The sequence below is a fragment of the Perna viridis genome, chromosome 15 (genome assembly GCF_037379345.1).
Source record: "Perna viridis isolate PV_CMFRI_1.1 ecotype Kerala chromosome 15, ASM3737934v1, whole genome shotgun sequence".
Lineage (NCBI taxonomy): Eukaryota > Metazoa > Mollusca > Bivalvia > Mytilida > Mytilidae > Perna > Perna viridis.
Genome location: NC_142459.1, coordinates 20035969 through 20280979, shown reverse-complemented (window position 1 = coordinate 20280979; position 245011 = coordinate 20035969). Strand labels below are relative to the sequence as shown.

The following is a 245011-nucleotide window of genomic DNA, read 5'->3' as shown; positions in this document are numbered from 1 at the left end:
TAAGACAAGATTTAACAAGACAAGATTTATTGATAACCTCAGACACAGTAGGTGTACAAGAGGACAACAAAAAAACAAATGTACATACATGTAAATAAGACAAATACACAGACAATATCATTAAATATGTGAATACATATAGATTAACATTTATATTTTAACACATTCACTTTTATATGATATTAGCAATTTTTCGTAATAAAGCACACACTCTTTTGAATAATTGAACATTACAGATAGACAATAACCCACCAAATTTACTCATATACGGTTGTTTTGAGTAGTCTTCTGGGATGTAACGAGATCGTAAATACATAACCGTTGGATTATTTCACTGGAAGAATATGTGAACTTCATCTCAAGACTTAAAATTCTGATCCATATTGAAAATAACTGAGAATATTTTCCCTGTTACATTGGATTCTTGAAGTTTTAGCCACAGACCATCTCTCCAAACTGTGTCAAATGCTTTTTTAAAGTCAACAAATGTACAAAACAGTTACAACTTTTGAATAATATATAGCTAAAAGGGAGTGTAACACAAAAATATTGTCAACAGTAGAATAATCCTTTCGAAGTCCAGTCTGTGATTCAGATCTCAGAGCTCAATCTCATCAGAAGACTTAGTAAGGCTTTCATTCAAAATGGATGAGAAGGTTTTCCTAAGCATGAATTTAGTGTAATTCCTCTATTGTTATTTGGATCCGATACCAAACCTTTATTCTTATATTGTTCTTATAAATAGGTACAATAATTTCTTGTGACCAAAATTCTGGTACAATACCTGTATCGAGTACTAAATTAAAAATCTTTAAGTATACAGGTATTAGCTCCAAAACAGTGTTTTTAAGATATTCATTAAGAATATCATCAACTGCAAATGCTTTGCCATTTTTTAGATTTCTAATATTTTTAATTTTAACTATTTCGTCCTCAGTGATTGGACCACTAAGTAACTCGTTCAATTCAATTGGTAAGTTGTTAACAAAATTTGCTAAATTTCTTTAACTCTACATCGGCGTCCATTTTGTTATCAGTCTTATATTACATATTCCTGAGCGGGTGTACGCAAATGATTATCATTTTTCATCAAGTGTACAGGGTAAATATCAAGCTATAACACAAAAAACTTGTTTTTGAGGAAAAACAGTATTTTCATGAAAAAATAATGCTTCAGAAAAGATGTTTATTTTATGAACTCAAAATAAAAGTGAAAGTAGAAAAGGTCTATTTCTAGTTTGACCAATCCTGGTGTACCAAAGTTTGTGCCTTTTTTCTAAAATGGACCAAAAAATTATTTTTGACATTTCCTAAATGAAAAAACATTGCCAAATGTTGAAATTCCTTGGATATTTTTTTTAAAAAATCATGAAAATTTAAGGTATACTATAGAAGCATGTGAGGCAAAGACTACAAGACTGAGACCTGATAACCACTATTTCAGTGGAAAGTGAGATTTTTAGTAAGTGAGTTTCAATTATCCTAGAAGCTTTCAAACAACAATATATCATATTTTATACTAAATGGAGCAACCTTAAATGGAATAAAGTAATGCAAGGCCTCATTTTTTACTTTTATGGTATATTTTTACTAAATTTGGAAATTAGCAATGTTTTTTATGGATTAAAAGATGACCAATGGATTGCAATTGCTATTATCAAAAGTTTTCTAAATACAACTATATAAGAAATAAATAGGGTGACTTAAATTGCTGAAATATAAACAGTTTTGATTTTTTTTTAATTTTTAATACTTGGAGTAGAGACTGGACTTGAAAATGGTTGAATTGCACTTGTTACACATGACATATAAAAACTGAAATATTTTTTGCATTTTCACTTTTATTCTACTTTAACTGCTCAAGAAGTGCTGTACTACAGCCATTTGATTGATTAAAGTGAAAACTGATCCATAAAACATTTCTTATCTCATAAATGACCATTTCTAATGGTACTTCCACTCAAATTTTAATGTGATTTATAAAAAATTGGTGGTAATGACATACAAAAAATGAATTTTCTTCAATAGTGTGTGAAGTAAGTAGAAACTTTGATGTTTTCTGTGTGTGTTATGTACTGTTCTTGCAAAATATCAATCTGTGTCTGTGAGATACTTCTCATTTTGTAATTACTTTGTACATTTATACATGCCCAGGGTACCAAATGTGACTGAAAATCAGCATTTTGAGAACTAAGATGTCCTTTTCATTAAAATAATGATAATTATTCAACATTTTGACTCTATTATACCTTTGTGTAAACAAGAAATTCAACTTTGTGCAATTGGTTGTTTCAGTAAGCAGATATTAAATTATCAAGAGGCTCCCTGGTGTTAAGGCTAAAAAAGGGGGGTCAGAACTTGACCTATGTGAATATAGGCCCAAAAAAATTGAGATTTTGAAACAGTTTGGTATTCATAGAATAGTTAAGGCATTTGTCTTATTAATACAGACCACTGTTAATGTTTAAAAAGGTAACACAATTTTTTTTTAACAAAACCTGTCTTGTTTTTTGCAAAATTTGAGATATTTGACTAAATACTGTTAAAGGGTACCTATATGAAAATTGAAACAAAAATTCACAGGAAAGCAGGAGGACAGAGATATTTTGTCTTTAAGTGGGAAATTGAACACAGTTATAGAAAAGCAACAACACTGAAAGATATCAAAAAATTTAGTAATAGGTATCAGTCTTGTATTACATATTCCTGAGCGAGTGTACGTCAAAACACGAGATCGTCCCATTCCGGAATTGGACAGCCTGAAACGGAATAACGTGGGATCTCGCGTCATTCCAATTCAGGACGTGTCTCATTTCGGAATGGGGAAATTCCGGTTTCGACCGTAACAACCCTATACAAGAACGCAGTTCTTTGTCGTAGGTTGCAGTGGTCCTTATAACATGGGTATAGCACAATCATCGAAAGGAATTGAATTCCCTTTTCTGAGTACTTTGGCTGGCTGTCTTCCGAGCATAATGCAGTATAGTGACTTGACATCACACTCACTTAATTAGACATAAAGTTGAAGCGGAAAATTCTCGATAAGCAAGTCCTACCAAATGTTGAGTAAAGGAAATGTAATAATACAATCTATGTATGTATGAATCATTACATCATGAAAAATTCTGTTACATTATTTGCAAGGCTGAGTGTGTCTTTTTGGTGTAGACGAAATCAGTTTTTGCAGTGATAATGCCTTTTTCAGTTCCATACAGTTGAGGAATAAGACCATATTCTAGCGACAGAGATTGAATTGTGTATTTGTTAAAAGCGAAAAAAAAATCGTCTTGATCTGAAACTCCGTTATTCCAATCGGATTCTTGCCTTTGGTTTATTGCATTTTTCAATTTTCGTTTCCATTCTTGTTTCCTTGGAAAATATTCGTCTCATATAAATTCTTGTAAAAAGTTTGAAAGGGAATATTTATTGATACACTCAGGTGCCAAAAGTTTGTCAACTTTCACATGTACACTAGTCCGTCCACGCCCCCTTTTAATTTTTCCGATACCGATAGTGACAATGTCAATGCATGTCAACTTTGTAATTGTTAGTTTAAAAATAGTAAAATAAGTAACTTTTAGGGTGACTGGGTCAAAAATGACGTCATTTTCTTTGTTACGTCATTATTCGCGTGTTTGTAAACATGGGGAAGAGAGGTAAAGATCTTGATGTTCAAACCAAAGAAACCATTCTATCTATGGTTAGGAGTGGACTTAAGTCGTCTAAAGTGGCAGAAATCTTGGAGATACATAAGTCTACAGTTTCCAAAGTTTTGAAGAGGTATAGAGAACGTGGAAACAACGAAAACGCACCAAGGAAAGGACATCCCAAACTTTTGACAGTTCGCGGAGAAAACGCATTGACAAGGATTGTAAAGAAAGGCCGCCGGAAAACTTTGAACGACATAACAGCGGAACTTAATAGTGATACACCTGTAAAACTGTCTCGTAGAACAGTTCAACGTAAATTGAAGAGGCTTGGGTATAATAGGAGGACAGTAGCGAAAAAACTTGGAGTACGCGAGGTTAACAGGAAGAAACGCCTACAATTCTGTCGTGGAAAACTACATTGGACAGCTAACCGTAACTGGAAGAGAGTTATTTTCAGTGATGAGATGACTATTGTTATAAAACCGGATGGTAAAGTGAAGGTATGGAGAAAACAAAACGAAAAATGGCGTGGTTATTGTCTTGGATATCTGAATCAGGGCCCGACTCGTAGTCTGAAGCTTATGGTTTGGGGTACTATTACTTACTTCGGACGAGGACTGCTTGCATTCGTTGACAGAAATATGAATTCGGAGAAATATATCAAGACTTTAGATGACTTTTTATGGCCTGTTATCATTAAACACTTTCCGAATAATGACTTTCAGTTTATGGATGATAACTGTCCCGTGCACAGGTCCCGAGAAACCGAAGCTTGGAAGCAGCGAAATGGAATTCAACCGTTTTTCTGGCCACCACAGAGCCCGGACTTAAATCCGATTGAGAATGTTTGGCTGGTCTTGAAAAATCACATAAAAAGAAACATTTTTCACATTAAAGACACGGAGGACCTAAAACGCGAACTTCGGAAGGCCTGGAATAAGATCAGTGTAACATACCTGCAGAGCCTATACGGAACATTGCCGAAACGTTGCCGACAAGTGTTAATGTCTAAAGGATTTATTACAAAATATTGAAGTTTTATGTCATAAATAAAGGTATGATTTTTAATTTTTATTGTGACGTTTGTTGTTTACAATAACGCCATCTTGAAAAAAAGTTGACAAACTTTTGGCACCTGAGTGTAATATCCACAATATCAGAAATAAAACTAAGATGACTGCATCCTAGAATGTGTAAGCCTTTTCAGAAACACTTTCTTCGGCAGATGATGAATATCTAAATTTCGAAGTTGAACCAAAGAAGTACGGTTTACTTTTTTCAATTTCACATATTTAACGGGTATTTCTAGGAAGACTCTGACAATGTTCCACAGTGAAGTGTTGTAGCCTCTTCAATCAGCCATGATAGTAACGACACGGTTACCTCCTTTAAATACTGGCATAATTATACCTTTCTGCCAATCACTCGGAATGACAATTTTATGAATAAGTCGAATAAAATTATTAAGCATCTCACGGTCTTCGGACCACCATAAATGAAATATTCTTCCTGTATTTTGTCACTGCCACAAGCCTTCCTTCTCTCAAGATCCTAAATTACGCATCTTGTTTCATCGTCCGCCAGGTAGGTAATAATCACCGTTTTTCTTACAACTCTGCTTTAGTTTCGTATAAGTCGAATTGGTGTCATTACTAGTCTCTTCGTCGAAGTCACATTGGTGGACACAGTATACAGTTCATAGTGAAATTCGGTGAACGCATCACATACCTATTCAGGCGTCTGTTTCACAAAAAGTCGTAAGTGTGAAATTGATCGTAAATCATGACGTCACAATGCTATTTTTGTTTATGACGTCATTACTTCCGATCAATTTTACACTTAGAATTTTTGTGAAACTGACAACAAAACAGATGCATATGAATAAGTCTGGGGTTTAATTCTTATTGTTCCAAATGTCGAGATGCCAACTACATGTTTGGTATATGGTGTACAATACAAAAAAAAAGAATAGTCCAAGTCACCTCAGATTGTTTGCGGTTTTTTGCGTTTATTTTTGTAATTACTCGACGGTTCCTGTCAAAAACTTACCATTTTATTTATGTCGTTCTGTACTACGATTCCCCTACAATTATTTTTCGTTCTTACCTCTGAGGTTGAAAAAATTCAAAATTTATTTTTCCTACGAGAATTTTGCATTGAATGTATTGTTTATCCGCCATCTTGTTTCTATGGATATTTTGAAATGTTCCCTATTATCTCACAATTGAAGAGCTGAAATACCATGATTCCCCGCCATATTTCTGCTCTTTACCTTCGATAAAAGACAAAACCAGAAGTTCCGAATGAAAATGCTACAACTGGTACTTAATAAGAGTCTTACCACATGAAGTAATAACTTAGCAGGGAACCAGAAATATGGCGGGGAAATATGTTATTTCACCTCTTCAATTGTTTCTTTTTCCATGTATCGCACATATTTCATTTTGTTCTTCCAAGCAGTGGTCCTTTCTTATTGTTTTGTTTGGTCTTCTTTTGTCCTTTAGACCTCCTTTGTATTGTTATTTCTATTATTCACTTCATCCTGTGTCCCTTTAATTCTAGATGCTGTGCTCAGTCGATCCCCTTAGAAAATACAAAAATCTTGGAAAGTCAGAAAAAAATTGAATGACTTTACACGGACTGTCAAAGTTTGTATATTAACTTGAAATAATGTTATACGTACTGGTGCTTTTTCAATATTCAGTTACATTTTACATGCATTTTCTGATTACCTGACACCAACATAAGATTCTTATCCAAACTAAATCGTGAGTGACAGAAATAGAAAAAAAGTGCGGTCTTTATACAATGGCAAAAATATCAATTACACGATAATCTAATCCAGTGCAAATCAAATAAATGACACATCAAACAGGTTACAAATGATGCCTTTCTATGCAATAACGTGCTACTTTGCAGTGTTTTTCAATAGGGTTTGTAAGTCTCGTTCTAGTTTCAGTTTCCCTTCCGGGATTTCCGGTGTAGAACGTATTGAAATCTGAAGACCGATATGCATTTTAGTGTGTACTTCCGGGAAATTCAAATGCTGCTCCACAATGCGAAATCTTCTATTTTATGCTATTCTAAACATTTTTATCTCTTAGAATTTGATAATTGTCATTTTTTATCAGTATTTTTACCCAAAAATGATACTTCGCTTTTAATATTGAACTCAATGCTATGTTAATGACGAATCTCCATACATTTGAATGGTAGAGTAGGACCCATTCTTACGAAAACACGGAGTCACGTGACGAGACTTACATACCCTATTGCCATTAGTACATGTATATAGTTAATTAACACAGATCGGGATAGGCGTTTTCAAGGTCACAGGTCTTCCGCTAATTATGTCTTATATAATAGAACGGAAAGTTGGATGTGGACTACCTCCTATTTCTAATTAAAATTGAATGGATTAATGAAAGTCTTAAAAAAGGGTATGCATTAGATGATATCAATAAAAAAGACTGATTAAATATATTCAGTCAAATCTGACTTAATTAGTGGCCACTTGTACTCAATCAATAACCTATCTTATCAGACTGTGATGTAAACTTAAGCTGAACGATTAAACCTGTCTTGAGTGACCTTCAAATGGAGAGAAAAATCATGGTGGTTTTATACATGTTATTTTAATTTTACCAGGGACAGATCCAGGATTTCGATAAGAGGGATGTTAAAAGAAACAAATAAAACTTTGGATTTAAAATTTCTGAAAAATCGAGATTTTATGCAAAAAAAAAATCCAAATTGTAGGGTGTAATACGACCGACACGGCCGTTCTCGGATCGGCTCATATTTACATTGAATGCACTACATAGGAATGTTACAATTGTAGTGTGGTTGGAATTTTTTGCATTTTTCAGGCCACTTATTCATAGTACTTAATTCTAGTATTTCAACTGTTGATCAAAGGAAGTTTATTTCAAAAATCTATAATGATTAATAAGTCAACTCATTATTTCAAGACAAGTTACTGATGAATTCAGTTGCCCATTGGTATATAAGGACCACCTGCCTTTTGTGCCTATGCTATTGCTCCCTTGAAAGGTCATTTACACGACTGGTTTCACTGCCATACTAGCTGGTGTCTAAAGAGGTAGCGGCATTATGCTATGAATATGGTCCAAAAAATATTAACTTTGAGCTAATAACATAAAAAAATGTTCAAAATATAGTAAAATAAGTAAATATTAGAAAAAAAAATAATGTCTTGTAGCTTTATTTCATTGTAATGGCGTCACAATGTTGTTCAAATTACACGTCATTTATCAAGAACCGCTGAGGACTAAAAAATTTTGTTGCTTACATGAAAAACGACGTCCACTCTCAAGAAACAACTTTATACGTTCACATACAAGTACGATAATCTATCTAATAATTAATATATTCACTAAATATGAAGTTATTTATCGGGCATGGATACCATTCCTTTGCAAAAAGTATGACCCAAAAGTGACCAAAAAAAAAAAAAAAAAAAAAAAAAGAGCACAAAATGATTAATTTTCAGTTGTTTAGGAACAATGATAGAGATCTTCTTCTAATCTCTTCTGACAATTCTAGCAGAGCGTTGGCTCTAGAACTGTTCTTCTGACAGTTGTGAGAGTTTAGAACTGATCACATCTGTACATATATCTATTACCTTGCTAACGGAACTTTTTTCTGAAGAGAAAATATTACTAATATAAGATATCCATTTTTAACTTGTAAACTCTCTACTTGTCCATTCTTGTTTTAGTTCCATGTTCTATTATAAAATATTTAAGACTAGTCTATACTGTTGCTCAGATGCCAAAATATAATGTAGATTAAGTGCTATGACGTCATTTATATCGGATGGAGTCTGAAAAGGCAAGTTCGGTGATTCATCTCCATGTATTTAGCAAATTTCAAAGAAATTCTGGTAAATTACTAATTATCCTAATTACACACCGATATTTCATTCCAGTAGATGATAATTAGATTAATTATGCGGAAGCAATGAACTAAATCTCAATGTATATATGAAAACCTATATGTGTATGTGAATGCTTGTTGTTTAGTGCCACCAAAGAATAGTTAGATGTCACATGATCGATCTGTGTCATGTTGACCAATTAAGCCTGGTATTTAATCCATTACCAGACTTTTCAATATCATACTTTTTTAAATGGACAGTAGCATGTCCGACAGAGGTCAGACGGGCGGACGAACAGACATGGTGGTGCATATACAATTTTGTGTGTAGGTGTGTATTAACCGAATGTAAACACTCAGAGTACTTATCTACTCTGAACACCTTTTGATACAATGCAATCATCTTTAAAAGATTACAACGCCATAAATGGAACTTGGAACCGTCCGTGCAAGAGATCCCTAGGGATTTTCAAAAACTATAACTCCCTCGCTCATTTTCTTTCTTTTAGGGACACCAGTAATATATAACAAAACAAAAGTCGCCGGACTATTGATGATTCTATGTCAAGATTTATTTAACATGTCCATATAACACTAAGCTAACCACCAAACTTGTATTTTGAAATTAAAAAAAAACGACTGGTATTTGATATTTTTTTGTGGCTCATCAGACTAAGGCCTGAAAAAATTATATATCTGTTTAATGTTACATTGGATGAAAAATAGGGTAGGTGGGTAGGTAGGTAAAATATTTTTTAAAATTATTTCATATACGTCATGTAGATACTAAAGAAAAGATTTATTGACTTTCATAGTGCTCAACAATAAGCATAATAGTTTAGCAGCGTTCTATAAAAAAAATACCAATAAAATGAGGTAGAGTAGGCAGACAAAAATAGAGAAGGTAGGATAGCCTAAAACATACATTTTTTTAATCTTGCCTAAAAAAATTGTTTGGCTATGATTTGTCGATGCTTGAATTTCGAACATTGGTCGAACACTGAAGAAATACCTTTCGATTGGTATATTCTTAGGGCTATAACACAAAACCTCTCATTGTCATTTTTTGTTTTTGTTTTTGTTTTTTGCTTTTTTTTGTTTTTGTTTTTGATTTTTTTTGGATTTCATGTTTCTATCGGATATTTTCATTTTTGGTTAACAGTCTATAAACAAACAAAAAAATGAAAGATAAATATAAAATGCGCGGTTTAATGTAATAGAACCTTTATATCTTATGCAGCTTGAAGAACTACTCTTTTCAGGAAAACATGAATGTCCTTCGGTCATTTTTTCATAATAATTCCGATCACATTTTTCAGTTTCATTCAGTTTTAATTACAGTACATATGTACATGCCCTACCGAGTTATAAACAGCGTAAACAATTCACACGAAAACTGGAAAACGCTGACAAATAGGATTCGGATGAGTACTTTGTAATCTATTCTATTTAAGGAATGCCTTATATTTTTTCGGTCTATTAAGAAATGACCTCAGTCATGTGGTGCACCACGACCATTGAGGATATTGACTATACAAGAAAATGGACAAAACGAGAACAAGAAGACATTGATTCACTGTCAGATTGAGTAAAGGCTGTTGGGTCTTTAATTTTGAAACGTATGCAAGTTTTAAGTAGGTCAATGAGTGTCAATGCTACACCAGTTGTAACAAAAACATGGTCTACTATGCATAACAAATATGTTGTCGTACCAGTAGACAAAACCTAAAACAACATTGTTTTTGTCTGCAAAATACATAACATTCAATGTTTATTATCAGAGGTATACGAAGGAACTAATAGCAGTAATAAGATCTATGCTGTTACCACACTCTCCCAAAAAGAATTAGTGGAAACCATAAATATGTACTACCCTCTTGCGGTCCCTTTACCAAGGACGATGATCGATGTACTAGATTCCTTAACTCTGCAAGAATCCAGAACTGCAAAGCTGGATCTGCAAAATTTACCGCCAAACCGCCTTTACAACCTTTAACTTCTATACTCACAACTGTAAAAGATCCAGTCCTACCACGACACTTGTTACACCCGAAGTGGTATTATTTCAATGTGGATCCTGAAAAAATCGAAAGGTCTGGTGGAAATCCTCAAATTCAAGATTAGTATCAGAATACAATTGCATTAAACCTACGATTTTTGTAACTCTCTACATTTCTATTCCCCATACTCAGTTAAAAATCCTGACTAACACATTATACATCGTTGTTACTATCTATAGTTAAAGTGACTTACATGTCCAAAGGGCCGGGTGTTATAAATCTGAATATTTCTTAATTGATGTACAAACATGTCACTATAATGAACAACTTGGTTAGTTAGTTAATTATAATTATATCAATTAACATGACCTAATGACATCATAATCATCATCATCATCATCATCATCATCAATTCTTTATTTCCTCTAGATAAAGATTACAAATAAGAAAAAAAAATGAATTATGTTAGAATAATCAAATGTCAGTCCCTGTAAGAATCAGACAGTGGCTGAAACATGGTATGAAAAAACTCATCATTTAGGCAGTGTTATATGGACTATTAGCACCATCAGAATAAAGAAAAACAGACAAAATTTTCCACATCATGCTGGACCATTGAGTTACAATTTCATTGAAATGCACTGAAAATTAACATTTCAAGGGTAGATAACTCTGTCAAAAACCTCAATTTTCTAACATTCTATTGAACAATTTCTGAGCAGTCAGTGATGCAAATATGAAATATTGTTAATTTCAAATAGAGAAAGTATCCTTGAGTGATATTACATTGTTATATCGGTAGGTTTTTTGACATGCGTCTTTCTGATTTTTCCCATTTTGTCTGATTCTTCCAAACACTTACACTTAAGGGTCAAAAGTGATAATGATAGAAGAAAAAAAGAAAAGAAAAAAAACTGAAATAAACAATAATACAGTAAAAATAATAAATAATAATGAATAATAAAGATAAAAGATGTTAATACTCTCTCGAAGGGAGCGTTAATGGTTGTATCATCAACTTCGTTCTGCAAATATACCAGCGCCACAGAGAATATGTAAGTTATGTAACATTGACATTGAAGATAAGTCACACTTTTTATTATACTGTCCAAAGTCCAATCATATAAGAATAGACATCATAGAACAATCAAATAAAAAGTATCATAATCTAAAGTTACTTAATAATTCTCCCTGATGATAGTTTAGTATTTGATAATATAATCAGTCAATATAATCAGGTTGAATACCTGGGGGAATTGTATCATGTTTTTTTTATATTTCTTCATTTGATATCCTTTTTTCTGTCAATATAAGATATAACAAGTATATGAAATAGTAATCATGGGAACCAAGGGTATAGGGGTAATCAAAAGAATGCAATCCAGGGACAAAGACCATACTTGGAAAACAGACATACACAACAAAGAACATAAAGTAACTAAAATCAAACATACAAAGTAACAAAAGCAAATGAGCAACTTGGACTCCACTAAAAACTGGGAGCAATGACCTAAAGAAGATGAAAATGTATATTCATATGAAGCTATGAATATTTCCACTTGTATATAACGGTCCAGTGTTATTCACCACACAAATGATGCGGTTTTTTTTCTTTTCTTCATCTTTTTCTTTTCTGTCATTGTGAATGTGTGTCTTATTTTATAATTGTTTGTCAATGATAGAAATCAATGTAATCAGTGAATGAAATTTTGTAAATTGTTCTGCCTTCACGTGCGCATTAAATTATCAATAAAAAATTTTGTTTGTGTGCTTGTAAGTAACAGAAGAACAATTTTCATTTATCATTTTCGTTCTTATTTGTATTTAAATATAAATTATTCCAAAATGAAAGGGGAATACCAACCGCAGTCGTACATAATCATCAAGACCAAAGGTTATTTTCCGGAATACAAATTTCACGGATTTGTGCCAGCTGTTGTTTTACTTAGTTAAACTTCCGGTCTTTATGAAAATTTTGTTAGGCGATCATGTTACAACAAATGCTGAACAAAGTGATGATTTAAACGTGTTCTGGTAAGATAAAAACACATTAAAAAATCTAAAGGGATTTTGAATTATTTTTTGTTATCAAAGTTTGTCGTTAATTCTGAAAAGCTCTCTAAGTATTCTCTTGAACACGGCCAAAAACATCTCATTACAGTCTGCATCAAATAATAGACAAATACATGACTATCTTCGTTTTAAAATAACAGTTTCTAAACATATCGACGGTATTACCATTACAAAGATTTACATGGTCACTGTAGAAGAATTTTTGACAAATAGTACATGTACATGAATTTGACTTACATGTAGATTGGAAGTTTCTTCTGGTATCCAGTAATCCATTACAGTACTTGGGAAGGTCATTTATGTAGACCAGAAAAAGGACTGGACCCAAGACTCTTTGGGGCTCCAGAGGTCAGTGGGGCATTATCAGATGACTTTCCATCCAAGACCCTGTTTGGACTCTGAAAGAAAAGCTAATATCCAGTTTATTGTTTCATTTTGGATTCCATAGTAGTTAAGATTGTATAAAAGTCTTTGATTGATTGAGATAGGGCGGGAATTTACAGCTTTGTATTTTTCTCCTTTTTTGAATGTTTGTCCTGTAAAACAGGAGGTCGTTGATGTTAGGTGATTAAATCTAATGTTACATTACAAGTCCTAGTGAGAACCCTTTAATTTTCAGTCTTAATTTTTTAATACTATTTGTGATCTTTTTGCCAAGGAGATTGGAATTTCTGGTCTCACATTTCTCTGGATCATATCATTTCTTTAACATATGTAATTCTCATGTTTCTGGAACAGGGTTGTGTTGCTACAAGATTTAAGTCATCACTACAAAAGTATCATGGTCATCTTTATGAACTAGTGAAACATTATGGTGTATCCATCACACCATGAGAACCAATTTGTTCACCTTGTCATACAATGTAGTTTTCCATTTCTCGTTCATCTACCCAAGACGTGACATTTTATGATGAACTCGGTGGGTATTTCTTGAAAAGCAGAGGATGCTTACCCTATTATTGCAACTGGCCCATGTTCCTGATGTTTAGTGGAGTCCATATTGCTCATTTACTTCTTTTTTTGTACATGTATGTGCTGTGTTCTACCTATGATTTACAGGTCTACAGATAACATTCTAGTAACCCCTGATTTCAGTATAGTATCTTGCATCTCAGATTTATAGCATCACATTTGTATTTTACCCTGTGGGAAGTCCTTTTCAGATAGCAACCTGGTAAAAAATAATGTGATGCTATATTGTCCTGGGGAGATGCTATATGGTCCAAGGGAGGTCACTTTTGTGTTATTTTGGTCGTTTTGTGTTTTTTGTTGTGTGTGTCTATTTTCATCTTGGAATTCTTTTAATTTCCACTCGGGTCTTGGTTCCCTTGATTACCCTTTAACTAGATGATTGTTGTCTTTGTGGAAATTGTTTTGATTAGATACAACTACCTCTCATATATCATTTACTTTTTTCTCTCAGAAACATGTCTGAAAAATGTTTAGCAACTTGATTTATTTTACATTGTTCATATTTATACACTGACTTCAAAGAAATCGCCCATGATGCATTGTACACGTGAGGGGCTGCTCTGGGTTTCAAAATTCTGTTGCCAGAAAAATCGCCAGTTGCCAATTTTTGTCGCCAATTTTCAGAAGTTTGAGCAAAAATGTTTTCTAATTTTTTTTTAAATATGATGTGTCGTCCAGTATTAAGTCCAGTGATGAGTTACTGATGTACTAGTATTGAGCCATGAAGTGTAATGCTAACTGTCATGGTTTGTATAGAATGTTAAGGCCAAATAAAAAAATATGTGTAGTTCCAGTGACCTGACTGACCCTAGATTTTACCGTCAAGCATACAGTGAAATGAAATTGTCATTTTATAAATGTATACATTGTATTTTGGTTGTTAAAATTAATTGCTGGTATTAAATATACATAAAGTTATAATTGTGTTTAGTTCTTCTGATTGTACCAATAAACCATGTGATAAATAAACTACTGTACATGTACATGTAAAACAAACTAACAAAACAAACACATAAGTACATAAAACATAGACACTTCACTTTTGGACCCTCTGAATTCCCTATACAACTTGTTATTTTTGTGGCAAGGGAGTCCTGGGACTTGCTATTTTTTTATTAGAAGAAGTGAGAACCCTAGCATACCCTGGACTTTTTTGCCAAAAAGAAAAAAAACATAAAATTTAATACAATACAAATAACTGACCAACCCTATCCTCTTTGGTTTTTCCTTTTACCAAACCTATCCTCTTTGGTGTATTCTTTTACCAACCCTATCCTCTTTGGTGTATCCTTTTACCAACCCTATTCTCTTTGGTGTATCCTTTTACCAACCCTATCGTCTTTGGTTTATCCTTGTTTTCTTTTGTAAATGAACTTGGTAAATACAAAAGTACCCAATAATGATTGTGCACTTGCTTGCAGCTGCGGCTACGAGACAACTGAAAGTTGTAAATTTACAGCCTGTTGATGTTCCATTCCTGTTTGTAATGATTGTCTAGTGATCAGTTGTTGTAATTAACGTTTTCAGTGAACACTCGCAGAATTTAGCAACATTTCAAGTTAACCTCATGAGTTGTTTAAAAAAAATGAAAAATTTCAACCTTCTGAACCTATTTTATTCAAAGAGGTGTAACCACTATTTTTTGGTATTTTGCCTAATAACCCTTAGTCAGTCACTATTATTAAAATAAGGACAAAATATAATATAATAAATTACACATGAATTATAAAAAAACCCATGTAATTCTATGATGTACATATATATTGTAGGTAAAGCTTTGATTCTTCAGATAGTATTGTCACATAATATTTTTGAAAAGTGTACAGCATATCAAATTTACAATATATAAAACTGGTATTTTTTGTACTTAAGAACCACTGGGTCGATACCACTGCTGGTGGTCCTGAGGTTCCTTAGGGTATTTATCAACCCAGTAGTCAGACTTGTCACCCTGAATTACATCACATTATCCACCCTATTTATGAAATCTTGCAGAATTCCAAATTTTAAAATACCTAAAACACTGAGGCTTCATTCCTTACCTTGCATATGGTAGAACCTCTTGGTGATGGATTTGGCTTCCTCTTTTGATAGTTTTGCTTTGAGTACTTCTTGTAAACAATTTATATTTTGATTATGATCTTCCTACATATTTGATTATAATACTCTTGATGAGAGGTTACTCCTTGAAACACATGTACAGCATATCGAAATTTACAACACATGTATATAAAACTAATATTTTTTTGTTTTTCATTCATTCAACACCTTTATTTCTTGTGTCAATTCCAACATAATGTTGACATCCATCAATACAATTTGTATGTATATTTTTTACTGTATTATGCTATTTAAAGTTTATTAAAATGAAATGCTATTAAAATGTGGACAATTTCTTCTTTTCTGATTTTTATTATATTCAATACAAGTACTACATGTAGTTGCTACATTTACAACTACATGTAGAAAAGGACATGTAAATGTACATGCATGAATTGCCCATTGCCCAATTATTAATCTTAGGTTTGAGAGATGAGTTCCATTTTTTTGTGGTTTGTATTTAATTACGAACAGAAAGGGAAAAGCTATTCAGTAGTGTAATGAATTTCTCTTACATGTCTACAGAAAGTAAGTTTATGTTTCTATTACATGTATTTTGTAGTAATACATGTACATGTACATGCATGTACAGAACCAAGGATCACCACAGATAAAAATTCAAGGGTAGGGCAAATCAACCTACACACTGTATATTCCATGTTCATAGCCTTTGATTGAAATATCTAATCAAAGTTTTCCATATGTTTTTGTGGTGTGTAAAAATTGATTTTATGGTCATATATTTTCCTTCAAAAGAAAAAAAATGTAATTTCCTATTCAATATTTACATGTATTTTGTAATAGGTATTTACATGTATTTCATTATAGATATGGTTTTGGTATCAGTTTTCTGAAACGTATGGGTGGAGCTAGCAAATTTAAGGGCGGGGCAGCTCCACCTTTGAATAGCCTGTACTAAATCTTGAGAACAACAACAAATTATGTTGTTTGTAAAAACATGTCGCTTGTGATTCTACATAGACTACTTTCATTTCAATCCATAGAGAATTATTTATCAAAATGATTCCAGGTATAAGGAGAATAGGTATGGTGTATTTGTCAAAGAGACAAAAACCCCACCAGGATGAAGTTGTTAGTCCAAAGCCCCCCATTCAATGATTTTGTTACCCTTTTTTTGCAGCTGAGTATTGGTTGTTTCCCCTGGAGACTTTTCCCAATATGTTGAAAAATATTTTTCCCAAAGGGAGGAAAACTCCCAGTTGTCAGGCGTATTTTTTTTAAAACCATATAAAGAAGCCAGTGAAATGTTCATCAAGACGTAATTTCTCGGCCAGGTACTTTGTTCACTTCTCGGGAATGCATTTCCCAATGTGTTAAAAATATGGCAACAATTTCTTGGAAATAAAAGGGTTGGGGCTGTTTTTAAAACAACGAACAAAATAACAGCTGTTCTTCAGTGATGAACAGGGAATTCCTCATACCACAAGGCAGACTGCAGCTGGCCCCAAAACTATTAATGTGTAGACTATTATTGTGTTCTAAATTTCAAATAATAACTTATTGGGAGTTATCCATCTTATCAGCTTTCCTATATGTTGGTGCCTGCACTATTATCACACATGATGTATCTGATAGCTCCTTCTAAAAATGTTCATTATTCAAAGAGAGATAACTCAATCTTTTACATTTTGTTTTCTTAATATATCCCACTGTGATCACAGTGTTCATTATTTGTGCATTTTTATAAGGATACATTTCCTTGTAAAGTAAATTTATGCAGCAATGCAATGAAATTAATTTATTAGTTAGTTTATCTAATCAGAGGGGGCTGCAAATATGTAAGTACTTAACATTTAACATTTCAAGAATTTATGTCAAGACTTTAAGTTTTTTGTGTTATCATTCATAAATATGTAATACATAACATTTTTAAATGCTTGGTAACACAAAATGTACTTTTCAACCTCATTCCTTTGAAATCAGGTGGTATACATTGCTGTCTGTCTGTCCATCCATCAGTTCATTTGTCTGTCCGTATCTTTTTGTTACAGTCCTCAATACAACTACTTATGATACAACAGCAAGTAAATGTTTTGAATACAGATTTGTACATCTAGTGTTTTCCACAGAAATTTGTGAAGACACGGTTACTTTAGTATTTTGAGGGCACTCAACCTTCACAGAAAGTTAAATTGGGGGCACCACATCTTGACATGAGGGCAATTTATTTACTGAAACCTGCAATAAACATCCTTCACCCTAGTATGGTATAGTAAAAGTGTCATAAATGGGTGTCAACACAACAGGAGTACAGGGGTAAAAATAATTAAGTTAAGCTTATAACTTCAAAGTTGGGTTTGGCCATCTGGGGGCACATTGTGAAATTCATTATGATGGCAGGATGGTGCTAGAAGATGAAGGCATAGTGCAGCGCCATGCTCTAATATGTATCATGTCTATAGGCAGGCCATATTGTGGGATGTGATTTCAGGCTAATTTACAGTGTATTGACAATAAGAGCAGTGGAGTATCCTTTAGTTATTAATTGTGATAATACAAAGAAAGAAAGGCCCAATTTCTCGGAATTACAACCTTCATCAGTGGCAAAAAGTACTGGCATAGAGAAAAAAGATGGTAACCACCAACCCAGACTAAAGAATGTATTTGATTTTCTTAAACATTGTAAAACTGACACAATTTATTTCACAGTATCGACTGACATAATTATTTTTTTTATTTTTAAAAATATTTTTCAGACATAATGGATTCTAAACAGTGCCATGTATGTGGTGAAGTCTTCATGAATATTAGCGTGGTGATGTCCCACATCAGTACCCATTCAAGGAAAGAAATTTATGACTGTTTAGTTGTCTTCAAGTCTTCGTTAGAAATATTCATGAAACAGTACTATGCATTGAAGAAATACGTGAACTCAAAGTCTTCTACTACAATGGACAACAATAACTCAAATGATGGAAATAATGAAAGTTTAAATTTCCATGAAGATCAACCCACTCTGCAAGACCACACAGAAAACCAAGACTTTACTTTTATTTCTGAAAGAAACATGCAAGTAAGACCACAGATTCCACAAAGTGATGTCATTGACTTGACAGATGTAGAAATAAAAAAAGAAGTTGACCCAACAGATGAACAGTATATTCAAAACTGCTCAGAAATGTCTGAAAATAGGGGAGACAACCCATGCCAGAATGTTAGAGGAGATAATTCTACAAAAGAGCAAAAAGGGTTATCAGTAATAGATCTTTCCTATGCTGGGCCTGGGGATAATGCTTTAAAGAAAGAAAGTAATCAAGGTACACAATATCCAGTTTTTCAAAATGGAACACAGCCTATGGAAAGTCAACAAAGTAATTTAGAAGATGAAAGTGCTGAAACATACAGGAAAAATGTCCTATTACAATTTAAAAGAAACCAAACTTGTAACAATCGTGATACAAATTTGCAGTTATCACCATCAATGCTTCAAAAAATTGCTGAAAAAATGAAATTGAATGTAAGTCAAGGCATCACAGACACTACCTGTACTCAGTGTGGACGCACGTTTGCTACAAAATTTGTGCTGCGTCGTCATATGATGTCCCATACAGGGGAGAGAACTCATGCATGTCCAATATGTGGGAAAGGATTTATTGGCAAGCAGAATATGATGGTTCATATCAGGGTCCACACAGGTGAAAAGCCATATAAATGTTCCAGTTGTGGTCAACAGTTCTCGCAATATGGGACTTTGTATCGTCATAAGAAACGACACGTAAACAATGGAGACCTTAAAGGAACAGCTAGTTTTTAGGTCTACAGTTCAATAATGAATGTGAATAAGAAAATCTTCACATTTGTCTTCTTTTGTACCCTTGTTCGTGAGATTTTTAAAATAATTTTACTCAAAGTAAATAATGTAATGTTGACATACATTTGTAACTGTACCATGTCAGTGTTCTAGGATTCCCCTTTCCCATCGTCAGTGTTCTAGGATTCGCTTTTCCCGTCACCCAAGGCAATTGAAATTTAGATCAGGGAAAATTATCTTTCAACTGCTACTTTCCCTTGGAATTTTCTATAAGATGTTAATTATAAGCTTGGAAAGCTAATTTTAATGTGAATCTTTCCTGTTGAAAGTTAAAATTTTCGAAATTCTTAGAACACTGTACATTTTATAAGTTCATACATGTATGTGTGCATGTAAGTACAGGCTGTCAGTGTACATGTACAACGAAAATGTTTAAATGTAAACCCCAAGGAGAGAAGGCTTCAGTCAGTATTAGATAGATGTTCGGTTTGTACTGGTTCAATTGAATTGTAAACTTTTAAGGGACTTTAGAATACATTTTAGACAGATTTCCAGTTAATTCTGGGTTTGTTTAGACATGTTTTACAGGATACGTGTACATGTATGTAGTTCATATGTGAACATACAATGTACTTAGTAAGTGCTCCTGAATTTTAAAAAACTTCAGCTATCCGAACATTAACATGAAATTTCTGTAACGTTCCCAAATAGAAGTCAACATGCAAAACTTTCTAATTTTCCCTAAACTTCACTTACATGTACATGTAGCATGGTTGACAAAAGAAAAGAATTCTAGAGCACTGCCCAATCATTTAGAGGTAACATTTCTTTTGGACCATGACATGTATGGCCTTTTTTTTAGTGTTGACAATATTTTCTATTGTTAGCAGCTTCCTTACATACAAACCATGTTGGGCCCGAAGAATGTTTGTTTCTTATTAATCAACCAACCTGGATTTTTCACCTTGGTTACAGGAAACTAGCACATTTTTTTGGCCCTATCACAATCCTTAACCTTAAAAAATTGAAATTCTTGTGTATGTGTGTTCGTGTTTTTTTATCTGTTGTAAAATTAACACAATATTTATTGTAATGTATGTTTCTAGAATCATGTGCAATTTAATAATTATTGATCATATATGTACTGTGAAAGTACTATTGTTTGTGGGGTACAAATTTTCATTGTTTTCGTGGGTAGGCCAAACCACGAAATTTGATTCCCAAGTAAAAGAAGAATCCCTTTCATGTGTATACTGAAAACCTCAAAACCACTTATTCAAGAATCCACAAACTTATGTTTCTTCCCTTATCCACGAAAATTGGTTTCCACGAATTAAAGTACTTTCACAGCAATACATTTTAGCTAGTCATCTTAACACCATTATTAATTAGGTTTTCACCAATTAAGCAAAACCCCCCTTTTATGTGGCAGCCAGAATTTATGGTCTTATAATGGTATGGCAGTGTTGTCCATGTCATTATCATTCACAGACACTGGGTTTTTGTGTGACAACTTGCTTAATTTTCTGGATCTGCCCTGAGAGCCACACTTTCAAGTTTTTGTCAAGTTACTGCTCTGTAATGGTCCAATTTTAAGAAACATTTAAGAAATCTTGTTAAGTTTGAAAAATAAAGTTGATTAGATAAACTGTGAAGAAAAAATAAAACATTAAATTGCAGTTTTAGAGTTGATAGGTCGGGGGCAGATCAAGAAATTTATAAATGGAGGGTTTGGATCCAGAAAATTATGAAAGAAGAGATCGAGTCTTTCGCACTAAACTAACAAAACTTCCAACAGAGAGGGGAATCAAAAGGCTTTCTAAAAGCTTTGTGTAATCCGTGAAAGGACAGTAGCTTATTCAGTTAGTCAGTATACATGTACATGCATGTACAATATGTAATGTGTCAGTTTAAATTTATGAATAGTGGTACTGGTCAGTCTTATAGGCATTTTCCTCACACCTAAAGTTTACTAGTCATTTATGTGTTTCATTATAATATGAGATATAGCTTGTTAATTCACTATGTTAGAATGATATCACCAATAAGTGGTACACAATACAAATATAAATTTTGATTTAAACAATTTCAGGATTTTATAAAACTTCCCATAGCCATGAATATTAGATATAATCTACATAGCCAAAAGTGCTGCATATGATAATCATATGGTGCTTGATTCATATGAAAATCATATGGTAATCATATGAAAATCTCAGGGTAATTATACATAATCATATGCTAATCATATTGTAGTCACATGATAATCACATGGCAAGCATACGGTAATCATACAACAATTTACATGTGATACATGTGTTAGTTTTGGCTTGATAACATATACAACCAAATGTGCCACATATGATAATCATATGGTGCTCAATTCATATGATAATAAATATGTAATCATATGACATTAAACGTAGTAGTCATATGATTATCATGAGATTCATGTATGATAATATGGGCTTGAAAACATATAATAATCATATGTTTGGGAAAAAAACATGATTATCATGTGATAACCATGCGATTATTATATGTTAACTGAAACATATGACTATCATATGGTGCTTGATTCATGATAATCATATGATTCTCATATGTGGCACATTTGCCTGTGTATGATTATCATGTTTGAACATGATATCACATGATAATCATGTGTAGACTGAAACAATTTAAACATTGTATGTTATGCTGGATTCATATGATAATCATATGTTGTACCTAATACGATATTCATGTGTGGAACTTTTGGCTCTGAAAGTAATATGAATTTTCACTCTACTGTAAATTTAGACTTTCTTGCGATTATTTGTTATTGCGAAAAAAATGTGATTGACTAATAATCATAATGATCAAAAGTGACATTAGGGAACATTCAACATAATGTATGTGGATTTTTAGTCAAAAAATGAAATAAACTCATTTTACTTAAATAACAAAATTGCAATAATTAATGATAGCAATATTTCTGAATCACCATACAGCTGTATTTCAGTTTTATAGGACTGGATAGATATAATGTGATGTTTTGATATTATGAATGAGAAACTATGATATTTTTATGTGTTGTAAAGTTGTGTAATTAACCGAAAAATTCTCCTCCTAGATATGGACATTCTATGGAAGAGAGTTACTTGTGCTTGTACTTGTACATGTATGATCATGATGTTAAAAGGTGGCCATCAATTTTGCTTAAAGTTCAAAGTGTAAAGTTGATGGTAAGTAATGAACCTTTGACCTACACGAAATAACTTATGACTAATTTTACACTTACATTTTTTTTAAATTGATCACAGGGCATAGGAATTCATACCATAAAACCATTTCATATTTAATTCATACAAAAAATGCATATGCAAGGGGAGATAACTCACTGATGTGTGAAATGCATATTTTTCATTTTAAATGACTTTTCAATCAACCATAGAATGAAAAGTCATAGTATTGATTTAATATAAGTGTTAGCAATAATATTCATCAAATCATGACATTGAAATTGATTTTTTTTTATGAACAAATATTTTCATATACCAGTGATTGAAAAAAAAGATGTACAATGTACATGTAAGGGAGCAAACATTTTATTTTGAAAGGATTCATCATTTAAAAAATTTTGTTATTTTGGTATTTTTCCTGTTCTCTAATGATACCGGTAGTTGTTTGGCTTCAGTTGAATTTATAAAGAAATGTGGTTTATACTTTTTAAATAAAACCTAGTTTTGGATCTAGGGGTTCAGGGGTGGAACCTCCTTCTTTTGTTGGAATATTTTGTTAATTTTGTGGAAAATGAGTACTTTATAGCCTGGAAACTCCCTTTTTTCCTGGAACCCCTATACAACTCCCATTTTCAAAATCTGTTATGTACATATTTCCCCAAATCCTTCTGTATTTTAATCAACAAATTGAAAGTACAGTGAATTATGTCTAATTTAATCATACTTTCTACACAGAAATCAAATGGTTGCTTTCCATCCAGTTGACAAATTGTTGATGTTTGTTGTCCTTTTTGGTTCAGTGGGAACTAGGCTGGTGGGGGAGTTGGGATGAGAAGTATGAATGAAGGGGAAGAGATATAAGAATAAATGGACAGCATTTTTGTCTTTTATGCCTGTCATTTAGAGAGGGACATGTGTACAAAGGAGGAGGTGGAAGTTGTTTGGAAATTGCTGCCCCTGTCCACCAACATTTAAAATGTCTTATTGTTAGTGATATCCGATGTGAGTTGTTAGTATATTAGAATGATTAGTTCATTGTACATAAAAACAGTCTTCTTGTTGTGTTATTCAATCTGCCATAATAAATAAAGTCAAATTCTATTCAGTTTTGTTTTTAACATAAGGTTGTAAAGGCATATAGCAGGGCCAAATGTGCTGTTGGGAGGTATCTTAACCTCTTGTACCAATTATATAATATTGTACAAGCAAACAAGTTTTATATCTAAAATGAGGAGTGCCACAAACGCCATGCTTTATAAAATGTTGGTTTTCTGTTTTCTTACATAAAACTGTAGATCGGTATTTTTTGTACATGTAATATGACAATGGGCTATGAATAGCACAATTTTTGTACAACTGCTGTCATCATTGACCATAGGTTTTTGTGTGATAACTTAGGTATAAGTAGGTTGTACTTAATAAATATAAAATTTAACAAAAAGATTCCTAATCACAAAAGTAAGGTTTACATGTATTGAACTTGGGAGTTATGTCCCTGACTGTTTTGGAATTAGGGGTCAAAACAAGCATTCCATACAAGTTAAAAGAATAACTCAGTAAAAGTATGTGTTGATGTTCATAGACATATTCTATAACACAAAACTTATATGAGATTAATTAGGGAGTTTTGGATTTGAACTTTACAAATGAGGTGCCAGTTGCAGGCCAGAAACATTCATTTTCCTAAGTCAGCACAATAATTTGACCATCTGTAAATGGATCTTTTAAAATTGCACCACAAAGGTGTCATTCCACCAGAGGATACTTCAATTTAGGTCAGGGCTGTGCCTTGACCCATATTAGGAACGGGGGCCAGAAACAAACATTTTCCTGATTTCTACTTGAGTAAAGTAGATCTGTTTAAAAGTGTCACGAAGTACCATTCCACCAAAAGAAGGAATGTTGGAATTGATTTCGGAGGTTGATTGGAACCATTTATGAGTTTAGGACTGAAAAGGGGTCCCTTCTATTCAATCAAAATTAATGAATTGGTGTTTCAATATAGTCAGTCGGTATCCATATGGGTACTATTTGTGAATCTCTAGTTGCTGGTCTTTTTTCTACATTCCTATGAGACATGCTTAATCCAAAACTCACTCAAAAGGAATGCAATTAAGTGGCACATTCTCTATACAAAGCGGAACCCGGAATCCATTCCTTACAAGTACATGTAACATTTCAGTGCTTTCAGTGTTGGTTCATAGCTTTTCTGGATCAAAGGTCCATACAATTAATTAAGTGAGCGTATTCCATCATTTTGCGTCAATCGTCGGTTGACCGTTCACTTACCAATCGAACTTGTCATTGAACCCCTACTGGGAACACATTTTGGCCTAAACATGTATGTTTCTGCTTTTTCCAGAGAAATCTTGTTCACATGATGTAATCTTGGTTCCGCGTGATTAAACAAGATGGCCGCCTTACGTTATTATATAGTTTCTGTTTGCCACTTTTCAAAGATCAACTCCTCTTAAACCATTGCGCCAATGTTTTAAAACTTGCTGGGGTTGATTACCTCAACTAACGATCCACTTTTGTGAGGCTCAGTGGACAGCTGTGGCCAATCGAAGGTGTCATTGAAACCCTATGGCAAAACACATTTTGGCCTATCGGATCTGCCTTTACCTGGCCCAGGTGGTTCAGTGGCTGACAGGAACTCTCTGAACTTAGTGTGATTTGACCATATGATTTCAAATTGTAAAGGTGGGCCATATTCTTAAAAGCCTCTATTTTTTTTTTTAGAAAATTGTGACACTGATTTTATATATAGATTAAGGATCCAATTTAACATCTTACTACTGATTACATGACAAAAAGAATGGATATAGTGAAACGAAACGCATGTAATATACTAGCGTATAACTTCAATCCAGTTCTTCAAGTGTAAAGTCCTCGATAACGCCAGTAATACATCCACAGTGACAGAATGATGATGATTACTCAATCAAACAAACAAAAATCATATAACGACACAAACATTAATTACCAAAATCTTCTGCGAAACCAGTCGACATTTCAAAAGTTCTATGATCGTAAATGAACAACCCTCAATCAGGGCTTGGCCCAATGCCTGCTGTGGGTCGTTCACTTACAGGTATGTAGATGTTCGATAATGGTGTCTACTTTACATGTAGCCCTAGATTACTCTAGCGTTTAACGGTTTATTTGCCAGACAAGCTGGGGCCATGAGACGTCAGAGCGAGTCTTATATCGAAAACACCGGATCAAAGAAATTGCAGATTTGCAACAGACAACACTATTGACATGTTTATCACCCCACATTATACAAATGTGTAGTTCTTTGTAGAGATTCTTCATACTTTAAAAAAAACAATTCCAAATCACCTTTCAAATATACCGAAGATGATTTTAAAATGCTGAACTTTTTATCGACAACTTATTTGTCCTGTGTGGTGGACGCGTTTTTCAACAAACGATTGGCATCCCAATGGGAACAAATTGTGCTCCTCTTCTGGCTGACCTATTATTTCACTCTTGTGAGGCTGACTTTATAGCTGATTTGATTCAAAAGAAGGAATATCGTTTAGCTAGATCCTTTAATCTCAGTTTCCGCTATATAGATGACGTAATATCGTTAAATAATCCTAGTTTCGGAATTTTGATACATCGCATATACCCCAAAGAACTTGAGATAAAGGATACCACAAACACTATGTAGTCAGCCTCATATATTGACCTGTTTAGAGCTCGATGGCAAAGGAAAACTATTGACCAAACTATACGGCAAACGAGATGGCTTTTCAATTTTTACTGTCAACTTTCCTTTCATATGTGGCAACATTCCTTCAGAACCTGCGTATGGAGTTTTCATATTACACAACTCATACATTATGCCAGAGCCGTAACTACGCAGGCTTTTTGTACCACGCTTATGTTTTTACAATTAGGCTTACAATCTGGAACAGGATTATGTTGCTACAAGATTGAATTCATCAGAAGTTTAATTGTCATCATGAACTCGCGGATCGTTACGATGTATCCATCTGCACCATGAAAACTGATCGATTTGTTCAACGTGTCATAGTTTTCCTTTCCTCTTTCGTCTACCCCGAACTTGACTTTTTATGAGCAACTCGGTGGGTGTTTCTAGAAAAGCAGAGGACGCTTACCCTACTGCTCACCTGGTCCATGCTCCCAGTTTTTTGTGGAGTCTGAGTTGCTCATTTATTTTTGTTACTTTGTATGTACTATTTTTGTTATTTTATGTTCTTTTTGTGTTTGTCTGTTTTCCATGTCTGGTCTCCGTCCAAGGATTGCATTCTTTTTGGTTTCCACTGGAGTCTTAGTTCCATTGAATACTCTTTGACTCTGTGATCTTGAATTTTATAAGTTCTTAATCACAATATTTTGATATTTATTTTAAATTTCTATTCTCAAAATAAGAATTACTGCAGAAAAGCATATACGTAATATTGTTAATAATATAAACTTTCATTACATACCCAGTTTTAACTTTTCTAGAAGCAATAAAGTAATTAATTACATTTTTTGTCTCGAACCGCGCACTAAAATTGGTGCCCAAAAACCGGTGCTTGCTGCAAGCTCTAACACACGGCCCCGGCTTGTCGGGCAAAACAGTCGTTTGACGTCAGTGGTAACTTTTCAAAAAGTGACATTCAAACGATTAAAGACCTAATTGATAATTATTCTCTAGAAAAAAATAAAAGACTGTCCATGCAAAAAGAAACCAGGCAGATCAGCCCTATAATATGGGCGGTACAGGGTAGATTTTATCCCGCTTTTATTCCAATGTGATATTAAACTCATAATGAAAGAAGGAAGAAGATGGCTTGTTTTTGTTTATCAAATTTGGATGACTCAGAAACCGTGGCCCAACAAAGCAAATAAATTTGCATGTATAAACAGATCAAATCGTCATTTCCCTCTTCTAATTTTGTTGTGCTATATACATACTGTAATCATTCTTTCCGTTTCAGGTCATAACAAACCGACATTCATTTGTTTAGAAAACGTAACTTTGTGATCTCTAATGGATGAAAAATATTTAAAAACAAAATTTGACATACTTGCATGTGCCACCTCTTAATTATTAAAAATCTAAGAGTTTTTTTCATTTGCTCCTTGAAAAATATATGTACCAAATGTATTTGAGAAGGACGGTCTTACAATTTATCTGACTAAATATTTTTCTATGATTAGCGTTACTCCTTTGTAACATATTTATCGAATCCATTTATTATACATCAATGCATCTACAATCATGAATATCAGTATTCGTTCCATGTAAGAGTCTTGTAAAAAAAATCTTAGTGACGTCACTTTTTCTATAAATACTAAATCAACTTCCGACGTGTCCAGAATAAAATTTCGTTCTCTCGTAGGAGACTACGAGAAAAAAGTTATGATAAGGGCCGCTGAGGCAATCGTTATTGACGAAAACTTTGGCCCGAAAGCGAAAGAAGAAAAAGAGACTATGCCTGCCTTACAAAGTACCCAAATGTGAGTAAAAATGCAGCTATCTTTGTTTCAAAACATTGACCTTCTAATGTCTGTCATGGCGGATGTTTGTTTACAATGGAAATTTTCTGAAATAAATAGCTCTAATCAAGATGATCGAAAGTATTTGGAATGTGACAGCTTATCAGTTGCATTTAGTAATTCTTATTCATAGTTTTGCGCGATGTCGTTCTGTTTTTTTTTTTAATCATAATGTGCACAGTTCACCGTCACGCCGGAATCAGCTGGTGAAGGTCAGTGACCTATACACGTACCTTCCCCTTTTAATTAATCATAATCTTAATTACTAAATATAATGTTAAACCTTTAAACGCTTGTCTTGCTTGACTTTGTTATTTTCGTGATTTATGGTAAAACCAAGATGAAGTACATGCCAGTTGTTAAATGTCACATTTATGAAAAAAATATGGGATTGGGAGGTTACTTATTAACTTAAATCATTTTATGTTAATTCAAATCATTTTATTAGTTCAAATATATACATGTAGTAGTACATACTTTTTCATTCCAGGAGGTTTGATTTCATAGTTTTCATTACATGGTAATTTTTACAAGGTAAAATACCTGTAAAATGTATGGTCTTGGTTAAAATTGGTATGAGGAGGGATTGTATTTACATGTACATAATGTATAGTCCCTGATTCAAGAAACGTGTGTACCATCATCTACCTTGTCACCAGGTCCAGAGTGTCTTAATAATTTCCTGCTTTTTCTTTACAGCATGTCAACTCAGCGGTATTGTATATCACTGGGTCCAGGGCCTCTGTCGTGTTCCTGATGTTCCCCACGCCGCCAGTGTGTCATTCGTGACAGAGGGCAGCGGTGTGGGGGTTTCAAAAGAGCCCCCTGTCAATGCCAAAAGCTTGTTCGCCGATAATCAGAGGTGGGTCAATGTGAACCTTTTGGTAGAAGCACCTGTAGCCTCGAACTTGTGCTTCAAAATAGTTCTGGCTGATTCCATTAAAGTATCTTGGGAAACTGTGGTGAAGGATAGGAGATTGTATGTGGAAGTTCCCAGTGGAATCTTGCCAGAAGGATCTAAAGAAAGGTAATTACTGTAGAGTTTCAAGTTGGTATAGCTGAATTCTACCATATATCATTCCATTTGACTAAAGCTTTAAGATACATAGCTAACTAATTACCTTACTAAGTTAAAGTTATGTATTACGTATACATGTATGGTTAGAAAGGAAAGAACAGATGTCTGCAGGACTCACTTCTTGTAGTTGAATGAGTTCAAATTTGAATTAAGGTTTCACTTGTGACTGCAAATAATGAATAGTAAATAACTTCATTATTTCATGTTTAGATTTAGGTCATTCAAAAATATTAGTTTGAGGTTTTGAATTTAAATAGGTATTTAGATTTTTTCCAGAATTAAAGACCAAAAAGGAACTTATAAAAAAGTGCTGAAAATAGGAATGTTCTTAAGTACATTTTAGCAGTTGTTATAAAAAATCAGAAGTTGATTCATGCATATCAAAAAACCACCAAATTATTCAGTTTTTTTTTGGTTTTTGTTGTTCAGAAACAGTTACTGACCACATAACCAGTCTTAGTTTTCCGTTTGGTTGTTGCACTTTTGAGGATTGCACATGCAATTAGCACTTTGCAACATTTATGGTTATTGATTTTGTTCCATTGAGTTGATTTTTGTGGAAGATAAATGTATAATCTTCTGAAAAGTGCAGATCTGAATGCAGAATTGATTGTCTTTATTTCAATGTTTATCATATGTTGAGTCAGTGACTGAAAAAAGCAGTTTGCTTGGTGGGTTTTTCTACACCATGAATTACTTTACCATTGGTAGTGTCTGATTTTTATGTGGACTGGTACTTCCAACTGTAAATTAATAATATTTTAAGGATGCCCATTAATTCTATAAAGACTTCATGTTCCTTGGGTCCATGGATTTTGATTGATTAAATCTTGACATATTTTTGTTATTGTCTCATTACAGCTTGGTCAGATTGTTGGAGTATGCTGAGGAAGTAATGGGCTGTACTGAGGTAGTCATCTGCTTCAAGAAAGGCCGATCTGACCAAGGTAATTCACAGGCTTAAATCTCATGCACCTTGCTTTACCCACTTGCCCAAAATTAATTGATTTGGACAAGTGAAATATCATTAATTGGTAACTTTTATAAGAAAAGAATTAAATTTTGGTAAGGGCTTTTCTCCTTTTTGATAGCTGGGTGAAGCTTTCACATTAGGTTTACCTTCATATCTATTTCCTTTGGGCTTAATAAGGCCTAAAAAATTATGTGTTTCCGGTAACCTGTCCAACCCTATTTTTAACCCCCAGACCTTAAGCAAGAAATTCAGGTATAAGTGACTGGTACACATTCACAAAATTACAAAAAAACCTAGCTACTGATCCTAATTTTGGAGGGTATGTTACCATAAACATGTAGTTTTTTTAGGCCTTAAATATACATGCAGTAAGGCCAAGAAAAATATACTGATATCAATACTAGGTCAGTATGTAGGCAAACTTCAATTTTTTTCAAAAGTTTTTACACGAATTTTGTTAAAAGACACATTCAGTCTTTAAACATGCTTGTCAAAACATACCAAAACAAAATTTAGGGTAGGCACAAAAAATTAAGGTTTGTAGGGTTAATAGAGTCACAGGTAATCCTTTTAAGCCTAAGGGAACAGTAATCAAATTTAAAGGGAAATACTTGCTAAATACAAATTGAAATTCAATTTTGCCAGTAGAAATTATTTCCACTTGCTAAAATTTGCAAATGGAAATCTATAGATAATAAATGCTAAGTCCATAAATAACCCAAAAACCCAGAATTTAGAGGGTGTAAATTTTCAGTACTTGCGAATTTTAGCTAGTGAAAAAATTTCTGAAACTCATTCCCTGGTGAACTTTCATAGGTCTACTGATACCAACACATTCTTACCTCCAGAATCAGTATCCCATTTAACTTAAATTGCAATTTTGAAAATAAAATTCTTTGCTTGGAATTTTTTTTTTTTTTTTGGTTGAGGTAGGGCTGTTCATTTCTTTTTTTAGTTAATATGCATTTGTAGGCCTTGAGACACTGTAGTAGGAAATAGTTTTTTGTGCATGTGTTTATATATTACCATTTCTGTTGTAGCTTCCTTGATCAGGACCTTCATGTTCATGGGATTTACCTTGGCGCCCCCTGGTGGAAATAACCTTGTAGGGGGTGCTGATGTCATCTTCATGATCTACAACATTGATCCGGGTGATTTTGACGAATAGTTTCACCGGACGAGATACCTGGTGGCTGAACAATCTTTTTGCATAGTTTATATCACCGTCTGTCAACTGTCATATATTAGATGTTGTTTGTATATCATGAACTTATGATAACATCATGCATAATATTGAAAATATATTTTCACATTTTGTATGATAAAACCAGAAGAGTCAAGGCTACTTCTATATCAATCATTCTAACAACTGAATTATGAAACTTTAAAATCTGATTCATTGAAGCAAAAAGAAGTTTTCTATTTAAACAAAAAATTAAATGTTACAGGCTGAAACTTGAATCAAGAAAGTTAAATTTATAATTCTGTTAATTTTTGTATTGCCAAGCCACTTCTCTTATCAATAGAATATTAATTATGCTTATGGCTTAGGTTGAAAGTATTGAATTACCAATGACTAAATAAAAGTTTCCATAAAAGTTAGTCAGTCAAAATCAAGCGTGTTCTTATAATTTTTAAAAGCAAAATGTGAAACTACATTTTAAAGCATCTTGTCCTCTGGCACAAATTAGACACACTATAAAAAGTAATAAAATAATTAAAATGTAAAAAAAAAATGAAAAAATAATATGAAAAATATATAAAAAAATGCAAATGACTTAAGTACTTTGTAATGCAGGCAAAATGTCACTAAGATTTTATTGATTTTCAGTTTGTCTCTTGTTTTGTTCAGTTATCTTTTGTTTTTTGCTTCTGATCTTGAATGTGGTAAAATATAGAGTGATAGTAGCTGCTTCACTTTGTCACAATCTGTAAAGTGTTACAAATGATCAAATGTCACTATGATACTCAGGTTTAAATTTAGAGCTCTTTATAGATCTGGTATGAATGAAAATATCTTTACAGAAATGTTTCTATGAGCTGTTGAACAAAAACTAAAGAAGGTTATGTTTTATTATTAATGTGATTTTTTTCAATACCAGCTAATGATGACAGTTTGTAAGACACAAGAATTTTCTTGGACATTAACTGTCCTAATACCACCATTAGATTATTAGTTGGGATTTTAATTAGATCGTATGAAGGTGAGAGGTAGATTAAAGACATGATGAAATAGAAATAGTCATAGTCAGAAGAAATGTAGGACAGGAAAGACCAAGTTCAAGATCAGAAGTTTTACTATATATTTTAGTAGCTTTATGAGAAGTATAGCAACCTGTTGCTGTAATAATACATGTGTAACTCAATTTCCACTAAAATATATAGTAAAAACCCAATTGCTTACAATTATTATTCATTTAATTTTACAGCAATAAATATTTATGTAGATAAGGAATATACTGGTTTTTATTTTACTGTAATATCATTCCAAGAAGAATGGCTGAAATTTGACCAAGTTCTGCTTGTTTTATCTAATAGTACTAAGCCTATGTAATTTTTTCTCCACTTTACTAATAAGGTAACAAACGTATTTTACTTTGCTAATTAGCCAAATTAGGCCTTTAACTATAAATTTCAAAGAATTACATAGCCTTATTTTTGCATTTGAATTCATTTTTAAGAATCATTACCCTGCCTCATCAATTTAGACAATTTTACATGTTTTGAATCATACTTACAAAGTGTATTTGATTTTCTGACAATAAATTCCTTGTATAGACAGATAACTGGTCTCTTTTTTTATGCCCCCCCCTTTTTCCCATGGGAAATGAAGGTAGCAATAAAAATTTTTGACACTAATTTGATCCTTAATTAAGTTAAGTCCAGAATTTGACAAAAATAGATATTGTATTACTGGAGTAGCTCTATCGCAATGGTACTAACTTGGTTTAGGCATTTCAAACGAATTGGTGGGTTAAATCTTGTTTTTACAGTGGGTCAGGCCTCCATCTTCCAAAGTATTGTTTTTGTCCTGACACTCTTATAATTTGTTGATCTCTTTAATTTTTAATTCAAATGTGACCTCTCAGTCAACTAGAGTTATGTAAATGTGTGTGAAATGCCTAGTTTCTTCCCCAAATCAGATTTTTGGCTTGCCCCTCTTCAAAAAGGAACATGTTTTGAAGTATGGAGTGTAGATTGTCATTAAGTTCTCGACTGGAAACTACTGCAATATGTTTATTTGATGTTAAGAGCAATCAAGGGAACTAAGATTCTATCTTGCCATGAAAAATATATGTTCTAAGAATAAAAAACAACGGGGAAATAGATACACACAACAAGGAATAATTATCATCATAATCTTTATTTCCTCTTTACAGAGATTTACATTCAATAAACATGGTATAAGTGTACAACAAATATATGTTTAAAACATTATGATCATACACAAAAAAAATCATTTTGAAAAGATGAGTCCGTGACAAGTTTCAACTCGCATAATTATTTATGTACATGCACCATTCAGGCTAATGTCCATGACGACTGCAAGGTTATGAAGGGAATAGCCGTGAGAGTATATATGTGATGTTCATGGGAAAATACTGTTCATAAAGACCTTTTAGGATTGAAATGCAGACAAGTGAGATTTCATGATAATTCATAATGCTAAACATGACAAGTTTATATATATAAATCATTGAATGCCGATGAAGAGTACAAGTCATTTATAATAAGATATGAATACTGTTGTGAAGACTAACATTCGTTATGGAAACATTTGCAATTAGAGATATATAATCAGTCAGGTTAAGCACGCACATTTGTACACACACACATACATAACCAAGAAACTTACAAACATTCTACATAAACACTCACGCGAATGAACACACATAATCACAGTTACTCGTGTATACACTGGGGCTTAACACGAATGCATACAGCCTCAAACACGCATGAATACACGCACACACACACACCTGCACAGTCATCATATAATGTGAGACCATGCAAGATATAATAGTATATACACGAAGACTTTTCTAAAGTTATGTTAAAAAAAAGAAGATAAATGAACAAAGCAGACTCCACTTAAACATGGGGTAAGGACCAGGTGTACTGGCAGGGTAAGACGTATAGATAGTAGCATGTGCTGCATCGATCGTCAAACATGACCATCCACAATTACCATGATTAATTAATGGAAAAGTGGGATTGAAATGATTTTGATTTCAGAGAATCATGATGTAAAGATACCCCAGGAGTGCTATGGGGTTTTTCTGATTTCTTTACCTTCAGTAGAGTAGATACGAAACAGAATATGGATACCTCACGAGTTGTAAATATGCTTTCTTTGTAATTCGTCAATATATTCATAATGCCGACAAAAAAAAATATTAAAAACAGTATCTTCAAAGTAGATGGAAAATTTATACATCAAAATCCAGAGACGATTTATAAAGGCATGTGAATTTTGAATAGAAGAAAAACAAAATCGCACATGAAAAGTTAAAGCACTTGCAACGTGTACTCTACAACAAAACTTAGTTGTTCTGAAAGGACATAGCAAGTGTGTAAAACCAGGTACGGACCAAGTTTGTTGTGTTGCCTATCCCTTAAATCTGAGGGACAGACTCCCATTAGCAAGTGAAGTTTTATTCATATATTAGTGGGACTGCATATTTGATAGTAGGAGCAAAATAGGGGCATGTCTATACGATCTGACTGAAGCAAACTAATTAAAATCAAATCTTTAATTACGCTATCCATAAAGGACTTGGCACATGTCAGATCGTGTATTTGAATCAGATTGTAATTGAAGAATCTGCATACGTATATCGGCCATGCAAGTAACTTGTTGTGAGGACTAATAAAACTTCTGTTCTGTAGAGGCTGAACATAACCCTTTCTTAGAAGCTTAACTAACATTATCCTCGCTCTACTAAGAAAGTCAGTATATACATGTACAAGTCACACGCAATCCAGGAATTGATAAACTGTGAAATAAATGTTCTCCATATATAGGCTAGAAATATTGGAATATTGCCACTATAGGAAAAGGGAAGTTTGCAATTTGAAATCAATACATCAATACATTTGCATATCTTGAAAACAAAAACAAAAATAAATAGAAAAAAATATAAGTCGATGATCGACATGGAAAAGTTTTCATTATGTCGAAGTTGTGGGATGACCTCCTCGATCATCATTGTTACAGCCTTTGAACAGTGCGGAAATGACGTTCTTGGCAGTTAATTTTCAGCTTTCATGTATGCATAATTTATATTGAAAACCAATAGAGATTGTATAAGAAATTTGTATTGATGAAATGATCCTTCTGATAAGACCTTCAAAAATATTTGTTAAATAGATCATTATTCAATTACACCTTTAAAAATCAGAAATCTGTAAAAGGGGTGTCCAATCCAGAAACTCAAAGGAGCAGCTCCTTACCGCTATTTGGTCATTTTTTTTCTCAAATTTTACATATTCCAATAAAATCGGAAGCCTTTACTCACGGCTTAACTTGACATATTCCAAAGTCTTATTGCAGCAAAGACTTTTTAAAAAGTTTAATTCAGTTTAATCGTCGTAATATCTACTCTAGTTTAATTGCCAGTCAGTCAGATGGTTATTACATTTTCAATTACTCACTTGTACACTTGTCATGCCTTCATATAACTTCTTTAAACATCATACCGTTGTACAAAATTAATAATGTTTACAGAAATATATTTTTTCCTGATATTTAAGCGCGAAAATATTTTTTCAGCGGTTGTCGAATAAAAAAATATCTGAAAATTGACAATGGGAGAAATATTGAAACATATTTTTTTTCCTGTCCATATATGGCTGAGTAAAAAAAATATTGGCAAAAAAATGAAATATTTTTTGTTTTTACTTGTTACAGGTCTATGTTTGAACGTTCTTGGGGGGGGGGGGGGCACAGTAAAAAAATTTGAGGTTAATTTTTTTAAGTATTCTTCTAGAGTGGGTGCAGTGTAGATATTTTTTGTGGTAATATTAACGAAAAATTAAAGTTTCAACCTAAAACCGCCTTAATCTACCCCTGACAACCCATATTTTGCAATTATTTTTTGGGGGCGGGGGGGGGGGGGGCACGCCCGCCACGCCCCCGCCTGAATTCGCCCCTGGCCTGGTAATGGGGTTCAACAAAAGGGGTCATAATTCAAACTCGATTGTATCCGCCCTCGATCAGTTTAACTCGGATATAAATTTAGAAGAGGGTTGTTAACATAACAAAGAAACGAGGAGGTGCGGATTGATGTTTCTACAGACTGCAGACTATTTATATCATTACATATGCTTAATATATAAATAGGGCAAAAATTAAATCACGCATTTCATGCCCATGACATTTCTCTGGCCGTAGAGAAAAACCAAACTGACTACTGAGCTTGTTCAGGGACTCTCACTTTCCGTATCATTTTGATTCATCACGCGTGAAAATAGTTTTTATTCTTTTTATATAAAACCGCATGAACTTTGGAAGTACGCGTAATGTTTGATCCATGGCGGTCGGTAATGTTTAATAGTTAAGTTATAGCTGTCTTTTTAAGAATCATGCAGCTCTGAAAAATGTGATACACCCCAAAAAGGCTACATATTTTGATTTTTGTAATTAAGTTGTTTTATATGTCTTTCTTATGGGTCTTTATCATGAAATGTGTAATTATTCATCAAAATCTGTCTGCTCTTAGGAGATAATCAACATTGAAAACCCAATAGATTCTATTAATTTACAGAGTAATCTCCCTTAATTTTGAAATCTACAGCGCATTAATCTATATAATTTTTATCTCTTAAGAACACGGGTTATATTAGAAACCGAATATTAATTTCTGTTTACTATGGCAATTCAAACCAAATGTCAAAAATAAAAAATATGTAGGCTTATAACCCATAAATCACATTTTGCATGATTCTTTGCTGCCGTAGTGCTGCTTTAAAAGTGTTCTTTAAAGTACTTATATATAAGGCTATAAAAACATATGTGTGTCCTGAATAAAATTTGTTGATAACGGAATGTAACACGAAGTTCCTGATTTGCTTCAGTCCGGCATTCTGGGTAACAATACTATTGATTGGCCTCAAGTTCGGTTTGCGAGTGTGAATTTAGCCATCTCCACAGTGAACTGGTTTCACTATCGCGATCAGTGTAAATCGACCTTTGCTCCTACATAAATTACGTCATTCCTCTACCAGAAGAACGCTGATATGGATTTTTATGGACACATTATTTCGTTGGAAAATTCTTAGATTGACGGTAAATACAGTTAATTCTAAACATATGTGGTAATAAGCAGTTAAGCACAGAAGACCTCTCCTAGATGATAGATCGCCTATTTACACCACTTTGAGTTTGAAGTCAACTTTATTTTAAGAACTGATATCCGCGTCTGATATGTCGTGCTAAAATGAGGAAAAAAGCACAGTTTTATCAAGGATTTTACAGTAGACAACTTTTAAAGAAATCCTTGGTTTTAAGGTCACAAGTTAAATAAGAAGCTAAGTGTAATAACAAACAACTATCGTTACCTTTACAGATGTGTGCTTCTATATAATAAGAATGAATATTGAGTAAACAATAGCCACGCTTCAAAGGTAAAAAGGACTGCATAAAAATGAAATATTAATACAACGTAAAAATATTAAAGAATATATATATGCAATAGTTTCCCTGAAAAAATGTTTTAATTAGACACTGACCATTTTCATCCTTAAAAAAGTGGGGATGTTTGAAAAGATGTTCACAAGCACACAATTTTTTGTTTGATTTTCAGCATCAGCTGAAATCTTTATTTTCATTTGGAAATCTGCCTTGTTAAGTAATGGAAAAAATTAAGGATTTTTAGTTTAAAAAAAAATTGAAAAAATATGGAATCATTATTTTATCTTTTTCAATGCATCATTGACCTACAAAATTTTGTTGAAAGGATGTTTTTTTTAAAAATTTTTTGTATCTTTAATATTTGTGGTCAGGTGAAAATCCTTGATTAGCCTTTGCAGGTTAGACTGAAAATAATATAAAAAATATTGTGGCTATTATGCTTACTTCACTGTCGTGTTGTGAGAGAGTACATGAGAATCAAAATGAATACGTTAAAATCATCATTTTCTAAATTTGTTTTTATGAAGGAGGAATAGGTCTTTGTAGCAACTTTTGGGTAAAAAAAATCATCATATTAGGCCTCACGGTAAATAAAAAAAATCGTAGATTCTCATCCCCTCCAGACCAAATTGTTTTCACCCTCCCTGACCATCTATTGTTCGATATCTTTCAGATGACTAGTACAGTTGTAACTGTTTGAAATGAACCTACTTCACGTTTGACCATGGGTTCAGGTTGAACACAGAAGACCATTTACATTTCATACTTGATCATATTGAATTATTATATTAGATTTGTGATGGATGAATTAAGTGACTCAAGAGAATTGATAGAGACAAAAGTCTCCACAAAAATAGAGAATAATTCAGCTGACTTACAGATTATATCAGTAAAACAGGAGATACCCGTGGTTCCTGTTGAACTTCATGAAGTCAACACCCAGGGAGACATGGATCATGAAGGTGAAGATAACACTCCTGTTAACCAGGGCAAAGAGGAGAACAAGAGCACTGTGCGGCAAACGGGAAATGCAGTGAGGACATTTAGGTTGTGGCTTAGAGAAAGGAATTTATCTGTTAACTTTGAGAATATGACTGATGAAGAATTGGACCAGGCTCTCACTAAGTATTATCCAGAAATACGGCAGGAAAATGGTGATAGATATCAAAAATCGAGTCTGATTGCCATGCGTCATGGTCTTAATCGGTACATTATGTCCAAGATGGGACGAGAAATAACTAAAGATGCCAATTTTAGTGCTTCACAAAGAGTATTCAAAGCTGTTTGTAAAAATTTGAAAAAGTACGGGAAAGATAATGTGGCACATTACCCACCCATAGCCAAAAATGATTGGGTCAGAATGTGCAAATACTTCAAAGATGGCAAAGTGGCACCAAATGTACGCCTACTTCAGAAAGTATATGTAGACTTAATGATGTTTTTTGGAAAAATGATCAGGCAGGATTTTCACCAACTTGGACAAGATGATTTTGAGATGAAATACGATGAACAGGGAAAGTTGTATCTAACTCATTCAGTAACATATAAATGTGGCAAGATGTATGCAAGAGAAGGTATTAGAGAGTACTGTGTTTTATTCATGGCTACCAATTTTTGTGGCTTAGGGAAAACAGTATCAGTTTCTGGATTTTTGAATTTGTGGATTTGAAATTCTATCACACAAATGAATGGAAAATTTCCTCTTTGTTGGAAACCAAATTTCGTGGTTTACCAGACCCACGAAAACCACGAAAATTGGTGCCCCATGAGCAATAATACTTTCACAGTAAATTTATTTATTTATACTGGAGTATTACATGTACCAGTGTTCTAGGATTCCCATTCCTGTCACCCTAGGCACGTGAAATTTTGGTGACTGTGAGGGAGAGTACGTTAGTATGTTCTTCTAAGGGGAAAACTTAAAATAAATGAAGTATTTGTTATAAGCTGATAATTTAAATATATTTTGAAACAAGTTTTATGATAGATGTAGGTTGGTTCTCTTTTAGCATACTGGTTATTTTATATGACCTGGCTTACTTGGTGCTGTGACGTCATTTGTACACGCAGATTCTAATAATCCTAAATAAAATAATGTTTTGGTAACAAATCAGTTATAGATACATGTACTTGTATTTAAAACATGCTCTCTTTGTATAAAACAATATCTTGAATGAGCAGAAAAGTGGTACTTTGAAAAGAAAATCATTTACTTTCAACAAGTCAAACTATGAAAAAATCCACAATAATTAATGTGTGTTTTTCTGATGCTTTTCGTCTACAAAAAACATATTTTGCAAAGAATATGCACATTATTGATCTGATATAAGTTATCTCCCCTACAGACAAAAAAAAAATCAGAGATACATGGATATTAGTAAAAAATTATTGGTATTAGTTACATTAGATCAAAGTACATGTATAAAAAAATATTTTAGATTCTCATCCCCTCCTGACCTGAAAATTTCAGCTCCTCAAAAAGATTTATGTAGATTTTTTGTCCATTTTGTGTCAATTTCCTTAAAATTGACAGTATTTTTCATTAAAATTGATGAAAAAAGCAAAAAAATAAAATTCACCCACTCACTGCAAATTTTGAGCTAAGTTGGATGAGAATCTAGAATTTTTTATTGTTGCTCATATACTGCTTTTTTTGTAAGTAAATCAATGAATTAAAACAAAAATTTACAAAGTAAATAATATTTCAATATTTTGTTGCTTATCTGTTGTACATTTATTTTATGTATTATACATGTACATATAAATGCATTACATATAGATTACTGTAAACATTATTTTTATTTTGCAAATTTTGCTTTTTCCCAGTGAACAGATAAGCACAAAAAAAAATAAAATCTGCAAATTTGATTTTAAACACCATGAAACGCTAATAATTTTTTTTAAACTGCAAAAATTGATACCAGTGGATGTGTCTGCAAAAATTACCTACCATTAATAATTGATTTGTTTACATTATAGGCTTCTGTAATAAATCTATTATTAACTAACGTTAGAATATTAGCCTAAAATGATCAAAACTGCCAATATAATACAAAATACAAAAGTGGGCCAATACAGGATTAAGCCATCCAATACAGGGTTTAGCTGTCTAATAGGGGATTAAGCCTATACAGCTTTTTACCCACCCAAAGATCATTTTCTGATATTGGCTGGGTTAAAATCCATATTGGCCTTGGCCAATATGACGTATTGGGCTAGTTAGTCAATAAGGGTATAATTGCACAAGGTTTACCATATTGGCTGAGTTATTAATCCTTGGCTAGCAATATTGGACTTGGGCTACGCCTCAGTCCAATATGGCTAGCCTCGTACCAATAAATAAGCCAATATGGAAAACCTTAAGCAATAATACTGGTATATTATTTTTTGCAGGGGATCCATTGTGTCCCGTTAATTCCTTTATTATAATTATCTTCTTTAGGAGATCCATTATGTCCTGTCAAGTCTTTTATGGAATATTTAAGTCATCTTCACCCAGAGACCACCAGATTGTTCTTGCGACCAATTCAAGGAAACTTAAAAGTATGTTGGTACAGTAATAATCCCCTTGGATTAAAGCCATTATCTGCTATTATGAAGGAGATAAGTATGACTGCAGGACTTTCTCGCCTGTATACTACACATTCACTCAGAGTTACGGATCGACCCAATATCAGCACACAAGCAATGGAAGGTAGAGATATTATTCTGTTGGTTTTTACTTAGAAAGGAACAATAAGGGTATCAGGCAGGTTTCTAGTCTTTGAGATTAAAGGATTAATAAGCCTGATATAACATTCCAGCTGAAAGTGTCCCAATGATAAAAGAGGTTTTTTTAACAAAGAATTTGGGAATAGTTCAGCATGTCCCCCTCACTTAGGTGGGGAGTCATATTGTTTATGCTGTGTCAACATGTATATGTCTGTCTGTCTGTCACACTTTTGCAAGCGCAACACCCTGGGACATGATATATTGTGCATATTACCTGGAGTTTATGATCCACTGAATTTTATGGAAGTTATACCCATTTGAACTTGAAAATAGGCGAGACAAATGTTTGTGTAGGCTAGAATGAAATTAAATTATAAGGCAGTACATGGACAGTTATGTTGTCCTGAAGAATTTTTATGGACTGAAGTGTAACTGAGGTCCACATAATTTAAGACAACAACTGAATGGTCCATATACTTCCATTAGACCAACTGTGTAATTTTCATTTGCCATATTATATTTCAGGTTTCATATGTAAAAAAAAAAATTCACACCCTATTCTAGAAGATGTGAGTGTAGTAATAATAATTCATATCTATCTCCTAAAGGGCGATAATTGTCTGCTTGGGAGCAGTAAGACTACTGTGACGGTGATAAAAAGGAATTTTAGTTAATATATTCATTAATATAATCTATCCACTTTATCATTTTTTTCGCATATAGCATTTACTTTAAATAGTGTCTGTTTTTTAAACGACTGCAAAAAAATTGCAGTGGGATAATGGTATAATGTTGTTGTCTATTGACACTTGATTTTTGAGCAGTAACTTCAGCATTAGTTGGAAGATCTTCAGGATATTTTACAACTTGATTTTTAAACAACAAGAGGCAAGTAAGTATTGATTTTTGAGATGATGGCCCCACCCATTTTGGAACTTGGTGGCCTAAAAGGACTGAAAAAAACAGGCATTTCATAAAACTTGAATATATAAATACAGTAAAAGCATTTGGATCTCTATGAATTTTACATCAATATTTCATTCTTCGAAGGTCTGAATGGGATTGATTTTATTTTCTCTTTTAGCTATGCTTAAAGTATTAGATGAGGAAGTTGTTGGGAGTCCAGCTTCCTGTGACAGTGATAGTGACAAGGATCCACCATCTACTGGTCCTAAACATGTTGCATGCCAGAAAAGGTTTGGAAATATCTCTGATAGTGACTTAGACTTGACTGGGACTGACTGCTTGTCAGATAATGATAAAACTCAACGAAGCAACATAGGTGCTGCAAAACAGCTTCGAATTTTTCTGAAGTCCATCGGGAAGGATGAAAACTTCCCCGACTATGAAATGTCAGAATTGAATGAGGTTCTTATTAAATTTTTCCAGAATGCTAGAAAAGAAGATGGTGATATGTACAAAGTTAGCACTTTAAAATCATTTCATTTTGGTCTCAATAGATATTTAAAAGGTCAACCACACTGCAAAAATTATGATCTCAGGTTCCATCCAGCATTTAAGACTTCATATGAAACATTAAAGTCAATTTGCACAGAATATGGAGTTGTTACTGAAGAGGGCATTAAATACAATCCTATTCCTGAGAGAGACTTACATAAGCTTTATGCATCTCCTCTTCTGAGTACCGATACCCCAAAAGGATTATTCAACAAAGTTCAATTTGAATTACGATTGCTTGTTTGTGGCAGTATTTTTGAAAAGTTTCATACCATGGAAAAAGATTACTTCATTGTGGCAAAAGATGAGCTAAGCAAGATTAGATATGTTCGGAATAATTCTAAAAAGTCTAGTTTGTTGGTTAAGGAGAGTTTCATGTATGAAATGCTAGGCTCACCATATTGTCCAGTAGCTTCATTTGAATTGTATCTACAAAAGCTAAACCCTGGTTGTAACTACTTATGGCAGCACTCTTTACCTCGAGCCAATCCTGATAACCAACGTTGGTACACTGACTTACCCTGCGGAGAGAAAATGATGTCAAAGTTCATGACTAAACTGAGCCAGGCATGTAAACTGAGTCAAGTATACACAAACAGACATATCAGGGCAACAGATCCTAATGTACTGGTTAAAGTGCTGAATAAACTTGATAAGGCGAGGGTCGTGTTGGTTCATAATCCTGTGATAACTGCACCAAAGAAGGCATCTGGTAAACAGGTAATACTTTAACAATTTGATTCTCAATAGACCCTTTTGTGCTAACTGTGTACACTTCCACGAGGAAAATTCTTTTGTTCTACCCAAGCCTTACCTCATGGATGTGTAGATTGGCATGCTCATCAAACGGGTTTACTGAGTTCTATAAGTGCTACATATAATAATCATGTGAATTTACATATGATAGTCATATGATTATCATATGATTCTTATACTGTAAATGTATTAATTTTCACAGTTGCTAATTTTCGTGGATTATGTCAAGTGAACGTGTTCGGGGGTATCAATTTTTGTGATATCAAAAAATGATTAGCGTTATTTAGTGTTAAAAATCAATTGCGCAGGTACATGTACTATTTTTGGCGCTTATCTGTCCACCACGAAAAAAATAGTGAAAATTAATACTTTTACAGTATTTGCTTCTAAGGTCTTTTGACCACGGTCATGGTAAAACAATTATAAACGTATGACCAAAGGCAAAGACATAGTGTATAGTGGGTTATTTTTGTGGGGTACTAATTTTGGCATAATTTAGCAATCAGACTATTAAAACATAATTCTGAGAAATATTAACTGTGAGCTTAGGAACTTCGAGCACAACTTATCAAATGTCAAAATTAGAATTGCCCAAATTGTTGGCCTACTTTTTTGCCTAAAAATCAAAAGATTGGTTTTCCTATTATTTTGTAAGACAAATGTTTTGATGTGTTTTAAATATTCATAAAAATGAACATTTCCATTTTGGTTTGAAACATCCATAGATTTTTTTTTTAAATATCTACCAGAACATTTTTCTTGTGAAAAACATAGTCTTACCATTTGATGAATTAATCCCTGGTGACCACTTGCATTATTTGTATAAGTTGTTTTTTTTAATGGTGATTAAATTTTTTGCTATTTTGTAAGAAGACTTTTGGACACAAAAAAAACCCCACAAAATTTATAATCCTTACAATGTAGAGTTATTTCTCCTCATGGACATGTATATTCTAGTATTTTATAAATTCCAGGATAAGGAAAATTAAGTTACACACATTTTTACAACAAAACATGAATATTTCAACCTGTGTAAAAAAATGTTTATTGTCCCCCGCAACATGTAGCAGGGGTACATAGAAATACAGGGGTTCCGTGCTTCTGTCGGTGTGGGTTTTCCACACTTTTTTTTGTAATGCTCCTACCAAATAAGTTTGTTTTTGGTACGCAGCCTTATTATGAAGAGTTACAGATTAAGGTTGACTTTTGTTATGGTTGAATGATTTTTACAGAAATTATGTCCCTTGGATTTAGAAAATTTCAGTGAATTTAAAGTTTTCCACACTTTTTTTTAATGCTTTTACCGACTGATTTTATCTTTTGTATGTAATCTTACTATGAGAAGTTACAGATTAATTTCGACTCTGGTCATGGTCGAATGATTTTTAGTATGATGTTATTAGTCTTTCTCTGTTATACAGGATGATGATGATTCAACTTCAGTCAAGATACCAGTCCCACAGAGTTCAAGCAGTCAGGATCTAGTAGTAAATATCAGTCAACCATCAACAGCACAGCTGCCCAAACAATCAATGGTTTCTATTCTCCCAAATGGGAAGGTACCAGTATTAACCATTTTATACCTTCACAGTTGAGTCACTCATGTCATTCATTGTGACTCTACCAAAGTAAAAACTGGGAGAAATTGCTCCATTTTAATAGTTTTCAATATTTTTTTCTGTCTTTCACTGAAATGTTATTAAATTGCAACAAACATTAAATATACCTTGGTATAAAAGCAGAAGTTAATTACTGACAATATTTGAAATGATGACTCCACTGTGGAGAGTGGAGACACTGTGACTTCACTCAAAATATCTCCACTGTGAAGAGTGAATTTGTGTTGGCAGTAGTGTATGTTCAGTACAAGGTTTCAGGCTGGTAAGAGGGAAAGGGTGCATGGATAGAATTAAAGGCCAAGCAAAGAGAGGAAAGAAAATTTTTGGAAATAGAATTTGTGAAATCAAGATTTCATGCAAAACAATTATTTTCCATTCATAGGGGGGGGTCATGGGTTATGTCCAGCTTACTTTTCCTTGGATCTGGGCCTGAATACTGGGCTTTAAAATAATTTGATACAGCTGAGAACAAAACGTTGTCATCAGGAGAGTGTAAAATTTTGTATTGGCCAGATTTTTTTCAGATTATTATATACATGCAGGGTTTGACTTTACAATTTTATGAGCCTTGTCCTATTGAGCAAGTTAGTGAAACAACTTGCCCAAATTGAAATTGAAGTTGTCCTTTCAAGTAGTGTAATTATCACAAATTTAATTTCAAAAGTGAGATTAAAAATCAATATAATGAGAATAGGTATGGTGTATATGTCAAAGATACAACAACCCCACTGGGCTGAAATGTCAGCCCAAGGCTACCAGTTGGTCATCAATGAATGATGAGGAAATCCTCATACCACAGGGCAGACTGCAGCTGGTCCCAAAGCATCATTATACACAGACAGAGTGAAAGAGTTGCCCCAATATACTCAGGTAAAATAAAAAATAAACTAAAGGTGAAAATAAAACAAGACACATAAAGGCCAGAAATTTTATGACTTTGGACAGACACATAAAATACAGTGGGGTTAAAGTACTTTGGCGTGATCATAACCCTCCCCCTCTAAAATCTGGCCACTGTGGAAAAAAATATTACACAATTAAACACACCTAAAAATCAGTTCAAAAAGGATGGTAAGAAAATGTAAGACCATAGAATCTAAAATTCTATGGTAAAACAGAACAGTTTGTAGAGTACATAGCAGTACAGTGAAATACTGGTAACAGGACAGTTTGTAGTGAACAAACAGTGAAATACCAGTTATTCCTGTCTAAACCCAACCCTGGAAACCCAAAAAACCTCTCTAAACCGTACATTTTTTTAGAGTCACTTTGTGTCAGTTTATGTATTTTGAACCTTAGTAAACCGAACACGGTGTCTTAACTGACGTAATTATAAATTTCTTGGGTTTAGCAGGTTTCAGTGTAGGTAAATATACAAAGTTTATGAGTATTTAAGGAGTAAGACCTAAGGTTAGGGACACAACTTTTACAAATAATTGGAACGTTTGTATTAAGCAATTTACATCAGTCTCAAAAAGCATCAAAGTAACTTACATTGATTTCATACTGTTTCAAATAAAAGCTTGATAGGTTATGGTAAAATTGAATATGATACAAACATATCACTGATTTCAAGAGTTACGTCCCTTACCCTAGGTCTACCTCCTTAAGCTGTCTCCTTTGCATAAAGTGAGTTTCATTGTATTAAGATAATTTAAGTGTGAAAAATTTTATATTGACAAAAACTCGTATTTCTAAATATATTTGTTGACAGAACTTTGAAATAGACCCAGAGTGGAAAAAACAGCTCCAGAGTCTGGATTTATCTCAAGTATCCAAGCAAAATAGTGTGATGCTCGTTCCCGTCAAAGTTAGTGATAAAAAGGTAACCAGTAACATCATTACTATACATACCTTAAAATGTAATCAGCATGTCCATTCACATACTGCAGTTCGTTTTTTTTCATGTACAATGAAAATCATGTACGTACAATTTTACGAGTCAAATGTTCCTGCACATACATTAACAGTATTGCTTTTTTAATTTTAATCATTGAATTTCTGTTCTTTCTTTACATCCGTCTTCTGGAACAGAACACTCATTGTGAAAATGAATAATATTTTATTACATCATATTTGAAATATTAGTCTGAATGTGTTGGATAATTTGTGGTACTAAATTATATGTTTTTCCAGTACAATAAATTGAGAAAAAAACTAAAAAATATCTGGGTAGTCATAAGATTAGATCTCAACTTTTTACATTTCTCTTAAAAAACAGAAATGAAAAAAATCACTTACCAGTAGATGAAATTAAAAATTATGTAATAATGTTAATTTTTTTTAAATGTGGATCAATTAACAGCCTAACAGTGTTTCCTTGATTTTGTCTGATGAACATTTTAATAATGAATCACTGTTATATTTTTTTTGGTCTATGTGGAAATAATGAATCGGAACACCTCAGTCTTTCTAATTACACGAAAGAAAAACCTCAGAGGCACTAGCAGATTGATCAGTCCAGAATTTCACTGATCTGATTCTAAAATTATAGTTAAACTGGTTGAATTTTTTACCATTACTTTTTTTCTTAGCTCCTCGCTTTGCGCCAAAATTTTTGGAAGAGTTTATGTTTTTTATTTCTAGTGTTATCCAACTAATATTTTTATCGCCACCTGGTGTTACTTTGATTCATGTATGACTACAATTCCACCAAATTTTTCAAGAAGAAATTCTCCTTTCTGCATTTTAGGTTAATTTTTAGTGTAGCGGGAATGGTTGAGTAGTTCCGATGGAGGAAATGACCGCAATCACATGGTGCAAATTAATAACCTATGTTGCAGGTTATTTTGAAATGTGCACCATCGGCAGTGAGGTTATTTCAAATAGACTGAAAAATTAGAACAGTCATTCATTATAATATGATTTTAGTATCAAAAATTCAAGGAATAAATAAGCAAAAAGGATGATGACGTTACAGACACATTATAGAATTGGGTTGATAAGATGATGGACAAACTTTGTTATCCAATCAGAAAGTGTGTTACATCTGAAATTAAATAAAAATATATTAATTTTCAGTTTTGAAAAATAACTAGTATTCATGGTGTATTTGTGGGTACTGTTTTGGCATTTATTTGTCAACCCCCAAAATAGTGAAAACTAAGACGTTACAAAATATGATATATTTGCAGTTTTTATTCAAATCTTTTCATTCCTATACATAGTGAGTTTTTGGTGTACTGGTATGTTGTATTTACTACTAGTATTCAGTTGCTTTTTTTTTTTAATTTGAAAATTTAAAATGTTGCAATATCTGTAATCAATTTTCAGGATTCAGAGAAGAAGAAGCCTGCTAAACAAGCGTTAAGTGCCAAAATTATGGCACAATACAGACAAATAGCTTGCAAGAAATCCGCAGATACCGGTACAGTTAAAACCATTGCACCTGTCGTAAACGTTTCAAGTACTCCTTACAAGAATTGGTCATCCGTGGATACACATGTTACTGTTTCCTCCTCAGATGTTATATCTTCAAATCAATCAGTGGCATTACAGTCCCCAATAGAAATTAAATCCACAGGACATAAAAGAGCAGCTGTTGAAAGGCCTGTAACCAGAGCACTCTGTAAAAAGTCTAAAGTTGATACTAGTAATGATAGCAATAGACTGAAATCTATTAAGATAGGAAACCAAATTGTCTTTTTTGGGAACAGAACAAAAACCTCAGAAAACCATAAACCAATCTTCTCAAGTCCTTCAAAAATTTTGCAGTTTAAATTACCTGTCAAATTACAGAAATCCAGTTCATCAAACCAGGAATCCAATGAATTAGAACAGAATTCAACAGATCTTAAACAAACTAGTGATATTAAAATAGAAATAGTAGATGATAGTTATGATGCTGCCTCAGGTTGTGACATAGAATGTGATAGAGAAAGTTCCACTCAGGACATTGATAGGGCTCAAACTGACATCAGGTAACATACATTGTGATCACTTTTGATAAGTCAATAAAGTTAACATTACAAATTATATGGATAGTCAAAAACATCTTTATCCTATCATCTGTTGTAATAATTTTTGTATTTGTAGAATAAATGCATGATGATTATAGTTAAAATGTATTATGTGTCCTAGTGTATCATAATCATGGGAACAGTCCTTCTGTATAGGTCTCTTTTTTTCTGACGAACTAAATGAAGATTTTTACATTTTTCAAAAGCAAAATATATATTAATAAGGTGGGTTACAGAACCCCACTGACACCCACAATTAAAGAACTATTGGAGTTTCCACCAGGGCATATTGGAATCACCTTGTCTGACTGTCTCCAAATTTTGTCATAATACCTTGTTTCTTTGGGATGAATTGGTTTCAAATTTTTTCATATGACAACAGATGCATTTTCATGTATAATTTTATAAAATATTTGACTGTTATAGTAAATCCATGGAAACAAGTACAACTGCACCAGAGACCTCAACTAATGACGATGAATTCCCTTTATTGATGGAAGTGGAAGATCATGTGTCTGTCAGCGGTGATAGTATGTTACATATGTTTATCTATTGTTTTATGGATGAAGGCTTCTGTACTAGAAAACTCTGGTAGCAGGGTTGGGTCAAAGATTTATGTATGCAGGATTCTGTACTAGAAAATTCTGGTAGCAGGGTGGGTCTGAGAATTATGGATGAAGGATTCTGTATTAGAAAACTCTCGTAGCAGGGTTGGGTCAATGATTTCAGATAAGGACAGATGTAAATACAAGGAATTGTTGAACGGAATGAGGCTCGAATTTATCGAGAGATAAATTTTGGGGAGATAAAAATTTTATTAATAAATTAATGTAAAAATGCAGGTTCTACATAAATCAATATGCTGAACCACAAGATAAATGAAACTTAGAGATGCTTAGAAAATTGATACCCATGTATAAAAATATGTAAATAATGTATGAATAAATAGAATACATAAAGCAAAACACCTGGAATTGTGCCTGTATGTCGAAATATTTCACAAATCTACAATACATATATTCCTAGGTGAAATGTCTGATGATGAAGTTGAAGATGAGGTAACAGAAACCAAAGGAACTGAGGTATAACTGTTATTTGTATCTATAGAACACAGGAATGCCATTTTTTGTAGATTTGTGGATTTCCACTTTTACAAATGCAGATTTTCACATCCATAAGAAGCAATACATACTTACAGGATAAAGTTCTGCTATTAAGAATCTGTCCGTGTAAAAATCAGGCAAATCCTATCATATGGGTGGCACATCATAATTTTTTGCCATTGAATTTTTTGTTACAACACAGTGTATATATGATACAAAATGTATGTATGTCAAAATTTTTTTTCAAGTTGACAATGGATGACTCAGAAAATGATTTTTAAAGTTCCCTATCAAAGCAACCAAATTTCGCCCAAAATAAAGAGTTATCTCCCTTTGTCAATGAATTTCAAAGATTTTTGTGTAATGTATTTCTCTTTAATCATTGCAGTAAGTCAAGAACCAACATTCAACTTTGAGAAAGGATGCATTTATGATATGAAATAGAGGAAAAATGTTTTGAAAACAAATTTTGTCATATGCCACCCACTGCCTGGTTTTTGCATTGATACCCTCCGGTAGTAAATAGGTGTTTTATGGTAGAATGTTTTAAATCATCATAGATGAAGTGTTTTTACCAAAAAATGCCTTTAACATTGTTACTGACTTACAATTTCTGTGCAAATGATTGGTATCTTTTCAAATCTACCAGAGAATAGGTGAAGTCAACTAGAAATACTTTCAGGTCATCAACATCTCATTTTAGTGGTGCTTTACGTCCCATTTTAAATAAAGCAAAAAGGAAATTTCCTGAACATTTTAACTGCATATGAACGTTTTAAAAAACACCCTGACCTTTGGTTTGGCATTAAACATTGTCAGATGCCCTTTTGCTTGTTGAGTTCCACTAAAAATTGCATGCAAACCAAAGCAGTAACTTCTATAAATAGCCTCAATAATTTATTAATGATTGTAGTTATCCTTATATTGCAGGCAGTTTCCAGAGAATCGTCTAATGACGTAATTTCCTCTGTATCTATCAAACAGGAGCCAGAAGAAGATAGTCAGCCTCAGCTGTATATTGTACCTGGCAATCCTATTCAGGTAATCGATAGACACCACATTCTAACAGGTAATCCAGAGACACCACATCCTAAAAGTTAATCCATAGACATCACATTCTAAAAGGTAATCCATAGACACCACATTCTGACAAGTAATCCATAGACACAACATTCTAACAGATAATCCATAGACACCACATCCTAACAGGTAATCTGTACACACCACATTCTAACAGGTACACTGTAGACACCACATTCTAACAGGTACACTGTAGACACCACATTCTAACAGGTACACTGTAGACACCACATTCTAACAGGTAATCCGTAGACACCACATTCTAACAGGTAATCCAGACACCACATTCGAACAGGTAATCGGTAGACACCAAATTTTAACAGGTAATCTGTAGACACCACATTCTAACAGGTAATCTGTAGACACCACATTCTAAAAGGTAATCAGTAGACACCACATTCTAACAGGTAATCCATAGACACCACATTCGAACAGATAATCCATAGACACCACATTTGTTGTAATGTTGAATACCATTGCACAAAATTGTAAATATCAGGATACTGTATGATAGATCTACAATTTGGCAATTTTGAGGCAAAAAGTTATACCAATAAATTTGCTAAAATACCCCAAAGTTTGCATCCCATAACAATTACTGTGAAAGTACTTTAATACATGGATGCCTATTTTCGTGGATCTGGGAAGATACAAATTTGTGGATTCCTGAATTTATAGTTCTGAGGTTTTCAGTATATACACATTGATGGAAATCTCCTTTTTGTTTGGAACCAATTTCATGGTCTGGCTCCCCCACAAAAACCACGAAAATTGGTACCCCATGAACAATAGTTACTTTAAAAGTACTCTCTATTCAGTATATTGGTATATACCCCATCCTAAATGTTAAGCAATCAATCTTTTAGTTCTCTTTTACAAAGATTGATTAATGTAATAATATTTTAAAAAAAACCCAGCTTTTATTTACCCCTAAATTTACTGTGAAAGTATTAATGTTTGGGGTACAAATTTTTATGGTTTTTTTTTGTGGCCTGGGTAAACCACAAAATTTGGTTACCAACATAAAATAAACAATTTTCTTATTGTTTGTATGGTAAAGTTGTCAAATCCATGAATTCAAGAATCCATGAACTGACAATTTTCTCCTAAACCACGAATATTGGTACCCACGAATAAAAGTACCTACACGGTATTTCATATCACTTTACAGTTCAGATAAAAATTTAAAATAAATTTAATAATCCTAAAAATGGATTATCAAGGAGAAATTTTTTTCGCTTAATTACAGAGGTGTTTATTTATGGATTCTCCATACTTTCAACGAATTTTGCCTGCAATTTATGCTCTTCAGATTGTGAATCTCTCTATAGTACTGTTGTTAAAATCACACATTCGGGGTTTTGCAGATCATTTTCATAAAATACAGACAAAAATGGATTGTCATTAAGTACTGTGAAACTGTTATTGTTCAAGGGGTATCAATTTTCATGGATTTCGTTGGTTTGGAAAATCACAAAATTTGGTACCCAACGAAAAGGAAATGTCTCATTTTTATGGAAGAGTTGTCAAATCCACGAACTCAAGAATCTACAAACTGATCATTGTCCCCTAAACCATGAAAATTGGCACCCACGAATAAAAGTACTGTCACAGTACTTAAATTATGAACAAAAATATGAATTGTCATGAAATAGTTAAAATATGGATAAAAATATAAAAAATTTTGTGTTTATTGGAAAGTGTCATTTTGACTTTTGATGGTTGCCTGAATTTTAATATTAAGTGTCAGTCCCTGTAAGATTCAGGCAGAAGGTAAGATTCAGACAGAAGGTGAACATGGTATAAAAAACCCATAATTTTAATAGTGTAATTTGACTATTTGCACCATCAGAATCAAGGAAGGCAGAGAAGGTTTTCCATGTCATGCTGGTTTATTGAGTTACAATTTCATTGAAATGCAGCAAATAATGGTCTTTTTAAATAGAGAAAGCATCCTTGAGTGATATTTTATTGTCAGGTTGGTGGGTTTTTTGACATGCATGTTTCTGATTTTTCCAATTTTGCCTGATTCGCACAAACACTTACACTTAATCTTTTTTTTTTCAGTATCCTACTTCAGAACCACTGGAAGAACCACCAACACCCCCAGTAAAACAAGAAAGGGACACACTAGATATACCTATGGAACCACACTCCCTCAGATCAGTACTTACAATGCCACCTATAGAAGTCCAAAATTCAGCTTCAGGGCAACTGAACAGTGGCTGTAATGGATCTAGTTTTGTTATTAAGGAAAAAATGAAATGTTTCCTCAATAGAATACAGTCCAATGATAGTAGCTCTGAAAGCTCAGATACTATTTTTGCAGAAAATGTACAAGTGCCAGAGACCTCTAATTCTAGTCCATTAAACACTAATATCCAAGAAAAAATGAAAAGATTTCTGAAGAAAAGGAATCCTCAACAGTTTGTTAATAGTTTTTCCGAGGTAAAGTTCTCTATTTCGCTAATGTTTTAACCAATTTTCACACATCTACACTGGTGTGAGAAAAATATTTAGCATCTCTAGAGAGATTTGAGATCTCAGGTTTTGATTGGCGGAGATAGATAAGGGCGAGCTTTGATTGGCTGAGATAGATAGGGGTTAGCTTTGATTGGCTGAGATAGATAGGGGTGAGCTTTGATTGGCTGAAATAGATAGGGGTGATTGGTTGTTGTTTGATTGTATCACATTGTCTATAAAATCTAATTGGTTGAAAGTTCTAACGTTCTTCTTTTACAACTGTTGACATCAAAGACAGGGGATAGCTAGAATTTTCACCATGACACAGATCCAGACTTAAGTCTAAGTTTTGTTTTGAAAATTGAAAAGAAACAGAATCTACAACTTAAGCTTGTGGCAGATCTTGAGAACTTTGCGTAATCAACTGGTTTTCATTGTAGATTCTATATTTTTCATCTTATCATGGGACTATGATGGTGCTCAGTCATCAAGTATTCACACAATTAAATATTTATTGTTAAATTTTAATTAAAAATTGGTTTGGTATGAAGCTGTAGAAGTCATTTTGATTGTTGTCTGATGTCAACTTCTTGCTTCATGTAATTGCTGTATGAAGGGAGTATACCTAGTATTTTACACATACAACTTCATTTTAAATAAAAATAAGATAATTAATTGGAAAGAGTGAATAACCAAAATATGATAACAAGTGACTAAGAACGCCTAGATTTAACGAATGTGTGGAACTTTGCACAAGTGATCGTATAGATTTTCTCAATTACTCGTTGCTTTTTTTTAACAGAAATTAAAGATTTTGTAAATAGCAAATTGATATTCGTGATGTGACGTTTTGGCAGGAGAAAGTGCAAGAGTGAAATTACTGAATTTATTTCACAGTGTGAATTATAGATTATTTTTTCACTGGAAACATGCAGTAAATCACTGCTATCTATATAACAATATCTAGAAAATAAATTGCTTGCAAAAATAAATTGGTTTACACTTTTCACTTTCAACCTAATTATATACTTGTTACATTGCAGCTTATGGCATCAGTAAATACTGTGTCAGGTTATCAGATGTTTCTTCTATCTAAAGCATTAATCAGACCCAGTACTGACTCATCAAGGAAACCGCTCTTTAGTGAAGCCATATGTAACATAGATAATGAGGTACTGTAAAATTGCTTGAATTATACCCCAATTCACTGAGTGGGTGGTATATTGGAGTCCATCCGCCATTCAACCAAATGTCATCACAATTATTTAGTCTTCTGATAGATGGATTAATTTCAAATTTGGTGAATGTTTTCATATAGATAGGGCATATATTGTAAGTGAATTTGGTGCCTACAATTTCAACTTCCTGTGTGAGTAAGGGTATGCTTAGCATGATGACGTGTGCAACTTAATCTTCCTGTGTCACCAACATTTAAAGCAAGTATAGATGCTGCTTGACTCTGTCTGTCCATCTGTCACACTTAAGGAGTATCCTATACTGTTTAATCTGTAACTTAAAAAGGTATAAACCAATTCCATTCAAACTTTGTACAGTGTGCAAATACATATTGAGGATGTGCACGTTATATTACGGAGAAATTATATTTTTTTCTGCTTTTTTTAGCATGTTGAAATTTATTTTTAGCAGTGTATATGCCATTATTAGTACATCACTGAAGGACATTTGTAATCCACACTGTGGTTTTCTTTTAACTTGCTTGGTGTTCATATACATATTGAAGATACATGTATATTGACAAATACATATGTATATGATGGTGATCCAGGTCTTTTTTCAACTCCATCATACAGACTTAGTGGTCACATTTAAATAAATGTTAAATAATCCAAGAAAGTAACAATTATACTAATTAAGTCAACACTTATGAAACTCATTTTTCCAAATAAAATCCAAAACTGAGAAAGTGATTATCATGAATATGTTTAATGTATAATTTACTGACATTTAAAACAAATTTTATTTTCAGTGTCTAATATATCTCAAGTTTAAACATTATTTCTTCTCAAGTCTAGGAGCAGGGCAATACTGCTTTCACGTCCCCTATTTTTATACTCCCCTGCAAACAAAGTTTTTTTGGTGGGAGTATATAGGTTCTACCATGTCTAGCTGTCCATCTGTCTGAGTTATATTCTAAGCAGCTTGGAAAATTGTTATGAATCTTTGTGGGATGTGATGTAACCACATGTATATGCACATACTGTCAGGAATTTTTGTTTAAACAAAAATGATAGAAATGATGGCTGTTGACCTAAGGCGTTTTTTAGCTGAACTTGGTCTCAAGCATTGTCCACAACCCCTCCTTAATGACTTGCAAGGTTGTTATGAAACTCAATGGAGTGTTAGATTACCATATGGAGATGTGCATATTGCCAGGAATTAATGTTTGGACAAAAATTTTAGAAATGACGGTTGTTTGACTTATGCATTTTTTCAGTAAAGCTAAGGTTTGATGCATTGACTGCAGCTCCTCCTTGAGGACTTAAAGAATTGTTATGAAACTTAATGGTGTGTTAGATTGCCATATGGAGATCTGCATATTGTCTGGAATAAGTTATATTCTGTTTTTGTGTTGTCAACAAAAAAAAACTACTTACTGTTTGGAGTTGGACATTTTAGAAATGGCAGCAAATTGTGTTTCAAAAGTGTGTAGTCTTTTCACCATAAAAATTGTGTCCAATATGAATCATGTGTCCACACTGGTCCCCCAATGTATAGGGTTCAACATGCTGCGAGGGAAATTAGTCTCATTAGGGGCCATGTCTAGTTTCATCAAAAATATTTTTTATTAACAGAATGTATTTTCTTCAGTCTCCTGCAGAACTTCCAACAGAGTCTTCAATCTCCTGAAGAATGACCAACAACACTTTCTACAACCTATATAGCTAAATATCTTGTACTTCACTGTCCATTAAACAAGGAGTGATCTTGAAAAATATCACTTTATGAATCATTGAATGAACAGTTAAGTATAAGATATTTAGCTACATGTACTTAAATGTGACCATTAAGTCTATAGTATGGAGTTGAAAAAAAAAAACCAGCGTCACCATCATATTTTTGTCAGTACATACAGAAAATGATTCCTGCTAAAATGTGCTAGATAATAGCAAAAAAAAAATATACAGAGTAACAAAAGCCACCAATGTCAATTCAGATACTAGGATTGGGAAGGCATGGACAATGGGTTATTTTCTCAGTGTGATAGTCAGATCAATGTCTTACTGATTTAAGTGTACTCATTATTCACCTTCCAGTAATCAGGGGCGGGTCAAGGTGAGGGTGTATGACCCCGCTTTTCAATGAAAAAAAATTTGGTAATATGCTTAGTATTGTATTGAATATGGCATGTCATTATCCGGTTTCCTTTTATACTGATTCTCGTAATTACGCCTCACCTTCATAAAATCCTTGATCTGCCCATGGTTATATATGTTATGGGTAATCATTTCATAATTCATGCAAAATTTAACTACGTAATGCACTCTAGATTTTTTGTTTCCAAAATGTCAATTGTTTCTGCCAAAACCAACAGGACAGGATTTTTATACCCCTGCTGCGATGTAGAGGGGGTAAACCATTTTACCCTTGTCAGTAAAATTTGTTCTGTCAAAGTTTTCTCAGCAACTACTCATCATAGACATTTGAAATTTGAACACATTCTTCCTGTAATTTTCCATTTAATGGGATCTGTTTTTCTTATTTTGTGATTGAAACTGGGGTATCACTAGTGAGGCATTGCTCCAGATTTCTTCTTTTCAATAGGGTTAAGAAATCACAGAGTGTTTATTTTGGAAGTGTTTGACATTTATTAAAATCAGTGTAAAAGATATTTGTATTTCAGTGGGGAGAACTGGACAAAAAGACCAGGGCATGGTATGGCAGCTGTGCTAAGACTCTTCGCAGAACTAAATTAATAGAAAAGGAAGTCCAAACAGAAAGACCTATGTGTATGCCAAAGAATGATTCAGGTAGGTAGTTCTCATATTTATATATAGAGCCAATTAAGTGTCAGTCCCTGTAAGAATTGGGCAGTAGGTGAAACATGGTATGAAAAAAACCCATCATTTTGATAATGTAATTTGACTATTTGCATCATCAGAATCAAGGAAAACAGACAAGATTTTCCATATCATGGTGAACCACTGAGTTACAATTTCAATGAAATGCACTGAAAATAAACATTTCAAGGGCAGATAACTCTGTCAAAAACCTCATTTTTCTAACATTCTATTGAAAAATTTCTGAGCAAAGCCAATGATTCAGAGATCAAATAATGGTCTTTTCAAGTAGAGAAAGCATCCTGGAGGGATATTACATTGTCACATTGGTGGGGTTTTGACGTGTATGTTTCTGATTTTTCTCGTTTTGCCTGATTCTTACAAACACTTACACTTAATGGCTATTTCAGCCTTTATATTGGTATTGAGGTCTTCCTTATCCTTTGACATTGTATGGGTAAACTTGTTACCTACGATAATTGTTTATTACAGTGAAACCTTTCTAAACAGAACTATTTGGACTGAGAGATGTGTATGTTTTATATAGGTGTACAGTTTACAGTACCTGAACCGATCCATAAAACAAAAATTGCGATCGGTCATCAATCACAGATCAGTTTCCATTCAGTCATCAATCCTTCAAACTGATCCATTAAACCGGTGATCACATCACGTGACCATAGTGCGGTCAATATATTTTATGGCTTCTGTTGTTTTCTTTATCAATTTTGTTTGTGCTGATCAGTTCAGGGACTGTACATAGGTTCAAAACATGTTGCGTCTGATGTAAAGAGATTTTAATTTACACAAGTTTTCAATTTGTCCAGGGTTTGGCTTAGATATGTTTCACTGTAATTAAATAAATAGCTAATTTGCTCTAATTTCTTTTTCTCTGTATGAGTATGAACAATATTATAAAAAAATACCTATTCACTACTTAGCTCTACTATACCCAATGGTCCGTCTGTTTTAGGCTGTTATTTGCCCATTCTTGCCCAAATTTTGCACAGAATTACCGATAACCACATTTTCCAACAAAGGGGAGGGGTTCTGAATCTCAGAACCTTCTACATTTAAGTAGAAACATTGCAGTGGCTAGAAAACATATGAATTAAACTACAGGAACTGACTAACTTTTAAAGAAATAAAAATATTCCTGAAGTAAGAATTTTCAGTAAAATGGATTGAAAAGGCATATTTGTATTAAAGAAGTTCCATTCAGCGGAAAAAAAGTTTTGTCATGGTAGGTAACAGATAGGACTTCTAAGTGTCACAACTTTCTGTAATCTGATATTCATTCAGAATTATTTCCAGTTTTTTCATTTGGAATAGATTTGTTTTTTACAATTTAACTTTAAATTAAATTAAATTTAAATTAAATCCTGTTACCCATGCAAACCTCTGGAAGAATAACTCGGGTAGGCTGCTCACATGAAGGTTCCATTTAGTGCCTCAATTATAGTTTATATTTTTAACCTCTAGTAATGCAATATCTTATATTTTTACTTTTCAGATTACAGATCGTTACCAAAGAAATCAATGTCTTCACGGCCATGTACAGATTGTAAGGTTCAGGCAGAACTCTATCAAAAGGAGACAAGAATTCAAGAGCTAGAGAAACAGCTTGAGCAAGCCAATAGTAAAAACAAAGAACTTGTCAATCTGGCATTAAATCTAAAAGGACAGTTACAGTTAAAAATTAAAGATCTGACTAACTGATTGTGGCTAAATATCTGTAACACAGTAGTACTTGATTATAGCCATAGGGTGACTATGTTTAAGGCACCAGAATCCTTTTGAGAAATAAAGGTTTCTGGTCTGTCTGTCTGTTCTTCAGGGTATTATACAGTGTACTTCAGGTCTATGAATCAATCCTATGAAGATGGATCAATATCATAATAAAGGTTGTTAAATAGTGATGTCACGACTGAGTTTTTTTCAAGTTTATGTGTGTAGATATACTATTTTGTGAATCAGAAAGTGCAAAAAGTAGGAGAGGTCTGTAGGTAAATGGATTCAGACAAATATTTCCAATGACTTTTAAAAAGTTCAAGATATATTGCATTATTTGTTGTGTATCTTTTATGACAATACACATGTTATGTTATAGAATTTTAGTTTCATTCTTTGAAATAACTTAAAACTAGGTGTGCACGCATTCATAGGTCAATCGAAAGTAAAAGTTCTGTGTGCTTATTAATTATATTTTGGTAAAATGGGATTAATATAATGGAAGAATTTTTTTTGGACGTTTCTTTTATATTGGGAATTGTATATTGTATCCTTTAATTCTTGACAACTATGTGTAGTAGTTAGTTATTTTTGTAATAGTTGATACAGGGTACAGATACACATTATTAGCTAAAATATAAATCTAGAACTCCTCTTGTACCCCTTTAAAAATCTCTGGATCTGCAGTCAAGTTTTTTTTTTGGAAGAGCTACTATCAAAATACATTATACATTTAGTACCAGTTTTATGAAGCAATTACTGTACATTTAGCAATGTTTGCATTTCTTATTGCAGGTCAGACTTTTCAGTTGAAATATGATTTTCAGGGAAAAAATACCTCGTCAGTGAATGAAAAACACACTATGTAATAGAAGTGTTGATTATTGCTGGTCAATTTGTTTGCAGTAATGAAACCATTACAGTAACTTCCAAAGTTACTAACGGTCAAATAAATCACCATGAAAACTTTTATAGCATTTTTTTTTAATTCACTTGTAAAATTGATTTTATGTTACAAAAACTGTCCAGCCTGTCTTCGACATTTTTTTTTATTACTGTAGACTCAATTAAGTGGCTAAATACTGTAAGCGTATTAATTTTCGCGGCAGCTTCTTTTTGCGGTTTCGGAAAAGTCAACATGTTTGTGGGTATTAATTTTCGCAGTTTTCAAGGTTGATGAAAATAAAGTTTTTCAAAAGACTCTTGGCAGTGTATGATTCCTGTTTTGATAAGTTATTTTACCGTGAATATTTCAACAAATTAACGATGGCTGTTAATACAACATAACGGATACAGGTCAATTTGTCCCAATTTTGGTCAATTTGTCCCAATTCTATTTTCCCCAAGGTCAATTTATCCCATAATTATAGAAATTGTTTTGTATTAGGATAAAATATTTGTTGTGTGTTGTTCATGGTCGTAGCATAACCTTTTGTTTTGGTTTTAAAGGGTTTTATTTTACCAGACCTGAAGTTTTGTTTTTCTTTTGCGCTTTTGCAATTTATAATTTAAAAACGGGAAAGATTTTTGGATTTTTGGTTTTTTTTACAAGACTATAAAAAAAAACAGATCAGAAGTTATGATTTTTATCAATTTAGATTGAAGATCAGAATTAATATAGCAGTCACCAGAGCCTTTAGATTTTTAAAGCCTGTTAGCATCTGAAATTATCTTACACTACCGCAGGAAAATAGTCCACTGGCATAACCCATTAAGGTTCAAATACAGATAGTTAGGTCCACTTTTAAGGTATTTCTAATATATCATATTTAATTCTTTGCTATTTAAGCCAATAAACAAATTCAATAAACAACTTGTACCGCGAACTAAATATGATGATTAATTTGGTTTGTATTAACAACGATCATATAACTTGTATAGGATTTGAGCTATATAACTTACCAACTAATAAGTTTAGTTAGTAGAGACATGTAAACTATCATCGAACCTGAATATTTCGCAATCTGGCACATTACATGCTACGGTGCATCGCAAATTTTCTTGTGTATTTATTAAATGTCCTTCGTAATCAGAATGATGAATTTAAAAAATAATCAAAGGGTTTAATATTAACCATTTACAACAATATGCTTGTGTTAAGATACGTTTGAATTCGATCACTGTACTTTCCTTGGCTACCGTCAATATATCCACCAGAGCTTGAGATAAAGGAGACTACAGAAACAGCTTGTTCTGCATCTTTTTGGACCTACATCTCGAATTTGACAACACACTCCTGAATCAGGGGTATGAGGAAATGCGTATTGAAAGGTCTCTTACCAAATTCTTTTTTAGATACCAGTCCTTGGTTGAAAAATACTCAGTTTCATCTAAAACAATGAGTTATGATTGTTTTTTTTTGTAAATTGTTTCTTGTGCTGATGTGACCGCTGAATTGCCGATTATGACAATAGTATATTTGTGCTTATTAATCACCACTGGTATATTCACGCCGCAATGGAAGAAGGAGGTTTGGTGCGCTCTAATACCTAGATTTAACCCACCATTTCGTGTGAAGTGCCTGTACCAAGTCAAGACCATTGTGGTACCAGCTGCTCCGGTAGTGTAATATCTATTTTGTCAGATTTATTTTGGACTTGACTTTAGTATGGATCAGATTAGTGTTCGGTAATTTTGTTGTTACCCTTATTTACTTAAGTTTATTCATAAAATTATAATTTCTATGCATGCACTTTAGCGCACTAATAAAATTACCAATTGTTGAAGTCTGTTTCGTAAAACAGGAAGAACAGATGTGGAAGTGCAGTTTGAACATCTTGACAAGTCAGTGTAGGACAAGTCTGTCATGTGACTTCAGGACATGGACGTGTTTTTCTGCTTCTGGAATTTTCTAGATTTTGAATAGTTAACATCCGAGATGATATATTATGACTTCAATGCCATAAATATTACTTATTATTTCATCAATCTTGAGAAATTGGTTAACATTGGTGGTGCTATTTGCCCGTATTTATATTTATATAATCATATATTCACTACTGACAAGTATAGAACTGTTCACAGTCCTGGCTAGATAACCCTGGAGGTATCAAGTCGAATACGAACACAGTCAATGAAATTGGACTTAGGACTCTTGTAGTAAGAAACGGTTGACCGGTAGTAAATCTGACCCCATGAACTCTTTATTGGCTATTAATTGATCCAAACAAAATGTCTCTAAAAGATACTTCTAGTCTTCTTGAGGAGAGCAGACGAGTATTGAATGAACAGTCCGATGAATATCTCACTTCTAGTCTTCTTGAGGAGAGCATAAATCTTATTGTACAAATAGCTACGGGAATGGAAAAAAAATGGAGAATGTTAATAAATGGATGAAAAACATCGATGAAAGAATGAAAACAATGGAAGAAAAGATAGAAAAACAACTTGACAATCTCAGAATATAACGACAGTCACCAATAGAGTAAAAAGACCAGAAGATATCGTTTGTTGGGGTTTAACGTCCGAGCAGCAATATTTCAGCTATATTCAGACGATGAACATGAAATGGATGATAAAATGAACATGAAATGAAAAAAAAGAATGGATCACAAGGATAATAGGGTCGACAAATTTTGATTGCCACTGGAAAAAGGGGGGATGGGTAAGGTCAGGCAATTTAGCCTCCTGTGGCGGAGCGCAAAGGTTCCTACTCCTATCGAATACCATAGCAGGGTTCTTTAACGTGCGAGGAACGTGGCATCTTTCCCAACACGGTGCACCACTATGGTTTGCGGTCAGGTTTTCCGTATTATAGCCTGACAACCCCAGCATGTAACACGCCAGGGGTACCCCATTCCACCACCTGGGGCACACATCCCAGTTGCTCTGTGGGCAGAGCGCCTAGCCCCCGGCTAGGTTTCTGAGCACTATTTAGTCGCCTTATACGACAAGCTTAGCGCTGCTGCAGGCCTATTCTTTTAACACCCGGACCTGCACGGGGCGACTAGAAGATAAAACTGGCGGGTATGAAAAGAAAATTTCAGAATGTGAGGTAAGCTGTACGGGTATAAGTAATTTGTTTAATGAGCTAAACGCGGTTGTTAAAACCAACACACGCAATATTATACACCAAGATGCAAGAATAAAAGTTCTTGAAAACCAGCCAATAATACAGCCTGTGATTCAACCAGTTACTGAAAGTGAGGAGATCAAGACCTTGAAAGCCGAACTGCTAGATCTTAAGTGCAGGTCGATGAAAAACAATTTAATCTTCACTGGATTGCACAGAACGCGTGAAAAAGATACAGAAGGTCTGCTAAGATGCTTCCTCCAAAATGAGCTCGGCATTAACTACACAATTGAGTTCGGGAACGTCCACCGTATATGATATTGATTCATTGACCATACCAAAAAATTATCAGTGTTTTTCAAAGATAAGAAAGCGGTGTAAAAAAATCAGGCGGTATTGTAATAATATATAAATCAGAATTGCATAAATACCTACACTTTTATAAGACCGGAGGCGAATTCGTCCAATGGGTTAATTTCTCAAAAGACATCGTTTGTAAAAATATAGATACTCTTCTTGGTTGTGTTTATATACCCCCTGAAAACTCAAAATACACATATAAAGACTCTTTCGATGATAATGAAGCTGAAATGATACATTTGAAAAATAGAAACGATCTGAATTGTTTGATATTGGGAGATTTCAACGCAAAAACCGGTATTTTGAAAGATTACATTACTCCAGATGAAAATATTGTTGATGCACTAAATTTGGATTGTGATGTTGATGTTGTGTCTTATATGTATGATTATGAAAATCTGTCTTTTTACAAAATACCACTTCAAAGAAGTAGTGAGTGTTGCTGTAATGTAAATAATTATGGTCATAAGTTAATTCAGATTTGCCAAAGAAATAATATTTATTTATGTAATAGCAGGTTATGCAAAGATAAAGGTATTGGGAAAGGAACATGTAACGATACTAGTCATATGGATTATCTTTTGTCATCGTCAGGTACTGTACCATTTATCACAGAATTCAGGGTAGACGATTTTAACTCATTAATTTCAGATGTACACTGTCTTTTACATGTTGAAATTCAATGCTCAACTGTTTATAACATTGATAAAAGTGATTGTGATCGTGAAAATGAAAGGATTGTTAAATGGAACGAAAAGAAGCGACCAGATTTTGTTAATAACGTAAGGAATGATCATGAAGGCATGTTAGATGAATTAAAAGTGGAGCTTGATAATTTAAAATCAATTGGGAAGAATTCTGTAAATCAAAGTAAAATTAATAACATAGTTGAGAGAATAAGTAATTATTTTCAGACTTTAGCTGTACAAACTTTTGGTAAAAATAGAAGTAAAACAATCCAGAAAGATAAGGACAAAAATCAACCTTGGTTTAATGATAAATGTAAAGAGAGTAGTAAGAAATTCCACAAAGCCAGGAAGCGATATAGGTTCTTAAAAATTGGAAAATAGAAAATTAATGAAAAAGACAAGCAAAGAATATAAAGGTGAAATGAAAAAAGCGTATGATACCTTTCAGAATAAAATTGGAAATAATTTACGAAAAGCAAACAATTCCGACCCAAAGTTTTTTTGGAAAATATTCAACAGCATAGATAAAAAAGAAAAAGACGAAAGTGATATTTCTGTAGCTACATTTTACAATTTTTTCATAGAACTAAATGAAAAAGAAAACGCAGATGAAAATGTAACTTTTAATTTTGAAAAATTCTTTAACAACTTACCAAGTGAATTGAACGAAATACTTAATGGTCCAATCACTGAGGACGAAATAGTTAAAAATATTAGAAATCTAAAAATAGCAAAGCCTGTGGAGTTGTTGATATTCTTAATGAATATCTTAAAAACACTGTTTTGGGGCTAATGCCTGTATACTTAAAGATTTTTAATTTAGTACTCGATACAGGTATTGTACCAGAACTTTGGTCACAAGGAATTATTGTACCTATTTATAAGAACAAAGGTTTGGTATCGGATCCAAATAACTATAGAGGATTTACACTAAATTCATGCTTAGGGAAAATCTTTTCTTCCATTTTAAATGAAAGACTTACTAAGTTTTCTGATGAGATTGAGCTCTTATTTGAATCTCAGACTGGATTTCGAAAGGTTTATTCTACTGTTGACAACATTTTTGTGTTACACTTCCTTTTAGCTGTATATTTTTCAAATGGTAAAAAACTATTTTGCACATTTGTTGACTTTAAAAAAGCATTTGACACAGTCTGGAGAGATGGTCTGTGGCTAAGTTCAAAAAACCAATGTGACCGGGAAAATATTTTTAGTTATTTTCAATATGTATCAGAATATTAAGTCTTGTATTAGGCATCAAGGTAAACTTTCTGCATCTTTAACTGTGGAGTTGGTGTAAGACAAGGAGAAAACTTGTCGCCTTTTTTGTTCTCAATTTTTTTGAATGATCTAGAAATCTTTTAGCAAGTACAAAATATAGATTTGATAGAAAGTTCATGCTCAGAAATGTTTGATGTATATGTCAAAATATTTGTGATGCTTTATGCAGATGATACAATTATAATGTCAGAAACAAAGGAAGCTATGCAAAAAGCATTGGATGTGTTTGCTAATTACTGTAAAGAATGGACATTACAAGTTAATACTGAAAGGACAAAAGTTGTTGCCTTCAGTAAAAGAAAGTGTAAACAACATTTTCAATTTCAAATATATAACAACAATATAGGTTACAGACCACCAATTCAACCAATGAGCATTTGGAACGTACGCAAAAATAGTCCTACGCAGAAATTACCCCTGTTCCTCATAGTGCTGTGAAAAAAGTTCTCATCTTATTTAAAAAATTTAAACAGTTTCTGAAAGGAAAAACATTTTTGTACATTTTATAGGTGCATTTTGCTTCTTGTGATGTGAAGCCTAATCTCCATAATGATTTTTAAGTATACCCCTATCTTGTGAAAACACTGGGATTTCCCATGCTATTTATAGGCTAAAAACCACTAATTCCACTTCCCATAGGCTTCTATGCTAATTTCACAATATTCAATGGCTTCTCTGGACTTTACCTTAACTTTAACCTGCAGATGACTATATATCAGCATGATTCTACATATGTCAGCTCACAATCCTCAGAATGGCATGTGGGGTTAGCAGACTTGCAGTGCAGTACTGGTCACCGGAAGTGAAGGGTCTATAAATAGCATGGGAAATCCCAGTGTTTTCACAAGATAGGGGTATATTTAAAAATCATTATGGAGATTAGGCTTCACATCACAAGAAGCAAAATGCACCTATAAAATGTACAGAAATGTTTTTCCTTTCAGAAACTGTTTAAATTTTTTAAATAAGATGAGAACTTTTTTCACAGCACTATGAGGAACAGGGGTAATTTCTGCGTAGGACTATTTTTGCGTACGTTCCAAATGCTCATTGGTTGAATTGGTGGTCTGTAACCTAAAGTTATAGACCCTTCACTTCCGGTGACCAGTACTGCACTGCAAGTCTGCTAATCCCACATGCCATTCTGAGGATTGTGAGCTGACATATGTAGAATCATGCTGATATATAGTCCTCTGCAGGTTAAAGTTAAGGTAAAGTCCAGAGAAGCCATTGAATATTGTGAAATTAGCATAGAAGCCTATGGAAAGTGGAATTAGTGGTTTTTAGCCTATAAAAATAGTAGAGTCGTATACATATCTAGGCACGGTTTTCAATTACAACGGCAGTTTAACTAATGCAAGAAAGCGTCTAATAGATCAAGCCCAAAAAGCTCTTTTTGCTCTCTATAGGAAACTAAGAAACATTCCACTGCCAATTGATTTACAGTTAAAGTTATTTGATACACCAATACTGTTATATTCCTCTGAGGTCTGGGGTTTTGAAAATAAACAAAACATTGTAAAAATATCCTTCAGCTGAGAAGCAGCACTCCAAATTTTATGGTTTATGTAGAGTTGGGTAGATTTCCACATGAAATATTTCTTAAAGTAAGAATGGTTAGCTATTGGGCAAGAACTATGCAAAAAGAACAAAAACTGTCAAACCGGATGCTTCGGCTTATGATAAAATTGCATGACAATAATCCAACCAAATTTAGGTGGGGTAACAATAGGTTACAAAACAGTGTATGAAATCATTACATGTTTCATTAGTAAACATATTTATTACCCTGGAGAATTCAACTTTTTAATTATAGAATTAATTAATTTATACAATTTACTAAGATCCGAGACGTTCTTAGTTTGCATTAGATCTTTCATAGCAAGAATATTTGGAAGTGATCTAAATCTAAATTTCAAATTATTCCTTCTATAAATATCAAAGGCGGAGCAAGCAAAAAGGAATGAAACTCATCACCAATATCGTGAGAGTTACATAAAAAGCATTTTCTGTCATTTCGATTGATATTTCGCCATCTGCCAGATTAAATCGACAAGTTTCGATTTGTAGTTGTAAATCTACAAAGTCCGATCGCCTTTTTATGATCTAAAACGTTCAAATAGTGTTCGAAAGGCATACTTTTCTTTGAAAATTCGATAATTTAGTGTCCGGTGAATTCTGAACTTGGGAATTCCATGACTGGTTAAATTGATTTGTCAGTTTTTGTTTGACAGTGTTATAAAGCCAGGTATTACTGACAAAATTTTGTGTATCCCAAACGTACGACAATCCAGTTATCAAATATGGATTTAATAAAGTTTGTTCAAATCATATTTTGTCCATCAAAACAATTTCGTAAACAAAGTTTTACAAAATTACAGGTAGTTTCTCTTATTTTCTCAATATTAATTTGGACCAGTAATTGACCGTTCTCAATTTGATGCAAATATGAAGAGGATATCTCCCAAGCTCCCCGTAGACCATGTAGTCTGGTGTGGTACTCTTCAAATATAATAACATTTTACAGAATTTTAAGTGTACCCGCTCAGTTTTGCGGTTATCCCCTGATCCCCAAATTTCACAGCCATATAAAAGTATTGGCTGAACTACCTTGTCAAAGAGTTGCAGTTGGCATTCAATAGATAAATGGTGCAATCTTCCTTTCTTTAGGATATCATACATTGCACTTGTAGCTTGCTTGGCATTTACTAGTTTTGCCTGTAGGAAACTACCCGATTTTGTCAAAGTTACTCCTAAATAATTAAATTCATTTACTATTTTCAATTCGGATTCATTATACGTTAAACTCGAATTATTCGGTAATCTTCCTTTGCTAAAAAATAACAATTTTGCTTTTATCTATATTCACTTTAAGTTTCCACAGTTCACAGTAATTATGTAGTGCAACTAACTGGTTTTGTAAATCGTCTTTTGACTCTGCCAAAAGGACAGTGTCATCAGCATATAATACAGTAAACAGTTTAAAGAAGTGATTCAGTTCAGTTCAGTAATATGGGTTAAACCCTCCGTACTCTTGCTATTGAAAAAAGCATCAAGATCATGTAAGTACAATGAAAAAAGCATGGGTGATAAGTTTTCACCCTGTCGAACACCAACATTAAATGGAAAATAATCAGAAAAATCTGCCTCATTACAGATTCGTGACTTAATATTACTGTACATATTTACAATAACATTGAGCATCTTTCCGTTTATTGAGCTTGCCATTAGCTTTCGCCACAAGCCAGTACGCCAGACTGTCAAAAGCCTTAGCAAAATCAATAAACGCACTTAACAGTTCATTCTTCTTTAATTTCAAAAGATCAAATAATATATGTAAAATATAGATGCTATCAGATGTGGAATAACCTTTTCTAAATCCGAATTGATTTTAATTTAGAAAAAAGTATGTCTCAACAAAATCACTAAGACGTGTATTTAACACAGCTGTAAAAAGTTTTCCAAGGCAACATAGAATAGTAATAGGCCTGTAGTTCTTTGGGTCCCTCTTTTCTCCCTTGTTCTTATATAACGGTAAAATATTTCCCCTGAACCAAATTTCAGGAACGTGTCATGTGCTGAATATGATATTGACAAGTTTTAAACAGATAGGCATAAAAGTCTGTGACGAACTCTTTATATATTCATTGATAATAAAATCGTCACCGTAATATTGCAATTTATCGTAATGTTCATCTCTTCTGGCTGAACTTCAGGAGCAATATAATTATCATCATCTGCCGTGTTCAAATCTTTGAAGAACTCGTGCAGAACATCAATAGAAATATCGTTACTGTTACTTATTTGTCTATTACTTCTCAATAAATTCCAAAACTCTTTTGAGTTACTCTTTTTGAGGTTTTCAATCTTGTTTCTCATGTTTCGTCTATGTAAAATTATAGCTCTATTTAACTCTCGTTTATAACTACGTTCAGCACTTGTCTTTCGTTCCTTATTAATATATTTTTGTTGTTTCTATAGCGTCTTTTTGCTATTCTAAAAGCCTTACGTTTTTGCCAACAATCTTTGTTAACCAAGGTTTGTTCTCTCTTTTATTACATGTATTTTTATCCTTCTTAAATGTATATATACCAAGAACACTCTCTACAGATTTAATATGTCTTTTTGACACTTCTATATCATGCTTTTTCAAAAGTATATCTTCTATTTGAGTAAATGTGAGATGCATTCTAAAATAGTACCCAATTAAATAACGTCTACCCATGACTGTGAACTTCCAGAAAATGGAGTTGAATAACAACCAGCTTTTAATTTATAGTTAATTATTTGATATAACAAATTAACAATTTGGTATAAGAAATTAACAATTTGATATAATTAACAAATTAATAATATGATATAACAAATAAGTAATTAGATTAAACAAATTAAAAAAAAAAAAGAAATATCATGTCCCCAATACGCTTCCGTACAGAGTCAATAGTGTTAACAATTTTTTCTAAATCAGTTTTAAACCCAAAAGCATACCTCCCGATTTAATGTTTGCATTATACTTTCTATTTTTCAATTTGAAAGTGTATCCTGGAATGTCAGTAGTATCTAAATCATCTGTTCTAGTCTCAGTAAGACAGATAAAATCATAATTTTGTAACAATTCCGCAAATTCAGGATAATGCATTTTATTCATTACACTACAACAATTCAATGTAAGTACATTTATATATTCATTTTGTAAAATACAGTTAAAATTGTTGGTATGGTTTATATCGTCATATCTATCTCCGCATTTGGATCTCCAGGGGACTTCTACATGGGTGTTGTGTTCATGCGTCGTCGTTTCAGGGTGTTACCGGAGCGGCGGTTAGGTGTTACATGCCCTGATGATCCATTTGGCGTTTCAGCTCTACCAACCTGCTCGTCGTCCTGTTTATCTTCCTGGTAGACTAAACCATCTACATATAAAATATCCCTCACTAGTTTAACTTGATGGCCTGCATCGCGTTTTGCCTTCGCGATAGGATATAGGCTCATTCGCGCCTGTTCGATTTCTTCTGGAAGAGTAATCAAGGGGACCAAGGTTATAGCGGTAATCAAAAGAATGTAATCCAGGGACAAAGACCAGACATGGAAAACAGACATACACAACAAAGAACATAAAGTAACTAAAATCATACATACAAAGTAACAAAAGTAAATGAGCAACTCAGACTCCACTAAAAACAGGGAGCATGGACCAGGTGCACCGGTAGGGTAAGCGTCCTCTGCTTACCCTACCGGTGTTTGGAAACTGTTGTTTGATGCCAAAAGGCTTCCCCTTTAAACGATGTGCATTTGACAGAACATATGCTAGATCATTATGATACAGAAATCTAGCGACTATTGGCCTTGGGCGACCTCTTCTTCCCGGACGAGCACCACTTCCAAAACGATCGACATACCCAAACTCTACCCGGTGCTTGATGTTCAACTCCGTTTTGATAAATTGTCGTAACAAGTTTTCTGTATGTTCATTTTCTAGCCCCGAAGCCCAGTGAAAATCAGATTAGGAGAGGTGATAGATGCTCCTGGTGTAAAAAATTAACTCAAAAGCTAAATGATTAAGAAGCTTGATCAGGAATGATTTAATTGTAAGTGGGATTTTTTTGGGAAGGTGATAAAAATAATCATAACAGGTATGTAGAATTCTCATTTTTCTTACAATAACATTCACTACAGATCACTAAAATTCAGTCAATTGTTTTCTCCATTAATTCAACATTCAGTAAAATCTTATTGAATCTCAAACACTACCGAGGTGTACTGGATGAATCTATACTACTGAGAAAGATAATACAGATTAAACAATAGGTGAACCGATACTTCAAAGTCACGATGGGACGTGTGTTTTATGGGGCGAAAATACCCTTTGCTACTTATATCACTAAGTAAAGAATTTGTGCGCTTTAAAAGATTGATTTTGAAAAAGAAATCTGTTGAAAGAATAAGATTCATTCGGAGAAAATATAGTCATATGCTATTTTCGACGGACTATAGTTAAAAATAATTTGTTTTCTACTCCAACATTTTTACAGACGTAAGCGACGTTTTATAGCCAATGATTTTTTTTCCGAGATGTCAAAAGCCAAATCAAGGTTTTTATCACATTGCAGAGCTGTTTGTTTCACACTGATACTTATTATAACAAAACTTTTTATCCTCTTTTTCTGTAAAATATATTTTGCCGTAAAATGTAGTTTTTACTGTAGTCACTCAAGTTGAGAATGACGCTGAAAAAAGTCAGACATAGACCGAGTCCGAAGCATATCAGACAGTAGGCAGGATGGTCGGGTGGTTAAGGGTGCGCTATATAGTTACATTAAGGCGCACTGTTTTGCAAACCAACTCTCCCTGGTCAAATTTTGTAAAACTTAAAATTAAAAGTTGAATTTTGGTGGATACATATTACATTTTTTAAATGTAGTTAAGCATTTATAAATAGACAGATGTAATCTATGCAATGGTAAACAGGTGTAATTTAAAGGAAGAATGGTATCCGGAACGTTTCAGCCCCCTGCTGTATTAGGTTCTCTTCTCAGCATCAGATGGCTGATTTTCAAAATACCTTATTTCGCACGAACTTTTGGAACTAAAATTGTGAGAGAATGAATCGAAAAGGGTCTTATTATTTTTACCCTTTTTCCACCTACTCCATGCATGCTTTCATCCTGTGGTAGTGTCTAAGTGCCTGATATATTATAAAACATAGTAATTAGCTGTTAGTTTTGGGAAGGACTTCTGATTTGTACCGAAACTCAGTAATATTTTTTTCAGTATGTTACCATGGCTATTGGATTTTATAACAATTATCACTAAATTACTTATAAATGACTTGAACCTCCACACACCAAGGATTTAAAAAATATGCACTTTTTTATGACAAAACACTAGAAATTTCTTTGCAGACTGCCTCAAAACAGCTTTATTTCAACAAAATGTGACCAAATTTTCTAAAATGAGCTAAATGTATTGTCCTACCTAAGGCACTTGACTAAATCGAATAATTAAAATTCGAATTCAGTGCCCTCTATCCACTACTTTTCTCGAGGGCTTGAAGGCATAGTTACCATTGGTCACGTCAGCCCTGTAATGGAGTGATCGTAGTGATCATAATATAACGACTGTATTATTCGGGTTAGGCGTTTGACTTATAATCACATGTCCAGGTTGCCAGGCACTTAAGCCCTGGATACTATGGTTTCACTGATATTTCAAACCAGGAATATCGGACTAAGCTCACCCACATTGGTCACAAGCCTGGCAATTTTTTTTCGCTATTTAGCGGAATTCCACTATTTCAAATCTGGATTTTACCATTACAATTCTTGTTTTCATTGTATATTTACTTCTGATTTTGCCAATTTCTGCTTTGTCTGTAGTCCTCATAAAATCATCCCGGTTTAAAAAGCAAAAAATAACCAGGTGAGCGATTCAGGCTCCTGGGATCCTATTTTTTTTATGTTAGTTAACCACCATAAGTTCTTACGTTTATATTGTGTTGCCCTTGAATGTATTGAACTACAAATATGTGTACATTTGCAGTTTAACATTTTAATCAGTGCAAGATCCATATCTCTTACATTTGTTACAATTGTATTTTCAAAATCTAGCCCCCATTTGTGGTTATATTAGTTACATATTGTATCAAAGTTATAATTTTTGATGATTATTTCTTTCAGTGTGAAAATAGCTCAAGGTGCACTGGTGTGTGATGAATGTGAACTTGTTGGTGAGATCACCATTGGTAGGTTTACAGCGAGACTAATATGGAACTACTGAACCTGAAACGCTCCTATAGAAACCAATGTTCATACCCCACTGCTTAGTCTGATGAAATCCTGATCTGACTTTTACATATGCTCATTTTTGACGTCATGGTATTGTGAGAGTTTGAGAAGATTCACATGATGGGATCCCCTTCTTTGCCATGTTGCCAAATATTTTTGGGGCCATTGTATATCAAATCCTTAATTTTGTTTTATAATTTTTGGACTTCTCTACCAGGGAGCATATCATTTAAAGTATTCTAGAAAGGGTATTAGTAAACTCTTTTTGAAATTATTTCCTAATTAGAAGCTATTATTTTGTAACCATTACCGCTATAACCTTGGTTCCCTTGATTACTCTTTGTAACCATGTTATCAAGACTAAGGGGTTTAATGATTTTTCATGCTTTTTGTAACCTATCAAACCTACAAATAACCTTTAGCCATGACAATGTGACTAACTGCTTTAGTAGCCTAGGGGGTAATATTGTTAGTAATATTCCTTTTTTATGGAAGTAACTTCTGTAAACTGATATTAGAAAGGCCAGATTAGGATTCACATACATGTAAATCATAATCAGTCAGTGATGTGAGATTGAAATGGGCCAAGTCTTTTTTGTTTGATGTTCGTACGACAAGGGAGAATTTCTGTCCTCTCTAGTTGTATATTACATGTAGGTCACATTACAGGCAGCACCACATTATCCTTAATTTTAAACACTTACATTTTTGGCAGGCGTTAAAATTCTATAGTCTTTTAATGATATTCATTGATTTAAAGGATTGAATCGGCATGAGTTCAAAATTGTACTGTACATTATGCTCATTTACTGAAGTATTTGCTGACTTAAATAAATTAAAACATATTTATTTGGTTGTAGCATGCACTCAGTCTATTATCCACTTTTATTCAGTTATGAAACAATGGCTGCATAGTTTACATGGAGTTTCATTGCTGCAGACAAAATTTTGTTCTAGAAATACCACTGTTTACCACAAAATGAGGGAAATATCTTTAAATGGTGTACATTTGTACACATGTATTTACTTTCAGAGCTTACAGAACTTTAGGTGTGTTTGCTCAGTTTGTAGGAGACTTTTTGGTGATCTCTGAAAACATTTAATATTTTGTATTTAGGTTAAACGCTGGTGTTTTTGTTGCATTTCACCATATTCATTCTTTTTTTCATTACTTGCACTGCATCATATTATTACAATGACTGTAAATGAATATTTCAACACTATATCAATGCCCTTATGTTTACTGATTAAGTTTCATTCACTGTAAGAATCAGGTAGTGGGTGAAACATGGTATGAAAAAAACCATCATTTTGATAATGTAATTTGACTATTTACCCAATCAGAATCAAGGAAGAAATAATATTTTCCATATTTCCATTTTCCAATGCACTGAAAATGAACATTTCAAGGGTAGATAACGCTGTCAAAAACCTCATTTTTCTAACATTCTATTGAAGAAAATCTGAGCAAAGCCAGTGATGCAGAGATTAAATAATGGTCTTTTCAAATAGGAAAAGTATACTTTAGTGATATTATATTGTCAGATCAGTGGGGTTTTGACATGCATGTTTCTGATTTATCCCATTTTGCCTAATTCTTACAAACACTTACACTTAAAAACCTCATCATTAATATGATATTGTAGGTGCAAGAACGTTGATACATCCAAAAGCCAAAATCATTGCTGAAGATGGACCTATTTACATTGGAGAAAACAATATCATTGAAGAATTAGTACAGATAATTAACAAGTCAGTATTATTTATTCATTTAGAACTAGAATAGTGCTTTTAAAGAAGACAGCTACAATATTAGTAGAGAAGGCAATGATAACCATAATATGTTCTTTAAAATTTATTTTTACTCTCTTGTTAAACTATCTGGTAACAGTAATGTTGAAACACATAATAACAAATACCTCTTGATCCTCTTTCTTTCCTATTAAAAAATGTAGGTATTTCTCACAAAGTCCATATACAATATACCTACATGTATATAATCATTGGATGTGAATACATGTACATCAGAAGGAAAGTATTCATTTTACATATAGGTTTCTATACTAATTCCAATTATGTGTAAATGTAGGTATCTATAGAAAAAGAATGTCTCTTATTCATTTAATTAATATGTGGTTGTGTTTTATAGGAATCCTGAGGGAAGCTCCAGTTCTACACAGAATGTTATGATTATTGGTAACAATAATGTGTTTGAAGTAGGATCATGTATCCTTTACTAGCGTTATGTCCATGTATAGTAAAAGTTGATTCAGATCTTTGAAAAATTCATGTAAATTTCTTCAGATTGACATGATTAGGAAGATTAATAAAATTTGCTTATTAGGATTGTACCAAGTGTACAAGATTTTTACACAGACTGACTTCATGGTGAATTCTAAAATCTTAACATAGTATTAAAATATGCATGTCCAATAAAGTAAATATTACAACATATTGTATTTACTTCAGTCCAATCAAAGATCCTTCTAGTACAGTTCAGAATATTTCAGTTTGTTCTGGTAGAAATTAATATGAATTCCACATCATACTTCTTATTTGTGCTCGAAACATTCCAGACCCCTTGTAAATTATGAGTATAGAATGCAGCCAAATCATCATTCTGCTATATACAGTCTTTAAATATTTTCCTGTCTTACATGTTTTGAGTATTTGTATCAGGTATATAAAATTAAGTATGAGTTACTGCAATGATGTGACTTTCTCTGTGGATTTAACAAATTTGGATAGTATCATTACTGTGCTTTAATTAACTGTATATTTAGTTTAGATTTTGCCATTTTCTACATACATTTCCTTAATAAGTTATAGGTATAGAGGCATCAAAGATTGGAGACCACAATGTAGTGGAAGCTAAAGGTTAGTACATTGTTTGTTAAAAATCCTCTCAAGTCTGATTCTGAAGATTTGTACTTTATGGCTTATGCTAGATACTAGTATATAGATCTGTAGTTTAACATAATTTTTATAGGATTGCAAAATTTTGTTTTGGTCATATAATGGTAAAACCCTTTCATCTGCTTCTTCATCGGTGTCATTGTTGTTGGTGTCCTTTTAACATTAGTTTATATTAGCTATATTTTGTCCAAACCAGTTGTTGTGTCCATAATGAATGGTAAGGATTTGACCACTGTGGTTGTATCATGCTGTGCTCCACGAAGCTCTTAATTGTAAAATGTATTAGACGGAAATGTTAGAAAATGAATGTAATTGTTTAAGTAAAGTAAGTATGTGTTTTTTTTCTTCTTTTTTCTAGAATTTTGAATAAGGTAGTTAAAATATATTGGTACCATAGCCTTTGGTTATTGTATCAGTGCAGCTTCATTTATTTACTGAATTGAAAATTTATGAACTTAAGTAGTCATGTGTACTATAGTAATGTATTTTTATCCTTAATCTGGCTTAGAAACTGCATTACTTTTATTACAGCTAGAGTAGGAAGACAGGTGGAACTGACATCTGGCTGTATCATCGGTGCCATGTGTACTGTTACCAATGGTGAAATCATGCAGGAGAACACAGTCATCTCTGGTAGTAATTGTGATAGGAGAGTTGCTAGAGAAAGACCTCCAGTAAGTGTGGATTTTAAGGACAAGTATTCTTCTCTATAGAATAAGACGCAATATTTGACACCCATGATTATTACACCCCCCCTACCAACTGTACAGGTAACTATGTACTCATTTTGTCAAGCTCATATTTGCTTGTTATTTGTTTTGTACAACTTTGTGCCTTAAGGAGGCAGACCTAGGGTAAGGGACATAACTCTTTAAATCATTTTATATGTTTGTATCATATTCAGTTTCACCAAAGCCTTTTAAGCTTTCCTTTGAAACAGAATGAAATCAGTCCAAGTTACTTTTATGCTTACATGAGATTGTTGTAAAATGGTAAATACAAACGTTCCAATGATTTGTAAGAGTTGTGTCCCTTACCCTAGATCTACCTCTTTAAGTGCAAGTCGTATTCTCTGTCGTAGGCTACAATGTGTCCTATTGTTTTTTTGTTGCTTTTTTTCAATTTTTGTATTGTTGGAATTTTCCTGGTGTCTATTTTTTGCTTTTTATTCACACAGTTTGGAAATGTCACCCAATTTTTTTATAATTTTCTTTGAAGAAAATATTTGTAGTGGCAGTATAATTTTGAAGTACAGGTCATGTGGTAAAAATAAAATTGCTATGTAAATGCGCAGTGTACAATATTTGTTTCATTTTCAGTATTGCTTCACAATCCTGATGTGATCAGTTTGTTGAATGATGTGATCAATTTGTTGAAATTTACACAAATGTATATGGCAAACCAAAGTGGACAAAAATCAATATTTTTTAATATTAGAAAATGAATTTGTAATAAATAAAAAAATCATTTTTTAATATTAGAAAATGCTCATTTTTGTCCACTTTGGCTTGCCATGAATGTATGACAAATGTATTTATAGTTAATAGTTATTTTATAGTCCAGGAAAAGAGAAAACGTGGTTTTTTTTTTAATGCTTTTTCATTTATGAAGATGTTAAGTTCCTTTTTATTTCAGGCACAGGCATTACAGATAGATTTCCTGACTAAGATATTACCTAACTACCACTATCTTAAGAAAGCCAGTACACAGCAAAGAACCGCATAGTACAAAATACTACTAGGCCTATTTATTTTAATATAAAGGTAAGGCCAAGTAAACTTTAATTGTAGATTCTCATCTTGCCTTCAGAAAAAGATATGGAGCGGTTGGGAGGATTTTATTTTTTATCTTTAATTTCTTATCAGATATTTGCTAGCTTAATTAAAGCTATTTGAAGTATAGATACGTTCTAAATCCATAACCATATCAGTTTCAGAGAAGAAACACTGTTTTAGTCACCAAGAAATGAAAGATTTTTGTGTTAAAGTATCTGAAAAAACATTCTGATTTTTGAAATTCCCGTCCCGATTTAAAATTTTTTTATCAATTTTTTATTGTACAGTAAACAGGAAGTAGATTAGTGAGGATCCTGGATTGATTGATTGATTGTTGGGGTTTAACGCCTGAGCAGCAGTATTTCAGCTATATTCAGTCGATGAACATGAAAGAGATGATAAAATGAACATGAAATGAAAAAGGGATGGGACACAAGGATAATAGGGATGACAAATTTTGATTGCCACAAGAAATAGGGAGGGATGGGTAGGGTCAGGCAATTTAGCCTCCTGTGGCGGAGCGCAAAGGTTCCTACTGCTATCGAATACCACAGCAGGGTTCTTTAACCTGCGAGGAATGTGGCACCTTTCCCAACACAGTGCACCACTATGGTTTGCGGTCAAGTTTTCCGTATTATAGCCTGACAACCCCAGCATGTAATACGCCTGGGATACCCCATTCCACCGCCTGTGGCACACATCCCAGTTGCTCTATGGGCAAAGCCCCCGGCTAGGTATCTGAGCACTATTTAGTCGTCTTTTATGACAAGCTTAGCGCTGCTGCAGGCCTATTCTTTTAACACCCGGGCCTGCACGGGGCGAGGATCCTGGAAAGGAGAGACACAGTACAAGTCATTATACAAAAAGCAATAGACCAAATATCTAATCATTCTATCAAATAGAAGCTGAGAAACTGTTAAAAAAAGAAATGGTGATTGCATTATAGTCCCTACATAAATGTTTTTAACTAGTTGTCTCATAGTAATCAAATTGTTGCATTTAAACCAACATTTAAAAAAAAATGTATACTTTTTTTTTTTTCAGTGCAATATGAGGATTAAGGGTTATATGGACATGAGGGAACAAGCTGACAATACTGTTTAGAATTTTTTGTGTATAGGAGAAATTTCATGTGTACAAGACTAATAATTATTATTTGCTTATTAGTGAGCATAATTCTGTGAGCAACAATTTTCATATGTTGCTTTGTGAATCAGAGATGTTTTGTATTTTGCCTTGAGTATGCTTTTAAAGTAATAGGATAATACTAACTGTAAAGCCATTTACCTGTCTTAATGTTTATAATAGGGTTGGCTTAAAAGGTGAAAATCAGTGGTTAAAATTACAACCATTCATTTTACCAATGGACATTTTAACAATTACGCCATGTGTATGTTTCTATTACATGCTTGATTCAACCACTATATGTTATCGGCTTTAAATCATGTTTAAATAATGACAATTGAGGGTTTTTGGCAGAATTTTACATTGTGAAAATCAGGTTATAATATGGTGAATGTTGGTCAGGCTGGGGAAATTATTTTGGTAACATTTTCCTTGGCAACTACTAATTGCAGCCTCTTGATATTTCGTATCCAGGATCAGATACAGGTCCCATATCATGGGATCTGATTTCAGGCCGGTCGGACATCTACTTTCTGTTTAACTAAATTTGGCTGTTTCTGCCTTTTTTTTTAACTGACTATAAATTTGCTTCTGCCATTGAAAGTAGTAACCAACATATTGGTTGTTATATCTATTAAATGAAGTACTCAAAATTTCTGTGTTTGTTTGTGAGACCTGAAGTAAATCATTTGTGTTGGTTTTAATAATGTAAGGCGTTCCATTATTTATGGCAGTATTGCCAGGCTAGACCTACTGCCCTATTAAGAAATAGGTTTTTTTTTTTTTTTTATCTTACTGAGTATCAGTATGATGATGTTCTCAGGTGTCATATTAGACAGGTTTTGGTGCATTATTTTACCCCCTAATTCTCTCCTTCCTTTCTTCTTCTACTTGGGGGTATACAGTGAAAGGGGGGTCTGTACTTCCTTCCTTTATGCTGAAGGGGAAGCCGCTTTTATCCATTAATCCTCCACCAAGGAATGGAATTTAGTGAAACTTTCACAGAATCTTTATTACATATTCCCATTGTGCACCTTTATTTTGATTTTTATTCAAATTAATTTGAAAGTCAATTGGTGCAGAATATTTAATTCGGGTATGAATGAAGTGAGCATTGCTGAGTTTTTCTACTTCATAATTCAAATATAGCACCAGGCTGCCCAAATTCATAAAATAACTCTGAGAGTTCTGACGTAGGTAACTTGTAAATAGAACCAATTTCTTAAAGGTAGTACGATACCACAGGACCGACCACAAATAGATGACTTTCACATTCGCCACTGATGTTGAATATGGTGGAAATTGGTTAACGATTTTATACCAGACAAAGAAAGGATATCAGATTTACAGGCTACAGGAACAGTAATAGTTACCTGGAAATACCATTTTGAACAGAAAATATCTGAAATGCTACTATAATATATGTATCATTTAAAAATTCTTGGTAGTAATTGAATCGAGTTACTGTTCCCTTGGCTCACATAGCAATGTCTCCCATTCTTAAGCTCATTGACCCCATTTGACCTCAATATATTTGAAGAATTTTTCCAGAACTAAGGTAAATAAGAACGTCTTCTATGAAACAGATGGAAGCCTACTACCAAAAGTCCCCTGTTAGTGTAATGAACGAAAACACATCATATATAAAATTAATTTATTAGATTGTCTAGAGTACTTTTATGTAAAGCACTCTTTGCATAACATAATAAATTAAGCTTCACAAAGTCAACCTACATATATTGCAATCTCTTAGTTATATATATATCACCATTAACCTGTAGGGGGAATGGGGGGTTGGGGTCAATACCTTATCAATTTTACAAAGCTAAAAAATTTGTCTAGTGAAACCGGTCTTAACTGAATCCTGGAAAACTCTGTAAACAAGTCTGTTCGTACAAGTTTCAATACATTATGAACCTGTATAAACTGAACTTCAAAAAGGGTTCTGTTTAGACAGGTTTAACTGTGAGTAAGCATTAGGCCAAAATGAAAAAAAATTCCTAGATACTCACTCATCCCCTCCCAACCTAATTTTTTCACCCTCCCAAAAAACATTATTTCATTTTTTTCAAACTGACAGCATTTTTCAATTGTAAAATTTGCCTGCTCACCCTTAATTTTGAAAAATGTTGGTTGAAAATCTAGGAATTTTTTTATAATGGCCGTTTTAAGCATTCTTCAAATGCAATAAGTAGTAAAGATGAACACATGTAATTTATATATATATACTGTAAAGCAGAAGCTTAGTCTGAACCTTGTGGCTAAGGAGGCCACTCATTTACAGTGAAAGTATTGTTGATTATGCTGTACATAGTTTTTCACAAGTCATTTTTACCACAATTTTTTGTACCAACAAAATTTTCATTCTAAAGAAGACATGGTTTTATGTATTCAAAATCCCTAGAAAAATTTAAATGAAGTTGGTATTTGTCTTAAAAACATAATTTTGCGTAATTCTTAGCTGGAGTGCTACTTAAAAAATTATATTATATGGAAATGAAGGTTTCATAAGTAATCAAAACAACACAAGTTACAGTAAACAAGCTTTTTTTTCACAATATACTTATTTTCCTTATTTTGTGGGAAATAAGTACCAATAAAAGTTGATTTCTTTACTCTGTGATAGACTACAAGTAATTATTTTTCAAAACAGGAAACTAACTTTAAGGAATACACATCTATTTGTACTACTTCAAGACAAAGTATAGTTTTAGTTGTATTTTATAAACATTAATTGTAAAATCTTGACCTTTGTGTCATTTTAACATAGATATTACAGAAAGATTCACAAATCATACAGCATAATTCACAGTCACATTTCGTAGAAACTACACTGAAATCATAGGGGTAAAACAGATCTGGGAATATGTTCATTTGAGCAAATTTGCAAAAAATTAACAACCAAATAAAATTTAATACATTTAAGATGTGCAAAACAATAGTTATGGGTAAACACGTTCATTGGTACTTTATGGGTAAACATGATCATAGGTAATTTATGGGTAAACATGATCATAGGTAATTTCAAATGATTCAATGTAAAACAAAATATAGAAATATGACCACTACTTCAATGTATGATTTTATCGCTTAAAATTCATATCATTTATGAGTTTGTGATTTCACAGCTTATTCATGTATAAACTACAGATATAAAATATCATAACCATGCACTGATGGCTGTACAGATCTTTAAAATGAACATCATAAATCTTCAAATGTCTTCAGACCCAAGTCCTGGTAAAACAATAACAATAAAACAATAAACATTTGACTAACATCATAGTCACATGACTATTTATTTTGATAAGATAAGATAAGTTTTATGCAATTAATCCTATCCTGTTAGAATTGACATAATTCACAGATTCCATTTTATAATTGTTTTACTACAGGCTGTGCAGTTATGTCATTATTTTACCCCATGCCATTGCTCGTACCCTTTCAGCATTAAAAATAAACACAAAAACAAAGGCAAACACAAAATAGCACCAATTCAGTAAGCTTTAGATACACATTTGGTAAAATAAATATCGATCTCAAAAATTCTTTTTATAATATGTATACATTTTCGAATGATTACAAATCTGTTTTGCAAGTTTGAACTTAAATAAAGTAAAAAATGTAAATTTTTGGCAAAAAAAACAAAATCTTTCTGGATGAAATACTTTTTTCTCTATTGGCGAACAAATTTCTAGAAGTAAATAAAGGCCTTTAAATGTAAACAGGTAGCAAAAATTGATCTTAGATTAGCAAATGAAAGACATTTGAGTAAATATTAACAACAATCACACACACATGCAATCAATTGTGTCATATAAACTAACATTTACATACCATAAATCATCCTCAATTGTTACTTACTTCATATGTTAATTGAACCATTAAAAATATCAAATGTTAAAATAAAAATATAGCTTTAAAAAAGTACACATTGTACACTAATATATGGCTGTAAATTAAGAACTGTGATGTTTTCATGAACTGATTTTTTATTGACCATAGTACATTTTCCAAGAAGTGTGACTGCTTTGTGTGAAAAAAGTGTGACTGAAAATGCTTTTACAAGCCAATAAGATATTAAAATTAAAACATTGAATTACATTTGATATTGTACTCTACTTTATTTGTATTCTATATTTAGAAAAATGTAGAAATTAGGCAACCCACAGTGACCAATAAAAGTAGTCTATGTAATTGTGGTCGTGGCATATATATATGTAGCTACAAGATATGGTTCATCAACTCACATCATCTATATTAAAGCCAAATATCCAATGAGATTAGCATTCTTTAATGATATGCACAGTAAATGTTATTATTTTTTACTGCAAAAAGTGTGACTGAATTCTTGTCAACAAGTTAAAATAGTGACTCCTAAGTTAAAACATATGTCATATATGACTGTATATGCCAGAGAAATCGTCTTTAGAAGAATACTTGTTCTGATAAAGATGTTTTGTTTTTCATTATTTATAAAATATATTTAAACATACATTTTAAAATCTATCCCATAGACATATACAGATCACAACAAAATAATCACCATAAAATACTTGATCCTTAATACATGTACATCCTTTCAACAGTATCTCTCTTCAAAAAGGGGGGATGGGTAGATAGGGTGATCAAGGCAAAAGTACATCAATAAAAAAGATATCATAAAATCATGCATAAAACACTATGGCACATCAAATATAACAATAAATATATAGACATATAAAAAAAATATCTGAGAAAGTTAAGATATCTGACAGGTTCTTTTGACATTTATCATACTTGATATGAAAACAAACAGCAATGATATTGCGTAAATTTTTGGCATAACTGTTTAAATTTGTGAGATACTAACTCACTCCCTTAAAGATAGAACCACCAGCCTCACTGCTAGAGTCCAGAAAATAAGAAAAGGGGGGAGATTTCTGTGGCAGTTTTTAGATTTTGCTATTATTGGTACTGATTTAACACAAAAATACAGGTAAGATACAAACAGTTAAATGATTGTTCAGGTCTTATCTCAATATAGAGAATTTTCTCAAATCCTTTCTCAACTCAAAATTCCACCAATCACATTGCTTCGAATTGGAAATACAAGAAAAACTCAAGTATTTGAGGAAAATGTTGATTTCTTGGTTTTTTTGAAGCCATATTTCTTAAAAATCCATTTTAAAACTTTCATATAAATCCTGAAAAAGTAATGTGTGGCTTATCATGTTGTAATCAGAAAAAATGAGGGAGGTAACGATTGGTTTTAGTTTATTAGTACGGTAACAAGCAACTCCCTAGAAATATGTCTCCCGCCGCTGCAAAAAAAGTCGAAAGCGCAAAAGTCCTATAACTCCTGTAAAATTTGTCAAATCAAAATGGTGCCGCAATATGATCCACTACAAATGGTGACTAACAATCCTACAAAATTTGAACAAAATTTGTTATGGTTTCAGAGGAGTTGCGTCCACAAGTGTCACTGGATAGACTCTCACACAGACAATGGTATTTCTATGCCCCTGTCTGTGTAGTGGCAAGGGACAATAAAATGGGTAATGATCTATCTTTAATATGATAAACCAAGAAATCATTTTTGTGTACCATATCTTTTTATCATTATTATGAATCATTTTTACATTTTGATAAAGAAAGTGGGTTCTAAAATAAAGCATATTTTAAATTCATACAGAGGAATCTTCTTTATACGTGGAGAATTTTGCTGATTTCATATCCAGAAGTACAAATATCATCACAATTATTTGTGCATAAAAAAACTAAAGTTATCACTTGCTTAAAAATCAACATCACAAATAGTAAAAATAATGAGTCAGATCTAATTCCTAATAGAACAATGCTATAAAGATGTTTCACTGAGGGGAATGGACCTCTCACTGCATTCTTCTTCTAACATCACAATCTTCTGTTTCATCAGACGAATCTACAAAACATATATTTTGTATTTAAACCTTTTGGTAAAATATTAAGTAGCTGTCTTTGTAAGAATCATGCAAAATCTGAAAAATGTGATACACCCCAAAAAAGGCTACATATTTTTATTTTTGTAATTAAGTTGTTTTATGGGTCTATACTATGAAATATGTAATTATTCATTCAAATCTGCCTGCTCTTAGGAGATAATCTACATTGAAAATCCAGTAGATTCTATTGTATTTGGGTGTAATTTACAGAGTTATCTCCCTTAATTTTTAAATCTACAGTGCATTCTACATAATTTTTATCTCCTTAAGAACACAGGTTATATGAAAAACTGAATGTTAATTTCTGTTTACTATGGCAATTTAAACAAAATATCAAAAATAAAAATAGGTATGCTTTTAACCCATGAATCACATTTTGCATGATTCTTAGCTGGAGTGCTACTTAAGTTTTCAAACAGGAAGTTGATGTCATTTGACTCTTAATATTGAACCATACAATATGACAAACCCATATATAACTTGTGTCAAAATATCAAGTGGCCCTGATGCGCTTGTTGCAGGGAAAACTAATAAAAAAGGTGCAGACAGACAAATAGACATAGTGATTACTAAATACTTCATACTATCAAAGTGAGAGGTATAAAAAGTTCAATGTCATACCACCAAAAGAGATTATGCATAGTAAATAAATAATGGCAGATTTGAAGTAGTGACAGAAAATATCACAGCAAACCTGATAAGGAGAGATGTGATGTTCTGTCAAGATGTTCAAAAATGATGTTATTCAGATGCTATGTTGCAACATCATTGGAAATTAGTACCATGGCTGTGGCTTGAGATCAGAAATTATCAGGCAGACAATGAAAAATTTATCAAGTTGCCACTTGTAGGTAGCTTTTTTTGGACTATGTTGCAAGGACAATTAATAAAGCTTGCACATTATATTTATATCTTTGTCACTGACAATGGAGGAGCATTATATATATAGCAGTGTATTAATGCATACCTGTGTCTCATATCTCTCAGTAAGCCCCTGCATCTGTAACTCTAACTTTTTCAATTTACTCTGATATTTCTTCTTTGCTTTATCAAAGGCTGAGATCAATGCACTGTTAGCTCGCTTTAAGTCATTTACAAACTCTGTAGATTGTTGATGTCGGATTTCTGAATTCCGGGACAAGTTTTCCAAAGCTAGTAAAAGCTCTTGGATTCTTGATTTCAATTTTTTCTCCCGTCTGTGTGCCTCAACTGAGTCTTTTGATAATTCACTAGAAATTCCTGATTCTGATGAATGGTCATCACTCTGCTGCAATAAAAAGAACAAAATAAAAACTAACACTTAATCTTATTTTTCTTTATGCATCAGGTTTTCACCAGGTGTTAAACTATTTTTGCTGACTTAAATAAGATTCTGCTATTAAGCGTCAAGGACATAACTTCCAAAAATATTTTTAATCATACTATGAATAATGCATAGAACAAATTTTGTTGAATACTTCATAATATGTCAAAGAGTACAATCATTATAGCAATTTTCATGTCAGCAAAAAATTACTTCATAAACAAAATATTTTGAAAAAAAATATGTAGGGTCAGCAGACTCTAAATGTTAACTCAAATCTTTAGCATCCCATAATTTTCACCATAATGTATTACTTGTATATCAGTACATTCTGATCCTGAAATTTGTGATTATCCCAATAAAATGCGGAGCTTTCGTTGAGAAAATCCATACAAATCTATGGAGCATCTATAAGGTGAAACCCTCTTTGTTGTACAAAATACTTGGGAAATCTAGCTTAAACTTTGTTATACAATACACTTGGGGAAATCTAGCCACAACTTTGTTATACAATACACTTGGGGAAATCCAGCTTAAATTTTGTTAAACAAAATACTTGGGGAAATCTAGCTGTAACTTTGTTATACAAAAATACTTGGGGAAATCTAGCTGTAACTTTGTTATACAAAATACTTGGGGGAAATCTAGCTGTAACTTTGTTATACAAAAATACTTGGGGAAATCTAGCTGTAACTTTGTTATACAAAATACTTGGGGGAAATCTAGCTTTCACTGACCTGATTTCTTTGTACTCTCTTCTCTAAGTCTCTGACTTCTGATTTAAGATGATCTATCTGCACGCTATAAGCCTGTTCCTGCGCTTCTTTGCCCGTCAGTCTTAACTCCACTGATCTCTTCTCCTTCTCCAAAAGAAAGTTCTGAGATCTTAGCTCTGCCTTCTCCTCCTATAATCAAAGGAACTTCTAAATTTGTTGTTGTTAGATTACAAGAGGATGTTTAAGCTAAAAGTACTGGATCTGTGTTCAAGACAAGTGATATGCTATGATGAAATTCCATTTGTTAATGCACTTAATTTTCTGCCGATTAATCACTTGACAAAATCTTAGAAACTATGAGCTTTTTTTTTAGCTACTATTTACCATCTAATGCTTTCTCTCAATTATCCTTGATTTATCCAGACTTGTAACCAGGGTTACAAACATAGCAGAAAGTTAGATGTAAATAAACAGCTAGGGAAGAATGATTAGGGTAAAATCTGTTATGAAAATTCCACCTTAAACAGACATGATTTTACTTAGATAACAAAAAAAAATAAATGGAAATCCACAATCAGAAGGGTTGACTTCACAATGAAAACAATAGTTGAGACTGTAATAAGAATAAGACTTATTCAGGCTGGTTTAAATGGTAAATAAAATTGAATATATGATGTACTAGAAGTTTCTCCTACAAAGAGCTCCTATTACCTTAATGGCCATCAGCTCCTGCATCAGTACAGCATTCTCCAGATCAAATCTTTGGTTATCTCTCCGTGTCTCCTGTACTGGAGGCTCCACATGGATACTCTCGATATCAGCCACTGTGATCCTGATGGCGGCACGGTCAGTCTTTAATCTCTGTATGTAGTCGCTTAACCTGGTTTCCTCTGATTTACTGACTTCACTGTCAGGACTGTAAAAATGATGTTATGATCAAGCCTTACCATGATATTCATGTACATGTTGTTACATGGAATTCAAAGTGGTTATATTTATCTATAATATTACAAAATATGAACTGAACTTATTTCATTTCAACATAAAATCATTAAATTAAGCCTTGACAAGTTTATTATGCTGTTGAAATTATATAACGCAAGTTGAACTTTTGTGATATTCACAAGTTATAAAATTATATTCTCTATGAATCTTTTGGAATATTTTGCCACATGACATTCCCCATCAGTCATTGCAGAAATTCTAATTATAGTCAGTCTATGACATTATGGGAGAACAACATAAGCAATGTCACAGCCAATCAGATTTGATAGACAATATGTCACAACCACACAACAACCAATCACAACAGTGATTTCTTTATATCACATGGTTGTATCACAGTGACCATGTTATGATATCTCTAAATATCCTGCAGTCAAAGTAGTAAAAAAATCTTACAGAAAAAGATTTTTTTAAAAAGAAAATAACACCATTTATTCACATTTTACGTATTACATGAATGTTACAAAGTTCACATACAATAAAGTTTTTGTGAGGTATACAAATATAAAGCATGTGACTTTATTTTCATATGGACCAGTTGTAATGTGAGATTGTCTCCTTTTCTTACCTAACAACACAAGGACTCAATGGACCAACAGACAGATGTTGCCCTGTCGTCCTATCTAACTTCTGTAACAGATGTCGAGCTGCTAACTCTGTTGTCTTTCTATTGTCTTTGGCTTTCTTTATCACAGATTTATCCTCCTGGCCACCTATGAGACATTATAGCTTGGATACAAAACATTTAAAGATCAGCACCATAGCAATAGTTGCTAAGAAAAGACTTTGAGGGGATACCTATAAAACATTATAATTTCAAGTGGTTGTCCATGTAAAAATCAGGCAGATCCTATAATATGGCTGGCACAGGGTAAATCATATCCCACCAAAGTTTTTGTTGTAATGTGATGTACATACAATATGTATGTCAAAAAAGACAACGGTTGTTTTAAACCAACAAGGGACAGCTCTAAAAATGCATTTAAAATTACCTAACAAAGCAAACAAATTTTGCTCAAATGAAAGAGTGATCTCCCTTTCTTCAATAAATTTCAATGCTTTCCATGTAATTTTTATGTATTTGTTTTTGTTTTGAACAAAAAAAATTGTCATGTGTTCCCCCCTGCCAGGCTTTTTGCAAGGACACCCTCTTAAGAGAATAAGGCTAGCTATTGTTGTAAGAAAAGAACTTGAAGGATACACTTAGACTAAGAAATAAATCAAATGGTCATGTCTATTTGTTTTGCAAGGTTGGAACTCTTTCACTCTGTTGGAAATAAAGGTATTTTTCACAAAGTTTGAAGTAGTTGGAATATATACCAACACTGCAAAAACTAAAAACACATAACTAAAATTTCATTAATCCCATTTCAATAATGATTTACTTGTTGAATTTTGATACTAAAATTAAATTATAAGGACTGACTGTTATATTTTTTAGGTCTATTTGAAATAACCTCAACGCCTGTGGTGCACACTTGAATATAATATGCTATGTAGGTTTTAGTATTTAGTGTGCACCACATGAATGAGGTTATTTCTTCAAAGACCTTAGATAGATGTTAATCAAATTAAGTGAAGAAATATAAACCAACTTCACGTGTCAATTTATCAATATGATTTAATTACTAGTTATTTTTAACATATATTCCATGAACAAAGGACATCTTCATCACCTGGATATTCCTGCTTAGGCATTAAGTAGCTGTCTTTGTAAGAATCATGCAAAATCTGAAAAATGTGATACACCCCAAAAAAGGCTACATATTTTTATTTTTGTAATTAGGTTGTTTTATGGGTCTATACTATGAAATGTGTAATTATTCATTCAAATCTGCCTCTCTTAGGATGTAATCAACATTGAAAATCCAATAGATTCTATTGTATTTGAGTGCCATTTACAGAGTTATCTCCCTTAATTTTGAAATCTACAGTGCATTCTATATAATTTTTGTCTCCTAAGAGCACGGGTTATATGAAAAACCACAAGTTAATTTCTGTTTACTATGACATTTCAAACAAAATATCAAAAATAAAAATATGTAGGCGTTTTACCCATGAATCACATGTTGCATGATCCTTAGCTGAAGAGCTACTTAAACACTTATCAATCAATCTTGCTGATGAAATTAGCAAAAATAAATCGATTTACAGCTAAAGCAACTTAATAACAAAAATAAAAATATTTAGTCATTTTAGGGGTGTATCAAATATTACATTTTAGGGATGTATCACATATTACGTTTTAGGGGTGTATTACATATTACAGAATTTGCATGATTTTTAAAAAAAGATTAATACTGAAAACAGTACTTTACCTTCGGGAGTTATTTTTCCACACTGTAAACATCTTAAAGATAATTCACTCTCTAACAAGTTCACCACCATATCATAAACTTCTATAGCCTGATCAGAATAATTCACAGCTAATTGTAGGGCAGTCACATTAGACTCATACTTCCCAATGAGCACTGTCAGTCTGTCTGTCATTGCTTTACTTTCATCTAGTGTCAAGCACAATAGATCATTTTGTGATTTCAAATTGTCGATTTTACTCTGTAATCGTTCAAATTCAATTTCAAATTCACTGACGTGGTTGTCTAATATTTCAGATCCACCAGTATAAATTGTCTGGACTATTTCCTGCATACTAGAACACTCCTGCAGTCCCTGGACCAAATGTTCAGCTACTTTTGTATTAGGTAGCTAAAAGATACAGTTAGTAATGAAAGATTTAATTAATGTGGAAATAAAAGAGTTACTGAAAATAGTGTGTAAAAAAAAAAAATTCCATTATTTTGAGTTATTGGTAAATAGCTGTAGTACATGGCTTCAAATAGAACCTGTTAATATATTATTTCTTGTGGGCGAAAATAATTATGCATTTAAGGAGGTAGACCAAAGCTATGGGACATAACTATTGAAATCAATATGTTTGAATCATATTCAATTCACAAAAGCCTATCAAGCTTTCGTTTGAAACAGAATAAAATGAATCCAAGTTAATTAGATACTTACATAAGATTCATGTAAAATGCTGAATACAAACGTTCCAATGATTTTTAAGAGTTGTGTCCTTTACCGTAGGTCTACCTCCTTAAAAGTAAAGAACCCATATCTCTTCTTTTCTATTGTTTCCCCTTGTGTTATGTTTTGTTCTTGTTTGTTTCCATGGTTACATCTTTGTACACAGGAAGTCAAATATAAAGTATATAAACACTACTGTATAAACAACAAAATTTGCTATATATTTTACATTAACATGTTTCACAGACTAGGACAGCTTCTCCATGATAGGTACGACTGGAAATATTTCACAAAAGTATGCAAGTGTGCATATTATGTGTCTTAATGTATATATAGAGTACCAGTTTCCGTACCAAAATCCAGATGACCTGAGCATGTTACACCCTATAATTTCTTCAAACACTAGTAATAAAAAACTTACGATCAAACTCACACTGACAACTTTTTGTGAAAACCAGTAATTAAACTTACAGCAGCAGAGGATATATCTGGTCCAAGGACCTGTCGTTCACTGGCACAGGTTTTTAACTTCTTCAGCTCTGCCACTTTAGCCACGGGGACTTGGTCTGACTGGATATTCCTTAAAATACAGACAATACCATAAAAACAAATCAAGACTAGAGACATGAGGGAACCTACTTTGCTAACCTACAAACACTTGGCAACTTTTTAGTCCAAGTTTAACGGCAGTAACTTTAAGCCGATTTAGATGCTGCAAATGTTTTCAGCTTAAAAAACTGAGTTTCAATTCCACTAACCATGCCTTTCATTAGGACGCGGTACCAGGTACTTTTACCCTTCTAAACTACTGAAAGGCACCTCCAGAATTTTTAAATTTCATACATTTTTATTAAACAAAATGATGAAAAGTACCTCCTACAAAACCAAACGTACCTGCATTGCAAAAAAATAATGAAAGCCCTGACTATCTCCATCTAGTAAAAAAGACAATTTTAACTGAAAGTTTCTATTATCAAAATTCATTGATCAATCTTTTGTACTTTAATATCCTAAAGGTCATTTGTAAATGATGATGTTTAATCAAGCAAACAGACCCTGCTTAGTCTTAGTATGACATTCTAAGCCAGATTTTTCATTTGCTAATATCAAGAAGCTAAAGTCAACAGGAAGGCGGGTTATCCCACTCAGAAAAAATATTCTGACTCCTAGTCAACATGTCAGGCTGTATGCTTGGCAGAGAAGTGATAATAAATTTTAAAGTCTTCAGGGCTCAAATCCACGATCTCCTATAAATAAAGAGTGTTTTCTAGACAGAACCTAATTATAATGTTATGAAGCAGTTCAAACTTCATTACATGATACAACTTGGTAAAAAAGCAACAACATCCCTTATATAAACCAACATGTACTGGTTCCCTACCGATCTCCAGAATGAGCTGACTGTTGGGACTTTGTAGGAGTTGAGGTTCTACTCTGTTGTGGACTGGAGGAATCATAGGTCTGTACTTTACTACAGGTCTCTCTCCACTGTCAAAATAGTATCAATTAATTCATAGGAAAAAATACTTATGCAGAGGTTTGCAGTAATATTAATTATTATATAGTAAAAAGTATTTCTTACAGAAAAGTGGGGGAAAATGTCAGTGCAATATTTCCTTGTATTTACACAAGATGTATTACTGTGAAAGTATTATTATTCATGGGGTACAAATTATCGTGGTTTTCGTGGGTAGGTCAAACCACAAAATTTGGTTCCCAACAAAAAGGAGATTCCCTTTTATGTGTATACATAAAAACCTAAAAAACATGAATTCAAAAATCCACAAATTTGTGTTTTTTTCGCTAATCCACAAAAACTGGTATCCACGAAATAAAGTACTTTCACAGTAATCATTTTTGAAAAGAACCAATGCAATCCAAAAATGTCTATGATAATATTGCATTATTGTCATGTGTACCACTAACAGAGCACCATATTGCACTAGCAAGTTTATACAATATAACATTTGCTAGGGACAATATTCACCTATATACATGTAAATGCAATAACCCTATAATATGTGTATGTAGTGAAATCCCATTTTAAAAAGATAGTGTAATTAGTTTTTCAAGCACTTTTGAAACAAAAAAAAGTATGTATTTTACTGATACACAATATAAAATCATGGGATATTTCAATTCTGTTATAACAATCTAAATTTGTAAATCACAAAAGTTCTATTCCATTACTTTTTTATAATATCTATCCCTCTCTTCTCTCAAACTCCCGAGGGCAGCCTTATGTAAATTAAGCTCCGCCTCCTGCTTGCCAATCTGTTCCTGAAGGACATAATTTTCAGCTTTCAGACTATTGATTTCCTCCTGTAGGTAGGCAGGCTCTGGATATTCATTGGGTGGGGGAGGGGGAGGAGGGTGAAATGTTGCTGGGCGGAGTCTAGATGAAAGGTCAGGTGACTCAGGGTCAAAATCAAAGGCTTCTTTCTTCTTACAGGCCTAAAATAAAAAGAAATGGTAGCATAAAAAGTAGAAACTTCAATACCATTAACCACAAGTATTCTATAAAATTATTTGCATCATGGGAAAAATCTGTTTTTCTTTTTAATTTCCTTCTTCCCTACTGTTGTGAATTTGTATTTTCATCTGTGTTACATTTTGTTCATACTTTATTTCCTGCATTTTGCTACTTCAACGATTTTGACAAGAATGAAAACAACATTTGTATGCTGATTACAAGTTTCGTCTTTCTTTGATGTTTTTAAATAATTTATTTTCAAATTAACTGTTTACCAGTAACTTTATGTGTTGGTTTTTTTGACGATGACGATTTGTAGATGCACCAAATAAACACGACTGTGTTTATTCATTGGACTTATTCCATTTTTTTCCAGGTGTTTCTAGAAAAGCAAAGGATGGTTACCCTACCGGTGCACCTGGACCATGCTCCCAGGTTTTAGTGGAGTCCGAGTTGCTCATTTGCTTTTGTTACTTTGTATGTATGATTTTAGTTACTTTATGTTCTTTGTTGTGTATGTCTGTTTTCCATGTCTGGTCTTTGTCCCTGGATTACATTCTTTTGATTACTGCTATAACCTTGGTTCCCTTGATTACTCTTACAACCATCTGACTTGGAGTAAATTGTAACAATACGACAACATGATTCCTGACAAATATGTTCAGCAATGTTGTACAAGGAAAGAAGATCTGCCAATGGTTACTTCCAATCATTTTTTATTTTGTATTTATTTCATCCAGGTTACTCTGTGGTCCCTTGGTTACTTACACCAACCTCCTCTCTAATGCTTACACCTACCTCCAAAGCAATTTCCTCCACCCCATCACCTTCATCCTGCTGCTTTTCATCTACACTTTCATCTTTCCTTTCATCAATTGCATTCTCCAACTCAGTAACAACTCTGGATAATTCTTCATTCAGATCTAAAACATCATCTGACAGTTAAAGCTTAAATGTCATTACTTTATGATTGACATATAAATACATATAAACCTATCAAATTTTGCACCAGAGGCACCCCCTCAAATTTCACATTCCATTGCTCCTCCTCTAAAGTAGCCTCTAAAGTTGATGAGGTGGTAATCTCCCACTTATATGTCTCCATACCTGTTCATCTTCCCTCATCAGGAGTGAGAATCCCATAAAAGTAATGAAAAATTTAGAAACTGCCATATAAAAATGTAAAATTTTTGGGAGGTTTCTGGTTAAACCTATTATATTTTCTGTGAAAAATAGTTAAATATTGAATCTTTTCATAAAAAAATTTACTTTTAAGTAAACAATGTCCAACATGAGACAGTGTCATTGGGGGAGAATCCCCCATATGAACATTTAAAAAGATCTGTATGAATCTTCTTAGTAACTAATTTTTTTCTCACATCCGATATGTGTAATCTGAATTAAATATCTATGAATGATTGTTGATACCATTGATTTCCTTCTAACATGAGAAAGGTGAAATCTGAAACACTCCAGAAGTAACAAAAATTCATACCCCTATCTCCTTCCAACATGAGAAAGGTGAAACCTGAAACACTACAGAAGTAACATCAGTTCATACCCCTATCTCCTTCTAACATGAGAAAGGTGAAACCTGAAACACTCCAGAAGTAACATAAGTTCATACCCCTATCTCCTTCTAACATGAGAAAGGTGAAACCTGAAACACTCCAGAAGTAACATCAATTCATACCCCTATCTTCTTCTAACACGAGAAAGGTGAAACCTGAAACACTACAGAAGTAACATCAGTTCATACCCCTATCTCCTTCTAACACGAGAAATGTGAAACCTGAAACACTCCAGAAGCAACACAAGTTCATACCCCTATCTCATTCTAACACGACAAAGGTGAAACCTGAAACACTCCAGAGGTAACACAAGTTCATACCCCTATCTCCTTCTAACACGAGAAAGGTGAAACCTGAACACTACAGATGTAACATAAGTTCATACCCCTATCTCCTTCTAACACGAGAAAGGTGAAACCTGAAACACTACAGAAGTAACATAAGTTCATACCCCTATCTCCTTCTAATAGGAGAAAGGTGAAACCTGAAACACTCCAGAAGTAACATAAGTTCATACCCCTATCTCCTTCTAACACGAGAAAGGTGAAACCTGAAACACTACAGAAGTAACATCAGATCATACCCCTATCTCCTTCTAACATGAGAAAGGTGAAACCTGAAACACTCCAGAAGTAACATCAGCTCATATCCTATCTTCTTCTAACACGAGAAAGGTGAAACCTGAAACACTACAGAAGTAACATAAGTTCATACCCCTATCTCCTTCTAACACGACAAAGGTGAAACCTGAAACACTCCAGAAGAAACACAATACCCCTTCATAGTTTGGTGTTTCACATTTTCCATTTTGACATTATGAATGAGTTAAAGTAAATTCAAAATGCCAGAAACTATTTTCTCACCATCTTGCAGATATTGTTTTGGACCAATTGTATATTACAGTTTATACACTTCATTTTAATTTTACCGTTTTTGGACCACCCTGCCTACATGTATTTTCCCCAAGTGGAACCACTGATCGACAAGTTAAAACTTACCAACACTAGCAGCCTGTGAGAGGTTGTTGTCATCAATACTCTGAGGATGGTTACTCTTGGTACTCTGACCTCCAGGGTCAGATTCATCAAATTCTTCCTCCTCTCTGTAATGAATCAGTTTGTGGAATAAATAAGAGAGATAGAGACAATCTACATTAATGTTAAGAAAACACCAACATGTAAAAGTTCAGGAGATGATTAATTGATAGTACTTTCACGTCCTATGGCAGTTATTCTATGCATTTCAGGACATGACCATTTCACTCAGTTTTCTACTAATTTGACATCTTAGTGGGATTTTTGTAATTTGTAAGGTCATAAAAGCAATAGCTAGCAGGTAGCATGTCATTCTACTCAAACACATTATTCTGACTTCGAGCCAATCAAATTTTCCCTACATCCTACATGATCCAAAAGCAATTTCACCTTATAACATTAATTTGGTGTCTCTCTATCTTTTTCCTAAGTTCAGCTATGACACTATGTAGTTCGGTTATTCTCTCCTCATATCTAGCTGTCGTCTGCTCTAATCTGTCCTCAAAATCCCTCTGCTGCCTAAGCTTGTCTGTCTGTAAAATAAAAAAGACTTTACAATGATATAACAGATACATATACTCATCAAATTACGAAATATTCACCATTACTGATCCATGCTCCCAGTTTTTAGTGGAGTCCGAGTTGCTCATTTACTTTTGTTACTTTGTATGTATTATTTTAGTTATTTTATGGGATTTGTTGTGTTTGCCTGTTTTCTATGTCTGGTCTTTGTCCCTGGATTACATTCTTTTGATTTCCACTAGAACCTAGGTTCCCTTGATTACTCTCATCGAGGGAAGACCAAATCTTGCCCTGTAAACAATCATTGTACATGCTATATTCAAGACAACTTCTATTCTTGATCTCAGAATTTCGAACTATGGAACTTGAAATATTTGCATTAAAAGAAGAACAAAATTCTTAGTACTAAATAGTTCGTAGGTGATATTGTATTTGAAATGTTCATATTCAGTTCTTCATACTTTCTAGGCAAACCATACTTTCTAGACACACCATACTTTCTAGGCACACCATACTTTCTAGACACACCAAACTTTCTAGACACACCACACTTTCTAGGCAAACCATACTTTCTAGACACACCATACTTTCTAGGCAAACCATACTTTCTAGGCACACCATACTCAGTGTTCCATAATTTTGGAACATTAAGTTTTCCACAGATACGCTCCAAAATTAACTTTCCCAAAATCAATGTCGAAAGTTTCCTTTGCCAAAATCAATGTCAGAACCTTCCTTTCCCAAAATCAATGTCAGAAGTTTCAAATTCTTTTGAGAAATGAAACTAATCTGACTAAAGGGAAAGTCCAACAGAATAAATAAAACTCTGTCACAAAATTTTCGTTCACCCAAGGTGATGAGAAATTAGAATGCCAGAACACTGCTACTATATACCTGAGATTTATTCAGCTGTTTCTCCAAACCATCTCGCTCACTGACAACACGATGAAGTCTATTGTTAATTTCTATTATCTCCCCTTTTAAAGATGTCAGGGCTGCTAGATGAAGCTGAAAAAAAAGAAACAACTTTCCACTCCTAGTACTATAAGTGTTGAGTACATTGTACAACAATCAGTTTTACTGTACAATGGTTCTGTATTTGGGAAGAGCATTCATGTTAACTCTCCCACATTTGGGGGAGACTGCCACAGAATCAATGAAAAATTAAGAATTTCCCACATAAAGATGAAAAATCTGAGGGAGATTTCCGGCCAAAATTACTATATTTTCTATGAAGGAGTACTAAATAATTAAATTTTTACATAAAAAAAATTGATTTTAAAAGATGTGTGTCAGTGTGAATGAGTGAAAATCTCCCACATGAACTGTATCAAAGGTTAAAGAGGTACACAAACAACCAAGGTAAAAGGTTGGGGCAACTTCACTATTACATAAGCATCTTCAACATGATATAAACAATGTTTGACCTACATATTGACAGGAAGCCGAAAAATTTCAATTACAAGTATGAGGAAATACATCATAGCTCAGATATCAGTGAAGTTCTAAGATAGTTGTATCGCCTATGATCTGACTTCCTGTTCTACTTACATGTTTATTCACATGGATGTCAGAACGAGGATGACAGTTATCTTCCGATAATGATCTCGAGTGATTGGAGTGGCTTTTTGACAAGTTGAATTCCGACCAGGAATTTTTACATGTTATGACTGGAGGTTTTGGTCTACTTCCATTGTCTTCTTGTTCAAACGAATATGAAAGGTTATTTGGCAAAGGTTTTCCCCTTCTACAATTTTCATAATGGTCAAATGAATGTGAGTGATTTATTCTAAGTTGTTTTGGTCTCCTGTTACTCTCAGTCTGGTCTAATGATAAAGAATGGAAAAGCTGTCTACGGCTTTGGACAAATCCATTTATAAACATTCCTTCTAATTCCATAGAATCCATACTTTGTCAAAACATTTGTAGTTTTTCATAAAATTTAATGGTTTTTCACTTCATCTCCTTATATATACATGTATAAATATTCAGAACTTCAGCCATTAATTGATTTCCATATCACAAATTGTAACAAAAGTGTATTTACACAATCAAACTGAAAATGATTGATTGTTGGGGTTTAATGCCCGAGCAGCAATATTTCAGCTGTGACCAAAATATTAATAAAAAAAAATAAAAAAACAGAAACATTAAGAAGTATATATATTACGTTAGACTGATTATACCATATAAAAATCCAGTAATTGGCCAAAAAATTTAACCCTCTTTCAGTTCAAACTTTTTTAATTACTGATTTTACAGAAAATCCTAAGAAATCTTCGACTAACAAGTATGGGGCACCACTACTCAACAAAATGATGTTATTACAACTGTTCAAAATGATCATCAAAGACAAATAGAAATAGATCTTGTATGGGTATCCTGTCAAAATGAAAACAAAACTATCTAACTGCACAAAATGAGAGTAAAAATACAAATACAATTAAGTTTTTGACAATTCAGTTAATGGCAAAAAATAAACATGTAATTCCAAAAAAAAAAAAATCTACACCCAATAACCACAAATCATGAAGACAGCAACAGGAAACTACTACTTCCCATTAATCTGTTCTAAACCCATTCTACTTAATCTTAAATATTGATTTTGATTTCAGGGGAAATGTTCTGTGCATAAAGATCTATTACATTATATCTCAATGCTTAATTTCATAGGTTTAACAAGCAAAGTTCCATTTCATGTGTAAACAAAATGATTGTTACTCCTCAAGTATCAGTTACTGGTATTAAACCTTTTAGAACGAAGTTAATAGACGACTAAAGTTTCATTTAAAATTGAATTTGATTTTTAAAACTTCTATGAATCTTATCTTATAATGTACTTTTGCCAATTGAAACAACACCTTCAATACAACATCATCATTAAAACAAAAGTGTTCACAGCTTCACAGCAGAAAACATAAAAGACCGTTAAAAGTCTTCAGAACTTGTTTTGTCTCTCAGTTCCCTGACAGCTTTGATAAACAATCAATTTCTCCCATTTTTCTCCAGACAGACAGAATGTCCCATGCTTTCAATAGATGCTAAAAGTCTGGTGATCGTGATATATGCAATTGATTTACGGAGTTTCCCTTTATCTGCATTTGTTGATACCAATATGTTATATATTCCCAAATGGCCAGTTTCCAGTTAGCTACACAAAATATCAATTTCTTCCACAATTAGCAACAAAAGCCTTCATGTCTCCTTGTTAAGATAAGAACTTGACACTAAAAACAGTCACTGATGAATCCTACGTTAAAAACTTCCGTTCAACACTTTAAATGAACAATTCTTCAATTTCAAATAAATTTTCCAAATTTTCCTGAACCACTTCCTTTGATAAAATGAACTTTATTCCTAAAAATACTGATCTGAAGAAATCACCAGCTACAGGTTCACCTCAGAGATATCCCAGTAACTATTGCTTTATAACTGATATTTGCAACGGACAAGTTATGTACATACAATACAAAGTTTTCTTTAAAATTTATTAAACGATCAGGGTTCAACCGTCCACAAACTAGGAAGATCACAAGATGAACATTTTATAGGAGAACGCCATTGTCAATGATCTACTTCCTTACACAGGAAAGCCATGCCTCTGATAAAAATACTCCATGGGTTCCTGTCTGTATCATTGTGGGTGCAGATCAAGGATACTTTAATATGTGAAAATATTTCATGGAAAAAGGGGGGTCTGTTTGCTATCTTTTGAAAAATAACCAGGGGGTTAAAGAGTAATCAAGGGAACCAAAATTCTATTGGAAATCAAAAGAATGTCATCCGGGGACAAAGACCAGACATGGAAAACAGACACAATAAAAACATAAAGTAACTAAAATCATTCAAAGTAACAAATGTAAATGAGCAACTCGGACTCCACTAAAAAGGACATGCCTCTAATGAAATACTAAATAGATTCCTCTTTAAATCTCTATGGTATAGAGTACACACCAAGTGTACTCTACATGAACATATTCACATAAAAGGGGGGATAATATTTGTTTTATTTACAAAAATGTATATAATGTACCATGAAGCAGGTGGGTAGAACATACTGATGCAATACTCCATGGATTCCTCCAATCAGTATATCAGTGTGAGTAGGGTGTAAATACCAAGGGTTCATTAATACACAAAGATGTTTTACGGAAAAGGGGGATTCATTGGCCTGACAAAATAATCCATTGTTTTATTACTTACACAAAATGTACTATAATGTGTGAAATATTAATTTTCCAGAGTTTCCAATTTAGTACATGTGCTTCACTCATGTACATGAATGAAATTGGCATGGAATTATTGTGAATAGCTTTTTCTACATACATGTATTGGGTAATACTTCAAAAACATTTTAAGTTCACTTGGCTGATCAACAACATTATGTTATAAAAACCATAACTTCTGCAATAACTTTTTGCAACAAAAAGTCTCTCTTAAAATTCTCATATTCACACAGTAAAACAATATTTCTTCTGCAATTTTGTTGTAAAGTACATGTGCTATTTTTGATTGAATGATGTTAATATTTCAAAAACCTATTTGAATACATGTATTTATTTTGGCAATTCACTTTAGATTTAAACCAATTTGAATTTTAAACAAGTTAACAGATAGCTTGACTATAAAATAAAATGTAAGGTAAATCTAACGATATTTTGACCAGATTATTGACAAGAACTTTCAATATAGAAGAAGCATTAACATAATCTCTGAACAATATATAACAGGATCAACTTTTTCTTCATAACTGAACTTAAACTTAAAAAGTATCTGTATAAACAGTAGGAGGAACAAAATAGTCATAACTTCAAGGTCCATTTCAATTCAAAGTAGTACCTCTGAAAAGGGGGAGGGGTGTGCCGGTGGGGATGCTAGGACATTATTTGCCACTTTTTGTAAACTTTACACATAAAAATGACAAATTTTCCAATAAAAAGGGGTGCCAATGCCCTGCAACCCCCTCTAGATCTGCCAATGCTAACTTCAAGATCAATTCCAAATCAAGGTAGTACCTTTGCCACATTCTCATTCAATCCACTGTATAGTACTGTGTCTAGATGTCAATTTTAGGTGATGGTCAAACCTAATGGTCAAACCAAACAGACTATATACATTCAGAATACTTGTTTATTTATTCCCCTTCCGTAAGGCAAATTAGATTTTGGTGTTTAAAAATAATTCTCTTATAATGGCAACAAATATGTCAATTGCTGTACAAGATTAGTCTATTCATTTCACCAAAGCTATACTTCTTGATACAGTGGCAGTTCTTGGGGATGTTTCTGGATGTTGAACCCCATAGTTTGAAAATTTTGTTGATCTCATGCAGAAATTGGGCAAACTGAGCAAATAGCGTGGAATCTTCCTTTTCAAAATCACTGGATCTGCCTGTGATTTCTTATAAGTTGACAAAAATGGGACACAATAAAGTTCAAATAGACGTATTTACACTTGTGGACGCCATTGGTGATAATAATTTGTCTGTTGTTTTGTACTGAATTCTTCTTCAACTCAAAGATAAGTGAGGTCACAATTTAAAATTACTTCATTTCATTTACGTCAAAAGATAATTTTGAGACAAATCTGGGGTCATTCGGAGCAAAATGACAAGTGTGAAATCAAGTATACTTTACCTTACAAGAGGCCTTCTTTGGATCACATACATGGCATGAGGCCTCATCATGTATTCCATTGCTATAAATATTCTCCTTCCTAGCCATCATTAGTCATGTGACAATGACTACATTCATCTAAATGGTCATATGACAGACATGTGACACATATTAATTCCATTTATTGAACACAATGCACTATTTCAGTCAATAGCAGTTCCAAATGTTATAAAATCTACTCTGTACTCATCTGATACTACAGAAAAATATCCCAAAAAAATGTTTCAATATATCAACTGTTAACCCCATACAGAAATTTTTTTGTGATTTATAGTCAAAAACTTAGAACCAACCTCCATTATCAAAACATGTTTAGTAAAAACAGTATTTAATAATTAATTCATTCTACAGGTGTGAACCTCAGACATACATGTATGCCAATTACTTGTATCTTATGTCCACTAAAACATGCTGAATCTAAATTCTTTTCCAATCCTAAGTAGATTTCCTTCTTTAATATGTTTTCAGAATAAATCTTCAGACTTATAACATTGGAAGAATATCAAAACTCTTCAAATCTTTCATGATATCCTTGAACAAATGTTAAACATCTTGTATTATTACATGTAAAGTCTTCCTTGCATGTATTGCTGATTAAAAATGGCACCATCTGAAAATCTTCTTGAGATTTGCTATTATGCATAGGAATTTAGCATATCTTTAATTTCATTTCACAGACTTCAGAAACAGTCACATCAATTCATACTGTATACACCACTATAGCTGAGTTGTTACACACTGTACTACAAGTTCTCAATGTTTCCTGTCTCATAAACAATTTTATCCTTTTTCCTTTGAAACAACAACTTTTATAACACCTTTCTCACGAGTCCAAAATGTGTTTATAATTTTATTGACTGAGACAAAATCTTAGGTTGCATTAAATTTCTATCCAGTTTTCTAAGTAGACCATAATCCTATCAATATTTGAAGAACTTGAAGCACACATATATCACTATTCAATAAAAGACACTCTTCTATCCACTATAACTATAGGTTTGGTAAATCTGTATAACCACCAAAGGGACTCAATCAAAGTCTTCCATTTGTAAATATTTTTTTCTAGTCAATTAAATCCTATCTCCTATTTAAAGTTCCACAGACCATTCATTACTGACTATTGACCATTCATGTGAATCAAACAGATGTACGGATGGATATCGACACAAGCATTCCACTTGATATTTGTAATATCAATAACTCCCTAGATAAAAAAAATTCCAAAACATATGGCCGCTCTGGCTCTCCATTCAACTGTCATTCCTCTATAGACTAATTATAGATATTTATATCCATAAACATAGAGTCAACGGGATGGCTGGAATCAAGTATTGGCTAAGTACAATACACGACAGTCTGTTATTTCAAAAACATCTGCAAAACAGTATGATTTCCAAATATTTCATTTTACCATAAAGTACATGTAAGAGCCCTGCTTTTATCATTTCCCTATCCTGTTACCAGTGAAATTTCGTCCACGGAAAATAATAGATGTATCTGTACGTTTGTAATTTTTTTTTAATTTTTGGAGGAGGCCTTTAATTCTAAACCAATTAGTAAAATTACAAGCCAAAACTTACCAGGGGTAAGCAGAAAACCTGTATTTAATCATCAGTATTAGGTCTTCATTTTCATTTAAATTTGATGTGCTAATCAGTTTTCTCCATGATTAAATTCTATAAATTTTGACAATAGTATAATTATATTTCCAAATGTCTATCTCATCAAATCCAATATTCAATATCATATAAAATATATGATTCTATGCAGATGCTGAAAAACCATGAATCTAACCAGATTTTGCAGCCCAAAAACTATTCGTAAGCCTATACTTTCAAAAGTACATGTGTACTTCATAACGGAACATTTAAAACCAAAGCTAATATCAAAGATGTTCAATGGTCCAACAGATACAGAATATATACCAAATCATGAAAATTATCTTGTGAATTGCTGATTTTAGATAATAATCATGTTACAAATACTGATCCTTACAATACTGATTGGTAGCTTGCTCACTTAGAATCTTCTTCCACAAATACCGCTGATAACAAATTATTTAATATAACGACATTTCCAGCCCTCATTTTACATGTACAAGTAACATTAGTCATTCTACCACATAGACATGCTCCATAAGAATGTCTCAAATTTGTGTACATCACACAAACATCCTATCTAATTACAACATGTCTTAAATTCAAGGTCTTTAAGACTTTTACAACCATAAAAGGTTCATCACAACAAGTTTTCGTAATTATGACAGGATTCTAATTCAATTACGGCAAATCCTTCACCACTTCAAGCACAGAAAGTGCAGAAGAAATTTCACTAGATTGAATTCTCTTAATAACCAATTGAGTAATAAGACTTGTGTACAACAGTTCAAACTTTTCCTATGTATCATAATGTCAAATATAACTCAAGAAAACTGCAGTTATTTGTATATCCAAAGTATACTGCTGAATTCTTTGACTACAACCATCTCAAATTGTAGTTAAGATTCCCTCGTTATCAATCAACCACTGACCCATCTGATAAGGAACACCATTTAATCAATGGTAGATACTGAAATATTCTAAGATGTAGAAATCCTTCAATTTTACAGTGAAACCAGCCTAAAACCAAACTTATTTTACATTAAAGAATTTGTTCAGATTCAGTAGGTTTATGAAGGATACATTGAAATTTGTGAGTTTCAACTTCTTGTTTAGACAGGTTTTTAGGTCAAGTGACAACCACTAGATTGTGAGGGGAGGTGGGCACGGCCAATTCTGTGGGGTCAGAATATTTATTTTTGAAATCTTGCTGGTCAGAAAATTTATTTTCAACCACATCAGGGCAAGATCATTAATTTCCATTTCACTGGTTGAATTATCCGGACTGATGTCAGAAAATTTATTTATTTTCTAGGATGTGTAGGCCAGAACATTTATTTTCAACTTTTTCAGGGCCTGATTATTTATTTAAAAAAAGAACTGACAGGCCTACCCACCTTAGAATCAAAAGTCATACCCCTTATAAAAGATATATGTACTGAAATTCTAAGATGCTGAAATCCTTCATTTCATGATCTGTTTCAATACCAATATAGTTTTTGTTTAGTTCTACAACTATGCTAACAGATGAGATTCATATAACAATACACAGTTCATTTCAAGTTAATACATGTATTATTGGTATCTTAAATTAAGACATATCTTGGATTTTTTTTTAGAAGATATACTTTTCTTCAATTTTTTTTAACAATGGCCAATCTTTGAGTTCGGACAAATTTCTTTACACAGTAAAAGGCAATAGGATCTCCAACCTTCTCTTATATTCTACAAATGCCACTAATATCATCAAACAAAAATATCACACATGCATTAATGTTCATATTATTACCCTGAAGAAATTCCCCTTTTATATATAAATCTAAACACAAGAAATTGTTTACAGATTTTGTAATTATCTCCCCTTGGCTTAATTGGTTTTCCTGCTATTCAATTAATTAATGCCATAATAAATTTCTTTTCATCTGTTGAAACAGGATGCTGAGCCAAACCTTATTTCTTGAACTTCTAAATTTACTTGTGAATCATCACTTGATGCTTCAGAATTCAAACTTAGCTTTAATTATATCAAGGCCAGTAACTTATGAAATATTTATCAAAGAGTTTATTTAGTATGTTTAACATACAAGTACTTTGCATGCATTTTCTATTGTGACATAATTGTTAAGGAGTTAAAATACAAATATTTTCCAGCATAGTATTTCATATTGCAATTATTTAAAATGCTTGTTGTAATGAAGTATGTCATGACACAATAAAATCTGCAATGAATATTTGCACTATTCAGGAATGTTGTTGGACTTTTATTCGTGGTACCCATATTAGTTGTTTAGAGAAAAATTGTCAATTCAGAGAATCTTAAATTTGTGGGCTTGACAACTCTCCCACACAAATTATTGGAAATTTTCCTTTCATTGGGAACCAAATTTTGCGGTTTACAAAACCCATAAAAATGTGTACCCCATGATCAAAAATACTTTCACAGCAATAAGTTTTGACTTGAGATGGCCTCATCCTTTTTTCAATATATCTAAATTTGAAAGAATTCAAACATTCAGAAATAATATACAACACCTCTTGCAGGTCTATTAAACCTCATTAAGCAATTTTAAAAATATACCACAGTCAACGAGGCAGAGGTTCTGATTTTTTTCAGCATTCCAAAACCATTATCATTTGCATTCTGAAAGAATTTTAACACCTCAGTAAACATCTCAATTCAATTAAACCTCATTTGGCAATTACCAATATTCCAATATCATTTGGCAATTACCAATATACCAATATCATTCAATAAAACATAGGTTCTGAATTTAACACCTCTCTACTTTCTTCAGCATTTTAAAATCAACTAGATTGCAAGAATTTCAGCATTCTGAAAGAATTTTTAGCACCTCAGTAAATCTCTCACTTCTAAGATCATTTGACAACTACTATATTCTGTAATAAACCTAAGTTCTGACTAATATTATACACCTGTCTTCATTGCTGGCACTCTGTGTAATACATAGTGGAGTCTTGGCATGGCATCATGGACTGGAATCTTAAGAATGGCTTTCTGTTTTTATCCTTTCATGGCATTTTGGTCAAGAAAGCCAGTCATCTTTTTTTTTAGAAAATAGTAAATTACTATCTTATAATCTAGTTTCATGGCAATATGTATGATTAATCAATATCCACACTTCTGGAATATAAACTATCATCATAAATGCATTTTAATGGTAGTTCCAGGCCAATCCAATAAGACCATGCAGTTACATGTATAGTACTTAACATTCAACCGATACCATTCTAATAATCCAGTGCAAAACACCACCCTATAACATACATGGTGCCTTGATTACTTACCTAGATCTTAGATGATTTTGATGTTCTGTTCACCTGCACAGTCAGATAATTGGGATATGTGATGTTGTGCCATCATATCATGATAAACTCTCATGTTTTAACTGGTGGTAGATTTGATATTAGAGACAAAACCTGCTATTTTTTATCATCACTTATTAGATATTTTCCAACTAGACAATTTGCTTATTAAGAAGCAGAGATCAAACCTCAAATGCAACAGCTTTAAACTAGAGGTACTATAAGCAGGCACACAAAAATCTCTCTTTCATTGGGACTCAGAATATCTACAGCCTAAAGTTGGATTATCTCCCCTTTAAAGCATCCAATAATGATTTCCCATGTATACTTTTTAAGCCCAACCTTTCTGTAAATTGTAATTAAATCCATGGAGTAGCATTAGGGAGAAAACGTATGTATTTACAATATAGGATGCGCTAATGAAAAAAATATTTTATTGTAAGATGCACTTGATGCAAAACTTTTATCAAGTTCGTCAATTGAACAGTTACAAAAAAGTAAGGGTAACAAAAGATGTGGACAGATAAACAGGGTAACTTTGACATGTATATACTAGATAAAATTGTTTGCAGAGGACAAGAAGAAATTACACACGATATTTTGCGGACTTCACATACATTGCAGTTAAACAAGCATTAGAATAAAAATAAGAGATGAAGTATGATTGCCAATGGGATAGACTTCCACCAAATGCCAAGCAACGAACAATTAAACCTCTACAGGTCACCATATACCGGCAGTCTTCAATGATGGGTGAAACCCATATCATAAAGCAAGCTGTAAAAGGCCCAAAAATAATGATGTGAAACTATTCATAAAAGATGAAAATTGACCTAATCTATACAAAAAAAAACATAAAACAAAAAACTATGAACATAGAAAAAAAATACTAGATTACAGGTTCCCAGCTTTGGACAGGCACATAAAGTATGTGGCAAGGCAAAGTTCTAAACCATCCCATTACCCTGGGATAGTGGTGGAAAGAGTAATCAAGGGAACCAAGGTTATAGCGGTAATCAAAAGAATGTAATCCAGGGACAAAGACCAGACATGGAAAACAGACATACACAACAAAGAACACACAGTAACTAAAATCATACATACAAAGTAACAAAAGCAAATGAGCAACTTGGACTCCACTAAAAACTGGGAGCATGGACCAGGTGCACCGGTAGGGTAAGAAAAATGGAAAAATGCAATAAAACAAGTCAGTCAAACACTGTGAATTTTTTTTTTGCATTGTAAGTATCATTGTTTGTAAAATTTAATTATCAAAGCATCTTAGATCTCAACATAAATTTCATGCTGATTGGGAGTTTGACCGTGGTAGCATTGAGAAGTTGTCTACCTTGAACAGTAGTCCTTTCATTGTTTATATAATCAGTATATATCAATGGCAATGTAAACACAACTTTATACCAATGTTATTTTAATACAGCATTATTAATTACAAACTAAACCTTGCTAGCCTTTTAGTTAAACTTCTGCTCTCAAAATCAATAGATAATTTTATACTTTCCCACACAGTCCCACCGTGTCTATTGATTGCGTAACAGAGATGCATAAATGAATTTGACATTTGTATTGGAAGGGATTGTATGCTGTCTGTTAGAGGCTAATGAATGTAATCTGAGGGATATAGATAATTGATTTCTGGCATTTAAAATACAAAATAATTTAGTTGCGTTAAGCATTCTTTTGTAAAACCCATTCATGAAAGCACTGGATATTTAAGTTAAATCAATCAGAATCTGAATAGTTGCAAAAATTCTTTATGCAACTTGAAAATGTCTCTGCTATACTTAAAAATGTGAATCCAGTACTAATAAATAAATCTAGGATTCAAATTTGCTTTTGATCTATGACCTTTAGTATATCTAGTGTCAGTCTCTGTAAGAATCAGGCAGTGGGTAATGCATGGAATTCATTCCAAGTTCGACAATACTCAGACATCTGAGGGATGAACTTTATAGGAAGATGAATGGAAAAAAAACACCATTATAAAAGTTTAGTTTGACTATTTGCACCATCAGAGTCAAAGAAAAAAAGACTAGATTGTCCATATTACTTTGGTAAATTGAGGCATAATTTCATTGAAATACACAGAAAATGAACATTTCAAGGGCAGATAACTCTGTCAAAAATCTCCTTTTTCTAATATTCTACTGACAAATTTATGAGCAGAGATCAAATAATGGTCTTTGCAAATTGAGAAAGCATCCTTGAGTGATATTATATCGTCAGAAATTATATTGTCAAAATCGTACAAAAACATTTACCTAAAACATAACTTGTCAAAAGCTAAAATCAATACCTCTTACCACTTTAAATATTCATTCAGGACCATAACTTTAAACTTTGTCAAAACTGATCAAATAGAACCTTAACACATCAGTAACAAGTCTAGATACACATTCAAACCTATTCCAAATAATTCTGGACTATCAAAGAAAAAAATTCAAGAGCAATAACCCTTGAAAAAAAAATGCTTACAACCATGATCAGTAATTATCTCAAACATCAAAATCAATACCTCATAAAATCTATTCCAATATTGGTATCCTTTTATTTCAACAATCATAAATACCTAATCAAGTCAGCCATAACCCATACATTTGTATTTACTATATCATTTATTTAAGAGTAATCAAGGGAACCAAGGTTATAGCGGTAATCAAAAGAATGTAATCCAGGGACAAAGACCAGACATGGAAAACAGACATACACAAAGAACATGAAGTAACTAAAATCATACATACAAAGTAACAAAAGCAATGAGCAACTTGGACTCACTAAAAACTGGGAGCATGGACCAGGTGCACCGGTAGGGTAAGCATCCTCTGCTTTTCTAGAAACACCCGCCGAGTTTCGAGTTCTGAAAACTATTTGTAAGCTTACCAAAAAGTTAAACATGTACATATTTGAAATGAATGTTGAATATTTTCCAACTATAAATTCCTCACCACAAACCAATCATTGTACATGTAGATTCACAATCAAGAAGATGGGATGAGATAGAAAGACCAACAATGAAGAAAAATATACAGTAAAATAAAGAATTGCAACCAAAAAAAATCCTGGTTAGCAAAAGCAAAAATCTATGAAATGGTTGAAAAATCCCACTCTTGACACAGCTGGTAACCACACACTGGGGGTAATATTTACTCAATGCATACAGTTTAAAACAAATGGATTTCAATGTTAGTATTCTGTAAATGGCAAACAGATTAAGAAGTAACGGTATTTGTTTAAATCACTGTAAATCTCCATAGATAGTTCAGTTTAGACATGTTAAGAACCAGTCCATATAATTCAGAAAATACCTATGGCAGAAGTGAATTGAGGTATAGAAAAACTCACCATATGCTGGGTCTACATGTGCAATATTTTTAGATAATGCATTTATGAGAAAACTATACATTCATCACCCACTTAATTCAACCAAATCAAACAAAATCAAGAACAATAACTCTTGCATAATGCAAATTTCATGCATATACTGTATATATGATTTTGTCTCAAAAAGTCAACAACCAAATGATAAATTATGATACTTTATGTGGTCTATAAGTGTTTCTGAGTTAGAATAATAGTGACTTTGGTGGGTTTTTGACATGCATGAATAACCTCCAGCCTGATTTTTATTTTGATTAAGTCTGCTACATGTATTCAAGTTTACAGATTGAGAATGCATTGAAACTGATATGAAAGGATGTCAGATGATGTCTGATTAAAAAAGTTTCTATTCTGAGTGACCTTCACATATGACCTACAGAAATCACTATCAAGATGTGTCTTCCTAGTCATCCCAGCTTTATGAAATGTAGTTAACATCTATCAGGGAAAATTCAGTGATGCAGCAAAAACCACTTGCTTTCATGGAAGGATGAACAGATTTACTAACAGTTTACTCTCATAGGTTATTTATAAAAGGAATTCTATTACCGAGAAATTTCTTGGGGGGTGGAAAATGAGGACAAATTATTCCTCGTCCAAAATTTTCTTTACTACAAATGTAAAAGTATTATTTTTTTGCAGTTGCTTACTTTAACAGATTCTGTCAAGTGAACACATGGCTGGTGTCAACAAATTCTGACAAGTGAACACATGGCTGGAGTCAACAGATTCTGACAAGTGAACACATGGATGGTGTCAACAGATTCTGACAAGTGAACACATGGATGGTGTCAACAGATTCTGTCAAGTGAACATGTGGATGGTGTCAACAGATTCTGTCAAGTGAACACATGGATGGTGTCAACAGATTCTGTCAAGTGAACACATGGATGGTATCAACTGATTCTGTCAAGTGAACACATGGATGGTATCAATGCTTGTGCTTTCAAAAAATGATAAGCACTACAAAATGTAAAAAAAAATATATTTTCTGGGGTTCTATTTTTCACAGTTATCTGTCCATGACAAACATACTGAAAAAAAATACAATGCTTTAGTTTAAGCATGCTTCATTTTCCTTTATGATCATCTCATAAAAGTTGTATGTGTCTTCCTATAACATACTACAATATTTTTAGTAAGATGTTACTAACTGGCCAATTAGCTTCATACTTTTATCTCTATTTTACTGACAACTTACCCTATTGGCTACTTCAAGCAGGTCAGTTGATTTGGTATCTTCCTGTACTATTTTTAGAGTGGATGGGTCATGTGACTCAATCAGCTGATGTAAACTGGTTGGTTCTGGACTGAGATCTCTAGCACCACTGTCATAATCCAGACTGTCTGGTTTTCCTGACATTCCACCTAAAAAGAGTAAATGGGAGTTAACTACATGTCTACATACATAAAAAGAATTCAATTAAGGAACCACAAATGTTTGTACATTACATTACATGTATATCTCCAGTAATGCTATGAAGGCATCTCATACATGTATTTTTTTTGTTATATCAAACATCAATTTTTCTAGTGCTCATCATTCTCACCAATGACGAAGGACTTTTCAGAATGACGAAAATAATCAAGTCTCATTTTGTCACCTGAAATCTTTGAAAGTACAAAAAACATTAAGAGCTGTAAGTCAAACATTGGTTCAAGCAGTGAAAGTGACAATTTAATTACCCCAACCTAATTAAAACTCTCAACAGGTGTCAAAATTTTGTGTAAAAAATCTCCTAATTCACCAATTACACTAATCAGGCACCGCACGTGGTGTAAATGTTGATCTCTGATCATATGCCTGTAACAATTGCTGCTTTGAAAATTCCTTTAGTTTCATTTTAACTTTGTCTCAAAATGACATAAAAAGTAACTTATCATTTATTTTTGTACATCAAACTTGAGTGTAATCTGTATATATAAATCTGTATATGTTAAGACTGTAGAAAATAATCATTTACCGAAGCTGTCACTGCTCATTGTTGGCCACGAAGTGACATTGGTGTGTTGCTGGGTACCAATACCACTTGTGTCTAAGTCTAACATAGGTTCTTCAGGGAATGGACAGGCATCCAGATCAGACATTACCTACAAAGTTTAATGCATGACATATACATTATACAATGTAGATCAGGGATTGAATTTAAGAAATTTTTCCACTAGCATAATTTAGCAAGTACTGAAAATTCTATGTTTCTTGGTTTATTCTATAACTAAACTTATGATATACATGTGTATACTAGCAAAATTTACTTTCAACTTGCATTTAACAATTATTTCCCCTTAAATCTGATCACCGTAAGTTTATTGGGATTTTAAATACTGCAAGATACATGAACTTCATGCATTTCAGAATGAGAGGGTTTTGAGAAATTGAAAGTCCAATGCACTGTGTCAGATTTTCAATGTGCGAGCTCATAGAAGCCACAGCCTGTAGGTAGGCCTGACATCCAACTTGCAGACATGGAATCTGACTCTAAGCTAACCAGTGGTCATTTCCTTTATACTGTGTGCTTGGCAGAGATGCAGTAACTACCCATGAACGGTAATCATAACAAAATTATGTTTCTGAAAAATTCAGAAAAAATGTAGGCGGTACTCAAAAGGAAGGTCTGCATAACAAATGGCAATGTCAGTGAAAAAAAAACTGGAAAGTCAGAAACCACTGCAATAGTCCTGATTTGATACATGCATTTCAAAAAGAAAGGTGGGTTAAACCAGGTTTTATAACGTGCTAAAACCTCCCCCTTCTATTACCAATTTAATAGTCTTTGTTGTGGCTTAGCCTGGGATCAAACCCATGATCAAAGAAAGCACAATATCACATGACCACTGAAGCAGCTTCTTACAGTAACTTATATGTGTACTTACAGTAACCTATATGTGTACTTGTGCATTTAAGCTTTATTGAATTTTAATAACCAATTTTTAAGTGGACATTGGAAAGATTATACAAGCAACAACTGGTCAATCATGTTCATTGATTGATGAACTGTTTCAAATTCAAGAAAAAAATTAGAAATTTATTTTCTCAATGTGATGTACAATCTTTGTCAAATGCTTAGATAGTAATTCTTTTTTTACTACATATTTCCAAGTAATTCTTTCAGACCAAAGATCTTGTTATATTTGTTGGAAAATTAAATGATTGATATTGAACAATAATTCCAATCTCAATACTTCAAAGGATTAAAATGAATATGCTTAAAATATGGTTAAATGGAACAATCTACATGTGTATTCACCTTTCATTACATAACATATACATGTATTTCAACAGTTTAATCAATTTAAATGGTCTAATTGTAAGTCTGGCTTGGTAACTGATACATACCTGTGTTTTAAAATGGAGGAAATCTTGGAATGTTAGCCTACTGTTTGTGCTCATTCCGAGCTGCTGCATGATTTCCTGGGCCGATTCTTCCATGTTCAATTGTTGGCACATAAAGATAAAATCATTGCTGAAAATATACAGAATACATTGTGATGCATGTAAACCAATGATACATTGTCTTTTCTCACTGTAGTAGAAAAAATTATGAGGAAAAAAACACAGAAGTGTCAACAAATATTGTTTTACTGCACACATAGTGACATACATATTTATTTTAAGCATATCTGGGCAAGAAATTAATGATTTTTTATTCATGGAATATAATGACAGATTACTGATTTCCATACATATGAACCTACCGGCGGTAGTTCAATTCTACTGGAATTAGAACCTTCCTACCGTTCTACTATTGAAACAGAAAAGCTACCGCTTTCCGAACATTATACCGTAAACAAATATTGGACGCCATTTTTTTCATTTACTGAACGAAAAAACCTGAGAGGATCAAATAACGAAATTTCTGGTTGATCTCGAGTAGACAGGTCAACATGTTAATTACCGTTAATTAGGGTCATAAACAGTAATTCAGAACATTAGTGGTTATCGAAGAGACATAATTTAAAAGATGTGTGATGATTATATAACAACAGGAGATGATTGACAATTATCCAAAGTTTAGTGGCACATGCTTAATCAATTAAACAATTTATTACCGACAATTGGGACTGGTGTAAATATTGATGCAGGACATAAGATCTTTTGATGGTTATGGAAAGGTTGACCATGCATTCACTGAAAATGAAATTGACTCAAAATATGGCTTTTTATTCAAGACAATGGAGAAACTAACTGATTTTTTTCTATTTGGAGCACTCTCATGATCAACTGTCAAAATGCCAAAACGTAATACTTCATCTCAAGCACCTCCTGCCAAGAAAGCAAAGTACTGTTCCATATTCAATGCTGCATGAAAGTCAAAGTAAAAGTGCCAAGCCAGTAATGACTATTTGAAATGGAATCATTTTCATGCGTATTTATGCAATAGTAGCAATTGCACATAGTGACTATTTTTAAATGAAAGTTATTTAATTAATATACAAATGAAGTAATAATGACACTTTTAAATATAAGATATTTATATTTATGCTGTTCTTGTTGTGTAAAATATTGTCAATAATAAATAAAATCATTAAAATGTCCAAGTGTTACTCCATCAAAAAGGTCTTTCCAATTATTCAAATTGAGTATTCAGCATTTTTTCTCATGGAAACAGACTTAATGCAAGGATTTCCATGTTTCACATATATTTGACTTGTTACACTGCGAAAAAAAAAAAAACTGATAAAAAACCTCCAGTTTTCAAACCAAATCTCCAGCTGAAAAATGACATATCTCCAGTTTTGAAGGAATGACTTTATCACATGTATGGATTTCCTACCCTTATAGACTGGAAAAGCCTTTAATGGCTTTATTCCCTTTTTTCAAGTTCATGCAAAATGAACATTTATCAGTCTATTCTCTTGACATGATTCATCTAACAAAAATCATAATAAAAGCAAAACAATTCATAAAAATATGCAAAACCAAAGATATTTGACTCTAACCCATCAAGGTAGCCATCTCCATCAGCATCGCAACTCTGGAACAGTCTCAGCAACCGTTCCTCTTCTCCAGTACTACTAGAACCAGAGCTACTTCCGGTCTTTACAGACCTTGGGGATACTTCAGGATCTTCCGGACATTCTGCCATGGCTTTAGGAATTGCATACTGTACAATTAAAACTTGTTGTGAAGTGTTTCAACTTTGTTTTGGTGTTTCACATTGTCTTCGCAGGATGTGACCACTCATCCGTTACCTATCAACTTCCGGTCTAGACGAGTGTAAAAAGAGTGCGATGCAATCCTCTCAAGCACTCGTCTGCCTTTTCCAAAAATACTATTGAACCCGTGTACAGGCACACATTTGGGGGTATGAATACGTCGATACCGGGGATACAAAATCGAGGCGGTACGAACACAGGAAAGTCGACTTTTAGGCCTTTACTTAAAAAAAATGAGATAGCTATTTGAACAAGCTATTATTTCACGGAACTCTATCAGTCTATGGCGTATGTGCTTAGTGTTTCTGGTGGTGAAAGCGTTTCATAAAAGGTCGAACATATCAATAATTCAGGGTGGTGGGTCAGTGCGAACATAACAAAATATTCAATTCTCATTCATTTCCCTGTGATTTGTTTCAATAATAATTTATTTAACTTTTATTACGCCCACTTGAACAATCTAAAACCAAAACAAAATTGGAATTTTAGCCGAAATTTGCATCACGGATTCACCGATAGATTACATTTTTACAATTTATACAGTAATCGAAACAATTCATGGAAGGTTGAATATATGTATATAATATCATGGAATAGTTTATGCCTGTATGTTACCATTAACAGTCCCTCATGCACCCTCCACTCCCGGCTCTCGCCCCTCCCCCTGCTCCTGGTTCCTACCCCGTCCACCCCCACTCTATTCATTGCGAAACTATTTTTGAAAATTGAAAGTAACGGCATCAACTGTAAATTGACTTTTTCGAGATCGTTGTATTACCTCCTCTACAATGGGGTTGCGTGTGGATATTGGTACTCTATCGTCAGCTTAAATGGATTTCAACCGAAGTTAGAACAATGAATATGCATAGCAAGATCTTGAGCCCTATTTTCAAGCTCGTGCATCAAAGGTCATGGTCGATATGGGACTTCTTCGTTAATTGGTGATATCATTATGAACGTTATGGAATAAACATCCATCGATGAATTTTAATCAAACTTATTACGATGAATAATTTACAAGGTCAAGCTCGTAACGGCATTTATATATATATTTTTATCATTGTTATACAGGCGATGATGTAGCTATTTTTCTTGGAGGTTTTAAAAGACTTTAAAGGCATTTCCAGCATTTAGCAAGCAATAACCCAATTCAGTTAAAAAATTCCATGATGTTCTGACAAATACTGTAAGTCTTAGTACATTGCCTTTACCTAGTTAAGCATAAAATATGCATAGTCAGGCTACCTTTCTCTACATATATCAGAAACTTAAAAGTGTCTCCATATTGGTTCTTAAAATATTGCGGAGCGAGGGAAAGCAAAGCTCGGCGTTGCTCTTGGTATTTCAGAATTTGTTCTTTTAAATGCAAAGCAAAGAGAATCATAAAATATTTTTATTATCTTGAGCCACTGACCTGGAGTCCTTTCAAGGAATTTTTGCAATTGTCAACAATCAACAAAAGCATTTGGTTGTCTTAATTGTTATGAGGGTGTAAACCCCTTTTAATACTCGGTACTTAGCCTGTTTTAAGGAATATTCGGTACTCCGAACATTGAGTACCGTACCCTGAATCTTTAAAATAGCACTCAGTACTCCAAATATTTCGTATTTGGCACTCAATGTTTACATTAAGCAGTACTCGGTACAGTTTTAGCATGTCTAATGATTCGTTCTATTCTTCAAGAATTTATTTTTTTTCTACGCTTTTTTTGAAAAGTTGAAACAACTACCAACAACGATCAATGATAAAAAATGTACACTGATATACAAAATTAATACATGAAATAAGCCCTAAAGCTAGGATACTGTACGGGTGCTTGCTGATTTACAAAAGCAAAGATATGGAACCACCCAGGACAGTTCATGGAAATGATTACTAATGATACATGACAAAATATTTCTGTAGTAAATAAGAGACCTCTATGAAGCGTTTGCACACCCCACTCACTGATCAGAAACACCGATTTAGTATTGAATTTCTTATAAAAGGCCACATATAAAGTATATTCCTTCTCCCCTGTCTGCACTAAGAATTGTACCCCAGTTGGCATAATTTGGATTTTTGCGTCTAGTGATGGCATTAAAATTCCAATTTTGTTTTGTTTTGTTTTAGATCGTTCAATTGGGCTCTATTAAAGTTAAATGAATATTATTGAAACAAACCACTGGGAAATGAACGAGAATTAAACATTTTATTATGATCGCTAGGACCCCCAGCCTGAATTATTGATATGTTCGACCTTCTATAAATCGCTTTTACCACAAAAACACTATGTAACGTAAACTTGATAATCATAGTGTTCCGTGAAATAATTGTTTGTTCAAATAACTATCTCATTTTTAAGCCATGGCCTAAAAGTTTCATGTGTTCGTACCACCTTGATTTTGTACCCTCGGTATCCACGTATCCATATTCCCAAATGTATGCCTGTACACGGTGTAGACCTACTGCAAAAAATCAGACTGTAGTCTCCAAAGTCGTTAATCGTCAAATATTCTCATCAACTGATTTTAGTTTATTTTCAACATCCGAAATGGCACGAATGCGATATGCTCTAAAATCGGGTGACTTCCGCTAGAATCTTGGTTCCCATGATATGATAACTTTTTCGTAACCATCGGGGCGCAAATAATGTATATGACCTATATATAGTCAGTTGTGTTTGAATCGGAAACTGGGTAGTATTATATAAATTCTATGCTAACCGATCATTTTATCTTTTAATGTAAACTTCCCGTTACAATACAAGCAAAAACACACATAGACAATGCAGTATGTTTTATACACACTGCAGTGTCTTTGTGTGATACATTTTAGCGAATTCTGGATCGCTTATGATATTGACAAGGGAACCAGATCAGGAACCAGATTAATCACCTGGCAATGAATATTAATAGATATCGGGGCACTGCTAATGTATATGACCTATATAGTCTTGTAACGAGTCCTTGGGCCTGAGTTGAGAACTGGGTAATGTTCAATGCTAACCGATCATTTCAAATAAATTTCCCGTTCTCATACATGCAAGAAACACGTAGAGCACACGTGTATGATATTAGGAGGTACATTTTTATCTCGTGTGAAGCCAGAAATATGACGCCATGGCGGTAAACACGGCACAGATCTGCAGCATAACGAGGAATAGTTATATAAAATTATGCAAATCATATGCGAATACGTGTGCATAAAATACTGAAATTACGAGTGCAATAGGTCGCTAACATTATAAGCGACTTTAAAAAAGACCATGGTGTAGAGTCACGGATTATCCCTCTTCGTACGTGTAAATGAAAGTTTAAATTTTCATGAATTTCCATGTAATTGATACAACAAACACTGGGCAATCACTTCAAAATCTACCAATAAAAACAACTTTGTCAGGGGCGGATCCAGTGATCTTGAAAGGGGGGTTCGGGCTATTATTTGCTAATTTTTATCCAAATTCTAAGCGAGATAAACAAAAGAGGGATGGGTTCCGATCCCGGTACCCTCTGGATCCGCCACTGACTAAGTATACGGATACAAAATACTGGTTTAAGTCTCTGCCAAGGATAATCTAATAAGACTATGTACCAATATCCTCTCCAGCGAACAGATTAATAACTGCGTGATGTCGAGTTTGGAGATTTACCACAAATATAGCTAAAAAGCAACTCTTACTAACAGAAAAAAGGATGTCCGTCAAAATGATTTTATATACCATTTGCAAAGGATTCGGAGTTTCCCGAATATGCATAATGCAACACTTCACTTCGCCCCAAGTTATTTAATATGTTGATACACACATGTCCATTCAAAATCATTGATAAACTACTATTAAATTAGAATGTGAATCTATCATTGGAATAATTGATAAACTAAAGTAGAATGTGAATTTATCATTGCGATAATTGATAAACTAGATTAGAATGTGAATCTTTCATTGAAACAAAATAGAAAGAAACAGAAATCGTGATATACTAGTAATGTTTTTACTGACACGTCAATCGGCAATTTTCGACCGGAAGTGTTAATTTATTACAAACAGGAATTTGGACAAAAGGGAAATCAGGGGATTCAGGATTCGACGGGTAACTCATTAATTACAATTCTGTGTAAGAATCAGGAAAGTGATGGCACATCATATTTCTCAATTTGGTCTTTTTTGTCTCAAACATTTCAAATACATCTAGAAAACAACTATTAAGCTATTTAAATTTCTCCCGAAGCATTGGCGACCTAGATATTTTTTTACTGCTTATATTAGGAAACACGTCGGGAAAAGTTTCCCGCCATTTTTTCATAGTGCATTTTAACTAAATTTGACCCATCAATATCTTAAAAAAGCAAACTTTACAAACACTTAGACAGTAATTTCTTGAGGTTATGAGGTATGAATACTTGGATGATGCAATAAATTATCTGTGTATTTTTTCTTCATGTGCAACACCTTATGCACATTTTGCCTGATTCTTAGACGAAGAAGAACTTAAAAACATAATCAAGGGATACCGACTGGGAAATCACACACACACACCACTAAGTAAATAAAATAACCAAAATAACACGCACAAAAGGAAATGAGCAACCCGGACTCCACTAAAAACTTGGAGCATGGAACAGGTGTACCGGTAGGGAAAGCGTCCTCGGCAGTTGTTCCCTGAAAACAAACGCTGTTTGTTTACAATGAATGATAAGTATTACTGTCTATCTACTTGGGCTAAGAGCACTGCATGTGACTTTACATCCAATGAGCTACATAAATCATATTGTTTATATATTTCAAATTGTAAAATCTATACATACAGACTTGAATAAAAACAACTGTATTTAGGATGCCAGTATCTCTCTGTTATTGAGCATACAAAAAATGAAGTTGTGTTTTCCTTGGAGTCAGGACTTACTTTCATTATATCACTCACATTACCAATGAATAAGCAGTATCATGGGTGTTAGTCAGTGACGTTGTCTTCAGTGTTGCGTCATCTGAGAAGCAAATAACAAGTTGGAATGAAACACGCGTCTTTACATTTATCAGCGAAGTACTAACCCAACAACTTACAATGTACATTGTCACCTACACTGTCAGAGTGAACGGGTAAGACAGACTTTAAAAAAAGATATATGAAGTGATTAAGGATTTTTAGCTTTGTTTTTTTTCTGGATTATTTGACATGTCTCCTTTTTTTTATTTAGGTTTATTTGCCAAAACTTCCTTTAAGGTATTTTCTGTTTTCATGAACAAACAACCCTACTAATTTGCTCTTCATTGACTTTTATTTGGATGACATTACATGTGATGAAACATCATTTTTATCAACGAATTTGATCATTGAAATGTTTCCCGGAAGTCCATTCACCAAACGTCGACGTCGCTCTGATCGTCGTACTATGACGTTACACCAGGACAGCCTAACAACGATTGCGCCATCATGGCTTCAACATCGAATTTTCTGCGTCTGGTATTTTTTCTAATATTGTTACCAATTCTGGCAGTTGGGAGCAGAACTTGTCATATGTATGATGTCTTTAGTGAAAATAATACGGAGTATATTCATTTTAAGGATATAAAGGTATGTCGAAATAAACTTTCTTCACCATTAAGAAATTTGCCAGTTTGGAAGCAAAAATTATTTAAGACATATGAGATACATACTCGCAAAAATTAAAGAAAAAATACGTTTCGGGTATAACTATTTCGGTGGAGACCGCTGACAGTGGATCATTAATCTTTGATAATATGTTCTTTTTTCGTTCAGTTTTTTATATAATTATTGTTTGTAAAGTCGTTACGCTTGAATTGATCAGCACTATTCATTTTCTTCATTTCAGGCCTCTGTAATTAGTTTTAGTGCTGGATATCTGAGTCATATTTTCATGTCATTGGCTGCAGTTGCACTCCTCGTATATGCAACTTCCCAACTCTTGGAAACACGGCATGTAGAAAGTGGTAAGCTAAATTTACCTATGGACAGCTAGTGTTTAAGTACTGCAAGGAAGGCAAACTTACATTTTTGTCACATTTCGAAAATGTAATGGTCAGTTATTATTTAATAGTAATGTTTTGTATTCATGTACCGCCACTTTCTGTTACTTACGACAGTATATTTATGGTGTAATGCATAAAAACCAGATTTACATACGAGATATCTAAAGTTAAAACACATCTGAGAGACGCAATGCTAATGCGTTCGTAGAGTATTCGGAAATGTAATGATCGGTTCACATACTATCACCTGTGATTTGGTGTAAACAATAATCGTTTTGGCAAAGACATTTTCTGACCAGATTCAAGAGAATCAATAAATATATAGTGGAAGAAATTATAAGAAATTTTAATAAAAAACATGTTCTTCCCTCAGAAATGAACATTATGGCCGAGGAATACGAAAGAACAAAAGATAAAGTTTCCGGTGTGTGTGACTTCTACAGAGGTATATCTATAAAATTTCCTTGAATACGTTTTATAAATATTTATTTCGTAAAAAAAATCAAAACCTAAATACTATATATGTCAAACTTTGTCCATACTGTATTTAGACAATTTGATTTATATTGACTAACTATAAGACACAGTGGCGGATCCATGGGGTGGGGAATCAGAACCTCTGCTTTTGAATTTTTTGTTAGTTTCTTGTATGAATTGGAACCTTCTTTTTATCTGAAACCTCCATTAATCTCTAAACTCATCCATGAGAAAACAAGTACTATCTTTATTAAAAAAGATAGCCGACGCAGTAATATTTTATTCTTTTTTTACTTCTAAGTTTCTACATTTTTTTCAAGAAAATAACATATGGCACGCAATTTCTAAGTATCCGATAATGTTTTTTTCGAACGCAATTCCAAATTTTCGATACAGATTTTTCGAACGTCACTAAGTTATCAGTATTTGGCCAATCGGGAAAAAGAACTGCGATCAGGTGACTTGCGTTTCCATGGAAGATCGTCCTTAAGGTCAAGGGGTAAAATGCGAAGCTATACCGACTGGTCGGAAAAGAAACAAAATTACAATACTTCTATTAATAAAAATAATAACAGAATAAAGTTATGTCACAGTGACTGAGCTGTGCTTTCTTCCTGATACAGAAAAAATGTTTGTACAACACACTGTACAATCATATGCCATCCAACAAAAATTTAGAGAAAATGGCGAAGACAAAGTGAATGGAGCTATAATCTTGGATGATATAGAGTCACTGAAAAGGTCTTGGGTTAGACAGCAAGGAATATTTAATAGCTATGGCATAGAGTTGGAAGGGAGACAACTAAGCACTGAAAGCATAAAAGCAGAACTTACAGTTGCATTAGGATTTGTTGGTACGGCTTTATGAATTGAAAATGATAATGATATACACAATTTAACAATTACAGAAAAAGCCCGGATATAGTAGTGCAGGGGTTTCATTATTTTTTTGCAATCCAAGTACCTTTTATATTGTAGAAGGTACTTTTCATCATTTTCTTGTATAAAACTACATGAAATTTAAAAAATCTTAAGGTAACTTTCGGTTGCTTAGGAGGGTAAAAGTACCTGCTACTTCTTAATTAAAGGCCTGTGTAGTGCTAAGATTAAAGGGGGTCCGCGGTGCAGCGCCCCCTTTTCATGTAGTCAAATACATATGGCCGAAAAGATGGAACACCTAGAGGCCTATCATTCTACTTGAAGTAAGAATCACGCTATAATGACAGCATTGCCCATTTTCAATACGAAGAAAGTCACCCTTTAACTTACTATACAACAGTCTTTCTATCTACAGGGAAAGAGATTAGAAAAGTTGAAAAAGATATGGTGGAAGATTTACTGACATTTGAAGAGGTGCAGAGCGATACTAATGTACTGAAGATCTACTTCAAAAACAGTAAGTGGGTGAAATCCAATATAAAATAATATTTTGTTTGACTGAACAAAAAAGTGATTTTTGATGGTTTACAGGAGGACTCAAGAAATTTGATAAAAAAAAAATTTGGTTTGCTGGAGAACTTTACGCTCAAAATACATCAGAAATAAAAAACGAAATTAATTAGACTTACTGATCCTCCAATAATATTTATATAGAAACTTTTATATAATGTCGACTTTTTTTATTTTCCAGGAAAATAGAAGAAACAACACTGGAAGAGAAATGAACTTCGTTAATAACGCTTTGATTGAGAAACTTTCTATAATTTATTTGATTGTGTTCCCACTTTATTTATTTATCATTTGAACTCACCCGAATAATTCGCTACATTCGGAGAGAACCGAGGACGGTGAGGACTTGAATTATTCGAGTTACATTTGAACCTGTACTGGTAGTTATTTCCATGTGTTGAATAAAAGATCTTTCACACCTTCCTTCGTGACATATTTTATTTGCATGTAATGCCATTGGCTTTCATTTTAACTATGTGTGATAAGATGAAAGTTGTACATACACGCGTGTTGACTTCCATAAATAATATATATAACGATTGTACAAACAAAAAACTAATTTATCTGCCTTTCCAGAAGTCCTTCTTTCGAACCAATAACATTAGCATGCTCCCCGGGGGGCAATTCATGGTATATTCGAACATTATCTTCCTGAGCAGAATTTTTTTAGACATAGATCTGACAGTTTGCAAAGGCCTTAGCAAAGGTAAATTTAAAATTTTATTGGAAAGGAGAATAGAAAAAAAAATTCGGATATATTCGAATAATTTTAACAAATCTCATAACCGGGACCATGGAAAAATTAATAATACATACTTTAAGTTTAAAAAAAACAATCTTTGGATTTGATTACTATTGAGATATTAAAAATCAAGAAAAGCGTAAAATCTTAACAAAATTTCGAATAAGTAACCACTCGCTCAGAATAGAAACTTCTGATAATTATCAAGTTGCAAAAATAGATTAAGGATAAGTTAAGGATGTAGACCTAGGGTAAGGGAGATAACTCTTGAAGTCAGTGATATGTTTGTATCATATTCAATTTCACCAAAGGCTATCAAGCTTTCATTTGACATGGGATGAAATTAATCTAAGTTACTTTGATGTTTACATGACATTGATGTAAAATGCTGTTACAAACGTTCCGATGATTTGTAAGGGTTGTGTCCCTTACCATACGTCTACCTCCTTAAAAGGAAAGAATCGAGATAGACATCACACGCTTAAATGCTGTGCTTAGATGGTTAACATAAAATATTTGATTTAAATTCACCATTCTGATAACGAATGACTTTCAATATATCTTTAAAAATCACACAAAAACTCTCGTGGCACATATCATAGCAGTTCGCCAGTTTGCGTAATATTCGGGTTAGTCGGTTTAATATATGGAATACTAAAGTGAATTAACACAAAAATCTCCGACGTCCTGCAGATTTGTACTACAAACTATTATAGTTGACCATTTCCAGTTTCTAAATTTTCGAAATTCAATCAAGCAAACTCAAGGTCGAGAAAAGAAAGAAAAACTAGAAAACTAACAAATCATTCAAACTTGAGCCACAGTCTTTGAAACCAATCCTGTCCTGAAATACAAGTACCTTTCATCTGGCTACAACTATTTCTCTCTTGATAGTTTATATAGCTCAAGTGTAATGATTGGCTCAAGTGTTACATATTGTTGTATAGACACCTATATGGATACATCAGGATACTTTCTGGGGTTAAGTCACTCAGGAAGTTTTTAACGGCATTGACTACCCTGACGGGTCTCGCACGGACGGCCCAATTTGGTGGGCTTTAAATAAGTCATCATAATGATTATATTTGTTTATTTTTAAACTGTGCAGACTTTGCCAAAAAAAAAACCAAAACAAAACAAAACAAAAACAAACCAAGAAAAAAAGAACGGGCAAAAAATACCTTTTTTTTAACGAAATCACCGCCCTTTTTGTAAATATTTAGATCCGCACCGCATGAAATTTGAAGACAGCTTTATCGATTGATGACTATTCATAACCTCACAGGGTTTTCCTTCCTAGCTTAACTAGTTAAACATCAAATGGTTTATTAAACGACTACATGTTCATTCGTATAAATGCATAGAAATGATAAGAGTTTAGAGGGTAACCATTTCACCCTGCAATTTCACAATGGATCGTTGTTAATTCAAACATGCAGGGACTTTATATTCTATATATAATATATAATAGCAATGTCAAGTCCCTGTTCAAACCAAATTAATTTATCAGCATATTTTAGTTCTGTATCAATTTTATTCTGTACAAAATACGCCGATTAATTTATTTGGTTTGAACAGAGACTTGACGTTTCCATTAATTATCATATGAAGTTTAATTATCAAGAAGTGTATACTAAAGTTGTATACTAAAGTTGTTTATTTGTTTTGTTTATTGACGTAATTAACATGGAATTAAACTTTATATTTTAGAAAATAAATGTCATGGGACATAAATGTTAAAACTTTGCATTTGATTCTTAATGGGGTAATTCAATTCCCGTGGCAGTGTAAGATATAGTTGCGGATGCTAAAAGGCTTTCTAAATCTATAATAGGCTCCGGTGACTGCTATATCAATTCAATCTTCGATCAGAATTGATAAAAATGAGTTGATAAATGCCTTGAACTCCCTGTCTAAAATCTCCGAATTTTCTTATAAGACTGTGCGAATGAGATCTCCAAGACATACTGTTCCCGTTCGTATGAGATTGGCGTCCTATCTTGAGTTTAATGTTCTGCGTGCAGGGAACTGGCATTTACAAATAGGAATCAACGGGGCAGACACATAAAATAGCATTGCGAAACTTTGATTCTTTTTAATTCTCACGCGTTCCACTACTTTTTAATTCTCGCGCGTTCCACTAACTATAATAAGAATGCCTTCTCCACTTACATGAAAAAGCAAGGTAGGATAGTGGCGCTTACTTGGTTTGACGTAGATAATTTTTTTATGCTTACACAAGTCATACGATTGTTTTATTCGATAAAAAAAATAAATGCAATGGAAATTCACATGTTACAGTTAATTAACATGGCATGTGTTGCAATACCCCGTCGTGAGTATGTAATGGTATTTCTTTTTTTTATTATCCATACCGATTCTATTAAATAACCTATCTGTCTGATATTGAAACAAAAAATGGTATCTAAATTTTTCATCTTATGGCTCATGGCAAATGTTGGATCCTGGTTCGGACATGCAGCACCTGTCGACGGAAAAGACGAAGGTACAGCATTTTCTGTAGACAACGAACAAAGAGCCGCAGATGAGTTACAGGACGAACTGAGTCGAGCTTTGGCGAAAATGTATATCGACCAACTAAATCCAAGAAATCTGAGCCTAGCTATGGTACAGAGTGTTGAAACTATGATGAGGATATCAAATAATCTTAACTTATCACTCGAAATTTTCAACGACAGACCATCTTCAGACCTCGACGAGATGACGGAATTCATTCGTGAGTACATGAAGTCATTTTCATTCCCGTAGTCTGTACTCAACTTATAAAATTACCAGCTTCGAACAGCGTTTGACATTCTGAAGTCATTCCAGACGCTGTAGCCAACCCGCTCAGAAAATGCAAAAATCTTGCAAACTCGGGGAAAAGTGAATATTTTTACACGACGTTGTCCAATGGTAAAACAATTTTTTACTTGTATCATGTCCGAGAATTTTGAATCGCCTGTCTGCAGCACGAGAATTTTGAATCGCCTGTCTGCAGCAATAAGTACAAATGTACATGTAAGAGCGGAAACGAACGTCAGCCGCTGTGTAAAGCTTGCTAAAATAATTCATGTTGTTTCAACGGGGGGGAGGGGGCATATCTTTTCCATAATATGTCTCCACTTGTTCCTAACTAAAACAGAAAATTGCGTTTCACCTATGACATGTTCATGACGTTCACTCAGCCCCTTATTTTAATTACCACTCTCTTATCTTTTTCTTTGTTGATTGCAGTCCGATTTGATTTAAAATATATGAGTCCAATCCACCCTTATTTATTTTTAAAGCGTGAACGAAGCTTGAAAAGTTTGTGACAGACTGTTTGCCCTCTATCCATCGTTCGACCGTCAAATCTTTGTTTTTTAATATGCGGTATTAAATTTTTTAAATCATTCCGACTTCTAAAAAAATCTTATACACGTATAACAAATAAAAACAAATCGAAGCTGTAGGTTGACCAACGATCTATGTAATTTTATTTAACGATCTACTGATGTTGCTAAGGGAACACAAAGTTCGTTTGGACTTTTTTAATGCATCAATTTTGATATACATGTATAGTTCAGGGGCGGATCCAGGATTTGAGTTTAGGGGGGGGCGTAAGTTGAATTAAATGCCGTGCAAAGCAAGGCAAAAAATATTATGGGGTGAAACTTGTGGTGAAAATTTGTTTCTTACCGATTTAGGGGGGGCGTACGCCTGGTACGCCAGTCCTTGGATCTGCGCCTGTACTTAGAGAATTCCACAGTTCATTCAAAACGTGCATAGGGAGGATTCGAAATTTTTTTTCATTATAGACGGTCATGGTATAATATCCCATTACTTTTTAAAAACTCTCAATATTTGCTTTCACTAGTGTTTATAATTATTTTTGTATACAATCGTAAGCATCAACAAAAAAATTGTAAAAGCTTAGTGCCCATTACGACGAACCGACGGAATAGCCATACGCTTGTCTGTTCGTCCGTGGTCCCTAGCTACAATGTATATGACTTGTGTACAAGTACACATCTCCTCTGAAACCGTTAGTCTGGTGCCTCCAATATCTAAAAACAATTGTTTTGAATACTATGTTTAGATTATGATACTTAGTTCAAATGAATAATATCATCCTGGTGTGACAGCTTCATTATTGTTGATAGATTATAACCGGATTTAAGTTTACTCATTTGCAATATGGCGGGTGTCACTGGCGGTACAGGACATGGTTACCGTTCCGACGCACCTGATGTCACTCTCGGTTTTTGTGGGAGTTTATATTGCTAATGCTTTAGTTTTCCACGTGACGTCTTGTTTCCCTTATCTTTAGCTTTTTTATGTGCAATTTTTTTTTCATTGTTTATGTAGATTGTCTCTATTTCATGTGTTCATTTTAGGCCATTTTTTTTTATTTTTGCGTATTTGAATCATCCCACTGATGACGCTTCGATAATTTTTTGTCGGCATTTCATATTGACGCATGCGCATCTCCTCACAAACCGCTTGAACTGTAAAGAAATACAGATATACCATAATTTTCGTAGGAAGCGCGCATGATCGTCGATAAGCTATATTTGGTATTTCAGGAATTGAGGCATGCAAGATTCACCATGGAGAATCAGACGTTCAATGCCCTCCCCCTACAGACCTTAAACAGTGTTATTACCAGATTAATAAACCATTGAAAGGGTATGCTGGTCTACAGTGCAGAACACAATGTGATATAATGCGGTGTTCCGAAGTGGTAAGATATAGGTTCAGAGAAGCCACGAATGCAAGGGACCATTTCATATATTCATTGAAAAACTTTTGTTTTATCTTTTAAATGTTAAAACAAAATTATATCCTTATACTATATGTCATGAAGATGTGAAAAGGAAACATGATTTAAACAATGCATATAACATGTTATTGCAATAAAAAAAAAATAAGTTAGGTTTTGAATTTAAATTTTGGAAAAAAACCTTTAAACATTATTTTCATTGTGTTGAAAACAAATTAAGACTTTCAGAATGTTATTGGAAAAGTTTGTGTCCTATTGCATTTTGCACCGGTCCTACCCCACTTCCCACAATAACTAGGACAAAGATTCTCTGTACAAAACATCTTTTAAATGTATCATAAAAAAAACTTTATGACTTAAATTTCAATGGTTTCAAAACGTTTTCTTTGTCACAATTACCTCTAAACTTCATGTTACCTTATAGATTAATTTTCCTTTTCTATTTTTTTTTCATTTTGAAATTGCCAGGGTGACGGCATCAAATTAATGTTTTTTGCATTCTACATTAATCATTTACCTTATATTATTGTAACATGCAAACATACCATTAGTACATGTACAGAGCACAGACAGTCTAAAATGTTGATGCATGATCGTCCGGGACACGGACCAGACAGGAACAGAAAAAATGGCTATGGGAATGTCTCAAATATTCGTTTCATATTTTGCTTTAATTTCGAGACGGCAAAAACGGATGGGAGTGGGCAGTAGGACAGAGTAGAAAAGTGGCAATAAAGATAGTGAATTTTTTACCTATCCATTTTTTTTTTTAATTTAGGGAGGGAAGTTTGATATATTGAAAAGAGACAGAAATCGGAGGGAAGTGGGATGAAAGGGTAAGTGGATACTGCTGTGCATGTCCACCCCAGCGTTCCGGATGAAGTTTTACATCGGACGTCCCCACTGATCATCCATATTTTACTCAATTTGTCTCATTCGCGTTACATAACTGTAGATGGACACTTTAAGATCAGGAACCATTTTCAATTTAAAGTCCTTTTTCCTTTAATGTTTACAGCCACAAGATGAAATTGTCGAGGAAGAGAACAGCGATGATTCCCTTCAAGGAGCGGAAAAACAACGAACAAGACGGGAAGTGAAGTCTGAAAACAAACTGGAACACGAGATAGCGATAAAATCAGCACTCTCTGTTATCAGAGAGAATATGTATCTAGAGGCTGGTCAAATGAAGGTCAATGTCACGGGCATTGCGCCGGATGAGGATACTGATCTTAAAGTTTTGGAAGCTATAAAGGAAACTTTTTCCAGCAAGTTTATGACTGAGGATAACGGTAAGGAAGAGGAGTTTGAAGAGGAAAACGTCCCAGATATTCTTGAAAGTGCAAACGACGGAAAGATCGACGAAGCAGTCAGTGATATTTTGGCAAGCCCTGTTGGAGAGAAATAAATAAAAAAGGACTTTAAACGTTCCTTGTAGATACAATAAATTTCATTGACATAAAGATTGCTTTAGTCATCGTTTTTTTGTCTAGCCGTTTTGGAATTTATTCCGTCTTTATTAATATCAATAAATGATTTGATATCAATAACATAACATTATATGTCGTCATTGCTCATGAGATAACTAAATGGTGCCATCATTTAGTGGAAGAATCAGCATGATTTTATGAACTCATCTTGAATAGATTTATTTACGTTCTTGCAATTTTGAACTAGACAAAACAAAAGCAGTTAGTTGGTATTTTTTTTTTTAACAAACCATCGACATTCCGGTAGCTAGGTTGTGCACGCTATACTCGCCGACCAATTTCTTTGTTCAAGATCAGGAAACAGAACTCCAAGGGTCGAAATAACGACCGCAAAATGGTTTGATTGAAAGTGAACAAGAGAATTATCGATTTTGTGAATCCATTTTTGATAGGTTTCGTATTCCATTTTGCGGACAGTTAAGTCTATCGCGGTAGTGTTCGGCAAAAAAAAAAATAACAAAAAAAAAATAAATAAATAAATAGATAAAAAACCTGATGACTACAATTTGTCATAACATGAATTCCTAACGGTATGTTTCTCCGTGTGGTTATATTACATCACACAAAGTTTCATAACAATGCCGCAAATCTGTCTGACGGACAGTCGGAAAGTCAGACAAGCTAAAACCTATATACCCCCAAACTTCGATTGAGTTGGAGGTATAAAATAGGAGATAAAATAGGACATTTAATTATACCCGCCACGCTGCACAACAACCACTTAAAATGGCCACAACTTTTTTTGTATAAATGATCCGATAAATATCTTCAGAAGTTATTATCTGATAATATCTGATTGATGGACGGTAATCACGAAATTACTCGTCACTTCCTATGACGGGTATAACAAGAGGCCCTTAAGAGCCTGCTTTAATAGCTTTACATGCAAAACCTAAAAAATGGTCAAACATCTTTGACCAAATTTGAACAGATGGTGTTTGTCATAATACTGAACATTTAAACATTAATCATCATTCTACTTATTTTAACGGCATGTATAACATGCTAAAAGTGAAAAAAATCAATAAAAACAGATTTTCCCAAACTTGCAAAAATTATAGATCTTCACACACACACACATTGAAATACTGAACATTTTATCTTTTCACATTAATCATCAATTTGCGTCCGTTTTCTAATTGATAGGCAAAAACTGATAAAAACGTAAAAAATGACACTTTCAAGGGCCATAACTCCATGAAGGGTCAACAGATATTTTTGAAATTTGCACCACAAATAGATATTGCAATACTGAGCATTTTTTCAGTAACATTAATCATCAATCTGCTTTCGTTTCCGAAATAATAGACAAAAACTGCCAAAACGGTTAAATGAACAAAAAAGGACAATAACTCCAAAATAGTACATCGATTATCTTGAAATGTGCAGGGAAGATAGATCTCTTCGAGCCAAAGAGCCTAAGATGTCTCAGTTTTATTCTATCTGCAATTATGGATTTAAGATACAATCTAAACTATATGGTGATACCCCTGTGTTCTATTTTTAGTAAAAGTGGCCATGTTTTTTTGCCGAGGAATCATAACGGATACGATTTTGGGAGTAGAAATGCCAAGGATGATTGTCTCAAGTTTGATCAAATTCTGTTCAGTGGTTTCAGAAGTGGACGCCAAGTGACAAGAAAAGCTCACACGGCCTTGTAGACCAGGTGAGCTAAAAACCAGAAAGGCTTATTATGCCAATTCATAGAGAATTGTCACTTAGTATTGACCTGTTGTGTAAGTTATGACAGTGTATCTTATTCTAGAGAATCATCACCGAGTATTGACCTGTTGTGTAAGTTATGACAGTGTATCTTATTCTAGAGAATCATCACCGAGTATTGACCTGTTGTGTAAGTTATGACAGTGTATCTTATTCTACAGAATCGTCACTGAGTATAGACCTGTTGTGTCAGTTATGACAGTGTATCTTATTCTAGAGAATCGTCACTGAGTACAGACCTGTTGTGTCAGTTATGACAGTGTATCATATAATACAGAATTGTCACCGAGTATTGACCTGTTGTGTCAGTTACGACAGTGTATCATAAAAAGAGTTTTCAATGAGTTTTTACTTTTTGAATGATTTATGACAGTGTATCATATTCTAGAGAGTTTTCAATGAGTTTTGACCTTCTGTATCAGCCTTGACAATCTTATCAAACTTAGACCTATCTACCGTTTCATCCAGTCATTTCATGTAGGATCTAACAACACTTCATTCTACTTTCTGTTCAGATGACATTTCTGATCAACCAATCAGAATTTTGACAGCATTATTGAAAGGAAAAAAAAACTGAAGATTCTGAAAAGGTCATCTGAACAATAAGAAGAATGGATTTGTCTTAGATTCATTGTCCTATGACTGAATGAAACAAATGATAGTCTAATTTTAATGAGATTGCAGTAATGACAGCGTATAATATTCTGCAGAATAGCCACCAAGTTTTGACATTTATTGAAATTAATCTTTTCAATGCAATAGAGTTGAATACACTGGGCTTTTTTACCTTAGAAAAAATGTTACAAGAGCAACAGATACCTTCATATTTGTGGGCACTATAAAAAATAGAAAGAAAGAAAAAATTTGAATACATTTATTACGAGCCTTTTGGGCAACATGGTTACCTAGGTTACACCAGTAAACAATCTGCTGTACACAATTCTATAAATACTCATGACAGAAAACATGCATACAAAAAAATACCCATAATTCCAACTTTCATGATGACCGAGTCACCGAAATGTTTAATGATTAGGCACAAGTAAGTGCATAACACAAGAACATAATGAAGAATGAATAAAAATGAAATTAAACCCTGATTTACAAACAAACCTTCTGCAAGGAAACAATGATAAGTGCTTGATGAGATAAATCATTTGAAATAAACACTAACAATTTGAGGTCTAAAAGGGAAAAAAATAATAATAATAAAAAAAATTATAATAATAAAAAAAAAAATAAAAAATAAAAAAATGAAAATTATCATTATGTGTAGAAGACAAAATGTAAGTACTGTACCTTAAACATTCTGTATATAGACCCTTTTGCATTAACTGCTAGGTAGTTAATGAGTATTCTTAATATATACTGCAGCAAGGGAAAATCTTGTTTTATCCCAAGCCCTACCCTGCAGAAGTTTATGTCACACATATGCTCATCACCCACCCTGCAGTTAACACAAGTGTCTATTTGAACTCTATAAAAACCTGATAAATGCCATTTTAGATAATAGTCAAATCAGTACCATTGAATGATTAAACTACTACGTAATGATACTTTGGGGTTCAACAAGATTGTTATATGAAGCCATATATCCCCTCCACAAGTGAAATAGGAAGAAACAGATAAGCAGAGTAATGTCATAAAATACCGTACATACAGTTTCTATAATATTCATCAAAATCTGATAGTTAATATTAGTGGACGTTTATCCATTAAGTGCCTGTACAAACAGACAGACAAGAAAGACATACACACACGGACCACTACTACATCACTCTTCCAACTTTATGCAGCAGGGTACAAATATATATATACTAAACTATCTAGCTACAAAGGGAAATAACTTGCAACTGTTTTTGTAATCAGAAGTTCACAGTAAATTTATTATATGAATAAACCAGAAAAAAAAACAGTTCTGATAATACAATTAAGTACCAGTCCATATAAAATTCAGACACTGCCCATGGAAAAGTGATTCATGGTAAAGAAAAACCCATAGATCAGATGATGCTTTTCGATCTATATATGCTATATTTTCATGTGGTCAATAGTCCTTTCTGTATCTACATGTAGATATATGCTTTTGAGAAAAACACACCTTGACCTCCCACTGTAATCAACCAAATCAAGGACCATAACTCTTGCATAGTGCTGATTTCATGTACAATGTATATAAATTTTATCTTAAAAGCACAACCCCCAAATGAAAAAACTGAGGCTAGCTATGTGATCTATAAGGGTTTCTGAACAAGAAATCAAAGTTAATTTGGTGGGTTTTTGACATGCATGAATCACCTCCTGTAGGCTTTTTATAAAGGCTGATACTTAAATCACTAGCCTTCTGATTACAGCACAGAATAATAGTAAAACTAGCATAAGTATTGAAAGTTCAAAAATAAAGAAAATAAACTTCAAAAGCACAACCTTTAAGGAAAAAAATAATAATGAACTAAAATATTTCTTTCATGCTGATGCAAATTTATTCAATTTCATGGAGAACATCAAGTAATTCTTAGAGACATGTCTCATTATGGGATACATTGGTAGAATTCAAGGTGAGGGGACCTGCCCTCGCTCTTTTACTTGAAAAATTTTGGTTGATTAAATAGAAAATCACTGGAAATCACAGAAGTGAGCTCCTTCTTAGGTCGGTCAGAGGGCATCCTTTCTGAATTTCTTGATCCATTACCAAGTAGCTTTTAAAGAGGATGCTGTTCAACCATGGGTAGGTCTTCATTACTTATCAGAATTTAATATGAAAAAGTACTAGCAGAGTATAATAGCAAGTCATAATACCATTTAAAGAAAGTCCATTAACAGGCTTGAAAAAAAAAAGACATTTTGAGAGAGTTTCATAGCACAACCCAGGCTGAAACTGTTGTGTCTCTTATCTCAAGGCTGAAACCATTAACTGTCTCCTTTATCTCAAAGCTGAAACCGTAAGTTGTCTCCCCTATCTCAAGGCTGAAACCATTAGTTGTCTCCCTTATTTCAAGGCTAAAACCACAAGTTGTCTCCCGTATCTCAAAGCAGAAACCGTATGTTGTCTCCCTTATCTCAAGGTTGAAACCATAAGTTGTCTCCCTTATCTAAAGGCTAAAACCATAAGTTGTCTCCCATATCACTGGTTCAAATTACCAAAAACACAGACAAAAAAGAACAATGATAGGACACATGGAAACTGGTTCATTAATTGTATACCAGATGATAGTTAAAATTTAGGTGTAAAATCTTAATGCAAAACAAGGTGACCACTTTAACCAGATATTTTGGTAACTTATGACCCCCAAAATCTGCTGCAGATATACATGTATGGATGATACATCAAATTGTATAAGAATTTTCTCCCCTGAGAGGATCAATTATCCAGTCCAATGTGTGGTTTTAAGATAATCTAGTATCTACCAAATGATTAAAAAGAAAACAACAACAAATTTGTAAAATGTTTTCATTCAGACACCTTTTTATAATGTGCACATTAATGGAATCTGCTTGATGCTTTATGATAATACAGTCCAGCTTCACAAAGGTCACCAGTCAGGTGAACATGTTGTTATCACGAGGAGACTATATCTATTCAGTCTGACTTGATCCTGATTTTTAAGGCAGTTTTCACTTGTAATGAACAATAAAATTTTCAAATCGTCTATGGTATCAAAGTTAAGTTGATTTTATCCTGAATTTTAACTATTATGCATTTGATTTTAGAAGCAATATTCAGTTTTTTACTGGTACGATAAAATATTTGACCTGATGAATAGATTATAATAAAAATTACTAATAGAAATATGTGCTACATGTATAAAAATTAAAAGACACATTAATATGATCCAAAAACAAGAGGCTCTCAAGAGCTGAATTGCTCACCTGGTTAAAAATAGCTTTAAACAGTTAAATACTGGTACATGCAAAACCTAAATTTGCACAGATGATATTTGTCATGATACCGAACATTTACACATTAATCATCATTCTACTTATGTTAACTGAATAACATGCTAAAGGTGAAAAATATTGTAAAAAAACAGACTTATCCCAAACTTGCACCAATTATAGATCCTTTCATACTTATCTATATTTTTAAAATTTTCATTAATTATCAATCTGTTATTGTCTGTTAACAACAGGCAAAAACAGTGAATAGAGTCAAAATATCACATTGTGCGGCCATCACTCCAAGAAGTGTCTGTAGATTACTCTGAAGAACATTAGATACTGAAATACTGAACATTTTATTTTCTAAATAATAGGCAAAAACTGCCACCAAAAAAGTAAAATTTGCAAAAAAGGCAATGACTCTACAATTAGTAAATCTATAATATTGAAATTTCAGGGAAGATAGATTTTTTTGTACCAAAAAACCTAAGATCTCTCAGATTTCTTCCATATCTTATGTTTTTTTGAAATATAAACAAGAATTTATGGTAGTACCCCTATCTTCTAACTTTAGTACAAGTTTTTTTTTTTATCAAGGGACTACAACAGATATAATTTTAAGAGTAGACATGCCAAGGATGATTATCACTTAAGTTTATTAAAATCTGTTCAGTGGTTTCAGAGGGGAAGATTTTTAAAGAAAAGTTAACAACAGACGACAGACAACAACGGACACACAGTGATGAGAAGAGTTAAAAAATAACAAGCATTTATAATGAATAAAACACTGCTGTGTGCATATAAAATAAAACATTTAAGAATGTTTGCTGCTTATGATCAGCCATTTTTGTTTAGACTCCTCTGGTTGCTTAGTGACTCCCAATTACTTTTCCACAATTTCTTTAATTATTTGAGAAGTTTATAAGAAATCCTTGTTATTCCATGGATTTAAACAATAACATCTACAAAGGCAAAACCTACTGAAAATCAAAGAAATTCTTTTCCCGCCAAAATTTTAAACGCTTTTATCTCAAAAACATTCACAATGACACAACAATTTTTATTTACTTATAATGTAGTAGTATGACAAAAGAAGACTAACAACCAGCGAACATCCTTAATACCAAATATAATTCTAAAACACGCAAGATTGGTATAACTAACTGCCACTTTACTTCAGGTAAAAAATAATACAAAAAAATTGAGAACAAAAAATACAACCTTTTATACATTTAATGCCATTGTTTCAATCCAACAGTGTTAACAGTCATCTTTGTAAGAATCAGGCAAATTTGGAAAAATCAGAAACATGCATGTCAAAAACCTACCTATCTGACAATATAATTTCACTCAAGAATGATTATTCTATTTGAGAAGACCATATTTGATCTCTGCATCATTGACTTTGATCAGAAGTTTTTTTGATAGTATGTTAGAAAAGAGATGTTTTAGACAGAGTTATCTGCCCTTGAAATGTTCGTTTTCAGTGCATTTCAATGAAATTATAACTCCATTTGCCAAAATGATATGGAAAATCTTGTGTCTTTTCCCCTTGATTCTGACAAAATAGTCAACTTACACTTTCAAAATGGTTTCTTTTTCACACCATGACACTTAAGCACATATATTAGATGGGTCTCAGACTGAACCACCATGACTTTGAAACCTTGTCATGACAAATCTGTAAAAAGACACATGTGAAAAAATATGACAGCATATTCTAGAATATCCAAGCATACACCCACTGACTCTTAATATGCAGGGCATGCAATTAGAAGTTTCACCTTTGACCTTTAAACAAATGAATATTTTTTGGTACCAAAACTAACTCAAACAGGCAAGAAGGACACATGTCCTACCTCAAATCCTTAATGATATGAAATACACGCCCTACAACATTGAGACAAAAAGACAAATTACAGAACTTTTACTTGTGTATTTTAAAAGGGAATTTTAATTAACTGCCAAATTCCCATCCTTGTCTGCCCCTAAGAGTTCTATCTTTAAAAGACTGACAAGGTTTCCAGGTCAGTTCCAGATTTGTTTTCTCAATTTGACATAATTGTAGTTAAGAGGAAAGAAAGCTTCATCCTCATATGTTAATTTCATAAAAAAAAGTTAAAACTTAAAATAAAACCATTATAACGTCTATATAAATATCTAGAGAAATAGTTAAGAAGCCATTGATCAACTCAAAGAAATCTTATTAAGGGAAAAAACTCAAACATCTTAGGGACACAGACAGACAAACAGACAAATGTTAATCCATATGCCCTGTTTCAAATGAGCAGTGATGACAATACAGTGCATAATTCCAAAGTACAATAGTTAAGAAGCCCAGATTCCACTGCCTTTTTATGAAGGCAGGGACAAATTTCACAGCAAACACAATATATGGCCATTACTTTTATATAAATATTCCCAGAGACAAATCAACCACTGAGAAAATTAAAGTAACAATACAGAGTCACACCATTCAATTGTAAAGGGGAAGGACAACTAGATTTTGCTCAAATAAAAGAAGAGTCTAATCGAAATTTTGTTCTAGACTTACCAATAATCAGTAGTTTGCATTCCAAAAAAATGTAATTTCCCATAGAATGAATTATACTGCAAAATTCAAGCTCTAACCCTCCTAACAATTGAAAGGTACAATTCCTATGGATAGCTACTCTTTTTATAAAACTATGGGAGGTAACTCCCATTGGTGTCACACAATTATCTCCCTTTTTGATCAAGGGAAATAACTAAAATAATATGATTATGTGTCATTATCCAATGAGATGAGGCAGCATTTCACAAGGTAGTCTCCGTGTCCCTGAGTTGAAGAGGTTACTGTGATTCGCAGCAGAGGTAGTAATGTGAGGTAACTATGGTTACCAAAGTTCAAAGGTAAGTTTTTTTTCCAAAGTTAACAGATTTAGAGGTTGAACAATCAAAATTTCTGAAAGGTAGTCAAACAATGTTTATATCAATGTTTACATAAATGATGACACAAAAATACAGAGTAATGGTCTAATATGGGCTGCTAATCTAATGTAATCAGTTTATGGATTGATCAATGAAATTTAGAATGAACAGTGGAGTCCCTGGATGACACCTTCACAAGTGTAAGATATCAAGCATTTCTAAGCTTATGTCAAGAAAGCAAACATTGTTTTAATTATTGATTATATAGCTTACCAAATGTATGCAAAATTGTTTAAAATTGATATTTTTCTTTACTGGAGTACCATTCACATGATATGCAAATAAAACATACGTACTGTGAATATAATTTTATACAGAAAAAAATCCATATCCAGGAAAAGGGGACATGAACTAACATGCCTTCAGACTTAACAGCAAAAATAATTGTTAGCCATTCTTCAACTTGTCTTTTTAATAAACAGAATTACAGTAAAGTGTTGTATGATTCTTGATGAGATTCATGAACATGTGACAATCATGTGACAAATGAGATGATCATGTGATGCACCAGCTATTTTTATGGCCTGGACATGTTGTATTAAAAGCTGCCATCTCCACCATTCAAAACACATGTGGAATATCATGACACAAATATACACAAAAGACAAGGGGAAAAGAATAGACTTGAAAGGGGCTCAACCCGTGGCAGCATCCACTTCATTTCAAGAAGGGGCTAAAATATGATTTCTTAAATTCATAATGTTGATTTTGTTACTTTAAGTTTCTCTGTATATATTCGAAACGATTGCTCTTCCTGGTAATGTGAGTTCCAGTCAAGTTATTTTCCTTTTTATTCAAAATTATGTCTTAGCATCCCTATAGAAACAAATGGTTGCTCCCTAAGAATTCTACCTCAACAAAGATGACAAATCTATCTCTGTTTCAAGTCTATCCTTTCAGCTAGTTCCCCCAATAATCTTCAACAGTGGAATTGGTGTTACTATCTAGCTTATAAAATATATACCAACTCAGCCCAGGCACCACAAAAGATGAAAAAGCATTTAAAGTCTGAGAACATTCTTAGTCATCAATCCCAAGACTTTCTATGGAGTTATCATGGAAGTTATGAATAACCTCAGGGTTAAGCATTTTTAAAGTTTTGTGGAACCCAGGCCTGACATACAAATTCTTACACATTACATATGCATTACATCAGACTAAAGCCTTGGCACATATAAATTACACTACATATTATCTATAGCCATATCCACTTGTAGACATCGGGCAATGTATATTTGAAGGCGATATATTAAGTGCTCTCATTTAAGGAGGTAGACCTAAGGTAAGGGACATAATTCTTGAAATCAGTGATGTTTGTATCATATTCAACTTCACCATGGCCTATCAAGCTTTCATTTGAAACAGAATGAAATCAGTCCAAGTTACTTTGATGCTTACATGAGATTGATGTAAAATGCTGAATACAAACGTTCTAATGATTTGTAACAGTTGTGTCCCTTACTCTATGTCTACCTCCTTAAGCCACTAGTTGATAATTAAATTTCCTGCCATTATATATTAACAAAGTCGTACAAAATTTTCATGGAAGAAACTGATTCTCCACCAGTAAAGTCTTGACAATCTTGATTATGAAATTTACATTTTAACATGCTCACTAAAGCCCTTTATTTGAGTTCAGATGGAAGAAATAATTCAACCCACTCATACCTGCAGGAAAATCTAAATATCTAAGGCTCAAGGTAGAAAGTGGAAATGAAAAAATAAATCTGATGTAATGTTTTATCTCTGATCCACTGTAATGAGGGAACTAACCTCCCTATAATTCTTTAAACATTCAAGAAAGGAAGCCTAATGTACAATAGCTCACTAAAAAACAAAAGAAAAACACGAACATTATTTTATATCTAGTTTCTAGATAAAATTAAGACATATATATTAACAATATTCTTCCCTGTGTAGTACACAACAAATCACTGTTGCTAGGCATTGACTCAGTATCTAAGCATCCACTGATAACAGATCTACTTCCATGGCAACACCTGACTTGACCCCTGACCTTTGAGGTAGATCTGAACTTGTGTCCAGGTTTGAGGTCGTAGCTTGTAACATTTTAGAGATCAGATCTCCGCTGTCTTTGAGGTCGATTTGACTACCCGCACTTTGACCTTGACCTTGAGAAGCACCACTGGCCTGAGAATTCCCAAATGGTTTGTGAATTTTTGAGGTAGAGGTATCAATATCATTAGAATTTCCTGAAGATTTTCTATCCTCATATTTGTAGCCTCTTTCTGAGTTAGTTTGAGGTAATGATCGGACATTCCCATCAGAATGACTGTGTGTGACAATACTGTCACTATTTTCCTCTTTATTCTCAGCCATATGACCTGCACTTCTGGAGGTAATCAATGCTGTACGCTCTCCGGCCTATAAAACAGAAGCAGATGAGTTATTATAAAATAAATAATAAAGCATTATAGTAGAAATTATGTAATGGTTACAAAGATACAGTAACCATGTATATGCAGATCTGTTTATACTACTTGATGACAATCCGTATTTTTCACAGTATTTTATGGAAATGATCTGTAATATCCTGAACTTTCTGAAATTTTAACAAAGGTACTATGGAAATATTCACAATCCGTAGAGCATAATTTGCAATCAAAATTTGTGGAAAATACGGAAAATCTGTATAAGTAAACACCTCTGTTGATGACAATCCATACTTTTTACTCTATTTTATGGAAAAGATCCATGAAACCTTATAATTTGTGTGCTTTTAAAATAGGAACTATGTAGAGCATAATTTACAGTCAATATTCGTAAAAAAAAAAAAATAAAAAAAAAAAAAAAAATAAATAAATAAATTTTAAAACCATAAAAGAGAACACCTCTGAGTATAAGTGTCATCCAAAATCATCCCTTAATGTGACTTTATTTCCTAGATAATCAGTGAATATACAAATCAAACCCAGATTTTCTAGTATCTGATACTGATTAACAAACTGACACAGCATTGATTTGCTACATTGTGTGTGTTGATTGTTTTTTATTTTCTGTTTTCACGTTCTTACCATGTATTTGGATTTGATGTACTTGAAATGTCTCATTGTTCACTGGTATTTTTTTGTCGATATTTTTGACCCAAAGAATATCTGAATCACATTAGATATTTAGTATTACTCCAGGCAAGAATCATGCAAACTGTAATACACGGTAAGTTTTGTTTAAAATGTTATAATATAGTGTATAATCAGTAAATAATATGTGACTTCACATAACCCTTGTTCTTAGGAGACAAAAATTATATAGAATGTTATGTAAAATTTAAAATTAAGGGAGGTAACTCTGTTAATGACACTTAAATATGATAAAAACTATTTGATTTTAGTAGTGGAATATTTCCTAAGAGCAGACAGATTGGAATGCATATCACAACATAGTCCCATAATGCAAAAACAAAAATATGTAGCCTTTTTTGGGCTGCATCATATATTACAGAATTTGCATGACTACTACTACTTAATCGATTAAATGTGATTTACTGTCCAATTGCAGTCCTTTCCTTCAAAATTATCAACAACTAGCCTGAATAATAGAGAACTGTATAGGATTCAACTAGCCCGAAACAAGAAATGTAGATATCATTGCACTAGCCCGAATTAATTTTCACTAGCCCTCGGCTTCAGGCTAGTGGCTAAAAGCAAGCACTGCTATGGCAGATATATCATGCATTTCAGGAAGAGTTTGTTTAATCAATCAAAACAGACTCCACTTTGTACTAGTCTGACACAGTGAGGTGGATCCTCACAGAAGTAACAGTCTACAGGTAGGAATGATACTCAGATACATCATTCCATCACCAAGCCAATTAGTTACATATCATTTAATGTGCCATGCAGAGCTTTGCAGAGTAATTAAGGAAACCAAGATTTGAGTGGAAATAAAAGAATATAATTTGAGAACAAAAACAGACACAGGCAACAAGGAACATAAAAATATCAAGATGAAGAAGTGACTACCAATTTTAGTGTGGTATCATTTACATACTGACTAAAATAATTTTAATGTAGTGTTAATAACCTGCGGGGAAAAAATAATGACCTCAAGTACCATCTTGCAATGGAACCCTCAAGGGAAAAGAAAAGAAAAGAAAAGTTGGAAGGCCCAGAAATACATGGAGAAGAAATCTACAAGCTAAACTGGAAGCAGAGGGTTATAAGTGGCAAGACATATTCAGACTGGCACAAAACAGAACTAGATGGAGGACTGTTGTTGGTGGCCTATGTACCTCATCAGTACCAAAGGAATAAGCAAGCAAGTGAGCAAGCCCCATCTAGGTTATAATCAGCATCTTGATTATTCTTCATATTTCTTTTGGCAGCAACCATTTTACTGTAATGCTCTTCACAAACAAATTTCCTCAAATCTTCAATTTCAAGCAATTTGATTGGTCTTAATTTGAGCTGAAGAGGGATTGGAATAAGTTCTCATTATGAGATTTTTTATGAAACCTGACCCTGAATCTTACCTGTCCATTAGAGATTGGACTGGCAACATAGGCCCGGATTTTACCATTTTGTGTTTTTCCATTACAAAAGTATATAATCTGACCATTTCCTTGAAAACGTACTGTATTGTCAGGACCCTACAAAGATAATACATTATATTTATTTATATTAAAAGATAAAAAGGCAAGAAAACAAAAAAAGACTGGTACCACAAGTTGTTGATTTTTACTGGTACAGCTACATGTATCTTTATAAACAAAGAAAAATCCCTGATTTATGATGTAAGACCATTATTTACTTTTCCGTAAACACAACTGGAAGTTTCACAAAAGACGTTGCACTAGACATCTTACAATCAGGCTTTTGGAACAGGTTTATGTTGCTACAAGATTGAAGACATCACTACATAAGTTATATTTTGGTTATTTGATGTTCTTTGTTTTGTGTGTCCATTTTCCATGTCTGGTCTTTGTCTCTGAATTACATTCTTTGGATTTAAGCTATAATCTTGGTTCCCTTGATTACTCTCAAATACAAACAGACATAAGCATGAATTATGAATTTAAATAGCAAGACTCAAAAAGTACAGCACTCAGTCTACTCAGTCATTCAAAAACCAATAAATCTTTCATAATTATTTTAAAGATTTATTTCATTCTCATACCTTAGTATCTGCGTGAATATTTTCTTCCAACATAGGAGCTCCTTCATCTACCATGTGGTAAGGTGATTGAGCTGAATGGTTGCTAAGATACTGTCCGACACTGTGGTTGCCAGGGTTACCATTCATCACATGACTGTTTCTATACATGCGTGCAAAATATCTGCAAACAATGGTTATAACATGAATATGGAAATGTGAATATACATACAGACTTACCAAACACCACAAAAATCTCAATAAGAACTGAAATATGTAACTTGAACAATTTTATACTGAACACATAATTTTTAAAAATACTCTGTCACTTAAATGGCAAAGTATTATAAGATACCCTCTCAAAAGTTTTGAGTCAATGTATCAACCCGTCTGTTTGTCAAACCCATGATGGTTCCAAAAATAACTTGAGAACAATGAATTTTAAAAAAAAATTTGCAGTTATTAAGTACCATAAAATAAAGGTTAGGTTTAATTTTCCACAAAATCGAAAATGTCGTTTTTGAGTCAGGCCAATCTGAACATTTTGCCATCCCCCTTTTTCACCATTATGTTGGCAGAGTATCACTAAATATGATACAAACGTATCACTGATTTGAAGAGTTATGTCCCTTACCCTAGGTCTATACTCCTCAAGAACCTTACCTCTGCCTAACAACGACCACTACAATACAGATAATGATACTGCTCAGTCCTATAGAACATCCGATAATTACACCCAATCTCTGGTCTTTAAAGATTCCAGAACCTACAAACACAGAAAAGGCTATAAACATTTAAGTATAACAAATAAGTGAACAATAGTCACATTCAAAAGGCAAATTGGAACTGAATAAAAATAAAATATAAATAAAACACATCAAAATAGATAAAATGAAGCCCACATTTTCAACCTTACTGCCTTTGTCTGGGGCAAAAAGTTGTAAAGGTGAAGATTGTTGACACAGACTATAGAGCCATGGTGACCTTTAAACTTTTTTGAAATGTGGCTATTGTTCATTCATTTATTATTCTATGCTAAATGAATCACTTCACAACATATATAATTTTTTTTCTATAAATATTTACATGTGTTTATTGGGTGCAACTTTTTCACGGAAATCCTAGGGTTGTTAAACCATGAATTCAAGTGCCCAAAGAAATATATAATCAATAAAAATCAATAAATACATGATTGTAAATACTAATTCACTGAAAGAAGAAAGAATATATGGTTCCATAGATTAAATGCTTCACAGGGCAAAGCTTTATATGACTGCAGTGGTCAAATTTTAAATGCTTCACAGGGCACAGCTTTATATGACTGCAGTGGTCAAATTTTAAATGCTTCACAACGCACAGCTTCATATGACTGCAGAGGTCAAATTCTAAATGCTTCACAGGGCACAGCTTTATATGACTGCAGTGGTAAATTTTTCCCTGAACAGATGGGGAAGTTGGAATACACTTGATAAAACTCTGAATTTGGATAGCAATTTAAATATAAGATTTTGATCAGACAAAAGTAGCCTTTTTTACCCTTAATTCCAAAACAGTTCATGTAACAACATCAAAAACGAATCCCTGCTTTCCTATTGTGGTGCAGTAACTAGTGGTTTTATTTCAAAGAGATCAATACACTTATATAAAGTTATTGTCCTGACACAGGCGACAAAAAAAAAATAATTCCATTTAACAACTGAAAATTTGTTGCAGTCATATAAATACTTCAGTTTCAAACTATCGATATCATGTTAAGATAAATTTAGAAGGAATTAATTTAGAAAATTATCAGACAAATGCATGGACTTACCTGTGAACTCTTTCACATTAAGAAGGGGACTCTCACAAAATCAATGAAAATTTAGAATCTCCAACAGAAGCATGCAAAATTTGTGGGAGGTTTTTGGTTAAAAATACTACAACTATATCATCATAAAAAAATATTAAAAACTGAATTTTTGTACAAAAAACTTGCTTTTACTTAAAACCTCCCACAAGAGACAGTGTCAGTGGTGATGAATCTCTCACATGAAATGTTATAAAGGTTTACAGGTATGCATGGATAAAGTATATCCCTGTAACCATACCTCCATTAGGTGGTTTAACCCCGTCAGGATTACACGGAATTGTGCAGATTAATGGTTTCATCTCGACTGTTTGTGAGTAATGTCCAGGACCCTGCTTGGTACATGCCCCAACCTTGAAGTAGTAGTTAGTATTACTCTCTATACCACTGATAGTGGCTTCTGTTAAGGTCCCTAAAAAGAGCACAAAATGTTCCAATAACTTTGACCTAATGGTAGATAATTTTGAAGTGTAAGTTTTTGTAAGAATGAGGCAAAATGGGAAAAATCAGACACATTAATGTGAAAAACCCACCCATCTGACAATATCACATCACTTAAGGATGTCCTATTTATTTGAAAAGACCATAATTTGATCTCTGTTTCACTAGATTTGCTCATAAAATTTTCAATAGAATGCTAGAAAAATGATTTTTTTATTGAGTTATCTGCCCTTGAAATGTTCCTTTTCAGTGCAATTTTCAAGGGAATTAAAACTCAGTTTACAAAAGTAATTTAAAAAAAAATCATTTATTTTCCTTGATTTTGATGGTGCAAATAGTCAAATTAAACTTTCAAAAATGGTGTTTTTTTCATACAAAGTTTCACCCACAGCCTGATTCTTACACTTAAATCTTAAAAAAATTGTTCAACAATATAATTCAGACAGAAAACATGGACCAGCAGACAGACCTAGTTCTAGTTTCATTCTCCTTTCCAAAATTTTGGATGTAGAATGTATCAAAATATGAAGACTGATCTCCATCTTATTGTTTACTTCTGGGATCTCGAAATGCTGCATTTTTTATCGGTATTTTTACACGAAAAGATGTTTTGTTTCAATACTGAGCTAAACACTCCACAAATGACAAATCTCCATGCATTTAAATGGCAGACGAGGACTGACTCTCTTGATTCCATGGAGTCACATGATGAGTTTTGTTTGTTTGTTTGTTGGGGTTTAACGTCCGAGCAGCAATATTTCAGCTATAATCAGACGATGAACATGAAATTGATGATAAAATGAACATGAAATGATGATGAAATGAAAAAGGGATGAGACACAAGGACAATGGGGTTGACAAATGTTGATTGCCACTAGAAATAGGGAGAGATGGGTAGGGTCGGGCAATTTAGCCTCCTGTGGCGGAGCCCTATGGTTCCTACTCCGGGAGAATACCACAGTAGGGTTCTTTAATGTGCGAGGAACGTGGCATCTTTCCCAACACGGTGCACCACTATGGTTTGCGGTCAGGTCTTCCGTATTATAGCCTGACAACCCCAGCATGTAACACGCCAGGGGTACCCCATTCCACCACCTGGGGCACACATCCCAGTTGCTCTGTGGGCAGAGCGCCCTAGCCCCTGGCTAGGGTTCTGAGCACTATTTAGTCGCCTTTTACGACAAGCTTAGTGCTGCTGCAGGCCTATTCTTTTAACACCCGGACCTGCACGGGGCGTCACATGATGAGACTAACATAACCTATTAGAAAGGAGACAACAGTACCGTACTTCAAAGATTTGTCATCGTAAAAGTGGACTTGACACATCACTGAACTCAATTCTGACCACAATTAATAACTTATGCTTCCAAGTCTATAAATATAAAGACAATTGCTCTCTCCAAAATACAAGATGCCTGTAGACCTACCATTCAGTTCCTGTGACTGCCAGAGTCTTTCTGGGACGTCCTTTTGTCTATTGTACAATACGACATAGGAGATAATGACACCATTCCTCTGAGCCGGAGGTTTCCATTGTAATGTTACTTTGTCCTTATCTGTATGTACAATGTATAACTTCTCTGGCGCTGATGGTACTGGAAATAGTAACAATTAATGATATTTGAAAATAAACATTGTCCAAAATATCAAATTCATATAAGCTTTAGGAAAAAAAATAGTCTAAGTATGTAATTTTTCAAGGTGTACAAAATGTAATTTCGTCTACTTTTTGCTTCTTTATAGTTATATATATATATACAGAAAGGTCTGAAAAATGACAGTTCTAACATCGTTGGGAATTTTTCAGACCTTTCTATACCTTTATGTATCTTCCCTGTATCAATTTGATCCAATGGAGCAGTGTAGCAAATAGAGTCGTCACATTCATGCTGATCTGACTGTTTTGAAGCGAGTACTAATATATATATTGATACCTTTGCCAATGTTCATGTATTGTTTTTGTCCTGCAACCACATTTTTGAAATAAAGCATGTGTGATTTGTTCAAAATATTTATTTTTTAGCAATCTTTCAAGTGCTGGGATTGGTCAGGGCATCTTTAAACAAGTTACCTGTTTCCAGTTTTTGACATACCTCATAACTGAAAAGGTAACCAGGAACCAGGAGACCCTATTATGCAGTGGAGGAATAAAACATTATTCGACACCCTTAATTTGTATAGGAGAAAGATTAATTGAAGGATATAGTAAAATGACTAGTTGTAAGATGAAATTTGTAGCATCAGAATGGTAAAAATTTGTTTAGATTAACTGGAAATCTAATGGTTAAAAAGATCGTTTTTTTTCATACACATAAATTAAAAATTTGACAAAGTTGCAATGAAAAATTAGAAAACAAACCTATGAGAAAAATGACAAAGAAAAATCTAGAAATCTGAAAATGCTATATCTACAGAGGCTTTAAGGAGGTAGATCTAGGGTAAGGGACATATCTCTTGAAATCTGTGATATGGTTATATCATGTCAAATTTCACTAAAACCTACCAAGCTTTCATTTGAAATAGAATAAAATCAGTCAAAGTTACTTGATGCTTACATGAGATTGATGTGAAGTGCTGAATACAAACGTTTCAATGATTTGTAAGAGTTGTATTCCTTACCCTAGGTCTACCTCCTGAAGTAGAATATAACTTGACTTTACTACCATCCATAGTTGTAACTTGAGAGGAAATTAATAAAAAAATTTCTAAACAAGACATTGCCAATATCTTCATAGGAATTTGAAATGGCAACCCTCCATTCATAACTGGACTACAACAGGATATTGAATGAGGTAGTGGGAATAATGTGACTAGACACTAAATATCCTCCACTGTTTTAACCTAAACAAGATGGTATTGGTAGATTTTTGACTGAACAATATTCTCTGCAGTTTTGACCTTCAAGTCTCACATCTTAAGATGCTATGATTTGAATAGATACTTACCATCCTCCATAGTTTCCACCTCCACAGGGTCGCTGAAAATTCCATGAGCTTGGGCTGTGTGAGATCGAACCCTGATACTGTATGTTGTAAAAGGATCTAAATCCTTCAGTATGTGTCTTACAGTATCACTAAAAAGAAATTGTAATTACTTTTTTTTTTATCAATTTATATACATGTTCCATAATATATAGAGGGAACTACAATTTTTTGGGGTCCACTTCCTATTTCTTATTTCTACAATAAATCAACCAACACAAAATTTCATCTCTATATAATATCATGTATTATTATATAGATAGCAGTTTTTTATTGAATGTTCCCAGTGTAATAAATTTTGATAATTCACACTGTGAAATAAATTCGTTAATTTCACTCTTGGACTTTCTCCTGCCAAAACGTCACAACTTTGATATCAATCCGCCAATAACAAAAATAAAAATTCATGTTGAAAGTATCGATAAAATATGAAAAACAATCTACATATTAAACAGGATAATCAATTAGTTATCGTGAATAACCAAAATATGATCATTCATGCCAAGAACGCTTGAATATATAACTCTTGTGGAGAACAAGTTCTGTTCACTCGTTAAATCTAGGCATTCTTCAGTACTCATGGTAATATTTTGGTTATTCACTCTTTCATATTAATAATCTATTATACTCTTTGAATGTCTGTGTGATAATAAAGTGATTTATGGTATTGTGCAGTTTTGATAACTTTTATATAGAACCAAATTAGAGCCAGTCATATATTTGACAGTTAAACCCTCTTAAATAAAACCTTTATTTTAATAATAAACAACTAGTTCTCCACCTTTAACTTTTCAGATTTTCCACATCTTTTTCTTAAATTTCTGACCCTTTAATTATTCAGTTATAAATGCATTAAGAAAGTTCTGATACAGGATAGAGCATGGGTGATCAAGGCTATGCAGATTGTCTCCCCTTCTGACCCTTTAATTATTCAGTTATAAATGCATTAAGAAAGTTCTGATACAGTATACAGCATGGGTGATCAAGACTATGCAGATTGTCTCCCCTTCTGACCCTTTAATTATTCAGTTATAAATGCATTAAGAAAGTTCTGATACAGGATAGAGCATGGGTGATCAAAGTATCTTTTTTCTATGCAGATTGTCTCCCCTTCTAAAGGTACTACCATAACCCTTTCTTACCTTCGAGCAAATATAACATTACTAGGTTTATTAACTCGGTAGTACTTCACCATGTAGAACTTTATATCATACGGAAGACGAGGCCTCTTCCATGAAATCAAAATCTCAGAGGATGATATGGCTCGTGCCAAGATTCCAACTGGAGGAAGAGGCAAAGGGTTCTTATCAGGAGGAACTGTTTGGAATATCTCTTCCACAGTTGCCAGAGGATCAGTGGGGCCATCCACCACAAACATTACCTCATAAAATTTCTCACTCTCTGGAAAACAAATATACTTTGATTATTACATGGACTTAGTTTTCCAAAATAATTTTGGCAAAAATTGAAGTAAATATGATAAAAAAAGAATCAGAACTGTACAAAGAGAACTTAGTTTTAAAATGCATTGCTGATGTAACAGAAGCATATCAATAAGACAAGTTAAATTTGTTGTTTCTAAGGTGAATATTGTTGGCAAACTATTTGCTCAGGGAATACTAGACAATATTATTTACTCTGCTTATCAGAAACTTTATAACTGTATATGATTACAGCATCAAATTCACATAAAGCTGAAAACTCCAAAGGTGCCTAATATTTCAAAATGGTATTAATATATTAAATACAGCAAAAGTAGGAGACCATTGTCTTAATTAAGCACATCTTTTCAAATGTGAAGTAATAGGTCCCGTTATTTTTCATAAATTTTGCAAAATAATTATCAACACTCTTTTTATTGTGATAATCATTGAAAAATAGACAAAGGACAGTATACTATAATGCATTAATAAAATAATGAGTATACAGAAAGGGTCATTAATAATTTCTTACAAATTTGCATGGGTGTTAACCTTCAAAAACTCTAAAGAGGGAGATCTCCCTCTCACAAATTTCCCATAGTGGAAGAATTGCCGAGATTTTGTTTTCATTTACCAACAGATCATATTCCAAAAAAAATTCAATTTCACTGTAACAATTTCTTGTGATTTCCCCCAAAACATGACACACTATGTTTCCCTGTATTACAAAAAAATTAATGATTTTTACAAGAAGTTTGAAATAATTTGTTTTGAGAAGTAATTTTTTTATGATTTTAAGCCAAAAATTCAAATAAGACGGGAGAAATTTCCAAATGCAGGTAAATCTCCTGCATTGACACAGGGGGATTGTTTAACTTTTTATGAACTACCATGTCATATGAACTTGTGATATGAAAATTTCACTGTTGTGATTGTGAAACATTGTTTATAAAATCTGATTGGTTGACATAGACCTTTTGATGTTTCTTATGTTGTTCTCCCATAACAGCTGATGATGTCATACACAAACAATTGCTTAAATTTCCGCCATGGGATATCCTGAACACCAAGTAGCCAAATATTCCAAAGGAATGACAGAGGAAAAGGTTTCATAACACATGAAAACTGAATATTACAAAATATCAACTCTTGTTGTTTAATTTATGTATCATAATAAGCTCCTCAAGGCTCCATTCTCATAATGTCGAAATTAAATTGATATTTTATATTTTGCGATATTCACCTTTCACTCATTTTAAAACCTTTAATTAAATTTTAATTTTAGCGATAGAGAAAATCTTACATCATCCATATAAAAAGTCCGAAATTAAATTTTAATCATTGCAATTAGAACCCAGTGCTTTTTGGTGCAATAATAAAATACACACAAGAATTTCTGAATTAAAAATAACTTTTCCATAAACCTAAGGCAATTCTGAACTTTATGATGTCACAAAGAACTCTGATAACAGACATAGCAGTGAAAATGGAAAGTGCTTATATATTTCTACAAGTCTATTTACTATAGGAATCTTGTGAAAGAGAAGTATCTCAAAATAATTTAGGAAATTACAATCACACAAAATAATGGTGAAGTGCTTAGAGATCATTAAAGGCTACAAGGTCACACCATATATATATATTTTATTCTAGAAATTTTAGAAAAAAAAAACCCCCGATATTTAAATTGTCAATATTAAGCTCCACAAACCAGTTTTACAATACTCATTTTTCCAAAATGAAAGTCAATTTTGTTCATTGGAAAAATCTGGTACTATTGCCACTAATCAAATGAAATTTTTTATGATTACAAGTATTTCTACGACAAATAAATCACCCCCACTTTCTTACTATGGTGTGCCCTGTATGGTGTAAATGCAGCATCTATAATTACCTTGTAAAATATCACCATGCAACTAACACAGAGAGAAAGCATTAAAATACAGCACCTGTAAAGCAGAATTGTATGTAAAAGCTGAAGCAAAGAAAGCCAAGCAAATTATTAAAAAAAAGCAGAGGATGATGCAGACTTCGCTCAGAAAGTTGCCATCATTTAGTGTTTTTCCTTGCCCAGAGAGAACTTAAAAAAAAGCTGGCATCAATTTCACAAGAAGCTGTAAGAGTCAAGTTGATCGTAAGTGTCAGGTTGAACCTAAGTAATGATGTCATATCAGAAAATAGCATCGTTACGGCATAACTTCGATCAATTTTACACTTATGACTTTTTGAGAAATTGACGTCTGCACTATGGCATATATTTTTTTTTTTACTTCATTTGACTTACAACTCAAGAAACAGAAAAATAGTAAATGATAAAAATATAAGGAAACTTCATGAAGAAAAACACTGTACCAAAAAAATCATACAAAAAACCTCGTGTGTTTTGTAGATGAATAGAAAAGTGGTCAGTTACATTAATAGCTGTAGTGTTGAACACATGAACAAAATTCCACTTCATAGTTTCAGTGTTAATCACCATCTTTTAAGTGTGAAGTATTTTCTAATAGTGTAAATATGCAGGCCTGTACACAGATTTTCCAAAAAGGGGGATGCAAACAAAAAGATGTGGCCTTAAATAGTGCTTGTTGGTTTTCAAAGGCCACCCACTTTGTATGGGCCTTTTTAAAAAGAAAATTTTGCTGGAGTTAGGCATTCATAAATGAAAGTACTACTTAAATGGCAAGCTGCCACCTGAATCTACCCTCTGAATAGTGGAAACTCCTATTAAGCAAATTATTTATGAACAAACAGTACCATAGCCATGGTGCTTTGGTAAATCATTATACTTTTCTTTAATTTGTATCTTTTCACTTTCAATAAGACATAAAGTCCTCATAACACAAAATATGTCTGTCTGTCTGTGCATATTTTTTTCAGAATTAAAAGTCCCTAAACACATGACCAAATCACTCCATGCTCAATATTGCCAGTTAAATTTGAAGTACTAAAGTATCTATGACCTATAACTCTTGTAAAATGTATCAAATCAAGTGGTAATGATATCATCAAGTTCATAGCTGTTTTATAATGTGCCCACAGACAGACAGACAGACTGACACAAGGTCTACCTTAATACATCCATCAGAACATGTACAATAAAACAGACACACAACTGTGATCAAATTAAGGCTATGGCTTTGATGAAAAATACTATGTTCATTTGAAAATATACATTGAATTTAATAAATGGATCAAAATTGTGAAGTAGAAGATGAATTATAACAAACATATGCATGTGTGAAAGGCAGTACAGAATAAAATCTAATCTTGTCCCTTATTCCAATTTATTGGAAATACACAAGTTATGTGTATTGAATTCTACATAAATTTTAACTTGTTAGTGTACTGTGTTTCACTATATTTTTTTCTGGTAAGTATCAAAAATACCAATATACCAGTATAACAAACCATTGCTTTCAACTGTTCATATTATTGATAATAAACAGCTACACTGTATAGCAAGTTATATTGTTAGGAGTAAAAGATGGAGATTTGATTCTAATTTTGGCAGATGACAAGTGTTGCACAGAGTAGTAAGCTCAGTTAACGTTTCATAGAATTTCTTTTGGCATTTTTAGAAAGACTGCCAAAATACACCGATATAAGGACCCTGTGAAAATTAACCACCTTAAGCTTTGTTGTTATAAAGCACAAGACTGAATAAACCTTTGACAGTCTATATTAAAACAGGAAATACTGTGAGCAAAGCTTACTAAAAGATAATCTTGCTCCCTACTCCTGAAAAATTATTTGAGTTATTGAACAGGAAATTGATGTCACATGTGAAGATATGGGTTACCTATATAAAGCTACGGTCAAACAGGTCAGGAGTTCAACTTTATAAGGACATTGAATAGGTACATGTATAGGATATGACCCCGAACGACCTCCCAATCAAGGCAAAGAGATACCTGAATACATCATTATTGTAATTTTACTGTACGTTGCTCTCATATGTTTTCTTAAATTTTTTAGGGTTCTGAACAATTTCTCTACCTCACGACTTTCATTATAGTTTTATTTTAGACACAAAATATCAAAAGTACTGCATAAAGTATAATTTCCATGAATCAACTGACTGTCAATATATAATTAAGTTAATATCAAGGCATGCATTTCCTTAATTTTTTGTTATTGTGAAACTGATTTATTCAACGGGTCATAGTTTTTCTTCCCTCGTTTGTCTACCCCGGAGTTGATTTTTATGAGTAACTCGGCGGGTGTTTCTAGAAAAACAGAGGACGCTTACCCTACCAGTGTACCTGGTCCATGCTCCCAGTTTTTAGTGGAGTCCGAGTTGCTCATTTACTTTTGTTACTTTGTATGTATGATTTTAGTTATTTTATGTTCTTTGTTGTGTATGTCTGTTTTCCATGTCTGGTCTTTGTCCATGGTTTGCATTCTTTTGATTACCACTATAACCTTGGTTCCCTTGATTACTCTTTGATTACCGCTATAACCTTGGTTCCCTTGATTACTCTTTAAATGCTTTATCAAATAATAACTTGAAAGTAAAATCGGAAAGGCGAGATCTAATTTCCATATTTTTCTTATGAGAACATGGAATTGATAGAATATCACATTAACCCAATATGTATTTGAAATAAAGTGGAATTGAAACTTAAACATAATGCGGAATCTGAAAAGAGTTAGATTACAATTTACATGTGAGCAACTGTCAATACAGTTGCAGTCGTGGACAATAGTATTTGACGATAACCCATGAATGGAGTCTATTGTTTTGTTCCTTATAAAGGCATGACATTCTTAAGTACATAAGAATTCTAGTGGTCTCGACCTGACAATGTGGATGTGATAAGTAATGAAAACACTTGTGGATGGATGAACAGACACCATGATCACTACATATACTTCCTGGGATATAAATACTATGGTCAATACCTACAGGTCAAAATTATCAATCACCATATAAGATGCAAGCATACCATGAAAGTCTAAAGTGAACACAGCTTATTGCCACACATGCAAATCATATCCTTTGCAACAAATGATTATGATATGGAAACCATCATATGATTACCATATGTGGCACGTTTGGTAGTGTAGTTGGTATACTTTTATGTTAGACAGCACAAGCACGTACCAAGATCACAAATGATGTAGTTCCTCTCCTTTGTGTTCAATAACGCAAACACACGGGCACTTTCAGGCTCTATCTTCTGGCTTATGTAAATCTTGAAACGCCTTGTCACTTTCTTCTTGTCAGTAAGGTTCCATTTTACGTCAACACACGTCAGGTTTAGTTGGGTCACGTGCAGTCTTACGTTTACTAAGAAAATATAAATAATATTTAATTAGGTCATTGACTTAAGGAGGTAGACCTAGGGTACGGGACATAACTCATGAAATCAGTGATATGTTTGTATTATATACAATTTCATCAAAGCCTCTCAAGCTTTCGTTTGAAGCAAAATAAAATGAATCCAAGTTAATTAGATGCTTACATAAGATTGATGTAAAATGCTGACTACAAACATTCCAAAGATTTTTAAAAGTTGTGTCCCTTACCCTAGGTCTACCTCCTTAAATATTTATATAGCTGGGTTCATACTCATTTTCTACCACAAAAAAAAAAAAAAAAAAAAAAAAAAAAAAAAAAATAGACATTCCCCCTAACAGGACTAATACCCCCACATCCTGTTCAACCATGTACATTTGGGGACCTTTGTGGACATACGATTCATATTGGACACAATTTTAATAGGGGATTGACTATGGAATTTTTGACACACAATTTTGCTGCCAATCTAAAATCCCAACTCCAAACAGAAATAAATACTATTTTTTTTGGTTGACAACACAATAACAAAATGTGACTGCAAATTTACTTTAAACCTAAATTCCTGACAATACACACACATCTTTATGGTAATCTAACACTCCATCGAGTTTCATTACAATCCTGCAAATCTCAAGGAGTTAAGATTTGCCGAAAAATGCCCAAGTCCAATAGCCGTCATTTCTACAATTCTTGTCTGAACACAAATTCCTGAAAATATGCACTTCCCAATATACAGTGAAACTTCTCCAAACCGGACCCTCAGAAAACCAGTCTTCCCTTCAAACTGGCTGTTTTCAAAAGTCCCATCTGATATACCTTAAAACCTGTGTGTTTCGTCTTCAATAGACCGGCCATCCCCTAAAACCCTACATTTCGTCAGTGGACAGATGATAATTGAAGGAGACAGTAGTTTAAACAAGAAATTTAGTCCAGCCATTACATTTTGTCACTGGTTGGCTGTTAATTTATGTGTACACATGTCAGGCAACCAGAGTCATTTAATAGTACGATCTTTACAATCTTGTAACTGTCAATTAATTTGACCTGTACCCAAGCCAAAACAACATAGGGGTGAAATTATTAGACTTTGTTGGTAGGTAATTGACAAAACAATACAAAAAATCAATTACCATCAATAGCCCTTTGATCTTTAATACACATTCTTTCAAGACCGTGAACATTATTTTGTCGGCAGTACCCTTTGTAAAATCAAATCATTTACAAATGTTGCAAGCTTTGAAATGTAATAAAAGGCCAAAAATTTTGAATTGGCACTAAACATGCATCAACCAACAAACTGACAAGGTGTAGGGTTATGGAACACATTCATGGGAACAGCTTGGAATGCATTGCTTTTTTTCCCAAAACTGGTAATTTTTTCTTGTCCCAGTGGTGGCCGATTAGGAGAAATTTCACTGTAGTAATTTAAGATGCCACCAAGTTACATAACAATCCTGCAAGTCGTTGGGGAGTGGCAGACTGCACAAATCACCAAATATTGCTGAAAAATGTCCATCAGCCTTCATTTCTACAATTTTTGCCCAAACATAAAATCCAGACATTATATGCACATCCAAATATAGTAATTTAACACACCACCAAGTTTCATAACAATGCTGCAAGCTGTTTAGAAAATATCTGCTGACAGACAGACAGAATGAAACCTATTTACCCTCCCAAACTTTGTTTGCAGGGGTTATAATGATAGAATAATAATCAAGCACTTTTTCAAGTCTCGGAAATAAAATACATATCATTATGGATTGGGTAATTTCTGTGATTACAATAAAATTATTGAATGTTACCTGTTACAATAAATTTTGATAATTCACAGATGAAATAAATTCTTCATTTTCACCCTCTGAATTCACTATGACCCAATTTCCCCTGCCAATTAGCCACAACACCTTGCCCTGGTGAAATTAACTTCATTTGATATCACTGCTTGATACGACATGTTAATGAAATTCCAGCATTACCTCTGGACTCCTCTGTATTTTCAGGGGTCTTGTGAGACTGCCATGGCCATTGATTATCTGTAAAGGAGGGGCATCCTACAGACGTACAGGCAAGTACTCTCACTTGGTATTCTGAGTCTGGTTGTAGACCTGCAATCAAATTCAATGAGTCATATTGAATACTTTTAGATTGGAAAATTGAGCCAGAACTATTACCATAAAGTATTGTGTATAAACTTTATCAAATACCCTTAGAAAACGTATGATAAGTCTTAATGAAGGCTTGTACGACAATACCTTATGGTGGGTGTCAAATATGGTGATTTTAAACCAAAATAGTAGACGAAGAATTTGGCCAAATCTAGTTTTGGCAGATGCCAAGTTGTGCACTAAGTACTTAAGCTTAGAGTTAACATTTGGTGTTTCAGACAGACTGCTAAAGTAAGACAGAATTAGCACTATGTGGAAAATTACCTGCATTATGGTAAATGAAATTCATAAAAATTTAAGTTTGTGGATAACGATTTTTGTGGATTATGGAATAAACACAAGTTCATGGATTCTTGAATTTGTGGTTTGGAAGTTTTCAGTCTACACATGAATGGAAATCTTTTTGTCTAGAACCAAAGTTCGTGGTTTGGCCTACCACAAAACCCACGAAAATTGGTATCCCACAAACAATAGTACTTTCACAGTACTCTGTTGAATAAATTATTTGTTGATGCACTATGCAATAATTATGACACACATCAAAGGTCTTTAGACCATAGCCATGGTAAAATGGTGATAAACATATGACGACTATCACAGACAAGAACAGTTTTATATCTGACATCATAGATAAGTATTACTTAATTTTAAACCAACATCAGTATGGAATTTTGCTCTAAAATGATAATGTTGCATTTTGTTACAGTCGCTAAACCGATCTGTGCAATGATTTGATGGATTGATAACCACTGACTGATTGATTGCTGACAGATGATAAATGATGACAGGTGATCGATCTGATCACAGTTTTGTACTATAAAATGACAAATGATCTGATAAAAATAAAAGTATTAATTGATGTTTAAATATATCGCATTATGTTTATATGTGTAAAATTGACAAAAAAAAAAAAACAACGCAATCTGTAAAATATATTGACTGCTCTGTGGTCACGTGATGCGATCACCAGTTTAATGAATCAGTTTGACAGATCAATGACTGATAAAAAACTAATCGATGATCAATTTTTGTTGCACAGACTGGTTCAGGTACTGTAACATATAGGCTGTGACTTTTCATAAACATAATGAAATTGGTAAAATTAGAATCAACATAATTCATGACTCAATTTTATCATTTTTTTTTCCCATGGACTGGCCATATATGTCATCATTTTACTCTGGATTATTGCTTTGGCCAGAAAAAAGCAACATAAATGGACAGTCTGCGGTAAAACAATAATAAAATGGAGCCACAGTGAGTAAAAAAGTTACTACTACTGCTTAGCAGAAGATTCAGTGGGGTCGTCTTTTCAATTTTACTTCAATTAAGAAAAAATAGTAAGAGATACAGTGAAATCTGTCTTAGTCAATCCCCTTCCAGACTGAGTGTCTTGTATAGTTCAAGGAGGTAGACTTTGGGAAGGGACATCACTCTTGAAATCAGTGATATGTTTGTATCATATTCAATTTCACCAAAGCATATCAAGCTTTCATTTGGAACAGAATGAAAACACCCATAGTAACTTTGATGCTTGCATGAGATTGATGTAAAATGCTGAATACAAACATTCCAATGATTTGTAAGAGTTGTGTCCCTTACCCTAGGACTACCTCCATAAGCAGGTGTTTAGTTCAAAAAGCTTTGGAATGAACATAATGGGGCACCAGAAGATGATTTCAGGTTCATTCAATGTTTGGTTTAGATAGGGTTTACTGCATTTCTCCCCATCAGTAGTTTATTATAAATAGCTTTACCAGTAGCAGTATAATTGTTATGAGCAGCTGGTACATCCTTCTTGGTCAACTGATCCCCTTTTAAGATGTACACCTTGTATCCTGTTATGATACCATTGCGTTTCTCAAATGGTATGTTGTCCCATTCAATTTCGATGTTTGTTGGTGAAGAACTATATACTCTTACATTTGGAGGAACTTCAGGCACTGATAACAGACAAAGTATAATATGAGGCAGTTGAATATATATTGATATTTTTTTAACAACTTTAAGTACAAGTTTTTGTAAGAATCATGCACAATGGGAAAAATCAGAAAAATGCATGTCAAAATGCATGTCAAAATCCCACTGATCTGACAATATAATATCACTCAACGATGCTTTCTCTATTTGAAAAACTATTATTTGATCTCTGCTTCACTGAATTTGCTCAAATTTTTCAATAGAATGTTAGAAAAAAAAATAAGGTTTTGAACAGTTACTTGCCCTTGAAATGTTCATTTTCAGTTCATTTCAATGAAATTATAACTCAATTTGCCAAATTGATATGGACAACCTTGTCCTTTTTCCTTGATTCTGATGGTGCAAATAGTGAAATTAAATTTTCAAAAAGGTGGGTTTTTAACTCCATGTTTCACCCTCTGCCCGATTCTTACAGAGATAGACATTTAACATTTTTACATCTACTAGGATTTATTTTTCTTCACAATGTAACAAAACATACAGATGTGGTCCATAGACTGTAAAGGAATTCGTTTTGTTCAATAAGAAAGAAGTAAAAAATATTACTTGGCACTTCAGGTTATCTTTCTGCCACCCTGACATCGAGCTCTCAATGCTAAGGTAGAAAATCAAATTCTTATTGATAACCATTGAGTTTTCCTCTTTAAATGAAGTAATGCGAAAATTCAATTTACTATATTTCTCTTAAAGCAAAACTTCTATTTGGATTCCAATTTTTGTAGTTTTCAAGGTTTGGTTATTCACATTGCAACATAAATTTCGGTTTTAAACATGCAAGCTCTGTAAAAATATATAATTCATACAAGTCTTTCCTTGGTTTTACTATTTAGTTAAAACAGCTTGATTTACATTAAAGAGAAGATACCATAAAACCTCAGTTTTTTTAAACAGACATCAATTCAAAGCATAAATCATCACCCCTCTTTACACCCTCCCACAAATACTACTTTAAGTACCTCAAAATTAGAAATAATTAATCCCATGAAACACAATTAAAATTTCTTAAAAGTTTTAAAGTTGCTCCTTTTATCAAAGTAATCCACTGAGTAAAATTTAAAGTAATATTAATGAGCCAAATAAATTTAAGAGAAGATGTTATACAGGACCTAATCTAGAGGGAGAAATGAGCAAAAACTTTTCCTTGTCTGTACTGACTTCTCCCATTTGTCTTGGACAGGGAGAAGTTTTAGTAATAGATTACAAGGACAAACATGTCAATATTGATATTTTTCAAACACAATTTACTGAATCTTCTCCTTGTAATCAATATCTAGATTAGGTCCTGGTTATATACAACCTTAAGCCCTTGTCAATCCTTCTCTTACTTACTCCTAAATTAGAAAATCATTCTTCGACAGACCCATTAATAAGGTATACTTATTCATTTCTGTAGTACACAATATGATTAAAGGGTTTCATCATTGTACAGGTTTTTTTTTTCTATGGTTTCATTCCAATATGAATTTTTTTAACATTGAAATTTTTTCTCTGTAAATATTTTCCAATTAAAATTACTTAAATTTAATCTTTAGCTTAACAGGACCTATAATATGTCTGGACCAATCTTACGAAAAGCTGATCTTCCATCACTCCCACTCTGAGATTGGCTTTTAATTAGATTGTGTCTGTACCTGCATCACCATCATAAATTTGTCAGCACATAAGTTTCATAAAAATGGGTGCAACCACTATTGATTTATAGTCTGAAAACTTTGAAATGCATAAAGCAATGACTTTACCTGATTCCTTTGTTTTGACAGTAACAGTTTCTGACGGGGGCCCTGCACCATTTGTAGTGTAAGCTCTCACAAAGAACCTGTATTTAGTGACTGGTTTCAGATCATCGATGCAGGCTTTTTTCTCTAGTGTCACATCCTTAGTGTCAAATGAGTTCACTGAAATACAAATTGATTTTATAGTCTAACAGAATACAACTTAAATTAATAGTGCTCTAATACTAACTGAACCCTCACTCATAAAGAAAATTGAAATTCGACAGCAACCCAAAACATCTTGCGATGTATGACCTATCTATATAAAGCCACATATCGGGTACTAAATTTGAAATCAATCTAAACATAATGGGAGTTGAGATACTTGAAATTAAACTTGGACGTACAGACAGACTTTTATTAATTACTTGTAAATACGAAAATAACTATAGAACAGACAATCTTGGCAAAAAACATCTCAGTTGGTGCGAAAACTGTAAACTATTGGATATATAAAGAAACTCTCAGTCTTGAAGACTATTTAAAAATCCTAGATGAGAAAAATTATTTTAAGTGTTAGTCTCTGTAAGAAACAGGCAGTGGGTGAAACATGGTGTAAAAAAACCCCATCATTTTGAACGTTTAATTTCATTATTTGTACCATTATAATCACTAATAATGAGGTTTTTGACTGGGTTATCTGTCCTTGAAATGTTAATTTTCAGTGGAAATCCTGTGTGCACCTTACTAACTTCTTCAATACTGTATAATATAGCCTGTGTTGTATACATGTTATGTGTCTGTACCATATATGTAGTTATGACAATAATGTCATTATCAAACAATGTTTTGTTATAACAGGGACTTTGTACCGTTTTTAATACAGCTTTTCCATTATACACATGTATGTCGTTTCATCGTAAGTTCCAATTAGTTGTGTAGGAAGAGTATCAGATAATAGATGGATACTGCTCTGCATAAAGGAAGGAAGGATTGACAACCCTATCATTATACAACATCACCCACCCCTGAACTTTGCAAATGGGGGTACTGCTTGTAACTGCTGAAAACACAATAATAATGAAACTTTATCTATGATTAGTTAATTGATTGAAATAATCTAAAGAACATACTACCTCTAGTTAAAGTGGGCATGTCTCCCCCTTATATCAATTTTACATGATATAAAATATTACTAAATAACATCATTTCATTTTTCAATGTTTCCTAAAGTTACTATAGACTGGAATCTTACCATCAGTAACAGCTGTATGATGAACAGTATATGCCAGAACAGGGCAGCAGGGGGGATACTCAGAGGGTGACCATTTTATACAGACACGCCTACTGGTTACCATGGTAATGGTCACATTTCCTGGTGGTTTAGGAGCTTTATCTGCAAATATAAATATGCTGATGATAAAACATTTTTAGGACGGGATACTCAGTAAACTTTTTGAACAGCAGACCCAAACCCTGTTTTGAAGATTTTTAATGCAGATAGGACTGGCTTATAAGTTGAATTTTTACAGGCCCACCATCATTTTAACAAACCTTGGGCTTTAGACTACTGGCTTATTGTGAAAACAATACTTCTTCTATCTTGGTGAAAAAACGCAATTTTCTATTTGACCAACCAAAATGAATTGAAAGAATATTTAATGATGATATACTGTGAAACACTAATTGTTCGTGGTGATCCAATACTAATACTAATAACAATCTATTTTTGGTGCATATGAGATAAAAACATATTTTATAAAGCACTAGACAATGCAATTTTAACACACAAGCACTGATAAATCACAGAAATACTATAAATTTCAACAGCTTATAATGTCAATATCACTTTTAAGAGAGTAAAACAGCTTTATGGAAGCCCATCTGGATCAGGTTGGTACTTGTTGACATTTTCTGGTGAGTAGAAATAATCCAGTTTGCATGGATGGGTTTTATCACGGAAGTCTTGATATCAACCACGACGTTGTTTGATGCATCACCGCCAGTGTCATCTTCTTGCTGCTTCAGTAGTTGCATTACTTCTGATGAGTACCAGTCATGGAAGTGGGCTTTTAGTTCTTCTTTGTACTCTAGGTTGAGTGACAAGTCTAAAGGTTGTAGTTTGTCGGTACATGCAGCTGGTACGAAGAGTGGTACAATGTCGTGTTTCTTTAAGTGGCTGAGAAGTTTTTCACTATGATGAGCCTTGTAAACATCGGATAACGCTATGGCTTTCTGGGTTGTAGTGTTTACCAGCGGCAGCTCGTCGCGTATCTCTTCTATGTATGGTATTATGCCTTTGTCAACGTAATGGATCATGGACTCCTCATTACTCCAGTGGGTCTCGGTGTAGGTGATGTCCCAGTTGTCAGGAAATTAAACACCCTTTGGAAGACAACGGCCGGTTTTGCCTGTGTAAATCAGCTGTGGAGGTAGAAGTGTACCGGATTTGGTTACTGCAAGAAGTAGAGTGATCTGTCGTTTATCGTCTAACCCCGAAATGGTGATCTGTTGAGTCCCCTGCTGTTCCATGGTCCAGTCTCCGCCAGGCACAAGTTGACAACCAGCCTGGTCCCAGTTTATGGTGAGAGAGTCTGGTACATGGTGCTCCTCTACAAGTTTGTTGACTTTTTCCAGGTGAGTTGCTTTAATGTCGTTGAAGTCGGTGGGTAGGTGTTTGACTGCCTTTGTACCCTTTCATTTGACAAAACCCATATGTTGTAGGATAGATCTGGCTACTGACTTGGTAACGTTGATGTGACCACCATACCACTAAAGTTTGTTACGGCAAATTTAGTAACGATTGCTTCTATTGCTGCCATGATGATTCGAGTGTTGATAACGCCACTGTTGAGTCGGACTTTATGGATCCAGTCAGTCGTCTGTCGTCTAAGTCACCAAGAGCTAACGGTTTACCACGGGGTGAGTGGATTTGTGAAGAAATCTCGGTTCCAACTGAAAAAAAAAAAAGATAACGAAATTTTATCAATGAATTCATTTTGTAATAAATCAAAATAATTCAGTAGTTGATTAAATCTGATCATAAATTTACTTTAAACATTAAAATCATAAAAACTTCAATCAATTTAATCCCATAACAATTGTTTATTTAACAGATTATACAATCAGATTTGCTAATAAGTTTGTGCCAGTTTAACACAAATTTGTAAACTGAGGGTAGACAATTCAAAATTGTAAAGAAAATTAAGAACTTAAATTTGAATGTTAAGCCAATGTTGGTGGAATAAAAGGCAAAGACGCAAGAAGGTAAATGAGTAATGATTATTAATTTTAAAATTTTGGAATTATCTTTTTTCTGAACTGGACAGGGACTGGGCAATCAAGGCAAATATTTTATTGATAAGCACCTTTCTTCTTTAATTTGATATAACTGTCTCGCATGCTGCGGACTGAAGTTTCGCTGACTTTGCGACCAAGGTCGACGGTGAACTTTCTGGAAGCTCTGGCAACACAATTGTCTACAGCATAACGGGCTATCTTGGCACGGGTATTGTCATCGTAGGTGTATTCACCTCTCTTTCTTTTGCGTGAAATAGTAGATGAGGAAGCGGCTACCAAAGTATTTACACCGTCATTTGCTGCTTGAACAATGAGTTGTTCTCTCTGAGTGTTACATTCTGAAGGGTCAGGAAGACCTGGCGTGGAAGGTTTCGTAACCTTGATGGAACCGGACTTTAACCACTGTGTGAGTGACATAGTGAACTGAATTGTTCAGATTTCCGAAAGTATTTATAAGGCATCTTTAATTTAAAAAATTTTAAGCATTGGTCACAGCTTTGGCGACAAACATCACTTTTACAAATATTTTCTTTTTTTATAATGCTGCTAACTATCATTATTATTACTATTTAAAGATAATCATTTAATTATCTGCTTTTCAAGTTAAAAGATCAAACAGATAATTAATCTTGATTTGAGTCATTATCGTCAATCAAGTCAATCGGCAGGTTCTACAAAATCAGAGGACGCTTACCCTACCAGTGCACCTGGTCCATGCTCCCAGTTTTAAGTGGAGTTCGAGTTACTCATTTAGTTTTGTTACTTTGTATGTATGATTTTAATTACTTTGTTGTGTATGTCTGTTTTCCATGTCTGGTCATTGTCCCTGGATTACATTCTTTTGATTACTGCTAGAATCTTGGTTCCCTTGATTACTCTTCCAACCCTGGCATGAACTATCTGTTTATTATAGTATTACTATGGAGGGCCACTAGTGGGGAGGAATAAAAAAACACATCATATCAAAATTTAACTGATTAGGGGGGCAACTATACACTGGTGCAACGTGATATTTCCAGCTATGATCTGGGTCCGGGGATCAATATCAGAACCGTTTACATGATTCCTATGTGCTTGAATGGCAACCAGATGACTTTCCCTTCACCAGCGGAGTATAAATCTGCTGTTCGGAGGTAAACACTAGCAGAAACTAAAGCTTGAACAAGCCAACTGGAAGCAATTTAATTTAGAAACATAAAAGGAGATCTTATATCAAGTACATTTCGTGATATGTATGGTATCGTCAGTCTGGTATCTTGATTAAAACATCATAGGAATTACGGGATTTGCAGTAGTTCTTTTAATAATGGCGGACTCAATTCAATATACAAGAATGCCGTAGCAACCAAACGTAATAGACAAAATGCAAATGTGTGTACGGTGAGTTCGCAGAATATTTCATGGGAACTACAGTGATACACATCATATCATTAGGTAATGTAATCGTTACACCCCTAATTAAAAGAATGTTTAGGATTGCAGTATAAAGTCATTAATATTACATTGACTAGAAATGAAAACAGTATATGAATTTAGTACAAATTGAGAAAAAGGTTTAGCAAATGATAGCATTTTACCCAGAATCTAATCCTTCTCTAGATACTGCTTTTATTTCAAGTCAATATACCATTATTGTCTATATATCAAAGTGCAATAAGTATCTTCATTAAAACCTGTCCAAATCAGTTTTTGCACCGACATAATCAGAGATGATTTTGTGAGGTTAAAAAACAAAGTGGAAATTAATATACAGTAAAAAAAAGAATTGAAACTTTAAAGATTTGAAATAGCAATTTGATGAAAATGGTGATGAAAATGGTGATGTAGAGTTAAAGACCAGAAAAGCTGTAATGATTTCAGACATATATTACTGGTCATCCACATTTTCTCTGCTGCTGTAGTTAACTATATACCATACCTTTGAGTGTTATAAAGAGTCTAGCGGTTGACATGACAATACCAACATCATTCTTGGCAATGCATTGGTAGTATCCAGAATCACTGGCACTGCTGTCTATTAGTAACTCATTAGCAGGGTTTATCTAAGACAAGAAAGAACATTCAATGTATTGAAGCATATACTCAAGCAGAATATAGGAGATGTACAATGGCATCATCTGTTGAAGGTTTCATAAAATATATCAGAATCTGTATAGAAACTGGACGTGGTTGGATATATGAATGAATGGACAGACAACATGATTACAATAATCCTTCTGCATTTTAATATAAAGGTAAAACAGAAGACCATATTTTTTTTCCAGTTTTGTAAGCTCACAATCTACCAACAGGACTTCTGTACTCTTACCTTTTTCTATAGTTCAAAGTCTTACAGCCAAAAAACAAAACATATGCAAACAATAAAGAAAACCACTCCATAAAGACAACTATACCAAAATGTTATGGTAAAAGTGAGGCGTAGATAGTACCACATGTGAACAAATGGGAGGACAACAGTGTTCCACAATGTTTACATCATCACACAGCATATAAAAATTTCTCACCTGCATTCTGCCATTTGACTCTATCTTCTTGCCATTTTTATACCATGTGACCTTGGGTTTGGGGGTTCCCCCTACTGTACATTTCAATCTAAACCTTCTGGCCACCTGAAGCCCCGCACCGACAGGGGCTTCTATCATAAATGGTGGCACTGAAAATACAAGGAAGATGTTTGTTCGTTTGTTTGTTGGAGTTTAACGCCCGAGCAGCAATATTTCAGCTATATTCTGGCGACCATAAGCTCACATTTCAGCCCTGAGAATACATGCTAATTCTTCAGGTTGTCTCCTACTTAATTATGCATTTTAGAAAATATTCATACTGATTTGTTTTAACATTATATAATCATGCTTGTAATGCATTATATACGTCCATTATAATCTTGCATAAAGGAAGGATGGAAGGAGTCGAGCGGCTACTTAAGACCTGCTTTTAACATTGGTGATACAGTTAAAAATCAAACAATCTCACAGGGATTTGGCAAGAACAGGTATCACCACACTTAAGGAGGTAGACTTAGGGTAAGGGACACAACTCATACAAATCATTGGAACATTAGTATTCAGCATTTTACATCAATCTCATGTAATCATCAAAGTAACTTGGACTGATTTCATTTTTTTCAAAGGAGAGCTTGAGAGGCTATAGTGAAATTGAATATGATACAAACATTTCACTGATTTCAAGAGTTATGTCCCTTACCCAAAATCCCTTCCTATCAGTATAAATATATTTGAATCTGTGTAAATGAAACATTTGTCTACACCAAAAATTTCGACAGTCCACAAAACAGGGTTTTATTTAGATTTTAAGATCATACCTTGAACATTTAAATGTGTAACAGCCTTAACATCTGGAAATCCTGGGGATGAAGCTACACATGAATAGTTCCCAGCATCCACCCTCTCATCTACCTTAATAAACCTCAAATTACTGCCTCCAATACTTTCTTTAAATTTACCATCAACTGCAGGCTGGTCATCTAGAACAAAAGGGAGACAACTGGTATAATGGATCTATCTCATCTATATCTTTTGGTAAGGATTTCAAGGATTAACTGATTGATTGAATTGCTTTATTGAAGTTTAATTTCCATTTATAAAAATATTCATGCATTTCCAGAAGCGAATATCTGATCAGTAGAATAGACCTGGCTATGTACTGTACCAAAAATTAAAATGGGGTCTGAAAAACATAGCTGTAAAATTTTGATTATGGGAAAACTATTCTATTTGTACCTTTCCTCCAGGAAACCGTAGGCAATGGGTTACCATCAGCCAGACATTCTAAAGTCACTGAGTTCTCCTTCACCGCATTCACTTCTGTTTCAAAGGCAATGATAGTAGGAGGTCGCTTTGACGCATCTGAAAAAAAAAAGGTATATTTCTAATTTAAAATCAATAATTTTCATCATTAAAAGTCTCACTAACTGAAGTTTCTTATTCTCTACAGAATTCAACATATATAAATTCCCTACAGTGATAAATTTTATGAAGAAAATAGACTTTCTACGCAATGACATGACAGCATTCTATTCCTAATTCTGTTAATCTCAGCATTATAAGTTTAACAGGTAGGAGGTTGCATAATCCAGAACCTCTTTTAAGACAGAAAAATAATGCTAAATTGTCTTTTAGTCATGAAAAATAGTTATTGTCAGTCATATTATTTCTTATGTCAATCCACAATGTTTTTTGTAAGCAGTCTTTATTTCAAATGTCTGTACACAGGTAAAGTTGTAATACATGTATGGTTAAAACACATGGAAACATATCGCTTACAATGTATGTGTCCCCACCTCTATAAAGCCATATACATAATTCAAAATCAATCCATTTTGGAGTCATGATAATTGCAAAGTAATTAGAAGGGAGGGATGGATAATATAATTTCAATATAACACAAATTCACTGAGTGGGGGTAACAAATTAATTGGATTATCAGTTGGAAATAATGAATAACCAAATATGATCATGAGTGCCAAAAAAACGCCTAGATTTAACGAGTCAGTGCAGAATTTGTTTTGACTTACGAGTTAAATCTTAATGTGTTCTCGGCTCTATTTATTATATAGGTTTCTTCCATCATTATTTGCAATTTTCAACATAAATTTTTAATTGAAATTCGTGTCATGGCATTTAAATGGGAGAAAGTCCGAGAGTGAAATTACAGAACTTATTTTTTGAAATATCATTTTTTTTTAACAAAGTAAACATTTAGTAAATCACTGCTATCTATATAATAAATCAATTTATTATATTTACAACAGTCAACCCTGTTTTCGGGTTATCTTTTTTCAGCAAAAACCTGTATTATTAGGTCAATATCTAATTATGTAGTAATGTAGTAATATTTTTGTATCCATCTGCGCCATGAAAACTGATTTGTTCAACATGTCATAGTTTTTCTTTCCTCGTTTGTCTACCCCGGACCTGACTTTTTATGAGCAACTCGGTGGGCGTTTCTAGGAAAGCAGAGAATGCTTACCCTACCGGAGCACCTGGTCCATGCTCCCTGTTTTTAGTGGAGTTCGAGTTGCTGATTTGCTTTTGTTACTTTGTACGTATGATTTTAGCTACTTTATGTTTTTTGTTGTGTATGTCTGTTTTCCATGTCTGGTCTTTGTCCCTGGATTGCATTCTTTTGATTACCGCTATAGCCTTGGTTTCCTTGAATACTTTTTTTAATACTAGAATCCTATCATTAATCCCAGTTTTTTTTTTATGGTGCTCACAAGACAGCTATATATGTTTTTATTATCAACTAATCCTTAAAATACTAGTCATTAAATTTTGTAAGTTATAGCCTTTCCAGTTTTATCAGTCTTGTATGGTGTTTCCAAAGACAGCTATATCTAAGAAATATCAATTAATCTTTCCATTTATTGCAAGACCAAAAGACTTAATTTCAAGGGGCAGAAACCAAGCTTTAAATAAATCATACTGTTGCCAGAACTTTTAAGTAGCAGTCTTTATAAAAATCAGGCAGGAGGTGATTCATGCATGTCAAAAACACAGCGAATTAAGTTTTAATTTTTGTTCAGAAACAGATACTGATCACATGTCCAGGTTTTTGCTTATTGTCACTTTGCAAGAGTTATTGTTCTTGATTTGGTTTGATTTGGTTGATTTAGTGGGAGATAAATATATGAATTTCTCAAAAGTGCAGATCTGAATATAGAAATACTTATCATGATGTAAAAAATATAACAAAGCATTGTTTGTCTGATGTATTTTTCTACACCACAAATAACTTAATATGGGCAGTGCCTTAATATTATGTAGACTAGTACTTAGTATTGTACTTAGGAAGTGCATCAGAACCTGGATATAATGTATGCAATAATTTAACAGACAGACAGACATTATGGCTGATGTTGTCTATATATATAAGCCCGATATTTAATAACTTGATTCCAGCCACTGGGATAATCATAGCTGATATTGTCTTTAATGCCCCATATTATATAACAAGATTTCACCCACTGGGGACATCAACATAAATCAGAATAGAAGTTTTAAGTCCACACTTGGTTGGCTGTCTTGATTACTTTTATTTTAAAGAGAAAATTCAATGTCAAAAGTACTATTGTTAAGTTCACCAGGGTGTTAACATTTCAATATATACACTTTCTTAAAGGTTTCATTTCTTTCAGAGAAGCTTCCATCTGGGAAAACCCACCAAAATATTTCAGAGAAGCTTCCTTCTGGGAAAACCCCTAAAATATTTCAGAGAGGCTTCCATCTAGGAAAACCCCTAAAATATTTCAGAGCAGCTTCCATCTGGGAAAACCCACCAAAATATTTCAGAGAAGCTTCCATCTGGGAAAACCTACCAAAATATTTCAGAGAAGCTTCCATCTGGGAAAACCCCTAAAATATTTCAGACAAGCTTCCATCTGGGAAAACCCACCAAAATATTTCAGAGAAGCTTCCATCTGGGAAAACCCCTAAAATATTTCAGACAAGCTTCCATCTGGGAAAACCCCCAAAATATTTCAGAGAAGCTCCCATTTGGGAAAACCCACCAAAGTAAGCTTGAACTACCTTTATTTTTTGTAAACCTATTTTTAGTAACAGTGACCTTGACCAGGTAAGAATCAAGTTATATTTCCTGGCAAAAATTTTCAGTCAATCCTCTGTCAGTGTGAAGTTATGTGATATAAAACAATTTATGAAAATAACTGCTTTGACCTTTGAACTACTAACCTCCAAAAATAAACAGATACGAGCTTTTTCTTCTGGACCAAATTTTATTCAAAATGAAGAAACAATTACAGAATTGAAAGTCAGTTTCTATATCACCTCCTATATTCTTTAACGTAATAGAAACAGACATACACAGGGTTCACTTTATCAACTGCATCCAAACTTGTGATTAATACCTTTTTCTCACCACTATTTACTTTAACCATTTTATTTGACCTTGTGAATTTCTTCTTAAAATTTTATCTGACCTATTTGAATTCTATTTAACCACATTACCTGATCCACGGAGTCTGATTTTAGCACTTTATCTGACCTATTTGAATTTGATTTTACCACATTATTTGACCTACTGAATTGCATTTTATTACTTGATCTGACCCACTGAATTTGATGTTCCCATATTATTGGCCCCACTAAATATGGTTTAACTACTTTATATGACCCACTGAATTTGATTTTACCACTTTCTTTGGCCTACTGAATTTGATTTTACCATTTTATTAAGTTACTACCTGGTTTTTAGTGGCCCAGGCATCATTGTTTTTATCATATGGTGTGATTGCATTTCATTTTCTCTGAAATTGTATAAATTCTCAATTAGAACAATGAATTAACTGAAATGCACACTTCCTTTGGCACTGAAATCCATCCCATTTCTTTAAATCACTGATCAAGTACTGTACAGAAATTAGAGACAAATTCACTGATCAAAAGATGGTCCACTGACATTTGTAAAGTTATCTCCCTTCATCATCTAAATGCTATATAAATCTGAGTTAAATGTAGTTAATGTTCAAAATATTAATATCAGATTTAAAAGTCTGTTAATTTGTTCATGTTTTTTATTTCCAAACATTCCACTTTCAAGCTGTATTATTTATTGGCTTTTTATACTTTCCATGTGATCTGTTTTAAACAGAATGGTCTCATCAAAGAAATTGACTGCTATACATACTTGCTATCATGCATCATAATGCAAAATTACATCATTAATACTTAATTTCATTTTGTAGCAAAGTAGGCCATTAAAGATACATGTTTTGATCATACATGTACACAACCATGAGTACATATGTACATTTTATTACTGCAATAAAAGTAATTAATGGTAAAATCAGGAAATAATTATTCAATTTTGTTAATATTACTGACAATTATACAGTAGACAGAAAAAAATAATGTGATTGGGATCATGTAATTAACAAGCAACTCTACCCCATAATGTAATTGTTTTTTTTTACAAGTGACTGGGTTGCAAATTACATCATATACTGATACAAAAAATGAAAAGGGGTAACATACCTGTATTATCAAAAGGTTCGTAATTGTAGCAAAAATCAGGGGAGCAGAACAAAGCCTAATAAAACCTGCCAAATTAAAGAAACATTCACAAACCTACTATCAATTTCACATCAACAGGTATTTTGAAAAAAAGTCCTGTACAGCGTTATACAAAACCTGAAGAATTGATGAAACAACAAAACAATAGGCTTGAGAAACCTTCGAGGAGTTTCAAAATTTGATCCCACCCTTGACTGATACTGGCCAATCGAAAAAGGCTCATTTTGAAGATTGCATTCTCATATGTTAGGGGAGAAACAGTATGTTATGGGGAGGTTAGTAGTTGTTTTACATGTCTTCTAGCATTTCACGACAAGAACATATGATCAATCAAATAGACCCTTTGTACTAAGAAATAGGAAATGTCAGCTCATGGAAAAACAGCTCACAAGTAGGCATATCATCTTACTCAGACACATTTCTCTTGGGGCTTTCCCTGTAAGTAATCTGAGTTATTCCCTTTTGCTAGCATCCACCATTACCACATGGCAGGTAAAATTGTTAGGTAAACTTGGTTCTCCAGCCATTTTTTTTATCAAAACCCATGGGGAGGGCATTTCTTTTTCTCTGTCCTTAAGTGTTATTCTCTGTAAAAATCAGGCAGTGGGTGCATAACAGTGGGGAAAAACACACAAGTCTTTCCAGGAAATTTTATTCAGAACGTTATCTGAAATGCAGAAATCACATTCATTTCTTTAGAATTTCTTTAATTCATATATAGATAAATCACGGTTAAGAACGTAGTCCTAGGGTAACTCTTAATATCAGTGATATGTTTGTATTATATTCAATTTCACTAAAGCCTATCAAACTTACATTTGAAGCAGAATGAAATCAGTCCAAGTTACTTTGATGTTTACTTGAGATTGATGTAAAATGCCGAATATTAACATTCCAGTAATTTGAGGGAAGGAAATAGGAAAAAGATCTAACAGACAGGATAACTTACAGATATATTTTAAGGAGGTAGACCTAGGGTAAGGGACGTATCTCATGAAATCAGTGATATGTTTGCATCATACACAATTTTACCTAAGCCTCTCAAGGTTTCATTTGAAGCAGAATAAAATGAATCCAAGTTAATTAGATGCTTACATAAGATTTATGTCAAATGTTGAATACAAATGTTCAGTGATTTTTAAGAGTTGTTTCCCTTACCCTAGGACTACCTCCTTCATACTGGGCAACCTTTACAATAAATATCACAGCATTACCTAAATATATACTGTGCTTTAATATGTGGATACCAATTTTTGTGGATTAGGGAAGAAATACAAATTTGTGGGTACTTGAATTCAAGGTTTTGATATTTTCAGAATACACATCAATGGAAATCTCCTTTGTGTTGGAAACCAAATTTCTTGGTTAGGCCTACCCATGAAAACCACTAAAATTGGTACCCCACAAACAATAGTATTGCAACAGTAGACCAAGTGTGTCCAGATCAATAAACAATGACCTACAGGCCTGTCAGTGCTTTATAATATCCCATGTATCAGGAACCTCAGACAAGTTCTAAGCTAATCAGCCTCAGTTACCAGTTAATATCATGTTTTAGTATTGATCCTGTCTAGGGGATAAACCTTGACTTAATTCAATGGCCTATATAATGTAGAACTCTATGATTTCTTGGGACATAGAGCAGGGTGGATCAAGAAAGTTTGAAACAAGGATTTCCAGGCAATAATAAGCAAACTCTTGCCCAAATTTTAAATGAAATGAACAGAATTTCCCAAAATAGAAGGAGGAAAAATGGGTGGGGTCCGAGGGTTGGAATCCCCTGAATCCAACAATAATGACAGAAAGCCAGGAAATGTTATGATTCTGAACTCTTCAGGCCCCATGCAGGTCCGGGTGTTAAAAGAATAGGCCTGCAGCAGCGCTAAGCTTGTCGTAAAAGGCGACTAAATAGTGCTCAGAACCCTAGCCTGGGCTAGAGCGCTTTGCCCACAGAGCAACTGGGATGTGTGCCCCAGGTGGTGGAATGGGGTACCCCTGGTGTGTTACATGCTGGGGTTGTCAGGCTATAATACGGAAAACCTGACCGCAAACCATAGTGGTGCACCGTGTTGGGAAAGATGCCACGTTCCTCGCACGTTAAAGAACCCTACTGTGGTATTCTCCCGGAGTAGGAACCATAGGGCTCCGCCACAGGAGGCTAAATTGCCCGACCCTACCCACCTCTCCCTATTTCCAGTGGCAATCAAAATTTGTCGACCCCATTGTCCTTGTGTCCCATCCCTTTTTCATTTCATTATCATTTCATGTTCATTTTATCATCAATTTCATGTTCATCGTCTGAATATAGCTGAAATATTGCTGCTCAAACGTTAAACCCCAACAAACAAACAAACAAACAAACTGAACTCTGCAGCAAATCTAACAAGCTTAGTGATATCTGAGGAATAAATCAATTAGATGGCTTCTTATGCATTCATAGAATTAAGACATTCTTGTTCAAACTACAAATGTTTAAGAAGGTAATGATGAGGATTTTGGTTTAAAGCAGAATTCACAAATCAATGTGGTCTTAAGGAGGTAGACCTAGGGTAAGGGACATAACTCATGAAATCAATGATATATTTGTATTATATTCAATTTCACCAAAGCCTCTCAAGCTTTCCAATGAGGTCTTAAAACACCATTAAAAGCCTTGATAAATTCAAAACTTGGAAGATGAAAACTACTTAATTCAGTGATTTCATAGACATATGGCAATAGAACTTGATCAGCTCATGCATTCCAAAAAAAGGAATAGGGAAGTCGTAACCTATGAATATTGGGGAGTATGTATTTTGTCAGTTCAGTATCGGTTTTCAGTTCTTGATCGGCATATGACACGTTTCTGTCCCCGTACTACATTTTCCAAATGTGTTGAAAATACAGCAAAAATTTCTCAAAAATGAAGAGCTGGGACTGCTTTTAAAACTAAGAATAAAATCACTGTTCAAATAAAGCACCTTTGAGATAAAAATTGCATATATTGAGTATACACATTGTATCTATACACTGAAACTGGCACTCAGCTAGAGTTATTGTTCTTGATTTGGTTGAGTTTAGTGGGAAATGAATGTAGGGTTTTATCAAAAATACATATCTAAATACTGAAAAGATTATCATTACATCAAAATATAGCGAATGTAGATTGAAAAAGCATCGTTTGTTCTACTTATGAATCAACTCTAACATAGGTAGTTGTCTGAATTTTATATGGACTGGTACTTATAGACTTAAGTACTCTCATAGTCAAGGATCTTTAAATGTGAAGTGGTGACAAAGGTTCTTGATATATAATTTATAGTATGTAGAAATTTCCCATCGGAACTAATTCTGTGATTTCAGACTTAATACATTTCCCACAGGAACAATGTCACTGATTTCAAAGATTTCCAAGTCAAAATGTTTTTACACAAAATGTAGTTTAACTCTCTATGGGCAAAACATTACCACAAAATCAGACAAACTTGGTAATTTCTTATCCGCCGAAATATTTGAAGACTTAATGAGAATTTTAATTCCAGACTTAGATCAAAGACTTAAAGAAACAGTGAATTTTTCAGACTTGCATTTTCACATCAGTAAGCTCTATTACTTGCAAATAAGCATTTTGTTTCAATAACTGACAGACAAGAATGTAAAAAACTCAGTGATTTCTCAAGACACAAGTCAATTGGAATTCTTTATAAGCATTTATATTCAAATCTCTAGGACTGGAAAGATTTCTACAGAATCAATACAGCAAGGAAACTAAAAATAGAACAGAACAATTGAATACATCATTGATGTGTGAGCTGTATATATATATTTATCTCTTATTTGTAGAAATGGATTATTATACTTCAGCATATTTTGGGTCTGCTCTTATTAAGTAACTGTCTTCCTAAGAATCATTCAAACCCTGAAAAATGTGATACACCCAAAAAAGGCTACATACATATTTTTATTTTTGTAATTCAGTTCTTTTATGGGTCTATACTATGAAATATGTAATTATTCATTGAAATCTGCCTGCTCTTAGGAGATAATTCACATCGAAAATCCTAAATAGAATAGATTCTATTGTAATTGAGTGTCATTTACAAAGTTATCTCCCTTAATTTTGAACTATACAGTACATTCTATACAATTTTTATCCCCTAAGAACACAGGTTAAAAGAAACATTGAATGTTTATTTCTGTTTACTATGGCAATTCAAACAAAATATCAAAAATAAAAATATGTAGGCTTTTAACCCATGAATCACATTTGGACCTTTTGGACAACGGATCTAAATACAGGTGCACTTTACAGTTACATTTTGGCACACTGTTTTGTACACAAAATAGACATGGTTTAATTTTGTAAGATACATTTGGGGTTCTATATCTGAAGGCCCCTCCCCTTTCAAAATTTCTGAATTGACCCTGTTGTACCATGGCAGCATGCATCTGTTCCCTACTGCTTTAAAGATTTTTTAACAATTTGGTATAATAATACCATCTATGAACAGTAAAACTAGTAGATACACAGCAGTAATAAATTAACTGCTTCCATAACAACTTTCTGTTCAACAAATGTATAAATTGCAGATAACTTCAGCTATAAATCAAAGTGAGACCTGTATAGAATGAATTCCAAACTAACAGTTAACCTGTATAAACTGAACACCAAACAGGAAACCAGTGTAAACTGAACCCCAAACAGGAAACCAGTATAATCTGAACCCAAAATAATAAGGAAACCTGTTTAAGCTGAAACCCAAACAGTAAACTTGTCTAAACCAGATATCTTCAGGGTTCAGTTTAGACTTATTTCAATATAAGGACAGATTTGATTTATGAAGGACTGGGTAAAGACAGAATTATTCAATGTGAACAGAATTTAAGAATTCAAGACCACCCACATGTGAAGGACATATTTTTACATCATCTTGATTGATGTACGGATTGTCTGAAAAAGTTATAGAAATACAGAAAAAAATATGAAAATATATTTTGTAGATTTCAACACTGAGGCTCTTAATGAGAGAGAACTTAAAACTAAATGAGGGTATACAGGATTTGACAAATGTTGAGCAAAGAAGTGTCTTTTTTTAAGATTTAAAGAATGTTTCTAATTTTTTAACACATTCTACAAGACACGATTTTTTTCTGCTAAAAAATGAAATTCCTGTCGTTCAAATACAAAATTTATATTGCTGTTTCTTTCCTTTTTCTGTATGTAACAACTTTTCTTAAACCGTAAATTCCCACATTTTATCACATGACGCAATTGTGCACCTAATGTGTTGCTTTTCATTACAATGAATTTAGGGCTCCCTTAATGTTCATATTTTATTTCTGGGGAAGGGCCAGGGATATTGTCATGCTATATCAATTATGACCTTATGATGCTTACTTTTGACCTATCACCTTAAAAATCCATCACATTTTTCTTAATGCACCAATTAGTCCATATAATGAAGTTGTTTCTATGGTACCCACAAGGACATTCAAGTACACACAAAATTCTCATCACATCTTCATTGGTAAGAGGATAATGAAGTGTCAGTCTCTGTAAGAATCAGGCAGTGGGTGAAAAAATGTACAAATTAACCAATTACTTAGACAGAGTCATTTGATAATTTGTCTATTTTTACCATCAGAATCAACAAATAAAGACAAGATTTTTCAAATCACCACCGCAAATGAACATTTCAGAGGCTGATAACTATGTAAAAAAATTATCTTCTAGCATTCAATGAGTTTTTTTTAAACATCTCCAGTGATACACAGATCAAGTAATGGTCATTTCAAAAAGAAGACTTACTTTAGTCAATTCATTTGTCAGATTGTTGGGATTTATGCATGCATGTTTTTGATTTTCTCCGTTTTGCCTGATTCTTAAAAAGGACTTTTACTTAAACTTTCATATCCTAAGCAATGAAATGACTTCTAAATTAAACACCACAACATCTTTACAGCCAAACTTCAGCTACGTATAATTATATATGATGGTAAATCAATTCAGAAGTGGTTTGTTGGTAATTGAATAGAAAACAATTTACTATGGTCAGAATGACCTGAAATATGGTCAATATGTTAGCGGCTTCAGTCCTCCTTTTCTCAGAATTTTCCCCCTAATGATACAAGGTTATAAAAATTTAGGCCTTCCTACATGTATACATGAATCCTTTGAACTTCAGAAACCACAAAGACTTTGTGAATCTTGTGTGTTTTTGAAATGTTTTTTTTTATGTTATGTCCATATTGTATAAATGGCATACTTGTCTTTGCAAAGGCCAGTTAAAGACCAATTCTAGTTGTGGGGAACTTTTCATCAAATTTTTGGGGGTGTGGCACCTTAGAGTGTCACTTTTGACCCCTTATAAAAAGATTGAATTTGGCTGTTTTTTCACAGTTTTGTATGGTTATTACTACTTTGACACATTCCCACATCAACTTATCTACAGTAATAGACATTCCTTGAAAACTAAAGAGCTTTACAGAGTGCAGCATGATACAACCTCAGTGTTGGAACACTGAATTATTGGTGCAAGTGTGAACACAATATTAGTTTTTGACACATTTAAACATAGGGACTTACAGTTCATTATGGACACAACAATTGATTTGGACACAATATAGTACAAAATTTGAAATTTAATTGAACATTTTCAAAATCAGACCAAATTAGGTGGGGTGTGGCACCTTTGACCTCTTATTACTTGAAAACAGCTAAGTAAGAGATACCTGAAATATGATTGAAAATTTCAAAAAGATTGAATAAGTTTCATTCAAGTTTTCATAAATAAACTAAAGTAAACAGATGCTAATGATGACAAAGACAGGATGATACCTTTATACGACTGAATTTCTGTTTGCAGTGGTATAATTGAAGAGCAGATAGCAATAATGCCTGAGGTGAACATGAGGATTGGTGATCATCATTTTCATGAGTAAAAATAAGTAACTACAAATTGTTTCCTTGTTTCATATTCATACAAATGCTTGAAACGCATGGTTTTTTCATTAATAAATCCGGAAAATTTCGAATTTGATCATTAAAATTTGTATGATGCAGCATTTGCTACAATTACATAACCTACGATTGAGACATTACATAACAGAAAGAGTTTTTATTCTTTATAATCTGTAATTTACAATGCATCTGTCACCAAATAATTTCAATGTAAATGATCCAGGGATCAAGTCTTTGAGGATCCGTGCAGGTCCGGGTGTCAAAAGAATAGGCCTGCAGCAGCGCTAAGCTTGTTGTAAAAGGTGACTAAATAGTGCTCAGAACCCTAGGTGGAGGCTACAATACCGAAAACCTGACCGCAAACCATAGTGGTGCACCGTGTTGGGAAAGATGCCACGTTCCTCCGCCATAGGAGGCTAAATTGTCCTACCCTACCCACCTCTCCCAATTTCCACTGGCAATCAAAAATCGTCTGAATATAGCTGAAATATTGCTGCTTGGACATTAAACCCCAACAAAAAAACAAAACAAGCAATCAAAAATTCTCGACCACATTATCCTTGTGTCCCATCCCATTTTTCATTTCATCATCATTTCATGTTCATCGCCTGAATATAGCTGAAATATTGCTGCTCTGGCGTTAAACCCCAACAAACACACAAACAAGTCTTTGAGGATCGAGTTTTGACATCGTATCTCAAACGAAATTATAGATTTTGCAAAAATTACTTTAAGACCTTTTTGTACCCTAAAAAGAGTAATCAAGGAAACCAAGATTCTAGCAGAAATAAAAAAAGATGTAATCCAGGGACAGAGACCAGACATGGAAAACAGACATACACAACAAAGATCATAAAGTAACTAAAATCATACATACAAAGTAACAAAAGTAAATGAGCAACTGGGACTCCACTAAAGCTTTGTTCATACCGTTTTTTGGTGTGTATTGTGTTCATTTTTTTTACCAGGAAACTAATTTCAGGACATGGTGGTGTGTATAATACACCTATACAACATTTCAACACATTTTTACAGACCTAAGATCAGTCGAAAATTAACCACCTCGAGGGAGTCAACATCGAATCAGAGACCACTTATGAGCTGCCAAAGTATATTTATGGATTTTTCATGAGTTTTTTTTGACTTGTTACCTTTGTAAGCATAGATTGTAAATAAAATCTTCTTGAATGGAATTTGGTTTTAATTTATTTCCTCCTAAAAGAACATGGCAGATTATGTTTACAACCGCCATACTTTTGTTTTGTGTATCGATTAACTAATGTCACGTGGTTATAGAGGCGTTGCAAAGGGTATTTAGATGTCACTGATTATGGTTTCACCTGTTAATTTTATATCTAACACACAATCCATCTGCGCCTTGAAAAACTGATTTGATCAACGTGTCGTAGTTTTCCTACCCTCTTTCGTCTACCCCGGACTTAATTTTTTATGAGCAACTCGGTGGGTGTTTCTAGAAAAACAGAGGACGCTTACCCTATCGGTGCACCTGGTCCATGCTCCCAGTTTTTAGTGGAGTCCAAGTTGTTCATTTGCTTTTGTTACTTTGTATGTTCTTTGTTGTGTGAGTTTGTTTTCCATGTCTGGTCTTTGTCCCTGGATTACATTCTTTTGATTACCGCTATAACCTTGGTTCCCTTGATTACACATTGACATATTTATTGTGGGGATTAATTAATCATGAGGAGGACACAAGACAATTAGTTACTGGTATTATCAAAGGAGATGGTAAATTGTTTTGCGATGTGTATATAATTACGTCTTTACGATGTATACGACTTGTTAACGATTTGAAAGAAGTAATTAAAATACACACAAGTTTAAACAATCTAATTACTGAATAACAAAATCTTGGGCACACTGGTCATAGAGCCCTAACATATTTCCATTGGACAAAGTAGTTTGTTTGAAAAAAATATATCGTTATTTACACATCATATTGAACTCTACTTCACAGTAATTGGATACTCTACTTTTTGATAATATTTGGCTTCCTTTTTTCAGTGAACTAATATGAAAATCCTTATCCAACATAAAAACTATTAAATTTAAACATTAACCCTGATACACATCTGAAAAAATTCTGCATTTCATTATCACGCTTGGTCGAGCTATCAACAGACATGCCCTATTTGATGACCATCTGCATTGTTCGCTCAGACCCCTTAATTGATTGTAGTAAAACAGTCCTCCTTCTAGAATTAGCAATCTTAGGAAATTTATTACTCTAAATAGAAACCTTTCAAAGGTAATCAAAACATATGTCCAAGCTGACAATTTGTCTATGTTACACATTTCTTACCTGAATAGTAAATTAATACACATAAACAAAAATTAACAAAAACAATATTCTTTATTGAAATAAATACAAAAAACAGACCAAATGATCCCTTCTATTTACATATACATTAAAGCCAGAAATGTTTGTGGTTCTAACCAGTTACGCAATTTTCACAGCGTACAATACATACATACATTGATAAAAAGTTTTTTACGTCAACTTTTAAAGGAAAAACCACCCTGCGCATTATACACAACTGCGCACTATACACACCAAAATATGGTATATGCTTTTTATTCAAAACCTATTATGCACATATATAATTACGATTTTTGTAATTTTGACAAATATGTACCGGTAATATCAACTTTAGAAAATTTGGAAAATTATTTGACCTACTGAATGTGCTATATGTAATGGAGCAACAGAAAATTGTAATTTGTTAGTTTAAATTAGTACTATCTTTAAAAAGAAATAGCTGACACATTTTCTCACTTTGTCAGTCTATAATCATAAATGTATATAGCAAATCCAATTTAGATTTTATTTGGTAAATTGTCTAATCACTGTTATATGTTTTGTATTCTTATGGTTTAACAAGTAAATCAATATATATGAAAGTCAAAAACTATTTTTGTTTGAAAATAATTTGGACACAAATGCCCCCTTTGAACCCTTGAATTTCAGGGAAGTCATAACTTTTGACCAATGAAATGGGAGGTTGTAAGCATCAGTTAGGTTACCATAGTGAAGCATCATGGGTGTCACGTGATGACAAAGCAAACTCAATAAAAACAGTAAAACAGACATGGTATTATATGATATTAAATGGACACAGTAATAGGCATTTACCATTCTTAGTAGACACAAGAAATGAAAGTTATAACTTTTCTTGGGCCAAAAACGATTTAGGGAAACTGCAGGCTGTGTGCAGGGTACATGATCATTTGTCCTGATCCTATTGATGGCACCCAGTAAATTTCAGGTGAGTCAACTGATTGAAAACACATAAACATGGCCGGCAAACCAAGAGAATTTCGAGAGAAGATGAAACTATTAATCGTCCACGGGCCTGGGCCCGGTTGGATACCATCCAGATAAGAACAGAAAGATTCTAACTGGAGCTGCAACATCAAGTTGAATTATAATTTAAGTCAACACAGTGCTATAATCAAAAATACAACTAATGCCAGTATTTCTTTTTATTCACTTGGAGTGTATGTACCTCTGTTACCTCTCACCTAAAATGAAACTATAAAGTGTACACAAACCTGAAGTTAACTTATTTGTTGGTTGAATCTTTCCTGCTATGTAAAAATGACCCTCATCATACTGCCATATTGGCCACCTTTATTCTGAAATGACTACCTGTGTTGCTGTCAAGGGAACCACTGGCCCCCTTTTGCAATTTTCTAGAATGAACACTGAAGAATTATGCAAAATGTGATTCACGGTTGGAAAGCCTACATATATTTATTTTTTATATTTTGTTTAAAATGATATAGTAAACAGGAATTAACATGTGGCTTTTCATATAACCCTTTTTATTAGGAGATAAAAATTTTACAGAATGTACTGTAGAATTCAAAATTAGGCGAAAAAAAATATATGCGTGGTTACTTACTGTCACATGCTGAAAAAAAAAATAGGGTCGGTAGGTCGGATTTTTTTTTAATTTAAAAAAAAAAATTTTTTGTGGGTGGTTCAATTTTAGTTTCTTCACTAATAAGCTACATGAGGGAAACAGAAGACACTGTAATGGTGTACATACTTGTCTGTCAGCTAGTTTTTCTTTTTAAATTGCTGGCAGTGCTGGCACTGGAGGCTGCCATTGTTTTATGATACAATAAACACTGGTACCGATCACAGAAACTTCCAGAATTTCAGAAAATTGTTGATAAAAATACTTAGGGTCATGGCAATAAAATGAGGGTTGGTCGGTGACCGTAAACACGCATATTTTTATTTTTGGCCTAAAGGGTCAGTAGGTCAAATTTTTTTTTTTTCCGTTTGTGGGGGGGAGTTCAGTTGTAGTTTCCTGACTAATAAGCTACATAGAAAGAAACAGAAGACACTGTAATGGTGTACATGCTTGTCTATCAGCTAGTTTTCTTTTTAAATTGTACTGAACAATTGGAAGATAACTCCGATTGGGGGCGCTTTAAATACTGCACAAAATTTTTCAGTCTTGTATGCCTCAGAAAATCATTTAAAGTATTAATTATTAAATACTTAAATGTTTATTTCAAGTAAAATTTATGAAAACAATGGTTGATGTTTGTTTACATCTATTTTTGGAGTGAATTCATTGGACTAATGAGCGATGAGATCGAAATAAAATCACTCTCTCGGAAAACGAGATTTCCCTTGTTTACTTTATTACCCAATGAAAAAGCTTTAACATGTCATAATCAAAGATAGAGGGGTTTTCTCTGTAGATTGACCATTGATCTTTGACCATCTAAGGGGATTAATTGTTTCAAAGTCAGAATCACCGTTTGTTTGCAAACTTTTGAGACCACTGAAATGACATGTGCACATCGCTATCAGTGACAAAATCAAGCGCTACCTCGCCAAAATACTTGTTGATACGCACAATAAATGGTAAAATTGGGACCAGATCATGTTTATTCAGGTTAGTTATGCCACCCTAACATATCTAATGCATTATCTTTAATGGGATTAGTCATGGAATGGTTCAAGCCCTCCCCCAATTTTCCACGCGTATGAAAGAAACTTCTCTCAGATTTTATAACACACAATCTACGTTGAAACAGCGAACATTGTGTTTGGCATGGTGTAAACACCCATTCTTATCATCAGTATACACCACGTATACACATATATTTTCCCAAAATGTAAATTGGGTTGCCCCAACCAAGTCAGAATGGTCCATAATTTTAGTGACTTTATTCTTTCTACTTACATACACCAAGGAGTTTGAAATATACTATAAAAATCCTTGCCTACATTATTTTAATGAACAAATAATGAATTATTAATTTGTGACTGTAGCTATATATATCAATAAAAATAGTCATCCTAATTCTCTTTCACCAATGATTTTTTTAATATAGAAATGAAATTAATGAATTATATTAAATTGGTTATTAATTTTCATAGGTAAAGAAGAAGTGAAATTTGTTTTGCTAAACATCAAAATTGTGTCATATTCAAATAATACTCTCTTATAATAATATTAAGCGTACAAGTGAAAATACAGTGTGTTATACCTTAGGGTTATGTAAATTATAATTCCAGTTCTAAAAAGTAAGGTGATATGCTGGTACATTTTTTTTTTTCAATCCTTTAAATTATTACAAAAACAATTTTATTATGACTAAGTGATCTTACTGTTTTAATAATGAAATGGTGTAATATTTTTCATTGAAATAAAATTTATGAAAAGAACAAAGTACTTTCACTCAATATATTAAAGGTAGCAAAGATTTTTATTATCAAAAAAAATCACTGGGGAAAGAAAAATGAACACTTGTAATAATTACTATAATTTTTGAAGTTTATTTATTTATAAGATGGTAGTTCACCAATTCTTTATGTCAAATTTTTTTTTATTTTAATAGACAGCAAATATATACTTACCAAGTTTTGAAAATATATCAAATCTATCAGACTGAACCCTAACATTATTTCAGCAACAAATCAGTAGACCTATAGATTCATCATACTTACTTTTTAGATAAATATTATTTCAGATACATGCACAGTACATGTATTTTCCAATACTTTTTTTGTTATGTTATGGCAATGATTAAAATCTTAGACACATGGAATGGTATGATGATAGTCTGAAGCAAGGGAGGGTGTTCTAATTTTCCTCCAAGTACATGTAGCCAGAGACATTTAATACTTACTACTGACAGATCTTTTCCTGATAATTTGTTGCCACACCAAATTAATATGGAATATATTTAAATTTTTCTGTGTTCTAAATTGTGGAAACTAAATTAATTTGATAACCATACCAGTATTTCATCCAGTCTTGCAATGCTAGTGGGTAAAACTACCATGAAAATAGCAACAATATTTTTTTTTATTTTAGTTCATATGAGATCAAACCTAAGTAGAACCCATTACAGTCCCATATGTACCAAATTGATTCCATGGCAGTGAATTTTGAAATAAAAAATGTATTCCTACATATTTCTGTTTATAAATGTAATTTAAAATTATAGTATATATTTTTTTGTGTAATATAAAGAGGTAAGGCGTCAAAATGCAACAAGTACTTATTATTTCCGAATTTTACAGACACTTCCGAACACAGTTGCCCCCCCCTATCAAGAATGAAATTTTAAATAAGCTGACAGAATTGCATTTACCACCACTTCGCAAGTAAAAACATTCACTGCAGCTTAGAAATATATTGGTCCTTCATTGTGTGAAATATCTAAATGTTTCAAAATCTAGAAAGTGAGATATCTTTATTTTTATTTCGCTAGGTGGCGAATTTTTTACAAGGGGTTGGTCTGGAAAAAGCTGACAGAATCTCTTCTGTGAGATATTTTTGCTTTTTTATTGCTATATTTTAATGATAAAATGAACAAAGATGCGCAGCATATCGGTTAATTTTGACAATGTAATCGATGAAGCTCTAATGAGTCGATTTTCCAGTGCATGTTTTGGCAGTGAAAAATATCACCATTCTGGGGTCATGTGTCACGTGACTTTTGCAGATTGGAGTCGCCATTTGATTGACTGGTTTTCGGCTGATACGATAAATACCAGTACCAGTGATGGAAAGGGCGTAATTTTCCGGGATTTCAGAAAATTGCTGATAAAAAAGTTAGGGTCGCGGCAATAAAATGAGGGTAGCTTGGGTGACCGTTAACAAACATATTTTTTTTTGGCCGTAATGGAGATAACTCTGTAAATAACACTGAAATACAATAGAAAACTGTTGAGTTTTCAATGTGGATTATACTGGAAGGAGTGAAAATTCAAAATATGATCATTAGTGCTAAAGAATGGCAAGATCAAAGTACCTGAAACTTGTTCTGTGCACTTGTTAAGTAGTACTCCAGCTAAGAATCATGCAAAATGTGATTCATGCATAAAAAGCCTACATATTTTTATTTTTGATATTTTGTTTGAAATGTCATAGTAAACAGAATTAACATGTGGTTTTTCATATAACCCGTGCTCTTAGGAGATAAAAATTGTAAAGAATGCACTGTAGATTTCAAAATTAAGGGAGATAACTCTGTAAATGACATTCAAATACAGTAGAATCTACTGGATTTTCAATGTTGATTATCTCCTAAGAGCAGGAAGATTTGAATGAATAATTACATATTTCATAATATAGACCCATAAAACAACTTAATTACAAAAATAAAAATATGTAGCCTTTTTTAGGGTGTATCACATTTTTCAGATTTTGCATGATTCTTACAATGACAGTTACTTAAATCTACAAGAATTTTCCGAATGAGTAATTATAACAATTGAATATCCTTATTATTTTTTTAGATTTTCTGAACAATTCATTGTTTTTTAAATAAATCAAAATTTAAATATTGTAACCAGCAGATTTATATTCCAACTCATCAGTGGCAGAAAAAATGTGAATGCCACAAGTTGTGATGGTTTAGAGGGAGAAAATTTCAGAAATTATTTCACATCAGATTTTTTCAAAATTTATTACATAAGGATCATTTTATAATTCACTGTTATCTAAATAATAAGAATAAATATCAATTTTGTTAGTAAAGCCAGACTTTCCAGATTGTCCTCTTTCAGGTAAAAGAGTAATCAAGGGAACCAAGGTTATAGTGGTAATCAAAGAGTAATCAAGGGAACCAAGGTTATAGTGGTAATCAAAGAGTAATCAAGGGAACCAAGGTTATAGCGGTAATCAAAGAGTAATCAAGGGAACCAAGGTTATAGCAGTAATCAAAAGAATGTAATCCCGGGACAAAGACCAGACATGGAAAACAGACTCACACAACAAAGAACATAAAATAACTAAAGTCATACAAACAAGGTAACAAAAGCAAATGAGCAACTCGGACTCCACTAAAAACTGGGTGCATGGACCAGGTTCACTGGTAGGGTAAGCGTCCTCCGCTTTTCTAGAAAAACATACCTGTTTCCTGATTCCCTACCTACCCTAATCTTTTGTGCCTACCCTGAATATTTTATGGTCTTTTTGGCTCATAAATCTGTCTATCTACTCTATTTTTTGTTGTTGCTGGTAATAAGAAACGAGGCTATTATTTTTTTGGCCTCAAAGACAGAAAAATATGGTTTCCTGAATCTAATGCACTTGAGAAAAACTTTCAAAATCAAGACATTGATATTTAAAAAAGTGACTGACATAATTTGTTTCATTTTCTTACAAATGTACCTAAAACACATCTGTTATTTAACTTCAGATCTTAACATCACAGTATATTTTCAGCATGCATGTTGTTCACCATTGAAAGTGTAACACTTTCTCCTAACGATACTCAGTATTTAACAGTGAATAAAGTTGATAACTTCAGGAAACAGTTATGGCCTTCCACTGAAAAAATAACGATGCCTGACAAAATAATGTCTTAGGGAGCTAAATCAGGACAACAAACATGGCATAGATCAAAATATATGCAGTAACAGCAATTCTAATATGATGTGCTTCAAAGCTCTTTAAACCACGGCCACGGTGAAAAAATGATAAACACATGACCAACATTGCATGCAACACATAGGCTATGTTTATTCAAAAATATTAGAATCAAAATAAATCAATGAAACTCCATTTTACCATTGTTCCACTGCGGACTGGCCATTTATGTTGTTACTTAAACCTTTGCTATTGCTTTGTGGAAAACTACGCGGCATAAATGACCAGCCCATGGTAAAACAATGATAAATTGGAGTTTGTGTGATTTATTTCAAGATTAAATTTCCATGTCAATTGTCCAGTTATTTATCTTAGACATTTCATCAGGTAATTCTCATTCTATCAGGTCAAGAAAAATACATTTTTGTTTCCAGTTTCCAGACAAGCCTGGACTGAAACTTGTGACCTTAAATTTATGTCAAGAAAAAAGTCATTTCCGTGACCAAAATTTAGGAAATTTTTCATTCCAGTTCAGATTTTCCTTTTATTCTGATCTATGTCAGCTTTGTTGATCAGAACTCCTTAGAATTTTCTAAAAATAAAAAAAAAAATGCTGACCTACTGACATGGAATTTTTTGGTAATGAGATAGGGTTTGGCCTAACAGGAACACTAACTCTATCCCTGAAATATTATCACTGTATCAATAGTCATATAGTGTGGGATACTCTAAGGACTAAATATGCCCACTTTCATTGAATTCTGTGCAATGGTTTCAGAGAAGAAGGTTTTCTAAGTCACACATGCAAAAAATGGCAAAAAAAAACTGTTTCAGGGGCCGTGATGGCATTAGCTCACTCGGCCTTTACCCTGAGTAGAGCTAAAAAGTAATGTCTAGTGTAGATGAAAGAGAAAAAGAAAACTAAAAAACTTGATTTACAACAAAATGACATGCTATTAAAATCCATTTTTAAGGACACGGCTGTGACCCTGAGTTGAGCCTACCTGCTGTCTTGAAATACTCATCCTCCTTTTTGAGTTATGACTCATATTTATTGACATTGAGCCTTTACATTAAGACTAACTTCCCCACTTTTAATGACCCTAAATTCCCTGCTGTACTGCCTCACCTTAAATGACATTAAGCTTACCCACATTCCCATTTATTAACTCACTTTTAATGACATTGAGCCTAGCCTCCCTGCTGTGTTGAAGATTTAGATCAATGGTACTGCGGACATTGTTGACTTTATTCAGACTTTGGTAAGTGGAGCAGTGGTATAAACCCGCATCAGACTCAGTCACATTGTGTATCTGTAAAATTCCTGAGTGCAGATCAACAAACCTAAAATAATAAACAAGAGGCTACATGTGTCGTCATGCTAAAAATAGTCATGTGTAATTTACAAAAAACATTAATAATTCATAGTTGCATTGAAAGCAAGTTGTGCTAAAACTCAAGACATGCACAGTACCAGCCACTGTACTGAAACAAAAAGCTTCACCCAGTGCAGCATGATACAACTGCAGCCAACTGTACATTGGGGACCAATAATGCACAATCTATATAAGACACATAAATAGATTGATGGATTGACTAAGCATTTTTGACACACAAACTGTCTTGAGTTATTGGTAATGCATCGTTTTTACTATTCTCAAAACTGTGTGCAATGGTATGGACAACTTTTGACCAAATTTCTGTACAACAGTTCCACATCACGGGGTAACTTGTAAGGCACATTATTAACCAACTACCCAAAATATGTTAGAATATGTCAAAAACTGACCAATTGATATGAATTCAAACTGGGCATCTATATGATATGCCCATTGTCTTGTGAAAAAAAAACACCACAATAAATGTTTTTGGAACAACACAGGGTTGTACAGAATGTCATGCTAAGTATATCCTGACTCATTCCTTAATCTTGCTCAATAAGAACTTTACATGTATATAAGAAACCGACAACATGTTTTATATGATACCAAACTGAATCAATAACTCTTATTAAGGAGATAGACCTAGGGTAAGGGACACAACTCTTAAAAACCATTGGAACATTTGTATTCAGCATTCTACATCAATCTTATGTAAGCATCTAATTAACTTGGATTGATTTTATTCTGCTTTAAACAAAAGCTTGAAAGGCTTTGGTGAAATTGCATATGATACAAACATATCCCCGACTTTATGAGTTTGTCCCTTACCCTAGGTCTACCTCCTTAAGAGAGCAAAGATTTTTGCAATGAAAATTTTTGCATGTAAATACATAAATTGAAAATTTCAAAGTTCAATAAAATCGAGAAACAAAAATTGTTTCAACATGTTTCAGCATTCATGGTATAATGTTTCTCTAAAATAAATTCCCCATATGGGTTCCTTCTAAAGGCTATTCCATCAATAAATGTATGGGAGGTTTTGAAAAGCAGTATTTTGTGACCCAACCACCCATGCATATTTTTTAAGGATTAATGCACCCCATGACTTCCCCTCATACAGCTCAAAATGTGAAGAAAAAAAAACAGTTCTTTTATACTAAAAAACTCACTAAAAAATTCAATAACTCAAAAATAGAATAAAGAATTATCACCAAAAAGGACACCAATCTTAATAGGATAATTAATTAGAAGGAGTGAATAACCAAATATGATCACGAGTGCCAAAGAACGTCTAAATTTAACAAGTGTGCGGAACTTGTTCCGCGCGCGAGTTAAATCTTAATGCGTTCTTGGCATGAGTGTGAATTATCGAAAAAAAATTACACAGGGAACAATTGGTAAATCACTGCTATCTATATAACAATCAGATTTATATAACTAACAAGTGTGTATATTTTTAAGCAATAATCATAAATAGCTTTTGAGATACAGTGTGACGTTAGAAAAAAAACCTATTTTAGTTACATAGTCTGTAACTTAAAAAATGTTTATCTGATTTTCACCATACAGATGTTTTGACTATCATAACAAACAACTATATTAAGTTTCATGAAATTTGAATAAGTTGTTCTCAAGTTAAGGTGCAACATGTGAAAAAAAAAAAAAAAATGTCGCTTTTTAAAAAAAAACTCAACAACTTGAAAATAAAATAGTCACCAAAAAGTCAACAGATCTTATATAACTAACGAGTGTGTCAAGTTTTAAGCAGTAATCATATAAGGTTTTTGAGATATTGCATGACATGTGAAACCCCCTCCCTTCCCCATTTTAGTTACAAAGTACTGTAACTCAAAAAGATTTAATCTGATTTTTAACCAAAAAGTATACAGACCTTTTGACCATCATAAGAAATAACTATGTTAAGTTTCAAGAAATTAGAATATGTTGTTCTCAAGTTACAGTGCAACATGATTATGATAATGATTATGACAGACAGATGGACGGACAGACAGATGCAGGACATTTGTATACCATAATATGTCCCGTCATAAAGTTTCCATTGACAACTTGGGTATTTATGCAATTGTACATATTCATCTGCATAAAGTTTCATTCCAAATTAGACAGATAGACAGACAGAGAGACAGACAGGACAGCATCAAAATATCCATAAAATATGACACTTCATAATATATCCTCTAGGGTTTATCTAGATCTCGGTGAAAAATGGAGTCTAGAACATTGAGAAATTTTCATCTGCATTTAAATATAATTGGGAAAAACTGAAATCACCAGTTCAAATTAAGAATTGGTTTCATGCATATAAACTCAGCCAATCCTGGAAAAGATAAAAATCATGGTCTTTTCTTTACTTTATTTTGAAGAGTTCCAGAAGTCGATATCAGGTGTATACAACAACAAATGTTACATTTGTTACTGATTGATTTTCTAAACAATTTTGAGCCAAGCTAGCTAAATTCAGGAAGACATTTCGGATAGGATCAACTTCGGGAATTTGAACCCCTTGGAAATATACAGGTGAAATCTGGAGGAAAAAATGGGGGTCTATATCAAGGAATGATCTGTCTCATATGGAATGCCTCTGTTTACTGGAGTCTATTAGATCCTAAATAAATCCATGATATATAGTCATTCATCCTAGAATAAATCCTTTAAGATTTCCAAGGCCACATGACAACCTTGAATAGGTTTTATGTTGACATTATGCATCAGGTAAATGTTATCATACATGTGAAAAATATCACAATAAATATAGGCAAAAATACTGAAGCATTAAGTACCATTTTGTCTAAAAATCAGGCAAAATGTGTATAAGGTGTGGCATATGAAGAAAAATCACAAGAGATTTTACTGCTTTATCCAAACATTCACACCACATAACCTCCTGAAATAACCATCTGAGTGTTTGTCAAGTTTGCCTTTTTAAGATGTTGACAGCTCAAATTTAGATAAAATGCATAATGGAAAAATAGCAGGAAAATTTTCCTGTACTTCTTCACTATTAAAGCCATCACAAAATATCTATGTTGTATATGCTTCAGGGAAATTTAAATAGCCTTTAAGTTGTTTTCTGGATGTATTGAATACATCTGCGGCGAAAAGACCAAATTGAATAAAATGAAGTGCCACCCATTGCCTGATTCATAGACGGAATGATACTTAAAATAGAAGGACAATGTAGAGACATCAAAATACAGTACAAGGCCAGAACATGAAAACAGGTGAAAATAAAGTGATCCTGACCTTGGGATGAGAAAATCATGATTATATCACTGAAATAAACAATTCTTTCAAGTGCTTTATATGCGTGTTTATAAGTACAAGCATCCAAAAGTAGGTAACATATACAAATCTGGCAGAAGCTAATTGTGCAACTAGATTCGAAGTGAATGGGCTTCTATCAAATTACTCCATTAACAGCCATAGCAACAAAGGAAGGTTGGGAGTACAACCATGCCCTTTTTGATTCTGGTCACAATCTTTTGTGAATCAGGCAGAAGATAAGGGTGTAACTAGATTAAACATTTCCAAGCTGAACTGCTATAAAAAAATGTTGAAAAATTTAGATGCAATTTTGATACAAATCTACCTTTAAGAGACAAGTCTTTTCCTAAAAAAAAATCATAAGCGACCGAAATAATGTTCTTTCTTTTTTACAGAAAAATTCCAAGAAAAAGAATTATTTTAAACATCTTTCAAAGCAAATTTGACAAATAACATGATAAAAAATCAACATCTAAAAGCCAAAAAACCTTCTCCAGTAATACAGGAAAACCCCAAACCTAAAGTTAATTAACACAGCGATCTTCAGCCAATAAAACTAAATAGTTATATCATAATCTAGTCGAATAGAAATTCCACAGTTTCTCATCAATATTGTTACGTAGCGAGGAAGTGGGTAAATTCAACAAGGATCAATATAGATACCATGATTATGTCAGATATGCTTCTTCACAACAAAACATTACTGATTTTATAGGTTACTGTTTTTACTATCTGTGAAAAAAAAATTGATACATTGGGAAAGGCAAGTCTAATGGACTGTTATTACAACACAAGCAATGATGACGTTGAAGGACAAAAGGACTTAGTCTTTCCCCTGATTTAATGACAATCACCTGACTTCACTTTGGTAGTGAACAGGACAATAGACAAGGTTTAAATGTACTATCTGAGATAGATAGTACTTTTCTGTCTAAGTATAAGGTGTGGCACACAAAGAAATTATTGCATTATCTAAGTATTTATACCTCATAAACACCTAGAAATAATCATGAAAGAGTATGTAAAGTTTGTCTTTTTAAGATATTGATATGTAGACCTAGGGTAAGGGACACAACTCTTACAAATCATTGAACGCTTGTATTCAGCATTTTACATCAATCTCATGTAAGCAACAAAGTAACTTAGATTGATTTCATTCTGTTTCAAATGAAAGCTTGATAGGCCTTGGTGAAATTGAATATGATACAAACATATCACTGATTTCAAGAGTTATGTCCCTTACCATAGGTATACTTCCTTAATATGCACAATGGACGAATGGAGGAAAAATTTCCCCGCATTATTTCGCTATATCAGCAGGAAAAAAAAATATCAACATCAAAGATGCTTCAGGATAAATTTAAATAGCTTTTTGGTTGTTTTCTAGATGTGTTGGATACATTTCAGGCAAAAAAGATCAAATTTAAAAGAAATGATGTGCCACTCTTTGCCTGATTCTTAAATAGAATTGTACTTCAAATGTAAAGAAGTTTAAAATCTCGTTGTCCATTGTCTTTCAACTATTAAATTCAGTTCCTTAAATGGCTGTAATAATAGCATATTTAACCCTGAAAATGCTGATAAAGGCAAATTAGATAAGAAGACCTTACTTTAAGACTTGAGGTTTGTCACTGCTGTCAATAATAGTTCAATCTAGCAGGGGAACTTAATACACATAATTTTGTGGTGTTCAAAAATTAGAACTTAGGGCATTCCTTTCCTATAAAACCTGTTGGTCTATATGACTCTCCCTTATTTCAGTCATTAAGATGAGTAGGTAAGAATACAAATATGATGTTACAGGCAAAATCATGTAAACCATACCATCTCTCCAACAGGAAGTTAATATCCAACAGCACCCAAAATCATGTAAACCATACCGCCACTCCAACAGGAAGTTAATATCCAACAGCACCCAAAATTGCTTACATTGTATGCCCAATCTATAGAAATGAAATCACTTCATCTATTGGGAGACAAGATTTTTCTTCATCTTTTCATATAATGAAAACTGGATATTTCCCACAAAACAGAAATTTGAAATCGGACAGCACCCAAAACTTCTGACAATGCAAGTACAATCTAAACTGAACCATACACCAAATTTGAAATCAATCCATCCATTGGAAGCCCTGATAATTACACAGAAGTGTCAGCAAAGGGGTTTACAAAATACCACCCACTTGTTTAGGAGGAGGGATAATATTGAAGTCAACTTACATGGGAAGATACAAATAAGTAACTGCACTGCATTACTTTATTTTTTTGCTCCATAACTCAGAAGTGAAAAAATCAGAATACAATGAAAAACATGAAGAACCTTTAAATGAAAACAGCTGCATTTGTACCAAACATGTTGCATGAGTTGTTATGTTAGATATATACAAACACTCATAGCATATCTGTGATTTGATTCTGGTTTTTAAAAAGCGTTCTTAACTTCAGGGGCTTTTTTCTGCATTTCCAACAAATTGGGAAAATATTTTCAATGAAGCATACTTAGTTTGTAAAGGATAAATTATAGTGACCAGTTGTTTCATTTTCTTAAAACATGAGGTTTATTTGTAACAGGATAGAATTAGGTCAACAGTTGCTGACCTGACACACAGGTATTTGTAACAGGATAGAATAAGGTCAACAGTTGCTGACCTGACATACAGGTATTTGTAACAGGATAGTATTAGGTCAACAGTTGCTGACCTGACACACAGGTATTTGTAACAGGATAGAATTAGGTCAACAGTTGCTGACCTGACACACAGGTATTTGTAACAGGATAGAATTAGGTCAACAGTTGCTGACCTGACACACAGGTATTTGTAACAGGATAGAATAAGGTCAACAGTTGCTGACCTGACATACAGGTATTTGTAACAGGATAGTATTAGGTCAACAGTTGCTGACCTGACACACAGGTATTTGTAACAGGATAGAATTAGGTTAACAGTTGCTGACCTGACACACAGGTATTTCCAATTACAACTAGCCAAAAATGAATGTATACTGGAAGTAAACAAAGTACTGAATGGAGAAATACATTTCTAGAAACATTTTTAGGTCTTATTTAGTGCTCAGACCACAGTGTTGCAAAAAAATAGATAATTCATCTTTATCTGAAACATCTGGTTTAATCCTAATTTAGAAGGGCTTTCTTCATATAATACCAGCCTATTAAATTTATTTTCTCTGATTACATCTACTTTTAGGCATCAAAGTGATAGATACATATTTAGGACAAATGATACTGTGGTATATGACCTTTCATTTTCTCCATTTAAAAATGAAAAAATTGGACTGGAAATCAATTAAAATATATCATTTTATCATCATATCTTATACAGACAAAAAATTGCCTTTTTGAGATGACAGGAATACTACTCCATTAAAAGAAAAAGAATATGAGTTATTATTCATTAGTCTTTGTAAGAATCATGCAAATTCTGTAATACACCTTTAAAAAGGCTACATATTTTTACTTTGTCATTTAGGAGATAATCCACATTGAAAATCCAACAATTTCTACTGTAATTTAGTGTCATTTACAGAGTTATCTCCATTCATTTTGAAATCTACAGTACATTCTATATAATTTTTATCTCCTTGAAGAACAAAGGTTTATATGAAATGTCACATGATAATTTCTGTTTACTATATCATTTCAAATAAAATATCAAAAATAAAAATATGTAGGCATGAATCACAATTTGCCTGATTCTTCTCTGGGGTGCTACTTAAAAAGAAAACAATCTGGATATAAATTAAGCATATTTCCAGGAAATAATGGGTTGGGCTTTCTATAAGCTAGTTAATGTCTGTCCAAATCACTGTATACAGAGCTAATAATATTAAAAGCTTCTTTCAGCAGGAGACTTTTCATAGCAAAGTAACAAGCTCTAAGATACATGTACTACAAAACACAAGTGAAAATGTCTTTAACAGACAGAAGAATCAAACAAAAAGAATGCTTCAGATTCAAGTATGATTATCTACACCTGCAGTGACCTAACACTTAAAACCCTAAATTTGGATTATCTCCCCTTGCTTATAAGTTTTGATCGATTGATAGTTGTGGTTTAATGCCCGAGCAGCATTATTTCAGCTTTATCCAGGCGATGAACATGAAATGGGTGATACATTGAACATGAAATGATAATGAAATGAAAAATGGGATGGGACACAAGGATAATAGGGTCAACAAATTTTGATTGCCACTGGAAATAGGGAGAGGTGGGTAAGGTCAGACAATTTAGCCTCCAGTGGAGGAGCCCAATGGTTCCCACTCCGACAGAATACAACAGAAGTGTCCTTTAACATATGAGGAACGTGGCATCTTTCCCAACACGTTGCAACACTATGGCTTGCAGTCAGGTTTTCTGTATTATGGCCTGGCAACCCCAGCATGTAACTTACCAGGGATACCCCATTCCACCTAGGCATACAACCCAGTTGCTCTGGCCCCTGACTAGGATTCTGAGCACTATTTGATCGCCTTTTACAACAAGCTTAGTGTTGCTGCAGTCCTATTAATTTGACATCCGGACCTGCAGGGGGCTATAATTTTTGAAGGAGTACTTTCAAGGTTTACCATATGATGCCTAGCCTTCCTATACACTTTCATAAAAGTCAAATGAGTTGTTTGGGAGGAATTGTATTTACAATGTTCCTCATATTGGATTATCGAATTAAGACATCAGACAGCACTTCTTTTGAATCAAGCACATCTACACATACTGTAATGTCTAACCTTACCATAAAATTTCATCAAAATCTGAAGAATAGTTTAAAAGGAGTTTTGTTTACAAAATATGTGGACAGACAGACAGACAGAATAAGAGAATGCTGTGAACCTGTCAAAGCTTAATTTTGCATGAGTTTTATAAAATGACAATCATGACAAAAATTAGCAAAAAAAATACAAAAAAAAAAAAAAAAAAACTGGAAACATCTTCATGGATTTTTAATGATTTGTGCTCAAGCCCAGCAAACTTTTTCACATCCTGGCATTTGAAGTCAAAAATAAAAAAAATAAAATAAAAGCATGAATCAGTCAATTAAAACCCATTACCATTTCATCATAAATAACAGTTCAAAGGGTTTTCTAATTTAGGAAATAATTGGATGTATTTTAAGAATTATAGTCAAAGACATAATGTCATAGGAATGTAGCATCAAAGAACACACAAATAAAATAAGGAAAGGAAAGCTGTAATTACACTAACAAAACAGAAGAACTCTTGCTATGGATAAGCATTAATATATTGTTACGTTATAAAAGGGGAAAACAAATTGTACTCTCCTATTTCACACCACAGTTCACACAGGGTTAGCAAAGCCGTACAGCTCTGAATTATAGATAAATAGTCACGATTATTCCAAAGTTTTTCACTGTCTGTAGTAAGATATAAATGCAGTGCAGTTGTTCACAACAAGTGGTAACTATATAGATGGCTTTAAATTCAAATAAAGATCTTATGAAGATAACATAAACTCTCCAGAGACAAAAAAGACAAAATAGTAGCAATCTCTGGATTTGTGTCCATGATAATCGATGTCTAGTGACCAGCCTGTAAATAAGTGGGGTAATACAAAACGACACTTTAAGAACGAGACCAAATGTCTGCCTTTAACAGTAGACAAGTTCTTTTTGTTGTACAATTTTGTTGTTTAATTATATTTGTATGTTTTGTCTCAGCCACTTGAGGGCCGTTCACTCAGACTAAATGAATTGGTATTTCTTGTAATCGTTGTACATTTGTCAAGGCCTTGTAACGTTTTGAGTACCAGTCCATGTAACAATCAGGCAGAAGAAGTTAACAAGGCTTAGGTCATAAACATCACACTAGCCCAGTTGTTAGAATTAAATCATGGATGTTTTAATGAATAGTTCAGTAAAACAAAATTTGGAACTCCCAAATAATTGCATCACCAGTGGGTTTAAAAAAGGCATGTTACAGATTGTTTACATCCTGCCTGAACCTTCTCAAAGACTTGTACTTAAGGTTTATATGAAATAGAAAGAAACTGCAATAGAGTTAAACTTAAATATCAGTTTATTTAGGCAAAGGAAAAATATATGTCTGTTTTAACTTAAATCAGATGAAAAAATAGGGTAGGTAGGTTGGTAGGTAAAATTATTTTATTTTTTTTAAATTATTTTGTATAAACACTTTTGAGAAGATTTCTTGACTTTAATGGTGGTCAATAGTTTAGTAGCATTTCATAAAAAAAATATCAATAAAATGTGCTATGAGGTAGGTAGGATAATCTTAAACAGATATTCAGGTTTTTCCAACGCAGTCGGTATTGAGTTCGCTTTGACAACACGTGAAACCCATGATACTTAACCATGGCAACCTAACCAATGAAGCTTACTACCTTTCATTATGTTGGACCAAAGTGAAAATCACCCAGAAATACAAAGCTTCCTTGGGGACATCAGTGTCCGGAAAGTCCTGAACACTTTTGCATAATTAATAACTTGATTATATTGAATAATTTGGAAAAGTTTTGAATTGAACCAATGAATTAGTTGAAATACAAATAGCACAATGATCACACAGTTCACCAAATAAAGTCTAAATTGGATTTGGTATTTAGCAAAGCGGGGAAATTCCTCGGCTATCTTTTTTTTAAAGACGGTACTTGTTATTCTCTGGCATTACTCTCAATCTGGTATTGGCTGAAACTGAAATGTGCTGTCTTGGTCATGTGTCCAATGAAAATTTCTGTGATTTGTATTTTCAGTTGCATTAAGCAATGTTACAAGCAGTCAGTACAACAGTATACCTTATTTGACATCTCTTCCATCTTTGCCAGATTCACTGACATGATTTGCATATTCTCAGCAATATTGATGATACTGAGATTTTGTTTCTATTTCTCCATTTTCCATCCAAGAAAATCAAATGAAATGACTTCTATCAACCTAATACAAACACCTATATATGGCCTTTCTAACATGAAAAGAACCTCATTTGTCAAGACATTCTTGGTACAATAGAGCAGTTGCTATCTATTGACTATATCAAAACTGTTTTAATGAAATACACTGCATCAATTGATATGGTCATGGGAAAGAAATGGCTGTAGCACAATCTACAGAAGAAAATGCCAATACAACATAATGATCTGTATGTAACTACAATATCTCCAAATTAAGCATGGACTTCAGTTGGTAAAGGGAAGAGAATAGCTCTACAGAAGAAAGTGACATTCTCTAATTTTGCTTTAATTTTCATACCGATCGACCGGTGTGGAAAAAAATGTTCTCATCACTAGTGAGTTTTTTGATCTCAGAGTTCGATTGGCTTAGAAATCGATTGTCTTGGACTCCATCTTGAATTGCCTTGATTGCCATTGTAGTTGTATTTCAGTTAAATGAGATAATTTTGGAGTTTTCTTACCTTAAATAAGAATTATGTAGGGACTCAGGAGGATTTGAAGTGAAAAAACCTTTGAAATCGTCTGGTTTCTTTTGTTTGAAATGTTTGCGTTTCTTTGACGTCAACATGTTTCCTACAAATCGGAATCATAACGTTTCGAACGCTTTTCACTTTTGGGTATTTTTGACGTTTTTAGGGCATTAGAGAAACAGAATCTACACTCAAAGCTTGTTGATTATGAATTTCTCACATCTCGTGAAATAAATTTTATAGTTTGAATAGCTCGGCAAGCCTCGCAATCAAAACTATAAAATTTATTTCACTCCATGTGAGGAATTCCATAAACAACATCTCGTGAAATAAATTTTATAGTTTGAATAGCACTATTCCATGATCAACTCGTTATCATTGTAGATTCTATATTTATACTATAGTACTGCATGATTTGAGTTCTGGTGTCCATTTAACAGTTTATATTTGTAACTCAGGGATTGACACTAGCAGTAGTCCAGTAGTCCTGTGCCACACTAATTTTGGAGAGGACTACTTGAAAAAATTTCATGGTAGTCCTGCTGGCTATCAAAAGTTTTTCTTATTTTTCATAAGATCTAACAACAGAATGGTCATTACTGTCTGCAGACTACCTGTTTTACCTCTGAAGTAGTCCTGTTGACCATAAAACAAATATAGGTAGTATCAAACCCTGTTAAACTATTACAGCATTCTCTTAAAAAAACTAAAGACTGGCAAATAATACCAAAGCCTCAACAATGTAATAGACCCTTTTGTGCTAACGTTGGGGTAGTCAATGAGCATGCATAGAGCATGATCAATATACACTTCCACGAGGAAAATTCTTCTGTTCTACCCAAGCCCTACCTCGTGGAAGTGTATATTGAGCATGCTAACCAACTTACCACAGAAGGGTCTACAATTAAAATACTTATAGCCTGAAGGTAAAAACAGTAAACAATCTACAAACTAGCTACATGTAACTGAATAAAATAGATTACATATAAAAACTGAAGATAGAAAACAACAAGACAAAATACAAATAAAATGTTTCGCGGAATGCAGCTAGATATGCCTGCAGAAGTCAAACCCTGAATAAATAGGTCAAATATGGAGACAAAATACAGCTCTGAATTCTGATTGTGATTAAATGTATACATAGGATGATATTTTACCCAGAATAGAAGCGATCAAGTAACTTTTATACTTGCAACAAATTGTTCTTGATATAAAGATTGAAAACAGAAAAATAACCATTACTCAAAAAAACACAAACAAAATCAATGGATTGAGAAAAAAAGAACGGATGTTGAAAATTACCTGCTGTCACGAGGTAGATGTGAACTATCTTTTTCCCAGACATACAGTGGAGGAGGTATTCCTTCTATGTGGCATTCAAATCGTGCCACACCCCCAAGGCTGACCTCTTGGTCCTTTGGCTCAATGCTGAATGATTTAGAAACTCCTGGAAGAAAAAAAACAAAATGTGTTTTTTTCAGTTTGAGTATATATAAAGTAATATTGGTCAATGTAATTCAATGAGACTGTATACAACATTCTTTCTACACACAGCCAATGCAATTACTGGAAAGTGATCCTTGCACCATGACTTTTTATCCTCTACTACCAAACAAAATCATACCCAAATTTTTAGTATCAGTCTTTCTAAAAATCTGACAGTAGGTGATTTATGCATGTCAAAAACTCACCAAATTTAGATTTATTTCTCCTTCAGAAACAGTTACTGATCACATGACCAGTCTTAGTTTTTCATTTGGTTGTTGCACTTTTGAGAAAAAAATTATATACATTGTACATGAAATTTGAGAAAATTATCATTTTCGATTTGGCTGCATTTGTTTAATTTCAATGAAAGATGAATTTCTAAAAAAAGTGCAGATCTAAGAGCAGAAAAGCTTATCATTGTATGAAAGTATAGTATATGTAGACTGAAAAAGCATTGTTTGTTTGGTGGGTTTTTCTTCACCATGAATCACTTTACCATTGGCAGTGTCTGAATATTATTTGGACAGATACTTAAGACATATTGTCTAAAGAATGCCAATAGTTTATAAAAAAAAATGAGCCATCAATTACTGCCATTTTCATAGAGAAATAAAATTTTGCTATGCAGATTGTCATAAAAACAGCAAGACCTACTTTCAGCCCCCTTTTGACTAATAATTCCAAAAATGACGGGCTAAAATCTCACCAACCTTCCTTTTGTTGTTAGAAAACTTATGGAAAGATTCAAGTTATCGCATGAAAACCGAGTGTCTATAGATGGTGCATAGATTACAATAATGACAATGCCATATCATTATATAGTTGCAATTTTTCAGCAGTAGTATAAAAACTCAATTTCCAATTACATTTCTAAAGACAATTTTCCCACCAATTTTCTCCCCTATGAAAGAAATTTCCCACCAATTATTGCCCCTTGAAAATAGCTTTATTTATTCAATGTTCGTAATATTACCATACACATTTTAACATAATTTCTTTTTTTAAATAATTTAAACACATTGTTTATAAATCATTAGTTAATTGACAATATATAGGCCTGTATTACCAAATAAGGTTTTTTTTTTGGCAGGTGTAACATTTGATGATTTTGAGGCAACAAAGTAAGTAAAAAATTTTGAAATTTTGGCGATTCTAATTTTTTTACAGATGCTAAGTTGTCCTCTAAGTACATAAGATCAGAGGTAATATTTTGCCAAATTTATTTAGGTTTTTAGACAGACCGCTAAAATATCCCAAAATTTGCACCCCATCAAAACTATTTTGCAAGTTGACTGATTTCTCCTTGAAATAAGTATGATCTGCCCAAGCAGTGTGTCAAATGGAAAGATATTTACTTACACTAGTGTATAATGCAGCAAAAACTTCACATATGCAGTAGTACAAACACTTACATATATATATATATATACTGCAAAATATCTGATATTTAATAGTCCAGTATCTCAAGTTTGAGATGACTTAAAGATATTCCACTGATAAGCAATCTTTTTCCTAAATCAGTTAAAAGACACAGCTCTTTCTTGTTGTAACTGCACAAGGTTTACATGGTCTAATACCAAAATCAGTAGTTTTAATTCTACCCGAGGTTTATATTTTTAAGTACGTAAAGAGTACATGAATGTATATTTCATGTTACTAAATCTTGAACTTGAAAATGCCTAAACATTATATGTACCAGTGACCAACACAGTAAGTTATTCCACCAGATATGTCCTAGAAAAGTTAGGTCTCAGTCTGCACGGACATTACATATAACAGTATTTAAACAGCAGTATCTCTATCTGCATGGAATTTCCATGGACCAGTACTTAAGTGTCAGTCTCTGCAAGAATCAGGCAGTAGGTGAAACATGGTATGGAAAAAAAACTCCATCATTTTGATAGTGTAATTTGAGTATTTGCACCATCAGAGTCAATGAAAAAAGACAACATTTTCTGTTTCATTTTGGCTTATTGACTTATAATTTCATTGAAATGCACTGAAAATGAACATTTCAAGGACAGATAATTCTGTCAAAAATATCATTTTTCCAACATTTTATTGAAAAATTTCTGAGCAAAGCCAGTGATGCAGAGATCAAATAATGGTCTTTTCAAATAGAGAAAGTATCATTGAGTGGTTTTTACATTGTCAGATTGGTGAGGTTCGGACAAGCATGTTTCTGATTTTTCCCCATTTTGCCCGATTCCTACAAACACTTACACTTAATCACTGCAAAGAATTTATTAACCTTTATTAACCTAACATGGAAGTACATAATTGGGTACAACAGATAGGTGTTTCACCATATAACACTCATTGAATTACAATTAGTGGGCAGCCTGATGGGTTATTTTCGTTCTTCGTGATTGGCGCATTTTCACTATTGTGATCCGTTTTTCTACAGATTTATTTTTCGTGAATCCTGATGAAAGCATTGTTCGTGAATCGTTTCATTGGAGTTTTATGTTCGTTCTTTGTGATTGAGACATATATTTTGTTCTCATGATTTTTTTCCATTACGGAAATAAAGAGTTCCATTTAGTTGTCTTTCTTGGCTTAAAAAGTTGAAGTGGCACGATTTAATTTAGAACCTGGGAGAATTCAACACGTAAACAAGTAATGAGCCAGAAATATATTTGATTGTAGCTTAATTGAACCAATCTACAACACAAACAACCGGCTTCTTAATCTCTCTTTTTATATTTTCGTGATCCATGATCATGGAAATATTGACAAAAAAATCAACTTGTGAATCATAATGAGACCCCCATCAGGCCCCTCATTAGTGAATTACATAACTTGTACTTAAATTCAGTCAACAAATTATACCTAAAACTGCCTGAATATTACTTGTACTAATACTTAGATAGCTAAATCTATAACCAAATTTCGGTAAACTGAAATTCAGCAAATAATTCATCAAAATACCTGAACATTACATGTACTAGTCTGTCACCTAAGTTTATTAAAAATGTCCCAAACTGTATAGGATTTCATGAACTAGTGCTAAAATTGCCTGAACATTACATGAACTAGTACTTAGATAGATAAATCTATAACTCAATTTCACTAAGCTGAAATTCCGCAAATAATTCAACAAATTGCCTGAACATTGCATGTACTAATCTGTCACCTAAGCCTATCAAAAAATGTCCAAATTGTATAGAATTCATGAACTAGTGCTCAAACTGCCTAAACATTACATGAACTAGTAGTTTGATAGCTAAATCTGACACCTGTTAAACCATATGTGATACCTTCAGCTTAATTCCATCAAAACAACAAGTTATCAAAGAGATCACAAGAGTTTAATATGGAAAATTAACATCTGTTTTTACATACAGACTGCACAAGATGTGGATTCTGTGTATACAGTCTGTAAATAGTACATTATAAGGTTTTCACATGGTTTCAAAATTGACATTGGAACATTTTTATATATTTTCCTAATCACCTCTTATTGCCTCCGTTGCGAGCAGCAAAAAGACCATAAGCAGACGGAGGGAGGGCAATGGTGCTGTACTTCACCTCTTTTCCCCTCCATTGGGTGCAGCAAAAACGGCAAAAGCAGACAAAGGCAGGGTAATGGTGCTGCACTTATCAACCACTTAAATATTTCCCACTTCCTCATATTGCACAACTCTTATCACCTATAAATGCTGGTTTTTTAATGTCTTTTACATCTATGAGATATGGTGGGCAAGAGGAGCAGGAAACTTGAATTACCAAACAGGAAATCGGTATAAGCTAGATTTTTATGTCTCATAAACCTAGATGGGATGTTTTGCCATTGGGGAGTAGGATGCCTGAGGTGAAGGAAGTGGGCATAAACTATTTTTTTTTGTCTTAAACACCTTGGAAAGGTTCTCTTTTGAACCCTTAAATTTGAGAAGGGAGCTATAAGTGAGAATGATGATCAGTTAGGTTTGTTGACAGTACAGGGAAGAGAGCCATGTAAGCACTTTGAAATACCCCAAAGCTCATCACATTGAAAAAAGAGGTCAGTCTAAGGCTGGGTGTTTTCATATGTTGTTGATGCTAATAAAAGCAATTTTACCATCTTTGACTGTATGATGGGGAGGGGTTTCACTTAAAAGTACATTTCAGGAAATTAAGGGTAAATGGGGCATAACTCCCAAAACATTTGAGGAATAAAATTTCTTGGTTATTTACACAACTACATTAAAAGTTAAGTGAAGTTCTGTTCAGCAGTTTGAGAGGAGTTGCAATGACAAAAAGAGGACTAAATGCAGTTATAGAAAGATTTACATGTATGTCAAAAACATTGCACCCTTTATAAATTGGTTACATAGGAAATAATTAGATAATATGTCAAAGATAAGTATCTTCACTTATGCAGTTCTCATTAGAATTGACATTTTAAATGTACTAAAAATATTACAAAATGTTGTAAGGCATAAGGTGTCAGATGCTACAATTAATGAGGATAATAAACACAGCTAAACATGCAGGAATTTTAAAAAAGGGAGGTAATTTGTGTTAGAAGGATTTAAGGTAAACCTAGGTAGAAAACCAATTTACATCAGAATATAAAAAAAAAAAAAATTATAGTCTGAGGACAATGTTCCTACAGCCTAATCCTTATTTGCGGTTTCTATCAAATTTCTCAGAAATAAAAAAAAATATTTCCCACACTCTCAGAAAGCAGAATTTCACACACAACATCACAGCTCTATGTTGCAAATGAAGGAAAAAGCCAACAACAGCTGGGTTTTATAAGAGCACATGTGACTTTCTTCACTATTTGTCACTTTCTAAATACTAAAACCAACATCAAACGAATATAAAACCCTTGATTTTGCCCTTAATGCACTACAATCCAGCAAATAATCTAAAAACAACAAAATGACATCAAATTCTCCTAACAGTCTTGCCATGTGAGTCCTGTGCCCTGTAGCACTGGCCCATTCTGTATCATTTGAAACATAGTATTACAAATCAATATATATTTACTTTAGTTATCTTAAGTATTAGTGCCATGTTCCCACTCTAAACAGACAGAAGGTGTGTGTACATGTATGCTTTGATGCAAACATGTATATATACATGTAAATGCCGTTACCCATCTATCAAACAATGAACTTATTAAATGAAGATAGATTCCAAAACTCAGGTCCTACCAAGAAGTGGGGTCTGTTCCAGAAATTTTGTAAGGGGGATTCAAGAACTATTTGCCTGTTTCTGCCAAAATAGTACAAAATTCTGCAACAAAGGCAAGGGGGTCCATCGTCATCTGAATATGCCATACATGTACATGTACCTTTTCTTTAAAGCTGTATCCACAGTACACCGTATAAGCTAAAAAATGTACAATTTTCTTCTTTGAAGAAAACATACTGAATGAAAATGACAAAAACATATAGTAAACATGTTATTTGGAAATATTCAGTCAATTCATTTTGATTGCTAAAATAGAAAAGTTACTGTAAAAATCCCATTTGATATGACCTCATAATTAGCCTATGACTGGCACACCAAATTATACAAATAAAATCTAGAATTGACTGGAATGGTGTAATATGTGACATACTGTGAAAGTATTATTGTTCAAGGGGTACCAATTTTCGTGGTTTTTGTGGGTAGGTCAAACCACAAAATTTGGTTCCTAACAAAATGGAGAATCCCATAAATGTGTACACTAAAACCCTAAAAATCACAAATTCAATAATCCATGATCTGGTGTTTCTTCCCTAATCCACGAAAATTAATATCCACAGTAACCATCCCATGTTCATGTGATTGCACATACAGGCTGATTCAAGGGAAGACCTGGGAAGGAAGGGGTGAATTTCAGTTGCTTGTACATATAAAGTGAAGAGAATTGGATGTATTATTTGTTTCAATTCATTTTTTTCTTTACACAGGGATGATTTTACGAGGCCAACAAAAAAAAGCGTAAATTGACAAAATCAAAAGTAAATGAAATCAGAAGTAAATATACAGTAAAAAAAGAATCGTAACAGTAAAATCCAGATTTGAAATAGTGGAATTCCGCTAAAAAGCAGAAAAAAATCATCCCTGTTTACATAAAGGGGATATGGTTAATGCCATATAAAACACGTTTAACCCCATTGCAGATTTAATTCACCCGTCCATTATAGTCGAAATATGGTCATTAATGTGCCTTAGTGTTATATTACTTTTTAATTTGTTCTGTTACCGTGGATTTCAATACTTTAGTTTTAGGGGCCTTTCAGATGATGTTACACTTGTTTTGGTAATCTCTGAAAGTACTTATAATTTTGGATTTAGGTTATACCCTGGTGCATTTGTTGCATTTAACCACATCCATTCTTTTTTTTTCTATTACTAGAAAATATAAGTTGAGTGCATCATAAAGTCTTAGATATATGTACTAAATATTATACCCTATCTACCTACAAAGTTTAATTAAATTTAGTGCCGTAGGAGTTGCACTTACAAAAGTGTTATGGACAGACCACTGTAACTGTATAAGTCACAGTAGCAGCTCCTTCCAGTGTTCATGCCAGATTGGACAGTGGAGCCATTGGCACAGATATTTTATTTAATGGTGCACAAAAAGTGTGGCATGTGTTTAACTTATTTGTAGGTTCAATCTGTCCTGTTTTCTAAAAATGACAACCCATCATACTGCCAAATTAGCCCCCTTTTGCAATTTTCTGGAATGAACACTGTCCATCTAATCCTCATTATTTCTGAATCTCCCATGTTGCAAAATTTGTCAGTTACCTGTAAGAAAGGCTCACCTGGTATGTAATATTTCCATCAATGTCAATTATAGTCTAGAATGAGGACATACTCCTGTAAACCATTTGAGATTAAACAAGAACTACGAACTATATGCACCATTTCTGAATTTTTTTTGTATGATGAAGACACCCCTCAATTGAAGCAAGTGTCCTACTACAAAATTATGAATAATGATCCTTGGAAATTTTAATACGCACTATGGAGACAAGGATATACATATTTTTAACCATGAAAAATGTCTTTTTCTCACTAAAAAGACAAGAAAATTCCTATTTTTAGCTGTGTGAGATTTCCGTATCTCACCCACAGGTTGAGACAGGATACATACCCTTTTCCCGTAAAAAAAATTGGCACAATTGAAGAAAGAGTTAATGAACAATCATATCTTATCAAAATTGAAAACAATAATAACCAGTTTGTTCCTTGCAGTTTGAAATGACCTTAATTTTACACCTAGTGTGATACATCACAATCAGCTAATCAATGCAGGCAGTTTTATCGAAATACTAACTCAAATTGAGAAAAAGGTATCATATATCCACTTTTTTCATTTAAGATTGGGAAATCTCAGACAACCTTGGGTGGAAGTGATAGTTCTCTAACTTGGCAGAGCTTCGTTAGAGAACGACTAAATCTTTCCCTCAGGTGTCTGAGATTTCCCTATCTTGCTCTTGTACAGGTGTTAGATTCTTAATATGTCACCGACTGGTGAGGTAAAACACACAACATTTGTGACACCACAATTAAACATACAAATGTATTATGATGTCTTGTATGTACAAAAGAACAGTGGCAAGCAGAGTGTTCTAACTGGTGTACTTAACAGGGAAATCATTTGCCTCAAATTACCTCAGAAATAAGGCTATTCCCCCAAGTGAAAGCTCCCCTATTTGTCAAAAAATGACTTAAAAATAATCCAAAATAAGATAAATTATTTCCAAACTGGTAGCTGGTGTTTCTGTTCACTGATTAATTGTTTATCAATTATTTTTTTCTAGACATACATGCACTCTATAACATTAATCATTTCAACTACAACTTCAAGATTTATGAGGTTACTAAAAAATGTTCGAAAAAAAAAACAACCCATTTTTTCCAATTAAAAAGGACAGAGGTAGATTAGAAAAAGGCCAACAATATCACTGCGTATCATAAAAATAATGTTAGACGTGAGAATGAGGATTGACTGCCAAAAGAGTAGCAAGACTAGGAGATCTCAGATTCCCTTGGGCAAGATATAGTCTTCCAACTCTGCAAAGGCTGGTAGGAGACCTTAAAATGTCCGATATTTCTCTGCCTTGCACTCTCAGCGGTATTAGATTCTTAATGTATAGCTTTTGACCTGATGTCCTATATTAGGTTCTAAAATGCATGTATGTCTATATTCAGAACACTAGAAGAAAAAGGAAAAAAAATATAAACCATGTTAAAAGCATCAATAAATCTCTTTATTTCCTTATTTTTCATGCTTTTTATTTTGTTAATTCATATAAAAGCAATTTGTCACATGGGTTTGGTTGTTTGTCTATCCGTTGTATAGACTCATGTTCCAGAAAGTCAAGGAAGTTTTAAATTGCGTCAATTATTCATATTAACACCATAAAAAAGTGCATTAAATATACTAGACACATAAACTACATTTGTAAGAGAAAAATTACAATGAAATGAGGTGCAAGTCTTTTTAAAGGAAAATAAAACATAAGGCCAGAATAAAAAATCTCCTTGATTCTCATCCACTCTACACAGCCAAATGTGCCACATATGATAATCATATGGTGCTTGATTCATGGTAATCATATAATGATCATATGATATTTAACATATGATTCTCTTATGTTAATTTAGACTTGAAAACATATGACAATCATATGTTTGTGAAAAACATGATTATCATATGGTGCTCAATTTATATGATAATCATATGATGCAAACCATATGATTCTCATGTGTGTGGCACATTTGCCTGGGTAATACTTCTTTGACAAGGGGTGCCACTGGGATTCTGTAACCCAACCTCTTTCACATAGTATGCTTTAGCAAAATCTAGACCTTTTCATATATTTTCTCAGTGAGAAAAAAAGATCTAATCCCATATATGGAGTGGTCCCTTGATTATGATACACTAGGATACAATGTATATGATAACATACATTTATTCTACTTACAACAGATAATAGGCCAAGTATGTTTTTGACTATCTATATAATTTGTACTACAAGTTTTGTTGACTTATCATACAATAATGTTTGACTTAAACCATGTTCACTGTAGTACATTTTTCACATCAATAAAAAACATATACATACAATTTAAATAGCACTCCAGCTAAGGATCATGCAAAATGTGATTCATGGGTAAAAAGCCTACATATTTTTATTTTTGATATTTTGTTTGAAATGTCATAGTAAACAGAAATCAGCATGTGGTTTTTCATAACCCGTGCTCTTAGGAGATAAAAACTGTATACAATGCACTGTAGATTTCAAAATTAAGGGAGATAACTCTGTAATTGACGCTCAAATACAATAGAATCTAGTGGATTTTCAATGTTGATTATCTTCTAAGAGCAGGCAGATTGGAACGAATAATTACACATTTCATAGTATAGACCCATAAAACAACTTAATTACAAAAATAAAAATATGTAGCCTTTTTTAGGGTGTATCACATTTTTCAGATTTTGCATGATTCTTACAAAGACAGCTACTTAACATGTGAAAGCATTCATGCACATACATTTACAATATTCTATTTTCACTTTAATCCTTCCATTTCTGGTCTTCAGTTAATTCTGTCTTTTGGAACTGAATGTTCATTGTCAAGATTAAGGAATAGTAACATTATAAGGGGAATAAAAGTCTAAGTACACTACTGTCAACACAAATTTTAATTTCTCCATTCTCCACAGTGGAGATATTTTGAGTGGGGTCACAGTGTCTCCACTCTCCACAGTGGAGATATTTTGAGTGGAGTCACAGTGTCTCCACTCTCCACAGTGGAGTTACCATTTCCAAAATTGTCTGTAATTAACTTCTCCTGTCTTTATGCGAAGATATGTTTTATGGTTCTAGTAGTTTAATAACATTTCTGTAAAGGGTAGAGAAAAATATTGAAAACTATTGAAATTTGGCAATTTTATCCTGGTTTCTACTTTGGTGGAGTCACAGTGGAGGACATGAGATCTCAAGATGCAAAAGCTAGGGGCATGCCGATGTTAAACCCGCAAGTTGGTTTATACTTCAACCCAAGCATCAGAAAATAATTATCTTCATGCACATCTACATATGACACATAACCTACCAATTAAAATTTCATCAAATTCCCAAAAGCATTTTAGGAGACGTTATCTCATCAAGATATGTGGACAAATGAATGGATGGACATCCAGTCAGGCAGATAAAGTCATTCTATTTATAGAATTTATAGAATTTGTTTACAGTGGGTACAAGAAGTATTGTTTGGAAGTTACTGCAATACTTTGTTATAGGATTCTACTTTTTTGTTACCATGGCAACTACTTAGTCGTTTTTATTATTCTCTACTTTCCCTTTGGCAAGAAGAAAAGTTGATTTTTTGAAAGGATTTGCTAAGTTCAGAAAGCAAAGTTCAAATACAGGAAAGTTAAAATCTTCATTTTGAGTTTTCCAAAAATAAAAAAAAAAAAACCTCAAAAATTGGATTTGTAATCCCAATAAATTCATCAAAGTTTGAAATTGGTTTTGCTTTGAAACTCCTTGTTTTTTTCTCTCACCAATGCATACTTGTTATACTCCTATATCAAATGTTTGCAAACGATAAATATATAATCTTACTATTATTTACGGGGGTGTCTAAAATACAACTCGTATCATCAGAGATGTGGGACTTTCCTTTAAAATAAAATTATTTAATACTTACTGGCAACTTTAAGCCTGACTTGTCTTGCAATAACTGTGCCATATTTATTTTTCAGAAAACATTCATAAAATCCATTGTGATTCCTGTTTTTATTTTTAGAATTACGATTATTCTTCACTTGAGAAAAGAACAAAGACCCATTTGACCGGGTCTGTAGAAATTTGTCTGTTACAACTGGTTCCCCATCCTTGTACCATGTGAATTCCACAGGACCAGCATCAGGGGATGATGTAGCAGAACAGTTCAACAGCAGAGGACTATTTTTCTGAGCAATTACAACAGAGGGTGCCTGATGGATTACTACTCCTGGGTCTATTTCTACATTCCCTGAAAAGAGAAGAGAAGTTGTCTGTTATCATTGATTACTCAGCATGCATTATGTGGCACCAAAGCATTACTGAACATGTTGTTTTGGCACCACAGCATCATACATCATTCTGGTGAGACATAAAAGCATCACTCAGAATGCTGATGTGGCACCACAGTATCATACATCATTCTGGTGAGACATCAAAGCATCACTCAGAATGCTGATATGGCACCACAGCATCATACATCATTCCGATGAGACATCAACACATCCCTCAGAATCCTGATGTGGCATTAACGCATTACTCAGCATGCTGATATGGCACAGCATCCCTCAACTTTACATGGACTTATATTTATCGAGTCAAATCATTATGGCAGTTTGAACAACTACTACTTTTCTGCTGACTGACAGCCTGGAAGCAAACTTATCACACACATAAATGAAATTCAACTTTGGTTAATACGACTGTCAAATTTGTTCTGACTATTTTTGATCATCAAACACACAGAATATACACTTGAAATGAATATAACTAAGTTCAGTATGTTTGGTACCTCAATACATATAGGATTTGCCATTTGCTAATTAAAAGTGAAACAATACAATTTTGTAAGTTATCTTTCCTAAATAGGGAATACCTGTACTTTAAAAATAGATGAAGGACATATGCTGATGGTACATACATGTACTGTTACATAGAGTGCATACATTGTATGTCCCAAATGACAAAGGAGTTTTATTTAACATTATGATGATATCAGGTGTAATGAAACATCATCTGCTTCATTATTACTCAGGTAAAAATAAAATTAAATTTAGATTTACAGTCAACTACAAACGCTCCAATGATTTGTAAGAGTTGTGTCCCTTACCCTTGTCAGATCTTGATAGTTATTAGAGCTCCTAATAGTGTACATTTTTTCTCAAATACAAGGTTAAACCAGTTGAATACTGGAAGACCAGTGGCTGATCCAGAACATCTGAAAAAAGGGGGTCAGGGCTTTGCCTAACCCAAGAGGAGGCTCACTCTTTGAAGTTACAAATATTCAAAACAGTATTTCTAAAATGAGGGGATCCTGCTACATAAACCCTTGGATCTGCCTAGGGAGACAGGAGACAGACTTCATCTTACATGTCAAAGGTGTTATGTCTCCTGTTCCAGAAGGAGCCACCTGATATTTTTGTAGAAAAATTCAACTATCTCCTGCTTACACACCATAGTCAAAGTGGAAAATATCACTGCAATTGGAAATTTCTCAACCTTATTTTAATTTTCAGCTTAAATTCCAAACAAATTACTTCAATTCTTGTCATAAAAAATCGGTGAGGCCCTCTAGGGATGTCCAGAGAAACTGTTGCAGTGAAATTGGATTCAAGTTCAAAAATGGAAAATTTCTATTTTTTAACTTTAAAATGTGTAGCCAAAAACAAAACCTCGACAAATCTCCCTCTTTGCGAGAATTTTAGGAGGAAGATTTTTACAAAGTTTAATTTACAACTATGTACATGTATCTAAACACTGTGTACAAATGACTAGTCTTAGATATAGTTATGTTTTAAGAAGATTTTTGTTTTTGAATTTTTCTCAAATTAAAAAAATACCTAAGTCAGAGAATATTCTTAACTTCCATGGTAACTCAAATCAAAATCTTTGAAATTGATGACATCATAAACAGTTAACATTTTTATCAGACTTAAGTAATTTTCAAGTTATGAGGTGCTGGGACCTGGTATTTCTTAATGAGCTTCTATATTTCAGCTTTAATCAAAGGAATGACTAGTGTTTCTTGAATTAGGACACTTACCCTACCGGTGTACCTGGTCCATGTTCCCAGTTTTTAGTGGAGTCCGAGTTGCTCATTTACTTTTGTTACTTTTTATGTATGATTTTAGTTACTTTATGTTCTTTGTTGTGTATGTCTGTTTTCCATGTCTGGTCTTTGTCCCTGGATTAAATTCTTTTGATTACCACTATAACCTTGGTTCCCTTGATTACTCTCTCATTAAGATATCCATAAGCATGTTACCATAGGGATTGTTTTCCAAAATAAGAAATGAAAAAGAAAAACCAATATTGATCAAAATGGCCCATTAAGTTAAAAATAACTATTGAGTAATTAAACTCTATGGTTTATAATGTGGTTTTAATTTCTGTTTCATGCCTCCTTGTGAAATATCTGGAGCTCAACTGACTCAAGATATTCACATTTCATATATTGATTGTTGTACCAAACATGCTATTTTCCAGATTTTTTAGAAAGAACTGTATTTTAGAAGCACTCAATATCATTACGCAAGAAACCAGCCATTGGAAAGATGATTATACGCTATTTAAAAAAACTCAACATGCGTAAGCTGTTTCTACCACAGCCATTAAATGCCCTAGATCAGATCAACCTTTAATTCCTTTTTTTTTGGTAATGTTAAAATTACCTTCAAGTATCAAGAACACTGGTAATTTCAAGGCATATTATATAACAGAATTTCTAATTAAGCCAAGTGTAATGATTTAATGTTGACGACGGATGGTTCAACATGAATTTGCATGCGTAGACGTGCTAGGTATACCCTGACTCGTACAGGAAGTTGTTATTGGACAGCAAAATGAATCCATTACAACATATGCCAAATTGTGATAAAGCCACATACCAAATTTGAAATCAATCATTCAGATTGAGATTGACAAAATGACATACCAGCTAGTGATTCCATTTAAATACATTTGTAACACCCACTTGTCAGGTGGGGGTATAATTACATTATCAACCTTACTGTGCTGTTAAAATGTATTCGAAATTTGTTAAGAAAGGATTAAGGGCAGAGTAGGAAATAGTAGCCTGCCCACCAGTCTGAGATTGGCTATTTTTTGACAGGGCTGGTTAATTTTAGCAAAAATCTATATAGCCATATAGTAAATATATTGAAAAATTGTATTCAGGACTGGCTAGAATTTGAGTGAGTTTCCTACCCTGTTAAGAGGCAACTATTTGATTTCGGGTTTAGGGGGGGGGGGGGCTTGTGAGTGCTCAGATTGAATTTCTTCATTGGATTATTTTTCTCCTTTGATATCATACCCATATGCAAACTGGAAATATTATGACCTGTCTCACAAATGGGAGTACCACTTTCCATCAAATTGACCTCTAACATTTGAAACACTGAACCTGTGTGTTAGATACCCTCCCCTTGCAAGCATCTCACAACAATTTTCTTCTTTACTGCACACAACATGTGATACTCAACATTCATATAAAGTTTCAAAAAAACCTGTTACATAGTCATAACAGAGTAGGAATGAGAATGTTCCAGTGTGGTCCAAAAAATGTTTTTGCAGGAGGTATAATAATCAATAAAGCATAGGTTGTTCTACTGAAAGAAAATATTGGTGTCATTATGTAATTTTCAGTGTGAACATGGGGAAAAAATGATCTTAAGCAGTGATTCAAAAGAAATAAATATTGATTTATGACTTAAGTTAAGAACTCAGTATTAAGTGTCAACTGTTGACTTAGAAAAAAAAATCCATACATGCAAGCTTAAAAGACATGGTTTACTAATTGAGATAATATCATTTCACACACCTGTAATACAGGTATGATGCATGTTTACCTGTCCCACTGCACCAATGACCTACATCTTACAGGTATATTACTTAAATGTTAACTATGTTCCCCAGGTAAATTATTTGATGTTTTGAAAAAAATAATTACTGCATGTTTTGATCCATTTTGTATTGATAAAATTTATAGCTGAATCCTTCTGATACATTTTGTATTGATATCAGTAGTAGGTAGTAGTTAAAACTTATAGATTGGTATATTGAAGAAAGTAAAGAAATAAATTTGTGCCAATTTGACATAAAAATGTCTTGATAATTAAACTGCATATAAAAGGGGATCCTGTGAAAAAAATCAAACACTATCACTCACAATAGAATTTATAAAGGAGGTATTGGGAGGAATCATCCATATAATTGTAAATGGTAAATATGAGGCTGGTGTAACTGTGAGAGAACAAAGTCATAAGAGAACCCAGAAGAGATGACTAGGTGATAAGGGTAAGTTCCTGCATAACCAGTCTGGTCACACAGGTTTCCATATTTCCACAAGAAATTCTTTCATTTCCAGACAGATTGAAATTAAGTTGTCAGTGATTCAAAAGTCATAGTTTATTTTGTACAGATACCTCTGTACATGTTTTTTGTTTGTTTGTTTTGTTTTGTTTTGCTTTTTTTGGGGGGGTTTTGTTTGTTTTGTTTTGTTTTGTTTTTTTTTTTGGGGGGGGAGGGGGGTAAATGCTCTTATTTAATCAATTTACCTCAAATTATCTTCTGATTTGTTTATATATTTAACCTTTTTGATTCGAAGAATTGGTCATTTGAATTCTTAACTTATAATAAACATTTAAGGCCTTTACTTAAAAACAACTTGTTTTTCTTGAAAAACTTTTAACTAGGTTAAATACATTCAATCATCTAGAAAAAAAAAAAAAAAAAAAAACGAAAAGCACTTCCAGTTTATCCTGAAGCATCTGTGACATAGATATTTTTTTACTACTTATATAGTGAAAAAGTGCTGGAAAATTTCCTTTCATTTTTCCACAGTATAATTCAAGTAAATTTGACCTATCAATATTTTTAAAAGGCACACTTCACAAACACTTTGATGGATGTTTCTGGAGGTATAAAGAGGTATAAAGACTTGGATAATGCCATAAAATCAGTGTGTTTTTTTCTTCATGTGCCGCACCTTATACACATTATGCCTGATTCTTTGACAGAGAACTACTTAAATTTCCATAAAAATAAAATTAGTGTCTCCAGAATTTCTCCTTCATGTCATCCAGCATTAGAATTACATCTCTCAACAGATTATACAAGATACTCTCTTCACATGTTGTAGAATATTAGTACATGAAAGTTGACAAACTGTGGGACACACGATGAAATGTAGGACTTTCATGCAACATGCTTGTCTAGTAACAGGCCCGACACAACACATAATAGATCTTATCATTGTTAAATATCATCTAGGTAGCAGCTAATACAACTTTATGACATAGAAGTTCAATTTTATAAATGGAATCTGTAATTGAAGTGCTTTTGTATCACATATAAATATTCTGGTTATTCTGTAATGTAGGGCCATACAAGACAAAGATCACTCAGACTTAAATACATCTCCATTTAAAGAATCAGGCAAAATGTGTATAAGGTGTGGCACATGAATAAAAAATACCCAGATATTTATTGCATTATCCAAGTATTTATACCTCACAGCCTCTTGAAATTACAGTGGAAGTGTTTGTAAAGTTTGTCTTTTTTAAGATATTGATAGGTCAAATTTAGTTGAAATGCACTAGGGCAAAATAGCGGGAACATTTTTTTCCTGAACTTTTGCCTTATGTAAATAGTCAAAAAATATCTATGACACCAATGCACCAGGAAAATTAAAACTGCTTTTCACTTGTTTTTTTAGATGTATTTGAATATGTTTCAGGCAAAAAAAAGACCAAACTGAGAAAAATGATGTGCCACACATTGCCTGATTCTTACACAGAATGGTACTTAAACACAATTACATTTGTTTGGTGTACTCCAACTTACTCATATTTTTTTGGCTATCCTTTTAACAATTTGTTAATCTCCCCTTGAATACAAGTGTTGTTAGTGATTGTACTATATTTTGGATGTCTGTAGATCGATTTTATTTCTTCTTTTATCAAATTTCTAGCACACAGCTTCCAAAAACTTAACAGTTCTGTAATCTGGTTCCCTGGTCAATATCATAAGTGACCCTAGGATAGTGAAAAATATAGACTCAAGTCATCACTGATGTAAATGCGCACAATATATGAGTAAAATAGCCGCTTATGAAATAAAATAAAAATTATCTGAATTTACATACCTGTAGTGTTTTTTTTTTAAATTTGAATATTAGAATGTATGAAAATGAATATTTGTTTGTTTGTTGTTGGGGTTTAACGTCCGAGCAGCAATATTTCAGCTATATTCAGATGATGAATATGAAATGGATGAAAAAATGAACATGGAATGAATGAAAAGGGAGCATACCACAGTAAGATTCTTCAACGTGCGAGGAACGTGGCATCTTTCCCAACACGGTGCACCACTATGGTTTGCGGTCAGGTTTTCCGTATTATAGCCTGACAACTCCAGCATATAACACGCCAGGGGTACTCTATTCCACCACCTGGGGCACACATCTCAGTTGCTCTGTGGGCAGAGCACCCTAGCGAGGGTTCTGAGCACTATTTAGTCGCCTTGTATGACAAGCTTAGCGCTGCTGCAGGCCTATTCTATTAACACCCGGACCTGCATGGGCGATGAAAATGAATAAAATAACGTCATATCCACTCAGCCAATCAAAAGACAGAAGACATCACTGATCACCAGGGGTTATATTTGAGAGAAACTTGTGGAGCAAAAATGTAAGCTGGGCTGTCAGGTTAGACAGCTCTGTAAATTACAGTCCACAATTTGCTTTTCTGTACAATAGTAAAAAGGGTTATGCTGAAAAATGATAGGAAGATGCTGAAGGGATATGGGGGAGGTTAAAGCAGTATGAGACAATGCTGAATAAGTGAGATGGGATGCTGACAGAGTATTACAGAAAGCTAAAGGAGTGTGGAAAAAGCCTAAAAAGGAGAGGAGGTTGAAAGAGTAAAAGTGGAGTAAATGTGTTTTGGAGGAGGCTGAATGAGTACAAGGGGAGTCAATAAGTATTGGAGGATGAAGGTGTACAAGAGGATTAATTGAGTATTTATGAGGCTGAAGGAGTAAGAATGGAGTCCTATGGAGTGGGAAGAGGATGGAGTAAGAGTCAGGAAGCTAATGTAGTTCAGGAGGAGGCTAAAGGATTGATAGAAGAGGATTAGGATGTATAAGAGGAGGCTGAAGGAAAATGCAAGGACACTAAATGATTTAACTTAGTACATGTACAACCATGACTTCTTATGTACTGAATCTCCCATTGAACATAAAATTGTATGCAAAGATAAGAATATTTAAAAATCTTTAAAGGAAATGGATATTGTTATGACCTTACATAATGCACATAAACTATATTTGTTCTATAAAAAAATCACTTCCCTGTAATCTCACTTATAATCTGATTAGTCTGTCAGGAAAATGATCAATAAAACTTTACTTCAAGTTTATCAAAGAAGAAAACAAACCATTTGAATGATCTATGTTTCTCAAGTTCAAAGAGTCCTCATCATACGATGATAAAACCCTTAATCCACTGTTCCGACCCCATGCACTTTGACCCTGCATATCATATCAAGTTACTATGTGCAACAAGAAAATCAGTCTTATGTGTCACAGTAAAAAATCTGATAAGGAGATTACCTGAGTAGTATTACACCAGGTATTGTATGAGGGTTCACCGAGGTTGATAGTGCATAAGATATTTATGGCAATAATAAAAGGCTAAAATGGTAATTTAAAAGTTTTTGTCACTAAATATTATCTTCAAAGTCTTTATGACAATTTTAAGGTGAAAGTAGTACACCGTACTGATACATGACAGCAGAATTTGATGCAAATCAGTCTTGACAAAATAATTATAGTTAAATCATATAACAAACAATTTTGAAGATTGTATCATTTGCCTTACCCAGCCATTATCAAGGCCAGTCATACAAAGATAAATGTATAACCTTATGGCTGAAGTGTGAAGTATTCAAAACAGGGTCTTTCTTTTGAAATGTTACATGAATGTTATAACATGTTCTTAATGTCCATATTTTTGTCCTTAAACCTTCCAGATATACAGTCTTGTTTCTATATCAGACAAATCTCAATTACTTTACATACCTATATTGTGTCAATGGTTTGTTCTATGAAAATATTAAAGTTTAAATGGATGGAATAAACCATGTATGTGTATACAATACGCTAAATTGTTTTACCAACAGGACTTAAAGTACTGGTCCACATAAAATTCAGGCACTGCATAAGGTAGGGGGATTCATGATGAAGGAAAACCCTATGAACAAACAATTCTCCTGGTAACAACCCCTCATTATTGTTAATTACACAAACAACATGCAGACACAAAAAATGCTTTACAAATAAACACTGAATAACCTAGAATCTGTAAAGGGAATAAATATGAAGTCCTGATAAAGTGGACAGCCGCACGACAACGCCGCTGCGACATGTAATTTATTATAACATATACATGTAATACATATATTGCAAATGAAACACTTAACCACATACAGAAAAAAAACCATAAATTTAAACCGAACCAATCAGTAGGACGTTGTCGTGCTGAATGAATAATATAAATGAAAGCCCGTCAAAATCCCAAAATATTTTGAGCAGAAAAATATAAGAACAGGTAAAACCATAATAACCACCCCTACACAAATGATACAAATACCCAGGAAAAATTAATTCATTCTAATTCAATACTTCAACCGAATGAAATTATAATGTTGTTTGGTCCACATGTGCTATATTTAAGCATGATGACATCCTTCTACATTATTCTATACATTCAGATCTGCATTTTTTGAGAAAACTATACATTTCTATATATTCATATACTACCACGGGTTTCATTATTTTTTTGTAATGCAGGTACCTTTGGTTTTGTAGGAGGTACTTTTCATCATTTTCTTTTATAAAAATGTGTGAAATTTTTAAATTCTAGAGGTACCTTTCAGTTGCTTAGGAGGGTAAAAGTATCTGATACCACCTCTTAATGAAAGGCCGGTACTACACAAATCTACCAAATCAAGAACAGTAACTCTGTGCCAATTTCAAACACAATCTATACTACTTTTATATCAAAAATGAAAATACTGAATGAAAAACGTACTGGTTTTCAAGTTGATAATATTGTTACTGACTTATTGCACTTGTAATTTCAGTGCGGAACATTAGTACATGATTAGCATAATTATATATTACTACACCACTTTATGCTGCTAATTGATGCCATAAAACTGTCAACTCATACCAGATCAAAATGTACCTCTTAAATATTATAAGTGTACTGTATTCATTCTATGTGTGTTTTTTACTATTATGAGAGCCGGAAGTTTATATTAAAAGATTAAATCATCAGTTTTGTAATATAGCTGAGAAACACCTAGTCTCTGAATTGTTCCGATTGAGAAACATTCGGGTCATCATGGTTACGAAGTCACCCAATTTTAAATAGAGCATATCCCAACTTCACTTGAAGTTTGCCAATCTTAGCCAATTTACGAGCTGTTGTCTTACACATCTAAGTTCAAAACTAAAGCTGGTACATATAAACATTGCAACACAAGCTCTAATGAACTTTTAAAATCAATATAAGCTCTGAAACATTGTAAAATATCAAGTATAAATTATTTTCAAAATAGGAATACACTTATTTTGCTAGTAATAAATAAATGAACGATATGTCAAAAGAAGTGAAATGGAAAAGAACATGAATGTATATTATCAATTCAATTGAAATCTTCGAGTTTCAGCTCACTAAAATTAGTGATTTTTGGAATTTTTAACCAAGTCCATACATGGAGAAAATCACTACTTGATTGGGAGTGAACTTTAGTAAAGCAGTGAATTCGCCTGGATGTTGAAAGCAAGCCAAAATCAGTGGCATAGAATATTTGACAATTAGCAACTTTGTAGACTTCAGTCTTTGATTTGGTCTTTAACCGTTTCTGAATTAGAACAAAAAGTGAAATTGGAAGGTTTTTAACATGCATGAATCACTTCCTGTCTGATTTTTATAGAGACTGTTACTTAAATCTTTTACTTTCTCAGTTGGTGACTAAAACACAAATAACTTTGTAACTAAAAGCCTTAAGTTTTCATAGAAAAAAATATATGACTTTTTAAGTAGTACTCCAGCTAAAAATCATGCAAAATGTAATACATGGTTGGAAAACCTACGTATTTCAATATTTTAGCCTTTTTTGAGACATCACAGAAATGGCATGATTATTACAATGACTGCTAGTTAAAGACAATTTTAAGCTTGAACATAAATGTTCCACTGGTTCCTACCTCCTGTAGTTCTCCTTATGTATGGGTACTTGAGGTTGATCATGATATAAGTCTTACACACCCAGCCATCATGTAAGATACCCTGTGCAATACATAGATTTTATAAATAGGCCCCAGTTTAACCTAGAAGAAACTGAGAGTACTTTAAGGAGGAAGAACTTGGGTAAGGGACACAACTCTTACAAATCATTGGAACATTTGTATTAACCATTTTACATCAATCTCATGTAAGCATCAAAGTAACTTGGATTGATTTCATTCTGTTTCAAAGGAGAGTTTCAAAGCTTTGGTGAAATTGATTATGATACAAACATATCACTAATTTCAAGGGTTATGTTCCTTACCCTAGGTCAACTTCCTTAATACCTAGCTTATTGGTCAGATTGTTTCATTCTGTCATTGCATGTAGGATCTAACGCCACTATATTTGGCATTCTGTTCAGATCCTCTGGTTCTTTCCCTCAAAAAATTTTGCTTTCATGAAAGATGAAATTTGATTGGCTGATCACTAAGATCATCCAAGTCAAGAATTTCTGAGCTCTATACATGTTTGTCTTGTTTTGTTTTCAACACCATACCCATTTTCTTATATCAGAACAGATAGGTTAGACACTACATGCAGTGACCAAATGGAACAATTGATAGGAATCATTTTAAACCAGATTGGATTCCTTAGACGGTAGAATGGGGGTTGTTATAAGAGGAAAACCTAACAACAAACCATAGTGGTCCAAAATATGTGAAAAGCACCACACTTCATATATGTGAAAAAACCTACTTGAGGAGCCCTACATAGTAGGCTTACTACAGACAGCAAAATTTTTTATTACTACATGTACCTATTTCCCAAATTTACTACATGTACCTATTTCCCAAATTTTCCAATGGCAGTCAACATTTTGCTTTTTCTTGTTTTCCATTCCATCCTACTTACATTATATATTTCTAATTGAGTCTATTCAACTTCTTCTGGTCCTGATTATGCATAAAATATTTACAGCTGGACATTAAGGAGGTAGACCTAAATGTAAGGTAAGGGTCATAACTCTTGAAATCAGTGATATGTCTGTATCATATTCAACTTCACCAAAGCCTGTCAAGCTATCATTTGAAACAGAATGAAATCAATACAAGTTACTTTGATGCTTACCAGTATATGATATTGATGTAAAATGCCGAATACAAACAGTCCGATAATTTGTAAGAGTTGTGTCCCTTACCTTAGGTCTACCTACATAGGCAAACAACAATCAATCAATCAATCTCTAAATGGTAATTTGTTTTTATTTTTCCTTTTCTATCTTATTCACTGAGTATTGATTTCCATGTATCATTCGTTCTACGCCTCAACAGGTTTGAATATATCTGGTAATAATCCATTCTGTTTGAAACGCATACTGCTTACTTTCAATAAAAAAAGATATAACAGAAATTGTAATATTGCAAAAATGAAAATGGGCGGGATGATTTTTAAGGGGTGGAAAGGAATTAAAATCTAGTAATGGGTTTTAATTGGCCTAATACAAAGCAGGAGATTTTGCTAATTACTAAAAAAAAATTCAAGGATCAATTTTTAATGACAGATTGATATATAGCTCCTATGATCTGTACAATGCTGCAAGGTGTATTGTGTCTTAATGGCATGAATAATGGAGAAGTGTTTTTTTTTATTAAATAAAATCTCATCACACTGCAATCTATCAACGATTCATAATTATATCAAATCAAAATAAATTCGGTTCATAACATTTGAGATTGAAAAGAAAAATCGTGCATGTACTTTTGAAAATTTCAAATAAATAAGCATTCTAAGAGCAGATTCTATTCACCATACCTGACTAGTTATACAAAGAGTATAGTTATCATTTGTCTAAAATGACTATGACACAAACAACAGCCCAGAAATACTGTTGGAGTTTTACAAAACTACATGTACTTCATTCATAAGTATTAAAGTTTAATGCAGGAGATCTCCATCTAAAAATTTTCTGGAAGCTGGAAAGTTGCTAATTTTTTTGTTTTTTGCAACATTTTTTTGACAGGAATTGAAGTATTTCATTATAACAATTTTAAGTTAAAACTTATTTGACTTCAGAATTGTTTTGGATTGAAGTTGATAAGTAAAAGAGTAATCAAGGGAACCAGGGTTATAGCGGTAATCAAAAGAATGTAATCCAGGGACAAACACCAGATATGGAAAATAGATATACACAACAAAGAACATAAAGTAACTAAAATCATACATACAAAGTAACAAAAGCAAATGAGCAACTCGGACTCCACTAAAAAAAAAAAATAAAAAAATATAGCAAAAAAAAAAAAATAGTAAAAAAAAAACCATTTTCTAATTACTAAAAAATTTCAAGGACCTAAATTCCAAAATAATTCTAAATTCAAATGATACCTTTTCAATATTAAGTAATAGAAATTTGGAATAAGGGGGTTAGTAAGTTTTCCTTGCCTTATGCCATCTAAATAAACTTACCCCTTAGCCATGCTGGCATGACTAACATGGGTCACCCCTTTAGTTACAGTTACTTTAGTTACTTTTTGGCTCATTTTCTATATTCTAAAATAATTCCAAATTCAAATAATACCTTGTTTTAATGTAAAAATCTTGAATTTGTACTTGAAATTAGTAATACTATGACTGATTAAAAGAAAGACCAGTAAAGTAGAGATAATAACTGTTGTATCATTTCCAGCACTTAGATTGCAAATGGGGAAAATTTGTTTTTATTGGGGAAATATTAAGCTGTTTTTTTGAGTTGGGAAACTTTAATTAACCGAAACTGCAATATTTTAGAGGTAACTTAAGGCAAAGAAAATCAATGCAGCCAGATATCATATGGATGACCTAATTCATGTGGACCAAAGTACTTCCAGATTCTACTATTAACCACTCAGCTACCTAGCTTATAGGCTCTGATACAGTGTATATTATATACATTTTTAGGATGTCAAAAATTACAAATCTGAAAAGCTGTTTATATTGTATTTAATACTAATTTGCATAAGATGTGTGGTATAGTATTGAGTATAGCCGTGAAATACTAAATATGGACAAATACATGTATAACCTCTATGCAGGTGACAAGGATGATTGAATAGACAGACAGACAAACACAGTAACAGTCAATGATACTTCTACTTAGTTTTTAACTGAGCTAAATCAATTTCCAGAGACTGACATCCCCTCGTGTAGAATAAAATACTACATCAAGCAATCTTCTGTGCAGAGGGTCGTGTAAAAGTACATTAATTCGTGGATATCAATTGTTGTGGATAACAGAAGAAACACAAGTTTGTGGATTCTTGACTTTGTGCATTTGAGGTTTTCAGTATACATATCAATGAAAAGTGCCTTTTCGTTTGGAACCAAACTTTGTGGTTTAATCTACATGAACAATAGTACTTACACAGTATATTCATTATTTCAAAGCTTTACACCTCTGCTACACTCAATGCTTAACCCTGCCTATTTATGAAATTAAGTACAGTGCAGTGGAAATAGCTTTGTAGCAGATCTGTTTATACTACTTGATGACAATCCGTATTTTTTACAGTATTCTATGGAAATGATCCATAAAATCCTGAATTTTCTGAAATTATAACAAAGGTACTATGGAGGTATTCCGTAGAGCGTAATTAGCAGTCAAAATTCGTAGAAAATATGGAAAATCTGTAATACTGTATAAGTAAAGACGTCTGTTGTAGAGTTGTAATAAGAAGTGCTCATACATTGTACCATATGATTTTTTCACAGAGCCTATGTGGAGTGATACATAGTAAATCATGAAGAGGTTATAAGTCTGCAGGGCCATGGATGTCCAAGATATACATATATTCTGGGAAGTATGCAAAAAATACCAATATATTAAATAAAGGGTACATTGGGCTGAGAATCATCCAAATATTACCTCATGGCCTAACAGAATGATGCATTAGAGGCATTGTTGCCGGAACATGAATAATCAATATGTTGGCTAAAACATTTAGGTTTCTACAAATATCATAATCTGACAATAGTTTATAAGGTAGTAACAAGTATAAATTTCATTCAGCCAACCTAAGTTTGATTCAAGAAATTTAATCAGGTGCTGTTCAAACCTGACCTTGATTGCACAAAAGATCAGAATTAACTAAGAAAGTTTAACAAAATCTTTTAAAGAGGAGTTAAAGAGTAAAATTTGTGATCTATGAATTAAAATTTTAAACTGTGAAATTACTTTTACGTTTACTGTTTTCCATGTCTGGTCCTTGTCCCTGGATTACATTCTTTTGATTTTTGATTACTCTTTCTTATACCATGGACTTGACTTTTGATGAGCAACTCAGCGGGTGTTTCTAGAAACACGCTTACCCTACCAGTGCAACTGGTCCATGCTCCCAGTTTTAGTGGATTCCAAGTTGCTCATTTACTTTTGTTACTTTGTATGTATCATTTTGGTTATTTTATGTTCCTTGTAATGTGTGTCTGTTTTCCATGTCTGGTCTTTGTCCCTAGATTATATTCTTTTAATTTCTGCTAGAATCTTGATTCCCTTGATTACACTTTCACAGTTTGAGTGATTAAGAACCCTACATCCTTAAGGCAAGTGTCCAATTTTCTTTCAAGAGTGAGAACAAATAGCCCTAGCACCACATAGGCTATGTCTTTTTAAAAATATGAAGAAATCAGTACTTTCATAATCAAAACAAACAACTTGAAGACTTGCTGCTGCAAAATGAAGTTGAAGTCCCATAACTACTGTTAAATTTGTCAAATATCGTGCAACTACAAATTGTGAACAACAATCCTACAAAATTTGAACAAAATTGGTCAAGTGGTTTGCGAGAAGTACTTCTATATTCCATTCTGTGTGGGGTGGGAGACAATCAATCAGGAAACTTTATTTTATCATTGTTTTACCATGGAATATTACTCTGGGAAAAATAATGGCCAACCTGTGGGAAACCATGAAAAATTGAGTTTTTGTGATTTACTTCTTAAATACAAGTCACTTGCAGTTTAGTTACTCCTGAGTTACTCCTAGATGTTTTAAAATTAATACCTGTATGCATTTAAATACATGCCACCTGCAGTTGAGTTACTCCTAGGTGATTTCAAATTAATACATGTATGCATTTAAATACATGTCACTTGACTAAATTCATTTCCATATACATATTATTCAGGTAACAGCCTAATGATTCTATAAAAAACACAAAGAAATTTCTAAAAATGAAACGGAAGATATTAGGTTAAAAAAATATGAAACTGGTATAACTTAAATTCATTCTTCAAAAGCAAGAAAAATAAATAGAACAGAAGAAAAAAAATTAAAACTTACAAAAAAATGATGGCAACTTGGTTTATTTAAACTTTTATCAGTGTTAGGATGGTTCAATGTGAACACATGTTACATTAAAGGAAATATTTTACTTTTCAAATGTAGAGTTTTATTGATGCATTACATAATGCTGTATAATCTATCAACACCTTATAATTATGCAATAAAAATTTCTCATTCAATAAATCTGTGAGTTGGTATGAACAAGTATCGCTACAGGTGATTACAACCTGTGAAATCAGATCGATTAATTGATTATAGTTTGAATAGTAATCGGGGAGTGGAAATAGAAAAACAACAAAATTAATCAGAATACTTGTACACGTCACCAGAAGTAGGGAAATTGAACAGAAAAAAACAAAACAAAAAAAAGAAACAAAAAATCAGGGAGTAATGGTTCGTAACTGATGCCCCCACTTTTATGGCAAACAGGAAGGAGATGTCATAAAAGATGTATAAAAATGCATCCAAGCACTCAATATATCCATATGAAGCTTAGTATAAAATATTAACAATCAGTGATTAGCAGAAGCCCAGAACTTGTCATGAAAATATGTGTTAATGAAATGACAGAACACAGGTAAAACAATATAGCCACCTCTTCTACGAATTGGTGGTATAAAAGCCAATTAGAATGCTGAGCTGCAAACACTAAGTTATGAAAAAAAGTACGGCCAAGGGTTACATTGTCAAATTCCATGAAATGCCTGTTTCAGGCCCCTCCTATAGGCGTTACAGTCAAATTCCATGAAATGTGTGTTTCAGGCCCCTTTTATTAGGGGTTATAAATCAAATTCAATGAAGTGCCTGTTTCAGGCCCCTTTTGTTGGAGTTATATAGTCAAATTCCATAAAATGCCTGTTTCAGGCCCCTTTTTGGCCCCAAATTTTTTACGGTTGGGGCCATGATCCCAAAATCAATATTGATTTTTAATTTATGATTTAGAACCTTGTTATAAAATTTAATAAATATCAATTAACCGACTAATACTCAAGTTATCACACGAAAAACCAAGCATCTATGGACAAAGATGACAAGAGAGCACCATACTAAAATATTTGCATTCATATAAAAATGGGAAAGTCCCATCAAACAGGAAGTAGATATTGGAGAGTGACCAAAATCACTTACAATTCATGCCCGATCTATATTAAGCTGCAAACCAAATTTGAGATCGACCCATCCTTTTGCATTGGAAATAATCATGACATAACTTAGACAGATGGACTGACATGGTGGGGGTATAAAAATGCTTCACCTTCTTTTTTTAATTAAATGGTTTTTTCCCTAAACAAGAATTTCAATCAATTGTAGGACTTCAATTTCATAAGTATAAATCATATTGATAACATATAACAGCCTATCAACAGTTAATAATTATACAGAGGAAATTAATTATTGAAAAATTAAAAGATTGATTATAGCTGGGCTCTACAGGTGTTTACAACCTGTTAAAACTGGTGGATGATTTGTGGATAAAACAAGAAACTGAAAGCAAAATTCACTAAATGATACCAAATGCTCTCCTACCTCAGTAACAGAAAGTTATTGTCACTAAGTTAATTTGGTTGGAAATAAATCTTATGAATTCAGTCAAAATATCAAGTGGCTGTGATAAGTACATGTCGGTGCAAAGAAAACACTTACCAGAAAGTTGTGAATGAATTAACACCAAGAGACAAACACTGATCACTACATACATGTACATGTACCTTCATGCAAAGCAGCGGGTATGAAAATAAGATACTGTTCATCTTATTCACAAAATGATAGGTCAGCTTGGTCCCAGACTCTATTGTTTGATAAATACATGTACCTATAATGCATGTACATATATACTAAAGGTCAATGTAAAGCTAATTTATATTACAGTACATTTCAGTCTCATGAAATACATGTATCTATTCTTGTACGTTTTACTGATTTGAAAAGTACTGAATTGTATGGGACTTTTTACTTGAAATGAAAAAGTCATTGAAAACAAGTTTCACATACTCACAAATAAAACATTTTTGCAACTGAATTAGGGAAGAGATTAAAAAGGGGGAAATGTCTGCCCAAGTTTTAATGAGGATGATAAGATTTCGATAAAAGAAATTTGTTCATAGTGGCCTTCCCAGTGTCCAAAATTTGATCAAAGCTTGTGCCCTCTTCCAAGGAAAATAAAATTGAGGTAACTTTACAAAACAGACAAAAGTTATTGCTCCAAGCTTTGATCAAATCCTTAAAGGTCTTTCAGAAATAAATGACCCATGTATAAGAAAACTTATTTCAACTCTGTGACTTTTCTTATGAGCTTGACACAAACTGCTCTGCTATAAATAAAAAAAACTTCAAAAGCATTCAAAACAAAATACATGAATGTCTAACCCCAAAAAAATGTACATAAATGGACTACTTCTTGGACATCAGGCACATCACATAACAGTTTAAACAAGTAAATCTTTTCATATTACCACTAACTTTAAATATAAGTCAACATGGATTTTAAGCCTGAAACCAACTTGGTACATGCATTCAATCATCCTGATTCTAATACCTTATCTATATATATTGATCATGTATCATGTCAATGAACTGATCTGTCTGAAGTCATTTGTTGTTCTCTTTCCCTGGCAATACATTGGTAGAAATAGACCCTTTCGAGTTAACAGATGGGAAGTTGAAGAGCATGCAAGAAGTATGCTGAACATACCAGACATGATTTTACGAAGTCTACTAACAAAGCGGAAATTGGCAAAATCGGAAATAAATGTACAGTAAAAAAAGAGAATCGTAACAGTAAAATCTGGATTTGAAATAGTGGAATTCCAATAAAAAGCGGAAAAAAATCATGTCTGACATACACATCTAAGAGGAAATTTCGTTTGTTCTTTCCATCCCCTACTATAGCTCAGGAAAGTATTTGTCAGACGAAAAGGTCTATTAGGAATTTTCACCGACAACCTTTAGGACCACCAGACCACTCAATTTTCTAGGCCAAAGTATTTTCTAATCAAGAAACAAGTGCACCTTATATCAGCTTTGGTACAATCAGTTATTTTGACCACTTTTAAATGGTTGTTTAAAGGCCTTTAAGATTTTCATGATATCTTTATAATCTACAGGAAATAATGATTTAAACATATCACTTATAGTTTTTTATTGATAAAACTAAGAGATCTCTTAAAAGGAACCATCACGATTCCAATTTTGACTTAGAATGGAACCATAGGTATCAAGCTCTAATTCTAACTTTAAACAGAGATGTTATATATACCAAAATTCCTACCATTCTACAATAATGACAAGGACCGTAGCCATGACTTTGAAGAGCTAAAAGTAGGAATTGCATCAGAAGAAAGCAAGGGGTTTGAATTGAGGATCCATTGAAGTGCCATAGAGATCCTTGGAGGCAAGGTTCATAGAACGTTACAAATAGAAATTATAAAATACAGAAACTTAAAATTTCAGTCAGTTCTTTAAATCTGGAGGGAAGGTAGCACATCCACACACTGTATTCTAATGACAAGCAGGGCTAATGACTGTGTAATTACAATAATGACAATTATCTATATTGTAATTAAACCCACTACAAGGTTACATGTATATGAAGGTGCATGAAATTAACACAGTAGTTGAGCCATGAACTACCTGGTTTTGTAGCCCACAGCTTAACCAACTATAAGAAACCAATACATTGCATTCTTTGCAATAAAGAATTCAGATTGAAACTGAAGTACCCCACATTAAATGTTAGGGGCATTTAGGAGTTAGGGTGTGTGCTTTTAGACCATGCCATAAAGATTTGAAATTTTATAGGAAGACATTACTCCAGATCAAAAGAAGTAATTGAATTAGGTATAAACTTGAAGTCTAATCAAAGGATTTTTCTGAGGTATTTGTTAGTTGCAATAACACTTACATAATTTCCTTGTATATAGTAATTGTACATGTACACTTTACAATGCAATAATAATCAAACATGCATTTCCAGGGGACTATGAACCACATTAAAAAAAAAAATTGCCAGACTTTTAGATAGAGCAATAGTTTAAATTTTAAGATCAAAGGACTTTTATTTGTATCATATGACAATGTTGGTGCATATCAAAGATGAACAAACTGTACTTAGAAGGTAAACCAATTTATAGATAGGGACCTTAAAACTCATTTAATCCATAATATATGCAACAGAAACTTGTCAATGGAGTTTTAATACCCATAACGCAACAAACTATTTATTAAACTACCTGTTTGTATGTAATAAAATTATGTATCGTTCATGTGTACCCAAGGATGGAGATGGCGGAGATTTACACGATTTTATACAATGTCGTCATACAGTATGTATTATGGATAAACTTGGGAAATAGCATGTGCAAGCAGAATTTAAAAGAAAAATATATGAACTGATGTGAAAGAAATTAGCTCAATTTCTTTGAAATGTACAATATGGTCTACATAAAATTATGATGGGTCTATGTTGACAAAAAATAAAGTTTCTAACACTGCCATCAACCTAAATTTTAAACTCTCTCTACTTTTCACAAGTGGAATTACTATTTTCCTCCACAGTGACTTCACCTAAGTAAAAACTCAGATCAAATGGCTTTAATTCAAAACTTTTTAAATATTTTTCTGTATATAAACTGAAATGTAATCAAACTTAAAGAATCATATACTATATTTTGGTATGAAGGCAGGAGTAAACAATAGATATATTTTGGAATGGTGACTCCAATGTGTCGAGTGGACCCCTGTCAAAATACAACCATGGTTGACCATGCTTTTGAACAATGGTTGACTATGGTTTAACAATGGTTAACCATGGTCTAATGGCTTTTTACCACGGTTTGACAAAAATGTAAAATTGTCGACCATGGTTGACTATGGTTGGCAATTTAACATTTCTGTCAAACCATGGTTACCACTGTTTCAACCATTGTTAGAATATCACATTGACAGGGAGAGACACTGTAACTCAACTCACATAATCTCCACTGTGATGACTGGAGAATTAAAATTTGTGTTGACAGTAGTACATTGATCAGAAAGGATAGATATTAGTTGCCTTAGATCAAAACCGGCTCCATGAAACTTAATATGAATATGCACGCATTATGTATACCCAATGACTGGTACTTGAAATTAAAAATTTCTTTGGAAATACATGTAATTAACAATAAATCCTTAAATAAAATTTCCTTCCCATTTTTTTGATTATGAGTGGTTCTTTCTAGGTCAAAAGGATCAATTCTATCTCGTGTATCAAATTTCAAACTTGACAAATGTTGTAAAAAAATTCATTTTGAAGACACATGTACTGAAATATTCACCAAACATACAGGTAATGTATTAATTTGAAAGGAGTCACACCTCCACACAGATCAATGAGAGTAAAAGGCGTTGCACTTTACATACAGGTACATGCACAGGTGTGAAAGGAATTACACTTTACATACAAGTACATGCACAAGTGTAAAGGGAATAACACTTTACATACAGGTACATGCACAAGTATGAATGGAGTAACACTTTACATACAGGTAGATAAAGTTTGAAAGGGATGAAACTTTGAAGGGAGTCATACTTCAGACACACAAAAATGAGTGTGAAGGGGTTTAAACTTTACATACAGATAAAGTGTGAACAGGATGAAAGTTTGAAGGTAGTCACAAGTCACACACACACAGGAATGAGTGTGAAAGGAGTTATTACAAGGAAATGTGTGAATGGCATAACAGGTTAAATACAGGTACATGTGTAAGTGTGAAGGGAATTAGACTTATCATACAAGTAAATGTACATGTATAAGTGTGAATGGAGTTACACAAAACATACAGGAGCATTAATAAGTATGAAGGGTATACAAGTACATGTATAATTGTGAAGGAATTGCATGCACACTAACTTCAGCTTGATCATACATGTACCACATAAAAAAATCAACATATTAAAAAACTCCACAAAATAAAACTGTTGCCCTTATTAAAAATACAATTGACAGCCTTACACAAATCAAATCTCAATGAGATCATAAAATTTGAAATGTATTGTAATAAGGCAAAGAGATTCGATGTAGTCTGTTATATGGTCAAAGGTCATAGTTTGAACAGCCCAGTTGGCGGACTCTTTCACAGGGTTTCTTCATTCTATGTGCACTGCTGAAAATATTAACTGCTGTAAACACACAATTTATTTAACTATTAATGTCTCATTTGATATGACATGCATTCATCCTTTATACGTAATTTGGTAAATTCTTTACTAACATTACAAAACAAAATATTTCAAATGACTGAATGGTGCACTTCATTATTTGATTTTTAAAGTAATTTTTTTTTTAAAAGTAAATGTAAATTATCATGGATGGATCCAAAAGGGGTTTGTGGTGGCCCAGCCCCCTTATGAAATTTCCAGTTTTTTCGAACATTTAAAAAACAAGTGCTATCTTTAAAAAAAAGATGGTCGACTCAGAAAAATTTTGTTCTTTTTACTTAAAATTTTCTACATTTCATTTACGAAAATAACACACGTCACGCAATTTTAATTTTTGATACCATTTTATCAAATGTCACTAAGTTATCAGTATTTGGCCAATCATGAAACAGAATTGCAATCAGGTGACTTGCGTTTCCATAGATGAGCATTTTTAAGGTCAAAGGGTAAGAAGCTAAACTAGTGCGTAGGAAATATACTTAAAATCCAATACAGTGGTGGGGCATTAAATAATCAAGCAAGTTTGTTCAGCATTGTTACCAACAATAGTGAATTATGAATATCATTATTATAATTGGAGAATTTCCCAGGAAAAGTTTTGTACCCCAGATTTCAGCTAACCTCCATAATCTATAGATTTTCCACTGCTTCTTGTACATGAGGTGTATCTTAATTTTTCATATTTTTCTTGAAACAATGTTTTGGATGGAAAAAGAAAATGAGGTCAACCAAAAATCAAATTAGAGGCAAACATCAGAGAAAGAATCTTGAAGAAGGCAAAGATACTGGCCAAAGATAGGGATGATTGTCAGAGATGTGAGGAGACTTTATGTGCCAAGGATACACCTTGAAGAAGGCAAAGATACTGGCCAAAGATAGGGATGATTGTCAGAGATGCGAGGAGACCTTATGTGCCAAGGATACACCTTGAAGAAGGCAAAGATACTGGCCAAAGATAGGGATGATTGTCAGAGATGTGAGGAGACCTTATATGCCAAGGATACACCTTGAAGAAAGCACAGATACTGGCCAAAGATAGGGATGATTGTCAGAGATGTGAGGAGACTTTATGTGCCAAGGATACACCTTGAAGAAGGCAAAGATACTGGCCAAAGATAGGGATGATTGTCAGAGATGCGAGGAGACCTTATGTGCCAAGGATACACCTTGAAGAAGGCAAAGATACTGGCCAAAGATAGGGATGATTGTCAGAGATGTGAGGAGACCTTATATGCCAAGGATACACCTTGAAGAAAGCACAGATACTGGCCAAAGATAGGGATGATTGTCAGAGATGTGAGGAGACTTTATGTGCCAAGGATACACCTTGAAGAAGGCAAAGATACTGGCCAAAGATAGGGATGATTGTCAGAGATGTGAGAAGACCTTACAAATGTATGTGACAGAAGGCATGAAGAGAACAAAGTAAACTATTTGTAAGTAATAAAAATGTGTACAAATGTATGTCTGAATATGGTTACCCAACCAAACCTATTTTGTGTAGTGAACCTGTGTCATTTTATCCACAAACTTTAAGGAAAATAATAAAAATTTGAAATTTCCAGTTAAAATGGAAATACATTTCAGCAAAGTCATTCTGGTATATGAGTCAACTAGGCATTTTCACATTCAGCAAAGTGTTTTGGTGAGCCAGTCCTAAACAAGAAGCATTGCACAGGCCATATCAACCAGCATTATAGCACTAAAATTTTTCTCCATCATTCCATATAGTGAAAAGTTGCAAAGTTCTACAAAAAGGAATTTTACATTTGACAACACCTTAAATCTATTCCATCATATAACCCACCTATAAAAGGCAACACCAATCCGTCCATTGGGAGCCGAGATAATCAACAGAATTTGGACAGACAAATGAATGGAATGGTGGATAGATAAATAAGGTACGTTAATTCCAATTTGCCACCCAGTTGTTGAGGGGGGTATAAAGCACTAGAATAAAATAAATAAATTCTAAGTAGAGGCCTGCTGCAATCACGATATTAGGAAAATAAAGTTCTTGATAAACAGGAAATTGTTGAATTTTCCCAAAAAATGTATCCTACAATATGGAAGAATGTGTTAAACAATTTCAAGCCACTGTGATGAGAAATTGCAGAGAAAAAGTACAGTAGAAAAAAATTGTTTTGGACTGAAACATGGACAAGGGTTAAACAATTTACCCCCTCTCCTATTGAGCAGAGTTATAATAAGATATATTTTGTCAAGTACATGTAATTTTAATTGTTCAATCATCCATAAAGGATCATTGGTTCTACATTGTACATGACTGTGTCCTTTCTGTCCAGAAATTTTTTCTGAAGTTTTTTCCCCCATATCAAAATCTGAGGTCCATAAAGAGTGTCAATATCTTCATTATTTTTTTATTTCACATTTTATAATATGTACATAATGTATAAGATGAAATTTTCTTAGAAAGGTTTTTTGCTTAGAGAACTTGCTAACATATACTTCTATGTTCTTAAGGCCACATCAAGTTAATTTGTACAATGTAGATTCCCGCCCCTACTCAAAAGGGCCTGTCCCAATTTTTTGTTTTTTTTAAATTTTTACGGTGGTTCAAATTTCTGGATTTTTTTTTATGTCCATATCCATCATTACTCTACTTATACACAATATCGTAGACTGCTGGTCAAAAAACGAGTAACATGGTGTATGTTTACAGAATATCTTGATATATTTCAGCAGATCTCAGGATGGGTTTCATTGTTAGTAGCATTATATGGGAAATTAAAGAAATAAAGTCTTGGTATGGCAAAAACATAATCAAAAGTACAAATTTCCATGATTTCTTCAACAAATTCGTCAGCGGAAATAAGATTTTACAAATCTTGAAAAAAGAAAATCGTCCCACTTGTCCCATTATTTAGTTGCTGGTGGATGAGAATCTACAAATTAACTTGATGTGGTCTAATGCATTTTATATATACTTGAAAATTTGTGTGCACGTGATTTACAAATTTATTATACACATACATATTTTTTGGGACTTTAGAAAAAAAATTAAAATGCAAAGACAAGGAAAACTGCTCATTAGACATTTTGCAGAGGTCCTCCATATCTATGTTTAAGAGGTAATACATTGTACCCTTAAAACCAGCTTTTTTTATTTGTATATGTTTTGAGTGATAAGAAAAGAAAATGTTAGAAAATGTTAGAGTATTACCAAAGATTTCACTCCATAATCATTCGAGACGTATTTACATATGCAAGCATAACAACAGGTTTCACTCCATAGTCATCAAAAATAATGAAAATATAGATAATTTTTGTGTACCTGTGTGTGCCCTGGATTGGGATTTAGGAACTGAACCCAAATATTTGCTTCCAAAAGCAAAACCTAATTGGCTTTTCTTAACAAGTAATTTGAACAGAGTGTAGACTTGAATGTTGAATGATTAGTACAGTGTATGTCAACTTTTTCAATTAAAGGTCCAATGCACATTTATTTCTTCCTGAATAATTGAAAAAGCATGTCATAAATGTAGTACAGTGGTTATATAAAGTATGATATTAGAAGGCCCAGTGGTAAAAAAATCAATGCAACAGTATGTATGGATCACAGCATACATAAGTTGGTCTTGGGTACATGTACATAAATGTACATGTGCATAAACCACACATTATTTACTTTCTTAAAATCATCAAATGTTACATGTGCATACATGTGCAAAATCTCATACATAAGTAAAAAATCATTTTGAACAGAAAATTAATCTATCAATAAATTGTAAGGGGTTTAAGAAAATTAAACTGTTCTCTTTTTTAAAAGACAAAAAAGTATCTAAATCATTTCAATTTCAAAAATAATAATATGCAAGATTTATTTATTTTACTTAACACTGATTCATAATCAAGTGATTATAGTAATGGGTTTTTAGATGGATTGTAATTATAGTCACAAAAGCAACATCACAATATTAAAACATACCAAACTATAAATAATTATGTCCTGTTTTTTTTTTCACTAGCTGTCTACTTAATCATTAGATATATACATTTTTGTAACTAGATGAATTTTAATAATATTTACAAAAGCTGTTCAAACATAGTTGTATCAATACTACTGCATGTTGATAATTTATTAAAACAAATATAAAGTCATTAGTGATTCAAATAATATAAAATATGAGAAAAAAAACAACAGTAAAATCATTCAACAAAAATATTTTTATATGACATTTTTGTCCTGAAGTGTTTCCTAAATAGAAACTTATCAATATGTAAATATCAAGAAATCAAATACAAAAATGTTATTTTGTTCATTAATTATATGACAATAAGACAACAATGTTGGGACAATGTCATTTTCTGACATTGTAGGTGCACATCTTCATTTCCTCCAATACACAAAACTAGTTCAAATCTGGGGTCAACTTAAGGTCAAATTGTAAGTAAACAACAAGGCGCACCGATACACAATATGATATAACTTGTTTGTCGAGAAATTATGAAAATCATCAACGATTTCAACAATTTAGTGACAATAAAAGTTCATTCACCAATCATGCACACTAGAATTTCACGTTTGTCAACAAAATTTGACCCTCATATCGAGTGATAATCCACAAAAAACAAAATTACGTAAGAACTAGGTCACAAATGTGCATAGAAGTTATTGAAAAGCGTGCCGCCATCTTGTGCAGTAGTTTATAAAAGGTCACTCAATTCTACTATCATTTATCCACTATTTAGACAAATAAATTAACAAATACTTGCATACTTACCACGAACAAAAATAAAGAAAAACACTACCGCAAAAATTCCAGCGGTAAAGATATGAAACATGGCAATTTTTCCCCAATCATCAGGACGTATACAAAAAACACAGCCTAAGTGTGGCGCCCCGGGTAAAAACCTTTCAACTCTACGGAGTTGTGATACGGTACATCAGACACCATAATTAAGTCCCAACAAATAAATCTAGGTTATGAATCGATGCAAGGAGCAGATTTTTATCTACACCATTGCCAAAAATAATTATTTCACTATTCTTGGGACATATTCCTACAATTGATAAAGTTCTCAAGCGGTGAACTGAACAAGTTCAACATGAATGCCAGATTACATAATTTATGCATGAGATTACTTCACAAGCGATTTTTTGCAAGTATAGATAAAATGTTCAGATTACGATCAATTCTAAGTAAACAATTCGATTATTCTGCTTTAAATAAAATGACTTTCCAGTTGTAACAGATACATATATTATATGTCATGCATGTATTTATTCAATACCTGAAATAAAAAGTGGAAATTATGAATTATGCATTTTTAACCTTGAAGGAGTATAAGGTTATCTTATATTTCGCCTCAAACTCTGCGGAATGGATTTAACCTAAAACGGACGTCAATTTTGACTTGTGTTCTTTATTATTTTTATTTTTAAATAGTTTTAACTTTGCATATACATTTGTGGATCTAGATCTAGAACCATGGGTTGAACCAGGATTTCAGATGGGAGGCCGGGGTGGGGGGGGGGTGGGGGGGGGGGGGCTGTTTAATAGAATCAAAGACCGGGCGAAGCGAAATAAGATTTTTTTTGGTGGTAAAATTTGTGCGACATAAAACAAAATATGATTTCAATTTTTAATTTTCGAATCACGAAAATTCATGTTAGACCGCACAGTAACTCAAAAATGCTTTAAATACTGCATCAGTTAAATTTAAACGTTGGCAAATGGCATTTATCCATACTGGTAGTTGTGCTTTAATTTATTTGAAAAAATCCAGATTTTCGTTATAGAAATACGGAAATATATTCATAAAAGTTTTCGTACAATGACTAAAAATATGCTTGCACATTCAGAGCATCTATGTGGGTTGTCCTACGTGCATTTGTTCATCTTTATGGAGGATTTGTAGAAAATCTACTTTCAATGTGTAGCAGCTCAGTGCGAAAAATTGCATATATGTTGTGTTGCCTTAGCACTTAATGTGCGTTGCAAAATATGCGTCTCCCAGACACAAATTAAGGTGGACGTCTTTATTTACGTACACCGCATGCGTATGTAATGTGCTTTACAAATCAAGAGCCTGTTGAAAAATAAATTCATTTAAAGTCTCTCCTCGGGCAAAAAAAACCCCAAGGAAATCAGTTGACAAAACAAAGCATTGAAAATAGAGTCCGTAAATGAATGTCTACCTCATCTATGGAACCCCAATCACTGGAGGAGACATTGTTGGGGGTTTCCGGGGTTAAACCCCCTTCACATTTCGAAAAATGTTAATTTTGTGCCAAAATTTGGCAAAAATTAACAAATGATAGCCAGAAACTCCCCTTTTACAAATCTTTCGATCCACACCTTCACTGAAATAAAACAGAAAATCCGTCGACGCACTCGAGAATACGTTTGACACAACTAATCGTCCCTAATCTTTTCTTGCAGTAGATTCCCTAATTACTACGCCAGCCCACTCCACTCCGGGCTGGTGTTCTCTAACTACATTTGTAAAGTACTAACCATCAAAACTTGTTTTTGGCAGATGTTTCCCTAAATTACTAGCCCAGCTTAATCAATTACGACTGGTGTTCTCTAATTGAATTACTACAACCATCCCAACTATTTTCTGGCCGAAGATCCCCTTAATTACTAGCCCAACCTAATCCAATCCTGGTTAGAATTCTCTAACTAAATTGCTAACCATTCCAACTCTGTTCTGGCAGATGTTTCCCTAAATTACTAGCCCAGCCTAATCCACTCCGGACTGATGTTCTCTAACTGAATTACAAACCATCCCAAGCCTTTTCTGGCCGAAGATCCCCTAAATTACTAGCCCAGCCTAATCCACCCCTGGTTAGAGTTCTCTAAATAAATTGCTAACCATTCCAACTCTGTTCTGGCAGATGTTTCCCTAAATTACTTTCCCAGTTTAATATTCTTCAGGTTGAAGATCTCCTACAGATTTCACCAATAACAATGTAACATTTTTGTATATTTGAACTAGTCTCAGTGTCAAAGGTTCGTTAAACGCGACTTAAAGTTATTGAGGGTACTTACTCAAAGAAAACAAAACTGAGTAATCAAGGAGGTAGACACAACTCTTACAAATCACTGAAACGTTTGTATTAGGCATTTTACATCAATCTCATGTAAGCATCAAATTAAGTTGGACTTATTTCATTCTGTTTCAAATGAAAGCTTGAGAGGCTTTGGTTAAATTGAATATGATACAAGCACATGAATGATTTCAAGAATTATATCCCTCACCTTACCTCCTCTTCTATTACCACTTTGTTGGCGTTTTGAAATATCAAAAATTTATAAAGTACAAAGACATATTTCAAATTTCGATATGCTGTAGACATATTTCTAGGAGTAACCTCTCATCAGCTGCATAAAAGAAAATTCAAAAGAAGATCTAAATCTCCCAAAACTGTAAACAAGAAGTTCTCAAACCCAAAAGTATCGAAAAATAAAGCCAAATCAAGAACTAAAAAGTTATACCATTGCAATACTAGGAATGAACCCTGGGTATTTATGAATTTAGTAATTTAGTAAAATTAGTAATGTGCAAAGAGTAATCAAGGGAACCAAGGTTATAGCGGTAATCAAAAGAATGTAATCCAGGGACAAAGACCAGACATGGAAAACAGACATACACAACAAAGAACATAAAGTAACTAAAATCATACAAAGTAAAAAAAGCAAATGAGCAAGTTGGACTCCACTAAAAACTGGGAGCATGGACCAGGTGCACTGGTAGGGTAAGCTCGTTAAATAATATATGAAATGATATGTGGTCAGACAAGTCTGACTACTGGATTGATGAAAATTCGGGGGACCTTTGGTCCTCCAGCAGTGGTATTTACCCAGTGTTTATTAAATACAAAAGTACCAATCAAATAATATGCAAATTTGTATATGCAATACACGTGCTTCGAGGAGTAATCTCGTATCAGCAGCATTGAAATCAAATACTAAGGAAAACCTATATCCTCCAAAAATGTATACAAGAAGTGCTCAAATGCAATTCTATCGAAAGAGAAAGCCAAGTCCAGCAACATGAAGTTCTACCATGTGCAAAACAAGGAATGAAGCCTTGGTAGTACTATACCAATTTGTTTGCTGTTCTTTATTTCAATCTACTTTTGTTGATGCTAGTGCACGGGCCTCTCTCTGTTGATGCTAGTGCACGGGCCTCTCTCTCTGTCCCTATTTTCACTACTACATCATATTGTTTTCTAGCCAATCTACTTATGCGATCTAGATCTTCCACCAGGGAGGTCCATTTTGCCTTGTGAATATTTTTGTTTAAACATTGAATCTTAATTGATGTGATTTAACAGACTTAATTAATCGTCTATGATTACACAAGCATATGCAATTCAAATTACCTGTCATGTTTTTGGTGATTGCTGTCTCTTTAGAATTGCTAGATTTATTTTGATGATATTTACAAAAGCAGTCTGTGTCATTACAAATGTTTGCTGACATTGTTGATATTATTTAAGCAAATATAATCATTGCGGTAGTTAAGAGGCTGTTCATGTGAAAATCTGGCATATCCTATGATATAGTCGGTACAGCATATCCACTGAAATTTGTGCTCCATTGTAATGTTTATATCATATGAACGTCAAAGTATACGAAAAATTTAATCGACGATGGATGGCTCAGTAAATGATTTTAAAGTTATCTAGCGGATGTTTCTAGAAAAGCAGAGGATGCTTACCCTACCGGTGCACCTGGTCCATACTCCCAGTTTTTAGTGGAGTCTGAGTTGCTCATTTGCTTTTATAACTTTATATGTATGATTTTAGTTACTTTATGTTCTTTGTTGTCTGTGTCTGTTTTCCATGTCTG

The 245011-nt window shown here is 33.2% G+C and overlaps 10 protein-coding genes across 21 annotated transcripts; 8 read left to right on the top strand and 2 right to left on the bottom strand.

The window, feature by feature from the left end:
* Window positions 1-3643: 3643 nt before the first annotated feature.
* LOC148597397 (uncharacterized) lies at window positions 3644-13024 on the top strand. Its single transcript, XM_088563025.1, has 2 exons — window positions 3644-4150; window positions 12866-13024. The coding sequence occupies exons 1-2, from the start codon at window positions 3644-3646 to the stop codon at window positions 13022-13024; spliced, it is 666 nt and encodes a 221-aa protein (XP_088419151.1).
* On the top strand, window positions 12491-23791 carry LOC148597396 (uncharacterized). The gene is made up of 2 exons (XM_088563573.1): window positions 12491-12583; window positions 18412-23791. The coding sequence occupies exon 2, from the start codon at window positions 18417-18419 to the stop codon at window positions 19467-19469; it is 1053 nt and encodes a 350-aa protein (XP_088419699.1). The 5' UTR covers window positions 12491-12583; window positions 18412-18416; the 3' UTR covers window positions 19470-23791.
* A 1935-nt stretch (window positions 23792-25726) lies between these two features.
* LOC148597395 (ornithine decarboxylase antizyme 1-like) lies at window positions 25727-29241 on the top strand. Its single transcript, XM_088563024.1, has 2 exons — window positions 25727-25784; window positions 28910-29241. The coding sequence occupies exons 1-2, from the start codon at window positions 25727-25729 to the stop codon at window positions 29239-29241; spliced, it is 390 nt and encodes a 129-aa protein (XP_088419150.1).
* On the top strand, window positions 28029-33047 carry LOC148597394 (ornithine decarboxylase antizyme 2-like). Its single transcript, XM_088563316.1, has 4 exons — window positions 28029-28171; window positions 28910-29237; window positions 30150-30235; window positions 31302-33047. The coding sequence occupies exons 3-4, from the start codon at window positions 30184-30186 to the stop codon at window positions 31427-31429; spliced, it is 180 nt and encodes a 59-aa protein (XP_088419442.1). The 5' UTR covers window positions 28029-28171; window positions 28910-29237; window positions 30150-30183; the 3' UTR covers window positions 31430-33047.
* Window positions 33048-37418: 4371 nt separating this feature from the next.
* On the top strand, window positions 37419-60174 carry LOC148597393 (uncharacterized). 7 transcript variants are annotated; one of them, XM_088563086.1, is made up of 14 exons: window positions 37419-37549; window positions 38568-39468; window positions 41337-41588; window positions 42690-43783; window positions 45241-45306; window positions 47153-47263; window positions 48712-49358; window positions 49824-49927; window positions 50424-50479; window positions 51431-51541; window positions 53648-54028; window positions 55087-55215; window positions 57906-58032; window positions 59576-60174. In XM_088563086.1, the coding sequence occupies exons 2-14, from the start codon at window positions 38694-38696 to the stop codon at window positions 59779-59781; spliced, it is 4059 nt and encodes a 1352-aa protein (XP_088419212.1). In that variant the 5' UTR covers window positions 37419-37549; window positions 38568-38693; the 3' UTR covers window positions 59782-60174. The 7 variants fall into 7 exon arrangements, with proteins under 7 accessions (XP_088419212.1, XP_088419211.1, XP_088419210.1 ...); XM_088563085.1 differs by having other exon boundaries at window positions 45241-45378; window positions 51485-51541; window positions 59576-59986; XM_088563084.1 differs by having other exon boundaries at window positions 45241-45378; window positions 59576-59986.
* Window positions 60175-72145: 11971 nt separating this feature from the next.
* LOC148597392 (dynactin subunit 6-like) lies at window positions 72146-91459 on the top strand. 2 transcript variants are annotated; one of them, XM_088562689.1, is made up of 8 exons: window positions 72146-72227; window positions 73812-73876; window positions 75566-75671; window positions 76069-76145; window positions 76749-76796; window positions 77367-77509; window positions 78471-78598; window positions 91335-91459. In XM_088562689.1, exons 1-7 carry the CDS (start codon window positions 72208-72210, stop codon window positions 78558-78560), a joined length of 549 nt encoding a protein of 182 aa, XP_088418815.1. In that variant the 5' UTR covers window positions 72146-72207; the 3' UTR covers window positions 78561-78598; window positions 91335-91459. The 2 variants fall into 2 exon arrangements, with proteins under 2 accessions (XP_088418815.1, XP_088418814.1); XM_088562688.1 differs by lacking the exon at window positions 91335-91459 and adding an exon at window positions 79655-80388.
* On the bottom strand, window positions 81376-116552 carry LOC148597391 (colorectal mutant cancer protein-like). Of its 4 annotated transcripts, none has more exons than XM_088562685.1 (17): window positions 116284-116552; window positions 114680-114806; window positions 113307-113433; window positions 112544-112710; window positions 98244-98357; window positions 97218-97360; window positions 96792-96895; window positions 95021-95145; window positions 93940-94203; window positions 93131-93237; window positions 92221-92329; window positions 91041-91428; window positions 89291-89435; window positions 88429-88633; window positions 87739-87906; window positions 86666-86962; window positions 81376-85658 (listed from the first exon to the last, which is right to left on the bottom strand). In XM_088562685.1, the coding sequence occupies exons 1-17, from the start codon at window positions 116427-116429 to the stop codon at window positions 85575-85577; spliced, it is 2820 nt and encodes a 939-aa protein (XP_088418811.1). In that variant the 5' UTR covers window positions 116430-116552; the 3' UTR covers window positions 81376-85574. The 4 variants fall into 4 exon arrangements, with proteins under 4 accessions (XP_088418811.1, XP_088418810.1, XP_088418813.1 ...); XM_088562684.1 differs by having other exon boundaries at window positions 86666-86965; window positions 116284-116551; XM_088562687.1 differs by lacking the exons at window positions 112544-112710; window positions 113307-113433; window positions 114680-114806; window positions 116284-116552 and adding an exon at window positions 102986-105528 and having other exon boundaries at window positions 86666-86965.
* Window positions 116553-121471: 4919 nt separating this feature from the next.
* On the top strand, window positions 121472-124817 carry LOC148597390 (uncharacterized). 2 transcript variants are annotated; one of them, XM_088563427.1, is made up of 7 exons: window positions 121472-121577; window positions 121676-122052; window positions 122312-122429; window positions 122842-122913; window positions 123563-123799; window positions 124240-124341; window positions 124576-124817. In XM_088563427.1, exons 2-7 carry the CDS (start codon window positions 121912-121914, stop codon window positions 124581-124583), a joined length of 678 nt encoding a protein of 225 aa, XP_088419553.1. In that variant the 5' UTR covers window positions 121472-121577; window positions 121676-121911; the 3' UTR covers window positions 124584-124817. The 2 variants fall into 2 exon arrangements, with proteins under 2 accessions (XP_088419553.1, XP_088419554.1); XM_088563428.1 differs by having other exon boundaries at window positions 121472-122052; window positions 123569-123799.
* A 2431-nt stretch (window positions 124818-127248) lies between these two features.
* On the top strand, window positions 127249-131331 carry LOC148597389 (uncharacterized). Its single transcript, XM_088563750.1, has 3 exons — window positions 127249-127873; window positions 129705-129862; window positions 130920-131331. Exons 1-3 carry the CDS (start codon window positions 127555-127557, stop codon window positions 131307-131309), a joined length of 867 nt encoding a protein of 288 aa, XP_088419876.1. The 5' UTR covers window positions 127249-127554; the 3' UTR covers window positions 131310-131331.
* A 2642-nt stretch (window positions 131332-133973) lies between these two features.
* Window positions 133974-241261, bottom strand: LOC148597388 (protogenin-like). The gene is made up of 21 exons (XM_088563989.1): window positions 240932-241261; window positions 214304-214630; window positions 203465-203609; window positions 191258-191427; window positions 169966-170091; window positions 169548-169709; window positions 168730-168878; window positions 168144-168267; window positions 164181-164321; window positions 162953-163108; window positions 160991-161176; window positions 159045-159173; window positions 156868-157053; window positions 151485-151743; window positions 150307-150434; window positions 148789-148956; window positions 147162-147332; window positions 145738-145840; window positions 145099-145258; window positions 144455-144571; window positions 133974-142347 (listed from the first exon to the last, which is right to left on the bottom strand). The coding sequence occupies exons 1-21, from the start codon at window positions 240990-240992 to the stop codon at window positions 141922-141924; spliced, it is 3594 nt and encodes a 1197-aa protein (XP_088420115.1). The 5' UTR covers window positions 240993-241261; the 3' UTR covers window positions 133974-141921.
* Window positions 241262-245011: the final 3750 nt, after the last annotated feature.

Bases quoted from the DNA above. Each gene is read 5' to 3' on its own strand.
- LOC148597397 (XM_088563025.1), top strand. From the start codon at position 3,644: ATGGGGAAGAGAGGTAAAGATCTTGATGTTCAAACCAAAGAAACCATT. The intron at 4,151-12,865 runs GTATGGAGAAAA...ACTTACATGTAG, and splicing joins AACCGGATGGTAAAGTGAAG to ATTGGAAGTTTCTTCTGGTA.
- LOC148597396 (XM_088563573.1), top strand. From the start codon at position 18,417: ATGGATTCTAAACAGTGCCATGTATGTGGTGAAGTCTTCATGAATATT.
- LOC148597395 (XM_088563024.1), top strand. From the start codon at position 25,727: ATGAACAACCCTCAATCAGGGCTTGGCCCAATGCCTGCTGTGGGTCGT. The intron at 25,785-28,909 runs GTATGTAGATGT...TTTTCTTTACAG, and splicing joins TGTGGGTCGTTCACTTACAG to CATGTCAACTCAGCGGTATT.
- LOC148597394 (XM_088563316.1), top strand. From the start codon at position 30,184: ATGGGCTGTACTGAGGTAGTCATCTGCTTCAAGAAAGGCCGATCTGAC. The intron at 30,236-31,301 runs GTAATTCACAGG...TTTCTGTTGTAG, and splicing joins GAAAGGCCGATCTGACCAAG to CTTCCTTGATCAGGACCTTC.
- LOC148597393 (XM_088563084.1), top strand. From the start codon at position 38,694: ATGGATGAATTAAGTGACTCAAGAGAATTGATAGAGACAAAAGTCTCC. The intron at 47,264-48,711 runs GTAACCAGTAAC...ATCAATTTTCAG, and splicing joins TCAAAGTTAGTGATAAAAAG to GATTCAGAGAAGAAGAAGCC. The intron at 55,216-57,905 runs GTACTGTAAAAT...TTTGTATTTCAG, and splicing joins TATGTAACATAGATAATGAG to TGGGGAGAACTGGACAAAAA.
- LOC148597392 (XM_088562689.1), top strand. From the start codon at position 72,208: ATGTCAAAAGCCAAATCAAG. The intron at 75,672-76,068 runs GTCAGTATTATT...TGTGTTTTATAG, and splicing joins TTAGTACAGATAATTAACAA to GAATCCTGAGGGAAGCTCCA. The intron at 76,797-77,366 runs GTTAGTACATTG...CTTTTATTACAG, and splicing joins CAATGTAGTGGAAGCTAAAG to CTAGAGTAGGAAGACAGGTG.
- LOC148597391 (XM_088562684.1), bottom strand. From the start codon at position 116,429: ATGGCAGAATGTCCGGAAGATCCTGAAGTATCCCCAAGGTCTGTAAAG. The intron at 112,711-113,306 runs GTAAATGATTAT...TACTCTTTTTAG, and splicing joins AATGAGCAGTGACAGCTTCG to GTGGAATGTCAGGAAAACCA. The intron at 93,238-93,939 runs GTAATGGAATAG...CTATTTTGACAG, and splicing joins GGGATAGATATTATAAAAAA to TGGAGAGAGACCTGTAGTAA.
- LOC148597390 (XM_088563427.1), top strand. From the start codon at position 121,912: ATGGCTTCAACATCGAATTTTCTGCGTCTGGTATTTTTTCTAATATTG. The intron at 122,430-122,841 runs GTAAGCTAAATT...TTCTTCCCTCAG, and splicing joins AACACGGCATGTAGAAAGTG to AAATGAACATTATGGCCGAG. The intron at 123,800-124,239 runs GTACGGCTTTAT...TTCTATCTACAG, and splicing joins AGTTGCATTAGGATTTGTTG to GGAAAGAGATTAGAAAAGTT.
- LOC148597389 (XM_088563750.1), top strand. From the start codon at position 127,555: ATGGTATCTAAATTTTTCATCTTATGGCTCATGGCAAATGTTGGATCC. The intron at 127,874-129,704 runs GTGAGTACATGA...TTGGTATTTCAG, and splicing joins CGAGATGACGGAATTCATTC to GAATTGAGGCATGCAAGATT. The intron at 129,863-130,919 runs GTAAGATATAGG...TAATGTTTACAG, and splicing joins TAATGCGGTGTTCCGAAGTG to CCACAAGATGAAATTGTCGA.
- LOC148597388 (XM_088563989.1), bottom strand. From the start codon at position 240,992: ATGTTTCATATCTTTACCGCTGGAATTTTTGCGGTAGTGTTTTTCTTT. The intron at 161,177-162,952 runs GTAAAGTCATTG...GTCTGTTATCAG, and splicing joins TGTCAAAACAAAGGAATCAG to TGCCTGAAGTTCCTCCAAAT. The intron at 150,435-151,484 runs GTAAGAAAGGGT...ATTTCTTTTTAG, and splicing joins AATGTTATATTTGCTCGAAG to TGATACTGTAAGACACATAC.